Source organism: Salvelinus namaycush, chromosome 33 (genome assembly GCF_016432855.1).
Source record: "Salvelinus namaycush isolate Seneca chromosome 33, SaNama_1.0, whole genome shotgun sequence".
Lineage (NCBI taxonomy): Eukaryota > Metazoa > Chordata > Actinopteri > Salmoniformes > Salmonidae > Salvelinus > Salvelinus namaycush.
The window spans coordinates 23015809-23304166 of NC_052339.1; the positions used below are offsets into that span (position 1 = coordinate 23015809).

General features: G+C 44.1%; 9 protein-coding genes across 15 annotated transcripts in view; 3 read left to right on the forward strand and 6 right to left on the reverse strand.

Moving 5' to 3' along the window:
* Nucleotides 1–3226: 3226 nt before the first annotated feature.
* On the reverse strand, nucleotides 3227–7596 carry LOC120027801 (COP9 signalosome complex subunit 5). Its single transcript, XM_038972837.1, has 8 exons — nucleotides 7284–7596; nucleotides 6793–7027; nucleotides 6469–6597; nucleotides 5956–6021; nucleotides 5513–5598; nucleotides 5210–5321; nucleotides 4187–4335; nucleotides 3227–3488 (listed from the first exon to the last, which is right to left on the reverse strand). The coding sequence occupies exons 1-8, from the start codon at nucleotides 7418–7420 to the stop codon at nucleotides 3398–3400; spliced, it is 1005 nt and encodes a 334-aa protein (XP_038828765.1). The 5' UTR covers nucleotides 7421–7596; the 3' UTR covers nucleotides 3227–3397.
* A 539-nt stretch (nucleotides 7597–8135) lies between these two features.
* Nucleotides 8136–41858, forward strand: LOC120027715 (centrosome and spindle pole-associated protein 1-like). Its single transcript, XM_038972704.1, has 22 exons — nucleotides 8136–8140; nucleotides 9317–9377; nucleotides 10042–10388; nucleotides 11207–11305; nucleotides 11973–12067; nucleotides 12688–12784; nucleotides 12931–12988; nucleotides 13545–13906; nucleotides 15395–15515; nucleotides 16529–16676; nucleotides 19044–19175; nucleotides 19286–19398; nucleotides 19614–19763; nucleotides 19862–20005; nucleotides 20102–20215; nucleotides 20560–20626; nucleotides 20826–20955; nucleotides 21521–21669; nucleotides 38314–38451; nucleotides 39370–39494; nucleotides 40006–40162; nucleotides 41641–41858. Exons 1-22 carry the CDS (start codon nucleotides 8136–8138, stop codon nucleotides 41856–41858), a joined length of 3030 nt encoding a protein of 1009 aa, XP_038828632.1.
* A 2328-nt stretch (nucleotides 41859–44186) lies between these two features.
* Nucleotides 44187–156577, reverse strand: LOC120028102 (brefeldin A-inhibited guanine nucleotide-exchange protein 1-like). 5 transcript variants are annotated; one of them, XM_038973273.1, is made up of 38 exons: nucleotides 156268–156577; nucleotides 106164–106194; nucleotides 97371–97524; nucleotides 96728–96874; nucleotides 93056–93235; nucleotides 84459–84774; nucleotides 83539–83655; nucleotides 83058–83284; nucleotides 81489–81622; nucleotides 77185–77419; nucleotides 76380–76479; nucleotides 76133–76272; nucleotides 75925–76033; nucleotides 66830–67031; nucleotides 66269–66380; nucleotides 65239–65444; nucleotides 64931–65015; nucleotides 64449–64614; nucleotides 63462–63742; nucleotides 62793–62951; nucleotides 62397–62541; nucleotides 60168–60258; nucleotides 59991–60031; nucleotides 59692–59861; nucleotides 58817–58968; nucleotides 55024–55196; nucleotides 54602–54762; nucleotides 53400–53530; nucleotides 53173–53302; nucleotides 52812–52947; nucleotides 51142–51280; nucleotides 50563–50635; nucleotides 50278–50431; nucleotides 50040–50179; nucleotides 49399–49570; nucleotides 49029–49167; nucleotides 45996–46113; nucleotides 44187–45896 (listed from the first exon to the last, which is right to left on the reverse strand). In XM_038973273.1, exons 1-38 carry the CDS (start codon nucleotides 156389–156391, stop codon nucleotides 45618–45620), a joined length of 5769 nt encoding a protein of 1922 aa, XP_038829201.1. In that variant the 5' UTR covers nucleotides 156392–156577; the 3' UTR covers nucleotides 44187–45617. The 5 variants fall into 5 exon arrangements, with proteins under 5 accessions (XP_038829201.1, XP_038829203.1, XP_038829199.1 ...); XM_038973275.1 differs by having other exon boundaries at nucleotides 44187–45867; nucleotides 60168–60255; nucleotides 83058–83317; XM_038973271.1 differs by having other exon boundaries at nucleotides 60168–60255; nucleotides 83058–83317.
* A 7455-nt stretch (nucleotides 156578–164032) lies between these two features.
* Nucleotides 164033–199445, reverse strand: LOC120027716 (carboxypeptidase A6-like). The gene is made up of 11 exons (XM_038972705.1): nucleotides 199330–199445; nucleotides 182678–182753; nucleotides 176137–176261; nucleotides 173265–173379; nucleotides 171431–171532; nucleotides 171127–171231; nucleotides 166675–166785; nucleotides 166419–166509; nucleotides 164635–164837; nucleotides 164448–164532; nucleotides 164033–164262 (listed from the first exon to the last, which is right to left on the reverse strand). The coding sequence occupies exons 1-11, from the start codon at nucleotides 199443–199445 to the stop codon at nucleotides 164033–164035; spliced, it is 1359 nt and encodes a 452-aa protein (XP_038828633.1).
* Nucleotides 199446–216238: 16793 nt separating this feature from the next.
* LOC120027837 (E3 ubiquitin-protein ligase RNF31-like) lies at nucleotides 216239–229614 on the forward strand. 2 transcript variants are annotated; one of them, XM_038972895.1, is made up of 24 exons: nucleotides 216239–216403; nucleotides 216878–217085; nucleotides 217231–217377; nucleotides 218886–219041; nucleotides 219195–219263; nucleotides 219368–219512; nucleotides 219684–219821; nucleotides 219946–220105; nucleotides 221703–221848; nucleotides 222051–222211; nucleotides 222360–222608; nucleotides 222697–223044; nucleotides 223709–223894; nucleotides 224035–224241; nucleotides 224452–224625; nucleotides 224865–224963; nucleotides 225212–225301; nucleotides 225734–225848; nucleotides 226095–226207; nucleotides 226389–226502; nucleotides 226898–226946; nucleotides 227075–227171; nucleotides 228807–228972; nucleotides 229104–229614. In XM_038972895.1, exons 2-24 carry the CDS (start codon nucleotides 216885–216887, stop codon nucleotides 229149–229151), a joined length of 3378 nt encoding a protein of 1125 aa, XP_038828823.1. In that variant the 5' UTR covers nucleotides 216239–216403; nucleotides 216878–216884; the 3' UTR covers nucleotides 229152–229614. The 2 variants fall into 2 exon arrangements, with proteins under 2 accessions (XP_038828823.1, XP_038828824.1); XM_038972896.1 differs by lacking the exon at nucleotides 219195–219263.
* A 155-nt stretch (nucleotides 229615–229769) lies between these two features.
* Nucleotides 229770–245215, forward strand: irf9 (interferon regulatory factor 9). Of its 2 annotated transcripts, XM_038972564.1 has the most exons (10): nucleotides 229770–229872; nucleotides 230635–230693; nucleotides 231046–231168; nucleotides 231304–231484; nucleotides 240442–240587; nucleotides 241057–241141; nucleotides 241333–241386; nucleotides 242812–243207; nucleotides 243334–243449; nucleotides 243830–245215. In XM_038972564.1, exons 2-10 carry the CDS (start codon nucleotides 230637–230639, stop codon nucleotides 243959–243961), a joined length of 1290 nt encoding a protein of 429 aa, XP_038828492.1. In that variant the 5' UTR covers nucleotides 229770–229872; nucleotides 230635–230636; the 3' UTR covers nucleotides 243962–245215. The 2 variants fall into 2 exon arrangements, with proteins under 2 accessions (XP_038828492.1, XP_038828493.1); XM_038972565.1 differs by lacking the exon at nucleotides 241333–241386.
* Nucleotides 245216–245281: 66 nt separating this feature from the next.
* emc9 (ER membrane protein complex subunit 9) lies at nucleotides 245282–256274 on the reverse strand. Its single transcript, XM_038972566.1, has 6 exons — nucleotides 256099–256274; nucleotides 250872–251068; nucleotides 250617–250693; nucleotides 250382–250451; nucleotides 250160–250254; nucleotides 245282–245558 (listed from the first exon to the last, which is right to left on the reverse strand). The coding sequence occupies exons 2-6, from the start codon at nucleotides 251064–251066 to the stop codon at nucleotides 245378–245380; spliced, it is 618 nt and encodes a 205-aa protein (XP_038828494.1). The 5' UTR covers nucleotides 251067–251068; nucleotides 256099–256274; the 3' UTR covers nucleotides 245282–245377.
* Nucleotides 256275–256666: 392 nt separating this feature from the next.
* LOC120027828 (alanine aminotransferase 2-like) lies at nucleotides 256667–267720 on the reverse strand. The gene is made up of 12 exons (XM_038972879.1): nucleotides 267613–267720; nucleotides 267139–267321; nucleotides 260378–260467; nucleotides 260159–260267; nucleotides 259919–260052; nucleotides 259485–259728; nucleotides 259313–259392; nucleotides 259057–259193; nucleotides 258719–258893; nucleotides 258416–258571; nucleotides 258158–258270; nucleotides 256667–257965 (listed from the first exon to the last, which is right to left on the reverse strand). Exons 1-12 carry the CDS (start codon nucleotides 267613–267615, stop codon nucleotides 257875–257877), a joined length of 1515 nt encoding a protein of 504 aa, XP_038828807.1. The 5' UTR covers nucleotides 267616–267720; the 3' UTR covers nucleotides 256667–257874.
* A 16606-nt stretch (nucleotides 267721–284326) lies between these two features.
* ppp1r16a (protein phosphatase 1, regulatory subunit 16A) overlaps nucleotides 284327–288358 on the reverse strand; it is a 7753-nt gene continuing 3721 nt past the window's right edge. Inside the window, exons 5-10 of the mRNA XM_038973080.1 lie at nucleotides 287678–287802; nucleotides 287288–287413; nucleotides 287097–287172; nucleotides 286245–286374; nucleotides 285919–286081; nucleotides 284327–285776 (exon numbers count right to left, since the gene is read on the reverse strand). Coding sequence (XP_038829008.1) covers nucleotides 285282–285776; nucleotides 285919–286081; nucleotides 286245–286374; nucleotides 287097–287172; nucleotides 287288–287413; nucleotides 287678–287802 — 1115 coding nt within the window. The 3' untranslated portion in view covers nucleotides 284327–285281. The remainder of the gene's footprint in view (nucleotides 285777–285918; nucleotides 286082–286244; nucleotides 286375–287096; nucleotides 287173–287287; nucleotides 287414–287677; nucleotides 287803–288358) is intronic.

The following is a 288358-nucleotide window of genomic DNA, read 5'->3' on the forward strand; positions in this document are numbered from 1 at the left end:
CTAGCAAGGCAACTAACTTTAGCCTTTCAACAAAGCTGTCAGCGCTAGCTAGCCAAAAAATAGGCTTTCAAAATACATACAAATCTACCTACCACTGTAGTATATGCACGTGTCCTTGTAATTTGATGATAACAGAGACTAATGCTAAAGATGCGGGGTGAGATGAGGTGAAAGTTTACACTCGTGTGTGGATATCCTTGTTGGGAATGGTTGCCATGGGAATAACACAGATGAGCGTGCGGACTGCGCAGCTCATCTGCATACTTTTCTATGCAATAAAAATATATTTTATGCAGATACTGTTACTTTCCTTTCTCTACTATATTGGAATAGTAACAGATTGCTTACTAGTACGCTAATTAACAACCACGGATTTATTTGAGTTTTTCGAGCATGAGCTGTTTACAAACTGTGTCAATGGTTTACACAAGTGTCAATCAAATTGTGCACCATGTGCAGTAGCAGTCAGAAAGATAGATTGCTATTCTGCTCATTACTAATTACTTACAATGGTTGCCTGTATACACGCATGTAATTCTTGTCAACGCTCTGTTATATTTAACTACAAAAACTTTTTTTCCCCGATTATGACAGTTATGTGAAAAATGACCAAAACACAGGCCGTTATTAATGTGAAAAAAAATTACCGTGCCCCAAAACTTGAGGATATAAATTAATTTCCTTTTTTTTATAGTACATTTCAGTTAAAAATGAACCCAAACGCAACTGGATCTAGAACAAACATAGGAATTCACAAAGGAAGTGGTAGATGAATTACATGGTTTTGGCAGAAATTAATTGGCTGTGCAGTGCATTACATTATTGCTGCAGTCAGCATTCAGGTAAGAAAACAAAACATTTCCTTTAGATTGTTCATTTCTCTGTGAACCACAGTTTTTTGCCATTTGTATCTAGATCTTCCAAATTGTTATATATGCATCCAAAATATTTGTGAATTGGATTGCATTTCACACTTAATTACCTTTGGGCCATACTTTTCTGGCTGAGTATATAAAAATAAATATTGGATAAATATAGAGAAAGCCAGAATCAAACAAGCTAAATTCCATTCAGCACTTTTCCTTTCTTCAGAAATAGCCAGAAAACAATTCCATTCAAACACCATAAATCATGTAGTATTTTATGTACCTTTCTAATGATCAGCTACTTGTGTGGTATTGACCTCTGAAATAAAAACTGTTTTGCCTTTTCAGTGGTGAAATGTAAAACATTTTATGTCCATGATCCAGGATTATATGAGGTCAAAGGTTAAATAAAGATCAAAGAGTGTGGAAGATGTCAAACAGACAGAAAGGCAGACAGACATACACACATAAACAGTAAAACAGAGTGAATTTAGTAACGATCTTGCAGCTACCCCTGAGGTCAGGTCTCTATTGCCTGCAGACTTGTACATGAGGTAACCCGACACCATGTTTATCAGTTTCTCCAACTTTCTGGGCTGAATGCTGTCCCACTTCTCCCCAGCCAAGATCACATTGCTCCCAGTAATAATGCGTATAACGCGCCAAGCAGGCCGGGGTCACAGTGCGATCGGCTCAGTAAGTTTCAGCAGTGACCCGTGCATTGTTATATAATGTCAGGGCCCGGGCTTCCTGCAACTGAATGACTTGCCTCCACTTATGCATGCAGAGCACTTGGCAGGGAGGAAATGTAGAGCTATGGGCCCTTATTTCCCCCCCAAACATAGCTCCCCTTTAGGGCAACCAGTGAAGTCCAACCCCCTTCACTACACCATGCTTGTTGATCGTGTTCTGAGATCCAAAGTAAACAGGGCCTATAAGGGCCTAGTGATAAATATATATTCATCTTTAGCCTTACCAATCCTCTGTTCTCAGACCTACAGTTAGTTTTTTAAAACAGGATTACATCACCCCTGTTTATTATTCCAATTAATTTTCAATTAATTCACCAAATTAGGTGGAATTTCACTGTTTCATGGACGATTTGGATAATAGGAAGCATATTTAATGTATGCTTAATGAAAATAAATGTAACGTACATTGCAATAGTATTGAATGCTTGGCTTTCATTGGAATTCACATTTACTCGTTTCCACTGTTGCATAGAAATGTTCATCTGGTGTTGATTATAAGATTTACATGCAGGCCTAAGTCCAATGCGTTCAGTACGGAACACTGGTCTTATATTTAAATTATAATTTTACAAACCTTGCATTAGGTAAAACCATTACTAAGAAAGCACATTCCATATACTCGTAGAGCATCTAGCCATAACAGTATTTAGCTCTTACTGTAACAGTACTGTAATACACTTAAAGGTTTGGCAAAACCACTAGCTACAGTGGATTCAATGGACCATGTGAGGGGAAAGCCAACTGTTCACTTGTTAATTCCAAAATTCACAAATTGCATTAAACACTATTCAATAAGTGTCCTCTTTCTGAAACACCACATTAGGATACACACCTCACCTACTATAATAATGTAAAAAGAAAATCATTACAAGAATTGGTGCCGAAGCCCATGTACATGACAAAATGCAGACCCATTCAATGTGCCCCAAATATGGTTCCGTGCCTCTGCAATGCATCAAAAATATACATTCCACCAGTACAATACTACAAGAAAAAAAGTATTATTACATGAAACTGTGCCAGGGCTGCTATGTGTAAGGAAAGGCAGACTGAGTGTCTGCTTCGATGAAGAGCAGACGGGTTGCGTGAATAGACTGGTGTGCACGGCTCCTGTTTCTGTGCTGCGGCGCAGCTTGACGACTCCGTCACCCTGAAGGACTGTGTACCAGAGACAACCTGCACCGAGAGCCACTCCGCGGAGATATCTCCACCATGCCAGCCAGTGTTTACGTTTGAGCCGATGCAGCGGCTTGAGTTTGTTGTTACATTATTTAATGCTATGTTTGGCCAGAGTTGAAATGACTGGCTAACTGGTTGTAGATTTTGTAATGGAGAAATATATAACCATGGTCTTTGTTAAAGTGTTAGGTTGTACTCTACTCCAGCCAATGCCAAACAGCCATGGGACATGACAATGCAACAGCACTGTGTCATGCTGAACCCAATGGAGCATACCGTTCAAATGTCTGCAAGCATTCAAAAATAAGAAATCTACATTATTTAGTGTACGCTTAATGAAAAGCAATTTCAGTTAAAACAATATGGTTCATCAACCTCAGGAATACTTCACTGAAAACTTTAGTCAAGGAAATAAATCTCGAACGTAGATAGACTTTAAACGCCACTATTTATTTACGTACACACATAAGTTGAGATCAATCATTCACTAACTTTCTTCAGATAATAAGTGACAGATCATTCTACTAACAAGAATCTAAATGCTAAACATACACAGTAATACACACACGAGGGGTGAACTCGACTTGGGCCGTTTTGGGCTTAGTTGGCAGACGTGTTGATTTGATTGAAGAGCTTATCCTTGATGACTTGAGACATCAGACCATGGATCGCCTCAATGGTCGTCTTGCAGCTAGAATAGCCAGGGGAAAAAAGGAAAGTGAAGTTTTGCTCTGGACATGAAGAGGTGACAAAGATGACTAATCAATCAACAGACCGGTCAGATTAATAAACAGACAGGTGTTGCATTCACGGGAGAAACTCAAGAAATCCCAGCTATTGTATAAATAAGCAGCCACTGATTAGTTAGGTAGGACATGCCACCAGCTAAAAAAGTAACTAATCATTCTTATCACATCTACACACAAATAATGTGTGATCAAAATGGTTACAAAACATATCGTAATAATAGGGATATTGGATAATTTAAAGGCCTAAGCAGACCACAGAGATTTAGATTTTCCATTGATGGCATTCATCAGACAATAACATAAGACAGATTAATGACAATTGATTTCACTTTGTCAGCTGTTTATTTCACTACTGTGGAGTTTAACAGCATCTCAAATTGGTTTACAGTTTTCAATAATATCAGCAATCATCAAACAGTAAATGACGAATTATCAACAATCCAGTCAGTCAGTCAATACCTCCGCCTAAACAAAACATAAGGTGATGTATGCTTCTATGTCAACAAACTATTGACCATGAAAATATTAGAGAATCATGCTATGAATCAATCACTAAATAACCCGAGGTCTGGTACTGAATGCCAAATCAATAAGTTAGCCAAAATGCCTAATAAACATGATCTAAACTGTGTTGCCTTACCTGTCTCGTGTAGCTTTGGCCAGTTTGTCCTCAGACTTCCTGTCGTGTGTGTCCAGACCCAGCATGAAGCTTCCTCTTCCCAGCTGAGCCTCCGACTGCTCCAGCTTCTCAGACAGGTCAAACACCTGGCCTGTGGTGTATTCTGAGTTCTGCGGACACAAGGTCACACACATTGGATTATGTACCTATGTTATATTGTCATGTAGCATGATCAGACGAAAGTATACAATTAGGTTAATCAAAGTGCGTGGAAGCAGTAGCCTATATACTGGTCCGTGTGTGGGCTTTCTTTCTTTCCACACACACACCTTTACCAGGGAGAATGTTCATGCACATTTTCACCAGCACCTATTTTCTTCACCGCTACTGAGACATTCAATACAAGTATGCCGAACTTGATAAAGGCTTAAATGGCTTGCCAAGTCACAGTGAAAAGGGTTTGTGAAAAGGTTTGCCTAAGGTGAGGCCGTGTTTTCCACGGAGCAGGTAATTAGGAGACAATGACAGGGGCCCAGACTGTGGTAACAGTGTAGTCACTGACAAAGCCCTTCGCCAATGGAGCAGCCAATTCCTGACAACTAGTCAATCCATCTTAATCCAGAATGCCCAGAGTGCACTGTTTGGATAGTCTGTTGCCTTTAGACTGTTTAGCCAGAGCGGCGGCATCCACAATGGGAATTCACTGGGGCTTTCAATCTCTAGAATGTACTGGCAATAAGGGAGATGATCCATAGTGAACCACAGCGACATCTGTGTCACATCTCCAATGCATGGATTATTTGTTTGCAGGTTAACGTGGTGGCCTCAGTCATATTAATTAACCCATGTTTGTAAATCTGTTTACAGACTTTAAAAAAAACATAAAATGGCTATTAATAACAATCTAAATAAACAGAGGGATTTTTATTCATATGCAAGACCTCTACTTCAACTGACCCTTGATTCTGCATTGAATTGTTAGATATCTCATTGTAAAGTGTTCTTGAACATTGCTTGATATAGAGTTATATTCCAAACACTTACCGTCAGAAGACTTGAAGAGCTCAGAGTGTTGACCCAGTATTTATTCCAGAGGAGCTCCAGTAATTTCCGGTCGAGGGAAGACTTGAAATAAGTCACCTCCAGGGCATAATACCTAAACAAATTACACAATGTCAATTAAATGAAGAATATATTACCTTTTTATTTGTTATAGGCTACATCAACCTAAACACGTTTTTATTTGAAGTAATTTGTCATGGTTATACATAGACAATTTGCAAGATGATGCTTAAGATAATTTGTGTGCCTAAACATTCTGCCAGTTAAATGTCCAACAGGACTCACTGTTTGCAGTGCACACCGAAGTCTTCAATCTTGTTCAGGGGAATGGTCTGATACTCAGAGGGTCCTTCATCAGGAGGTTTGTAACCCTGAAAACACAGACAATTATTAGACTCATTGATAAATTGATATTTAGAGAGAGGAAATGTGGTCTTAAAATATTAGCCCCATTTGATAGAGACACTCAGCTATCCATTAAGGAATTAGCCAATTAAGGAATGGAGACAATTAACACAAGATTGACAATTAATCATAATATTATTTATTATAGATACAAGAAAATCTTAAAAATAAGTGTTCCATGTTGTATGGGTAATAAATACTGTACAAAAATGATATATGTATTTATGAGTGGAATATTTTTTGCAGTATTTTTGTACCCAACTTGTCTAATGTAATACAGATAAAGACTGAAATAATTGCAATAAACACATTTTACTCCTTACTTTGGGATATGTTCTGAAGGCGCCAAGATTGACTTTCCCTGCAGATATGGTGCGAGTGGGGTCAATCTGGGAGGGAAACAGATACAGTAGAACAGGAAAATGCATTCTGAGGTCAGACAGTCTCTAGAGATCACCCCAAGCCGGCCACCAGGTGTGAAGTTTTTTTCTTAACTACTGCTGCCAGTGTATTCAAAGTACACACTTAATTACCCTATGCCCTTGGGACTGGAGCACTGCGAATCCAATCAAGTGCAAATAGCATCTACAGTTACAAAAGCCAAATATTTGCCCGTGCCTCTTGGTGAACGACTACCATACATCAACAACCACTAAAGGGATGCCTAAACCTGATTGCACCCCTCTCAGTTACTCATGCATGACTTTGTACCCGCAAATTCAAAAAGAAAACCAAAGTACTGTATTTAGGAAAGGAAATGGAAATTCAAACATGGGTATTTCGCAGGTATTGAGCTATTGAACTATGGGCTAAGGTTGATCTTTCACTGTACTCACCACCACTGCCACAAAGGGCTCTTGAAACTGCTGGTTGAGCATCTGAGTGCTGACATCGATACCTGACAACCAGCAGCCGTAGCCTGGATGACTGTGGTACCAGCCAATGGCGTTCTCCAGCCGACCAACCTGACAGTTCACAAATGGCATCAGCATCAAGTCAATGAAGAGAGTGTCCATTAAGAGATAATGGACACTATGTTGAACCTATGTTACCCTTGTGATAAACAGTTCTCACTAAAATATCATATGTTTTATCAATCCTTTTCTGCAACATTGAGGACAAAAAACATGTCCCTCCCTTCCAGGAGTCAGTCATATTACCTGTTTGGCATTCTCAATGTAGGCAGCCATGTATTCATAAGCCGCAGCCTGCGCGTTGACCCGGGTCTCTGTGCCCTCCACTGGTAAGGCAAAGCTGTCCATGATGTTCATGGTCTCCCCGTCCACTTTCCCCAGCATCAGTCCCATCACCTCTAGGTTGCCCCCGGACCTGGCGTGCATCACCATTTTCAGCAGCGCCAGAGCAGAGATCTTGCAGTACTTAAAGTATTGATGACTACGGGACAGCAATCATAGTAGTGTGAATTATGCATAAGGAATAATGACATGCATTTGTTACTGCCAGTTCAGCTAGCTAGCTAGCATTAGCAGCTAGCTAGCAATGTAGGGAGAATTCCCGTTGTTGAAATGCTAACTAGCTAGCCAATTTAGCTAGCAGCTAGCTGGTCAAGCTACGTTAACTCAGTCCAACAATGAACTAGCAAACAGTTGCAAAGAAAAGCAACTGACGATCTATAAAAATGTATACTTACTCCTTTGTCCATGGCTTCGCAGCAAGGATTTCTTGTTGTTGTTTTTTGTCATATTTATAGATTTCATCTATGCTCTGAACTTCCTGCATACTGTTTTGTAGCTCCCATGTTTTCTGTGCCATGCTACTCCCTGCCATTTTGACAAACTAGTTTCACTACCTCTCTCAAATATAAAGTAATACCAGAGAAAAAAGGTAGCTAGAACTAGAGTGCTATCAAACGCTGAATAAAAAACCTCTAGCTAGCTAATTATAACATAATAAAAAACCGGTATCCCTTGCTCATCTACTTGTTCAGGGAGCCATGACACTGGTCTGTACCATGCTGTGGGAAAGGAGGACATACACGTTTTAAAATATAAAATATTAGGTGAACGTATTATTTTTGTTCAGTTCATGACTATAGCTACATAGAAAACTATCATATTAACCCAGAAATGCATGGCATTTAACAAATAAACTCATGATTTTATTCACCAACAGCTCAAAAAAACACCCATTGACGTGATGGTTTAGTCCAAACAACACAGCAGACGACGTGATGCAAATCGAAATACTGACATCTTCTGGGGAATGTTTGAAATGCAGACGCTTTTTACTGATTTGTTATTTAGAAACAAAGTAATTAGTACATTTAATTTAGATTTGAAAGCCAAATAATGTCAATGTGTTAGTATTGTTAGAGTTGTGAAGCACAATTTTTGAATCTTAAAAACAACCTGATAAAAAAAACGTATTGCAGTTCGTGTGGCAGTGCGAAGTCTCGCGACCCTGCTGAACTAGCTGCACCACTTGATGGTCATTCATTCAGACAGCGCACTTCATAATTCATTGTTTGTCACAAAGATTGTTCATGCGGTACGTACCATGTTGGTTTGGGTTAATATTTCCCTAAACGTGTTGCATGAAGAAGAAAAAAAATAGTTTTGGGACAAGTTTCTAACATTCGCAAGGACTGTAATTAAAATTAGCTAACGTTAGCCATTTAGCTTTGTGTATAGTGGTTGCCTAACAACGGAAATATGGATGCTCTAGCCTAGCTTTTTCCTCATTTCGAGCATGTATTTGTATTTTATGCAGAAATGGATAACCTAGATCGTTTTTTGGCTAAAGAGAGGGCATGTTTGAAAGAGGAGGAACCACCTTACATGACAATCAAGGTGTGTAATTGTGCCAATGTAATAATGAGTAATGGCTGCAAACTCCAAATGTTTGGCCAAATGTTAGTTTCATGTTAAAAGCTTTCCTCAAATGTTGTCAATGATTTGATTCCATAAATGATTGAAGTAAATGGCCAATATTATCTTTATTTTGCCACTGCAACAGACAAAGTCAGACAATGTAAACTCTGTAAAGGAGAACGCTGCTCCATTTGACTGGGCATCAACTCAAAGAGAACTTCCAAACCCTGGCAGAGGTACAGTGTAGCCTATGGTTCTATGACCACCAATGTGACAAATAAAGTTTGATTTGATTTGAATTGTCGTGGGGTAAGGTGTGGTTTGTTGTGTGTCTGTGGAATTGCTAGTGATATGCAACACTTGCTAATGATTAAAGTCTGATGGGGTTTTTTTTCTTCCAGAGGAGAGCTCAGGATTAAGTTTGCAGTTGGGAGCAGAATATGAGCAGAAGAAGCAAAAACTCAAGCAAGAGCTTCGTTTGGACTACAGACGATATGTGGCTCAGGTTTGCTGTAGTTATGTTTAGAACGCAATCTATTATACTGTTCCTTACTAAGGTACCATGATGGGTATAACAAAAATAACTGTAAGTTTCCAACTGCATTTTCTTAGTTCTCACAAAAACTTGCAGGAATTTACTGGCGAGGGAAGAAAGGTAGGGAATCCCCTTCTCTATCTGTCCACATCACATCAGCTGAGGTGTTATTGAAAGTAGCCTTTAAAATGGAATTTCCTTTGAAGGACAGAGTTTGGGTTGGATCCATCTTTACAGGACAGTGTCTATTAAAACAGATTGTTGCACCCCTTTTGTTATTTCCCGTGTCACACTGACCCTTCCAATCTCTAACTCTAGAAAAAGGATCTGCATACTGGTGAACCTGGCCCACAGGCTCAAGGCCTCTCCTTACCCATTGGTGAGAGGAGATTTGCCAAGGTAGCCATTTACTGGGTGTGTGTGTGTGTGTGTGTGTGTGTGTGTGTGTGGGGGGGGGGGCGGACATACTTTAGTGGGAGTAAACAGAATGCTAGGTCACCATGGCCTGGCTAACATACCGACCAAGCCCTCTTTCATTGCACCGAGAGGCCCTTTTACCTTAGAATGACTTAAGGAGTGATATAGTACAGTGGTTTACATTTGTTTCCCAATGTTGATTGTGCAAGATAAGATTTGGTGTCCCACAGCAACTACTTTAGTTGATACTTGTGTATGCTGGCATGCTGTAGCTAACTTAGCATCATTTTTAAATAACTGAATGGCTTATGATTTGAAGATGGGCAAGTTTGTGTTGTCTTCCTCCAGGACAAATTAAGAGATGAAAGAAACAAGGAATACAACCTCTTCCTTAAAGGACGGCCAGGGCAAATAAGGAGACTACTTTCAAATGCCTCTCAGGTAACAATAGATTATGCATACCTTGAATAAGATGTATGTCTTTTTTGTGAAAATATCTCTACCTATTCAATGTGTTTTTTAATAAGTTTACGTTTGACGCTCCTGTTTATTGGCTACATTTGACTAAGATCCACAGCATGTTGCCACATTTTGATCATTTAACACATCTCTTTCCTGATTCACAGGTGCAGGCCCCGGAGACTGTGAGTCCAACTGTACTTTATTCTCCCCCAGCCATACCAGAGGCCCAGCATAACACCCAGCTTAACCATGGAGGCCAGCCTTGGGAGCGACTCCCATCCAAGAGGGACGCTGCCACCCTAACCGACAGGGGGACAGGGACAGAGGGTCAGGCCCCACGAGGGCGGAGGCACTGGGAGCTCCACAGACCAGAGGAGTCCCTGGAGCGCTGGAAGAGGAGGAGGCCCAGGAGGAGAAGCAGGCACAGGGATGAGTACAACTCTGAGGAGGAGGAAGAAGAGGAGTTTGAGTTCTTGGAGAGGGGGAGATCCAGACGGAGCCGAGAGCCAGAGTACACTGGGAGAAGAGAGAGGAGAATAGTTAATCACAGCCCTGACAGGTGCTTCACAGGAGAGTTGATCAGATCCAGCACTACCCCATCTATAAGCTATGTTTTTTTTTCTAATCGGCAAACTACCTGCCGCTGTAAAGAAATACACTGAGTGTACAAAACATTATGAACACCTGCTCTTTCCATGAGACTGACCAGGTGAATATGGGAATATATATATAAAACACAGAAAGATCATGTTTTTGACTGCACTGGGCCTTTAAACAGGAAGATTACAATGATCGCTATATATTTACACAGTGTACAAAACATTTAGAACACCTTACTGTGTAAATATATAGCGATCATTGTAATCTTCCTGTTTAAAGGCCCAGTGCAGTCAAAAACATGATTTTTCTGTGTTTTGTATATATATTCCCACACTGAGGTTGGAATAATATTGTGAAAACTATGATAATGTACTTTTAATGTATTAGCAGTTTGAAAAGACCACCTGAAAGTTCAGCCTGTTTTGGTGGGATGGAGTTTTGGCTTGCCTGGTGGCAACATTAGTTAAGAGACCGATAAGAAAGAGGGTTCCAAACCTCTCTGCTAATATCAGCTCATTTTCAGGTTTTCCCTCCACACTCAGACCACTCCCAGAAAGTCCTAGCAAAGTTCTTCCTTGAGAAATTGATCTTTGCTAAGAAACAATTTCTTTCTTTTTGACAATTTTAATTGAAAATAATCACAGTAAGGTATTTAATTGTTATCTAGAAATGATTTGATATTGAGATAAAAACCGGGCCTTTTAACAGAGTATTTTCTTTCTATGGCAGAGTTCTGCGGGAGAGGAGGGAGGTGGAGCCGCCTGTTGTCCATGAAGAGGACTTCAGAGACCGGATCAGAAAGTCCCAGTCGGTGACACCAAAACCCAAGTACTGAGTGACCCACTGGAATTAAACTCATTAGATCAGTCAGGGCCTGTTTCCTTAACTAAAATTGAGGGTAAATGTATTAAATGGCCACTAAGGTAATCACTTTAGCAGAGTTGGCCACCACGTGTATAAAACCTCTCTATCGATCTGTTCCTGTATTGATTGTTGAGGAAGACTACAAAGGAAGCAGAACTGTAATGTACAAGATTTATCTTTAGTCCCGACTCCCAGGCTTGTTTATTTATTGCATTCCTGTGTAAAATATTTTGTTCTTCCATTGCATTTGATTGTCATGCCATTTCTGTGCTTCTAAATAGAACCACTGTTCAATAAGCTGTGTAAGAGAGCATTCCCTCTCATTGAGGTTTGGGTTTTAGCCCCAGGCAGACACTCACTTCAATTCCATCAGGGGAGCTGCATTGATTTGACTGTGATGGGTCTTTACTCTTTAGTGTCTGGGTCACTGGGTAAAGAGAAGACTGCAGTCAGACACTGGGATCTGTTGTGGTAGTGTGTGAGGTGGTGCGGGTTGACTTGGGTGGGGCTGCGAGGAGTACTGATTGGCTAGGCCATGTGTTTTATGAGGTGGTTCATTGATTGGGTGAACTGAACTGCAGACGTTAACCTAGCTACTGTCTGTCTATGTAACGGTGTAACTGTTCTCCAGTGCTGTGATGCCAGCGGCCATGAAGACCGCCGAGAGATCCAGGTCTGCAGCCCACAAGGACAAGGCCCAGTTTTTCACCGGACTCATGATCGGCGGTAGGAGCCACTCATTTAATGCATGTTTAGCATGTGTGTGTGTGTTCAGGTCTGATCTTTAGATACAGGTAGGCTATATCTATATACCGGTAGCTGTAACTAATAACATTAGATGTGTTATGTATGTGGCTATATGAGAAGTGTGTAATGTGAATGATAGGTAACCTGTAATGTATGTCTTATGTTGAATGTGTAATGTACAATTTCTATTTTGTATAAAGCAGTACTGTGTGTCTGGGACATTTAAAGTTCATTTAACTAACATAAATGTGAAACGCCATTAGCTGTAACACGGGTGGGAAAACTACGGCTGCTGGATAATTTTTTTGGGGGGTGAAAATTATTATTTTGGGTACCAAAAAATACTCCAGACCAAACTTGAACATCTAAAACGTAGAAATTATAATGGACCTATATATTTTATATTGTCAAATAACTTCCCTTTTTCTGACCCACAAATAGATTTTGACAAACAAATCGGTCCAAAAGAAATCTGTGCGTCCCTCCGTTGAATTTTGAAATCCCGATGTGGCCTCGAGCCAAACAGTTGACCCATCCCTGCTCTAACACATGCTTGTTAAGTTGAAGGGCTATTTGTTGTGTGTTGGGATTTCTCTCAGGGGAAACAGAGGGGGATGTGGCCACACAGAGGCGGAAGGACCGCTACAGACAGGAGCTGCTGGAACAGATGGCTGAGGGGCAGAGGAACAAAAAGAAGTGAGTTTAACACTGGGAGATTTCATGGTATCTTTCACACCAGTATGGGTCAAGTTGGTTGTTAGATATGACCAGGGCCCTATGTTGGGTTATAAACCGTGAATGTCCCCGTGAAATATTTTTGTAATATATATATATTTTTTTAGGGAGAAGGATCTTGAGCTGAGGGTTGCTGCCACTGGGGCGATTGACCCAGAGAAACAGGTAAAAGGGTTAGTTAATATTTTTCGAGGATGTATTGCATACTGTATTGTCCTTGAAATGCATACTGTATGACATTTGGGTTATGAAAGTATGGTTAACCATATGAAAGAGAATGTAAGTTCATGACTTAACAAATATGCTGTGGTGGTAACAATATTGTAATGATGTGTACTCTTACATTTTGCCAGAATGTAAATCATGTATTTCAAGCTCTGGAGAAACAAACAAATATGTCATAACAAGATGTTTGTTTGTTCACTCATTTCCAGTGTCTGTTTTGACTTGGGTTTTTATGTTTTCAGGAAAGACTTTGAATCATGTCTGAATAGCTTGTCAAGTCTTTTGGAAAGTAGCCCTTTTCACAACAATGGCATGATCAGCACATTTCACATCGCTCTGAATCAATTACACTGATAATCGATTAATATATTTCTGCCCCTGAATTACTTTGTACTTTACCATAGATGGTGACTAAACTTTCACTCTGATGTATTCAAGTGTTCCATCATTTTTGACCACCATGAGTCACATAGTCTCTTTCCACGTGTACTCCCAGCCTGACCGCATTATGCAGTTTGGGGCGGTGAACCGCGAATATGAGGGCCGGAGACGTGACATCCCCTATAGACCCGGAGTAGGCCTTGACGCCCTGGGGACCAACTCTAGCCCCAGGCCCCGCCAGGAGATGCCTGAGGCGGGCACAGAGGAGAGAGGTCCCCCTGGGAGGCCCCGTGTTGCCTTCCCCTCCCCTCCAATGGACTACACTAACATCTTGGGCCAACTAACAGGGGCAGGGGGGCCGCGGTTAGGGATGGGGGCTGGAGCAGGGGCAGGCATGGGGGTGCCTGGGGGCGCCCCTCTCAATGAAGACTTCCACAGGAGCCTCTCTAGTACCCTGGGAGAGATAGTCGCCCCAAGGTACAGTGAAACAAGATGAGGTAACAAAAGTCGATCTTTACTTGGTCAGTCGTTGTTTAAATAAAAAAAATGTGTGTACTAAAATTGTGTGTGTGTTGCTTTTTCCAGAATTGCTAGCTTACCTCCTCCATTGCCGCCCACTCTAACTGATGCCTACAGGACTCCGTATGATGAGGCCTATTACTACTATGGAGCAAGGAATCCCCTGGACAAAAATCTGCTCCACTGTTAGTATCTCAGTTAACAACTGGGCAAAATATACTGTACTGTGTTTTGGGAAAGAGGCCTCGTGACAGGATGTGACCATAATCCTTTTCTCTCTTCTTATTTTGTGATATCGTGCACTCAGAGGTTTAGGATCTGGCTATCCTTAAAATTAGACAGATTTATTGCAGACAATTGTGATTCACTGTCATTGAATTCTCTTGGTAATATATGGTGACTCCATTGTTGGCGGTGAGTAATCCACCAAGCCTTAAATAAACCCCCCGGGGCTCTCCATGGAGGTTCATTACCATTTTATTATGAAGCCACTATGACACCAGATCATGGGCCAACAGGGCTTGGCACTGTTTCCCATAACGCTCATATGACCCACTCATGATTTATACGGCTCATGGACAGACAGCTTATTGGAAATGAGTTCCACAGACTCCTAGTCCAGATGTATGTGAGCAACAGCATCCAATATGCTCCACTTCTGGAGAAATGCCTCCTATTGTTCAATAGTCAATACTCACTATACTTTATCAAATGGGAAGGTATCCATCCAGGGCAGTGGTGGCTGGTTGTACTTTAAATGGGGAGGACAGGTTCATAGTCAGGCTGGAAAGGAATGCATGGAATGGTCTCAAACACAAACACCTGGTTTCCATGTGCTTGGTACCATTCCATTCATTATTATAAGCCGTCCTCCCCCCACCAGCCTCCTCTGATCCAGAGATGTGTGTGTGTGCCGGGCAAAGACGTGAGGGCTGCTGTTCTGTGCCAAAACATGGCAATCTACTAATATAGCTTTAGAACACCCGTTGTAGCTGCCTTTGTTAATTCAGTAAAGGTCTGACAATGTTTTGGACACTTTTTTGGTGTGTATGTGTGTTGTTTTGATATCCAACTGATATAGTGTTCTCCTATCATTCCCTTTAGATGGACCTCAAGGAGGTGGAGGGCAGCCCATGGTCTTCCCAAATCTGCCTCCAGGAATGATGCCTCCACCTGGACATCAAGGGGCCCGGTGGGTGTCCTTAGTACAGGAATTCCATACCGTTCCACATTGTCTGGAGACCTGCACACAAGTCACCCACTCACACACATTTGTTTTCATACAGCTCATTGCTAAGTAACACAACTTCAGGTTTGAGTTATTTAAAGAAACAGAAGAGGGCACCCTAAGCAAGCATTGAGAGCTGTGTGGAGGCTATATGTCTCTCACAACTAGGGGTATTGTGTTGATATGGTTACCCATAATGTTTGAATGTCTTTCTCCAGAGGAGCCTATCAGCATGCTGTGGCCCTCCCTGGAGCTGGGCTGGGTGTTGGAGCGATAGGAGAGAGGCCCAAGCAGTCCAAGGAGAGTGTGTTGAACTACCAGGGAGCATTGAGACAACAGGTAGGCTACACATTGAAAAATGTATTTAAACTTTGTTTAAACAAGGGAAAATCCCATTGACATAAACAATATCACAGGACATTATGATACATTATAAAGTGGGTGGTTCGAGCCCTGATTGCTGATTGGCTGAAAGCTGTGGTATGTCGACCGTATACGACGGGTATGACAAAACATTTATTTTTACTGCTCGAATTACGCTGGTAACCAGTTAAGACACCTCTGGGGTTTGCAATAGCAATAAGACACCTCTGGGGTTTGTGGTATATTGCCAATATACCATGGCTAAGGGCTGTGTCTGGGCTTCAATTTCTCCCCAGCTGTGGTATGGAGGCGGGGTAAGAGTGATGGAGCCGTACTCTCATTTGTGTGATAAAAGACTGAGAGAAAAGTCTGTCCTCTTGTCCTTACCTCACCTTACTGATTCCCCCCGCTCTCTCTCCTTCACCCCATATCTCTCTCTGCTGGCCATCTCTGTGGACTCACAACTGGCCAAGATTGACTAAGTCCAGTTTTAGTGAAGAATAAACCATTAAATATTGATCCAGTTTCTTAGTCATCACAGCATTATTATGTGGACCAATAACTGCATATTTGGGAAAATATCAAAATGTTTTGCTGTGTTGTGCGCTACTGAACATGACACTGTGAGAGTGAAGGTGGAGGGCAGCTTAGTGAGATGCTAACTCTGCTAGCTAGCGGCGTCAGACTGTTTTGTTTCCCTCTGCTGATGCCAGAGGAACAGGAAACCAATGATTCAGATTAGTGACAGACTGCAATATTTTGACAGGAAGAGATCAGGCGAGAGTGGAGTCAGCACTTTTCCAAGGTAAAGGGAATACAGCAGGAATATCACAAGAGCAGTAGAAAAGGGGAACACGTTTCATTTCCTACATACTGTAGAGCTCAGTTTGAATATATTGACTTTTTCTTATCTCTCAAATTAACTGACATTTTTTTAAATTAAATTTAATGACCAGTACTTGATGGCATCTTCCCCCCTCTTTCCACAGATCCAGGAAAGAGAGGAGCGAAAAAGACAGGAGAGGGAGAAAAGGGATCGCTATGATGCCAAGATCGAGGCCGAGATGAAGGCCTATGATCCCTGGGGGAAGGGGGGAGGAGGGGCCCCTCTCAAAGACGACAGGGGAAATCTCATCAGTACGTCACCTTTTGATTTTATATAAACTCAGCAAAAAAATAAATGTCCTCACTGTCAACTGCATTTATTTTCAGCAAACTTAACATGTGTAAATATTTGTATGAACATAACAAGATTCAACAACAGACATAAACTGAACATGTTCCACAGACATGTGACTAACAGAAATGGAATAATGTGTCCCTGAACAAAGGGGGGGTCAAAATCAAAAGTAACAGTCAGTATCTGGTGTGGCCACCAGCTGCATTAAGTACTGCAGTGCATTTCCTCCTCATGGACTGCACCAGATTTGCCAGTTCTTGCTGTGAGATGTTACTCCACTCTTCCACCAAGGCACCTGCAAGTTCCCGGACATTTCTGGGGGGAATGACCCTAGCCCTCACCCTCCGATCCAACAGGTCCCAGACGTGCTCAATGGGATTGAGATCCGGGCTCGTCGCTGGTCATGGCAGAACACTAACATCCCTGTCTTGCAGGAAATCACGCACAGAAAGAGCAGTATGGCTGGTGGCATTGTCATGCTGGAGGGTCATGTCAGGATGAGCCTGCAGGAAGGGTACCACATGAGGGAGGAGGATGTCTTCCCTGTAACGCACAGCGTTGAGATTGCCTGTAATGACAACAAGCTCAGTCCGATGACGCTGTGACACACTGCCCCAGACCATGACGGACCCTCCACCTCCAAATAGATCCCGCTCCAGAGTACAGGCCTCGGTGTAATGCTCATTCCTTTGACGATAAACGCGAATCCGACCATCACCCCTGGTGAGACAAAACCGCGACACGTCAGTGAAGAGCACTTTTTGCCAGTCCTGTCTGGTCCAGCGATGGTGGGTTTGTGCCCATAGGCGACGTTGTTGCCGGTGATATCTGGTGAGGACCTGCCTTACAACAGGCCTACAAGTCCTCAGTCCAGGCTCTCTCAGCCTATTGCGGACAGTCTGAGCACTGATGGAGGGATTGTGTGTTCCTGGTGTAACTCGGGCAGTTGTTGCCATCCTGTACCTGTCCCGCAGGTGTGATGTTCGGATGAACCGATCCTGTGCAGGTGTTGTTACACGTGGTCTGCCACTGCGAGGACAATCAGCTGTCCGTCCTGTCTCCCTGTAGCGCTGTCTTAGGCGTCTCACAGTACGGACATTGCAATTTATTGGATTGGGCACATCTGCAGTCCTCATGCCTCCTTGCAGCATGCCTAAGGCACATTCACGCAGATGAGCATCTTTCTTTTGGTGTTTTTCAGAGTCAGTAGAAAGGCCTCTTTAGTGTCCTACGTTTTCATAACTGTGAATTGACTTAATTGCCTACCGTCTGTAAGCTGTTAGTGTCTTAATTGTTTATGGTTCATTGAGCAAGCATGGGAAACAGTGTTTAAACCCTTTACAATGAAGATCTGTGAAGTTATTTGGATTTTTACGAATTATCTTTTGAAAGACAGGGTCCTGAAAAAGGGACGTTTCTTTTTTTGCTGAGTTCATCATAGTCGTTAGTCCTCTTTAGTTGCTCTGTCTTTACCGTTAGATTTAGGTTTATTCATATACGTAGCAACTGTAAAAACCAAAATGATAACTTCTCTGAATTTGTCTATGAAACCTTAGTTTTCAGTCACTTGATTTAGTCTAACATGCTGACCACACCGTTCCATCACGCCCGTGTTGATTTTGTCCACCCACACCAGATGCGACCAGGATATGCAGGTTGAAATATCCAAACAAACTCTGAACCAACTGTATTAATTTGGGGACGGGTCAAAAAGCATTAAACATTTATGGCAATTTAGATAGCTAGCTTGCTGTTGCTAGCTAATTTGTCCAGGTATATAAACATTGTGTTGTTATTTTACCTGAAATGCACAAGGTCCTCTACTCCGACAATTAATCCAAGGATGAAACGGTAAACCGAGTTTGTTTCTAGTAATCTCTCCTCCTTCAGGCTTCTTCTTCTTTGGACTTTATATGGTGGTTGGCAACCAACTTTAAGGTGCATTACCACCACCGACTGGACTGGAGTGTGGACCTCAGTTCATCTTTCAATCACCCATGTGGATATATGCTCCTAAAAACCAATGAGGAGATGGGAGAGGCCGGACTTGCAGCGCATCAAGCTTCACAAATAGAACCAAGTTCGTTGACACGCGCAGGCAGTGTGGGTGCAATGATTTAATAACATGTATGTGTACATTTATTTTGCAATGCATGCGACGCCGGCGGTGTGGTCAGCATGTAAGCCTCCGGGTTATTTCTCTGTCAACATCTCTGTTGTCATTGCATTGGCCCTGGTGCGAGGAGGCACTGTAGCGTAAGCTGTGAGTCACCACTACATTGAAAGTCTCTCTGTAGCTGATAACGATGCCTCCATGCCTCCAGGTGATCTGAACAGAATGCACAGGATCAACAAGGAGGTGTACGTAAACCCAGAGTCCAGGGACAGGAGATGGCCGCAGGGCTCTGTAGGCAGGATTGGAGGTGGAGGGGGACTTACCCCCAGGGGAATATCAGGTAGCCCAACTCTCACTGGCACTCTGTAAATGTCAGTTTTCACTGTCCTGGTCTTTTGTATGTATGTGTGTGTGAATTGATGAGTCACCCTTCTCCATCCGTCCCTGCAGGTTTCTCCTTTGCCCAGACGTCCCAGTTCGCCCGTAGCAACGTGTTCAGTGATCAGCCTACTCCACAGCAGCTCCAGGATCAGGACACATACAAAGACTACCTGAAGCAGCAGGTACCTGGCCCTACAGCCCTCAACCTACACCCAGGGAGAACACCTCCACTGGCTCCACGGGAGTAATAATGGAACCATGCTATTGATCTGTGGATACTATGGATCAAACAAGAACCACAAAGGTTCTTGATAGGTGTTCAAAAGAGCCCGTCCAGGCTGTGCTCACAGACCACGGTCAGAGTGATGAACAGTGCTGTTTGTTTTGTGATGGACAGATCGAAGAGAAAAGGAGGAAGGAAGCGAAGGAGAGGGACCGTGAAAGGATGGAGGAGGAGAGGGAGGAGAAGAGGCTGGCAGAGCAGAGGGTTCTTATCCAGCAGGAGTTTGAGGAGGAGCAGCAGAGGAGGAAACGGAAGGAGATCGAGGTGAGGAGGAGGTTATCGTTTTTGATTAGATACATGAACCCACATTGGTTGAAGGATGCAAGTATTGAAACTGGATTCTGTATTTTCCCCTGCTTTAGCAAAGTGCCAAGAATGAAGAGCTGATCCGCCAGGCTGAGGAGCGCCGTAAAGAGGCGGACAGGAAGAGCAGGGAGGAGGAAGAGCGTGAGAGCAAGACCCTGAGACAGCAGGTTGAGAGGGAAAGACGGGCGCAAAAGGAAGAGGTGTGTAACATGTTCAGAAGATACTGGATACTGTAGAAACTACTTGGTGTTGTACTGAGCCGTCTGAGTGGGAGTTGTGCCATGTCCTTTATGCAGAGTCAGAGGGATCCGTCACCCCCTATCCCAGCCCTGCAGAAGAGACTGGGGAAGCAGCACCTCACTCCCAGACCTCCCTCTGCTGTCAGCCAGCTCTCCTCTAGGGCCCTGTCTGTAAGTAACTTAGTCACTAACCCTAGCTTCATGTCCACACCCTGGCTTAACCCTAGCCATAACCCTAACCCTGGTCGCGTTCGCCTGCTCAGACATTGCATGCAATAAACAATGGTTGTGTGACACTAAATGGACTGTGCAGTCGGGCACCAGATTGCTATAACCTATGATGTTGTAAACTGATACGTAAAATACCGATCCAGGCGTTGTACGATACTTCAGCAAAGCCTGGGCAGAGGCTTCATGTCCACACCCTGGCTCAACCCCAACACTAACCTTAACCCCTGCAGAGACACACACAAACACACATACACACTCACTCTCCTTGTTCCTTGTGTCCCCAGGAGCGTTCTATGTCAGCACCACACTCTCCACCTGTACCTGCCAGGAGAAACCAGCTCCGAGCCACAGGTTAGATAGAGCAGGGTTCCCCAAACTCGGTCCTGGGGCCCCCCCTGGGTGCACGTTTTGGTTTTTGCCTTAGCACTGAGATAGAGCACTCAAAGAAATACTGGAGAAAATACCTGACTTTACTGATATCTTCTCTCAACTATTTATCTTTCCCTTTCTCCACGGTCTGTCTGTCTCTACCTGTCCATCTCCCTGCCAGAGGACCAGCAGCAGGGTGTGATCAGCGAGTTGTCCACGCTGCGGAGACAGCTGCGGAGCGAACAGAGACGGCTGGAGGGGCAGCTGCTGCAGAGTGACAGAGAGGAGACAGACACACCCATCTCCACCAGGTAGGCAGGACAGACACACCCCTTACAGTAACACCAGGGCCACAGTAGGTCACGTTGACAAATCTAAACCATTTACCTTGAACAGTCTTGCCCTAATTGCCCAGGGTATGTTCAGGAGGAACAAACATTTCATGAATGGTGAATGCCCTTGGCTTCAATAACAGAACTTTGCTCTGGTCACGCATGGCTCTTCAAAGTGCTGCATGTATTCAAACACTAGTGCACCTTAAGAGCACTGGAGAATACATCTTTGAGCCTCTGCCAGTTAGAAGGCTTTCCTCAGGTCGTATAAGCAACCTATGCTGAATACCCCATCATGTCTGCTTCGGGTCTGAAAGAAACACTTGAAAGTGTCGAACATCCACAGGCCCAGGTACTATAGCTTTATTCTGACTCATCCCTGGAACAATACACTGTAATCCATGTTAATAAAAAAAAACTGATTTACCAGGCACTTATTCGTTCTGTAAGCTGTACGCTCGTCGGTTTATGGTTGCAAACAAAACATGCATATTTTATAGGGGCGACTGTGGCGTGTTGATGTTCCATTCTGTGTTGTGCCCAGGCGCAGAGGGCGCCCCCATGGGGACGTGTTTGAGATGGCACTCATCAGAGCCCAGGGGTCGTCCAGACGACCCAACTCTGGAACGGCTGCTGCAGCTGCCCATGTCAACATGCAGAACATCAGGGAATTTAACCAGCTCAAATACAGAGGTAAGTCAATGACACACTCTTTATACTATAACTGGACATGGGTCTTCTCCCTCTCACTTGTCATTCTCTTATTGATGCCCTCCCCAGATCAAATATAGAGGTTAATTGACAGCATATAGTGCATTCGGAAAGTATTCAGACCCCTTCACTGCTGCATCAGATGACCTGGCCTCCACAATCACCCAACCTCACCCCAATTGAGATGGTTTGGGAGGAGTTGGACCGCAGAGTAAAGGAAAAGCAGCCAACAAGTGCTCAGCATATGTGGGAACTCCTTCAAGACTGTTGGAAAAGCATTCCAGGTGAAGCTGGTTGAGAGAATGCCAAGAATGCCAAGATTCACCTTCCAACAGGACAACAACCCTAAGCACACAGCCAAGACAACGCAGAAGTGGGTTCGGGACAAGTCTCTGAATGTCCTTGAGTGGCTCAGCCAGAGCCCGGACTTGAACCTGATCGAACATCTCTGAAGAGACCTGAAAATAGCTGTGCAGTGATGCTCCCCATCCAACCTGACAGGACTTGAGAGGATCTGCAGAGAAGAATGTGAGAAACTCCCCAAATACAGGTGTGCCAAGCTTGTAGCGTCATACCCAATAAGACTCGAGGCTGTAATCGCTGCCAAAGGTGCTTCAACAAAGTACTGAGTAAATGGTCTGAATACTTATGTCAATGTGATTTTCCCATTTTTTAAAAAATATTTTATTTTTAATACATTTGCAAAAATGTATTAACCTGTTTTTGCTTTGTCATTATGGGGTATCGTGTATAGATTGATGAGGGAAAACCATATTTAATCTATTTTAGAATAAGGCTGCAACATAGCAAAATGTGGAAAAAGTCAAGGGGTCTGAATACTTTCCGAATGCACTGTACATCCCATGCAATTACAAGCCTATACCCAATTTTCTTCCTATAAGATAAACTCTATGATCCATTGCCAAGGCTTAGTTCATTCCTGCTGCTGCCCATCTGCTCTGTAAATTTAATTTAAGATCTATTTTGTTGAGGGATTCTGTGTTCTCTAGTTGCCAAGGTGACTGTCATTGTGGAATCCTGTTGTTTATGGTCAGGAATCCTTCTGCTATGATGCCGTTGGCTGTTGATGGAGCTAAATGAAACACACACCATACTGAACTACCCTGGCATCATGGCTCAACTATTCTGTTTAGCTTGGCCGGATGTGCAGCCCTCATCAAGTCTCCTTTCCGTCTCCTCTCCGCCACGCTATGGCATTACTCTCATGAGGTCATGGGTTGACTCATCTTAAAAGCCATCCATCAGTAACGGACAGTTTGGAAGGATAAACACAGAGGGAGAGAACACAGGGCTGAAACAAAGGAAATTGCCTTTGAATGGATTCCCAGTGCTGAGTTTTTGGGGGTCCAGAGGACACTTAGACACACAAACATTCACAAATGTGCATGTTAGAAAAAAGGACAAGTAGGTGCTAGACAAGCCCAAGCCCTATCTATGTGTACAACAACAATTGACCCTTCCCCACAACAATTGACCCCCTCCGCCCCACTCGGTTACTGTTGCAACCTCTCACAAATCATATCCTGATGTCGACAGCAGATGAGGGTTGTATTCATAACATGGCTAGCTAGCTTACATTTAGAAAAAACAAGGTATATTAACAAGGTATACTTACTAGCTAACTAGCTAGTGTTAGCAATGTTGGGTGGTCAATAAGACTGAAAACTAGCTAGCAAACCAGCTGAGCTAGCAAACAATGTAACAAAAGTATAATTTCAGATTCTAAAAATACTCCAACAGGCTCTGCGTTTCAGGAATCACAGTAGCAAGTACCACTGGTGCACTGTTACATTATTTAGCCATTTAAACCATTTGTTTTTGGATGACCATTCTCAGTTTTTGTAATGCCCTCAATGGCTATCATGTGTTTCAAACATGAGCTTGTCCGAGGAAGACAGTTGCTATCCATTGGAGCTCTGCGATTGGTTGGCCAAAATTCTGAGGCTGGCTTAGCGAAGTTAGTGCACATTAGTGTGCCTGTACATTACAGGGTGATGACAATATTGTATGCCTTTATGTATACAGGGGCAGATTTTGTGATTTGGAGGCCGGCGGTAGAGGCCATTCTGAGCCCCCCCATCCCTCCTCAGATTTGATTTATGGGATTTGTAGTAAAGACATGTAATTTAACTGTACAAATGTATTACCGTTTAATGTGCCATGACAACAACCAGTCATGATGTTTTCATCTGATTGTCAAACAAATCAATTCAAAATGTAGGTTACCTTTGTACATTCATCCAAAATAATTCCAGCATCCGAACAGTGCACTATGCACCTGCCAATTTTGCTTCAATTTGCAAGTGGCAGAAACTATCTCACCAGAGAAAGCATCCTATCGAGCGAAACAGTGCCCCGCTGTTTTACTATATATGTAGCCCATATATCTGATTCTGTCTGGCCCAAAATAGTATGACATACCATCATCTTTTTAGCCAGACAGCATCAGATACATGGGCTACACATACATGTCCCTTGCCTTGACGACAATGGTAATATTATCAGCAGCACTTACTGTATCCTGTGTCTTTTTACTACAGAAATGCGTATTGTGTCCTCCTAGAGTCTAAGGGCCTGGGGCTAGGTTTCTATTCAGCTAACATATGGAATTGTTTTAAGATGGTCATACTAAGGATCATTTAGCTGTTTTATTTGGAATTTTAGGACCCCTGTAGTATAAAAATGATTTGATGTTACATTGAATTTGGCCTTATTGCTGTTAGCCCATAGAAACGCATTGAATAACAGTCAAACATTATATCAAAACAAATTATGTTTTGAAGTGTCTGTCCTATATCTGATAGACATAAGAAAGCGCCGGGAAATGTTTTTTGTTTTTGCTGTGGAATTACCCGTATACCTTTTACATGGAAATGCCCTATTCACATAGATTACATTTTCAGCCCGGTACCTTCAGACGAGTCCCGTGGCACTTGTGGGGGACGGAGAGCAAAACGGAGATCACCATTGTGTTCGCGTTTTCATGAGCATCTTCGGGATGTCTCCTGGTCTGACAAACACCGCTGTAGCTTAAATTATATCTAATTATTTATTATCCTATTTTAATGGTACGGTCCATGGCCCTATACCCTAGACACCCACATGAATGGCCCAGATACTAAGGAGAAGTCCCTAACTGTTTTATGTGCATGCTGTAAGCGGTCTGTATGCAGCCAAAATGAGGTCAGGGACCAAGAGCAGCACTGCCCCCTCAAGATTCTGAGCCTGCTTGGCAGGGTTGGTCCTGCAAAGCCAAAGCCCCCTAAAGGGAGAGCATAATAAACAAGGAAATTCTCAAAGCTGCTAATGAGAACCTTGACGACCTTGTACCTAGCCGGTGGGGATTCCGGTGGGGTGCCCCCACCCAGGCAGTGGCAGTGCTGGCAACACTAGCTGCAGTAACCCATGGGGAGGGGGTCACACTCGGACATTCAGAGAGGGGGTATATTATTGTGGCCCTGGTGGCACGAAATCAAGTCGGACTGCATGGAGATGCTTGGGAACATGGTCAAAATGGATGACCGTATTGTGGGTGTTTCAGGAAGAAGGTGTACATTTGACCTCCATCATTTAGGATGTGACAATGGTAAATAAATCTCTACATTTATGCTCATTTTTTGCGCGGTCTTGCAGGCCTTCTCATGCAGCTGCAACTGCAAGTACATTTGTAAATCATGATCCATCTTGAGTTGGGCTCTGGGATGGTGCAATTGTTGAGAAAGTGAGCTTATGGTTGTGTGGGGGTAAGGGCTGAATGTGTGTGGGTGTATGTGTGTATCCCACAACTGTTGCGAAGGAAGAAGTAAAAGATGTTAGGGACTATAGAGGAAGATTCACAGCAATATGTAATAAAAATAGAGGTGAGGGCGATGGAAATGCATTTGGCAATGGATCTGCTTCGGTTCGGTGGATGGCGCTGTTACGCACGCCTCTGAGAAGAGGGAACGCAACTCCCTGCTACAACTCAACTCTCTGTGAAGTGCAAGAGGTATGGACTGCAGGTGCGAGAAAGGACGACAAAGGCAGAATTTACCGTTTACTAGGATTTATTTTCTTACACGGTAATATGGGGAAAAGGGGCTGGACGGAACCAAAGCAAAGAAAGTAAATATCAAAGTTCCCCCTCTCCTATCTAACCTGCCTACCCACTTAACTTACCTAACTTAGCACCACCTGGTGCCCTAACCAAAATACAGGGGGTGGTCCGCCCAGGTCTTACCTAGTGTGCCTAGACAGTAAATATACTACGGGTATATGTATGCCCGCGGGCCTCTTGCCTAAGCACTCCCAAAGTGCCTTCTCCTTCCCCCCTGGGAACAAATGAAACAGAGTAATTATTAACGATTTCACAAACACTCACAAACACAGGACATAGCAAAACTGCTACCAACAACAACAGTACATACCACACTTTCTGATACACAACCAACACTATATCACAATCTAATTTTTCTCTCTCTCAATCTCCAAATCTCTACTCCTTATCTCATCTCCTCTCCTCTCTCTCCAATCTCCTCTCTACTGAACAGAACACTGGTTTTTATATCTTCAGGTGGCAATGTTAATTAGTCAGCTGCTTCTTGACGAGGGGGCGGGGTCAGCTCCAATCACCAATTAGCCTGGGGTCGACCAATCAGCTGGTTGGGGAGTATTTCAGGAAGCCATCTCCTGAAACACACACACTCAAATACAAAACAGAACACAGAAACTGGGGAACGTAACACGCCCACCACAAAAATTGCAAACATACAGTTTGTAATAACAAAACCCAACGCTTCCCCAGTTAGTAAACCCGTGATAGAGCGTCAGCAACCACATTCATTGATCCCTTCACATAGGCTATCTGTACATTATATCCTTGTACAATCAGAGCCCACCGCATAAGGCGGCGGTTCTGATTGTACATTTGCTTTAAGAACACTAAAGGATTATGGTCCGTGAAGACCATTACAGGCAAGGCACTGGATCCCACATATACTTCAAAGAACTGTAAGGCTAGCAATAAAGCTAGCGTCTCTTGTTCAATTGTGGAGTACCTTGACTGACACGAGTTGAACTTACGGGAAAAGAAACTGACGGGCCGATCCACTCCGTCTTCATCTTCCTGTAAGAGAACCGCACCCACCCCCACTATACTAGCGTCAACCTCCAACTTAAAAGGTTTGTCAAAGTTGGGGGCGGCAAGCACTGGGGCACTACAAAGTAGCGCTTTAGCGGACTCAAAAGCATGGTTACAGTCCTTGGACCACCTAAATGGTACCTTGGGACTAAGCAGAGATGAAAGGGGAGCTACTACCGTCGAGAAATTCTTACAGAATGTACGATAGTACCCTACCATCCCTAGGAATCTGCGCAACTGGCCTCGAGTCGTGGGAGCAGGAAAAGCAACAATTGCCTCCACCTTGCCAGATACTGGGCGCACTTGACCTCGTCCCACTTGTTTCCCTAAGTAAGTCACCGTAGCCTTCCCAAACTCACACTTGGCCAAATTGAGGGTTAAAGAAGCATTCTCCAACCGCTGAAACACACTTTTCAAAGTGGAGAGATGATCAGACCAAGTAGACGAATGGATCACCACATCATCAAGGTATGCAGTACAATTTGGCACATCTGCAAACACAATGTTAACTAGACGCTGAAAAGTAGCAGGTGCATTACACATGCCAAAGGGCATCACAGTGTATTGTACAAAGTTATCAGGCGTAACAAAAGCCGATATGTCAGAAGCTCTAGAGGTCAGAGGCACCTGCCAATAACCTTTTAACAAATCTAACTTACTAACGTAAGAAGCAGAGCCAATTCTATCAATGCAGTCATCTAATCGAGGTAGAGGAAAAGAATCAGACTTTGTAACTGCATTTACACGACGATAGTCTGTGCATAAGCGGGACGTACTGTCAGGCTTAGGAACAAGAATACATGGGGAACTCCAGGAGCTGTTACTGGGTTTTGCCATGTCATTCTGTAATAAATAAGCTACCTCACTTTTCATTACCTCCCTTTTCTTTGCATTAACCCGGTACGGATGCTGACGTATAGGAGCAGCGTTCCCTACATCCACGTCATGTTCCAAGATGGATGTGCGACTCGGAACGTCCTGAAACACACTGAGAAAACTGTTTATCAATAGGATAAGGTCCTTCGTTTGATCGTTATCCAAATGTTCGATTTGAGAGGGTAACTTCTTTAGCATCTCTGAATTACATAGGCGTTCACACTGCTGTAACGTATGGCGTAACTCCAACCCATCCTCCTTATCCTCCTCTAGGTCCCAGCCAGGCTTCAGCACCACCGCAGCCACACTGGAGACGGCGGGCTGGACCGGCTTACTTGAGGAGCTGTCTGGAGTGTCACGTACATAATATGCTTTTAGCATGTTAACATGACACACACGGGAAGAACGCCTTCGATCTGGGGTCTTTATCACATAGTTGGTGTCACTGAGTTTCTTTTCCACCAGATATGGTCCAGAAAAACGTGCTGACAGAGATGAGCCAGGAATTGGCAACAAAACTAAAACTTGATCCCCTGGTGCAAAAGAACGGCCAACAGTCTTTTTGTCATAATGCACCTTCATGCGTTTTTGCGAAGAGGAAAGAGACTTTTGGGCCAACGCACATGCGGCGTGCAGTCTCTCCCGCATTTTACTGACATAATCCAACACATTTTTAGGGGCACTACTGGGTGTAGGAGATAAGATATGCTCCTTCAAAACTTTCAGCGGACCCCGTGGGGTGTGTCCAAACACAAGGTCAGCAGGGCTGAACCCTAAGGACTCTTGTATCGTTTCCCTAATAGCAAATAGGACAAAGGGCACCCCCTCATCCCAATCGGTACTGGTATCCATACAATACTTGCGTAGCATTGCCTTCAGCGTCTGATGCCAACGTTCGAGAGCCCCTTGACTCTCTGGATGATACGGACTTGAGACCTGATGGGAAATACACAATGTCTTTAACACATTTGAAAACAGCTTTGACATGAAGTTGGATCCCTGATCAGTTTGGATTACTTTAGGGAGTCCAAACGTAGAGAAGAACTTCACCAGTGCCTTCACCACAGTCTTAGCCGTTATAGTACGGAGAGGAATAGCCTCTGGGTATCGAGTAGCACTGCACATTATTGTTAGTAGGAACTGGTTACCTGACCTGGTTTTCGGCAACGGACCTACACAATCAACTATCACTCTTTCAAACGGTTCCCCCACCACAGGAATCGGGCAGAGCGGTGCTCGAGGAACTGTTTGATTCGCTTTCCCAGTGAGTTGACATACGTGACATGTTTTACAAAATTGGACCACATCAGACTTCAAACCTGGCCAAAAAAAATGACGAAGGACCCGGTTATAAGTCTTTGTGATCCCCAAATGTCCAGACCACGCCTGGTCATGGGCGAGTGACAGCACCTGCTGTCGGAACGGTGTAGGAACAACCACTTGACACACTTCACTCCATTCATTAACGGTGTCATGAGCTGCCCATTTACGCATCAAAACTCCTGCTTCCATAAAGTAGGCAGTCTCTTTAGTTTTAGCTTCCTCAATGGAAATTACCGAAGCAAAACACTTGCGAAGACTGGTGTCTCCTTTTTGACATTCAATCACCTTCTCAGGGGTGACAGACAAAAGAATGTCATGTAATTGGGGCGCGATTTCGCAGTCCCCTTCCTTAGTTTTCACAGGAGTAAAAACTGTCGGACTTGCAGAAGGAATACTCGGTGCATTGTCTTCTACTTCAACATTCTCAAAAATGGAACTAGCCAAATCCACCACATCTCCAAGCTTGCGAGATTGTGCCCTCGTTAAGACACAAGCAGGAAAAACATGTGGAAATGCTTGAACCAATTTCTCATCTGCAATTTTGATTTCTGGGTTGTCTACTACCTCTAACACAGGAGTAACGTTACCACCAGCAATATCATTCCCTAGTAGCAATGTGACTCCTTTTACTGGCAGTGTAGACACTACACCAACACGGAAACGTCCTGATACCAAATCTGACACTAAGTGAACCCAGTGTAATGGTACAGGTACTGTTTTTGTCTCTATGCCCTGTAATATAACATGTGACCCACAATATGTTTCAGGAGACCAGGGTAAAGCATCAGTAATGATTACTGACTGTGCCGCCCCAGTGTCTCGTAAGATTTTAATTGGCTTTTGATCAGCTTGTTCTCCAGTTAAGGAAACACAACCGGTAGAGATAAACGGAGCATAAACAGGATCCGGTTTCTCAAATGCTGAACCAATACCTCGGACCAACGGACGAGCCAAAGACTTGACTAAACCCAAACTTTTCCTTTTTGGGGACGGTGACTGGGACTGTTTCGGTTTATTTTTCAAAACTGGGCAGTCCGCAATCACGTGACCCTTTTGGTGACAGTAAAAACATTCACGGATTTCTTGAAAAGGTTTGTCAGAGGAAAAGCGACCTGAACGAGGCACTGATGACGTAATCAGTCTACCTTCAAAACGAGGTGCACCAAAGACAGTCTTGTGTGTCAAAGCATACTCATCTGCCAACACTGCTGCCTGGGCCAATGTCACCACTTTCTGTTCATTTAAATGAACTACAATTCTATCAGGGAGGTTGCCTTTAAAATCCTCCAACAGCATCAACTCCCGAATATCAGCAAATGTGTTAGCTTTGCTGGCTGAACACCATCGATTAAACAGAGACTCTTTGTCCCTAGCAAACTCAACAAAAGTACGGTGAGAGGGTTTCTTGTGGTTCCTGAAGCGCTGTCTATAAGCTTCAGGCACCAACTCATAAGCCCGCAACACGGTAGTTTTAACTGTTTCGTAATGTAAACTGTCTTCCAGCGAGAGAGCAGCTACTACTTCCTGGGCTTTCCCAGACAATTTACATTGTAACAGGAGCGGCCAAACCTCAAGTGGCCAATGTAGCGCAGCGGCCACACGCTCAAACGCAGAGAAATAGGCATCAACTTCCGACTCTCGGAATGGAGGGACTAAAGCGATATTTTTACTCACATCAAAGTGGGCTTGATGATGAGCAGCTTTTGGAGTCGCACTGGAGCCAGCATCTAGCTCCAGTTGTCGAATCCTCACCTCCTTGTCGATTTCCATTTTCCTAAGTTCAAGTTCAAAATGCATCTGTCTCTCCTTATCTTTTTGCTGCATTTCTAACCGGGCCAGCCTCACCTTCAGCCTTGCGGTACCGTCTGAACGACCTGAAGCAGAAGATAAAGGATCGAATCGAGGCAATGTAAAGGGGGTACGAGCAACCCCTTCCTTCGCCCTGTCCTCCGACTTGGCATCGGAAGGTCTACCCGTCTCCTCTCCTTGCAATGAGAGAATTCTTTCTCTCACTAAACCCTCCCTGACTAGCACCAAAAGCTCAGCCTTTAGGGCTTTCTCAGGGATAACAAATCCATAATGGTCAGCTATAGCTATAAGGTCTACTTTTCGAAACCTCACCAAACAATCAATAGAGGGCGCATCAATGAACTTGGAGATGGCTGAGGCAGCCATCTTGTACACAGCAATTTACTGAACACACTAACTAAACAAGTCATCCAAACTCACAACCTACCATCACACCTCAATCACTAACCACAGAGAGCTCAGTGCAGCAGGGTCCGGTGGGTTTAATGGAATCCCGGATGAGCCCCCATTATGTTACGCACGCCTCTGAGAAGAGGGAACGCAACTCCCTGCTACAACTCAACTCTCTGTGAAGTGCAAGAGGTATGGACTGCAGGTGCGAGAAAGGACGACAAAGGCAGAATTTACCGTTTACTAGGATTTATTTTCTTACACGGTAATATGGGGAAAAGGGGCTGGACGGAACCAAAGCAAAGAAAGTAAATATCAAAGTTCCCCCTCTCCTATCTAACCTGCCTACCCACTTAACTTACCTAACTTAGCACCACCTGGTGCCCTAACCAAAATACAGGGGGTGGTCCGCCCAGGTCTTACCTAGTGTGCCTAGACAGTAAATATACTACGGGTATATGTATGCCCGCGGGCCTCTTGCCTAAGCACTCCCAAAGTGCCTTCTCCTTCCCCCCTGGGAACAAATGAAACAGAGTAATTATTAACGATTTCACAAACACTCACAAACACAGGACATAGCAAAACTGCTACCAACAACAACAGTACATACCACACTTTCTGATACACAACCAACACTATATCACAATCTAATTTTTCTCTCTCTCAATCTCCAAATCTCTACTCCTTATCTCATCTCCTCTCCTCTCTCTCCAATCTCCTCTCTACTGAACAGAACACTGGTTTTTATATCTTCAGGTGGCAATGTTAATTAGTCAGCTGCTTCTTGACGAGGGGGCGGGGTCAGCTCCAATCACCAATTAGCCTGGGGTCGACCAATCAGCTGGTTGGGGAGTATTTCAGGAAGCCATCTCCTGAAACACACACACTCAAATACAAAACAGAACACAGAAACTGGGGAACGTAACAGCGCTGTGTGCACTTTTCGAAGGATGGATCCCAGTCGGTCCGGGGCTGTGCGATGCGGGGGGTCGGGGGTGGTCTGCCGGTCATTGGGATGACAACCCAACTCGAGATGGGGGCTTTTGGCGGGTGGAATAGTGGGGACCAATTGGAGGTTTGCTTAGTGGAGATGCAAATGTCATGGTACAACTATATAGACACTCAATCATTATGTTACTTTTTAATAGGACGTTTACAAACATATATTTTGATAAAAATAATTGAAAGGTGTGTCTCATTATGGTAAGTGGTGAAATAAGTATAGCCAGTTACAATTGTAATGGCTTAGCAGATAATAAGAAAAGACGATCAGTATTTACCTGGCTAAAAGAGAAGGATTATAATATCTACTGTTTACAGGAAACCCATTCGACAGTTTTAGATGAAGTTTTGTGGAAAAAGAACTGGGGGGGCGAAATATATTTCTCCCATGGGCAAAGAAATTCAAAAGGGGTGATGGTTTTAATTAATAATAACTTTGATCCAAATGTGCAACTTGTCCAAACAGATCCTCAAGGTAGATGGATTATTTTAAATATGTTATTGGACAATAAACATATATGGCTTATTAACCTATACGGTCCGAATAATGATGATCCAAGCTTCTTTGACAATATATATAAGAATGTATCAACTCTACAAGCAACACTAGACTCTATTATTATAGTGGGAGATTTTAATACGGTCTTAAATACCTCTATGGACCGGAAAGGAAATCACACTACAAACTATCACCCTCAGGCACTTAAGGAAATCAGGAATGTCATGGATATATTGGAATTAGTGGATATATGGAGACTTAAATACCCTGACCTAGTGAGATATACATGGCGGAGGCTTAATCAAGCTAGTCGCCTTGACTACTTTCTTATATCATTCTCTCTGGCACCAAAAGTTAAAAAGTGTTTGATAGGGGACAGAATGCGGTCGGACCATCACATAATTGGCATATATATTACTCTTACAGAATTTCCACGTGGGCGAGGATATTGGAAATTTAATCAAAGCCTACTAGATGATAAATTGTTTAGAACTAGGACAGAAGAATTTATAACTGACTTTTTTAGACATAACATAGGTACAGCAGATCCCCATATTGTATGGGACACTTTTAAGTGTGGCTTTAGAGGCCATGCAATTCAGTACTCATCTATAAAACAAAAGCAATTTCGATCAAAAGAGTCCATATTAACAAAGGAAATTGAAGGACTAACAGTACAGTTAGATAACAATAAAAACGGTACCATAGAGGCACAGAATAAGTTAGAGGAAAAACAAAAAGAAATGGAGGAACTTATTCAAGAAAGATCCAGTGTAATATATTACAAAAATAAAGCGAACTGGATGGAATATGGGGAAAAATGCACCAAATTCTTTTTCAATCTTCAATATAGAAATGCTACCAAAAAAAACGTATTAAAACTTGTTACAAATGATGGAGTCACGCATGATTCACCAAATGATATTTTGAAAGAGGAAGTAAAGTACTTTAAGAATATATTTTCGTTTCAGGCTCCTCCATCTCCACTAACTGAAACTAATTGTATGGATTTTTTCCCTAATAATAATGTAAAATTAACATCTGTACAGAAAGACTCATGTGAAGGCCTAATTACAGAGGAGGAACTACTTGATGCAATTGGGGCCTTTAAGGATGGGAAAACTCCAGGACTGGATGGCATACCAGTGGAAGTATACAAACATTTTTTTGATATACTCAAAGGACCATTATTAGCTTGTTTTAACCACTCCTATATAAATGATAGATTATCAGACACGCAACAAGAAGGTGTGATATCATTATTACTGAAACAGGACCCAAGTGGTATATATAAAGATCCAGTCCATTTAAAAAATTGGAGACCTCTTACACTTCAGTGTTGTGATGCAAAAATCCTAGCAAAATGCTTGGCGCATAGAATAAAAAAAGTTTTGTCAGATATTATTCATCCTAATCAGACAGGTTTTTTACATGGACGATACATTGGAGATAATATAAGGCAAGTACTGGAAACAATAGAACACTATGAAATATCGGGGACACCAGGCCTGGTTTTCATAGCTGATTTTGAAAAGGCTTTTGATAAAGTACGACTGGAGTTTATATATAAATGCCTAGAATATTTCAATTTTGGGGAATCTCTTATAAAATGGGTAAAAATTATGTATAGTAACCCTAGGTGTAAAATAGTAAATAATGGCTACATCTCAGAAAGTTTTAAACTATCTAGAGGAGTAAAACAAGGTTGTCCACTATCGGCATATCTATTTATTATTGCCATCGAAATGTTAGCTGTTAAAATTAGATCAAACATTAATATTAAGGGATTAGAAATCCAGGGCCTAAAAACTAAGGTGTCATTGTACGCTGATGATTCATGTTTTCTTTTAAAACCACAACTAGAATCTCTCCACGGCCTCTTAGAGGATCTAGATATATTTGCTATCCTCTCTGGATTAAAACCAAATTATGATAAATGTACCATATTACGTATTGGATCACTAAAAAATACACATTTTACATTGCCATGTAGTTTACCAATTAAATGGTCTGACGGTGATGTGGACATACTCGGTATACAAATCCCAAAAGAAAGAAATGATCTCACTCCAATAAATTTTTATAGAAAGTTAGCAAAAATAGATAAGATCTTGCTACCATGGAAAGGAAAATACCTGTCTATTTGTGGGAAAATCACCCTGATTAACTCTTTAATCATATCACAGTTTACCTATTTGCTTATGGTTTTGCCTACACCTAGTGACCTGCTTTTTAAATTATATGAACAAAAAATATTCCATTTTATTTGGAACGGCAAGCCAGATAAAATTAAAAGGGCCTATTTATATAACGAATATGAATTCGGAGGGCAGAAATTATTAAATATTAAAGCATTAGACCTCTCACTAAAGGCATCAGTCATACAAAAGTTATACTTAAATCCAAACTGGTTCTCTAGTAGATTGGTACGAATGTCTCATCCTATGTTCAAGAAGGGCCTTTTTCCCTTTATTCAGATTGCTCACTTTCGGTTGCTTGAAAAGGAAATAATCTCCAAAATATCTTTATTTTTTAAGCAAGCCTTAGAAAGTTGGTTGCAATTTCAGTTTAATCCACCTGAAAGGACGGAACAAATAGTACAACAAATCTTGTGGTTAAATTCAAATATAGTAATTGATAAAAAAACTGTATTTATCGAAGAAATGTTTAAAAAAGGTATAATTTTTGTGAATGATATCATAAATAGGACTGGTGGAGTAATGTCACACATGCAGCTAACGCAGACATATGGAAATGTCTGCTCTACCCAAAATTACAACCAATTAATTGCAGCATTACCACAAAAATGGAAGAGGCAGGTGGAAGGGGATAAAAGTAAGGAACTTGTATGTCGGCCTTATATTAAAGAACATAAATGGTTAAAGAAAAGTGTGATAAATAAAAACATATACCAATTTCATTTAAGGACCAAAAAACTTACAGCTGTGCCATATAAATTGCAAAATAGTTGGGAAGAGATTTTCGATGTACCCATTCCATGGCACATGGTGTATGAATTGATACGCAAAACAACGCCGGATTCAAAACTTCGAATTTTTCAATTTAAATTATTGTACAAAATTCTTGCAACTAATAGAATGTTATATATATGGGGGATACAATCTTCCCAGCTCTGTAGATTCTGCTGTGAGGAGGCAGAGTCATTAGACCATTTATTTTGGTATTGTCCGCATGTAGCTCGTTTTTGGTCACAGGTCCAGGAATGGTTGAAGAATTGCAACATTTGCGTAGAACTAACGCTACAGATAGCAATACTGGGGGATTTGAAAAGCCATAGTCAATCAATCAATAATATAATAATTATTTTAGCAAAAATGTTTATTTTTAATTTACAATCCGTGGAAGCTATGAGAATAGGAAGATTCAAATCTTTTGTGAAGCATCACAGCACAGTTGAAAAATATATGGCAAATAAAAATCCGAAATGGATGATGTTGGAAGATAGATGGGAAAGGTTGAGTGGAGCTGAAGGGTGGGACTAATAACAAGATAAACAATGTAGGGCATACGGGATCTGTGAAATGTGTATAGGTGCGGAGCTATTGTGAAATAGCACAGTTACAAGTGGAAATCAAACTGGATGGACAACAGAAATAGAGGAAGGACTAAGAACAAACAAGAGAGAACTATTATAAAGTAGACTGTGTCTGTAAAATGTGTATAAGATGTATAAATTGAAGGTAAAAACAGAAATGTTTATCAGTTTACTCCAATTGGGGGATCGGTGGTAGGGTTTGCGGGGAATAATAATAAAGGTATACTCTTTAAAAAAGTATGTATGTCTATGTAGGTATGTGTATGTATATATGTGTATATGTATGCATACGTGAATGGATATATATATTTACCCAAAAAAATATGGGGGATTGGAAATGATGCAGACAATTACATTGGAAGCAACATTCTTTCCGCAATATTAAGCTGATCCACCCCCCAAAAAAAAAGAAAAAAAAAAAAAAAAACACCGCTGTAGCTCGGCCACCTTCTACCTCAGATGCGGAAGGTCAACAAAAATACAGACATCTCTAGCTTAAACAGACCGATTTGGGTGGGGATTTGTTTTTATTATTTATTTATTATGCCTCAAGTGGAGCATGGTAGATTTCTTCTTATTTGTATATAAAAAAAAGAATATGCCCAGCTTACGAGGCACCTTGATTCGAGGCCTGAGGCAATTGCCTCCTCTGCCTAATGGCAAGTCTGTCAGTGTGTGTATACTCCAGTGAGTGGAAACACATTGCTGTTGTGTGTGAGCTGAACGTCTCTTGCCTCCAGTACTATAGCTCTCCAGAGGCCTACCTCAGAGCCGGCCTATGTCTTCCTCTCCCTTTTGCGGAGAAGTTGGGGTACAGTCATGCTCAAGTATGGTTGTCATGTCTTGACACAACAATTATGTTCCTTACAGTCCATCTGCAGCTCACTGCTCAGTGTCTAGACTGCAGAGTAGCTGAGTCCCCATGGCACTGCCTCAGTGTATACACCGAGTGTACAAAACATTACGAACACCTTCGTATTATTGAGTTGCACACCCTTTTACCCTCAGAACAGCCTTGATTTGTCAGGGCATGCTGGCCCATGTTGACTTCTATGCTTGTTGGCTGGGGGCTGGATCATTCTTGAAACACATGGGAAACTGTTGAGTGTGAAAAACCTAGCAGCGTTGCAGTTCTTGACACTCAAACCGGTGCACCTGGCACCTACTATTTATCATAGCCCGTTCAAAGGCACTTAAATATTTTGTCTTGCCCATTCACCCTCTGAATGGCGCACATACAGAATCCATGTCTCAATTGTCTCAAGGCTTAAAAATCCTTCTTTAACCTGTCTCCTCCCTTCCATCTACACTGATTTGAAGTGGATTTAGTGACATCAATAAGAGGTTATAGCTTTCACCTGGTCAGTCTGTCATGGAAAGAGCTCCTAAAGTTCCTAATGTGTTTTTACACTCAGTGTAGACTGATGGAGGGGTTGAGGACAAAGGATGTTTTCCATTAGAGGTCGACTATCAGTTTAATATTGGCCGCAGCTGAGCCTATACTGTAATACAGAGCTTAGCTTCTCATCATAGTGGACACTGGCCAGAGAGAGTCCCTCCGATTGGCTGGTGTGGGAGGAAATCCACTGTGATAGGCTAATCTGCATCCACCATTAGTGCTGCATCCGTACACATGACCACCGCTGCACTGCCTGACATCTGTGTCATGGTGAGGAGGTGGTAATCCTGAAGGCAGGGACCAAGCTGGACTAAACTGTGTGTGTGTGTTATAGACAGTGCATCTCGTGAGGAGGTGGTAATCCTGAAGGCAGGGACTAAACTGTGTGTGTGTGTGTTATAGACAGCGCATCTCGTGAGGAGGTGGTAATCCTGAAGGCAGGGACTAAGCTGGACTAAACTATGTGTGTGTGTGTTATAGACAGTGCATTTCGTGAGGAGGTGGTAATCCTGAAGGCAGGGACTAAGCTGGACTAAACTGTGTGTGTGTTATAGACAGTGCATCTCGTGAGGAGGTGGTAAACCTGAAGGCAGGGACTAAACTGGACTAAACTGTGTGTGTGTGTGTTATAGACAGCGCATCTCGTGAGGAGGTGCATCATGTGTACCCCGACCCCCCCAGTGATGAACACAGTCTGGACATCCAGCAGCAGGCTCTGCTCAGGGAGCAACAACGCAGGATCAGGAACATGAGGAGAGGAGAAGAGTCAGGTCAGTCTCGCACGCACGCACGCACAGACAGAGAGAGACAGAGAGAGAGACACACACACACACTGTTCTTAATGCGTCTCTCCCATCCTGACAGACTTCTTTGAGCCGTATGTGGAGCGTCAGCCTCGTTATCATCCTGTGAGTTCACTGTTCTCTTGTTACATCTGAGCCAGCTTCCTCTGGCCGCTCCTGGCTGGGGAAACTCATGTCTGACTTGGTCCAGACTGAGGTTTTTCTGGGTGTCTGACTGGCTGTTATTCTGTGTCTATCCTGTCAGAGGGAGAAGCCAGGCCAAGACCACCAGAGAGTCTGTTTATTGGAGTCAGAGAGCGCTTTTATTGGTGAGCCTGCTGGGCATACAGCCTGTTTTTATTGGTGAGCCTGCTGGGCATACAGCCTGTTTTTATTGGTGAGCCTGCTGGGCATACAGCCTGTTTTTTTAGAGGAGGTGTGGCCTGGTGTTGTCGGTGACCGAACAAATATTCTCCTGAGGATGTGCTTACTGGAAAGAAATTAATAGTGATACATTGGGGTACAGTATTACAATGAAGTGGATATGGGATGAACACACACACACATACAGCCAATTGAGGGGAGGGGCATTGTGCACGATCTGGGTAGCTGCCAGTGCCAACACGGCACATGTGAAGCCAATGGCACCTACACAGCTGGTGCCAGTCCTGCGAGAGGGCAGAGAGCCTGTGCCAGCTGCATGGTGGGTTTAGCAAGACCGGACTGAGAGAGGAAGGTAGGAAGGGAATGTGCTGCAGCTGCTATAGTGTTAACCCCCAAATATTGCCCTCACTTCATATTTTTACCACTGCTGTAGCATGTTCATTTTAAAGAGACTTGGAGTAATAGCAATTCAGTCATCTAACCTTGCTTGTTTGTGAATGTGTTACTGTGCCGTGTCCTCAGATTACCCCAATGGTGACACAGGGTCCCCATCCCCAACGCAAGCCCAGGTTAACCTGAGGTCCAGACAGCCCTCAGCCCAGGAGAGGGAGAGCAGGAGGCCCGCCAGGAGAAGAGACTTTGAGGATGTAAGAGTCTATTCCAGAGGAGTGAAAGAAAGGCCTGTAGCTTCAGAAGAGTCCTCATTACATAATTAGTGCCACTTCAACAGCTCTTTAATGAGTCCATTTGAGACAGGCTTTGGGGAAAGGATTCTAGTGAAGATAATACACAACCGTCCCTCTTTTCTAGGTTTTAGAATTAGAAGATAAGGGGAGATGAACAAACACATGTTCTGGGCGGAAGGAACACGATCAGGCTTTCAACTCGTTCAAGCTGGGGAGTGCAGCAGCAGTTTTCCTCTTCATGTCAGTCATTGCAGAAATGTCCAGTTTATCAACTAGCCCATGTTAGCTAACATTTTTTAGCCCATCGATTTTGTTGAGTCACTCAGATATCACATAAGACCTGCAAAATGTGCTCTCCGCTAACAAGAGGGATGTGAACAGTTTGTGTCATGGACAAGTGTATATTCTCTCTGCAGTCTTTAGTAACCTGCTGTACTGAGAGATGTTGTGATGTTTCCATGTTGTGGTCCAGGACATGGTGACTCCCAGTGGTCAGAGGGATGACGAGGGCCAACCGGATGCCCAGTCTCTATTCTCTGTGGCCAGCCTGAACCTTGAGGGGGTTAAGGACCGCAACCAGAGACGCATCCGCAGACTGGATGACTTCAACGACCACGACTGGAGATCAGGTGAGAGCGACAGGGAGTGACATATGACCTCTGACATCACATGTCTTTGTGGTTTACTTTATTACATTAAAGTACAGAACAGTTATAGACAAGGACATTCAATTCTACATTTAAAAAATATATAATTATTTAACCTTTATTTAACTAGGGAAGTCAGTTAAGAACAAATTCTTATTTACAATGACGGCCTACCCCGGCCAAACCCGGGCGACGCTGGGCCAGTTGTGCGCCGCCATATGAGACTCCTAATCACGGCCGGATGTGATGCAGCCTGGATTCGAACCAGGGACTGCAGTGACGCCTCTTGCACTGAGATGCAGTGCCTTAAACCGCTGCGCCACTCGGGAGCCCAAATAAAAATATTTATATATTGGAAAGACGCCAAGAGACAACAAAACTACTATTCATATACACTACGAGTCAAACATTTGGATACACCTACTCATTCCAGGGTTTTTCTTTATTTTTACTATTTTCTACATTGTAAAATAATAGTGAAGACAAACTATGAAATAACACATGGAATCATGTAGTAACCAAAAAAGTGTTAAACAAATCATATTTTACATTTGAGATTCTTCAAAGTAGCCACCATTTGCCTTGATGACAGCTTGTACTTTCTTGGCATTCTCTCAACCAGCTTCATGAGGAATGCTTTTCCAACAGTCTTGAAGGAGTTCCCACTTATGTTGAGCACTTGTTGGCTGCTTTTCCTTCACTCTGCGGTCCAACTTATCCCAAACCATCTCAATTGGGTGGAGGCCAGGTCCTCTGATGCAGCACTCCATCACTCTCCTTCTTGGTCAAATTTATTTAGTACTTTTTTGGTTACTTCATGATCCCATATGTGTTACTTCATAGTTTCGATGGCTTCACTATTATTTTACAATGTAGAAAATAAAGAAAAACCCTTGATTGAGTAGGTGTGTCAACTTTTGACTGGTACTGTGTGTGTATATATATATATATATATATATATATATATATATATATATACAGTATAGTTAAACTAGATCTTTAGAAAGAGGAGAGGCACTGTCATACAGTAACCTCTAGTGGCAGAGCGTTCCATGATGGCATAGCTATAGATCACAGGCGGCTGGTTGCACCTTAATTGGATGGGCTCATAGTAATGGCTGGAACGGAATGAATACAATGGTATCGAACACATCAAATACACAGTTTCCATGTGTTTAATACCATTTAATTCACTCCATTCCAGCTATCATTATTATGAGTGTCCTCCCCTCAGCAGCCTCCTGCGCTCTATATATAACTGAATAGAGGGAGAGGACAAGGTTGTCCTCATCCTTAATGCACCAAGAACTGCAAATCATTCACTGCTGCAACAATAGAGGCTTTTTGGTAGATTCCTTTCTAAAATAAATTACATGATAAATGCAGATCTAGGTATCTCACGTTAGGATTGGGCCATCAGGTGTCTTTCTGTGTGAATGACAAGGCTCTCTGGTCTCCAGGAGGGCTGTCAGCCGACGAAGGGGACCACCTCTCGCTGCGGTCCACCCCATACCACCCGGACAGGCGTGTGTCTGTGGAGACGGTTGCCACGGAGCCCTGGCTGCGGCCTGGCACATCAGACCCGCTGAAGCGGTTAGGGACTGGTCAGAACCGGAGAGAGAGGCCGGTTACTAGAGACATCCTGGACGGGGATGGGCCCTCCACCTACCATGGATGACCTGTGACCTTTTTAGGTCTGTTGACCTCTCATCTACACATAGGATCCCTTTCTAGTGCACTACTTCTGACTAAAGTCTGTGCCCTTGATTTCAAAGCCAAAGAGGTGTATTTTCTATATGCAGTCGATACCTACATGGGCTATTTCTGTCTCGGGATCAGATGAGCGCAAAAAAACATCATGTTTGTGCTTTTTACTCCGAAAAAAAAATATGAATGTAGCTTATGTGTATCCATTTTGAATCTATTAAGACGTCTCCTCTGGGGGCTGAATGGAGATGAGAGCGGTAGTAGCAGAGATATTTCAGTCTCTGTATACAACGGCTTTAGCCTGGGTACCAGTCTCTAGCTAACATTCCACTCCTTGCCACTCCTTGTCATTGCCAAAGAGACTGGCCTTTTGGGCAATCTCAACGTTCAATATGCAGCCGGATTTACAGCGCAGTTGGAAACATGAATATTTTCCATGACAACGTTCTGGAACATGAGGTGCGTGCAAATTTGACGCCATATAGAATTAAAATTGGTGGATTAATAGCTCAGCCTATGGATTCATTTCAAATTTACACATCTGTCTTCACTGTTCCCTTCTTGCGCAATTCATGCATCATTCATCTCCACTGGGCCCTCTTCCATCCTCTGTATTCCTTTTATAGCTCTTGAACCAGTAGCCTAGCCCAATGTCCCAGCAGTAGCAATATACAATAGTTTGGTCACTTATTTTGAGAAATAGAAAATATATTTTGTGTTGCTCAAAATAATATATAAATATTTGAGGAAAGAAGTGCCTTGCTCTTGCTTGCTGGATATGAAATAGGCTACAGCGTTCACAATGAACTGCTGGGGAAGTTTGAATGGCGAGAGCTTCTCTGGTGTGACGCGATCACATTGGCTGGTGGTAAACATGAAATAAACGTAAATCCTCTGTTCTCCCAGCGCCCAATGTTTGTTTACAATGACATATTACGTCAGAAAGCCCAATGTTTGTTTACAATGACATGTTACGTCAGAAAGCCCAATGTTTCCAATCGAATGTATGAATGAAGTTTTCCTATCAGTCTAATTTGCATTAAACATTGTGATTGGAGGATAGCTGTGAGGCTTAGAAAATCAGGACAAATCATCTGAGCTCATTAATGATGATATAATGTTCATATTTGAAGATTGCCGAATGGCCAGTCTCTTTGGCAAGGAGTGGAATGTTAGCTGAAGAGACTGGTACTCCAGCTACAACGGCTCCATGTAGTGAGGAGGAGCAAGCAGCATCAGTGAGTGTCTGCTCTGCTCAGAGTGAAGCCAGTAGACAGTGAAGAATTCCTGAGCTGCACCACTCAGAGATACTGCAGTAGGGCTACGGTATGGATGATGGCTAGGCTCTGGTCTGCCAATCTTTTGAATGTACTTTGGCAAAATTAATGTATATTTAAAACGTGAATCTGATGTTGAAATGTTTGTATCAAGTAAAGATGTGATTATATATATATATAGAAAGATTTAGGGTTTTAAAAATAAATTATTTTAATAATCTTGCCTTTGTCCAGGCTGGTCCTTGAAGCTTAGTCCTTTCCTCGTGAGTTAGACTCATATGGGTCGTTCCACGACGAGTGTCTTTTGTGTCCCTTTGATATTTTAAGTAGAAATTGTGAACCAATATTACATTTTAAAAGCCTGTTATATTAAATGAAGTGCCCTTTTAATATAGACCACATGCAGGGTTGAATAATTCTGTAATAAATTCAGCAGATGGACATGTCCCTCTGTCAACCCACTTAATCCCAAGATTTCACCATCATACATCTGTCCCTCATTTTAAGGTCAACCCTGTTATGTGAACTCTAGTTTTAATATGGTAAAACTATTCCTTAACTACTGTTTTCGAAAGTGACATTGAACATTAGTCAAATCATGGCTGTTTTGTGTTGGAAAACTGAGCGGGTCGCGCATGACGTCAACCCTGTTACCCAGCAAGTTCCTATTTTTCTTGCATTCAATTGCCACTCCCTGTTGCACACAAGCATCCATTCCCCTGTTCACGAAGGGATTAAGAGATTATTTGACAATACAACCACACGTGGATAACACATTTAAAGTCATCAAGGATGACAGTTTGAAGATTAAATCATCAACCCTGTTACTTTATATGCACTTATTTAACCTCTTGAGATGGGAATACTTGTTTTTTTATGAAGTTTAACATGTGCTATTTGACAGAATGTTAAAATTAGATGGAACATTTTTTTGGGGGGTGGACCAAGTCACACTTCTTAAAAAGGCATGGAATTGGTGGAACGACCCATATAGTCCAATCAAATCAAAATGGCCGAACAAATCAAGTTCAAAAACTTTATTGACCTATAACCTGATTAAAATGTCGGATGATGACCAGTTTTGTACAGAAAGTTGTACAGAAGTCTTTTTTTTCAACATAGAAAACTGTACATTGCTGTACCATATACATTTTGTTTCCTACATCTGTGAGCAAGGAATGCGTCCCATTCACAAGTCTTCTTTTAAAGCACAGTTAACATTATTCTTAATTTACTCTATACATACAGCATGTCCCCAAACAAAAGAAAAAGGAAATTAAATATATTATGAATTTATTCAAATTTGTACACAGTGGAAACTAACTTGAAACATGGAAACAGACCAGTGATCCAGAAGCACCTCACACCAGCGGCCTATTCAGAAGCATTGCAGATAGAAATGTTGTATATAGAGCTGATAATTCCTTGTAGTATATGACAATCATATCTACACAATACATTTCTATCTTGAACGTTGGAACCTCCTGAACGGGCCCCTAGTTGCTCTCCTTTTTTCCAGTTTTAGGAGTCCCAGTTATCGACTATCAGTTAAAAAGTCTCAGAACATATCAAATGGAATAACTTTCTGCCGTGTCGTCATTCAATTACAAACTGCAGGACAGATGGTTCAGTCAAAATAAATAATCGCAAAAATCTTCAATAAAAAGATCAAGTGCAGCAGAATACAGAAAAAAATTTAACTAAATAAAATCCAGTGTTATGAGATTACATTACAAAGCGCCGTTTCTGTAGTTCATTTTTAATCCACAGGGCTATTGGTGTTAACGTTAGCCATCAGTGGTGCAGCCAGGAAAATATCAGAATTATTATTGAGTAAGAAATGTCACGTTTCACATTACTGAATATTTGTCATTTGCATTGCATGATGTACGTGTAGCCATTTCATTCTCAAGAGTAGCTTGTAAGGATACAGTCATGTCAAGAAGCAGTACCTTTTGAAATATATTTGACTCTTCTGAGTCAGAAAGGTGGGTAGGCCAATTGTATAATCATAGTTATTCTGCAGTCGTCAGTAGAATTGGAGAATTAGATCTTCACACAATGCCAAGCCATTCTTCCAGTGATATGAGGGGCTTCGGGTAGAAGTTGCCCATAGGATCTAAGATCAGCTTGACCTCACAATATCCTAACCTTAACCATAAGGGGATGCAAAAACTGGCCTTCGATCAGTTTCTAGGGGCAACTTCAACCTACTCTGAAATGAGAGGGGGCATTTCCTGTCACATGACCAGTCAGGTTCACAGTAGAGATCCCTGGCAGTTTCCTGTACCGTTAGTGGGGGATTCTGGGTAACTGCCAAATCCAGAGGGGGTGAAGTCTGGTCAGATGCACCCCTTGTAGTACCCTGGGGGATGGGAGACCATAGTCCTAAAGGGTTTGTAGACAAACCCAAGGCAAGGACTTCCAGAGTTCCCTATCCAGAGGTCTCGGTGCTAGCCCGCTACAAGTGCAACATCACTGGGCTTCCTCTCCAGCCACCTCCCCTCTCTCCACCTCAACTTCCAGCCCTGGTTCTGGCAATGGTTCTTGTTCCGGCTGGGAGGTGTCAGGCAGCTGGGCGATCTGGAACACGATCCCGATGCGTAGGTAGAACTTGCGCAGCACGGACCGCAGTTCTGGGATAAGATCAATCTGCATGATCTCACACAGCAGAAGGTAGTACCTGGACGCATGGGCCTTGAACTGGGGACCAAGAGAGAGAGACAAAACATCTACATACAGATTGATATCCATACAAAGACAGGGTTAGTTCTCCTTGAACATGTCACTGACAATGGCCTGTCAATGTTGTTAATGGTTGAGATCCTTACCCTGTCGTCACTGATCTTCAGGACCTTGGTGAGGAAGAGGAGGAGCAGGTTGGTCCAGGCTTCTCTGTGGCTCTCTGATGTTAGAGTCAGGAAGTAGGCTACTGCCTCACTGCACACACTAGAGGGAAATAGGGAGAGATCATGATAACATGACTCATTAGCCATATGAAAACTGTTCAGTGACACAGAATTAAGATGCGATTCACTAATTAATTAGCGCCAAGACTTATTTCACTGCCAATGTGAAATTATTTGACGGGTTGACTCTACACCAGCCACAGGGAGAGGAGCAGCCATGACCTCAGCATTTCCCTCTGTCCTCTAGCCCTCACCCTGGACCTTTCCTCAGAACCGCCATCTGCCAGCCCTTCATCCCTCCACCTCCTCCTCCTCTCTTTCCCATCTTCCAGTTCCCCTACACTCCATGACCTAGTCACCTCCCAAATCTGTTTAGTTCTTTTAGAACACTGCCATAATCAACCCTGCAGTGCTGCTGCAGTCTCCTCTAGCATGCCCTGCTATGTTGTGTGGTATGTCAGTTTGCTGCTGCAGTCTCCTCTAGCATGCCCTGCTATGTTGTGTGGTATGTCAGTTTGCTGCTGCAGTCTCCTCTAGCATGCCCTGCTATGTTGTGTGGTATGTCAGTTTGCTGCTGCAGTCTCCTCTAGCATGCCCTGCTATGTTGTGTGGTGTGTCAGTTTGCTGCTGCAGTCTCCTCTAGCATGCCCTGCTATGTTGTGTGGTATGTCAGTTTGCTGCTGCAGTCTCCTCTAGCATGCCCTGCTATGTTGTGTGGTATGTCAGTTTGCTGCTGCAGTCTCCTCTAGCATGCCATGTTATGTTGTGTGGTATGTCAGTTTGCTGCTGCAGTCTCCTCTAGCATGCCCTGCTATGTTGTGTGGTATGTCAGTTTGCTGCTGCAGTCTCCTCTAGCATGCCCTGCTATGTTGTGTGGTATGTCAGTTTGCTGCTGCAGTCTCCTCTAGCATGCCCTGTTATGTTGTGTGGTGTGTCAGTTTGCTGCTGCAGTCTCCTCTAGCATGCCCTGTTATGTTGTGTGGTATGTCAGTTTGCTGCTGCAGTCTCCTCTAGCATGCCCTGTTATGTTGTGTGGTGTGTGTCAGTTTGCTGCTGCAGTCTCCTCTAGCATGCCCTGCTATGTTGTGTGGTATGTCAGTTTGCTGCTGCAGTCTCCTCTAGCATGCCCTGTTATGTTGTGTGGTGTGTGTCAGTTTGCTGCTGCAGTCTCCTCTAGCATGCCCTGCTATGTTGTGTGGTATGTCAGTTTGCTGCTGCAGTCTCCTCTAGCATGCCCTGCTATGTTGTGTGGTGTGTCAGTTTGCTGCTGCAGTCTCCTCTAGCATGCCCTGCTATGTTGTGTGGTGTGTCAGTTTGCTGCTGCAGTCTCCTCTAGCATGCCCTGTTATGTTGTGTGGTGTGTGTCAGTTTGCTGCTGCAGTCTCCTCTAGCATGCCCTGCTATGTTGTGTGGTGTGTCAGTTTGCTGCTGCAGTCTCCTCTAGCATGCCCTGCTATGTTGTGTGGTGTGTCAGTTTGCTGCTGCAGTCTCCTCTAGCATGCCCTGCTATGTTGTGTGGTGTGTCAGTTTGCTGCTGCAGTCTCCTATAGCATGCCATGTTATGTTGTGTGGTGTGTGTCAGTTTGCTGCGCATCTTTGTGACAGTACAATCCAGTGAGTGTTCCCTTTCTCCCTCTCCGGCTCTCTCCCCCCTTCTTTCTCTCTCTCCCCCTCACACACGAATGCACAGAGACCGACAACCTAAGAGTTTCCTGCTAATCTAGACACTGCCTTTAATACAAAGTGAATCGGAAAGAGACAAGATGATAGCTACTTGGTTATCCTCTAAAAGAGACAAGGCGATGACAACTGTGTTGACTCGGTAATAACAGCGGCATCCTGTCTGTTTGTGGATCCATATACAATACCCACTATCCATTCCAGACATTTCAGTTAGCTGTCACATTTAGACAGGCTGTCTAAATGAGTGGAGAGAGTGGGAGTCATCGACTGTTGGCGATACATCAACACAATCTGACTCAGTCATTCTCTTTCAGGACCAATTTATTTTGTTTCCCCTCTCGCTTTGGTGGATAATTCCATTTTGCGTCGGCGACTGACTTCTCTATTCCCTAGTAAACAGAGGCGTGACTCTGTCTCAGTCCCTCGGACAGCTGTGGTCAGGGTCAGGACAGAGCACCGGTGTCGTATTGAGATGCGTGTCCACACCCCCCCATTCAACCCTGCTCCCCTCTAATGACATGGACTGATCAATGCCTGCCCTCTCCCAGCAGCCTGTCCTCTCCCAGCAGCCTGCCCTCTCCCAGCAGCCTGCCCTCTCCCAGCAGCCTGTCCTCTCCCAGCAGCCTGTCCTCTCCCAGCAGCCTGCCCTCTCCCAGCAGCCTGTCCTCTCCCAGCAGCCTGTCCTCTCCCAGCAGCCTGTCCTCTCCCAGCAGCCTGCCCTCTCCCAGCAGCCTGCCCTCTCCCAGCAGCCTGCCCTCTCCCAGCAGCCTGTCCTCTCCCAGCAGCCTGCCCTCTCCCAGCAGCCCTTCATAAATAACAGGCGTCTGACATGCCCTTGCTCCCCCTCATGAAAAATTATGAAAGTTGTTTATTCTGGTAGATAGCTGCCTGCTGCCTGGTTCTTAAATACTCCAGACGTTCCATTTATAGGATTTCAATAAAAGTGATGTTTGCAGAGAGTTCCACCCACAACAAAGCAGCAAATTAGTTATAAAATATTTTTGTAAATCGAGAGCACATTCTGGGCATCCTTCAGACATATGTGAAAATACAGTAATTCCCCCCCATCACACACAGCTCCATGAGGGAGGTTTGTGTGTGCAGTGAGAGGATGATCAGGGATTGTCGTGACATGGTGAAAGGCTCGTTAGTGAGAGGGAGAGGAGCAGAACAACAGCAGGAAGCAGTAGAAAAGAACTGCAGAGTGCATTTGTATAGTTTGACAGGCGCCATTCAGTGATATGGTGGTGAGGCGTGGCGGTCCTTCCTTACTTGAGCAGCCGTCTCTGGACCTCCTCCCAGGCAGTCTGACGGCTGTCGTCAGTGTACATCCGGAACAGGATCCTCAGGCCACACGCCAGACTGCTGGTCTCCTGCTTCAGCAGATTGGGCTTTGACTTCCCTTTAAAACCTGGAACAGACAGAGAGAGAGTGGTTACTGCCCGTTACAGTCACAGAGAGGCCCATCACCATAAGGGAGTACAAACGGGGGACATTGTGCCAATTGTTCAAAGAATTCCATTTGAGATTCATAACATCACTCTTCTACTTCATATCATTCTAGCAGATTCCTCGGGTGGTGCACTGCAGAGCCATAGATGGACGCTGGTATAACCGCCTCTGTTCTGGTGCAGTGACCCACCTGCCTTCCAGAGAGTGGTCCTCTGCTCGTTGTTGGCGTTGAAGGCTTTGGCGAAGCGGTGGGACTCCAGCAGACAGTCCAGCAGCTTGAACAGCTGTTCTGAGGTCAGGTAGCGGTACATTCCCTGGTCCTGGGTATCCACTAGTATGTCTGCTGCGTCCAGAGAATCTCTCTGGAGAGGACCAACACATACATACACAACCATTAAACAACCAAACACAACCAAACACATACAGAGCCTTCTCACTTCTTTGTTGTCAATAGATTCCTCCTTCCTTAACAACTACTACAATAAGAACATATAGTAGATCAGCGTTTCCCAAACTTGGTCCTGGGGACCCCAAGGGCTGCACGTTTTGGTTTTTGCCCTAGCACGACTCAAATAATCAAAGCTTGATGATGAGTTGATTATTTGAATCAGCTGTGTAGTGCTGGGACAAACACCTAAACGTGCAGCCCTTAGGCCCAGGCCCGGGAAACGCTGAAGTAGATACATTTAACATTTTCAATGATCAGTCCATCTAGCCAAACTACTGAAAATTAATTCAGCAAGAACAAACATTTTAGCAAGAAATGTGACCTTCCCCAAAGTTCTGAACCAGTGATGCCTCTCATCCTCCACATAGGGAGTGAGCCGTTACCTGTGCAGCAGCCAGGTTCTCAGCGTCTTCCTTCCTGCTGGTCGCAGGGAAGAAGACCATGTTGTCTATGGTCTGGATCAGCTCCAACTGCACCACACACTTAATGAGCAAGGCTGAGAATAACCTCTGCTCCTGGATCTCTGTGGAACACACACACACGCACACGCACACAAATAATGAGCATAAGGTTGAAAAACACTCCAGTTGTACAAGGCGTAAAAGTGAGAGACACACTAACTTATAGGGGTCCTGTTTCTGGGGCCATCCTCATAAATGCCTGTGCTGTACTGACTCTGCCGCCGGGTCTCCATGGCAACCCTCTCTGCGCTGTTGATGGAATGCTGGTCCTCGGAATGGGACTGGATGTCCACGGACTTCTGGGAAATTGAGTCCTGAGGGCACATGGGCAGAAGTTATTTTGTCTGCATGGTACTGGGTTATGTTGCTGTACGGTCTAATCTGGCATAAGAGATACACCAGACTGACTGGAAGACCTACAGTACAGTCAGGGTTTGAAACATACCAGCTGTCTGTCTGATATGTCCTGTGGTGTCATGGGATCTCCCTCTGCTCCTGCTGGTCTCCATGTCAACAGCCTGACAAGAGGGCAGAGAGGTACGATATGTGACAGGACAGTGCTACTCTACTTTTACACAGCATGACAGTGTTATACCATACATTACCATACACAGACAGTATGATATCACTCTGTTAACTAAACAATGGTAGAAGTGACCACGGCCATTAAATACCACATCTCCCGTCCCTTCTTATTGGATGTTTCTTCATATGAAGTTTATACTGGGGCGGCAGGTAGCCTTGTGGTTAGAGCGTTGCACTAGTAACCGAAAGGATTGCAAGATTGAATCTCCTGAACAGTTAACCCACTGTTCCTAGGCCGTCATTGAAAATAAGAATTTGTTCTTAACTGACTCGCCTAGTTAAATAAAGGAAAATAAAATAAAAATATAAAAAAATTAAAATGACTGTCTCAGTGCTCTCCATGTTTACTATCACTATGGTCATCAATAACACAATCATCACAGACAATATTCCCAGATGAATCTCAGCGATATGAATAAAGCCTGCATCAGTATTTTACGCATGTGGGATGGTGGTCTTGAAGATGTCCAGCATGCAGTTACAGGTCTTGTCCCAGGTCTCCGGAGTAAACTTCTCTCCATTCAGGATGACCACGTTCTCCAGACAGTTGGTGCCTGACCGGGCCAACTGCTCATTATCTAGGCCAAGAGGGAGAGGAGGAGTCAAGAAAAGAGAGAGTGGAGAGAATAAGTGAGGGAGGGAGAAAGAAGAGTCAATTAATGTTGAGAGAGAAGGAGAACAGAAGAGAGGGAAGAAAGAGAGGGAAGAAAGGGAGGGGTGGGGATTGAACAGAAGAGGAAATAGTTCCCTACGCTGGTTTAGCAGTCCATACGCATCTGGATCACATATACCGCTGCAACATGGGTTCCAATCCCTCCTACTGCTATTTCACTACACTCTCTATCTATACTCTCTACCTCCTTCTTATCCAGTCTACCAAAAAGGAGAGGAAATATTAACCAAGAAAGAGGGATGGAGGTAAACCCAGGCCTGAATGGAGGTGTACTCGGTATAAACCCAGGCCTGAATGGAGGTGTACTCGGTATAAACCCAGGCCTGAATGGAGGTGTACTCGGTATAAACCCAGGCCTGAATGGAGGTGTACTCGGTATAAACCCAGGCCTGAATGGAGGTGTACTCGGTATAAACCCAGGCCTGAATGGAGGTGTACTCGGTATAAACCCAGGCCTGAATGGAGGTGTACTCGGTATAAACCCAGGCCTGAATGGAGGTGTACTCGGTATAAACCCAGGCCTGAATGGAGGTGTACTCGGTATAAACCCAGGCCTGAATGGAGGTGTACTCGGTATAAACCCAGGCCTGAATGGAGGTGTACTCGGTATAAACCCAGGCCTGAATGGAGGTGTACTCGGTATAAACCCAGGCCTGAATGGAGGTGTACTCGGTATAAACCCAGGCCTGAATGGAGGTGTACTCGGTATAAACCCAGGCCTGAATGGAGGTGTATTCGGTATAAACCCAGGCCTGAATGGAGGTGTATTCGGTATAAACCCAGGCCTGAATGGAGGTGTACTCGGTATAAACCCAGGCCTGAATGGAGGTGTACTCGGTATAAACCCAGGCCTGAATGGAGGTGTATTCGGTATAAACCCAGGCCTGAATGGAGGTGTACTCGGTATAAACCCAGGCCTGAATGGAGGTGTACTCGGTATAAACCCAGGCCTGAATGGAGGTGTACTCGGTATAAACCCAGGCCTGAATGGAGGTGTACTCGGTATAAACCCAGGCCTGAATGGAGGTGTACTCTGTATAAACCCAGGCCTGAATGGAGGTGTACTCGGTATAAACCCAGGACTGAATGGAGGTGTACTCGGTATAAACCCAGGCCTGAATGGAGGTGTACTCGGTATAAACCCAGGCCTGAATGGAGGTGTACTCTGTATAAACCCAGGCCTGAATGGAGGTGTACTCGGTATAAACCCAGGCCTGAATGGAGGTGTACTATGTATAAACCCAGGCCTGAATGGAGGTGTACTCTGTATAAACCCAGGCCTGAATGGAGGTGTACTCGGTATAAACCCAGGACTGAATGGAGGTGTACTCGGTATAAACCCAGGACTGAATGGAGGTGTACTCGGTATAAACCCAGGCCTGAATGGAGGTGTACTCGGTATAAGCCCAGGACTGAAGGTGGCTGTCTGTCCTCACCTTGCTGAACACACCAGTACAGCTGGGCCAGGATGTCATCCAGCAGGACGTCACTGAGAGACTCAAAGTACTGCGTGAACACGTCAGAGATGGCGTAAAGTGCGTGGTTACAGGTGGTTGTCATCCACTCTGCTTTCTGGCAGACCAAAACACCACAGAAGGGTTACAACGGTTACACCAGTGCCTCTGGGCATAATCTAGTCATTGTAGCAAGTGGTACTGGATACTAGTTGTACCCAGGGATTGGTGCTGTAAATTGTGGAACTAATGGTGTACATATGGAAATAGGCGTTGGTTACACAGGAGATAAAGCTGGGTCTTTGATGAATGGGTGTTGGGTATTTGGGATGTGGAGACTTGCCTCAGTTTGCTGCTCAGGCAGCTTCATGTTGTCAAAGATTCTGAAGACGATCCTGAACAGATCCTGCCACCAGTGTTTCTCAAAGGTGTGTCCATAGGTCTTCATCACCTCAAACATCACCGTCAGACCCCTGATACACACACACATTTACTCAACAGTACACCCTTACCATCAGTTCAGACTTAATTTTCCCATCTAGGATGGCACAGGACTGAAACTCTTCTCACCTGGTCCTGACGTCCAGTTTACACCTGTTGATGATGCAGGACAGCTCAAAGAGGATGGGGAACCACCCCCTCACCCACACCCGGTCCTCTGGGGCTACATTCATATCATCACTGGTATAGTCTTTGAACGCCTGCCAGAGAGAAAACAGGAGTGCTTACCACCATGCCCTGAGATGACACACCCATACACGGACATGCCGACAAACACTACCGTTTTAACGGTCTAAGCCGTATGTACGGTTCACTGGAGGCTTTCCCTGAAATTGCCCCACTGCCCATGCGCCCACACACGCACGCACACGTGCACACACCTAATCCCCTCCTCTCCTCTTGTCCACCCCCACACAAACAAACATAAAGCAGACAGTGGGGCTGGAGCATATAGACAAGAGACCTTGGGGAAAAGCACTGGCAGTAAGCACCATATTTTCTAACATGGTACATTTTCATATGCAAAGCTGTCATCAAGGCAAAGGGTGGCTACTTTGAAGAATCTCAAATATAACATATATTTAGATTTGTTAAACACTTTTCTGGTTACTACATGATTCCATATGTGTTATTTCATAGTTTTGATGTCTTCACTATTATTCTACAATGTAGAAAATAGTAAAAATAAAGAAAAACCCTGGAATGAGTAGGTGTGTCCAAACTTTTGACTGGTACTGTATATATACAGTCACAGTAGTCAGGTACTATGCCACTGTGTACTCTCTGTTTAGGGCCAAATAGCATTCTAGTTTCCTCTGTTTTTGTTAATTCTTTCCAATGTGTCAAGTAATCATCTTTTTATTTTCTCATGATTTGTTTGGGTCTAATTGTGTTGCTGTCCTGGGGCTCTGTGGGGTTTGTTTGTGTTTGTGAACAGAGCCCCAGGACCAGCTTGCTTAAGGGACTCTTCTCCAGGTTCATCTCTCTGTAGGTGATGGCTTTATTATGGAAGGTTTGGTAATCGCTTCCTTTTAGGTGGAATAATATATACACAGATATATCTCTAATTTGGGAGATGCTGTTACCCAGAGTGACTTACAATGTTTAGCTGGTAAGTCACAAGAAAAATATGAATGTTTGGGGACCAGTCATGGTCTAACATGAACAACTATGGGCAGTACCATTTGATGTTCAGCAATGACTGATTTGGGTTCAGGTCTTAACTATGAAACCTGGTAATAAACCCAGTCCAGTGTTTGTTTGTAACTGACCTGGGGCCTGTCAGAGACGTATTTGGCGCAGTGTCGGATGAGGCGGATGGCCTCCATGCTGGTGTCCGGGAAGGAGGCGTTGCAGGCGAACTCAGACAGACACTTGACTGCATCCTGGAAGGAGTCTATGGTGGCTGGGAAGTGCTTCTCAAATACATTCGCTGAGAGAAGAACAGAAGAAGATCAGAGGAAATGGATCAAATTGGAATCTGATGACTAAAGTTAACTGATCTGTCAATCAGAATTACATTCCATGGCCCTGTCATCAAAAATACTAAAATAAACAACTTGACGATTAAATATTAATCTAATAGTGAAACCATCATATTGAAAATAACATATTATAAGATAGAGACACTACAGATCAGATATGAAAGATCAGTTCTTAGCCCGAGGTGTGTGTATGTGTCTTAGTAACTCACTGGAGATGTGCCCCGTGGTCTGGAATGCTAGCTCTACGATGCTCTCGTCCTGGTCCGAGGCAGCCAGGTGGAACACTGAGAAGATGTTCTTCCAGCCCGACCGGATGTTCCCCGCCTGTGAGTTGACCATCTGGGCTATACAGCGCACCACCATGTCCCTGATCGTTGGAGATCTGGAGGAGCAGGAGGAGGACATATGGGTTATACTGTATGTGAAAGAAAGTTGGACTATGAGGAGGATCACCAATAGTGCAGTAGCAGTCAAAGTACAAGTACCCCTGCTACAGCCCTTTATTCAGCCCTTCTCATTTGTCCCCTTTTGGATGTTGTGACATACTGGTTTCCGACGGCGACTGTTGTCATAGCAAAGAGCTGGTCTATTTTTCCGGGCGCTTTGAAGAATGAGAGAGGACCAGCCTCTGCACAAAAGTACTCTCACACACTGGCTGAGTCTAATGAACACAGCACCACAGGGCGTCCATGGCTTTACGTGGCTCCCTGCCACTTCCTCTGAGCTGTAACACTCTTCTCACAGTAAGCCAGTGGTTGGATTTGGGACTGGTAGTTCTCCTTCACATCAATGAAAACAGCTTTTAACTCCAATTTGAATCAACTGCATCTGTGTCACAACTTCAACTCTGTTGTCTTTGATTTAGTTGCCAGAGTGCTATTCTCGTGTTCAAAACCAAGAAGAGATATTATATAAAATCCCAATCTCCATCTCGGGTTAGTTCTGACTAGGGATGTTGCGGTGACCGTATAACCTCCACACCGTCGGTCACGAGTCATGATGGCAGTCAAATTCCACGTGACCGTTTAGTCACGGTAATTAGGCTTCTCCAAGCTCTGATGCTGCTGATGGTCATTAGTAGCCTACAAAGCCTTCTAACTGCCTGGTACTCAGCACTCTATTGTCCCTCTAATCACTCTGACATCAATGCAAATGTCTTCGAAACAGGTGCATGATAATGGTCCATTCTAAATCCAAACAAATTTCACACATATATATTATTTAGTATATGTAATGACAAGATTAAATCAAGAATATTCTGATGAGTGAAAATATTAGCCTATCACTTGTGATTATATATTATCACTTGTGAATGATGCCCATCATAAGAAACTCCCTTTTTTTTGGCGACTTTTTCGAATCATAGTCACACACCTCATGTAGCCTAGCCCATAGGCCTGTATGTTTTGATAAGGTTTGTATCACAACTAAAGTGGTCAAATAACTTCTTAAAATTAAGCACATTAATCCACTTTACAAGGGGTTGAGAGCCTAACTGGCATACATAAGCAGCGAGTGAGTTTCAAGATTGGGGAAGATAATTTTCACCATAAAATGCACCTTTATAATAAAAGCATTACATGCATAATCACATTTGCAGTCACTTTTGATAATGGTGTTTTCAGCTAATGGAACATTCACGCTTAAAGGCTACTGCATCTGCGCATTGCTGCCCTTATAATGTGAAGAAATAGCCTAATAGTTTATCAGCATTTTAAGCTAAATGTTCTGATCTGTTGCGTCAGCCACATTGCGTAAAAGTGTTTTTGATGCTAGTGGTTGTATTAATTAATTTGGGATATATTGCATCCCACAACTGCCCCAGACTATGTTGGAAATATTTATTTCTCGCACAGAATAGGTCAACTTTTGTACAATGGGGGATAGTAGATCGACATAGGCTAGTGCTTTTGCTGTTTGTTAGGCCTACATATTTTGTTGGCTGACAAAAAGTAAATGTGGACAGTTCTTCCAATATCTTCAAAATGCACTTCGGAATTGGATAAGGACGTGCGCAGTTGTGTCCCCGATGTGTCTGTCTTCACTTGTAGCCTGTGAGAAAGACCCGATCACGTGATGGGAGAAGGACACCACTGGCCACAAAAAGCATGGATTTGTTTAGGGTGCATTACGGCCACAAAGGGGATGCTGCCGTGAAATTCAAGGCTTTATCAAGTGCTTGTCAAATTGTGAATGAGAAACTAATGAAGTGTGTACAAAAAACAAAGCAGATCTCATGCCTTTCAAGCGACTTTTTTCAAATCATCATTAGTCTCATCATGCAGCCTAACAATGTATTACACATCAAAACATATAGTCCAACATTTGTAGAACAACTAAAGTTAAATTAACTCTAAATTAAGCATATAGGAATACCTATTTCTTTGTTAACCGCACAACACAGAATAGCCACATGTGCGCACTCCCTCAAATCCTTTGGAGAAAATATTAATATTTTATTCAGCTTTGTTCAATTGTATTCTTCATACTATAAAAGAATACCATGCAAATCTTGTATGCTAAATGAACTAGTGTAGCCCACAGCCATTTGGCAGTCACGTGTGTTCCCTCTCCGGCCTCTAGGTCAACAGGCGGCTCGTTAGGGTGCACACCTGTCATCAGCGTTAGGCGCATAATGACACTCACCTGGACTCCATCACCTCCTTGATTATCTGCCCTATATATGTCACTCCCTTTGGTTTCTTCCCCAGTCGTCATTGCTCCTGTTTCATATTGGTGCACTGTTTGTGTTTCTTGTTTTGTTCATTTATCTGTTTAATGTATTCACTCCCTGATCTTGCTTCCTGACTCTCAGCAGACATCGTTACAGGCATAGCCATATCAGGACAACTCAGAGTATGCTATTCTGTTCTTCTGAAATAGACTACATTTTCTTCATATCATGCTTCTTTAGACCGGTCTAAAATAATGGATTTATTATGGTGTAGGCTATATAACATAGATTTATTAGACTTTGTAAAATGTAGATGTTCCAAAGGTCTGCATCAGTGGCTTGTAGGCTGTGCGTGGAAGCCAGGAGATGCTAAATGTGTTTGTTAATTAACGGTCAATTACTGTGAGACCGCCAGTTATTTGCTTGACAATCACCAACTGACAAAGTTTCGTGACAGCCACAGCCCTAGTTCTGACTGTCTGTTTGCTCCTCCTCAGAGAGCTGGGTGACACAGAGCAGTGACTCAGCCCTTACAGAAAGACCAGATTTCACATGTGGAGAATCGCATGTGTTTTTGGAACACTTCACGTGATCACGCAAAATTAATGTGTGTTTTTCCATAAGGGAGACTGGCTGACTGCAGCGCTAAGCGAGATAGGTGCTGAAATGTGAACCGCAGAGGTAAAATACAATACCGACCTTGTGACGCGAGACTACCACAGCCAAGCGCCTAGGCAACCAGCTTGTGTGTACATGTACCACCATAAACACACCTAAGCAAGCACAACCACAAGCATATTCATGCAATTATGCTAAACACCTGCACACTCAAATCAAATGTTATTGGTCACATACACGTGTTTAACAGATGTTATTGGTCACATACACGTGTTTAACAGATGTTATTGGTCACATACACGTGTTTAACAGATGTTATTGGTCACATACACGTGTTTAACAGATGTTATTGGTCACATACACGTGTTTAACAGATGTTATTGGTCACATACACGTGTTTAACAGATGTTATTGGTCACATACACGTGTTTAACAGATGTTATTGGTCACATACACGTGTTTAACAGATGTTATTGGTCACATACACGTGTTTAACAGATGTTATTGGTCACATACACGTGTTTACCAGATGTTATTGGTCACATACACGTGTTTAACAGATGTTATTGGTCACATACACGTGTTTAACAGATGTTATTGGTCACATACACGTGTTTAACAGATGTTATTGCAGGTGTAGTGAAATGCTTGAACCTGATTGAATCACAGGAGTCGATCAGGAATAACGTTTAAGGCAACATCCTCTTTACCTGTTCTTTTTCATGATGTGCTCGAAAGGCCTCAGAAAGTCCTTCTGGAACCTGAAGTTCGCCAGCTCTCCCTTCTCTAGAAACTTCATGGACAGCTGCCGGAGAGAATCCACAGCAAAGATAGCCACGTCCTCGTTGGGGTTACATCCAACCTGAACAGATAGACAGAAAGAAGTTTAACATCTCTACCCCAATCCCTGCAGTCATTTTGCAGTGTAACTACAGTTAGAGTGCAGTATAACTGCAGTACACTGCAGTTATTCTGCAATTACTGCGTCCAAAATACCACAGTTGACTGCAGTTACTGCACTTTTACTGCAGTTTCAAAACTGCAATCTTTTTTTGTAAGGGTAATGTCCTCTCCAAATCACTTTGTGTGTTCTCTGATAAACTAGACCCCAGTCAGAAACATAAGACATGCCGCACTTCAGAAACACAGCAGAAATCAGTGAAGTACTAAAGCCCTTAGATTAGATTCTTTAAGTCAGGTGTTGCTGAGGGCAATGTTACAACGACTGATTAACACCTGGTTAATCAGGTGTGTGGACTTTCAAGCCCAGTGTTTTCCCAACTCCGGTCCTCCAGTACCCCCTAACACAACACATGTTTGTTGTAGCCCCGGACAAACACACCCGATTCAACTCATTTAGGGCTTGATGATTAGTTGGCAAGTTGAGTCAGGCATGCGTGTCCGGGGGGGTACAACAAAAACATGTTCTGTTAGGGGGTACTGGAGGACTGGAGTTGGGAAACACTGATCTAGCCAACAACATGAATTGATCAATTAATGCAGAGGGGGAAAGAAACAGCTGTCCCTGACAACCAGAGTTGTGTAACCTTGCTTTAAGTAGAGAAATACATCCCAAGATGTCCACCTTGTTGAAGTGGTCTCCAATGACCTCCCAGATCCTGGACCACTGCAGTCTGATACGTCCCATGTTGTAGTAGGAGATCTCCACTATCTTCTGCAGGCTGAACATGCGGGGGTGTGTGGGCGAGGCCAGCTCATCCATAGACACAGCACACAACCAGCGCACAAAGTCCACTGAGAACACAGAGAAACCAGTGTTAGTCAACCATCAGGACTGCCATGGTACAATGCCAATACATCCACATCGGGTAAGGACATGATCAAATACTGTAATTGAATTCAGTTCCAATTTAGAACACTCACCAATTGCATTACCATCCAGTCTGGTAGAACCTGTGAATATTCTGCAAGAACAGAATCCATCATATTTAAAACATTTACAGTACATTTATTCACATGATTGAACAATGGCAGAGTTAAGACCCCAAACCAAACAGTGGTAATACAGCAGGATCTATAAGAGACTACTACAGTAACTACCTGTCTACAGCCACCACCACACTCTGGGAGCTGGTCTCTCCTATGGACTCCTGGATACTGAGGATCTGCTTCCGGTCTACTGTCCCACCTGCTGTGGACCACAGGACAGTCAGTCACATCTCCAGAGTCAAGCATGTTACCAAGCATCTCCAGCATCAAGCATGTTACCAAGCATCTCCAGAGTCAAGCATATTACCAAGCATCTCCAGAGTCAAGCATGTTACCAAGCATCTCCAGAGTCAAGCATGTTACCAAGCATCTCCAGCATCAAGCATATTACCAAGCATCTCCAGAGTCAAGCATATTACCAAGCATCTCCAGAGTCAAGCATCTCCAGAGTCAAGCATATTACCAAGCATCTCCAGAGTCAAGCATCTCCAGAGTCAAGCATCTCCAGAGTCAAGCATCTCCAGAGTCAAGCATATTACCAAGCATCTCCAGAGTCAAGCATCTCCAGAGTCAAGCATCTCCAGAGTCAAGCATCTCCAGAGTCAAGCATATTACCAAGCATCTCCAGAGTCAAGCATCTCCAGAGTCAAGCATCTCCAGAGTCAAGCATCTCCAGAGTCAAGCATCTCCAGAGTCAAGCATCTCCAGAGTCAAGCATCTCCAGAGTCAAGCATCTCCAGAGTCAAGCATCTCCAGAGTCAAGCATCTCCAGAGTCAAGCATATTACCAAGCATCTCCAGAGTCAAGCATCTCCAGAGTCAAGCATCTCCAGAGTCAAGCATCTCCAGAGTCAAGCATCTCCAGAGTCAAGCATCTCCAGAGTCAAGCATCTCCAGAGTCAAGCATCTCCAGAGTCAAGCATCTCCAGAGTCAAGCATCTCCAGAGTCAAGCATATTACCAAGCATCTCCAGAGTCAAGCATATTACCAAGCATCTCCAGAGTCAAGCATCTCCAGAGTCAAGCATATTACCAAGCATCTCCAGAGTCAAGCATCTCCAGAGTCAAGCATCTCCAGAGTCAAGCATATTACCAAGCATCTCCAGAGTCAAGCATCTCCAGAGTCAAGCATCTCCAGAGTCAAGCATCTCCAGAGTCAAGCATATTACCAAGCATCTCCAGAGTCAAGCATCTCCAGAGTCAAGCATCTCCAGAGTCAAGCATCTCCAGAGTCAAGCATCTCCAGAGTCAAGCATCTCCAGAGTCAAGCATCTCCAGAGTCAAGCATCTCCAGAGTCAAGCATCTCCAGAGTCAAGCATATTACCAAGCATCTCCAGAGTCAAGCATCTCCAGAGTCAAGCATCTCCAGAGTCAAGCATCTCCAGAGTCAAGCATCTCCAGAGTCAAGCATCTCCAGAGTCAAGCATCTCCAGAGTCAAGCATCTCCAGAGTCAAGCATCTCCAGAGTCAAGCATCTCCAGAGTCAAGCATCTCCAGAGTCAAGCATCTCCAGAGTCAAGCATCTCCAGAGTCAAGCATATTACCAAGCATCTCCAGAGTCAAGCATATTACCAAGCATCTCCAGAGTCAAGCATCTCCAGAGTCAAGCATATTACCAAGCATCTCCAGAGTCAAGCATCTCCAGAGTCAAGCATCTCCAGAGTCAAGCATCTCCAGAGTCAAGCATATTACCAAGCATCTCCAGAGTCAAGCATCTCCAGAGTCAAGCATCTCCAGAGTCAAGCATCTCCAGAGTCAAGCATATTACCAAGCATCTCCAGAGTCAAGCATCTCCAGAGTCAAGCATCTCCAGAGTCAAGCATCTCCAGAGTCAAGCATCTCCAGAGTCAAGCATCTCCAGAGTCAAGCATCTCCAGAGTCAAGCATCTCCAGAGTCAAGCATATTACCAAGCATCTCCAGAGTCAAGCATCTCCAGAGTCAAGCATCTCCAGAGTCAAGCATCTCCAGAGTCAAGCATCTCCAGAGTCAAGCATCTCCAGAGTCAAGCATCTCCAGAGTCAAGCATCTCCAGAGTCAAGCATCTCCAGAGTCAAGCATCTCCAGAGTCAAGCATCTCCAGAGTCAAGCATCTCCAGAGTCAAGCATCTCCAGAGTCAAGCATCTCCAGAGTCAAGCATCTCCAGAGTCAAGCATCTCCAGAGTCAAGCATCTCCAGAGTCAAGCATCTCCAGAGTCAAGCATCTCCAGAGTCAAGCATCTCCAGAGTCAAGCATCTCCAGAGTCAAGCATCTCCAGAGTCAAGCACATCACCTGCTTGTTAACTACCGTTTATTTAACCAGTTTAGAAGCAGAACATGTATTAAAGTGAAAAGCACTGACCCAGGCCCAGGTATTCATCGTTGCTCTGCTCCTTGGTGCTGGTGATGAAGCCCTCTTTCCCCCGAACCGTTCCTGAGATGTACCTGGCCTTCACCCCCGTCCCGATCAGCTGGGCCAGCTCCAACTGACTGATACACTTCATTATCTGTAGGGGGGTGGGGGGCACCCATACATTCACTTATTTATTCATTCATTTGCACAGATATATCCACTCATTAGCCTTAATTAGTTGACAGAGAAACATATTTATCACATCGGTTCCATATCAAAATAAACAAAATGGAGACAAAATGATGCAATATAGCGTAGGACAGCAATACTGACAGTGATACTATAACAGCTACTACTGATTACTAGACTGAACAATGAGATGAAAAGTGGGCAGCGGGTCCAGACCTCGTGCCAGGAGGTGCCCAGGTAGTTTCCGTCTGTGTGGGCGACGGTGATGAGAGTCTTGATGGTGTCGATGTTCTTCTGCTTCATCTCAGTGATGCCAGAGCTGGCTGTGAGCAGGGTGAACCGTGCCAGGGCCTGGATGTACGCATCCCGCTCCAGCTGTGTGTGAGAGAGAGAGAGAGAGAGAGAGAGAGAGAGAGAGAAGAAGACAGTACTGCTTTACTCTCTCCATAAAGTTTTAGATCATGCCGAGACATACAAAGACACAAACCCGTATAATCTAAATAGGTATAATAACTGGGCGGTGCAGTTTTTATTATTGTTAATAGGTGTTGTACAAATATTATCAGGTCCCACAGAAATGTTGTTTCTATGATGTATGTGAAATGTGTTGATTTCTGTCGTAAAGTGTCTGTATGTTATAAGATCAATGAGTTGAAATGTCTGTTTGTACATAATGTGGTCATGTTTATATGTTCAGCTGCCTGGCGAATGTGAATGTAAATGAGCTGTCAGCCAAATGTGGTCCAACGCATCACTTCCTATACTCTGGGATGTATGTGTTGTGGTACATTGTCCCTGCCCAAAAAAATTAAGAAATACAATACAATAATATTTGGGAAACACACCATTTGAACACATACAGTGTTAGCGTGCTAACTAGATTACCTGTATGGTGAAGATGCAGGCTATCCGGATGGCAAAGCGTATTCCCTCCAGACAGAGAAAAGCCACCTCAGTGTCGTCACAGTCCTGGAGGCCCACACTGAAGGCTGCTAGGAACGGGGTCCAGGCCAGCTTAAACATGGGTCTGACGTGCTCCAGGTGGGTGGCGCTGGTGAAGGGAGCCTGGACGTGACTGACTGCCTCCATCAGGGCCTTGGCTGTCTTAGCCATCTGCTCCATCTCTACATTATACAGCAGCCGCCTCTGCTTCTCACTGGCCACACCTGATCCAGGAATAGAGGTAAAGCAAAAACATCAACAAACAGTCTCTGCTTATTTTTGGCTACACCTGATCCAGGATCAGATTAAAGGCTTCCTCCATTTAGCTTTTGCCTATATTTTCAGATCAGTGCATATCATAGAGGAGACGAGAGGAAGCCACTTGAACAAAAGCCTGGATGTGCCTGGATACAGCCCTTAGCCGTGGTATATTTGTCATATATCACAACCCCCTGAGGTGCCTTATTGCTGTTATAAACTGGTTACCAACATAATTAGAGCAGTAAAAATAAATGTTTTGTCATACCCGTGGTATACGGTCTGATATACCACAGCTTTCAGCCAATCAGCATTCAGGGCTCTAACCACCCAGTTTATAACTGGAAATAATCCACTCATAAACTTTCCCATTGAACAACCGAGACTATATCAAACTTTTCCACAGATCAGTAATACAATCTAATGAAACTATATCTTAATCCCCTTTATATCTCTTTGATTGTGATGAGAATTCTACGATCTCCACAAAGATATCAGATAAAATGACTCTCGTCGGTTACATCTAAAGCTGAATACTTGAGAAAGATCCATTACGCCGCAAAATAGGCATTTCACGTCTTGACGTCTGAACAAAATCATATTTGACACGCTCAATTTCAGTCTGTAATGACATAGTTGTGCTGGCAGACACAGAGGGACAGAGATACGCACTGTGCTTGTTGGATTTCAGAGTAATTTCCTTGGTCTCCTTCATAGCGATCTTCTTCCCTGCGATCTCGTCGTAGATGGCAGACAGATATTCCTCCGGTAGATCCTTGCTGTCGTTGATCCCTCTGTTCATCTTGATGTATTGCTCTTTAGTCATCTTGTTCTTCACCTTTGAAAAGTAAAATATGAGATGTATTACCATAACCTGTCTGTCTGCCAGCCTGTCTGTCTGTCTCTCTGCACCGGCCTATTTGTCTGTTTATCTGTCTGCCTGCCTGCATCTCTGCCTGCCTGCCTGTCTATTTGCCTGTATGTCTGCCTGTCTGTATGTCTGCCTGTCTGTCTGCCTATTTGCCTGTCTGTCTGCAACAGCTAGCATTGCTTTCCCTGTGTGTCTGCCATGGATAAATGTCTTCTAAACGCAGCTGAGGTGATTGTTTCTGTCAGTTCATCTTCCCAGAAACTGGCTCCGGCTGCAGTCTTACCTGCGGACTATGAAGGTCTGTTGTCAACATAATGATTGAGTAGGCAAGGACGTACGCAGTGTCTGCACTCGCAAACTCGGTTTGTCTGAAGAGAGGAGAGAGAGAAGAGGATAAACATAGAGATGAATAAAGAATTGATGCATAGACAACACAATATTTAGTAAATGCACTGACTTGATAATAGAGAGCAATTTGACTCCTGACATTCAATGTCCTTGAATGTGCTTGACATCACAAATGAAGTCTTCTTCTAAGTCTACGAATCCATAATACCCAGACTAGTACACTCCACTCCACTCCACACTCACCCCTGGTTGCATTCTAGGTATCTCGCAGCGAATTTCTCCATGAGCCTGTCGATCTTCTGAGCCTCTCCCGGGAGACGGAAGCCCTCGAGGAACGTTCTGAGAGCGTAGACAAAGTCCTTGCCTTGGAAGTCCATCTGGTCCACATAGGCATACATGACCTCTTTATTGAAGCGATCATTGTCCCCCAGGAACTCACCCACCTGAGTCTGAGAGGTAGGATGTGAGAGAGAGCGAGAGAGACAGAGAGATAGAGAGAGAGAGAGCGAGGGTACAGAGAAAGGGAAGAGGTCGATGCAATGACATTGAGTTCAATCAATAAATATTGAGTGTTATAGAAAAACAGCTTACTCGCTTGACTCTTTAATGCATGTGCTACACATTGGAAGCCAATTAACACATATTGTCCTAACAAGCATCTCCTTTCCCTCAGAGGCACAGCCAACTGAGAGGAAAGGACTATGTTCTCTCCCAGTGCTGTCAGACTAGTCTCTCTGGCTAGCTGTTTGAGGGCCTCTTGTTCCAAAGCAGATGTTATGAACACACTTTAATGCCGATTATCACCGAACCGAACCCCCCCGAGGCCAGCCAATCAACCGGGAGAGTGCTTCACTCGTTAAAATATAAATTGATGTGCGCTCGGTGGAGGACGTAGGAATCATCTTGGAGTGGGATGATAATGCTGGCGGTTCAGCATTAGGAGCTAAGAGCCTTGGTGTTTCTATGGGATGGATGTGTTCTGCTCTGGGCCTGCAGCTGTGTGGAGGCCGGATGAGAGAGAGAACTGTGTAAACCTAGAGTTTAATGAGCTAGAATGGGTATTCGTGTATTTACCACCCAGATCCCCTATGAGCTGTTACATTCGCAATAACCACTCTACACTACTAAATCACAATGTACAGGTTAAAAGGTGAAAGGTTCAGAGAGCACAGAGCTGAATGAGGTAGAGTGGGTTTATTTGGATCCACACAAGTCAAATGAAATGCAGATAACTGAAGTAGATTGGGTAAACAGATTTAAAAAGGTTCTTTACCGAGTCCAGCCTCTCCTCCTGGTGCAGGAACTGAGCGAGGTCCTCCGGGGTGGTTCCCAGCATACCTTGCTCCTGGAGGTACTGGACACCCCTCTTTGGTTTCTTGTTGAACCTGAACACGGTGAAGAGAACAAAGACAGTGCTACAGTATGCTTACTACAGTATGCTTACTATAGTATGCTTACTAAGGTGGAGAAGGAAGTTGCCATCCAGAGCCATAGTCTATCATTTATATGTTGTCCTAATTACAGTAACTAACTCATTCATAATTGGCAAATTAATCAATGGCATTAATTGATCAATTAAGTGCCATGGAGAAATTAAAACTAAGACAACAAACAGGACAACTTCCCTCACTAGAAGGACTGGAGTTGTGCACCCCTGGGTGTGAATACATTCAGCTGTCTATACAGGATAAGGTGAATATATTCAGCTGTCTATACAGGATAAGGTTAATATATTCAGCTGTCTATACAGGATAAGGTGAATATATTCAGCTGTCTATATAGGATAAGATTAATATATTCAGGTATACAGCATAGCAGCACTAGTCTGGCTTACAGGTCGATGCCCTGCTCAATGATCTCCTTCTGTTGTTTGAGAACCTCAAACTGCTCTGGGTTGTCTGTCCCTGACATCTGTGTACTGTAGCTCCCGATGCCCGACGAGGCTGTGGAGTCCAGGGAGTTGATGCTTCCGTAGCGGTTGATGGTCTCTGGGGCCTTTGTCTCATTGGTCTCCTGCTCCGAGGGCTTCTCCTGACCTGGGGAGGGAGAAGAACATTGAACAATCAATGGTCTGAGAGAGATGAGTAAAAACCGTAGTTGGTGTTAGGACCCCAACGCAATCAGCAATCCAGCACAGCCAGGCAAGCCAACACTAAACGTTTTCAATTGAAACATACAGTACCAGTCAAAAGTTTGGATACACCTACTCATTCAAGGGTTTTTCTTTATTTTTACTATTTTCTATATTGTAAAATAATAGTGAAGACATCCAAACTATGAAATAACACATACGGAATCATGAAGTAACCAAAAAAGTGAGATTCTTCAAAGTAGCCACCCTTTGCCTTGATGACAGCTTTGCACACTCTTGGCATTCACTCACCACCTTAACCTGGAATGCTTTTCCAACCGTCTTGAAGGAGTTTCCACATATGCTGAGCACTTGTTGGCTGCTTTTGCTTCACTCTGCAGTCCAACTCTTCCCAAACCATCTCAATTGGGTTGAGGTCGGGTGATTGTGGAGGCCAGGTAATTTGATGCAGCACTCCATCACTCTCCTTGGTCAAATAGCCCTTACACAGCCTGGAGGTGTGTTTTAGGTCATTGTTCTGTTGAAAAACAAATGGTAGTCCCACTAAGCGCAAACCAGATAGGATGGCATATCGCTGCAAAATGCTGTGGTAGCCATGCTGGTTAAGTGTGCCTTGAATTCTAAATAAATCACAGACAGTGTCACCAGCAAAGCACCCCCACACAATCACACCTCCTCCTCCATGCTTCACGGTGGGAACCACACATGCAGAGATCATCCGTTCACCTACTCTGCATCTCACAAAGACATGGCGGTTGGAACCAAAAATCTCCAATTTGGACTCATCAGACCAATGGACAGATTTCCACTGGTTTAATGTCCATTGCTTGTGTTTCTTGGCCCAAGCAAGTCTCTTCTTCTTATTGGTGTCCTTTAGTAGTGGTTTCTTTGCAGCAATTCGACCGTGAAGGCCTGATTCTCCTCTGAACAGTTGACGTTGAAATGTGTCTGTTACTTGAACTCTGTGAAGCATTTATTTGGGCTGCAATCTGAGGTGCAGTTAACTCTAATGAACTTATCCTCTGCAGCAGAGGTAACTTCGGGTCTTCCTTTCCAAAATTCTTGACATTTTCCAGGTTGACTGACCTTCATGTCTTAAAGTAATGATGGACTGTCGTTTCTCTTTGCTTATTTGAGCTGTTCTTGCCATAATATGGACTTGGTATTTTACCAAATAGGGCTATCTTCTGTATTCAATATTATTCTACAATGTAGAAAATATTAAAAAGAAAGAAAACCCTGGAATTAGTAGGTGTGTCCCAACTTATGACTGGTACTGTATATTCCATCAAACTTTTAGCCAGTAGGGGGGGTTCAGCCTTGAGTTTCTAGATCCAGGTCTCTGGGGAGTTCAGCAATAGTGGGAGGGACACTGCACTGCTGAGAGAAAGACAACATGATGAACCAGAGGCTTTGTCTGGTGGTATATTGTCTGCACACACACACATACGTTGGATCTTAATTTGAGCCAGTTTGCTACAGCACGAATTTTATTCTGCAGCTACAGGAAATGTGAATTATTATGTGGATTATAATTATTGTACATTTTTGTTTGGGGTTGATACATTTTTCGTAAGGGAAAGTTAAGTCAAAGTGGAAAATACAAACTTCAGAAGCCTTTTTTAACCTCAAATACACTACAAGTTTGACATTTCCTACAAGTTTGACATTTCCTGCAAAAGGGTGATCAAATGAAGATCGTACATCTGTACACACGCACACGCATACAACAGACAATAAAAAGGTCAGTTATCTAATAAACCAGGCAGGCTGCAGATGAAGCAGTGTACAGTATGTGTAACATGAAGGTAGTGTTGTAACATGGAGGGAGTGTTGTACCATGGAGGGAGTGTTGTAACATGGAGGGAGTGTTGTACCATGGAGGGAGTGTTGTAACATGGAGGGAGTGGTGTAACATGGAGGGAGTGGTGTAACATGGAGGGAGTGGTGTAACATGGAGGGAGTGTTGTAACATGGAGGTAGTGTTGTAACATGGAGGGAGTGTTGTAACATGGAGGTAGTGGTGTAACATGGAGGTAGTGTTGTAACATGGAGGTAGTGTTGTAACATGGAGGGAGTGTTGTAACATGGAGGGAGTGGTGTAACATGAAGGGAGTGTTGTAACATGAAGGGAGTGTTGTAACATGAAGGGAGTGTTGTAACATGGAGGTAGTGTTGTAACATGGAGGTAGTGTTGTAACATGGAGGTAGTGTTGTAACATGGAGGGAGTGTTGTAACATGGAGGGAGTGTTGTAACATGGAGGGAGTGTTGTAACATGGAGGGAGTGTTGTAACATGAAGGGAGTGTTGTAACATGGAGGGAGTGGTGTAACATGGAGGTAGTGGTGTAACATGGAGGGAGTGGTGTAACATGGAGGTAGTGGTGTAACATGGAGGTAGTGGTGTAACATGGAGGTAGTGGTGTAACATGGAGGTAGTGGTGTAACATGGAGGTAGTGGTGTAACATGGAGGTAGTGGTGTAACATGGAGGTAGTGGTGTAACATGAAGGGAGTGTTGTAACATGAAGGGAGTGTTGTAACATGGAGGGAGTGTTGTAACATGGAGGTAGTGGTGTAACATGGAGGGAGTGGTGTAACATGGAGGGAGTGGTGTAACATGGAGGGAGTGGTGTAACATGGAGGGAGTGGTGTAACATGGAGGTAGTGGTGTAACATGGAGGTAGTGGTGTAACATGGAGGGAGTGGTGTAACATGGAGGGAGTGGTGTAACATGGAGGTAGTGTTGTAACATGGAGGGAGTGTTGTAACATGGAGGTAGTGGTGTAACATGGAGGTAGTGGTGTAACATGGAGGTAGTGTTGTAACATGGAGGGAGTGGTGTAACATGGAGGGAGTGGTGTAACATGGAGGGAGTGGTGTAACATGGAGGTAGTGGTGTAACATGGAGGTAGTGGTGTAACATGGAGGTAGTGGTGTAACATGGAGGGAGTGGTGTAACATGGAGGTAGTGTTGTAACATGGAGGGAGTGGTGTAACATGGAGGGAGTGGTGTAACATGGAGGTAGTGTTGTAACATGGAGGGAGTGGTGTAACATGGAGGTAGTGGTGTAACATGGAGGTAGTGTTGTAACATGGAGGTAGTGTTGTAACATGGAGGGAGTGGTGTAACATGGAGGGAGTGGTGTAACATGGAGGGAGTGTTGTAACATGGAGGTAGTGGTGTAACATGGAGGGAGTGTTGTAACATGGAGGTAGTGGTGTAACATGGAGGTAGTGTTGTAACATGGAGGGAGTGGTGTAACATGGAGGGAGTGTTGTAACATGGAGGGAGTGTTGTAACATGGAGGGAGTGTTGTAACATGGAGGGAGTGTTGTAACATGGAGGGAGTGTTGTAACATGGAGGGAGTGGTGTAACATGGAGGGAGTGTTGTAACATGGAGGGAGTGTTGTAACATGGAGGGAGTGGTGTAACATGGAGGGAGTGTTGTAACATGGAGGGAGTGGTGTAACATGGAGGTAGTGTTGTAACATGGAGGGAGTGGTGTAACATGGAGGGAGTGTTGTAACATGGAGGTAGTGGTGTAACATGGAGGTAGTGGTGTAACATGGAGGGAGTGTTGTAACATGGAGGTAGTGGTGTAACATGGAGGGAGTGTTGTAACATGGAGGTAGTGGTGTAACATGAAGGGAGTGGTGTAACATGGAGGGAGTGGTGTAACATGGAGGTAGTGGTGTAACATGGAGGGAGTGTTGTAACATGGAGGTAGTGGTGTAACATGGAGGGAGTGTTGTAACATGGAGGTAGTGGTGTAACATGAAGGGAGTGTTGTAACATGGAGGTAGTGGTGTAACATGGAGGGAGTGTTGTAACATGGAGGTAGTGTTGTAACATGGAGGTAGTGGTGTAACATGGAGGGAGTGGTGTAACATGGAGGGAGTGGTGTAACATGAAGGGAGTGTTGTAACATGGAGGTAGTGGTGTAACATGGAGGGAGTGTTGTAACATGGAGGTAGTGTTGTAACATGGAGGTAGTGGTGTAACATGGAGGGAGTGTTGTAACATGGAGGTAGTGGTGTAACATGGAGGGAGTGTTGTAACATGGAGGTAGTGTTGTAACATGGAGGTAGTGGTGTAACATGGAGGTAGTGTTGTAACATGGAGGTAGTGTTGTAACATGGAGGTAGTGTTGTAACATGGAGGTAGTGTTGTAACATGGAGGGAGTGTTGTAACATGGAGGTAGTGGTGTAACATGGAGGGAGTGTTGTAACATGGAGGGAGTGTTGTAACATGGAGGTAGTGTTGTGTGTGTAGCCTGAGGGGACAGAACAGGGCAGAACAGGCAGGTCTGATGCTACTGTTCTGTGGGTGAATCAGGTCCATGGTGGTTGTCTGGCTGTAAGACACATTGTACGTTGGTAAGGGATCTAATTACCCATCGGAAACTCTCTAAAACATTCAGGACACCATCAGGGTAATGTGAGCTGGCAGTGTGCTTCCTCCACTCAACAACTTCATAGAGCAGAGTACATGGTAGAGGAGGGTGGCAGAGCCAGGGTAGAGGAGGAGGGTGGCAGAGCCAGGGTAGAGAAGGAGGAGGGTGGCAGAGCCAGGGTAGAGGAGGAGGGTGGCAGAGCCAGGGTAGAGGAGGAGGGTGGCAGAGCCAGGGTAGAGAAGGAGGAGGGTGGCACAGCCAGGGTAGAGAAGGAGGAGGGTGGCACAGCCAGGGTAGAGAAGGAGGAGGGTGGCACAGCCAGGGTAGAGAAGGAGGAGGGTGGCACAGCCAGGGTAGAGGAGGAGGGTGGCACAGCCAGGGTAGAGGAGGAGGGTGGCACAGCCAGGGAAGATGAGGAGGGTGGCACAGCCAGGGTAGAGGATGGTGGCACAGCCAGGGTAGATGAGGGTGGCAGAGCCAGGGTAGAGGAGGAGGGTGGCAGAGCCAGGGTAGAGGAGGAGGGTGGCAGAGCCAGGGTAGATGAGGGTGGCACAGCCAGGGTAGATGAGGAGGGTGGCAGAGCCAGGGTAGATGAGGGTGGCACAGCCAGGGTAGAGGAGGAGGGTGGCACAGCCAGGGTAGATGAGGGTGGCACAGCCAGGGTAGAGGAGGAGGGTGGCAGAGCCAGGGTAGAGGAGGAGGGTGGCAGAGCCAGGGTAGATGAGGAGGAGGGTGGCACAGCCAGGGTAGAGGGAGGAGGGTGGCGCAGCCAGGGTAGAGGAGGAGGGTGGCAGAGCCAGGGTAGAGGAGGAGGGTGGCAGAGCCAGGGTAGAGGAGGAGGGTGGCAGAGCCAGGGTAGAGGAGGAGGGTGGCAGAGCCAGGGTAGAGGAGGAGGGTGGCACAGCCAGGGTAGAGGAGGAGGGTGGCACAGCCAGGGTAGAGGAGGAGGGTGGCACAGCCAGGGTAGAGGAGGAGGGTGGCACAGCCAGGGTAGATCAGGAGGGTGGCACAGCCAGGGTAGAGGAGGAGGGTGGCACAGCCAAGGTAGAGGAGGAGGGTGGCACAGCCAGGGTAGAGGAGGAGGGTGGCACAGCCAGGGTAGAGGAGGGTGGCACAGCCAGGGAAGATGAGGAGGGTGGCACAGCCAGGGAAGATGAGGAGGGTGGCACAGCCAGGGTAGAGGATGGTGGCACAGCCAGGGTAGAGGAGGAGGGTGGCACAGCCAGGGTAGATGAGGGTGGCACAGCCAGGGTAGAGGAGGAGGGTGGCACAGCCAGGGTAGATGAGGAGGAGGGTGGCACAGCCAGGGTAGAGAAGGAGGAGGGTGGCAGAGCCAGGGTAGAGGAGGAGGGTGGCAGAGCCAGAGTAGAGGAGGAGGGTGGCAGAGCCAGGGTAGAGGAGGAGGGTGGCACAGCCAGGGTAGAGGAGGAGGGTGGCACAGCCAGGGTAGATGAGGGTGGCACAGCCAGGGTAGATGAGGGTGGCACAGCCAGGGTAGATGAGGGTGGCAGAGCCAGGGTAGATGAGGGTGGCACAGCCAGGGTAGAGGAGGGTGGCACAGCCAGGGTAGAGGAGGAGGGTGGCACAGCCAGGGTAGAGGAGGAGGGTGGCACAGCCAGGGTAGAGGAGGAGGGTGGCACAGCCAGGGTAGAGGAGGAGGGTGGCACAGCCAGGGTAGAGGAGGGTGGCGGCACAGCCAGGGTAGAGGAGGAGGGTGGCACAGCCAGGGAAGAGGAGGAGGGTGGCACAGCCAAGGTAGAGGAGGAGGGTGGCACAGCCATGGTAGAGGGAGGAGGGTGGCACAGCCAGGGTAGAGGAGGAGGGTGGCACAGCCAGGGTAGAGGGAGGAGGGTGCACATCCAGGATAGAGAGGAGGGTGCACAGCCAGGATAGAGGAGGAGGGTGGCACAGCCAGGGAAGAGGAGGAGGGTGGCACAGCCAGGGTAGAGGGAGGTGGGTGGCACAGCCAGGGAAGAGGAGGAGGAGTGTGGCACAGCCAGGGTAGAGGGAGGTGGGTGGCACAGCCAGGGTAGAGGGAGGAGGGTGGCACAGCCAGGGTAGAGGGAGGAGGGTGCACATCCAGGATAGAGAGGAGGGTGCACAGCCAGGATAGAGGAGGAGGGTGGCACAGCCAGGGAAGAGGAGGAGGGTGGCACAGCCAGGGTAGAGGGAGGTGGGTGGCACAGCCAGGGAAGAGGAGGAGGAGTGTGGCACAGCCAGGGTAGAGGGAGGTGGGTGGCACAGCCAGGGAAGAGGAGGAGGGTGGCACAGCCAGGTTAGAGGGAGGAGGGTGGCACAGCCAGGTTAGAGGGAGGAGGGTGGCACAGCCAAGGTAGCAAAGCTCTCTTCAACGTTTACTAGTTCTAATCACAATGTACAGTATAACCAGCGGTGGCTTTTTCCCATATTGTACACCGAGCTGGCTTAAAAAAACTCTAAATCTATCCAGAACCTACAGCGTTTGAAGGCAAGTAACATGAGATTATGCAAATGAAAGGTAGATAAGGCATCTAAATAACACCCACAGTACTAATCACAGCCACCGTAGCCCCCTCCACCCTCTAATCTAGGCCCCAATGACTCCTACTGTTGCAACAGCAACCAGGCTACCAAACACTCCACACCTTTCTGCCATTACCTGCTCTTCCTGTGAAGTCAGCCAACCAGAGAACAAAGAGGAAAATACCAAAATTAAGAGAAAGTGGAGAGGTATTATCTATGTAATGATATAAAAACATGTTTTCAGAAACACAATGCATTAGCTGAGCTACAGTATCTACATGTAAAATTGCATAATTAGGATGCACTTTCACTGACTCAGAAAAACATATTTTGTTTGAAGTAACCTAAAAGCATAGGAGACTCGTCACAGCAGCCAATACCGAGACATACTGTCTACTTCAGCATGGTCACTAAATGAGTTGGCACTAGCTGTATGGTGACTTCAGCATGGTCACTAAATGAGTTTGCACTAGCTGTATGGTGACTTCAGCATGGTCACTAAATGAGTTGGCACTAGCTGTATGGTGACTTTGGCATGGTCACTAAATGAGTTGGCACTAGCTGTATGGTGACTTCAGCATGGTCACTAAATGAGTTGGCACTAGCTGTATGGTGACTTCAGCATGGTCACTAAATGAGTTGGCACTAGCTGTATGGTGACTTTGGCATGGTCACTAAATGAGTTGGCACTAGCTGTATGGTGACTTCAGCATGGTCACTAAATAAGTTGGCACTAGCTGTATGGTGACTTCAGCATGGTCACTAAATAAGTTGGCACTAGCTGTACGGTGACTTCGGCATGGTCACTAAATGAGTTGGCACTAGCTGTATGGTGACTAACCCTAACCCCTGTACCAGTAGTGCTGTTTGTTAGTTCAGCTGCCTTCCGTGCCTTGGTAGAGTTAGCTCTCTGAGTGCCAGAAGGTAGCCTGAGGCTAGCCTTGTAGATCCTCTCTAGGGGGATATGTGGGGATATCTGGCACCCCTCTCAGAGCCTCTACTTCCCTGCCTCTGTCCTTGCCTTCGTTAAAGCTCTCTTTCCCTCCCTTCATTAGAGCCCTCCTTTCCTACTTGGATAAAGCATCTAACAGGAATGATTCCTCTCAGCTCATTCTGAAGCAAGCCAGGGGTCTTATCCAGGAGCACTGACAGAGGGTCTGTCTGTCGCACCATGGCTTTTCCTCATCAGCCGGTTCCGGGTATTGAGTTAGCCTGCCCTGCCCTGGTGTATTAGCCTGCCTGTATTATATTAGCCTTTCAGTGCTGCTGAGGGAGAGCCTGTCCTGTCAGGGTCTGACTGGGCTAGCCACACTGATGGATGCTAGCCATCGATCTCTTTCTCAGGGTATGTGCTTGCCATAATGATGAACGCTAGCCTTCTCAGGGTCTGTACAATCTGTAGGCTACTGATGAATGCTAATGGCTAGTCTTCTGTCTCAGGGAATATGCTATAGCTGTATTGATGAATATCACTCTTCCCTCTAACCCCAGTTAACCCCAGTGATGAACGGTAGCCTCAGGCAGGTTTGACTGAGAGTAAAGCCTTGGCATAGCTTGGCCGTCTTCCCTTTGCTCATAGTTTTACCATTCTACAGGAAAAGGTATGTATGCACAATATGCCCCCGTGCATCAGCGACTATAAATATGGTACATACACACTCTAGGGTTCCACCATTGCTGATATGGAGAATTGAAGTTCTAGGATGTGGGAGGTCAGAGTGATGTAAGTAGAATATATCAAATCCATTCCAAATAGTGGAGGTTTGGACTCCAACTGTGCATCCAAACCCTTTGATCCTCCTGGTAACCACAAAGGAGCAGGCAGAACGGTGCACTTGAAGAATGGCTAAACAGTTTTCCTCAGGATCTAAATCCAACCCAGTGGCACACCTGTCCCCACCAGCCTCAGGGTAACTGTAGTTTGGTCAGTCTCTTACCAAGGCTGGTCTGGGAGTTGGGGTTGACATACTGGTCCTTACTCCACTCTACCATACACTTCAAGATGGACACCAGACACTCCAGGCCTTTCTTCCTCAGGGTCAACTCCTGGTGGGAACAGAGAAATGTTACATCATCTTTAGCGCAATATACATGTATCAAATACACAAAGAAATACACTTTTGTAACGCCATTGGTCAGTCTTACTTGGAGTGGTGTTGTGCCGAGCTCGTGGCCTGCCCGGCCCTGTGCGATCTTCGACAGGTCATTCACCAGCCTCTCAAAGATATTAGCAGCATTCAAGTCACAATCATAATTCACATAGATATCTACCACACCCTGGGCATCTGAGGGAGGAGACATGAGGGACAGTTGGTACTTGACTTGTAATTGACGTTGATGCGCTGTACCACAGATAGCATTTCACATTGACACCACACACACACACACTCACCTGCACATATTCTGGTGAGGGTCTGTATAACCATCCATTTATGGTCGTAGGAGCTTGTGGACGTCTCCAGAATGTACAGGAAAATCTCCTTGAAGAACACCTGCGCAGCGAAACAAACCGTGACAGTTAAAGATGAGGACACAAAGAGGCCGAGATGAGAAAAGCTTAATGAATCTTCATTTACAGAACTATCCACTGTAACAAAGCCATAAACACATACATCTCACTGCAGGCTGACCGCTCAACTATGAAATCATAACATCTCAACCAACAACATCTGTCTCCAGATGTCTCCATGGCCACAAACAGTCGCGGGTAGATTAAGTCATCAACTTCAGCATGAGGAAATATTACAACCAGACCACTGTGGAAGTGGACTACAAATCAGAAGCAACAGCTAACAGGTAATACTGAAACTCAATCGCACTGAGACAAAACTACATTACTGTGCCCTGTGATAAACTTCATCTCCCATGAATCGCCTGTGTCAGGTGCCTGCTGTATTGAGAGCTGAGAGGTTTACAACATTGGGAGAGGGAACAGGAGAGATTGGCATTTGGGGACAGGACAGCTATTCAGCGACAGAACAGAACAGTGTCTCGACCTGCATGTTGATGGGTTTTCAAGTAGGACAAGAAAGGAGGAATATTAGATGGAATATGAAGAGTAATAAATGGTTTGTGACTTTGGGGAGGAAGAGAAATACTATTTGGACTAATAGCTGGTCAGGTTTGTTCCAGAAAGTGGACTAAATCAGCAGCTTAATATTTTGCCACAGAGGAACAACCAAAATGTAGGTAGCTACCTCAATCTGCATCTTCAGGTGGGTCTTGAAGTGGGAGAGGAGGGTGAGGAAGATGGAGAGCGAGAGCGAGAAGACCTCTGGGATGGAGGAGACGCCGTTCTTAGACAGCGCCACACACAGGTACTGCTTGATGGCGTTGATGAACATCTCGTTGGTCTTGAAGACGGGCCCAGCGTTCTGCAGGATGGACAGCAGCAGCTGAAGGGACAGCACCTTGGAGCGCAGCTCGTGGGACCTGGCAGGAGACCGAAAGAGGCATTGATTCAGACTTCTAACATTTAAGTGCAACAGGAATAAGAATTCTTTATATGTTCAGTAGCCAAACGTTGTCAAACGTTGTAGATGGAAATGCCATGAATAGAGCCCATGTGACTCCTTATTCTAAATGTCAGAGATGTTTGTTCCAGCATATTTATATCTGAACGTTCCAAAACGTTGTGCCTGCTGAATTTTTCCTTGATTTATACCATATGCCATCAATCAGCTTAATATGCACATAAAGTGACCCCTGATAATGTATTTATTATGTGGGGATGAAGACAGAGATCAGGGGTGGACTAGGACCAAAAATGGCCCAGGCATTTCTAACACACCGGCCAATTCTTTTTTCTTGAGGCCCCTACACTGGCCCATTTTTTCCCCTTGAGGATCCCATTATTAGCCAGATAATTATCATTTTGCACAACAAAGAAAACAACAAGTTATTCAGGCCCTTAGGCCAAAATTCCAGATGGCCAGCCCACCCCTGACAGAGATGCATCAATAACAGGTGCTCTGTGAGACACCATCTGATTCATCAGTTATTAGCAGCACTTCCTGGTTGACCCACATCTGACTGAGGATCCTAATGGTCTGGTGGCAGTCAGGGGATCTGGGGGTGTCCAGCTAATGTCCGCCTAATGTCCGCCTCTATACTAAGAGCCTGACCTAGCTAGATGAGCTGGAGCTGTTTTCCTTTTTCCAATAACATTTCCAATAATAGATCTGCACATACAAACACCATATGTTACAGCATAGAGAGGGCATATTTCCGTAATAGATCATTATAGTTAGATAATTATATTGTCCATTTCCCCTTTCCATAAGTCCGACCCGTATTTCTAAACAGCTGTATGATGGAGAAGAAGTAGGAACCCAAAATATGTATTTTGTTGTCTTCTTATTTGCAGTGACTGGCTTCCTATCTGTAATGCTCCCAAGCACTCCTCCACAGACATACTGATATTAATGTAGCATACAGAAATATAGTGCATTCGGAAAGTATTCAGACCCCTTGACTTTTTCCACATGTTGTTACTTTACAGCCTTATTCTAAAATGGATTAAATAAAAAAAATGTCCCTCTCAATCTACACACAATACCCCATAATGATGTCACAATACCCCATAATGATGTCACAATACCCCATAATGTCATCACAATACCCCATAATGACATCACAATACTCCATAATGACATTACAATACCCCATAATGTCATCACAATACCCCATAATGACATCACAATACTCCATAATGACATTACAATACCCCATAATGACATCACAATACCCCATAATGTCATCACAATACCCCATAATGTCATCACAATACCCCATAATGACATTACAATACCCCATAATGACATTACAATACCCCATAATGACATTACAATACCCCATAATGACAAAGCGAAAACAGGCTATTAGAAATGTTTGCAAATTTAAAAAAAGAAATACCTTATTTACATTAGTATTCAGACCCTTTGCTATGAGACTTGAAATTGAGTTCAGGTGCATCCTGTTTCCATTGATCATCTTTCAGATGTTTCTACAACTTGATTGGAGTCCACTTGTGGTAAATTATTTGATTGGACATGATTTGGAAAGGCACACACCTGTCTATATAAGGACCCACAGTTGACAGTGCATGTCAGAGCAAAAACCAAGCAATGAGATCAAAGGAATTGTCTGTAGAGCTCCAAGACAGGATTGTGTCGAGGCACAGATCTGGGGGAGGGTACTAAAACATTTCTGCAGCATTGAAGGTCCCCAAGAACACAGTGTCCTCCATCATTCTTAAATGGAAGAAGTTGGGAACCACCAAGACTCTTGGCCGCCCGGCCAAACTGAGAAATCGGGGGAGAAGGCCTTAGTCAGGGAACCCGATGGTCACTCTGACAGAACTCCAGAGTTCTTCTGTAGAGATGGGAGAACCTTCCAGAAGGATAACCAACTCTGCACCACTCAACCAAATCAGGCCTTTATGGTAGAGAAGGCCAGACGGAAGCCACTCCTCAGTAAAAGGCACATGACAGCCCACTTGGAGTTTGCCAAAAGGCACCTAAAGACTCTCAGACCATGAGAAACAAGATTCAACTCTTTGGCCTGAATGCCAAGTGTCACGTCTGGCGGAGAACTGGCAGCATCCCTACAGTGAAGCATGGGTGGCAGCATCATGCTGTGGGGATGTTTTTCAGTGGCAGGGACTGGAAAACTAGTCAGGATCGAAGGAAAGATGAACAGAGCAAAGTACAGAGAGATCCTTGATGAAAATCTGCTCCGCAGCGCTCAGGACCTCAGACTGGGGCAAAAGTTCACCTTCCAACAGGACAACAACCCTAATTACATAGCCAAGACAACGCAGAAGTGGGTTCGGGACAAGTCTCTGAATGTCCTTGAGTGGCCCAGCTAGAGCCCGGACTTGAACCCGATTGAACATCTCTGGAGACCTGAAAATAGCTGTGCAGCAACGCTCCCCATTCCACCTGACAGAGCTTGAGAGGATCTGCAGTGAAGAATGGGAGAAACTCCCCAAATACAGGTGTGCCAAGCTTGTAGCGTCATACCCAAGAAGACGTGAGGCTGTAATCGCTGCCAAAGGTGCTTCAACAAAGTACTGAGTAAAGGGTCTGAATACTTATGTGAAATTGAAGTTTTTTATAATAAAAAAAAAATACATTTTCTAAAACGTATAAAACCCGTTTTTGCTTTGTCATTATGGGGTATTGTGTGCAGATTGATGAATAAAAAAACCGATGTAATACATTTTAGAATAAGGCTGTAACGTAACAAAATGGAAAAAGTCAAGGGGCATTCAGCGCAGGGGAAACCTGACAACTTGATCATTTCAGCTTGGCCCGGAAAAGGCTGGCTGGGTACATTTTTAGTACAATAACAAATCAACAATGTGAACCATAGAAAATCAAAAGGAACAAAACATACCTGAGCCATGAACAACAAGACAAATTACCTTGGGCATGTTTTCAATGTATATATGCAAAACATAAATCCTATGTCTGGTGTTCATAGTCAGTGGGTTGAACTGAACATGCCATGCAGCCTTGGAGTATGATAACTTGACCATTTGACTGTTGAGGACTGTCGATGTGTGCTTCCTTAAAGCCAATTTGAGGTGACTAAAAAACAAGGTAATATGCCAACTTTAATCTTTTATTAACAAATTACAACAGCAAGATTCAATACTGATTTGTAATCCCTAAAAAGACATGTTCAAAGCATCTGTTGTAAGTTATACAGCTATAAAGCAGGTCTCCTGTGTGTCGTCCGGGTATCACCAGGGCCAGTCATGGAGTAAATCTCTCTGTGGGTGAAAAGGCTTTCTGTCTTACAGACACTGAGCCCTTCCTCTGGTGGCACGGCCATCCTCCCTGTCACCCCTGACAAAGGCCTGTGATAAACAGGGTTCCATTCCACCATTGTTCTTAGACAGTGTTCTTAGACAGAATTCTGACAACACTATAGGAACACTGGGCCAGAACTCTCACTAGCCAATGCGGATAGAGTGTTAGGCCACATGGGCCATTGGGAGAATGATGGAGATGGGAGACTGAGACAGTCAGAATTTAGTTACCATACAGAAACCAGATTCAGGAAATCTTGTTATGTAAAAACTGCCATCAGATCCAGCAAATCAGATGCTTATTTGGCTGTAACGGGCTGGGAAATACATACAGAAGAACACCGAAATGTAATCTCCCTTGTATTGGATCAAAGCAAAATCTGATTAGATATTTTTTCCCTTGTAATTTCCTGTTCTACAGAGGGAGAAAAAAACAGGGAGCACAGGAAGCGATACAGAACCAATAATCAGCTAAGTGATGCTTCATCCAAACACACACCAACCATCACAACACTCCCAACTAATAAATAGGCTACCCTCCACAAGACATGATTCAACTAAGGAACACACACCAAAAATAAACCTGTAATAGCCTATTTACTAGGGTAATACATCTACTGATCCTCTATTCAATTCTCTAAAACCAAGCAATAATAAGCTTCCTGATACAGGAACTCAACTTACTTTGGGTCTGGCGGTCCATCTGACAGAGGCTTCATGGACAGCTTGCAGAGCGATCTAAACACTAGGAAGGCATCCTTCTGGAGAATATGGGAGAACTTAGCACCTGGTACTGGGCCTGTGGTCGCCCCTGACTCCTAACGCAGAAACACAAACAGATGGTCTACATCAAAAAAGTTTAATCAAGAGTCAATTATCATCAAATATGAATTCCCCATTTGACAAAAAGAGTGTGAAATAAATGCTTCCAATTAATGTATCTGTTCAACCTTGATCATGTAAGACTGTAATCGTACACTCTTAGAAAAAAAGGGTTCGTTGTCCCCATAGGAGAACCCTTTTTGGTTCCAGGTAGAACCCTTTTTGGTTCCAGGTAGAACCCTCTGTGGAAAGGGTTCTACATTGAAATCAAAATGGTACTACCTGGAAACAAAAGGGTTATACCTGGAACCAAAAACTGTTCTTCAAAGGGTTCTCCTATGGGGACAGCCGAAGAACCCTTTTTGGTTCTAGAGTGTAGATAATTACAGTGCTCAAATATCGCTATAATAACCTGAGGAACTGAGAGGAGATAGTCTATGAATCATGTTGGAATCAACCCCCGCAGACTGGAAGACAGACACTCTGATTCAGAGGAACTGAGAGGAGATAATCTATGAATCATGTTGGAATCAACCCCAGCAGACTAGAAGACAGACAATCTGATTCAGAGGAACTGAGAGGAGATAATCTATGAATCATGTTGGAATCAACCCCAGCAGACTAGAAGACAGACAATCTGATTCAGAGGAACTGAGAGGAGATAATCTATGAATCATGTTGGAATCAACCCCAGCAGACTAGAAGACAGACAATCTGATTCAGAGGAACTGAGAGGAGATAATCTATGAATCATGTTGGAATCAACCCCCGCAGACTGGAAGACAGACACTCTGATTCAGAGGAACTGAGAGGAGATAATCTATGAATCATGTTGGAATCAACCCCAGCAGACTGGAAGACAGACACTCTGATTCAGAGGAACTGAGAGGAGATAGTCTATGAATCATGTTGGAATCAACCCCAGCAGACTAGAAGACAGACAATCTGATTCAGAGGAACTGAGAGGAGATAGTCTATGAATCATGTTGGAATCAACCCCAGCAGACTAGAAGACAGACTATCTGATTCAGAGGAACTGAGAGGAGATAGTCTATGAATCATGTTGGAATCAACCCCAGCAGACTAGAAGACAGACAATCTGATTCAGAGGGGTTGGGTTAAATGCGGAAGACACATTTCAGTTGAATGCATTCAGTTGTACAACTGACTAGGTATCCCTCTTTCCCTTTATGACTGCAGCAGCAGAGGGTTTGAATAACCCTCATCTCTTTAATTCCTCATGTTACCAATGACTTCCATGTTCCTTCTTACAAATTGATAAACCCTTTAAATGCAATAAAAAATGTTTTTATCGGACTGGGTATTTAAACAGTTTTATTTGTCTGTTAAAACAGACACCCATGCTAGCACAAAACCACTTTGTAGAGCAAAGTGTGTTGCCGTGGTGACAGGCAGGTCAATCCCTCTCACCTGTGTATCATTGGAGCAGACAGACAGCCTGTCGTCGGGCAGCGACGGGGTGAAGCTGGCAGAGATGGGCGTGCCGGGGATTCCGTTGGCATGGACATTCTCGCTGTCGCTGCCCAGCGCCCCCTCGTCTTCCGCCACCTCTGTGACCTCTGTTACCTTTGTGATGTCCTCAGCGGGTTCCATAATCTCTGTGGGCTGCTTGGTCTCGCCAGCGGGCTCCTTGGCATCTGAACACAGATGAGCAGGGTTCAGGCAGTACCCTTTGGAGTGGTTTAGTATGCAAGGGTCAAAATAGCACTGAGACACACAATTCTCTCTCTCTTTCTAGACAGGACAAACAAGTAAACACACAGTAATGCCTAAACTCTCCAGACTTCTCATTCTAAAATGATTTTGTATCAGAATTCCATGTTCCGGTAAAAGTCCATTGTTGACTTAACTGACCGCAGACACAAATGTGATTTCAGATGCATAGACTTACCTCCAACGATGGTGTTGACGACTTCCTGTAGGATGCTCTGGACGATCTCCTGGGCTTTCTCCTCATAGTTAGGCTCCTCCTCCTCTACTGCTGTCTCTTGGTCACGCTGAGCAGCACCTTGAACACAACACAAGTAAAACTTTAGTCAAAGTCCATTTAAAAGAACCTGAATACACTTAAAAAATGTAAAATGGGAAACAGTGAATTGACAGATTGAGTAAAGAAAGTGTTTTCTCTGAGTGAGACTGAGCATTTAGCCTTTGATACTGTAATTGTCAATGTTGACAAGATAAACAGTAGTCACTGGTATCAGCTACCACATCTTCCCTGAAGACAATGTGCGTGGATGTGTGTTTGTGTTGAAAGCAGTGAGTCATTTGGAAACAAAATGATTATTGAATCCTTGGATGCATCTTTTTCTCGCTCTCAATCTCTTTTCTATGGCTTCTCTCATTCAGTCACTAATGAAAGCACTTATGGGCTGTCAGAAATGGTTCTGTAAACGAGTGCATTACCACCTAAAGAGAAAGCTGTCTCATCAAATGCTTATTTAACACAGACAAAATATTTTGTCCCAGAGTTCTGCCAATATTGAGTACATGAAAATGTCAAGGTTGAGGCTTTGTTACTGTCTAAAGCAGCCAAGGTACTAGCCTAACACAATAGCCCTGGAAATGTCTTTCCTCAAACACACGGCAAAGTACTGAGCGAGAGTGAAATTCTTTGTCTGTTTGACCTTGAACATGACTGCCTATATGACTGCCTATATTTGTGAGTCTGAGTGTGTGTGACACACTGTGTCCCTGTCTGTCTGTCTGTCCTAAGGTGAAACTCACACTGTGTCCCTGTCTGTCTGTCTGTCCTAAGGTGAAACTCACACTGTGTCCCTGTCTGTCTGTCTGTCCTAAGGTGAAACTCACACTGTGCTGCTGCTGCCTCTGTCTGATGGTTCTCTGCTGTGCTGAACTCAGAGCCGTTTTCTGGGTCTGGCCTCTCATACACCATCCCATGTTCCCCCTGCTCCTCCTCCGTGGCCCCCTGGGTTGGGGTAGGAGTGGTGGGGGTGGAGGTGGGCGTGGGTGTAGAGGGGGTGGTGGGGCCGTTGGCCTCTCGGGGAGGGCCCTTGGCTGGGAGGTAGATGTGCTGCTGGAGCTGGGGTGAGTCCGGTTCCTGTTCCTGGGTGACTTGGGAGTGCTGCCGGGGCCTCTCTCTTTCCATCTGCTTGGCCTCCTGGAGCTACGGAGGGGGTAGAGGGGAGGAGGGGTACAGACGGGCAGACCCACACACAGACAGCCAGACCCAGGCCAACCCAGCGTAGCCACATACAACCAAACACACACAGACAAAGCCAAATGCACGCACACACACACACACACGTACACGCACAGAGAAATGTGTTAACACAATGTACACAAACTCATTATATCAATTCCCTCTCAAAGATTCCCTAAGGGGTTTCCACCCCAATGCCAAGCAGCAACACTTCCCGATGTCAGATCAGGAAGCAACACACGGCAGCTTTGGAACCCCAGCTTTCCAGGCAGAGACATCAAAACATAAATTCAGCATGGCTCTTAACATCAGGTCTGTCTAACATGTGTTTATGAATGACATGCTGTCAAAACAAGTACGAGGCAGAGCAGCTCACATGCTTATATAAACTGGGTTAATGCAGTGCAGAACAGGAGACATAGTATTTCTGGTCTAAAATACTGCATGTTCTCCTGGTTGATGTGTCACTGATGTTGCTGTGTATTGATGTGGAGATGTTGATTTACATCGAGAGACAGCTGTCTGAATTATAAATGTCTTCATATTATTCCTCCACAGCCCCAAAGTAATCTCGAGATGTTTTTTATTTTTATGTGGATATGAAGCTATAAATATACACATCATAAACATTTGTTACAGTACACAATGGAAAACATAATATTTTATTATTTCAGTCAAGCTATAACAGCCCACTACATAGTATGAAGTTATAACAGCTCTCTATAGTAGGCCCCTACACAGTATGAATCTATAACAGCTCTCTATAGTAGGCCCCTACACAGTATGAATCTATAACAGCTCTCTATAGTAGGCCCCTACACAGTATGAATCTATAACAGCTCTCTATAGTAGGCCCCTACACAGTATGAATCTATAACAGCTCTTTATAGTAGGCCCCTACACAGTATGAATCTATAACAGCTCTCTATAGTAGGCCCCTACACAGTATGAATCTATAACAGCTCTCTATAGTAGGCCCCTACACAGTATGAATCTATAACAGCTCTCTATAGTAGGCCCCTACACAGTATGAATCTATAACAGCTCTCTATAGTAGGCCCCTACACAGTATGAATCTATAACAGCTCTCTATAGCAGCCCCATACACAGTATGAATCTATAACAGCTCTCTATAGTAGCCCCCTACACAGTATGAATCTATAACAGCTCTCTATAGCAGCCCCATACACAGTATGAATCTATAACAGCTCTCTGTAGTAGCCCCCTATACAGTATGAATCTATAACAGCTCTCTATAGTAGCCCCCTACACAGTATGAATCTATAACAGCTCTCTATAGTAGCCCCCTACACAGTATGAATCTATAACAGCTCTCTATAGTAGGCCCCTACACAGTATGAATCTATAACAGCTCTCTATAGTAGGCCCCTACACAGTATGAATCTATAACAGCTCTCTATAGTAGCCCCCTACACAGTATGAAGTTATAACAGCTCTCTATAGTAGGCCCCTACACAGTATGAATCTATAACAGCTCTCTATAGTAGGCCCCTACACAGTATGAATCTATAACAGCTCTCTATAGTAGGCCCCTACACAGTATGAATCTATAACAGCTCTCTATAGCAGCCCCATACACAGTATGAATCTATAACAGCTCTCTATAGTAGCCCCCTACACAGTATGAATCTATAACAGCTCTCTATAGTAGGCCCCTACACAGTATGAATCTATAACAGCTCTCTATAGTAGGCCCCTACACAGTATGAATCTATAACAGCTCTCTATAGTAGGCCCCTACACAGTATGAATCTATAACAGCTCTCTATAGTAGCCCCCTACACAGTATGAATCTATAACAGCTCTCTATAGTAGGCCCCTACACAGTATGAATCTATAACAGCTCTCTATAGTAGGCCCCTACACAGTATGAATCTATAACAGCTCTCTATAGTAGCCCCCTACACAGTATGAATCTATAACAGCTCTCTATAGTAGCCCCCTACACAGTATGAATCTATAACAGCTCTCTATAGTAGCCCCCTACACAGTATGAATCTATAACAGCTCTCTATAGCAGCCCCATACACAGTATGAATCCAGGTGCGTGTGTAGGTGTACTACAAAAATAATGTTAAAAGAAGTGAAAAACTGAGCCACCAGATGATGTAAGCATGATTCAGAGGAAAGACATAGGTCAGGAATGGAAACAAATCCAGTATGACACTTTTACACAACTACCAATATGATTGTGAATGACACATCTTCTCTAACACCAGCCTATAGTCATTTCCCCCCAATTCATACACTCATACACACAACATAAAACATGGGGCATTATCAGATTATTAACGTAACAGAATTTGTTCTCAACCCCTTTCCTGGCCAAATAAAGGTTCAATCAAGAGAGGAAATTAGTCTAGAGGTCGTGCTGACTAACAGATCCAATCAGATGTGTTCAGAATGCAGATCACTGTACCACTCCAGGTAGGAGTGAGAATCCTCCAATCAGATGTGTTCAGAATGCAGATCACTGTACCACTCCAGGTAGGAGTGAGAGTCCTCCAATCAGATGTGTTCAGAATGCAGATCACTGTCCCACTCCAGGTAGGAGTGAGAGTCCTCCAATCAGATGTGTTCAGAATGCAGATCACTGTACCACTCCAGGTAGGGGTGAGAGTCCTCCAATCAGATGTGTTCAGAATGCAGATCACTGTACCACTCCAGGTAGGGGTGAGAGTCCTCCAATCAGATGTGTTCAGAATGCAGATCACTGTCCCACTCCAGGTAGGGGTGAGAGTCCTCCAATCAGATGTGTTCAGAATGCAGATCACTGTCCCACTCCAGGTAGGAGTGAGAGTCCTCCAATCAGATGTGTTCAGAATGCAGATCACTGTCCCACTCCAGGTAGGAGTGAGAGTCCTCCAATCAGATGTGTTCAGAATGCAGATCACTGTACCACTCCAGGTAGGAGTGAGAGTCCTCCAATCAGATGTGTTCAGAATGCAGATCACTGTCCCACTCCAGGTAGGAGTGAGAATCCTCCAATCAGATGTGTTCAGAATGCAGATCACTGTCCCACTCCAGGTAGGAGTGAGAGTCCTCCAATCAGATGTGTTCAGAATGCAGATCACTGTCCCACTCCAGGTAGGAGTGAGAGTCCTCCAATCAGATGTGTTCAGAATGCAGATCACTGTCCCACTCCAGGTAGGAGTGAGAGTCCTCCAATCAGATGTGTTCAGAATGCAGATCACTGTCCCACTCCAGGTAGGAGTGAGAGTCCTCCAATCAGATGTGTTCAGAATGCAGATCACTGTCCCACTCCAGGTAGGAGTGAGAATCCTCCAATCAGATGTGTTCAGAATGCAGATCACTGTCCCACTCCAGGTAGGAGTGAGAGTCCTCCAATCAGATGTGTTCAGAATGCAGATCACTGTACCACTCCAGGTAGGGGTGAGAGTCCTCCAATCAGATGTGTTCAGAATGCAGATCACTGTCCCACTCCAGGTAGGAGTGAGAATCCTCCAATCAGATGTGTTCAGAATGCAGATCACTGTCCCACTCCAGGTAGAAGTGAGAGTCCTCCAATCAGATGTGTTCAGAATGCAGATCACTGTCCCACTCCAGGTAGAAGTGAGAGTCCTCCAATCAGATGTGTTCAGAATGCAGATCACTGTCCCACTCCAGGTAGGAGTGAGAGTCCTCCAATCAGATGTGTTCAGAATGCAGATCACTGTCCCACTCCAGGTAGGAGTGAGAATCCTCCAATCAGATGTGTTCAGAATGCAGATCACTGTCCCACTCCAGGTAGAAGTGAGAGTCCTCCAATCAGATGTGTTCAGAATGCAGATCACTGTCCCACTCCAGGTAGAAGTGAGAGTCCTCCAATCAGATGTGTTCAGAATGCAGATCACTGTCCCACTCCAGGTAGGAGTGAGAGTCCTCCAATCAGATGTGTTCAGAATGCAGATCACTGTCCCACTCCAGGTAGAAGTGAGAGTCCTCCAATCAGATGTGTTCAGAATGCAGATCACTGTCCCACTCCAGGTAGGAGTGAGAGTCCTCCAATCAGATGTGTTCAGAATGCAGATCACTGTCCCACTCCAGGTAGGGGTGAGAATCCTCTAATCAGATGTGTTCAGAATGCAGATCACTGTCCCACTCCAGGTAGGAGTGAGAATCCTCTAATCAGATGTGTTCAGAATGCAGATCACTGTCCCACTCCAGGTAGGAGTGAGAGTCCTCCAATCAGATGTGTTCAGAATGCAGATCACTGTCCCACTCCAGGTAGGAGTGAGAATCCTCTAATCAGATGTGTTCAGAATGCAGATCACTGTCCCACTCCAGGTAGGAGTGAGAGTCCTCCAATCAGATGTGTTCAGAATGCAGATCACTGTCCCACTCCAGGTAGGAGTGAGAATCCTCCAATCAGATGTGTTCAGAATGCAGATCACTGTCCCACTCCAGGTAGGAGTGAGAGTCCTCCAATCAGATGTGTTCAGAATGCAGATCACTGTCCCACTCCAGGTAGGAGTGAGAATCCTCCAATCAGATGTGTTCAGAATGCAGATCACTGTCCCACTCCAGGTAGGAGTGAGAATCCTCCAATCAGATGTGTTCAGAATGCAGATCACTGTCCCACTCCAGGTAGGAGTGAGAGTCCTCCAATCAGATGTGTTCAGAATGCAGATCACTGTACCACTCCAGGTAGGGGTGAGAGTCCTCCAATCAGATGTGTTCAGAATGCAGATCACTGTCCCACTCCAGGTAGGAGTGAGAATCCTCCAATCAGATGTGTTCAGAATGCAGATCACTGTCCCACTCCAGGTAGAAGTGAGAGTCCTCCAATCAGATGTGTTCAGAATGCAGATCACTGTCCCACTCCAGGTAGAAGTGAGAGTCCTCCAATCAGATGTGTTCAGAATGCAGATCACTGTCCCACTCCAGGTAGGAGTGAGAGTCCTCCAATCAGATGTGTTCAGAATGCAGATCACTGTCCCACTCCAGGTAGGAGTGAGAATCCTCCAATCAGATGTGTTCAGAATGCAGATCACTGTCCCACTCCAGGTAGAAGTGAGAGTCCTCCAATCAGATGTGTTCAGAATGCAGATCACTGTCCCACTCCAGGTAGAAGTGAGAGTCCTCCAATCAGATGTGTTCAGAATGCAGATCACTGTCCCACTCCAGGTAGGAGTGAGAGTCCTCCAATCAGATGTGTTCAGAATGCAGATCACTGTCCCACTCCAGGTAGAAGTGAGAGTCCTCCAATCAGATGTGTTCAGAATGCAGATCACTGTCCCACTCCAGGTAGGAGTGAGAGTCCTCCAATCAGATGTGTTCAGAATGCAGATCACTGTCCCACTCCAGGTAGGGGTGAGAATCCTCTAATCAGATGTGTTCAGAATGCAGATCACTGTCCCACTCCAGGTAGGAGTGAGAATCCTCTAATCAGATGTGTTCAGAATGCAGATCACTGTCCCACTCCAGGTAGGAGTGAGAGTCCTCCAATCAGATGTGTTCAGAATGCAGATCACTGTCCCACTCCAGGTAGGAGTGAGAATCCTCTAATCAGATGTGTTCAGAATGCAGATCACTGTCCCACTCCAGGTAGGAGTGAGAGTCCTCCAATCAGATGTGTTCAGAATGCAGATCACTGTCCCACTCCAGGTAGGAGTGAGAGTCCTCCAATCAGATGTGTTCAGAATGCAGATCACTGTCCCACTCCAGGTAGGAGTGAGAGTCCTCCAATCAGATGTGTTCAGAATGCAGATCACTGTCCCACTCCAGGTAGGAGTGAGAGTCCTCCAATCAGATGTGTTCAGAATGCAGATCACTGTCCCACTCCAGGTAGGAGTGAGAATCCTCCAATCAGATGTGTTCAGAATGCAGATCACTGTCCCACTCCAGGTAGGAGTGAGAATCCTCCAATCAGATGTGTTCAGAATGCAGATCACTGTCCCACTCCAGGTAGGAGTGAGAGTCCTCCAATCAGATGTGTTCAGAATGCAGATTACTGTACAACTCCAGGTAGGAGTGAGAGTCCTCCAATCAGATGTGTTCAGAATGCAGATCACTGTCCCACTCCAGGTAGGAGTGAGAGTCCTCCAATCAGATGTGTTCAGAATGCAGATCACTGTCCCACTCCAGGTAGGAGTGAGAGTCCTCCAATCAGATGTGTTCAGAATGCAGATCACTGTCCCACTCCAGGTAGGAGTGAGAGTCCTCCAATCAGATGTGTTCAGAATGCAGATCACTGTCCCACTCCAGGTAGGAGTGAGAGTCCTCCAATCAGATGTGTTCAGAATGCAGATTACTGTACAACTCCAGGTAGGAGTGAGAGTCCTTCGATCAGATGTGGCAATGTCATATCACACCATTATCTCTGTGGTAGCTAGACATGACACACACACAGTGACACACACACGGTGACAAACGCACGTACACACACACACACACACACACACACACACACACACACACACACACACACACACACACACACACACACACACACACACACACACACACACACACAAATGGAGGTGCCTCTCCATTTGTTTACTGAAAATGCTGCTCTCAAACTGTCTTGCTCTAGAAGCCATTGTGTCAACGATACTGCTCTCTCTACTATACTGACGGCATTACATTTACCATTCAATTCTAACAACTCTCAGATTCAATAATATGACCCTCTATTTAAAAGGGATGAATGAATCTATCAACATCGAATTACTCCGATAGTAACAATCCCAGACAAACGCAACGAGATGAGATTCTGCCAGCTAATGAGAATACACACACAGCCACAATACATATCACTTCTGAAGATGGGGTGTGTGTGTGGGTGCGTGCGTGTGTGTGTGTGTATTTTCAAATCAAGAGTGTAAGCCCATACACACACAATGCAAACAGAAAAACATTTGAAAGGCTCTGTCGGCTGGTATGAACAAGCACATGCACACGCACACACACACTACTACAAAGACGAGTGAAAGCATTTTATGAATACAAATGGTAATCAGTGCTGAAGAAAAGATAATGAATCACAGGCAACTGAACTGAAGCACCAGCAAGCACAGCATAACCACAATGCACGTCTGCCCCAGCAAGCACAGCATAACCACAATGCACGTCTGCCCCAGCAAGCACAGCATAACCACAATGCACGTCTGCCCCAGCAAGCACAACATAACCACAATGCACGTCTGCACCAGCAAGCATAGCATAACCACAATGCACGTCTGCACCAGCAAGCACAGCATAACCACAATGCACGTCTGCACCAGCAAGCACAGCATAACCACAATGCACGTCTGCACCAGCAAGCACAGCATAACCACAATGCACGTCTGCACCAGCAAGCACAGCGTAACCACAATGCACGTCTGCACCAGCAAGCACAGCGTAACCATAATGCACGTCTGCCCCAGCAAGCACAGCGTAACCACAATGCACGTCTGCCCCAGCAAGCACAGCGTAACCATAATGCACGTCTGCCCCAGCAAGCACAGCGTAACCACAATGCACGTCTGCCCCAGCAAGCACAGCGTAACCACAATGCACGTCTGCACCAGCAAGCAGAGCGTAACCACAATGCACGTCTGCCCCATAGCTGGAACAGAGGAGGAGAAAGAGAGATGGATGGATGGACTGATGGATGGAGCTGAATGAGAACACAGAGAAGAGTTCAGAGTTCAGATCAGGCAAGTCAAGGCAGTCCTGTAGTCTTTACCTGGCGGTCACGTTTTCTCGAGGCCAGAGACCAAGATATCTTGTGATTTGTAAGCTATGTGTCCGGGGGGGGGGGGGTGAGGGGGGAAAGAAGTGTCAATCGAGAAGAAACAGACGATATTAGAGCAAACTTTGTTTTCAGGGTGACACCTCTTACTTGGACCTCTGGTCAGAAAGTCTATGCTACGCGTGACGGAAACGGAGGCTATATGTAGTCAGTCAAGTTATAGCAACTTAGATGAGTTAGGTAGGTGTCAGGCTAGCCATGTTTAGCCTAGCTGTAGCCTGTGACAGGACAGTTTTATGTCACCTGACACATAAACCCCTACGACTCCTTATTCAACTGCTATGTCATGCTCAAATAAAGGGTTACCTTCTCTTCCCTTTTCCCCTCAGTACAGTTTCTCTATCTGTCTGTAGCTCTGTTTCAATATCCACACCAACACACCACTACCAACCAAGCCACAAAGCCATGTATTGGGCGTCATGCATTCTAAGTGCTATGCTAGTGTGGACATTGGGATGTTGGCGTGTGTCTCAGAGAGGGACTTACTGCCTGGTTCTCCATGCGGGCAAAGATGACATTGAGCATCTGAGTGAGTGTGGCCTTGGCCGTGGTCTGGTTGATGAGGTTCTTGCTGGCTAGGTAGATGTTGTAGCAGGTCCTGACCGCCTGCAGCACTGTGCCCTCATGGATCTCTATGTGCTGGGAGGTCACAGCCGTCAACAGGGCCTGGTGGGAGGGAGTGAAGGAATGGGAGAGAGAGACAGAGAGAGAGAGAGAGAGAGAGATTCATCATGGTTTATCAAGGTCTATCATGGTGCCTCAGCATTATTTGTGTGAAAGATACTCCTACAGCGCTAGTAGTATAGTCCTCTGCATCTCTGATCCCTTGGCCACCCTCCTCCCAGTCAGAACTACACAGACACAGTTACACAAACACAGCTATAGCGGGATGAGCTGAGCCAAGCTGAGCTGACAGCAGATTACGGGTAGAGGCTGAGATTTGGGCTGCTGTTTCACAGCGAGGAGTACTGTACTGAGAGAGAACGCAGCGGTGCAGGACCATCCCAGAACAGACCTTCTGACTCACAGTCAGGACTAGAACAATGCCTAGTGCACTTCCTGTCAGTCATCACTTCTTAATACACCTCCCTGCGGAGTGCACTTCACTCAACAAATGCTAAGTGCACTAACCTGTGTACTTCTCTTATCTACGGCTTAGTGCACTTCCCTCAACCACTACCCTCCTCTCTACAGATGAAAGTAACACCGACGTACAGACTCACTATGTAAGGCATAATCAACTAGGGGCTATGCATTCTATGGAAGAGAAAGTATGATGTGGAACTGACCTTACACAGAGTTGCATTATTTTCCAAAGAACGCAAAGAGCCCCGAATTAATTATTAATTTTATACCATGGCTATAGTTTAACATATTTGCCCCGAGAAATCTGTTCATTTGCAGGTAAAAATGTGTTCAACATCTACTGAAATAGGTAGCAAGTTTACTAGATAGCTACAGTAGTTGCCTTGGTAACAAACAGACTTGCTAGTTTAGCTAACCAAACCATCAGCTCTAGCTTGGTATTATGAAAATCTACTTCAACAATGCCAATAATGTTTTCAATTCGACTTTTGCTTTTAAAAGCAGCTCAAACATAGAACATGTAAGAATGAACTACAGCCACTGAATTCTAGCGTGCGTTATAGGGAAATAATGCACGCTCTAGAATGCCCTTCAGGTCAATCAGAAACGAGAATTCAACAATGCCACGGTATAAGTGAGGGATAATCAATGAGGGGCTATGCAGTCAATGGAAAATAATGAACAACGTTGAAGTTGACCGTCCACGGAGTTGCATTATTTTCCAGAGAACGCATAGAGCCCCGAGTCCCTTTTATACCATGACTATGTGTTCAACATCCACTGAAGTAGCTAGCAAGTTTACTAGACACACTATATAGACAAAAGTATGTGGACAACCCTTCAAATGAGTGGATTCAGCTATTTCAGCCACACCCGTTGCTGACAGGTGTATAAAATCGAGCACACAGCCATGCAATCTCCATAGACAAACATTTGCAGTAGAATGGCCTTACTGAAGAGCTCAGTGACTTACAACGTGGCATCGTCATAGATGCCACCTTTCTAACAAGTCAGTTAGTCAAATTTCTGCCTTGCTGGAGCTGCCCCGGTCAACTGTAAGTGCTGTTATTGTGAAGTGGAAACATCTAGGAGCAACAACTCCTCAGCCGCGAAGTGGTAGGCCACACAAGCTAACAGAACGGGACCGCCGAGTGCTGAAGCACGTAGCATGAAAAATCGTCTGTCCTCGGTTGCAACACTCACTAACGTGTTCCAAACTGCCTCTGAAAGCAACGTCAGTACAATAATTGTTCGTCGGGAGCTTAATGAAACGGGTTTCCATGGCCGAGCAGCCAGACAAGCTTAAGACCACCATGCGCAATGCCAAGCGTCGGCTGGACTGGTGTAAAGCTCGCCGCCATTAGACTCTGGAGCAGTGGAAACACGTTCTGTCGAGTGATGAATCACGCTTCACCATCTTTGGGATGAAATGCAAGGCCGACTGCGAGCCAGGCCTAATTGCCCAACATCAGTGCCCAACCTCAATAATGCTCTTGTGGCTGAATGGAAGCAAGTCCCAGCAACAATGTTTCAACATCTAGTGGAAAGCCTTCCCAGAAGAGTGGAGGTTGTTACAGCAGCAAAGGGGGGACCAACTCCATATTAATGCCCATGATTTTGGAATGAGATGTTCGACAAGCAGGTGTCCACATACTTTTGGCCATGTAGTTTAGCTACAGTAATTGCCTAGGTAACCAAACAGACTTGCTAGTGTAGCTAACCAATCCATCAGGCCAAGCACGACTCCAGAGCCACCATTAAGTTTGCTGATGACACAACGGTGGTAGGCCTGATCACCGACAACAATAAGACAGCCTATAAGGAGGTCAGAGACCTTGCAGTGTGGTGCCAGGACAACAACCTCTCCCTCAATGTTAGCAATACAAAGGAGCTGATCGTGGACTACAGGAAAAGGAGGGCTGAACACGCCCTCATTCACATCGATGGGGCTGTAGTGGAGCAGGTTGAGAGCTTCAAGTTCCTTGGTGTCAACATCACCAACAAACTATCATGGTCCAAACACACCAAGAAAGTTGTGAAGAGGGCACGACAACGCCTTTTCCCCCTCAGGAGACTGAAAAGACTTGACATGGGTCCCCAGATCCTCAAAAAGTTCTACAGCTGCACCATCGAGAGCATCCTGTCCGGTTGCATTACCGGCTGGTATGACAACTGCTCGGCATCCGACCGCAAGACGGTGCAGAGGGTAGTGCGTACAGCCCAGTACATCACTGGGGCCAAGCTTCCTGCCATCCAGGACCTATATACTAGACGGTATCAGAGGAAGGACCATAAAATTGTCAAAGACTCCAGTCACCCAAGTCATAGACAGCTCACTCTGCTACCGCACGGCAAGTGGTACCGGAGTGCCAAAGTCTAGGTCCAAAAGGCTCCTTAACAGCTTCTACCCCCAAGCCATAAGACTTCTGAACAATTAATCAAATGGCACTTGGACTATTTACATTGACCCCCCCCACCCCTTTGTTTTTACACTGCTGCTAATCGCTGTTTATTATCTATGCATAGTCACTTTACCCCTACCTACATGTAGAAATGACCTCGAATAACCTGTACCCCCACACATTGACTCAGTACCGGTACCCCCTGTATATAGCCTCATTGTTATAATTTTATTGGGTTCCTTTTTTTTACTGAAGTTTATTTACTAAATATTTTCTTAACTCTATCTTCTTGAAACTGCATTGTTGGTTAAGGGCTTGTTCGGTACATGTGACAAATAACATTTCATAAATTTGAACTTGCTATTATGAAAATCGAATTCAACAATGCCAATAATGTTTTCATTTCGATTTTTGCTTTCAAAAGCAACTCAAACATGTAAGAATGAACTACAGACATGGAATTCTAAAGTGCGTTATAGGGAAATAATGCACGCTCCAGAATGCCCTTTAAGCCAATCAGAAATTAGAATTCAACAATGCCATGGTAGAAACAGATAACACAATTCTACATTCTAAATAATCACCATGTAGGCAAGAATAGAATCTAACAGCAGAACACACAATATCCAAAAAACACTTCCTTGCAGACCAAACAACCGCAGATGCCAACCTTAATGATCTGTAGCTGCACCCCCTCATCTGTCTGTGGTCCCTGGAAGCAGCCACAGATGGTCTCGATGATCCTGTCGATGAGCTTCTTGCCAGGGGCCGTGCTGTCTGGAGCACTGCCGGTCAGGTGGCCGTACGCTATCAACTTCTACAGGAAAAACACCAAACACACAAAACAACACAGTCAGATAGACACTAATCTCCCGTGGGAAGATTCTGCGTGGAGACCGAAGAATCTGTCAGGACTGAATGGGATGTGTGATAACGAGCTGCATTAGTTCTGGCCTTTGCGTTTTCGTCACTGGTCATTTGGAAGTATCAAGATTGGGCGACGGCTTTGGCTAAGTTTTCTTTAGCGAAAGTGGAGCTCTCAATTTCTCTCCATTTCTAACACATACAGTATAGACACAGTAGTTAATCACTGACCAAATAACGCAAGATTTTACTTCTGATTTAACAGAGATTAGATAAACACAACTTCTAAATTTCATTCAGAAAACACCCCAAAACATCATGAACTGCACTGTGAATCAGTGTCACTGAACTTTGAGTCTATGTAAATGGTGACGGTGATGGTAAGAAACATGCAGCCTGGGCAGTTTTAAACACACAAGGTTCACGTGCTGACCTCCTCTACTACTGACCTGTAAACAGTCTAGTGATGTGATGACGATGCGGGGACATTTGGACTGACATGCCAACTCAAACGGCAGGAAGTACTTGTCGGCCTCTACGAAGTTGGTCTTTGATTTGATTGGCGGAAGAGTGCTGGAATCTGATTTCCTGTCTGGAGGAGGACTGGAGAGACAACAAAAAAAAAGAAAATCGAGCTCAAAGTACATATAGATATTGTTACTTTTATTTATTATTTTTTGTTGTATTTTTCTTAAAACTACATTGTTGGTTAAGGCTTGTAAGTAAGCATTTCACTGTAAGGTTGTATTCGGCACATGTGACAAATACAATTTGATTTGCTATTCTGTCATCTACACAAAGCATGATAAAAACAAATTTTAAGCAGTATTTATTCTGGCAATCACACACTACTAACATACTGTAGCAGGCACAAAAGAACCGTCTGAAACTAGATCCCCTACATACTGGTCTTGACGAGAAGAAAAATAACTATTGGGGGAGGTTCTGTTCTGCACTGTTCAACCAATCCAGTAAATGTGGAGGAGGAGTTAAGATGCACTGTCGCCTTGTTAACGTCCAAAAGGGGAAACCGTGTCACATGCGCTCTTTCCATTTCCTCTGAAAACCGGGAACATCCAGTTGTTGGGGACTCGGCAGAAGGTAACACACTACTGACAGTGTACTATTTATGTCTTTATGCATGTTCTTTATGCAGCTCAATTAGATACACTGTAAGCAGCCAACTCTTATAAAGAAAGGTGCCTGCAATTAATCTACCACTCATCTATTTTAGGAGAAGAGATCCATGATGTCATACACCTGATAATAATGTTCTCTGCTCTGTCGAGTGTGTCTTTATACCTTCAAAAGCCTTTGTGGCCAAAATCACATCCTTGTTACTGTTGCTAAGGAATAAAACCAAGGATAAAGCCATATTTGTGAGTGTTGTTTGTCTTTATGGATCGTAAATCTAAACCAGGGGTTCTCAGTTGTACGCTAAAACATTATAGATCTAAACCAGGGGTCCTTAGCTGTACGCTAAAACATTATCCATCAGAACAACCACACCCAAACTGCACTGAGCTCTGAGCCAAGGACGGAGGGAGAGAAGGAGGAAGAGCGAGGGAGAGAGAGTGAGAGAGAGGAAGAGAGAGAGAGAGGAAGAGGGGTGAAGGACTGTGTTGTTTGTGTCTTGGCAGAGAGAAAGGATGACTTCAGCTTCTTTAGAGTGATGACCTCGCAGAGTGCAGTGGGACACGGGATAGAGAGGGAGAGAGAAAGGGAGAGAGAAAGAGAGGGACAGAGAGAAAGAGAGAGAGAGAGAGACAGACAGACAGAGGGGAAAAGGAGAAGAGGAAGCATACAGAATTTTGAGAGGCGATGTGGCCATTTCAAATATAATATGGTCTCCCGTCGTGTCCATTCATCCCATAATGTTATTTTGAATGGAAATGTCCATTCTACTTATGCTAATTCTATGAGTCACAGTCCCTCTCTGCTCAGCATGCGTTCTCCCCTCTAATAAGCAACATATAGGATTAGCCTGCTCATATTCATAATTGACATGAAATGGGGTTGAGCCATGCATCTATGGAGACTAGAGAATGCTAACACGTTGCTTCTGGTCTTACAATTTTTGACACTTTTTGGCTTACAAAAGATCCTTGCGAATAAGTGTTAAGTGGATGTTTTTTTCGTACTTTTCTGAAACCCGAAAGCCAGGGTAACTTTGCGAAAGGTTAGGTAAGGTGTCTGTATATAAAATGACTACATCCCTCACTCCTCCCCCACCTAAAGTCAACTTGGGAATGGCATTTGTGAGAAGAAGCTTAGATATGGGCTGTGTCTGAATACCCATACTTAGTAGGCCGTTTGAGTATGCCAAAAAATAAAGTTTAATAGTATGCAACATTTAGAAAATAGATCTATACTTTAAATGCCTGTATGTCATACTGATTTTGGTTTTGACAACAGCTGATCAATTAGAAATGTGGATGTGTTACCGAAATCAACGAATAACGAGATAAAATGCAATCCCGCATAACGCATTCTCAGTATGTGAAAATCTAATGTTTTATAGTATGTACATTTTCTAAAATCGTGTATGGTTTAAAAGCCAGGACTCATTTCGCCTCTTCATCTAGTAGAAATCGATGCACACTTTTCCACAATGCATTGAAGATGTGATCTGCGCCTAGTTCTCTTCAAGTAGCCAAATAACAAAACTAGGCTACTTAATTGGGGAAGATGACGAATAGTGAAGTTTCTGCGGTGGTATTCAAATGTAAGTGAAGTCGTTTTTGTTCTCCTTAAAATTATCACGAGTATTGTATCGTGGGATACATCTTTGAAAACAGAACTCTTTAACATTTGTGAATGTGTCAGTACCAAGGACTCGGGATGTGGCTGTGTTAATGATGTCATGTTAATCAGGCCTTTTGATTTGAACATATGTATTGCTTTAGTTTTGTAGGCTAGGCTACCTAATGTAATTATTTAATTAATGGACCAAGCCTTAGCAGTCATTGTGATCTTGATCTCGTTCCCAATGATCAGTGCCTATGATGTTGCTGTCCAGCGTTCTGAATTTGCCATGCAACCAACTGTCCACGTTTCGTTCTGTGCAATAACCTTTTGATTTGAACATTTGTTTTGGTGTGTGTACTAGGCTATTTAATTTTATTTATATATGTTACAGCACTTTGGTTTCACTAATAAATATGTTTAAATGGAAACAAATGATCTGTTTCTGTCTTCAGTCCTTTTTAAATAGGATAGATGGGCTATATGGTCTACAGTATAGGTTGAATGTGCTAAATAGTATGTGACGATGAGTACATAGCAGAGGTGGGACCAAGTCACTATTCGAGTCACAAGCAAGTTTCAAGGTCCAAGACGAGTCCCAAGTAGAATGCGTCAAGTCTTGAGTCAAGTCCAAGTCGTGCATTCTAAGAGCAAGACAAGTCTCAAGTTAAGTAAAAAAACAAATCTATACATGCAATGACTTGTTCAACTACAAATTGAGACCTTGGGACTATAAGGTTCTATCTAACATTTGTGTCAAATGAGTTAGTCACATATAATAGATCTTGGTTCTTTATATGTCCATAAAGTTATATTTTTGAAAAAGTACATTTTAAGTCAAAGAAATCAACAACTAGAAAGTTCTATCTGCAATCCAATCACAAGCTTGAACAAATACAGACAGACCAATCAGAACCCTTCTTTGCCAATAATGGCACGCAAGCAAAACAACACTGTCAGAAATCTTAAAGTAAATGTCACATCGTTGCTCAGTGATGGCAGTAATTTGTCTAATGACCATAATACATGTCTTAATGGATTTGCTGATGTGTTCCGACTCTATTTTGGTAAAATAGTGTTATTCTATAATTTATGTATTCCAATGGATAGTCTACTTAACTGAACATGTCTAATTCGAAAGTGTCAGATATAACTTTATTGCTGAACCCAGATTGACATTTCAGAGACATTAGGTTATATCTGCTATTGCACCCACCTAAACATGTTTTTTCTTTAATGTCTCAGGATTTTGATACTCTGTACTTCAGGTACCTTTAAGGTGAGGACCTTAAAAAGGATCCGCCCCCTTTTCCCCCAATTTTCGCCCAAATCTAACTGCCTGTAGCTCAGGACCTGAAGCAAGGATATGCATATTCTTGATACCATTTGAAAGGAAACACTTTGAAGTTTGTGGAAATGTGAAATGAATGTAGAAGAATATAGCACATCAAATCTGGTAAAAGATAATACAAATAAAAAAGTATGTGCTTTTTTTGTACCATCATCTTTGAAATGCAAGAGAAAGGCCATAATGTATTATTTCAGCCCAGGCGCAATATAGATTTTGGCCAGTAGATGGCAGCAGTTTGTGGGCAACGTTTTATACTGATCCAATGAACCATTGCATTTCTGTTCAACATTTTGTATCAAGACTGCCCAAAAGTGCCTAATTGGTTTATTAATAACTTTTCAAGTTCATAACTGTGCACTCTGAAACAATAGCATGGTATTATTTCACTGTAATAGCTACTGTAAATTGGACAGTGCAGTTAGATTAACAACAATTTAAGCTTTCTGCCAATATCAGATATGTCTATGTCCTGGGAAATGTTCTTGTTACTTAAAACCTCATGCTAATCGCATTAGCCTACGTTAGCTCAACTGTCGTCCTGTGGGGGACCCACCAATCCTGTAGAGGTTAATAGATTAAGAAAAAATTATTCACTACAAAACAGTTCTGAGATCTGGGATGTGAAAACTGATGCTCAATATCTCAGAACCATGCTTAGTGCAGATAGAACCTTATAGTCCCAAGGTCACGAAGTTATTGTCTATTTATTGAGGCTACCAGACATCCATTTTCCTTATTTTGTCTATGACACAATTTGATTATGTAATAATTAATTGGATCAACAAATTCCAAATGCAAGCTTCATAACTCAATTATCAATTTCAAGAAATGTTGATATACCAAAAGACCATTAGGCCTATGCTAGTAATTGTTGCTTGATGCCCCGTTGCTGGTGAGCATGCAAAGTAAACTATTAATATTCTTGACCACCAAACAATCTTTTGAGCTGCATATTTATTTATGTCAATCTTCTCTCCCTACAATTTGACGTTTGCGCTGCACTGATTCTATAGCTGTACATCAGCAATCTGTTCGCTTGCCCAGTTGTTCTCTAAATTTTTGACTCGTGACCCACAAAAAGGAGTGGTTCAAAGCTCTCGACCCCCGCGCACGCACTTTTCTGGAGTCCAGAGCAAGCAGGATCATATATTTTCTGTCTGTATTTTTCTTTCTCAAAAATATCGTAAATAATTTGCCAGAATATGTTACGTCTTCATCCCATAAGTATTGAAGGCGATGCTACAGCTATCTTTAGACATACCGTACCACCACTGAGGCATATACTTTTAACCCACCCAAACTAGGCCTGTCTGAAATAGGAAAATGATCAATGAAATCACTAGCCTGTTGTTCTGGCAAAGATGAGTCCGTAGCAGATTGCTAAACTGAATTTGATATGGATAATATTAACCTAGGTAGGCTACTGCTTTTGCTAGGCAAAACCGGAGAAAAGTAAACAAGTGCTTTCTGGTCACTAATCTGGATACGTGCGCCCACATTTGCGAGCCCATGCTGATGACTGGTCATTGATCAACAGTCAACACAACTACATTTTTGGGCTCTGAAGCATAGATTACGATATTTGGTGCAATGCCGTAGGCCTATGTTAGTAACCTGATCGAATAAACAAAGGTATAAATATAAAATACAAATGCTAGGTTATATCTAGCCTATAAAAATATGTGTGAATTTCTGTATTTTTCCCATGCAATTTCACACTCGCGACCCCCCCAAAACCTTCTCACTCCGCTACTGTAGGTTACCTGAAATGTGTGGACTGACAGTTTGTTGGTCGAATCAAAGGGCCGAGTGTGCGCTTCACTAGCAAACTTTTTTTTTTTTGCAAGCACGATACGGTCTCTGGTTGGGTGGAGAGTAGCCTAATCCACCGTGACTCTGTGCCACAAAATGAGTGACAAAACATTACAAGATCTGGCCAGATATATTTCAATTCATCAGTCTCGAATCTTTATCGAGTCCTGAGTCTTGAGGCTCCAAGTCGAAGTCAAGTTTCAAGTTGTTTTATTTTCTATCAAGTCATCAAGAGTCAGACTCGAGTCCAAGTCATGTGACTCGAATCCACACCTCTGGTACATAGTATGCAGTACACTAATATGCATATTCAGACACGGCCAGTGTCTCTACCACCTCCCTCTACCCACCCCCTCAGCCTAGCTCCCCTCACCGACCACTGGGGTCTCATTTGGGCAGAGCTAGCATAGCTGGCACATAGAACATTCTGATCCAGCCCTGATCATCCAGTCCTGCTGTGGGACTCTCGGGGGGGAGAGAGAAAGAGAGGGATGGAAATGGCGGGAGAAAGAAAGGATGAGGAGGAAAGGAGTGGCACTCATGGTACATTTCATTCCACTGACCCAGTTACCAGGCAGCAAAGCTCCACAAACACACACGCAAACTCTCCCTCTCCCAGGAGAAATACAGCCTACTTTTTGAGTGTATGTACTGACATGTATGTGTAACTGTTAGATACAGACACAAACACACACTACATGTTAATGTATCCTAATAAATATTAATCGTAGTATTTTGTCTGTAATGTCTTTTTCGTTGTGTCAGACCCCTGTAACACTAGCTGTCGCCATTGGCGTCGACTAATGGGTATCCTAATAAAATAAAACTCTCCCCCTCCCTCCCAGGCTAGAGCCAGGCACTAGGCAGGGGTCCATTAATGACAGGGAAAAGGGCTTTTAGAAGTAGACCCGGCTGAGAGACAAACAAAAACACACACACACAGACACACCCTTTATACTAAACTCAAAGGCAAGCGAAAGGAAACAAGAAAATCACCTAAATTAACCAGGATGTATTTATTTTTCTTTTGTAAGATTCTATTTATGATTTTTTTTAAACAATACAAAACATTCACCTACAAACAACAGCATACAGACACAAACATCCACATCATCACACCTGCCCAGACCCACCTGCTCACACCTCCATTTCCAGCGCCTGCATCACTCTCCGCCACATGGCCTCAAACTGCACCATTTTGTTTCTCTCTGTCGCCCACACACTTTCAACATTTAGATAACAAAGCATTTTACCTTCCCATTGTGTTATCTAGGATATCGAGGATTGGTTGATTTCCAGTTTTTCAGTATACGTTTTGTTCAAGATGATTGACTAGAAATGTATCGTCCAACCCATCGGGTATCTCACTGCACCCTCAGATGCCATGTCTTGAAATATGCAGACAGACGGATTAAAAGTACATTTACATGGTAACACTTCTGACAGCCGACTTTCTAATTCTGGCCATACCTTTGGGACTTTATAGCATTCCCAGAAGGCATGGATTATTGAGTGATTGTTAGTTTTACACTTAAGACATGAGTCTGCCGTTGTACTGTAGAATTTGTGAATTTTGTCTCTTGTATAATAAATTCTATATATTAGTTTACACTGGATTAAGCGTACATTTTTGTTAACTGTAGTTCCATTAGTTATGTTCCAACATTCCCTCCACCAGTTATCCCCCCCCCCCTAAGAGATTGTCAGCTGAATAGGATCTCTCAAATCCAAACACTTCTTGATATGAACTGTTTAAGTTGCATGTATTTGAAAATATCTACAATTGCTTTGTAAAATTCGGTAATGGAAATGCATGTATTTCCTATTACTAAGTCATTTATGGTTTCTATGCCTTTAGTTTTCCATGTGGACAATGTATCGGTGAATTCTGAAAAGCTATCCAAGGATTGTTCAAAAGGGTTGTGTTTTTAGGGAGTGATATTGTTTCTTGTAGAATATGTTTTATTTTCTTCCATATTGTTATAGTGTTCTGAACTATGAAGTTGTTCGTTCTTAGCTTTATCCTTAAAAAATAGACATGTAAAAATATTTTGGGGGATGAGAATGCGCATTTTCAATATGTACCTATTGTCCCTCTTTAGTACATTTAATTATATGTCACAAGTAAAATCCCTGGGTAGCGAGTTGATACTATTCCAAGTCTGGAAGATTAAAACCACCCTCAGACTTAAGAAAATGTAAAACTTTCCTTTTTATTCTATAAGTTAACTTTTCCCATATAAAGTCTGCTATGATCAAGTATACTTTTTTAATGAATGTCTTCGGTGGGGTAATTGGTATTACCGAGAATAAATATACAATCTTTTGGAGCCATGCCATTCTGAAGATATTTATTTGACCTGTAAGATTTATGGGAAGGTTGTTCCATTATTAGATCTGCTTTCATATTGTTGAGTAATGGGATACAGTTATCTTTATATATCCTAAGTATTTAATATTTTTTGTGGTCCACTTAAAGGATTGCTGTAGATCTCCTATTGCCATTATTTCGTTTTTTCCCACGTTCATTTTATATCCTGAGATTTTTAAGTATTCTGAAAATATTTTTAGCAAGGGAGGCATTGAGTTTTCAATATTGATCAAGTATATCAGGAGATCATCTGCAAATAAGTTTAATAAACATTCATGTTTACCAATACTAACACCTGTTACATTTGGGTCCTGTCTAATTATGTCTGTAACATTTACATTTAAGTCATTTAGCAGACGCTCTTATCCAGAGCGACTTACAAATTGGAAAGTTCATACATATTCATCCTGGTCCCCCCGTGGGGAATGAACCCACAACCCTGGCGTTGCAAGCGCCATGCTCTACCAACTGAGCCACACGGGACCATGTAAGAGGTTCAATTGCCAGTGCAAACAGGAGGGGGGAGAGAGGACATCTATGGCTTGTGCCCCTTTCTAAAGCAATTATTATTTGTGTATATTTTTGGTTTAGGATATTTTAGGATAATACTATTTTTATTAAATGTATTATTTCAGCTGGAAAGTTGAAAGATTCCAAAGTTTTGAATTGAAAAGGCCATTCACAACAGCCATTATAGATACATCTTATTTTTGTTGCGTATTGTATTAAACTGAATCATGTTTTTGTATTTGTTTGTAAGTGTCTATTTTGAATAAACCTTGCTTGATTGATATGTATTAAGTCTGGTAAGACTTCTGCCATTCTGTTGCTTATGAGCTTTGTTATTATATTATTGTCACAATTTATTAAACTTATGGGTCTTTAATCTCCAGATCTTTTAAAATATTCACACGGGGTGTAACCAGGATATATTTCTGTGAAACTGAATTAAAATCAACTTACCTTAATTTTTCAGACTCTTCCTTTATTTCCTCTGAAAAAAAAGAGAAAGAGAGGGAGGGAGAAACTGTTAGAAACATTGAAGTAACAGCCAAGGATGAGAGTCAATTCTGCAGTATTTTACTAAACTAATGACACCATTGGGAATAGCAGATAGCAGGGCCAGGCAGCGGTAAGGAGCCTGCATCTATCGGATCTAGCTTCCCTCTCGTCTCCAAGGCTCCCAGTGAATGTCTGAAGAGTCAGAGTGAAGTGTTAATACATGCTTGGAGAGGATAAGAACCTCTTAGGACAAGGATTGGCCAGAAGAACCCTTCAACTTCTGTATGCATACTGTGAATAGTGACATTCTCAAAGGGATACACACACTTACATGCGCACACACGTAAGCACGCACTCACGTTCACACACACGTAACAGTCTTGCTTCCGTCCCTCTCCTTACCCCAACCTAGGCTCGAACCAGGGACCCTCAGCACACGTCGTCAACAGTTACCCATGAAGCATTGTTACCTATCGTTCCACAAAAGCCTCAGCCATTGCAGAGCAAGTGGCGTCAACGATTGACACGCTACTAGTGCATACCGCTGACTAGCTAGCCATTTCACACCGGTTACACACATCCATTAAGAAGTTAGCGATGCCTGGGTTGACTCATAACCTGCAGCCCCTGCGGTTATATATGCAGGGCGGACAGTTTAGGGTCATTAAATACTGTGTGGCTAAAGGGTGGGTGGGTGGGTGGCAGGCGGGTTGAATAAAGAGAAACAATACCTTAGAACAGGGGTACGTGCAATGCTGTCGGGGGTACGCCAAATTAAAATGTGATTCACATTTTCAAACAGTCCATTTATATTTCCAGCGGCTATACATTTTGGTTTTTTACTTGCCTTAGTAGCCTCGTTTCACTGCCCAAAAATAAAATGAAACCATCTAGTGTTCAGCGAAATAACAACACAAGGTCAAATACAGATAGCCTAGTCAAATAAGTAAAATCCAATCACATGGTTACTCTCTCACGGGAATTCCACCAGCCGTATGTAGACAAACATAGCGACTGCTCATGTTGGTATCTGTACTGATGGCGCAAAAGCCATGACAGGGAGACATAGTGGAGTGGTAACGCGCCTGCAAGCAGTTGCTCCCGACGCCACTTGGGTAGACTGCAGCATCCACCGAGAGGCTCTTGCTGCCAAGGGAATGCCTGACAGCTTGAAATACATTTTGGACACTACAGTGAAAATGGTTAACTTTGTTAAAGCAAGGCCCCTGAACTCTCGTGTATTTTCTGCACTATGCAATGATATGGGCAGCGACCATGTAACACTTTTACAACATACAGAAGTGCGCTGGTTATCAAGGGGCAAAGTATTGACAAATTTTTTTAAATTGAGAGACGAGCTTAAAGTTTTCTTTACTGACCATCATTTTCACTTGTCTGACCGCTTTCATGATGACGAGTTTCTCACACGACTGGCCTATCTGGGTGATGTTTTTTCTCACCTGAATGATCTGAATCTAGGATTACAGGGACTCTCCGCAACTATATTCAATGTGTGGGACGAAATTGAGGCTATGATTAAAAAGTTGGAGCTCCTCTCTGTCTGCATTAAAAAGGACAACACACAGGTCTTTCCATCATTGTATGATTTTTGTGTGCAAATGAACTCAAGCTTACGGACAATGTCAAATGTGATATAGCGAAGCACCTGAGTGAGGTGGGTGCTCAATTACGCAGGTACTTTCCCGAAACGGATGACACAAACAACTGGATTTGTTATCCCTTTCATGCTCTGCCTTCAGTCCACTTAACGATATCTGAACAAGAAAGCCTCATCGAAATTGCAACAAGCGGTTTTGTAAAAATTGAAGCCACTGCCAGATTTCTGGATAGTGCTGCGCTCCTGCCTTGGCAAATCACACTGTTAAGACACTGATGCCCTTTGCAACCACGTACCTATGTAAGAGTGGATTCTCAGCCTTCACTAGCATAAAAACGAAATATAGGTACAGACTGTGTTTGGGAAATGATTTAAGACTGAGACTCTCTCCATTACAACCCAACATTGCAGAGTTATGTGCATCATTTCAAGCACACCCTTCTCATTAACCTGTGGTGAGTTATTCACCATTTTCGATGAACAAATAAGGTGGTTAAATAAAGAGCAAAATTATTGATTATTATTATATTATTATTTGTGCCCTGGTCCTATAAGAGCTCTTTATCACTTCCCACGAGCTAGGTTGTGACAAAAACTCACACTCATTCTTATGTTTAATAAATGTATTGTATAGTGTGTGTGTGTGGCAGGCTTACAAATGATGGCAAAAAAAACTATATTTGAGAGTGCGCTGACCCTGGTGCTGGAGGGGGTACACAGCTGGAGGTTGAATGTTTGAAGGGGTACGGGACTATAAAGAGTTGGGGAACCATTGGCCTACATGTATGCTTGGTGTTGGATAGAAAGTGACTGTGTGAGCCACACCAACAGACCCAATCATTGTTCTAGACCCGCCGAGAGGAGAGGAGTCTGGGTGCTGTGCCGCTGTGCTCTGCCTGAAGCTGTATTCACTCTGCTCTGCAGCAGTGGTTGTTAGCGGCAAAGCATGGGTTTAATTCACACACTGATATACAGGTGGCATCAAATCATGGGTTTAATTCACACACTGATATACAGGTGGCATCAAATCATGGGTTTAATTCACACACTGATATACAGGTGGCATCACAGCATGGGTTTAATTCACACACTGATATACAGCTGGCATCAAATCATGGGTTTAATTCACACACTGATATACAGGTGGCATCAAAGCATGGGTTTAATTCACACACTGATATACAGGTGGCATCAAATCATGGGTTTAATTCACACACTGATATACAGGTGGCATCAAAGCATGGGTTTAATTCACATACTGATATACAGGTGGCATCAAAGCATGGGTTTAATTCACATACTGATATACAGGTGGCATCAAAGCATGGGTTTAATTCACACACTGATATACAGGTGGCATCAAATCATGGGTTTAATTCACACACTGATATACAGGTGGCATCAAATCATGGGTTTAATTCACACACTGATATACAGGTGGCATCAAAGCATGGGTTTAATTCACACACTGATATACAGGTGGCATCAAATCATGGGTTTAATTCACACACTGATATACAGGTGGCATCAAATCATGGGTTTAATTCACACACTGATATACAGGTGGCATCAAATCATGGGTTTAATTCACATACTGATATACAGGTGGCATCAAATCATGGGTTTAATTTACACACTGATATACAGGTGGCATTAAATCATGGGTTTAATTCACATACTGATATACAGGTGGCATCAAATCATGGGTTTAATTCACATACTGATATACAGGTGGCATCACAGCATGGGTTTAATTCACACACTGATATACAGCTGGCATCAAATCATGGGTTTAATTCACATACTGATATACAGGTGGCATCAAAGCATGGGTTTAATTCACATACTGATATACAGGTGGCATCAAAGCATGGGTTTAATTCACATACTGATATACAGGTGGCATCAAATCATGTGTTTAATATACACACTGATATACAGGTGGCATCAAATCATGTGTTTAATTCACACACTGATATACAGGTGGCATCAAATCATGTGTTTAATTCACATACTGATATACAGGTGGCATCAAAGCATGGGTTTAATTCACATACTGATATACAGGTGGCATCAAATCATGTGTTTAATATACACACTGATATACAGGTGGCATCAAATCATGTGTTTAATTCACACACTGATATACAGGTGGCATCAAATCATGTGTTTAATTCACACACTGATATACAGGTGGCATCAAATCATGGGTTTAATTCACATACTGATATACAGGTGGCATCAAAGCATGGGTTTAATTCACACACTGATATACAGGTGGCATCAAAGCATGAGAATTAGCTCTCTCAACACTGACTCAAGGGGAGGAAACGTGTGCGGGTGTGCGGGTGTGTGCCAATTTTCACAGCAGTTTAGAAAGTGTATTAAAACACATAGCAACACTCCAAAGAACACTGCCCTCTTGTTATTAAAAAGGCCATTCAAATAGTGACAGCTTAATTATTTATATTACAAAATCTACTTGAGAGTCAAGCTAGCGCGCAACACTGGTTTCCCTTTTCCTTTCAGGGCCACTTTACAGTCTAGTAGGAATAGAATAAATCACCAGTCCATCACAGGCAGTCATTGAATAATTTGTAATATTTCCTCTTGAAAGCTCTTTGTACTCCAGATACAGTTACATACCAAATAAAGGGGGCAGTTATGAACAAGTAGTATAGACTAGAGGATGGCTGTCTGAAACCGTGTTGTGTCCTTGTAGAACAGATCTGACAACTGATCTGAAGACATATTAGCATGTCAAGCTTTCATCCCATTCTACACCAGTCTGTCTGTGTAGAGGGCCGCTCCCTTGATATGTCTGGTCTGTGTTTGTCTTTCTCTCCCACTGCTATTTGTCTCTATGACTGGCTACTCGGTGTGTGTGTGTGTGTGTGTGTGTGTGTGTGTGTGTGTGTGTGTGTGTGTGTGTGTGTGTGTGTGTGTGTGTGTGTGCCTATGTGTGTGCATCTGCATGTGTGTGTTTCAGTCTACAGGGGCTGTAAAGCTCCAGTGAGGTAGTTTTATTCTACAGGGGCTGTAAAGCTCCAGTGAGGTAGTTTTATTCTACAGGGGCTGTAAAGCTCCAGTGAGGTAGTTTTAGTCTACAGGGGCTTTACAGCGCCAGTGAGGTAGTTTTATTCTACAGGGGCTGTAAAGCTCCAGTGAGGTAGTTTTAGTCTACAGGGGCTGTAAAGCTCCAGTGAGGTAGTTTTAGTCTACAGGGGCTGTAAAGCTCCAGTGAGGTAGTTTTAGTATGACTGAGAGGCAGTGATTAAGCAGGGAACAAGAAGGCAGTGTGGACTAATGCCTTACCCTGGGAGGAGAGTCAACAGTGGTAAGAGACGCAGCAGAGCAATAACCTTCAGACACAGAGAGGGAGGAGAAAGAGAGACAGAGAAGAGGGAGAACGAGAGAGGGAGACATCAATGGAGTTAAGAAAGAAGAAGGAACCAGATAGAGGGAGAGAGTTGAGGAGGAAAAGCGAGTGAGGGGGGGGGGGGGGGGGGAGAGGATGAGAAATGAGAGATTTAGATTTTATTTTACTAGGGTGACAACTAGTCTTACTGGGGTCCGACACAAAACGAAAAATACATTACAGACAAGACTACAATTTACACACATTAACATGTAGTGTAGGGTGTCTGTGTGTGTGTGCGCGCATCTAAAAGTTACACATACAGTGTATTCGGAAAGTATTTAGAACCCTTGACCTTTTCCACATTTTGTTACGTTACAGCCTTATTCTAAAATGGATTAAATTGTTTTTTCCCCCCACATCAATCTACACACAATACCCCATAATGACAAAGCAAAAAAAAAATGTTTTTTGTGTGCAAATGTATTAAAAATGTAAAACTGAAATACCTTTTTTACATAAGTATTCAGACCCTTTGCTCCAGATTCCTCTGTGGAGATGGGAGAATCTTTAGTTTATTTAGTAAATATTTCCTTAACTCTATTTCTTGAGCTGCATTGTTGGTTAAGGGCTTGTAAGTAAGCATTTCACTGTAAGGTCTACACCTGTTGTATTCAGCGCGTGTGGCAAATAACATTTGATTTGATCTTTACAACTATTGAATCAATATGTTTTGACTATGACAGTTTACAGTCTAAGGTAACACCAAGTAATTTAGTCTCCTCAAATTGCTCAACAGCCACACCGTTCATTACCAGATTCAGCGGTCTAGAATTTAGCGAATGATTTGTAGCTAATACAACATTCTTAGTTTCAGACATGCTCAGGACCAGTTTAATACTGGCCACCAGGGATTTCACTAGCTGTGGTTGCTGACGCGTATAGGGTTGAATCATCAGCATACATGGACACACAGGCTTTGTTTAATGCCAGTGGCAGGTCATTGGTAAAAATTGAAAAGAGCAGAGGGCCAAGAGAGCTGCCCTGCAATACACCACACTTTACATGTTTAACATTAGAGAAGCTTCCATTAAAGAAAACCCTCTGTGTTTGATCAATAACTCTGAATCCACGATATGGCAGAGGTTGAAAAGTCATGACACATATGTTTTCTCAAAAACAGGTTATGGTAAATAATATCAAAGGCTGCCCTGAAAACTAATAGTACAGCTCCCACAATCTTCTTATTATCAATGTATTTCAATCAATCATCAGTCATTTGTGTACATGTTGAGTGCCCTTCTCTATAACTATGCTGAAAGTCTGTTGTTCATCTGTTTACAGAGAAATGGTATTAGTCACAAATAAATAAAATCCAACAGTTTGCTAAGAGCTGGCAGTAAGCTGATAGGTCTGCTGTTAGAACCAGTAAAGGCCACTTTACCATTCTTAGGTAGAGGAATGACTTTGGCTTCCATCCAGGCCTGAGGACAAGCACTTTCCTCTAGGCTCAGATTAAAGATATGACAAATAGGAGTGAATATAGAGTCAGCTACCATCCTCAGTAGCTCTCAGTAGTTTCCTGCCTAAGTTGACCCACTTTGCCAATGAAGTAAACATAATCATGTAAATAATTGGCAACATCAAATGGTTTTGTGATGAATAAGTCATCTGATTCAATGAAAATGGAGTTGAATGTCTTTCTGCCCATCATTTCAAGTACTCCAAAGGTTTTTCCATCATTCTTTATATCAATGATCTTGGCTTCATAATACAGTTTCTTCTTCTTCTTGTTGAGTTTAGTCACATCATTTCTCAATTTGCAGTAAGTCATATGTGCAGCCAGGCTTAATAGCCAATCATTTTGCCCCATCTATTTCAACCATACAGTTTTTAAATTCCTCTTCAATCCATGGAGGCTTAACAGTACTAAGAGTCAGCTTCTTAAAAGGTTTATCAATAATTGGAAGAAGCAATTTCATAAATTCATCAAGTGCAGTGTCTGGATGCTCCTTATGAATTACATCAGACCAACACATATTTATTAGGAGAGGTAAGGAAAGGGGGAGGTCCATAATGTGCTGTTCAAGAGCAGATTAACATCTCATTACACATTCTAGTGTGGATCAAGACAAGCTCACGTATCTGACCTCTGCACCTCACTGAATAGCCCATAACCTGCTAGTGCCTGACACATACAGTGCATTCGGAAAGTATTCAGACCCATTCACTTTTTCCACATTTTGTTACGTTACAGCCTTGTTCTAAAATTAATTAAATCCATTTATCTACAAACAATACCCCATAATGACAGAGAAAACAGTTTTTTTTATACGTTTTTGCAATTAAAACTAAAAACAGAAATACCTTATTTACATAAGTATTCAGACCCTTTGTTGCTATGAAACTCGAAATTAAACTCAGGTGCATCCTATTTCCATTGATCATTGTTGAGATGTTTCTACAACTGAATTGGAGTCCATCTGTGGTAAATTCAATTGATTGAACATGATTTGGAAAGGCACACACCTGTCTATATAAGGTCCCACAGTTGACAGTGCATGTCAGAGCAAAAACCAAGCCATGAGGTCAAAGGAATTGTCCGTAGAGCGCCCGGCCAAACTGAGCAATCGGGGGAGAAGGGCCTTAGTCGGGGAGGTCACCAAGAACCTGATGGTCACTCTGACAGAGCTCCAGAGTTCCTCTGTGGAGATGGGAGAACCTTCCAGAAGGACAACCATCTCTGCAGCACTCCACCAATCAGGTCTTTATGGTAGAGTGGCCAGACGGAAGCCACTCCTCAGTAAAAGTCACATGACAGCCCGCTTGGAGTTTGCCAAAAGGCACCTAAAGACTCTCAGACCACGAGAAACAAGATTCTATGGTCTGATGAAACCTTGATTGAACTCTTTGGCCTGAATGCCAAGTATCACGTCTGGAGAAAACCTGGTAACATCCCTACGGTGAAGCATGGTGGTGGCATGCTTCATGGGGATGTTTTTCACCGGCAGGGACTGGGAGACTAGTCAGGATCGAGGGAAAGATGAACGGAGCAAAGTACAGAGAGATCCTTGATGGAAACCTGCTCTCAGATTGGGGTGAAGGTTCACTGCAGGAGTGGCTTCGAGACAAGTCTCTGAATGTCCTTGAGTGTTCCAGCCAGAGCCCGGACTTGAACCCGATTGAACATCTCTGGAGAGACCTGAAAATAGCTGTGCAGCAATGCTCCACATCCAACCTGACAGAGCTTGAGAGGATCTGCAGAGAAGAATGATAGAAACTCCCTAAATACAGGTGTGCCAAGTTTGTAGCGTCATACCTAAGAAGACTCAAGGCTGTAATCGCTGCCAAAGGTGCTTCAACAAAGTACTGAGTAAAGGGTCTGAATACTTATGCAAATGTGACATTTCCGGTTTTCATTTGTAATAAATTAGCAAAAATGTCAAAAGACCTGTTTTTGCTTTGTCATTATGGGGTATTGTGTGTATATTGATGAGGGGGGGAAACAATTTAATCAATTTTAGAATAAGGCTGTAACGTAACAAAATGTGGAAAAAGTCAAGGGGCCAGAATACTTTTCGAATGCACTGTACATATTTCACAAGGACTAGCCCATAGATTTGTTCTCTCACTTTAGTGTGCACATTTTTGATCCAGCTCAGCACCATCACCCCCAGAAATGGACTGCGCGGTCACCACTGTTTGAAGCCCATAGCAGCATTAGAACACAGGCTGACAGACCTTTGTAACATAGCCGTGTTGACTCAGTCCTTGCTGGGAGAGAGTAGCGGAGATAAAACAGTGGCTCTGTGCTACTGTGACTGCACCAAGACCCTTCAAATAAAAATGTAGGAATCCTTCAGACAGCATATCCACTGCATAGCTTTTTTCTGTTTCATAAAGACAGATTCATATGCAAGAGAGTGTAAGGAGTCAAAATAATGTAGTGATATCTATTCAACAGGCATACATCAGCCCTGTATTGGATCAGCTCTTGGGCATACAGTTGTTTAAACCAAGGCACACACAAAAAGTGTTGGATTGGAATGTCGGGATTGGAATGTCTTCACTGTCAGCTATATCAGGTCATTAGTTGAATGTGTAGGTAGTGTTGACGAGTAATTGTCACCAGTGGCGTTGAGCGCTGAAACCATGGCAACGGTAAGAGCTAACCAGGGCCCTCAGTGAGACAGAGTAACATCCTGGACACCCCAGGGAGTTTTTATTAATGTGGAACTGGCTCGCCGATTTGGTGCCTCAACCCTCCCAATACCTGAATTCAACAGAGACACACACACTCAACACATGACTCACACATACATACACACACAGAGACAGGCAGATGTACACACACACACACACACACACACACACACACACACACACACACACACACACACACACACACACACACACACACACACACACACACACACACACACACACAATAGGATGACCTATTATTAATTTACATCTCATTTTCAGCAAGCCCTTTTGTCTCCCAAAGCTGTTATGAATACAGCCAATTAACAGGGAAAATGTAATGTGACTAACTTCACCTCTTGTTGCCCGTCTCTCTGCCCTATAATATAAAATCTCTTCCACAATTCACAAGTCACAACATTCACCAAGCAGCACTAAAAACAACACATTAGAAGTCATATTTATCATCCTGTATTGATGTCTGTGCACTAGCCTGGTTCTGTGGTTCTGCTGAGAGCTGACAGGCTTTGTGTTTTATGTTGTTCTGTGTATTATGTGGTTCTGTGTATTATGTGGTTCTGTGTTTTATGTGGTTCTGTGTTTTATCTGTTCTGTGTTTTATGTTGTTCTGTGTATTATGTTGTTCTGTGTATTATGTGGTTCTGTGTATTCTGGGCTTGAGTGGTAATCAAAGGACATGAACACCAGGCAGAGTGAGAGGCATGGTTTCCCACCAGTAGCCTACCAATCACACATGGCAATGCTGATGACCGAGTGAGTGAGTGAGTGAGTGAGTGAGTGAGTGAGTGAGTGAGTGAGTGAGTGAGTGAGTGAGTGAGTGGTGACAAACATAATGAGTTGAGTTCACATCAACACATCAAAGGATGGATGAGGCCCTCATGCTGTTCTACAGAGGAGGAAATCATACACATAATTGTATAATAATACACACACAAGTGCATGGAATACACACATAGGACCCTGGGATGCTCCAACAATCAACATTATTGTCTTGGGTAAAGCAAACCCATGCACAAACTCAATCAACAAAGGCAAAATCAACAACCAAGCGCTTAAATTGTAAATGTATAATAAACTGAAGGTTGAAACATTTCAAACTATATCATACTTTGTAGATTTGATTCTAGATCAGGCTTAATAAGTGGTGATAACCCATGTATAGAGAAAGGGGAGCGCTACATCCCAATATGGCGAGTGGGTGTGTGGAAAGGAACGGAGTGGGTGTGTGGAAAGGAAAGGAGTGGGTGTGTGGAAAGGAAAGGAGTGGGTGTGTGGAAAGGAAAGGAGTGGGTGTGTGGAAAGGAAAGGAGTGGGCGTGTGGAAAGGAAAGGAGTGGGCGTGTGGAAAGGAAAGGAGTGGGCGTGTGGAAAGGAAAGGAGTGGGTGTGTGGAAAGGAGTGGGTGTGTGGAAAGGAAAGGAGTGGGCGCGTGGAAAGGAAAGGAGTGGGTGTGTGGAAAGGAGTGGAGTGTGTGGAAAGGAGTGGGTGTGTGGAAAGGAGTGGAGTGTGTGGAAAGGAGTGGGTGTGTGGAAAGGAAAGGAGTAGGTGTGTGGAAAGGAGTGGGTGTGTGGTGTGTGGAAAGGAAAGGAGTGGGCGCGTGGAAAGGAAAGGAGTGGGTGTGTGGAAAGGAAAGGAGTGGGCGCGTGGAAAGGAAAGGAGTGGGTGTGTGGTGTGTGGAAAGGAGTGGGTGTGTGGAAAGGAAAGGAGTGGGTGTGTGGTGTGTGGAAAGGAAAGGAAAGGAGTGGGTGTGTGGAAAGGAGTGGAGTGTGTGGAAAGGAAAGGAGTGGGTGTGTGGAAAGGAGTGGGTGTGTGGTGTGTGGAAAGGAAAGGAGTGGGTGTGTGGAAAGGAAAGGAGTGGGCGCGTGGAAAGGAAAGGAGTGGGTGTGTGGAAAGGAAAGGAGTGGGTGTGTGGAAAGGAAAGGAGTGGGTGTGTGGAAAGGAAAGGACTGGGTGTGTGGAAAGGAAAGGACTGGGTGTGTGGAAAGGAAAGGACTGGGTGTGTGGAAAGGAAAGGAGTGGGTGGAAAGGAGTGGGTTTGTGGAAAGGAGTGGGTGTGGAAAGCGCTCTGCTATAGGTTAGAGGGTTTTGATTGAGCAGTATTTATCAATGAACACCTTTCCTCTGCCATACATCTGATGCTCTGATTTCCAATGAGTGGGGAACATGTGGTTATTGTTTAGTGACATGCAGATAGAGGCCGAGTGGAGCTGAAAATGTTTCCAAAATTGGATCCATATTCTTATAGATTGTTTAACAGTCGGATTGGGAATGTGTACCTGGATATCGGCAGAGGTAAGGGTGAACATATGAGTGCTGATAAAGATGTTTCACAGGCTGATTATTACATTTGTACCCAAGAGGGATGACTTGAATAATTCTCAGAGTCAAGCCAGTACATAATATTTCTGATGTTGTCAGACCAGTAGTAGAAGTGGATATTGGTTCATCCCTGGCCTCCTTTTGTGCCTTTGAAGGAATATTTAACGTAGCCGAGGGGTTTTCTTATTCCAAATGAATGAGGGAATAACTTGATCTAGATTGTCGAAGAAGGATTTAGAAAAACTGGAACACATTGAAATAGGTGGACAAACCACAACATTCATTTTCACAATATTTACGCGTGCAGATAGCAAATGAGGGAGAAGCGACCAAAGCTCAAAGTCAAGTTTAGTATGTTCTAGTTGCTTTGTAAAGTTCGCAAAGTCTTTAAAATGGCGGGAAGTGAAACACCCAAATGTGTGAATTTGCTTGTGACCCATTTGAATGGAAGTGTAGCCAAACTGTTGGCGCCATCACACAGGAGAATACAAAACATTTCACATTTATGCAGATTCAGTTTATACCCAGATATTTTCACAAAGGTTTCAAGAGTATTCAAAACCATTGGTGCCGATAACATTGGCTCAGAGATAAATAAAAGAATATCATCAGCATAAAGTGAGATTTTGTGTTCGAGACATCCTCTTTTCGCCCCCTCCACTACCTTACTGCTACGTAGAGCGATGGCTAGTGGCTCTATGGCTTTAGAAAAAAGGAGTGGAGACATCGAACAGCCCTGCCTAGTGGAACGTTGTAAAGGAAAGTATTCAGAAAGGATGCTGTTAGTTCAAATTGAAGCCAGTGGAGATTTGTATATTACTTTAACCCATGAAATAAATGCATCGCCAAAACCAAAGGCATTTCATTCTTGCGTGTCAACAATAAATAAAAAAAGACTGTCAGGTTGGTTATAGAAGGTAAGACAGTCTCAAGGCGAAGTGCTAGGATTTTAGAAGCGAAATAGGCCTGTAGGATGTACACTCAAGGGGATCCTTATCTTTCTTTAGAATGATTGATATAGTGGCTTGGTAAAAAGTCTGGGGTAGAGATTTCGTATCAAAGGAGTGGGAGAAGGCTGAGGCTAAAATCAACGCGATCTGTTTAGCAAATATCTTAAAAGATTCAGCTTGGGGCCTCCCGAGTGGCGCTAAGGTCTAAGACACTGCATCGCAGTGCTAGCTGTGCCAATACATATTCTGGGTTCGAGTCCTGGCTCCGTCGGCAGGGATGTCCTTGTCCCATCGCGCACTAGCGACTCCTGTGGCGGCGCCAGGTGTACGGTGTTTCCTCCGACACAATGGTGCGGCTGGCCTCCGGGTTAAGTGGGCATTGTGACAAGAAGCAGAGTTGCAGCGATGAGACAAGATGTAACTACTGTTAGGTTCTTATTTTTCAGAGTAAATAACTTACGGACACTAGAGAACTCACGGACACTACAGAACTCACGGACACTAGAGAACTCACGGACACTAGAGAACTCACGGACACCAAGTTTATTCTTCCTAAAGGGTTGACACAGCTGTATTCAGACAAAAAAACATTACACACAAGCACTACTATTTAACCCTTTCTCCTAGGCTGAGTCTCCTCCTCCACAACTGAACAGCCAATGCATCTCTTTTACTAGACAGAATCTTAGTGATATCTGTTCTTCCTCACTTCATCTAACCTGACCTCTACCCCAAAGTGCTCACTCCTCAAGGCTGTCATGGTTATTGATACCAGACTGTGTCTCTTCTCCTCCCAGAGGATCCCTGATGGCTAACAATAACATATGCTGATATAATGTAAACATTATACATTACCCTCTCTCCCTCAGTAACATATCCTGACAATGTAAACGTTATACATCACCCTCTCTCTCCCAGTAACATATCCTGACATTATGTAAATGTTATACATCACCCTCTCTCCCTTAGTGACATATCCTGACATTATGTAAATGTTATACATCACCCTCTCTCCCTTAGTGACATATCCTGACATTATGTAAATGTTATACATCACCCTCTCTCCCTTAGTGACATATCCTGACATTATGTAAATGTTATACATCACCCTCTCTCCCTTAGTGACATATCCTGACATAATGTAAATGTTATACATTACCCTCTCTCCCTCAGTGACATATCCTGACATTATGTAAATGTTATACATCACCCTCTCTCTCCCAGTAACATATCCTGACATTATGTAAACATTATACATTACCCTCTCTCCCTCAGTGACATATCCTGACAATGTAAACGTTATACATCACCCTCTCTCCCTCAGTAACATATCCTGACAATGTAGACGTTATACATTACCCTCTCTCCCTCAGTGACATATCCTGACAATGTAAACGTTATACATCACCCTCTCTCCCTCAGTAACATATCCTGACATAATGTAAACATTATACATCACCCTCTCTCCCTCAGTAACATATCCTGACAATGTAGATGTTATACATCACCCTCTCTCCCTCAGTAACATATCCTGACATAATGTAAACATTATACATCACCCTCTCTCCCTTAGTGACATATCCTGACAATGTAGATGTTATACATCACCCTCTCTCCCTCAGTAACATATCCTGACAATGTAGATGTTATACATCACCCTCTCTCCCTCAGTAACATATCCTGACATAATGTAAACATTATACATCACCCTCTCTCCCTTAGTGACATATCCTGACAATGTAGATGTTATACATCACCCTCTCTCCCTCAGTAACATATCCTGACATAATGTAAACATTATACATTACCCTCTCTCCCTCAGTGACATATCCTGACATTATGTAAACATTATACATTACCCTCTCTCCCTCAGTGACATATCCTTACATAATGTAAACATTATACATTACCCTCTCTCCCTCAGTGACATATCCTTACATAATGTAAACATTATACATTACCCTCTCTCCCTCAGTGACATATCCTGACATAATGTAAATGTTATACATTACCCTCTCTCCCTCGGTGACATATCCTGACATAATGTAAACGTTATACATTACCCTCTCTCCCTCAGTGACATATCCTGACATAATGTAAACATTATACATCACCCTCTCTCCCTTAGTGACATATCCTGACATAATGTAAACATTATACATTACCCTCTCTCCCTCAGTGACATATCCTTACATAATGTAAACGTTATACATTACCCTCTCTCCCTCAGTGACATATCCTTACATAATGTAAACGTTATACATTACCCTCTCTCCCTCAGTGACATATCCTGACATTATGTAAACATTATACATCACCCTCTCTCCCTCAGTGACATATCCTGACATTATGTAAATGTTATACATTACCCTCTCTCCCTCAGTGACATATCCTGACATTATGTAAATGTTATACATTACCCTCTCTCCCTCAGTGACATTGTTAGTTTCTAAGATCTCCACCCGTCTTCCCTTATCAATGCCTGCCACATGTAATCGCTTCCCTGCACTAAACACATTCCAAACGTAGTTGCACCCACTATATACCTTCCTTCTATAACCCTTAACTTCTGGTGTAGACCCTCTAAACCTCAGCACTCCAATATTGATATGATTAAGTATATTTCATATTCTCCGAACCCAACACTACCAATTAGATACCACGAAATTGGGGAGAAAAATACAAATAAAGATTCAGCTGAGAATTCTGTTTTTAAGCATGAGGATGAGTCGTATATCACTATTATTTTTAATTTCAGTTGTAAAACTGACGTTTATTTTTTATACAAATGATAGATGATGGGTGTACTGTTGCTGATATTGGCTACTAGGTAGCTACTTCCCACGCCGTTGCCGGATAGTAGTATTTGTCAAGCGGGAGTGAAGGGAACCCGGTGTTGTTGTCGTTCATGCCCTCCCCATTGAGTATTAGACTGTATTAGAGGTCGACCGATTATGATTTTTCAAAGCCGATACCGATTATTGGAGGACCAAAAAAAGCCGACACCGATTAATCGGACGATTTTTATATATATATTTGTAATAATGACAATTACAACAATACTGAATGAACACTTATTTTAACTTAATATATATATCAATAAAATCAATTTAGTCTCAAATAAATAATGAAACATGTTCAATTTGGTTTAAATAATGCAAAAACAAAGTGTTGGAGAAGAAAGTAAGTGCAATATGTGCCATGTAGAAAAGCTAACGTTTAAGTTCCTTGCTCAGAACATATGAAAGCTGGTGGTTCCTTTTAACATGAGTCTTCAATATTCCCAGATAAGAAGTTTTAGGTTGTAGTTGTTATAGGACTATTTCTCTCTATACCATTTGTATTTCATATACCTTTGACTATTGGATGTTCTAATAGGTACTTTAGTATTGCCAGCCTAATCTCGGGAGTTGATAGGCTTGAAGTCATAAACAGCGCAATGCTTGAAGCACAGCGAAGAGCTGCTGGCAAATGCAGTAAAGTGCTGTTTGAATGAATGCTTACGAGCCTGCTGCTGCCTACCACCGCTCAGTCAGACTGCTCTATCAAATCATAGACTTAATTATAATATAATAACACACAGAAATACAAGCCTTAGGTCATTAATATGGTCAAATCCGGAAACTATCATTTCGAAAACAAAATGTTTATTCTTTTATCTAACGAGTGGCATCCATAAGTCTAAATATTGCTGTTACATTGCACAACCTTCAATGTTATGTCATAATTATGTACAATTCTGGCAAATTAATTACGGTCTTTGTTAGGAAGAAATGGTCTTCACACAGTTCGCAACGAGCCAGGCGGCCCAAACTGCTGCATATACCCTGACTCTGCTTGCACGGAACGCAAGAGAAGTGACACAATTTCCCTATTTAAAATAAATTCATGTTAGCAGGCAATATTAACTAAATATGCAGGTTTAAAAATATATATTTGTGTATTGATTTTAAGAAAGGCATTGATGTTTATGGTTAGGTACACATTGGAGCAACAACAGTGCTTTTTTCGCGAATGCGCTTGTTAAATCAACCGTTTGGAGAAGTAGGCTGTGATTCAATGATAAATTAACAGGCACCGCATCGATTATATGCAACGCAGGTCAAGCTAGTTAAACTAGTAATATCATCAACCATGTGTAGTTAACTAGTGATTATGTTAAGATTGATTGTTTTTATAAGATACGTTTAATGCTAGCTAGCACCTTTCCTTGGCTCCTTGCTGCACTCGCATAACAGGTAGTCAGCCTGCCACGCAGTCTCCTCGTGGAGTGCAATGTAATCGGCGTCCAAAAATGCCGATTACCGATTGTTATGAAAACTTGAAATCGGCACCAATTAATCGGCCATTCCGATTAATCGGTCGACCTCTAGACTGTATGTATGTGTCAAGGTGACATCTAGATGGTTATTAGTTATTTCTTGTGTAGGCTGCTATCCTACTTGAAATAAAATCATGGGAGGATATTAAACCCTGACAGTCAGTCCACCCCATCTAAGCACAGCTAGAATACAATACTATCTATTCTCTGCGGAGACTAGGTCATATTTGTACCCATGCAAAATTAGCTCCTGCTATGGGAATAGCATATCAAATATATAAACTATATATAAACTTCTCAGTAGTGTAAACCAATCCCTTTAGTAAACTAGGCCTCTAGAATGTCAGCCCAGGCCCCAGCCCTGCAGTCATCTCTCCATGCTATCTAAGTACGTGAGATTTGTCTGTACAGCCGCTTCGTCCCCAGTATCCAAGAAGGACAGTCATGCTCTTTAACACCCCCTCAGGCTGTCACTCTGTCAAACAGAATGGCAGTGTAAAGAGGGCTTATAACTCCCTGATTTGATTTGATGTATTAGGATCCCCATTAGTCGACGCCAATGGCAACAGCTAGTCTTACTGGGGTCTGACACATAACGAAAAAGACATTACAGACAAAATCATTAATTTACATACATACATTAACATTAACATGCAGTGTGTGTGTGTGTGTATCTATCAGTTACACATACATGTCAGTACATACACACAACAAGTGGCTCACATGGGGAGAGGCGTTGTTTCGTGAGGTGTTGCTTTATTAGGTTTTTTAAAAACCTGTCAAACAATGTCAATGTAAAGACTGAGCCTCCCTGTACACCAGTCTCACTGCCTGGACTCACTAGGTGTGGATGGAAAGGGGTATTACCACTAGTTATTGTAACAGCGGTCCTCCTCCTCTTCATCTGAAGAGGAGGAGTATTGATCGAACCAAGGCGCAGCGTAGTGAAATGACATATTTATTTAACGAAAACACGAACTTGACTAAACTAACAAAAACAACAAACGGTGTAGACAGACCTAAACGACGAACTTACATAAAACAAGAAGAACGCACGAATAGGAAAACATAGACTACACAAACCGAACAAACCGTAAACAGTCCCGCGTGGTGTACAGACACAGACACGGAAGACAATCACCCACAACGAACACTGTGACAACGCCTACCTAAATATGACTCTTAATTAGAGGAACGCCAAACACCTGCCTCTAATTAAGAGCCATACCAGGCAACCCAAAACCAACACAGAAACAGAAAACATAGAATGCCCACCCAACCTCACGTCCTGACCAACTAACACACATAACAAACTAACATAAATAGGTCAGGAACGTGACATAACCCCCCCCATAAGGTGCGAACTCCGGGCGCACCAGCACAAAGTCTAGGGGAGGGTCTGGGTGGGCATCTGACCACGGTGGTGGCTCAGGCTCCGGGCGAGGTCCCCACCCCACCATAGTCAATCCCAACCCCCATCTACCCCTAAAAATGTCCACCCATATCTTACCCCCACAAAATCCTCTTAGTAACATCCATGACAGGGACAGCACCGGGACAGAGGGATAAATCAAGACAGAGGGATAGCACAAGACAGAGGGATAGATCAGAATAAAGAGGTAGATCAAGATAGAGAGGGAGATCATGATAGAGGGGCAACTCCGGACTGAAAGGCAGCTCCGGACAGAGAGACAGCTCTGGACTGAGGGGCCGTTCTGGGTATATAGCCATTTCTGGCTGAAGGGCAGCTCCTGGCTGACTGACGAATCTGGATGCTCATGGCAGGCTGACGGCTCTCGACGCTCATGGCTGGCTGACGGCTCTCGACGCTCATGGCTGGCTGACGGCTCTCGACGCTCATGGCTGGCTGACGGCTCTCGACGCTCATGGCAGGCTGACGGCTCTCGACGCTCATGGCAGGCTGACGGCTCTCGACGCTCATGGCAGGCTGACGGCTCTCGACGCTCATGGCAGGCTGACGGCTCTCGACGCTCATGGCAGGCTGACGGCTCTCGACGCTCATGGCAGGCTGACGGCTCTCGACGCTCATGGCAGGCTGACGGCTCTCGACGCTCATGGCTGGCTGACGGCTCTCGACGCTCATGGCAGGCTGACGGCTCTCGACGCTCATGGCAGGCTGACGGCTCTCGACGCTCATGGCAGGCTGACGGCTCTCGACGCTCATGGCAGGCTGACGGCTCTTGACGCTCATGGCTGGCTGACGGCTCTCGATGCTCATGGCAGGCTGGCGGCTCTGGCAGATCCTGTCTGGTTGGCGGCTCTGGCAGATCCTGTCTGGTTGGCGGCTCTGGCAGATCCTGTCTAGTTGGCGGCTCTGGCAGATCCTGTCTGGTTGGCGGCTCTGGCAGATCCTGTCTGGTTGGCGGCTCTGGCAGATCCTGTCTGACGGGCGGCTCTAGCGGCTCCTGTCTGGCGGGCGGCTCTAGCGGCTCCTGTCTGGCGGACGGCTCTGTAGGCTCATGGCAGACGGGCGGCTTTGCAGGCTCATGGCAGACGGGCGGCTTTGCAGGCTCATTGCAGACGGATGGCTCAGACGGCGCTGGGGAGACGGATGGCTCAGATGGCGCTGGGGAGACGGATGGCTCAGATGGCGCTGGTGAGACGGATGGCTCAGATGGCGCTGGTGAGACGGATGGCTCTGGCCGGATAAGGCGCACTGTAGACCTGGTGCGTGGTGCCGGAACTGGAGGCACCGGGCTAAGGACACGCACCTTCATGCTAGTGCGGGGAGCAGGGACAGGGCACACTGTACTCTCAAAGCCCACTCTATACCTGGTGCGTGGTACCGGCACTGGTGACACCGGGCTGAGGACAAGCACATCAGGATTAGTAGGGGGAGAAGATACAGTGTGTACAGGGCTCTGGAGACGCACAGGAGGCTTAGTGCGTGGTGCCGGAACTGGAGGCACCGAACTGGATACACGCACTACAGGGAGAGTGCGTGGAGGAGGAACAGGGCTCAGGAGACGCACTGGTAGCCTAGTGCGTAGTGTAGGCACTGTAGGTACTAGGCTGGGGCGGGGAGGTGGCGCCGGAAATACCGGACCGTGGAGGCGTACTGGCACTCTTGAGCATTGAGCCTGCCCAACCTTACCTGGTTGAATACTCCCGGTCGCCCGACCAGTGCGGGGAGGTGGAATAACCCGCACCGGCCTATGTAGGCGAACCGGGGAAACCATGCGTAAGGCAGGTGCCATGTATGCCGGCCCGAGGAGACGCACTGGAGACCAGACGCGTTGAGCCGGCCTCATGACACCTGGCTCAATACCCAATCTAGCCCTACCAGTGCGGGGAGGTGGAATAACCCGCACTGGGCTATGCACTCGTACAGGAGACACCGTGCGCTCTACTGCGTAACACGGCGCCTGCCCGTACTCCCGCTCTCCACGGTAAGCCTGGGAAGTGGGCGCAGGTCTCCTACCTGCCCTTGGCCCACTACCTCTTAGCCCCCCCCCAAGAAATTTTTGGGTGTTACTCACGGGCTTTTTGGGCTTCCGTGCCAGACGCGTTCCCTCATAATCTCCGGTAGCCTCTGCTCTCCTCAGTGCCTCCAGCTGTTCCCATGGGAGGCGATCCCTACCAGCCAGGATCTCCTCCCATGTGTAGCAACCCTTTCCGTCCAATATATCGTCCCATGTCCATTGCTCCTTCTTTTCCTGTCCCTTACTCCGTTGAGTTTTCCCTTGCCGCTTGGTCCTAGCGTGGTGGGTGATTCTGTAACAGCGGTCCTCCTCCTCTTCATCTGAAGAGGAGGAGTATTGATCGAACCAAGGCGCAGCGTAGTGAAATGACATATTTATTTAACGAAAACACGAACTTGACTAAACTAACAAAAACAACAAACGGTGTAGACAGACCTAAACGACGAACTTACATAAAACAAGAAGAACGCACGAATAGGAAAACATAGACTACACAAACCGAACAAACCGTAAACAGTCCCGCGTGGTGTACAGACACAGACACGGAAGACAATCACCCACAACGAACACTGTGACAACGCCTACCTAAATATGACTCTTAATTAGAGGAACGCCAAACACCTGCCTCTAATTAAGAGCCATACCAGGCAACCCAAAACCAACACAGAAACAGAAAACATAGAATGCCCACCCAACCTCACGTCCTGACCAACTAACACACATAACAAACTAACATAAATAGGTCAGGAACGTGACAGTTATAATACCCTGCACACAGGAAAACATACACTCACAAAGATACAAACAGACAAACACATACACACATGAACTACCCCTTAAACTGGAAACTGATATTATTCACCTACACAATACCTGCTGTCCTCTCCCTGGCCAATGCAGAACCAGAACGCTTCCCGAAATTCATAAACAACATCAAACTCATTGGTCTCCACTGACACTTAATATGCTTTAGATAATGGTAGGGCCTTAGCGACAGTCTAACAGCAAGCAGGGTAGATTTTTAAATAGGATGTACTTCACAACAGCAGCTACTGTGCTGCTAAGGATAGCAGACTTGTTTACATTGAATAGAGAGTGGGCAAACCAGGCAAACCCTCTCTCTGATACACAATAACACACACACTAGCTGTAAACAATGGATGAGAGGGTTACAGAGGTTGATCTGTTTAGTAAGTTGACCCTACCTTCCCTGACCTGATAGCACAACCACATTATAAACACCTCTGTTCATACTGTACATTCTGCACTTTTCCTGAGAGAAACAGAGGGTCTGTTATGACGGGAGCACAACAGAACAGACCACATTTCCTGAGAGAAACAGCCTTCCTCAGATGACAGGCTTGTCACAGACACTGCAATGAACACACCCCACTCAGAACTATGTGCTGGCTACTTGATAGTTAAGGATTGTATTGAATGTCTGATACAACAACTGCCTGACAACAGGGGGCTGACCAGTGGCCACAGTAAGAAACAAACTAAAAGTGTCTCTCTTCTCATGATTTGCAATGACTGCAGATTCAAGAAACTCAAGCTAAAAAGACAAAGTCCGGTTTAAAAGCCCATCTCCAATCCTCCTTTATTCAAAGGGTATTGAATAGGTTATTGGAAGGTTTATTTGGGAGCAAGCACACGCAGATGAGCAGTTTGATGATGCGTACAAGCTGGCACACAGCGATGCCACGGCTGGAAGGCTACAATCTATTTCTATGGGCTGACTACTTCACCTGGAAAAGGATTCCTGCTGACTCAAGCTGTTTGATCAACACCACTAATTCAATAAGCAGCCCCAGCCCTGGCAGTGAGAGAGACATACACACACACACACGGAAGACGGGAGGAGGATAGGGGGAAGGAAGGACATAACCTCCTACCATAGACAGGTCAGGACACAGCAGACTGTTCTCATGTTCTACGTGTGACACACATACACACACATCAGGGGGTCACAGGTCAATCTCATTCTCAGGTTCAGTCACCTGAGCTGTGTGTGTGGGTGTGAGAGCATCCATCTCCTGCAGTGGCATTTCCATATCAAAGGCATTCCAGCCATCTGAATCTGGCATGAATCCAATACAGATTGAAACACCTAAGACACGGCGGTGGCACCTCTCTCTCGCTCTCTCTTCTCGCTCTCTCTTCTCGCTCTCTCTGTGTGTATATAAACACAGCATTCATTCAACTCTGCTTCACTTGCCTCACTAATCCAGTGATTCTTCCCTCCCCCCAAGGCTAAAAAGATCAATACACAGCATATTGGACAGAATAGTGTTGCTATAGAGGCTGCCTGGTAGGGAAGGAGATATTTAAAACGTAAAGCCAGTGAAATGTAGACACACTAATAACACTGAGTGCCATAAGAACAGTTTATCTGGGCATTGAGCCCTAAAAACACAAGAAAGAGGCTTGACAGCCCCCATCTCAGATTGTTCTGAAAATGTTTCTGTTAGAAACAGATAAGATTAGCATTCCGGCAACATTGTTTTGTTTAAAATCTAATTTGATCTCTGAGAAATTAAGCTAATCGATTGCACCCAAACTGGCCACTTTAATTTATAGGATTTATATACTATTCAATAAATATATTACCTACAGTAACATCCGATTTGGACCAAACGTTTTTTCGAACAATGTGTTAAACATGAGGAATCCAAAGAAATGTTCAAGCCACCTACGGATCCCCCCACGCCCCACACCAATCCCACCCAAACAGCCAGTATAGAGTATCAGTTCTCTGACAAGTAGTATGGAGCTGCTCCTTAGTTTGTAAACAACATCTCATTCTCAACCACACACTAGCACAACAACCTGCTGAGCCACTGTCAGCGACGTGCTTTGTTATCAGGAGAATACTTTGCATTTCAAAAGCCACTGCCTTCAAAGACGAGTCTGGTCAGTGATATTGGACTGCCTGTGTACATCTCTTCCTATGTGGCCTTCTAACTGAAGAAGGCCTGAACGTCAGTGATGAGGTTGTCAAGTGGGAATGAACACACACTGGAGCCTCCCGAGTGGCACAGCGGTCTAAGGCACTGAGCCCTAAAAACACAAGAAAGAGACTTGACAGCCACCATCTCAGAAAATGTTTCTGTTAGAAACAGATAAGATTAGCATTCCTGCAACATTGTTTTGTTTAAAATCTAATTTCATCTCTGAGCCAGGGTCTGTAGTGACGCCTTTAGCACTGATATGCAGTATATCAGTGCTAGAGGCGTCACTACAGACCCTGGTTCGATCCCGAGCTGTATCACACCCGGTCGTGATCGGGAGTCCCATAGGACGGGTTAGGGGGAGGGTTTGCCGGGGCAGGCCGCCATTGTAAATAAGAATTTGTTCTTAACCGACTTGCCTAGTTGAATAAAGGTTAAAAAATAAATATTAATAAAACAAACAAATGCGTGTGCACACACATGCAGATCAGTCTCTCTCAGTTGCTCTGTAACCACTGGCCCAGGGTCAGATACACTATATATACACAAAACGTAGAATGGCCTTACTGAAGAGCTCAGTGACTTTCAAAGTAGCACCGTCATAGGATGCCACCTTTCCAACAAGTCAGTTTGTCACAAGTCAAATTTCTGCCCTGCTGCCCCGGTCAACTGTAAGTGCTGTTATTGTGAAGTGGAAACGTCTAGGAGCAACAACGGCTAAGCCACAAAGTGGTAGGCCACAGAAGCTCACAGAACGGGACCGGCGAGTGCTGAAAAAACAGACTGTCCTCTGTTGCAACACTCACTACCGAGTTCCAAACTGCCTCTGGAAGCAACGTCAGCACAAGAACTGTTTGTCAGGAGCTTCATGAAATGGGTTCCCATGGCCGAGCAGCCGTACACAAGCCTAATGTCACCATGCGCAATGCCAAGCGTCGGATGGAGTGGTGTAAAGCTCACCGCCATCGGAATCTGGAGCAGTGGAAACGTGTTCTCTGGAGTGATGAATCACACTTCACCATCTGGCAGTCCGACGGCCGAATCTGGGTTTGGCGGATGCCAGAAGGCCACTACCTGTCCGAATGCATAGTGCCAACTATAAAGTTTGGTGGAAGAGAAATAATGGTCTGGGGCTGTTTTTCATGGTTCGAGCCCCTTAGTTCCATTGAAGGGAAATCTTAACCCTACAGCATATAATGACATTCTAGACAATTCTCTGCTTCCAACTTTGTGGCAACAGTTTGGGGAAGGCCCTTTCCTGTTTCAGCATGACAATGCACCATGCACAAAACGAGGCCCATTCAGAAATGATTTGTCGAGATCGGTGTGGAAGCGCTTGACTGGCCAGCACAGAGCCCTGACCTCAAGCCCATTGAACACCTTTGGGATGAATTGGCTGTAGAATGGCTTGAAAGAGCCACTAACCTAGCTAAGCGGCTAACGTTAGCCATCAAGCTAACAAAGTTAGTCCCAGATTAGTTTTCCCAATGGAGCCTCTTTGTCTGTACGGTTCCAGCACTGTAGGAGCTGTATCTACTACGCTTTGTTTCAGGACAAACTGGATCACTCAGAGTTCCAATGCGGCAATTGATTGCTTGTCGAGGATTATGGGCTTGAGGTGGCTTCCTTGATCACGCAGGTCACCAGCGTATGTAAGGGACTGGGGAAAACGCAGAGTGGAATGTTTACCTTTTCTACGATGGACGGCATGTTGGATGCATCTCCGTCTTGTCGTTTGTCATTATCCGACTGGCCGTGTTGCCTGGTGTTCATTCGCCAGGGGAGCCACCTCCTGCCTCTCCTCCCCCATCTGATAGCGGAGTCTAAGGAGCACAGCAAGAGGAGCATGGCAATCAATGATGGTCGCATGTCACGAGCCATGGAAGACGAACATAGCGGCCTCCCACAAAGCAGTCTACAATGTCAACGAGAGGGCCGGAGCGAATACAAACAACGAATAGTTTCGCCACCCTGGAGCTTGATCAACCTGCACCTTCGTCGCTGGGGGTAACTGTGTCTGGAGCTTGATCAACCTGCACCTTCGTCGCTGGGGTTAACTGTGTCTGGAGCTTGATCAACCTGCACCTTCGTCGCTGGGGGTAACTGTGTCTGGAGCTTGATCAACCTGCACCTTCGTCGCTGGGGGTAACTGTGTCTGGAGCTTGATCAACCTGCACCTTCGTCGCTGGGGGTAACTGTGTCTGGAGCTTGATCAACCTGCACCTTCGTCGCTGGGGGTAACTGTGTCTGGAGCTTGATCAACCTGCACCTTCGTCGCTGGGGGTAACTGTGTCTGGAGCTTGATCAACCTGCACCTTCGTCGCTGGGGGTAACTGTGTCTGGAGCTTGATCAACCTGCACCTTCGTCGCTGGGGGTAACTGTGTCTGGAGCTTGATCAACCTGCACCTTCGTCGCTGGGGGTAACTGTGTCTGGAGCTTGATCAACCTGCACCTTCGTCGCTGGGGGTAACTGTGTCTGGAGCTTGATCAACCTGCACCTTCGTCGCTGGGGGTAACTGTGTCTGGAGCTTGATCAACCTGCACCTTCGTCGCTGGGTGTAACTGTGTCTGGAGCTTGATCAACCTGCACCTTCGTCGCTGGGGGTAACTGTGTCTGGAGCTTGATCAACCTGCACCTTCGTCGCTGGGTGTAACTGTGTCTGGAGCTTGATCAACCTGCACCTTCGTCGCTGGGGGTAACTGTGTCTGGAGCTTGATCAACCTGCACCTTCGTCACTGGGGGTAACTGTGTCTGGAGCTTGATCAACCTGCACCTTCGTCGCTGGGGGTAACTGTGTCTGGAGCTTGATCAACCTGCACCTTCGTCGCTGGGGGTAACTGTGTCTGCGGCCGCTGTACCTACTCCTACTCCTTCCCCTATGATTTCCAAGTCGAAGTCAGCAACCTTCCGTCCCTGCTCTGGATTGAGCGGGGCTTCTCCATCTGTCGGAGGCCTGCACCATCCTGTGAAGCGTGGGAGTGGGTGGATTTTCTCGTCCTTCTCGCCAGCTGTGATTTTGGGCAGCGCCATGGTAAGAAATGTGACTGTTCCTGGTGCAAAAACAATGTCCTATCCCAGGAGCTTAGGTAAATGACATTACTAAGCTGCTCCCGAATGTCCTACGCCAGGACATGGACATTGATTCTATCGTAGTCCATGTGGGTTTTAATGACATTATGAAGGGCAGCTCTGAACAGTTGAAACTGGATTTTAAAGAGCTGATTGACTCTCTGCTAGACACTAATAAAATAACCATCATATCGTGGCCCTGTGCCCTCTCTGAATCATGGCATTGAAAGCTTTAGCAAGATTCTCTCTCTTCACAACTGGCTACGTGGTTATAGTAGCTTAATGGGTGTAACTTTTGTTGACAATTTCTATACCTTTTGGAAACAAAACACGTTTTATAAAGGAGGTTGGGATCCACCCAAATCATTTGGGGTCCTGGATCCTTTCACAGCATTATAAGGCTGCGTTGAGACAATGACTTATCAATGACCCAAGCCCAGCTCAGTTAATCCCTACCATTGTGTCGCTGAGTCATCACAAGGCTTTAGCAAATGTACATTACACCAGGGGCATTGGTAGACAATGTAAATAACCTAATTTATGTCCCTCTAACTGCCCTGAATGCCTCTGCTGATCCTAAAGCTTTAGTATGCAGCAATCATGTGCCTATGAACCAGATGTATGCTGTTAGCACTGAGGCGGTGTGCCCTAGTAGGACGTCCACCGTGTGTAGCTCACCCTGCACTAACATAAATAACATGAGAATATCTGCTTCTGCTAAGCTTCCCAGTAAAGCAATGAAAACAAGTAAGCATCCCAGAAAAGTGCTCAAAATAGCCCACGTCAACATATGTAGCTTAAGAAACTAAATTAATAACTTGCTAGTAACAGATGACATTCTTATTCTGACCATCTCTGAAACTCACTTAGATAATACCTTTGATGATACAGTGGTAGTAATACAAGGTTATAACATTTACAGAAAATACAGAAATGCCAGTGGTGGAGGTGTTGCTGTTTATATTCTGAACCAGATGTCTGTAAAGATTAGAGGGGATCTCATGTTAAATACTGTTGAAGTAATATGGCTACAGGTTCATCTGCATCACCTAAAGCCCATTCTGGTGGGAAGCTGCTATAGACCACCAAGTGCTAACAGTCAGTATCTGCATAACATGTGTGAAATGCTTGATAACATATGTGATATCAACAGAGAGGTATATTTTCTGGGGGATTTAAATATTGACTGGCTTTCATCAAGCTGCCAACTCAAGAAAAAGCTTCAAACTGTAACCAGTGCCTGCAACCTGGTTCAGGTTATCAGTCAACCTACCAGGGTAGTTACAAACAGCACTGGAATGAAATAATCAACATCTATTGATCACATCTTTACTAATGCTGTAGAAATGTGCTTGAAAGCAGTATTCAGATCCAACGGATGTAGTGATAACAATATAGTAGCCATATCTAGGAAAACCAAAGTTCCAAAGGCTGGGCCTAATATAGTGTATAAGAGGTCATACAATACGTTTTGTCGTGATTCCTATGTTGTTGATGTAAAGAATATTTGTTGGTTCGTGAGGTGTAATAAGGAGCAAACAGATGTTGCACTTGACACACTTATGAAATTGCTTATCCCAGTTACTAATAAGCATGCACCCATTTAGAGTAAAGTAAAGCCAGTGTGTCTATGAGTAAAGCCAGTGTGTCTATGAGTAAAGCCAGTGTGTCTATGAGTAAAGCCAGTGTCTCTATGAGTAAAGCCAGTGTCTCTATGAGTAAAGCCAGTGTGTCTATGAGTAAAGCCAGTGTCTCTATGAGTAAAGCCAGTGTCTCTATGAGTAAAGCCAGTGTCTCTATGAGTAAAGCCAGTGTCTCTATGAGTAAAGCCAGTGTGTTTATGTATGCGGATGCCTCAACACTATCCACGTCAGCTACTACAGCGACTGAAATGACCACAACACTTAACAAAGCGTTGCAGTTAGTTTCAGAGTGGGTGGCAAGCAATAAGTTAGTCCTAAATATGTAAAAAACTAAAAGCATTGTATTTGGGACAAATCATTCACTAAACCCCAAACCTCAACTAAATCTTGTCATAAATAATGTGGAAATTGAGCAAGTCGAGGTGACTAAACTGCTTGGAGTAACCCTGGATTGTAAACTGTCATGGTCAAAACATGTTGATACAACAGTAGCTAAGATGGGGAGAAGTCTGTCCATAATAAAGCGCTGCTCTGCCTTTTTAACAACACTATCAACAAGGCAGGTCATACAGGCTCTAGTTTTGTCGCACCTGGACTACTGTTAAGTTGTGTGGTCAGGTGTCACAAAGAGGGACTTAGGAATTGCAATTGGCGCAGAACAGGGCAGCACGGCTAGCCCTTGGATGTACACAGAGAGCTAACATTAATACTATGCATGTCAATCTCTCCTGGCTCAAAGTGGAGGAGAGATTGACTTCATCACTACTTGTATTTGTGACAGGTATTGTTGAATGCACCGAGCTGTCTGTTTAAATGACTAGCACACAGCTCAGACAGACATGCATACCCCACAAGACATGCCACCAGAGGTCTCTTCACAGTCCCCAAGTCCAAAGGAGACTATGGGAGGCGCACAGAGCTACATAGAGCCATAACTCCATGGAACTCTATTCCACAACAGCGGGGACTGTGAAACAACACAAAAATAGGCGGAGACACATGAATACACACACACATACACATGGATTTTGTGTGGTGGATATGTGGTAGTGGAGTAAGGGCCTGAGGGCACACACTTAGTGTGTTGTGAAATCTGTTATGAATGTATTGTAATGTTTTTAAAATTGTGTAACTGCAGCAGCTAATGGGGTTCCATAATAAATACAAATAGGAACACTGACTGCGATCCAGGCCTAATCGCCCAACATCAGTGCCCGACATTACTAATGCTCGTGGCTGAATGGAAGCAATTCCCCGCAGCAATGTTCTAGTGGAAAGTCTTCCCAGAAGAGTGGAGGCTGTTATAGCAGCAACGTTTTAGTGGAAAGTCTTCCCAGAAGAGTGGAGGCTGTTATAGCAGCAACGTTTTAGTGGAAAGTCTTCCCAGAAGAGTGGAGGCTGTTATAGCAGCAACGTTCTAGTGGAAAGTCTTCCCAGAAGAGTGGAGGCTGTTATAGCAGCAACGTTCTAGTGGAAAGTCTTCCCAGAAGAGTGGAGGCTGTTATAGCAGCAACGTTCTAGTGGAAAGTCTTCCCAGAAGAGTGGAGGCTGTTATAGCAGCAACGTTCTAGTGGAAAGTCTTCCCAGAAGAGTGGAGGCTGTTATAGCAGCAACGTTCTAGTGGAAAGTCTTCCCAGAAGAGTGGAGGCTGTTATAGCAGAAACGTTCTAGTGGAAAGTCTTCCCAGAAGAGTGGAGGCTGTTATAGCAGCAACGTTCTAGTGGAAAGTCTTCCCAGAAGAGTGGAGGCTGTTATAGCAGCAACGTTCTAGTGGAAAGTCTTCCCAGAAGAGTGGAGGCTGTTATAGCAGCAACGTTTTAGTGGAAAGTCTTCCCAGAAGAGTGGAGGCTGTTATAGCAGCAACGTTCTAGTGGAAAGTCTTCCCAGAAGAGTGGAGGCTGTTATAGCAGCAACGTTCTAGTGGAAAGTCTTCCCAGAAGAGTGGAGGCTGTTATAGCAGCAACGTTCTAGTGGAAAGTCTTCCCAGAAGAGTGGAGGCTGTTATAGCAGCAACGTTCTAGTGGAAAGTCTTCCCAGAAGAGTGGAGGCTGTTATAGCAGCAACGTTCTAGTGGAAAGCCTTCCCAGAAGAGTGGAGGCTGTTATAGCAGCAACGTTCTAGTGGAAAGCCTTCCCAGAAGAGTGGAGGCTGTTATAGCAGCAACGTTCTAGTGGAAAGTCTTCCCAGAAGAGTGGAGGCTGTTATAGCAGCAACGTTCTAGTGGAAAGTCTTCCCAGAAGAGTGGAGGCTGTTATAGCAGCAACGTTCTAGTGGAAAGTCTTCCCAGAAGAGTGGAGGCTGTTATAGCAGCAACGTTCTAGTGGAAAGTCTTCCCAGAAGAGTGGAGGCTGTTATAGCAGCAATGTTCTAGTGGAAAGTCTTCCCAGAAGAGTGGAGGCTGTTATAGCAGCAACGTTCTAGTGGAAAGTCTTCCCAGAAGAGTGGAGGCTGTTATAGCAGCAACGTTCTAGTGGAAAGTCTTCCCAGAAGAGTGGAGGCTGTTACAGCAGCAGAGAAAGGGGACCATAAAACTCCATATTAATGCCCATGATTTTGGAATGAGATGTTCGACGAGCAGGTGTCCACATACTTTTGGCTATGTAGTGTATTATCTCACACAATGAAGCTTAACATTAGGACTAGGGTTGAGTAATCTGATCCTAAATCTGTTTGTAGGTGGCAACCTCCAACTCAATCTCTCCCCTGAGCATCGGTAAACAGAGGGCAGCTGCAGCTGTCATGGCGAACCGGTGGAAAATCAGCCCCCTGACATTTCCATTGTGTTGGGTCAAAGGAAAGATTGCACTGCAGTAATTACATTTGGGAGAGGAGAAGAGTGGAGAGGCAGGAAACCCTGGCTACCAGAGGTTGTCTGGACTACCTAATGTGTGTTGTGGGCCTGGAGCCCCATGGACTCCCGAGCCTCCAGCCTACTCACGCAGACCTGCTAAAGCCGCTGTCTAATCATGCTGGGAATCACTACACTGACTGACTGCCATAGTGGAGAGATGGGAGACGGTTTTCTGCTGCACCAGGCCTGGATTATTACACAGTTATTGAGGTCTTTGTTTTTGATCAGGAATCCAAAAGGGCCAACTCTCATCAACCACCTACTCCTTCACACCTGCTGAGTATGGGGCCCAGGCTGGCATGGCATCTCTCTCTGTTTATCTCAATTACTCTTTCTCTCTCTCCCTCACTTGCTCTCTATATGTCAGTACCCTCCTTTCTTCTCTCCCTCAATATTCTCTTACTCTCTCTCCCTTCCTCCATCCCTCTTTCTTCACCATTCAGTCCCTCCCTCCCTTCCTGATCCTCCTCTCTCACCATCTCCTTTAGTTAGGGTGATGTATGGTAACTCGTTAGCTTGGTATCAGCCCACCTCAGATGCACACAGATGGCAGGATCTGCTAAATATCAGCATCTTAACTCTTCCAACACCACCAAACGACAAGAGAAAGAGGAGGAGAATATTCCCTCCGTTCATCTCTTTGTTGGCTGCTGAAACATAATTAATTCATCACCTCTCCTTATATTAAGTGAGGCATTTGCACGGATAATTCATGTATTATGGATGCTTGGGGTATCAGTGTAACAAAATATTTTGACTGGTGCGATACAGAAAAACAACACAGAGGAACTGTAGATTATTAGCTAATTTTCCTCCCAACTTGGTTCTTTCTAGAGAAAAGAGTTGGTTCATTTCATTATCAGGTCTAGTTTGGCCTGTAAGATAGTGACTTTCTCCCTGCTAATGATGTGAGTTGTAGTGATCCTGCTGGCTTACATCTGAGCTAAGCTGCCTGTCTGCACACAGCCTGGTGGGGCAGAGACAGGAGTGCACCATGGGGTGTCGACTGGGTCTGCAATTAAACTACTAAGCTGTCTGTCTGTGGCGCGATTATCTGCCTATATGAGCAGTTAAAGGGATAATCCACATCCAGAAATAAAAATCAGGAAACTCCTGTCAATTTGGAGAAAGACTACGTTCTGTCAATGGGTAAAATAAACAATTCCATGATTTAACTTCTGAGTGGTCCGTCTGTGAAAATCAGGAAATCTTCTAGGAACGCGTCATAGCTACATAATTCTCATCACTGGAGATAGGGGATAACACATTATCACATTTTATAACGCTTTTAAAACAATTACCAGCACCCCAGATCAGCCAATAGATGGTATGGGCGTGTCTAAAACACACCCATCTGTTTATATCATCATGACAAAGTCAATATTTTGCTTAACGTGCTCAATCTAAACAGTGTACCAAATTATTCAACTCAGTTTCTCATTCAAGTACCATGTCGCAATTCGCCCTGTGTGTCTGTGGGAAACAGAGATATTACAGAAAGGAGGAGATAGGAATTCCATTGTGCAATGAATGGAGAAATGCCCCACTGTCAACCCATCGCATTCACATTGTCATGCTGCATCATGCAGTTGCTAAGCCAATCGTCACGGAATCCCTTCTCAAAGTCAGGGTATGAGTAGAGAAACCTGCCTATTTTCCTCGAAAGTACGTAATCTCACAATTCCAAAGCTAAATGATATTACAGAGAACAAGTTAATTATCTCACATCTTGGAAAATATTTGCAGTGTTGTACTTCTTGTTCACGAAATCTAAAGTTCATTTTTTGAGTTAGTCCTTTTTTGACTACCATTCACTCCTTGAAGGAGAGCTCTCCTTGTCCCAGAATCACCCAGAATACACCACACAACCCATTGACGACTTATGTGCAACGTACACAAGGTGCGTTAATATGATTGTAATGGAGTTTCCCATCACCTCAAAAGTATCTGTGGGAAAGTAACGACACTCTCGCTCTGGGCAGAGACTCCGTTTACAGCTCAGTGGCAGAGACGAACTGCAAGTTGAACTCAGTGAGATAGACTCCTAAACTGATAGTGCAGTTCGTTTAGGCGGTTTTAAGCTAACTAGCTACTTCACATGCTGATATTGACTTTGGTATTATTGTGTGCAGGTAGGTTTTCTAGCTAGCTGTCCCAGAGAAAAAGAGCATTTCATTGTGGGTTTTGTAGTAGACTTGAGCTGCAACAGATTTCCCAAAATTATTTTCACATGTTTCTACCAACCTTGCTATAACAACAAAATGAAATATTTGTTCACAAAAAATAATGTTTTCACATATTAGTGTTATTTAACACTATTGAACACTGGTAATCATAGGAATTAGTGGTTTGGGGTGGATTATCCCTTTAACCAAGGCCATAAGGCTAGAAAAAGAGAGCTCTTCTCCTTGGTATCCTCACCCCTTCTCTCCACTCCCCTCCTCCTCCTCCTCTCCTCTCCCCTTCTCTCCTCTCCTCTCCTCTCCTCTCTCCACTCCCCTCCTCCTCTCCTCTCCTCTCCCCCCCTACCATCCCATCCACTCACTCCTCTTCTCTTGCTCTAGACAGCCCAGAGCCCAACATATGCTCCTCACTGAGGGAGAGCCAGCCTGCAAACCAAATTAAACTCACCACATTCACACTAAACAACAATACCCTGCAGTAGGCCAGGCTTGGCCAGACTCCATTCCCAAACACACACACCACACACACCACACACACACACACACACACACACACACACACACACACACACACGCCTGCACTTCAGTCCGTGTGTTCCAAGTTTTGGACAATTTACTCACTCCATATTTTAAGTTGCAACCAAAAATTACAGAACGCACACGCACATACAGTGGGGAGAACAAGTATTTGATAACCTGCAAAATCGGCAGTGTTTCCTACTTACAAAGCATGTAGAGGTCTGTAATTTTATCATAGGTACACTTCAACTGTGAGAGACGGAATCTAAAACAAAAATCCAGAAAATCACATTGTATGATTTTTAAGTAATTCATTTGCATTTTATTGCATGACATAAATCAAATTGTATTACCAATTTATGTAGAAATCCAGGTAATTCCAAAGGGTTCACATACATTTTCTTGTCACTGTAATTAAATACGCCTTTGCCTATGCACCATTTGATGGTGCTAAATAAGTTGCAATCACAATAATACATTGCTGAGAGCTAATAGAAATAATTTGATCACTTGGGCTAAATGCTAGTTACTCTAAACTCTTATATATTTGATCTTAAAACCACTTAGTACTTATAAATCCAAAACGAAACCAACAGCAAGTATCCCAATGACAAACTCTACACACCGTTGTTTTGTGTGCAAGCTAATCACTGTAGTGCATGCTGGTCCTTTGGGAGTCGCAATGAAAAAGCTACATTAAAAATTTGGATCCCTTATTGGGCTTATCATGTTCAGTGGGCCTAATGAGGGCATATGTTCAGTGGGCCTAATGAGGGCATATGTTCAGTGGGCCTAATGAGGGCATATGTTCAGTGGGCCTAATGAGGGCATATGTTCAGTGGGCCTAATGAGGGCATATGTTCAGTGGGCCTAATGACCAGAAGTGTACTGTTCCCAGTGGAAGGTGCCCCTAATGACCATGTGGCCAGTGCAGTTCCCACATTTATGTGAACACTGAACTATTTCTATAGTACGCAGTATGTTTACACATAGGCCTATAGACCTCTACTTCCTGTCAATGTACAATAGGTAAGATGTCTTTTCAGTGCTTGTTTTTGCTATCTAACACTTGTGGGCTTGGTACAGTGCCTTCAATACATAACTTGAAATTACGTGTTATTACAGAATGCAACCAGAGACAACCAGCACAGTTTACCTTTGGTTTGAACTTAGATTTTACAGACCGGCAAAAACCTCCCACTTGGATGAATATTCATCACCATGTTGGCAGATGGTAATGTTAAAACTGCTCTGTCCTGGAAGCCTGCATCACCACATTGGATACACACAGATCATTGCTCTTAGGCATGAATTATACATCTCAATACTCCACAATTGTTCAGAACAAACTTTGAGTGAAATAAATGGAAACGGGCTCCCGAGAGGTGCAGCGGTCTAAGGCACTGCATCACAGTGCTAGAGGCATCACTACAGATCCGGGTTCGATCCTGGGCTGTGTCGCAGCCGGCCGCGACCGGGAGACCCATGAGGCGGCGCACAATTGGCCCAGCATCGTCCTGGTTAGGGGAGGGTTTGGCCGACTGGGATGTCCGTGTTCTATCGCGCTCTAGCAACTCATTGTGGTGGCCGGGCACATGCACACTGACTTCGGTCGCCAGCTGTACGGTGTTTCCTTCGACACATTGGTGCAGCGGGCTTCCGGGTTAAGCGAGCAGTTTGTCAAGAAGCAGTGCGGCTTGGCGGGGTCGTGTTTCGGAGGACGCACGGCTCTCGATCTTCACCTCTCCCAAGTCCGTACGGGAGTTGCAGCGATGGGACAAGACTAACTACTAATTGGGGAGAAAAAGGGGTAAAGAAATCAAATCAAATCAATAAATATATGGAAACACATGGTTAATACCAAGTATTCAGATATTGTCCATGAAATTCCTTTGACTGAGGGCCACATAAAGATGTACCCACCGTGTGTGGTTGGGTTTGGCAAAACAAATTACAAAAGTATATGTGACGGGGGGCTTCCGGTGACGCAACTTAGGAAATGGCTGCCTAGTTTTTCGTACTGCACATCGGTTGGGTATTTCCCCCCCCAAATTCTAGTATTTTCTCTGAGCATTATAATAACTTACGCAAAATGGAAAAGGGGAAAATAGGAAAAGGTCGCGGAGCTACAACAACAGCCCGTAACAAGACAGCAGAAGATATAATCGTCGATGAACCCGAGATGGCTAATGCTAGAGCAAATAAGATAGCAGCAGCAAAAGAACCCTCATTTTGTGAGGTGATGAAGGAGGAATTGCGCGAGGCGCTCACAGGCTTACGAGAGGAACTTCGAGAAGATGTAAGAAAATAACTAAATGAGTTCAAGAAGGACATTAACCAGAAACTGGAAGAAAACAAATTAGAACTTCACAGCATATCTACAAGAATGGGGGACGCAGAACAGCGCATTATGGAAACGGACACATGGAACTTCGCAGTCAAGGAAATACTTGAACAGTCACTGAAAAGCCAACACACACTACAGGCAAAAGTGACAGAACTCGAAGGTTTCTCACGTCGAAACAACATTAGATTTTATAACGTAGTAGAGGGCGCAGAAAAAGACTCTATGCCCAACTTCGTGGAGGGTCTATTCAAGGACATACTTGAAGACGACACTGACCTGGGAATCAAGAGAGCACACCGAGCTCTGGCGTCAAACCCCCCCAGCGGCGCCCCACCAAGACCCATAGTAGTACGGTTCCTAAAATTCCCAGTCAAAGAGAAAGTCTTACATGCAACCTGGAAAAAGCCTGTTAGCTTCCAAGGCCAACGAGTGTTCTTTGATCATGACTACGCGGGAGAGATACTGAAAAGAAGGAAAGAATACACCCCCATTAAGAAAGCACTTAAAGAGAAGGGGATTCGCTTCCAAACACCATTCCCAGCAAAAATGCGGGTATTTCTGAAAAATGGCCCGGTTACATACGAGCATGCAGACGAGGCGGCTGAGGACCTGAAGTCAAGGGGCTTCCCAGTGGAGTATACCGCCAGGAGAAAGGCGACATCACCAGCGCAAAGACTCGAGCAGGTACTCCCATGGATCGTTGTCGACAAGCAGGGTCATGGAGAAAGAGGGAAAGCATCCCGGAGAGGACGTTCACATCCGAGAGAGACTCAGGCATTTCCAACGGGAAGATGTAAGACACTGAATCGGATTTAACAGAATTAATAGTTACCGCGAGCGGTTAAGACGTTGGGTTGTTACGGTTGACATTGCAATAGGTAAAATATCTCCCCTATTTTCCCCCAATGCTGAACAAGGGTGAGTAGCCAAAAGCATGTGTTCTTTATGAACACACTAAGTAGCGTCACGTTAATAACATATATATTAGCTAAGGATTAATGACACATTGACCATGGGGCGACAGAAGGGCATATCATGGGGAGGATTCATGATATGCACGCATGACCGATATAGTTTCACTTGTAATTAACCGATGTGTATAAGCGACGAAATAGGCGCCCTTATTATTTTTGGTTCCACCAGGTTTTGTTTGTGACTACATCACGCATTTTCATATCTGAACGAGGGGCCCATCCTGCGGACAGGCTCATCCCCTCAAACCCCAGAGGCAAGAGACAGTCCTCTGACATGGGAGTCCAAATACCAAAGTATTTTCCCACTTTGGTTTACTTTATTATCGTTCTAGGTTTTTCGTTCATTTTTAGGCTCAAGATAAGCAGGCAGATATGGTGCATAGGTTTTTTTATTTATATCGATGCATCATCAGGAATTTAAGGTCATAAGTCTCAATGTAAACGGACTGGGGAGTGCCATCAAGAGAAGTAAGGTAATAGCAAAGATGAAACGGGAGAGAGGTGACATACTATTCTGGCAGGAAACTCACTTATCCACACCTGAACACGAGAAACTCAAGAAAATGGGATATAGGAACACTTTTTTTTTCTTCTTACAAAATGGGTAGAAGGGGAGTTGCAATCTTGATCCCAAATTCAGTTAATTTTGAGTTTGTGTCAGAAATAAAAGACAAGGAGGGTAGATTTATACTTGTTAAATGTAAACTGGATAACAAGGAAGTTACATTATTTAATGTATACGCACCCCCAGGGAGTGACATGGTCTTCTACGGGAAGGTGTTTGATTTAATTGCCACAGAAACCACTGGCACTCTTATCTGTGGAGGGGATTTTAACACAATTCTAAACTCAAAATTGGACAGCACAAATCAAAATAGGAAAATGAGCCTAGTTGCCAAAAAGATCAATAGGATACTGCAGGATCTAGGACTGCTCAATGTATGGCGTAACACCCACAAGACCGATAAGGAAAATACTTTTTACTCAGCCCGCCACACTGAATACTCCAGGTTAGACTACTTTTTTTATGTACAGTGCAGATAGACACAGGCTTAAGGATTGTAGGATCGGGCAGAGCGACTTATCAGATCATAATGGAGTTTACCTTACTCTACACCTTGATAGAAAACGAAGAAATACTATATGGAGTAGAGGTCGACCGATTAAATCGGAATGGCCGATTAATTAGGGCCGATTTCAAGTTTTCATAACAAATCGGAAATCGGTATTTTTGGGGTCCGATTTGCCGAAATTATTATTATATATTTTTTTTTATATACCTTTATTTAACTAGGCAAGTCAGTTAAAAACACATTCTTATTTTCAATGACGGCCTAGGAACGGTGGGTTAACTGCCTTGATCAGGGGCAGAATGACAGATTTTTACCTTGTCAGCTCGGGGGATCCAATCTTGCAACCTTACAGTTAACTAGTCCAACGCAATAACGACCTGCCTCTCTCTCGTTGCACTCCACAAGGAGACTGCCTGTTACGCGAATGCAGGAAGCCAAGGTAAGTTGCTAACTAGGATTAAACTTATCTTATAAAAAACAATCAATCATAACCACTAGTTAACTACACATGGTTGATGATATTACTAGATATTATCTAGCGTGTCCTGCGTTGCATATAATCTGACTGAGCATACAAGCAAGTAAACATTCATTCAAACAGCACTTTCGTGCGTTTTGCCAGCAGCTCTTCGTTGTGCGTCAAGCATTGCGCTGTTTATGACTTCAAGCCTATCAACTCCCGAGATGAGGCTGGTGTAACCGAAGTGAAATGGCTAGCTAGTTAGCGCGCGCTAATAGCGTTTCAAACGTCACTCGCTCTGAGCCTTCTAGTAGTTGTTCCCCTTGCTCTGCATGGGTAACGCTGCTTCGATGGTGGCTGTTGTCGTTGTGTTGCTGGTTCGAGCCCAGGGAGGAGCGAGGAGAGGGACGGAAGCTATACTGTTACACTTGCAATACTAAAGTGCCTATAAGAACATCCAATAGTCAAAGGTTAATGAAATACAAATGGTATAGAGGGAAATAGTCCTATAATTCCTATAATAACTACAACCTAAAACTTATTATCTGGGAATATTGAAGACTCATGTTGAAAGGAACCACCAGCTTTCATATGTTCTCATATGTTCTGAGCAAGGAACTTAAACGTTAGCTTTCTTACATAGCACATATTGCACTTTTACTTTCTTCTCCAACACTTTGTTTTTGCATTATTTAAACCAAAATGAACATGTTTCATTATTTACTTGAGGCTAAATAGATTTTATTGATGTATTATATTAAGTGTTCATTCAGTATTGTTGTAATTGTCATTATTACAAAAAATACAATTTAAATTTAAAAATAAAAAACTGCCGATTAATCGGTATCGGCTTTTTTGGTCCTCCAATAAATCGGTATCGGCGTTGAAAAATCATAATCGGTCGACCTCTAATATGGAGACTTAATACAAGCATGCTGAATGATCCAGCATTCAAGGAATCAATAAAGACAGAATTGAACATCTATCTGGAGAATAATGATAATGGGGAAGTATCTCCTGCTACATTGTGGGATGCAGCTAAGGCGGTTATTAGAGGAAAGATCATAGCCACATCATCTCTCAAGAAAAAGATTAAAGCACAGAAACTGCTGAAATTACAGGAAACCCTAAGAAACTTAGAACGATCTCATAGTCAATACAAAGACCCTCTTATATTACGAGAGATTCAAAAGGTAAAACAGGAAATTGACCAGATTTATAGAGAAGAAGTAGAGAAAAAGCTCAGGTTCCTGAAACAACGATATTATGAAGCAGGCTCAAAGGCAACCAAATTACTAGCATGGAGACTCAGGAAACAACAAGCACAGAATACCTTTTTCAAAATAAAAGACCCCAAAACAAAAAAGATCACATGCAAATTATATGAAATACAGAATGCATTTGAATCATATTACACAAATCTGTACAAGCAACCAGAGAAGGCAGATGCACAGACAATAGAGCACTTTTTGAACTCACTTGATCTCCCCTCAATTGGGACAGAGCAAAATGAGACTAACTTTAGAAATATCCACCGAAGAAATTAATAAAGCAATATCTCAACAAGTCACCAGGCACTGATGGCTTCCCTTCAGAATGGTTCAAGACCTTCAGAGAACAATTAGCACCTCTACTTAAGGCCTGTTTTAAACTGGACTCTGAGGGAAGGGGGTCTCCCACCGTCATGGAGAGAGGCCATCATATCTGTAATCCCAAAAGAGGGTAAAGATAAGAAAGAATGCAGTTCATATAGACCTATCGCAATTCTTAACACAGATTATAAACGATATGCATCAATAATAGCAGTAATCAATAATCCCAGAATTGATTGACGGAGATCAAACTGGTTTCATACAAAATAGGCAGACACAGGACAATATAAGGAGAACACTACATGTCATGGACCATATTACTCAGAATACGACAAGTGCAATATTAATCAGTCCAGATGCAGAAAAAGCATTTGATTCAGTGGGATGGGATTACCTATTCCAAGTTATGGAAAGATTTGGTATCAACAAAGAAGTGATACAGTGCATCAAAACACTGTATTCATGTCTGACCGCTAGAATAAAGATAAATGAACATTTGACGCGAACGAAAAAATTAGAGCGAGGGGCAAGACAAGGCTGTAATCTTTCACCCACGCTCTTCTCCTTGTACCTCGAACCATTAGCACAGGCAATAAAACAGGACCCAACCTTAGAGGGAGTAACAATAAGAGGCAGTGAACATAAGATATGCATGTATGCTGATGACGTTCTGTTATTCCTTAAAGACCCAGGCTCAAGCGTACCTAGATTGATGGATGTTTTACAAACATTTGGAAGATATTCAGGGTATGTGCTTAACGTACACAAGACCCAAGCCCTAGTATATAATTATACCCCACAGGAAGAGCTGAAGAGTAGGTATAACTTCCACTGGACCTCTTCATCCATTAAATATCTTGGAGTATATCTACCAAAAGATACACCCAAACTTTATTGCATGAATTACAATCACATCAACAAGAAAATATATGATGACCTAGACAGGTGGAACTCACTTCCCTTAGATCTTAGTAGTAGAATTGAAACAATCAAAATGAACATCCTGCCAAGGTTACTGTATTTGTTCCAATCACTGCCCGTAGAAATCCCGCCTAAACAGTTTAGGGATAAATGGATACCAAGGTTTATCTGGAACAGTAAGAGACCAAGAACTAGATATACAACATTACAATTACCAAAAAACGGTGGGGGTATGGTCTTACCAATCCTAAAAGATGATTATGTGTCAGCCCAATTGAGACCTCCGGTGTGTTGGTGCAATTCAGAATACGAATCCAAATGGAAAGACATCGAGACTACTTTGACAGGGATACCCATACAGTCAGTTTTGGGAAATAAGGACATAGTAAAATAAATATACAAAAGACAAAATCAGTGGATTAATTTCTCTCTGAAGACATGGTTTAGGGTAGTTAAGCAAAAATAATTTAGACAGAGAGATCAAACAGCTGAGTTGGCCCGCATACGACCCCAGCTTCATCCCTGCAACTCAGGACAGCAGATTTAAACAATGGACGCAGAAAGGCATCACATCATTCAGTACAATTATAAGGAATGGGAACCTAGATAACTTCCAGGACCTAAGTAAAAAACATGGCTTGGATAAACAACATTTTTACAGATACCTACAAGTTCGACACTATTTCTTAAGGGAGATAAAAGTGACTGACCCTCGAGCACCTCCAAAATTAATCCAAGTATTCACTAACGCATACAACTTGGGGAGTAACAAAAAAACGATTTAAAATCTCTACTTGGGTATTCAATCCTCAAAGAAACATTCTCCAAACTATATTAAAAAGAAATGGGAGGAGGAACTTGACATTGAAATAACTGATGAAACATGGTTGAACATATTAGAGACTCAACAAAGCTCCACCAACTCAAAGTCATGGAGAGAATTCTGTTGGAAGAATGTTATACGTTTCTTCATAACACCTAAACTGAAATCAAAACAGACTGGCTCCCTACACCCTTGTTGGAGAGAATGTTATACGTTACTTCATAACACCTACACTGAAATCAAAACAGACTGGCTCACCACACCCTTGTTGGAGAGAATGTTATACGTTACTTCATAATACCTACACTGAAATCAAAACAGACTGGCTCACCACACCCTTGTTGGAGAGAATGCGGTCTATTGAGGGTGGACCACTCTCATATCTTTTGGTCTTGCCCCGCAATCGAAACTTACTGGGTAGAAATATGATCTAACATTGGAAAAATAATGGGATTTGACATAGAACAAACATTCATTTCTTTGTACTTGGGTGAAATACCTGATAACTTAACTTACACAATAGAGAAAAGTACCTCTTGAAGGTCCTACTGGCAGCCAGTAAAAAGGCTATCACTAGGAAATGGCTACAAAAAGACCCTCCCACAGAAATACGCCACATGGAGCGTATGACCTTTGCTTTAAGAACTCAACAGGAGAGAGGTCAGGAATACTGGGAGAAATGGGTTTTGTACTTGGAAAAGGTCTAATTCAAAGATGTCAATGTAACTGAAATGATGATATGATGATGAAGGTATGACGTGCACTGTAACTGATATGATGATGAAGGTATCATCACTGTAACTGATATGATGATGAAGGTATCATCACTGTAACTGATATGATGATGAAGGTATCATCACTGTAACTGATATGATGATGAAGGTATCATCACTGTAACTGATATGATGATGAAGGTATCATCACTGTAACTGATATGATGAAGGTATCATCACTGTAACTGATATGATGAAGGTATCATCACTGTAACTGATATGATGAAGGTATCATCACTGTAACTGATATGATGATATGATGATGAAGGTATCATCACTGTAACTGATATGATGATGAAGGTATCATCACTGTAACTGATATGATGATATGATGATGAAGGTATCATCACTGTAACTGATATGATGATGAAGGTATCATCACTGTAACTGATATGATGATGAAGGTATCATCACTGTAACTGATATGATGATGAAGGTATCATCACTGTAACTGATATGATGATATGATGATGAAGGTATCATCACTGTAACTGATATGATGATATGATGATGAAGGTATCATCACTGTAACTGATATGATGATGAAGGTATCATCACTGTAACTGATATGATGATATGATGATGAAGGTATCATCACTGTAACTGCCAGATTTTTGTGTTCTTTTATTTGACTTTATTTGTACTTTCTTTGTGTTCCTACAATAAAAACAAAGTATTAAAAAAATATATATATATGTTTTGATTTGTTTAACACTTTGTTGGTTACTACATGATTCCATATGTGTTATTTCATAGTTTTGATGTCTTCACTATTATTCTACAATGTAGAAAATAGTACAAATAAAGAAAAACCCTTGAATGAGTAGGTGTTCAAAAAATAATAATAAAAAAAATAAAAGTACATGTGACAAAAATAGGCCATAACAGACTGTAGATAGCTGTTAAAAGTTTTCGGAGAGAAAAACATTCCCGAAAGGCCTTTTAAGGAACTGTATTCTGCTATCAGCGCACACATTCTTCCTGAATAGTACATCATATATTCTGTTCATACTTATATATAGCTTCATCTTCATTACCATCCACACTCAGGAGGAAAACAGTTTGCCATAGTAGTTGCTCCATAACTTTGTTCATGTCAACCTTACTTTTGGGAAGGTTAATAAGCAGCATATTACAGCATATTAGAAATTTGTTGCACGCCTCTGTTCCGCATCATATGAATTAAATGAGATCTACTATTGGTCAGCTCACATTGCTTAATTTAAAAGGATTCGTAGTTACTGCTGTAGTTATAGTAGATACAGTCTTGATTCAGTAGCATTAAAGCTACAATACCTAACTTTTTGGGCGACCTGACCAAATTCATATAGAAATGTGAGTTATAGATCTGTCATTCTCATTGACAGCAAGTCTAAGAAGCGGTATATCTGTTCTATGTGCCCTATTTCTATGCTTCCCGCTCTTATGTTTTGTTTTTGCGTATTTTACTTTGGGTTTTGTACACCAGCTTCAAACAGCTGAAAATACAATATTTTGGGTTATTGAAAACATATTTCACAGCGGTTTGGATAGTACAATGATTCTCTACACTACACATTGCTTGTTTTGTCATATAAACTGACAAAATACAGTACTGTATACAGAGGACTGCCAGTGACATCCTAGATATGACCACGTTCATGAAACCACGGCTATACACTGTATATAAGCCAGTTTAAGCCTGCATAAGATTGCACTGATACTGTACAGTGTAGGCATATACTGTGGACAGACTGCTATATCCCCGCAGCAGGCCTTTGTGTGTGTGAACTGAATGTATTCACAGGCTGCAGTGAGCTGGGAAAGCGGAGGACTGTGGAATGAGAGAAATGTGCAGCAGCCCTACTGAACTCTGGAAGAGCCCTGACCTCTGGAAGAGCCCGGACCTCGCTGCGGCTGGCAGCTCCTTCCCTCCCCGTGACTCAATGTCTGGGTTTAAAGTTGATCCAACAACTTGTTCTGAAAACAACACAGTAGCCCCTCCCCTTCCCCCTTAACTGATTGGAGAGAGTCAGGTAGGTGTTTACAAGCATTATGGTATCTCTACCTCACCTTCCAATGGACTGATAGAGAGCATCTGTTATATTCTTTTAGCCCATTTGGTCCATACTGCAAGCACCAAAATACTTGGGGTTGTTTTCAGGAGGATGTAAATATGCTGATTTATCTCACTGCAGAAAAATCACATATTGGTTACGGACTTGGAAGTCAGCCCGGCGTTGGCAAACTATTTATTCATCATGAATGAAATGGACCATAAACCGCATTCTCAGAATTGGAGGACAGCGCCAGCTACTGCACCTAGGCATCTTTGATGTCTCCAGAGTCTCTCTTCCATCCATCTACCGTTCTCCCTCCCTCTCTCTCCCTATCTCTCTCATCAGACCTACTCTGATCTTAGGATGAATGTACTCCTGCTTCCGTCACTGTTTTGCCTCTCTGTGACAATGTGAGAACCCTTCACTATGCAAGCTGACGCAGGATGTATCCCTAAACAACAGCAAAGGTCAAGTTCACAGTGAAAATGAGAACAAACTAAATCTGAGGCTGACAACTTAGTTTCAACAAAATAAATGTAATGGCTTAGATAGTGTTACAATGAATATCACAAAGCTACAAGAAGAGTTCAAATAGGGCTGTAACATGCAACGCCTTTGAACAACACTCTGCCTATTCAGTATCAGCATAAGGCTAGTGGACTAGGGCTAGTGGGTAGGGGACTACGGCTAGTGGGCAGGGGACTACGGCTAGTGGGTAGGGGACTACGGCTAGTGGATAGGGGACTAGGGCTAGTGGATAGGGGACTAGGGCTAGTGGATAGGGGACTAGGGCTAGTGGGTAGGGGACTAGGGCTAGTGGGTAGGGGACTAGGGCTAGTGGGTAGGGGACTAGGTCTAGTGGGTAGGGGACTAGGGCTAGTGGGTAGGGGACTAGGGCTAGTGGGTAGGGGACTAGGGCTAGTGGGTAGGGGACTAGGGCTAGTGAGTAGGGGACTAGGGTAGGGGGGTAGGGGACTAGGGCTAGGGGGACTAGGGCTATTGGACATGGGGTAGTGGGTAGGGGACTAGGGGTAGTGGGTAGGAGACTAGGGGTAGTGGACTAGAGCTAGGGGGACTAGGGCTATTGGACTAGGGGTAGTGGGTAGAAGACTAGGGGTAGTGGACTAGGGCTAGGGGGACTAGGGCTATTGGACTAGGGGTAGTGGGTAGGAGACTAGGGGTAGTGGGTAGGGGACTAGGGCTAGTGGGTAGGGGACTAGGGTTAGTGGGTAGGGAACTAGGGGTAGTAGGTAGGGAACTAGGGGTAGTAGGTAGGGGACTAGGGCTAATGGGTAGGGGACTAGGGCTAATGGGTAGGGGACTAGGGCTAGTGGGCAGGGGACTACGGCTAGTGGGTAGGGGACTAAGGCTAGTGGGTAGGGGACTAAGGCTAGTGGATAGGGGACTAGGGCTAGTGGATAGGGGACTAGGGCTAGTGGATAGGGGACTAGGGCTAGTGGGTAGGAGACTAGGGCTAGTGGGTAGGGGACTAGGGCTAGTGGGTAGGGGACTAGGGCTAGTGGGTAGGGGACTAGGTCTAGTGGGTAGGGGACTAGGGCTAGTGGGTAGGGGACTAGGGCTAGTGGGTAGGGGACTAGGGCTAGTGAGTAGGGGACTAGGGCTAGTGAGTAGGGGACTAGGGGACTAGGGCTAGGGGGACTAGGGCTATTGGACATGGGGTAGTGGGTAGGGGACTAGGGGTAGTGGGTAGGAGACTAGGGGTAGTGGACTAGAGCTAGGGGGACTAGGGCTATTGGACTAGGGGTAGTGGGTAGAAGACTAGGGGTAGTGGACTAGGGCTAGGGGGACTAGGGCTATTGGACTAGGGGTAGTGGGTAGGAGACTAGGGGTAGTGGGTAGGGGACTAGGGTTAGTGGGTAGGGAACTAGGGGTAGTAGGTAGGGAACTAGGGGTAGTAGGTAGGGAACTAGGGGTAGTAGGTAGGGGACTAGGGCTAATGGGTAGGGGACTAGGGCTAATGGGTAGGGGACTAGGGCTAATGGGTAGGGGACTACGGCTAATGGGTAGGGGACTAGGGCTAATGGGTAGGGGACTAGGGCTAGTGGGTAGGGGACTAGGGCTAGTGGGTAGGGGACTAGGGCTAGTGGGTAGGGGACTAGGGCTAGTGGGTAGGGGACTAGGGCTAGTGGGTAGGGGACTAGGGCTAGTGGGTAGGGGACTAGGGCTAGTGGGTAGGGGACTAGGGTTAGTGGGTAGGGGACTAGGGTTAGTGGGTAGGGAACTAGGGGAAGTAGGTAGGGAACTAGGGGTAGTAGGTAGGGAACTAGGGGTAGTAGGTAGGGAACTAGGGGTAGTGTGTAGGGGACTAGAGGTAGTGTGTAGGGGACTAGGGGTAGTAGGTAGGGATTGGGATTATCTTGGAAGTGTGTACAACGTGTCTCAAAGAGGGGGACAGTGAGGACTGAATGTATCATGATCAGAGGGACTGTCATTGAGAGGGCAGTAGACTGGAAGTAATGGCATTCTCTCTGAGATGTCTCTGTGCCTCAAGGCAAGAGGAGAGATTACGTAAGTAATCTGGTACTGGGTCACCCAGTTGTTTAGACAGGAAGTGGTTACTTCAGACTCAAAGTTTCTAATTGTTTTAGGATGAGCAGCCTTCAAAATGTCCATCCATGCCTCCAATACGCTTATAAATAGAATCACAGCTGGTTATCTTTTTTTTTTTAAACGAATTCAGGCACACCTTTAGAATCTGTAATATTTATAGGCCACGACACAGGCCTAAAGCATAATAAAGCAGTGGTAAACTCACTGCTCTTCAACACCCACACGCTGTGGTGCTCTGACTAATCTGGGCTGTTCACTTCATGAATGCAGGGGGAGCGTTGTTCCTACTATGAACTCTCCTCCTACTTAAGATAACCTCACACAACTCCAGGAAGTACAAAGCCTAATCCTCATATAAACCCAGTAGCCTATGTAAGACAATAGGGAAAGAATACAGAGATGTCTAATAAAATATTTCTATTATCATAGTTCAGATAATTTACATTAAAAGAGCAAGTTTTAGTAAACATGCTAACATGTAGTGAATACTCAATGGTGTTACTAACAGTGTAATAACATTATAATAGCATTGCATATTGGCTAATACCAATGTAGTCTAGTATTGTGCATTCCCTATCCCCCAAAACCGTTGAGACAGGTACAGTAAGACAGGCTAGACTTACTGGCTGCTCAACAACAAAGGTGGGCCAATTTGTTTCACCAGCAGTGTCAGATTACTGGTAAAGCAGAAGAGAGCCTAACTTGTTCCAAACAGGCCTAGCACACATCCTGGTGTTGAGACACGGACCAGAAACTATCAGGACAAAACCTGTTCTGAGTTGCACGACAGATTAAAATGATTACGTAAAGTTTAGTTGAGCCTTCCGCTTTCTATGTCCAACATAATGCAACCCGACATAGGACCAATGGAGATAAGGCTAGAGTGTAAAGACGAGCCTCTGCTTAATGCACCTGCTGCGAGTGTGAATGATGCCATGCTGATAATGTAACATGATACACTATATAGACGGAAGTATGTGGACACCCCTTCAAATTAGTGGATTTGGCTTTTTCAGCTACACCCGTTGCTGACAGGTGTATAAAATTGAGCACACCGCCATGCAATCTCCATAGACAAACATTGTCAGTATAATGGCCTTACTGAAGAGCTCAGTGACTTTCAATGTGGCACCGTCATAGAATGCCACGTTTCCAACAAGTCAGTTCATCAAATTTCTTCCCAACTAGAGCTGCCCTGGTCAACTGCAAGTGCTGCTATTGTGAAGTGGAAACGTCTAGGAGAAACAACAGCTCAGCCACGAAGTGGTAGGCCACACAAGCTCACAGAACGGGACCGCTGAGTAGTGAAGCGCGTAACGCGTAAAACTTGTCTGTCCTCGGTTGCAACACTCACTACCGAGTTCCAAACTGCCTCGGGAAGCAACGTGAGCACAATAACTGTTCGTCGGGAGCTTCGTGAAATAGATTTCCATGGCCGAGCAGCCGCACACAAGGCTAAGATCACCATGCACAATGCCAAGCGTCGGCTGGAGTGGAAAAAGCTCGCCGCCATTGGACTCTGGAGCAGTGGAAACACGTTCTTTGGAGTGATGAATCATGCTTCACCATCTGGCAGTCCGACGGACTAATCTGGGTTTGGTGGATGCCAGCAGAACGCTTCCTGCGCGAATACATAGTGCCAACTGTAAAGTTTGTTGGAGGAGGTATAATGGTCTGGGGCTGTTTTTCATGGTTCGGGATAGGCCCCTTACTTCCAGTGAAGGGAAATCTTAACACTACAGCATACAATGACATTCTAGACGATTCTGTGTTTCCAACTTTTTGGCAACAGTTTGGGGAAGGCCCTTTCCTGTTTCAGCATGACAATGCCCCTGTGCACGAAGCGAGGTCCATACAGAAATGGTTTGTCGAAATCGGTGTGGAAGAACTTGACTGGCCTGCACAGAGTCCAGACCTCAACCCTATTGAACACCTCTGGGATGAATGCGGAATAGAGTCTGAATGCCGACTGCGAGCCAGGCCTAATCGACCAACATCAGTGGCCGACCTCACTAATATTCTTGTGGCTGAATGGAAGTAAGTCCCCGCAGCAATGTTCCAACATCTAGTGGAAAGCCTTCCCAGAAGAGTGGAGGCTGTTATAGCAGCAGGGGGGGACCAACTCCATATTAATGCCCATGATTTTGGAATAAGATGTTCGACGAGCAGGTGTCAACATACACTACATGGCCAAAAGTATATGCCACTTGCCCGCCGTGGTGCAGGTGTTTTTGGGGACAACCCAGACCTGGACATAAACGCAGATCCAGTCTCCAAAGATACCACAGTAGCCAACATTCACTGCCAGGCGATAGGCTACATTCTTTCAACACCACTCCCTCTCCAGCCACGCAGGGCAGTCTGGATTTCCAGAGCAGAGCAGACAGACACTGCTTCGTATGACACAGAAGATCCCACCAGAAAAAAGTAAAAGTGTTGAGGCTAAATTATTTTCACATATCGTCCTAACAATTTAATGAAGAATGACTCATTTGAAATTAACATTGTCGGTAGCTTCTTCTTCTTGGAGGAAGAATTGTAGCTATAGAGGCTACGAGTGGCCGTAGCCTACAGCCTATGACTTGCAGACAAATGCAGTTCCATTAGGTTGTATCATTGGTAATAATAACAGTGCCAGTTTGCTTTCAGGTAATAGCTGTCTATTTATTTCAAAAGGGCTGAATTATCAGTTACATGCGTAATAAACTGGTGTAGCAGCTTGCAAATGTCAAAGGAGGCACCCACCCCTGTCACTTGCACCATTTCCGTATTCACATAGTAAAGCAATGATTATCTCCGAGCCTATAATGCAACCTCGATAGTTGTATATTCAACACTTATATCCCATCCTTCACCAGAATAACTCCTAAATTATCGGGCGAAAAGCCATACAACCCGTTTAGCTCTACAATGTTGCCAACAGATTCTAGGAAGATTTTTTGCGACATTGTAGCAGCCGAAAACCTATCAAGCAGGATAAGCAGAGATGCATGACGTGGGCAAATCAATGACAACCTAAGATTGTGATAATGCCAGAACTTACCAAGTGCCACCTCGCAGGCTTTGCGCAATTGTGAATGATGAGACTTTTTAACCTCCTTGTCGGCCAGGATCTTCTCCAAAGCTCTTGTTAAAAACATGTTTTTCGTCTTTTTGCCCTCATACATGACGCACCGGAATTGGGGCGAGGAGCCTGTCCAAAGGGCAGCAGCCGTTTCAGACCGATGTATTCTGTTCGAGATGACAGCGGCAGTTGCTCTAACATACAGACATAAATAAAGACAGAAGGTGGGGTAAATCCCTCAGATTTCCATTAGCAACCTGCCTAGCTGCGCCATGTTGAAAGGAAGCGACGTCACGCACTTTAAAACTGGCCGCAGTGAGGCAGCAGGATGATCCAGGCAGCAGTTCAAGGAGCGGAAATAGAGAGAGAGAGCGAGCGAGGGGCTGTGTGTGTGTTTGTGCGTGTGTATGGTATATGAATAGTATCAATAGGTCTCCTTTTGAATAAATATAGTTAACCTAACCTTAATAGAAAATGACTCAAGTAAAAGTGAAAGTCAGTAAAATACTACTCGAGTAAAAGTCTAAAAGTATTAGGTTTTAAATATACTCAAGTATCAAAAGTAAAAGTACAACTATAAATCATTTCAAATTGCCTATGTTAATCAAACCAGATGGCACAATTGTATTATTTTATTTTATTTAAGGATAACCAGGGGCACAATACAACACGCAGACAACATTTACAAATGAAGCATGTGTTTAGGGATTCTGCCAGATCAGAGGCAGTAGGGATGTTCTCTTGATAAGTTTGTGAATTGGACCGTTTTCCTGTCCTGCTAATCATTCAAAATACTTTTGGGGGTCAGGGAAAATATATTGAGTAAAAATTACATTATTTTCTTTAGGAATGTAGTGAAGTAAAATAAAAAGTTGTAAAAATATATAGTAAAGTACAGATACCCCCAAAATGACTTAAGTAGTACTTTAAAGTAATTTTACTTCATTACTTTACACCACTGTTGAAGAGCCATGATATGTAGATAGTCTTTTTTTTAACTTAAAGCTTCCACTGTGACTATTGATTAGTTAAGAATTGGGTTTATTTCTGGTAATATTTCATGTATTAATATTTCATAATAAGGGGCTATCAAACATAAAATCAACAGCAGAGCTTGACAAGAACCTGTGAGTCTCCATTCTATAACATTTAACTGTAAGGCCATTTTTCACATTATAAGGTCATACACATCTAGGCAATGGTCGTGTGTTGTGACACCTTTACTAAGGCTTGCTGGGTTAAAGACAACCTCCTACTGGGGAACCTAAAGGGCACTCTGTAGAACCCTGGGTCCTCTCAACCAGAGGTGACACTTACCTGGACAGACCACTCCGAGAGGGGACCTATCTGACATCACAGTGGGAGCCATCCCGAAGAAACACCTGCACAATGAGGCCCACATCAGACTTCCTGCATAAGGCCCTAAATGATCAGTCACGACAAACAAAAAATGAAAACAAAATGTTTTTTTTTCATGTTTAATCTAACAAACACTCATTAAACTAAGCACAACTAACATAATAGTTAGTTGTGCTTGATTACCAACAATGACGAGACGGCCTACAGGGAGGTGGTGAGGGCTCTGGGAGTGTGGTGCCAGGAAAATAACCTCACACTCAATGTCAACACAACAAAGGAGATGATCGTGGACTTCAGGAAACAGCAGAGGGAGCACCCCCCATCCACATTGATGGGACCGCAGTGGAGAAGGTGGAAAGCTTGAAGTTCCTCGGCGTACACATCACTGACAAACTGAAATGGTCCACTCACGCAGACAGTGTGGTGAAGAAGGCGCAACAACGCCTCTTCAACCTCAAGAGGCTGAAGAAATTTTGATTGTCACCTAAAACCCTCACAAACTTTTACAGATGCACAATCGAGAGTATCCTGTCGGGCTGTATCATCGCTTGGTACAGCAACTGCACTGCCCGCAACAGCAGGGCTCTCCAGAGGATGGTGCATCACCGGGGGAAAACTACCTGCCCTCCAGGATACCTACAGCACCCAATTTCACAGGAAGGCCAAAAAGATCATCGAGGACAACAACCACCTGAGCCACTGCCTGTTCACCCCGCTATCATCCAGAAGGCGAGGTCAGTTCAGGTGCATCAAAACTGGGACCGAGAGACTGAAAAACAGCTTCTATTTCAAGGCCATCAGACTGTTAAACAGCCATCACTAACATATAGAGGCTGCTGCCTAGATACATAGACTTGAAATCACTGGACACTTTTGTAAATGGAACACTAGTCACTTTAATAATGTCTACATATCTTGCATTACCCATCTCATATGTATATACTGTATCCTATGCTATTCTACTGTATCTTATTCTATGCCACTCTGACATTGCTCAACCATATATTTTTATATTCTTAATTCCATTCCTTTGCTAGATTTGTGTGTATTGGGTATATGTTGTGTAATTGTTAGATATTACTTGTTATATACTACTGCACTGTCGGAGCTAGAAACACAAGCATTACGCTACACCCAAAATAACATCTGCTAAACACATGTATGTGACCTGTAACGGCTTTCTTCCTGGGATGAAGGAGAGGACCAAAATGCAGCGCCGTTAGTGTTCAACATGTTTAATTAACCAATAAACAATGAACATTAACAAATAACAAAATAACAAACGTGAAAGCCGAGACAGTCCTATCTGGTGCAGAACACAAACACAGAGACAGGAAACAACCACCCACAATCCCCAACACAAAACAAGCCACCTTTATATGATTCTCAATCAGGGACAACGATTGACAGCTGTCTCTGATTGAGAACCATATTAGGCTGAACACAGAAACAGACGAACTAGACACACAACATAGAATACCCACCCCAACTCATGCCCTGACCAACTAAACACATACAAAACAGAAAACAGGTCAGGAACGTGACAGAACCCCCCCCTCAAGGTGCGAACTCCGGGCGCACCCCTAAAACTCAAGGGGAGGGTCTGGGTGGGCATCTGTCCGCGGTGGCGGCTCCGGCGGTGGACGAGGACACCACTCCACCACTGTCTTTGTCCCCCTCCTTAGCGTCCTTTGGGTGGCGACCCTCGCCCCCGACCATGGTCCAGGAACCTTCACCAAGACCCCTCCTAAATAGAGGAGACAACTCAGGACAGAGAGGTAGCTCAGGACAGAGAGGTAGCTCCGGACAAATGGCAGCTCCGGACTGACTGGCAGCTCCGGACTGAATGGCAGCTCCGGACTGAGTGGCAGCTCCGGACTGAGTGGCAGCTCCGGACTGAGTGGCAGCTCCGGACTGGGTGGCAGCTCCGGACTGGGTGGCAGCTCCGGACTGGAGGGCAGCTCATGACTGGAGGGCAGCTCATGACTGGAGGGCAGCTCATGACTGGAGGGCAGCTCATGACTGGCTGGCAGCTCATGACTGGCTGGCGTCTCTGGCAGCTCCTGACTGGCTGGCGGCTCTGGCAGCTCCTGACTGACGGACGGCTCTAGCTGCTCCTGACTGACGGACGGCTCTAGCTGCTCCTGACTGACGGACGGCTCTTATGGCTCGGGACAGACGGGCGGCTCTTATGGCTCGTGGCAGACGGATGACTCAGATGGCGCTGGGCAGACAGATGGCTCAGACGGCGCTGGGCAGACAGATGGCTCAGATGGCGCTGGGCAGACGGATGGCTCAGACGGCGCTGGGCAGACGGATGGCTCAGATGGTGCTGGGCAGGCAGGCAGCTCAGACGGCGCTGGACAGACGAGCAGTGCAGGCGGCATTGAGCAGACGAGCAGTGCAGGCAGTTCAGACGGCGCTGGACAGACGAGCAGTGCAGGCGGCGTTGGGCAGACGGCCGACTCTGACCCGCTGAGGCGCACAGTAGGCCTGGTGCGTGGTGCCGGAACTGGTGGTACCGGACTGGAGACACGCACCTCAAGGCTAGTGCGGGGAGCAGGAACAGGGCACACTGGACTCTCGATGCGCACTATAGGCCTGGTGCGTGGTACCGGCACTGGTGGTACCGGGCTGAGGGCACGCACCTCAGGGCGAGTGCAGGGAGAAGGCACAGTGCGTACAGGGCTCTGGAGACGCACAGGAGGCTTGGTGCGTGGTGCCGGAACTGGAGGCACTGGGCTGGAGACACGCACCACAGGGAGAGTACGTGGAGGAGGAACAGGGCTCTGGAGACGCACTGGAAGCCTGGTGCGTGGTGTAGGCACTGGTGGTACTGGGCTGGGGCCACGCACCATAAGGCGAGTGCGGGGTGCTGGAACTGGAGGTACTGGGCTGGGGCGGGAAGGTGGCGCCGGATATACCGGACCGTGCAGGCGTACTGGCTCCCTTGAGCACTGAGCCTGCCCAACCTTACCTGGTTGAATGCTCCCCGTAGCCCGTCCAGTGCGGGGAGGTGGAATAACCCGCACTGGGCTGTGTTGGCGAACCGGGGACACCATGCGTAAGGCTGGTGCCATGTACACCGGCCCGAGGAGACGTACTGGAGGCCAGATATGTAGAGCCGGCTTCGTGGCACTTGGCTCAATGCTCAATCTAGCCCGGCTAGTGCGGGGAGGTGGAATAACCCGCACCGGGCTATGAACACGTACAGGAGACACCATGCGCTCTACTGCGTAACACGGTGTCTGCCCGTACTCTCGCTCTCCACGGTAAGCATGGGAAGTGGGCGCAGGTTTCCTACCTGCCCTCGCCACACTACCCTTTAGCCCCCCCCCCCAAGAAATTTTTGGGGTTTCTTCACGGGCTTCCAGCCCCGCTTCCGTGCTGCCTCCTCAGACCACCGCTCCTGGGCTTTAGCTGCCTCCATCTCTTCCCGAGAGAGGCGATCTTCTCCAACCTTAGCCCAGGGTCCTTCTCCGTTAAATATTTGCTCCCATGACCATTCTGGTACCGCTGCTGCTGTCGCTGCTGCCCGTTGCCACGCTGCTTGATCCTTGTTTGGTGGGTGGTTCTGTAACGGCTTTCTTCCTGGGATGAAGGAGAGGACCAAAATGCAGCGCCGTTAGTGTTCAACATGTTTAATTAACCAATAAACAATGAACATTAACAAATAACAAAATAACAAACGTGAAAGCCGAGACAGTCCTATCTGGTGCAGAACACAAACACAGAGACAGGAAACAACCACCCACAATCCCCAACACAAAACAAGCCACCTTTATATGATTCTCAATCAGGGACAATGATTGACAGCTGTCTCTGATTGAGAACCATATTAGGCTGAACACAGAAACAGACGAACTAGACACACAACATAGAATACCCACCCCAACTCACGCCCTGACCAACTAAACACATACAAAACAACAGAAAACAGGTCAGGAACGTGACATGACCAATCAAATTTGATGTGATTTTTGATTTGATGTGATTTTTGATTTGATGTGATTTGAACAAAATACTACTCCAGCCTTTTCCTTTGTTTGGTACCTGCAGTCAAGCCGTTTCACCAAAGGGACGGTGATGCTGCACTCTTGAAAGTGAGCCATGATGTTGTTTATTTGTTGAGAAGTGAAAGGCAACCAAAACTGCAGTGTCAGCTAAGGAAGAGGCACTATGGAAGAGAGTACCTGATCACAATTGAAGCTAAAAGCTGTGATTTGCTCACTGGCACACAAAGTGCTGCTATTGAAAGTGGCACTCAAACCTTACCATTTTGCGTCTTAGTTAAAAACTATATGATAGAGAAATAATATCGTGGTAGCAAAGCATTTTGTCTTTTATGGAATGGAAAAACCCTGACACCTCTAAATCTGTCAATACTGGAACATCACCTGACAATTTTGAAGATGAACGTCTCTCTGTGTCTCGGTTGCTTTTCCAGAGCAACTACTAGCACTTTATACCCAGGTGGGAGGCAAGAGGGACAATCCCACTACATTCTTACTAGTCTCACACATGCAGTCTCTCACACCCACACAGGATGTCTAGCAATGAGACAGACAAAACATTCAGTACAAGGATCCTTCTTCATTAATGATTTAGTGTTGTGACCAAGAGTGTTTGGGGTGGCGGGGTGAGGGAGGGAGAACAACAACTTTAGAAGTAGAAAGAAACCTAACTCTGATCCATCTGGTGCCAAGTCATCATTGTCATCCACATCAAATTGGAACAATAATTGATCCAAATTAATCTATGTCAATTGTGAGAGTGGGCAGCAACTGTTTGCACAAATACACAATGATTGGATTAAACAGGGTGGTATATGAGTGTGTAGTTGCAGGGCCCCAGAAACACGGCACGCTGCGTCTTGTTAGAATGAATTAAAACAAGCTAGACTTCCAGGGAAAAACAGACACTTGCTCATTACTATGGAAATAACAGTAGCAGACAGTTCTCAAATAAAACTGCAAGAGACAGGATTGGGAGGAGGTTGAGCCAATATGTTTTTTTGACCTTTTAAACTTGCTTCATTGCATCCCTTGAAAACATATGCTGCTGCATCACTGTTACACCACCACACATGATATTACACTCCTGTTATGTCAAATTATGTTATTGAAATATGTATAATGCTAGTAATGACAACGAAAGTATCCACATGTGACAACCTCATAAAAAAGAAATACCATTTATTACAATTCAGTAAATGTCCTGGGCACTTTCTATCAAAAGTAAACATTTCCTCTTTAAAAAAAATGATAGAAATGTGTCCTTTACCACTGACTATATAAGTCAGCAACTGAAAAGCATAAAGAGATGTAAAGTCCATTTGAAGGCAGTTTGTTAAAGGAAAAGTTCACTCAAATGACACATTTCCTCACCAAGTAAGCAGTCTATGGACAAGGTATGACAGCAATCCATACTTTGGTTTTGTATAACTGGCCACTGTTTCAAATGCTAACTTTTTTTGCTTTAGTGGAAAAATCTAATACATTTTTGATACTTTAGGATGACTTGGACATGAAGCGTGAAAATGTTAATATATGTACCATTGACTTGCATTAGATAAAAGTTAGTATTTCAAAACACTGGCCAGCTAACAAAACTAAAACTTTGAGTGCTGTCATACCTTGTCCATAGACTGCTTACAGGGTAAGAAAACCAATATGTCATTTTGTAATTTGGGTGAACAATCCCTTTAATGATACTATAGGCATTCTTGTTGTTTGTACCATAGAAACTAAATGTGCTTTGCTAAATAAGCTGATGTTCTATCACAATTAATGTAAAATACATTTGGAAGACATCTAGAGCAGTTAGCTGATGGTGCTCCAGATAGTGAAGTTTTGAAGGGTGAAAACAGTAAGTTCAGGAGAAAGTCTTGGTTTTAAAAAAGTGCTGTGAAATGCAATATCAGTCTCTTGAAAATGGCATTCAAGTGCTTATGTCCACTGTACACTTTGTAGATAGTCAAGTTATTATAGTACAAGGTGAAGTTATGTCATCTGACATCTAAATAATTGTTTGAGGTCATTTTCAAGTACCACTATTATAGCCTCTAACATACAGACATAAAAGGGAGTGTGACCACTCTTGGATAAACATTAAAGGGATAGCTCAGGATTTTTATGTATCTGCATCCAATATGAAGGAAATTAGAGATCATTTCAAGAGCCAATGCTAATAAAGCAAGTTAGCAATTGCCCTAACACTAGTTAGTAACTTCTTTCAAACTGCATGCAGATACATAAACATTTTAATCTCACTCTAGGTAAGTAGATAAAATCCCGAACTATCCCTTTAAGGCTTGCATAATCCTTTTTGACACAATAACCCACCGCCCGTAAATAGCAGATGCAGAGATAATTGTCTGTATATCTCAGAGATATGGATATCGCTCCCTGTCCAGCTGATGCATCCCTGTCTCACACTTCTTCAGTAGGCCTGATGAGATGGTCTTCACTGCTCTCATGGTCTCAGTACAGGTGGGGTTGATCAGGGCTTCAGGTAACAGGAAGCCAAAGTAGCCTGTGTCCCGCAGTTCAAAGGCAAAGGCATAAGGGATCCCGTTCCTATAGGCCCAGTCCATGGAGCTGCCTGAGCTGACATCTGTTGGCGTCAGATCAAATAAAACAGTTTGGATTCAAGGAGGGGATTTTACCACAGCTAAACATGTGTATGGGAGGAATTCTAATATTTGATCTTAATATTATGCGATCAAAGTTTTCGGAGTGTTTTCCAGTGTTCTGCTGAAGTAAGGTAATGCCAGGAAGTAGAGCGTGTGTATAACTCACACAGTGTGGTGGAGGCAGGTCCATATCTATACCTCACTCCATAGGCAGAGTACAGGGCAGTCACTGCATTGTGTGCAGCTGACTCCTGTAAGAGGGGTTAAACAATCATTACATTCCAATTATTTATTAAATTCCAATATGTGTTGCAACAACATTGATTGATTGTGGTCACAGATCTGTCTCTCACCACACAGTTGAAGTTAGGGATGGTGGCGTATTTATAGGAGTAGGGGTAGAGCAACATTTGGGCGTAGGCGTGGATGGAGATGTAGGCCTTGACACGCTTCTTGTGCTTCCGCAGGAACTTGGCAACCGCCTTGACCTCCGGCTCGGACTCGGGGAAGGGTCCGCAGTACGTGTCATCACAGGGTTGGGAGGATGCACCCTCCTCTGGCAGGGGGAACAACAACAGGGAAGGTACTGTTACTTAGTATGATCATACAGTATTAAGGGGTGTACATACAGAGAGGTTACACGAGTTTATACTGGAATTATACCCAAAACGTTTTTTTATAGGATATTAGTATTGGGTTAGGTTTGATTTTATTTTATGTGACAATTTAAAATACATAAACGTTTTACACCAGGCAACAGATACATATACCAAAAATTGCAGAGGATACAATACACAAAAATGTCGGAATGCAGTTGTTTCAGCTTCCTTATTTGAGTGCATTTGGTGTAAAGTAAGTTGCTCTGGGTGAGAGTGTCTGCCATCTGCTAGATGACCAAATTGACCAGGACATATTTTTATTCCACACAGCCTGTTGACATTTTATCAATTCAAAATGTTCTTGGGACCAACTGTCACACTGTTGCCTGCCAACAATTGTTTTATACATGATAACTCACAAAATGGCCTCTCTCTATTTCTCATAGCTTTGCAATATGCATGTATTCTATCCACAAATATACAAAACCCTCCAACTACAGTATGTCTCCTTGAATGATGTAAATGAGTAATCCAAAAATAAATGTGAGAAACTCAACTTGGTGTAACCTGCTGACAGACAAGACTGAGCATGATCTAAGAGATTTGCCCGTGAGCAACAAGCAGCACCTCAAAACACTGGGTCTAATTAACATTTGCATATGTAAATCCAACAGGGAATGAGCCATGTCTATGTATAGTTCAAACAGCGTGATAAACAATATCCTAAATTAATTAACGGATTCAAATTAGACAGTAAATTACCCCTGGTATCGTCCAACATTGAGAGTCCATGATTGGTTCCCAGAAAAAAACAAATGTTTCAGTAACCATTTGCCTATTGCCTATTCTCATAATTAGGGCCTCTTTTCATGCTATAGCTAGGGCCAAGAGTTTTTCCTGGTCAAGTTAAAGGTCAAGGCAGTGGATCTTTTATTGTATTCTAGCCTGCATTTACAGCAGCTGGATAATCCAATGTAGCAGGTTTGATTTAAGGGCCCAGAGTTTTCCTGGTTAGGTCCCGTGGTCAGGAAAAACTCAGGGCCTATAGCCATATCTGCTACATGTGAGAATATCTTTAACACCAGCCACTGTCTTGTACAGACCTTGGAGATAATTAGTATCACATGCTCTTTCTATATTACCCTGTTGCGCCCTTATATATTACCCCATATGACCCTTTCTCTCCTTCTCTTTTCTTGCTGTAAATATCTATCCTTTCTCGTTTCAGATTCCAATTACCACACATGAAACCAACCTCCCTCCCTGAGTGATGAATTACCAGCCCACCCCCCGAGGACCCCCACCCCCAGCTCAGCACCACCAAAATCATATCAAACGGGTGGTGTCATCACCACACAAACATTTAATCCACAGCTTACACTAATTAAGCAGGCAGAGCGCCAGGAGACACGTCTCCCAACAGTATGGGAAGGAAAAGCAGAGGACAGAGAGAGGAGAGACACACACACACAGCACTGTGTCTCAAATACTTTCATTATTGGGGCCTCCATACAGGATAGATTAAAAAAGAAACTCACCACACCACTTGACTTTCCAGTTCCTGTTGGCGTCAACACCTCTGCAGTGGTACTTGGCGTTTTTGGACCTGGTTTTTCTCCAGAAACGATCCTGGGGGCAAAAATAATTACCACTGGCAACCATAGTCTATCCAAATACGGTGCATACAGTGACACAAAGTAGCTATGAAGATATTAATAACATGTCTCCTTAAATACATATGTTGTGTCAAATGCTAGCTAGGGCAGAGAGAGAGAGAGGGGTATTTGTAGCTACCGTAGTCCAGCTGAAGTGATATCCGTCAACGTTGAAGACAGGCATGATGTAGAAGTTGAGCTGGTTCATCAGTCGTCTCATCACAGAGTCATACTGGTAGGAATGCAGAGCCTACAACAACAACAGGTTTATAATACCATGACAGGTAACATGATCACAATGAACCATAAGCTATATCACCTGTGTATTTCACCAGTCAGAATACTTTCCAGTTGGTGAATAATAATTCATAATTAATAGTACTAAGGTAGTGTGGAGTGGGAATGGAGAATGTAGGCAGTAAGTGGTCACCTGTAGCTCAGTTGGTAGAGCATAGTGGGTTCGATTCCTGGGACCACCCATAAGTAAAAAATAATAATGCACACATGACTGTAAGTCGGTTAGGATAAAAACGACCGCTAACTTCCTTCATACTGGACGCAGATACATAAAAATCCCAAACTATCCCAAGAGTGGTCACACTCCATTTTATGTCTATACAATAATTGTTATGAGGGGACCAGTGGGGTAATGGCAGAGGATTAGCCAATGATAAGACACACCTGTGACTGAACAGTGTCACTGTGGTTGAGGGCTACTACAGACAGACAGACGTTACCCCAGGAGTGTGTTAATTGATTCAGGCTCCAGTGGAGGATTGGAGAAAGCAGATTGTTGGTGAGGTAATACTGTACCTTCACGGTAATCAGGCTCAGGCCAAGGTTAATCTGATTTTGTAGACTTGTAGAGAGACAGAGCTCTGCCCCCAAGTGGCCAAAGTTAGATATTAACGCTGCTTACCTCCACAGCACATTGGTCTTCTCCAACATAAGAGTGTGTCCTTGTACAAACTCTCAATGTCTCTCAATACCCTCCTTGTACGCACTCATCTGGAGTGACATAACCCCCTGCTAGACATGATATGCTATGGTATAACAATGTTATAGTAGAGGTCTGGCATTTCAAGCTAGTTTGGGTTGATTCCATTTGACCTAATCATGTGTGACGCTTCACTCTCCCTGCTCTCTGTTGAAATGGTTGTAAGGGTTCCAAACAGAGACAGGATACACAGAGTACAGCCAGAAATGTGTATGTGTGTGCTGGGTGTGTGTTTGTTGGGGTGTGTGTGTGTTGGGATGTGTGTGTGCTGGGTGTGTGTTTGTTGGGGTGCGTGTGTTTGTTGGGGTGTGTGTGTGTGTGTGTGTGTGTGTGTGTGTGTGTGTGTGTGTGTGTGTGTGTGTGTGTGTGTGTGTGTGTGTGTGTGTGTGTGTGTGTGTGTGTGTGTGTGTGTGTGTGTGTGGTAGTTATGATAGTTCCACTAATTATCTGAACTGCAGAGGATATTGATGCTGGTGGTGATTGGATGCAACTGAACGTCCGGGGTGTGTTCAAGAGCCAAAGGTTACACAATGTTTCACATTGTTTTAATCTTGAACAGGCCCTCTGAAATGTCTACAACATTGTGCAACTACATTTGACAGATGTTCACTATGTTGACAAGAGAGTTTGACTGATGCATATAGTAGTGATTCAGCACCAGAGACAGACGGCACCAGAGACAGACGGCACCAGAGACAGACGGCACCAGAGACAGACAGCACCAGAGACCGACGGCACCAGAGACAGAGGGCACCAGAGACAGACGGCCCCAGAGACAGACGGCCCCAGAGACAGACAGTCCCAGAGACAGACGGCCCCAGAGACAGACGCCACCAGAGACAGACAGCCCCAGAGACAGACAGCCCCAGAGACAGACGGCACCAGAGACAGACGGCACCGGACACAGCACCAGAGACCGACGGCACCAGAGACAGACGGCCCCAGAGACAGACGGCACGAGACACAGCACCAGAGGTAGACGACACCAGAGGCAGACGACACTAGAGACAGACGGCCCCAGAGACAGACGGTTCCAGAGACAGACGGCACCAGAGACAGACGGCACCAGAGACAGACGGCACCAGAGACAGACGGCCCCAGAGACAGACGGCCCCAGAGGGAAACGGCACCAGAGACAGACAGCAGCCGAGACAGACAGCCCCAGAGTCAGACGGCACCAGAGGCAGACGGCACCAGAGACAGACAGCACCAGAGACAGACAGCCCCAGAGACAGACAGTTCCAGAGACAGACGGCCCCAGAGACAGACGGCCCCAGAGACAGACAGCCCCAGAGACAGACAGTTCCAGAGACAGACGGCACCAGAGACCGACGGCACCAGAGACAGACGGCCCCAGAGACAGACGGCCCCAGAGACAGACGGCGCCAGAGACAGACAGCACCAGAGACAGACGGCACGAGACACAGCACCAGAGGTAGACGACACCAGAGGTAGACGACACCAGAGGCAGACGGCACCAGAGACAGACGGCCCCAGAGACAGACGGCACCAGAGACAGACGGCCCCAGAGACAGACGGCACCAGAGACAGACGGCACCAGAGACAGACAGCACCAGAGACAGACGGCCCCAGACACAGCACCAGAGACAGACAGCACCAGAGACAGACGGCACCAGAGACAGACGGCACCAGAGACAAACGGCACCAGAGACAGACGGCACCAGAGACAGACGGCACCAGAGACAGACGGCACCAGAGACAAACGGCACCAGAGACAGACGGCACCAGAGACAGACGGCACCAGACACAGCACCAGAGACAGACAGCACCAGAGACAGACGGCACCAGAGACCGACGACACCAGAGACAGACGGCACCAGAGACAGACGGCACCAGAGACAGACGGCACCAGAGACAGACGGCACCAGAGACAGACGGCACCAGAGACAGACGGCACCAGAGACAGACGGCCCCAGAGGGAAACGGCACCAGAGACAGACAGCACCAGAGACCGACGGCACCAGAGACAGAGGGCACCAGAGACAGACGGCCCCAGAGACAGACGGCCCCAGAGACAGACAGTCCCAGAGACAGACGGCCCCAGAGACAGACGCCACCAGAGACAGACAGCCCCAGAGACAGACAGCCCCAGAGACAGACGGCACCAGAGACAGACGGCACCGGACACAGCACCAGAGACCAACGGCACCAGAGACAGACGGCCCCAGAGACAGACGGCACGAGACACAGCACCAGAGGTAGACGACACCAGAGGCAGACGACACTAGAGACAGACGGCCCCAGAGACAGACGGTTCCAGAGACAGACGGCACCAGAGACAGACGGCACCAGAGACAGACGGCACCAGAGACAGACGGCCCCAGAGACAGACGGCCCCAGAGGGAAACGGCACCAGAGACAGACAGCAGCCGAGACAGACAGCCCCAGAGTCAGACGGCACCAGAGGCAGACGGCACCAGAGACAGACAGCACCAGAGACAGACAGCCCCAGAGACAGACAGTTCCAGAGACAGACGGCCCCAGAGACAGACGGCCCCAGAGACAGACAGCCCCAGAGACAGACAGTTCCAGAGACAGACGGCACCAGAGACCGACGGCACCAGAGACAGACGGCCCCAGAGACAGACGGCCCCAGAGACAGACGGCGCCAGAGACAGACAGCACCAGAGACAGACGGCACGAGACACAGCACCAGAGGTAGACGACACCAGAGGTAGACGACACCAGAGGCAGACGGCACCAGAGACCGACGGCACCAGAGACAGACGGCCCCAGAGACAGACGGCACCAGAGACAGACGGCCCCAGAGACAGACGGCACCAGAGACAGACGGCACCAGAGACAGACGGCGCCAGAGACAGACGGCGCCAGAGACAGACGGCTCCAGAGACAGACGGCACCAGAGACAGACAGCCCCAGAGACAGACGGCACCAGAGACAGACGGCACCAGAGACAGACGGCCCCAGAGACAGACGGCCCCAGAGGGAGACGGCACCAGAGACAGACGGCACCAGAGACAGACAGCCCCAGAGACAGACGGCACCAGAGGCAGACGGCACCAGAGACAGACAGCACCAGACACGGCAGCAGAGACAGACAGCAGCCGAGACAGACAGCAGCAGAGACAGACGGCACCAGAGACAGACGGCCCCAGAGACAGACGGCCCCAGAGACAGACGGCCCCAGAGACAGACGGCCCCAGAGACAGACGGCACCAGAGACAGACAGGACCAGAGACAGACAGGACCAGAGACAGACAGCACCAGAGACAGCAGCAGAGACAGACAGCACCAGAGACAGACAGCAGGCAGCAGCTTCCCCAGCTATTATTTTGGATACGTTCAACAACCAAAGTGTTGTTTAGATAATTTGGATTGTGAAACTGCTCATTTATGGACTCATTTGACTACAGAGCAACACAGGTTTAAAAAGGTTAAAACACTGTGATTTACAATGTTGTCTACAGTAAGTAAGTAAGTAAGAGGTGCACAGCTCCCAGCCTCCAGGACCACAGTCCTGCTGGTCAGTCTCATATTAGAAAGCAAGGTAAAAACAGCAGAGCAGACACTGCTTCCCTTAAGGACTTGTCAAGGCAGACGAAAGGAACTTACCTCTTTGACAAACCACTGACAGAAGGCTGGTCCGATCCACTCTCTGGCGTGGACCCCACAGTCTATCCACACGGCCTTCTTATAGGACCGTGTTCTCTTTCCTAGCTAACAGGACAGGACAGGAGAGGACAACAGTCAGTTAACCAACATAGTGTGTGTGTGTGTGTGTGTGTGTGTGTGTGTGTGTGTGTGTGTGTGTGTGTGTGTGTGTGTGTGTGTGTGTGTGTGTGTGTGTGTGTGTGTGTGTGTGTGTGTGTGTGTGTGTGTGTGTGTGTGTGTGTGTGTGTGTGTGTGTGTGTCCTACCTGAAGTATATAGAGGGGCCTGCCTTCATATGACCTCCCTATAGAGAACATGTCCACCAGGTGAGGATGGGTCCTGTTCATCTCAAACATCCAACTCTGGATCTAAGTAGAGAAACTCAAAAAGCTAAAAGACTAATGATATGGTCATTTAGCCATTAGAATGAGGATAACAAGGCATCAGGATAGGCCAGCCTATCAGAAAACAAGGCACCAGGATAGGCCATCCTATAACAGTAGGCCTTGCACATTTCACGCCAGGCAGCATGGCAGTAAATCTTTGTTGTAGCTAATTCCATGGGGGAATCGACACACACACACACACACACACACACACACACACACACACACACACACACACACACACACACACACACACACACACACTGACACTGACACGGGCACGCACACACACACTTATCCTGGAGCTGATAGCACGTAGGTCCCCATTTTTGTAATATAACCATTCAATTCTTTCCATGTGTCTTCACACCCACTCAGTTACCCCTATGTTTTCCTTTAATCTAACACACTGAACTATACAGACCCTTAATCTAACACACTGAACGGAACTATACAGACCCTTAATCTAACACACTGAACCATACAAACCCTTAATCTAACACACTGAACTATACAGACCCTTAATCTAACACACTGAACGGAACTATACAGACCCTTAATCTAACACACTGAACTATACAGACCCTTAATCTAACACACTGAACTATACAGACCCTTAATCTAACACACTGAACGGAACTATACAGACCCTTAATCTAACACACTGAACGGAACTATACAGACCCTTAATCTAACACACTGAACCATACAGACCCTTAATCTAACACACTGAACTATACAGACCCTTAATCTAACACACTGAACGGAACTATACAGACCCTTAATCTAACACACTGAACGGAACTATACAGACCCTTAATCTAACACACTGAACTATACAGACCCTTAATCTAACACACTGAACTATACAGACCCTTAATCTAACACACTGAACTATACAGACCCTTAATCTAGCACACTGAACTATACAGACCCTTAATCTAGCACACTGAACTATACAGACCCTTAATCTAACACACTGAACTATACAGACCCTTAATCTAACACACTGAACCATACAGACCCTTAATCTAACACACTGAACCATACAGACCCTTAATCTAACACACTGAACCATACAGACCCTTAATCTAACACACTGAACCATACAGACCCTTAATCCAACACACTGAACCATACAGACCCTTAACAGCCCTGGACGGAGGTGGTGGAAAGTATTTCCCCCTCTCTAGAATGGTGTGTGGAGAACAGTGTGGCCATGCTACATACAGATGATGAATGTAAAGGGATGTTTTTGGCCCACTTCAAAAGGTTCAAGATGTATCACATTAGAGACTTAAGATATGAAATGTGCTTGAATCTGAAACCAACTGATACGGTCTGCCTTTTGTATAAATGTATGAGCTGTGTAAATCATAGATCATTGATGTGTTTGCGTGTGTGTGTGTGTGTGCGTGCGTGCGTGCGCGTGCGTGTGTGTGTGTGTGTATGTGTGTGTGAGGATGGGTTCAACGCTGTGTAATGATGGGTTGGTGAAGGCAGTTGGAAAGTCTCCCTGGTTCCCCCTATCTCACAGTGGAATGCATTCGGGCCGTGACAATGGGGATCATAGATTCAACATTCAGGAAGCTGGATGCAAATGCACACATCTCAAAGACTCCTGGTTTCTCTAGAGAAATAAACAGCAAAGAGCTGTGGGTTTGGGGTGAAAAGTGTGTGTGTGTGTGTGTATGTGTGTTTGTCTCCCACCTACCTCCTCCAGAGAGTGGTACACCTCATAGTCATATTGGGATTCAGACCTCCTCTTGCGGGAAGAGCGATGTCCCGTCTGCTTTTCAATTTCCCTCTGAAGGTTAGATATGAACACCCTGTGGCGAGAGGAGCGTAAGTGTGTTTTAGAGTCATGTTTTTATTGAAAATACATTTTAGTCTTGATGATCTTCCTCTTATCATAACTTTGTTTATTCAAGTAAGAAAACTAAGCAGAGAGACCAGTGACTTTGTCCTTCTGTGGAGAGACAGCGCGTCCTTGCGTGGAGAGACAGTGCGTCCTAGCGTGGAGAGACAGCGCGTCCTAGCGTGGAGAGACAGCGCGTCCTAGCGTGGAGAGACAGCGCGTCCTAGCGTGGAGAGACAGCGCGTCCTAGCGTGGAGAGACAGCGCGTCCTAGCGTGGAGAGACAGCGCGTCCTAGCGTGGAGAGACAGCGCGTCCTAGCGTGGAGAGACAGCGCGTCCTAGCGTGGAGAGACAGCGCGTCCTTGCGTGGAGAGACAGCGCGTCCTAGCGTGGAGAGACAGCGCGTCCTTGCGTGGAGAGACAGCGCGTCCTTGCGTGGAGAGACAGCGCGTCCTAGCGTGGAGAGACAGCGCGTCCTAGCGTGGAGAGACAGCGCGTCCTAGCGTGGAGAGACAGCGCGTCCTTGCGTGGAGAGACAGCGTTTCCTAGCGTGGAACAGCGTGTCCTAGCGTGGAGAGACAGCGTGTCCTAGTGTGGAGAGACAGCGTGTCCTAGCATGGAGAGACAGCGTGTCCTAGCTTGGACAGACAGCGTGTCCTAGCGTGGAGAGACAGCGTGTCCTAGCGTGGAGAGACAGCGTGTCCTAGCGTGGAGAGACAGCGTGTCCTAGCGTGGAGAGACAGCGTGTCCTAACGTGGAGAGACAGCGTGTCCTAGCGTGGAGAGACAGCGTGTCCTAGCGTGGAGAGACAGCGTGTCCTAGCGTGGAGAGACAGCGTGTCCTAACGTGGAGAGACAGCGTGTCCTAGCGTGGAGAGACAGCGTGTCCTAGCGTGGAGAGACAGCGTGGAGAGACACTTATTCGGTAAAAACTATTCTCATAACATCAGGAAAGGCTACATCTGTCATTGACATTCTTTGACATCCCACAAATGAGATGAGAGTAGTTTTGTCATAGTCTAGCTCAGCTAACATTGACCACAGGATGACAAAACAGAAAAATGTGGACAGAAATCAAAGTGTTTGAATGCATGACATTTTATGAATAACTACACGCATTTCCCAGCTAAGATGTGGGATTTTAGTCCCCTCTCATGTGAACCCATCACCCATAGCTTTTTTCATCTAATACAAATTATCCCCCAAACGCTCTCAGACTGTAAATACTGAAACCCATCACCCCACCAGCCTCAGATCTCTATGGCTCCCTGGCCCATACTGAGGAAATATACATCTATGAATAGTCAAAGGAAGGAGAGATGAGAGAGCAAGAGAGCGTGCGAGAGAGAGAGCGAGAGAGAGAGCAAGAGAGAGAGCAAGAGGAGAGCGAGAGAGAAAGAGAGAGCGAGAGCAAGAGAGAACGAGAGAGAGCGAGCAAGAAAGAAAGAGGGAGAGCGAGCAAGAAAGAGAGATAGCGAGCAAGAGAGCGAGCATGAGAGAGCAAGAGAGTGAGCGAGCGAGAGAGCGAGAGAAAGAGGAGAGAGCAAGAGAAAGAGGAGAGAGCAAGAGAAGGAGCAAGAGGAGAGCGAGAGAGAAAGAGTGAGAGAGAGAAAGAGAGAAGAGAGAAAGAGAGAGCGAGAGAGAGAGAGAGAGCGCAAGAGAGAGAGAGAGCAAGAGAGAGAGAGAGAGCAAAAGAGAGAGAGAGCAAGAGAGAGAAAGAGAGGAGAGAGCCAGAGAGAGAGCCAGAGAGAGAGCCAGAAAGCGAGAGAGCCAGAGAGAGAGCCAGAGAGCGAGAGAGCCAGAGAGAGAGGCAGAGAGTGAGAGAGCCAGAGAGAGAGCCAGAGAGAGAGCCAGAGAGAGAGCCAGAAAGAGAGCCAGAGAGAGAGAGAGCCAGAGAGCGAGAGCCAGAGAGAGAGCCAGAGAGAGAGCCAGAGAGCGAGAGCCAGAGAGAGAGCCAGAGAGCGAGAGAGCCAGAGAGAGTGCCAGAGAGCGAGAGAGCCAGAGAGAGAGCCAGAGAGCGAGAGCCAGAGAGAGAGCCAGAGAGAGAGCCAGAGAGAGAGCCAGAGAGAGAGAGAGCCAGAGAGAGAGCGAGCCAGAGAGAGAGCGAGCCAGAGAGAGAGCCAGAGAGCGAGAGCCAGAGAGAGAGCCAGAGAGCGAGAGAGCCAGAGAGAGAGCGAGCCAGAGAGAGAGAGAGCCAGAGAGAGAGCCAGAGAGAGAACCAGAGAGAGAGCCAGAGAGCGAGAGAGCCAGAGAGAGAGCCAGAGAGCGAGAGAGCAGAGAGAGAGCGAGCCAGAGAGAGAGCCAGAGAGAGAACCAGAGAGAGAGAGCCAGAGAGAGCGAGAGCCAGAGAGAGAGAGGAGTAAAGTCTTCCCTGAGGATAGGGATGACAATGGGAGTATTTCTGGCTGTGGCTTCTTTGATAAACTCCATCATTGTGATGATTGATGGGGAGAAAAGATGAAAGGGCTGCTTTTGAAAGCGAATAGGGTTGTAGTCCATGTTTTGTGTGTGTGTTTTGTGTGTGTGCATGTGTGCATGTGTGCTTTGAAAAGGCACCTCGCGACACCCTTTTTGGGGAACAGATGTTCCTCTTCCTGTGGGAGTGGATGGGTTAACGACAGGGGGAGTGGTGAGGCGGAGGGGCACCGGGCTAGGAATGGCTCAGATGTTATTATGGTCATTGTCTTTACTGTTCAGGGTGAAATATGGAGTAGTCTCTAAGCCCTTACTTAAAATCTATGTGTTCTTTCTGGAGGCGTGTCCGTAGCCCTCGTGTGTCGTTCCGTCTCACGTGCACGTCCACAGTGGCATTGTGTCGGATCAGAGAGGCACTGTTGGGCTGCCATAGGTCGACCTGAGAGGGAGAGAGAGAGAGACAGAGAGACAGAGACCGAGACACAGAGAGAGAGTTAGTTAGTAATAGGGATCCACGGACACACACAGATTGTCCGTAAGACACGGTGAGACACTCCTGCACCACCCAAACAACCTTGCTCCCCTTCCTGAACCCACAGTTCCTACTGCTAACAAACCCAGGGCTTCTGGGAAGATAGACAATAGCAAAGCTTTAACATTCAAGGCTGTTCTCCACAGCACACTATGACCTGGAGTCTAGATCAATGCTATGGGTTACGGATTGACGAGCAGGTCAAGGGAATGCTGATGACGAGACACACACACACACACACACACACACACACACACACACACACACACACACACACACACACACACACACACACACACACACACACACACACACACACACACACACACACACACACACACACACACACACACAATTAATAGCCCAGTCAAGCCATCCCTCTGCCTTCTACATCCCACACCCTGCTGTTTGACCCCTGGTTAGCAGCCAGCAAAGCCTCTCCTTTCAGTTGCTGCCAGGAGATAGCACCGCTAGCTGGAGCTGGTATAACCTACACATTAGCCAGCTATTAGCAGCCAAATAAACACAGATATGTCGACCCTGGACCAGCCATTGATGCTCTCCAAAACCAAGGTTTTACATAAAGATAATAACCAACCACGCTCTAAAATAAACCTTTTTGGGAGCATGAATCAGCGATTCAGTGATTTACTTTGACGGGAACTGAGCGTCTCATAGCTCCAGCTGGCTCTGGTTTCAGCACGGGAGTAGAATCATACAGACTGGCACAAATGCCTATTAAGAGATCATTAATTTAATAGTTAACAGAAAGCAATGCACCCGCTTTGAAATAAACTACAAGCTACAAGGGGTAAAAAAAAACGTTCCACAAGAGAATGGTATGGGGTCCCTCGGCTTTTCTCTGCTACTCCAAGCCAACATAAATGGATACGGTTGCAATTTATATGCTGCATTTCCAAATGACCAAGAGCACTATTGTTACTGTAAATGTTTCCACATCTCCATCTCTTTGTCGGTCTCACAAATCAAACAGCACATGCCCAAGCATCACTTGTGTATCACTATCAGATAACATGGTTCACTCTACGAAGCCCTCCTATGATCCAAGTTACAGTTTTCAATAATTGTTTACAGTAAAGGCTCTTATAGATGCATTCCTTAGCTTTATTAGGAAATATAATCCCAGTGGATTAGATCCTTTATCACTTGATTGTTTACATGATTTTATTTGCGGTTATAGGATACCTTTAAATTGAGGTCGTTTTGTTATGGTTTATGGCAATCCTGTAAAGGAAGGTAGTGGGCCTACTGTAGGCGTCAGTTCAGTTCTGAGACATACTGTAGATGTTTGGCTCCTACAAAAGGCAGCTAAAATGAAGTTCAATTGGAGTGTTTATGATTCAGGAGAAGCTAGACCAATCTATCATTTGACACTAGACAGATCTATCATAAGAGGTAGCACTTGATGGTCTCAGTATCAACAATTCAAAGCATGGAAAGGAACATCTTTACTTATATCAGAATTTCTAGCACAACATATTCAGTATTTTTGTGGACAGGCATCCATTTATAAGAATCAACAATTAAATATTGTGACACTTAAGGGCCTCCTCTCTCTGTTTGGCTTCAGTCTCTCTGTGAAGGTGAGGAGTGTGACTTTGGCACAGAGGACGTTGCGGCGCAACGCGGATAAACTAAGAAAAACAGCAGCTGTCCAAACAGTAGCCGCCATCTCCAGGGTCTTCAGGCCCACTGTCCCTCCTTAGACACAGACTCAGGCCAGACCAAGACCAACAAGGTGGGTCCACCAAACAATATCTGGTTATTTAGCCATCAGAACAAAAAAATCATGGCTTTTATTGGTCAGTTGACCTGGCCACCTATCTGTCCCTTGTTTCTTTGAGCTAGTATTTCTGGTTGTCAGGACAGTTCAGCCCAAACCTGAACCCTAACACAGATGTAGGATCTTAATTTGAGCCAGTTTGCTATACTTCTAATCCTGTAGCAATAGGAAATGTCAATTATTATGTTGATTATAATTAATGGACATTATTGTAGGGGTTGATACATTCAAAATATTTTTTTTACCTCAAATACACTAAACGTTTAAAATGTCCTGCATGACATTTCTCCTGAAAAAGGGTGATCAAATTAAGATCCTACATCTGTAGCTATCTGAACCTGGCTAAGGATAACAGCCCAAACAGTTCCCAACACACCCCAAACATATCTAAAACACTGCCAAATAGGCCCTAGCAGTGAAATACGACCCAACACAGTCCATAACAGCCAAAGCCAAACCAACTAAAGACAGCCCACCACTGACAAACACTGCTCAACATATCCCACCACTGACAAACACTGCTCAACAAATCCCACCACTGACAAACACTGCTCAACATATCCCACCACTGACAAACACTGCTCAACATATCCCACCACTGACAAACACTGCTCAACAAATCCCACCACTGACAAACACTGCTCAACAAATCCCACCACTGACAAACACTGCTCAACATATCCCACCACTGACAAACACCGCTCAACATATCCCACCACTGACAAACACCGCTCAACATATCCCACCACTGACAAACACCGCTCAACATATCCCACCACTGACAAACACCGCTCAACATATCCCACCACTGACAAACACTGCTCAACAAATCCCACCACTGACAAACACTGCTCAACAAATCCCACCACTGACAAACACTGCTCAACATATCCCACCACTGACAAACACCGCTCAACATATCCCACCACTGACAAACAATGCTCAACATATCCCACCACTGACAAACACCGCTCAACATATCCCACCACTGACAAACACCGCTCAACATATCCCACCACTGACAAACACCGCTCAACATATCCCACCACTGACAAACACTGCTCAACATATCCCACCACTGACAAACACTGCTCAACAAATCCCACCACTGACAAACACTGCTCAACATATCCCACCACTGACAAACACCGCTCAACATATCCCACCACTGACAAACACCGCTCAACATATCCCACCACTGACAAACACCGCTCAACATATCCCACCACTGACAAACACCGCTCAACAAATCCCACCACTGACAAACACCGCTCAACATATCCCACCACTGACAAACACCGCTCAACATATCCCACCACTGACAAACACCGCTCAACATATCCCACCACTGACAAACACCGCTCAACATATCCCACCACTGACAAACACCGCTCAACATATCCCACCACTGACAAACACCGCTCAACATATCCCACCACTGACAAACACCGCTCAACATATCCCACCACTGACAGACACCGCTCAACATATCCCACCACTGACAAACACCGCTCAACATATCCCACCACTGACAAACACTGCTCAACATATCCCACCACTGACAAACACTGCTCAACATATCCCACCACTGACAAACACTGCTCAACATAACCCACCACTGACAAACACCGCTCAACATATCCCACCACTGACAAACACCGCTCAACATATCCCACCACTGACAAACACCGCTCAACATATCCCACCACTGACAAACACAGCTCAACATATCCCACCACTGACAAACACCGCTCAACATATCCCACCACTGCTCAAAACATTCTAAAGTGGGACGGCTGCATCCACGGGCAAACGTGAATTTATCAATTCGACTCAGTTTTCATATATTAACCTTGACCACCCAGGCAGGTTCCAGGCCTATTTTCATACTTCACTAATAACATCAGTCCCACTGCTGGGAGTTTATCTTCAAGGGAAAAAAAGAGTAGGAAGGTCGCCGGTGATCCTGGCATTGCTGTGTAATTGTTCCCAAATGGTATTGGGAATGTCACAGGCCACAGCAGACGCTTTCTCGCCTTCTCCGAGGAGCCTGAAGGTTTTTCCAACTGCAACGGTCAATGAACCAGATGTCTTTCTGACTGCACCGTGAACTGCCTCATTTACCTCTCTGTAAAATTAGCCAGAAGAAGAATGTACACTAACTACAGTATGATAACTATGGTTCTCTGTTGATGGTTTTATCATGGCCTATTTTACCGTTCTACTAAGCTATATGGAATTGTTTTAAGAAGGTCATACCAAGGATAATTTAGCTATTTGATTTTGCATTTTAAGATCTCTTGATGTATCAAAAAAATATATATATTTTTTTAATGAACAAATATTTTTGTCCTTACTGCCATTAGCCCATACAAAACGCATTGAATAACAGATTCACTACATGGAACAACAGATCGTCCCCAAAAAATATAAAAAGGAAGTTTGTTCTGAAGTGTCCCTCCTATTATTGAGTGTGACGCTACAAGCTTGGCACACCTTTATTTGGGGAGTTTCTCCCATTCTTCTTTGCAGATCCTCTCAAGCTCTGTCAGGTTGGATGGGGAGGGTTGCTGCACAGCTATTTTCAGGTCTCTCCCGAGATGCTCAATCGGATTCTAGTACGGGCTCTGACTGGGCCACTCAAGAACATTCAGTGACTTATTCCCGAAGCCACTCCTGTGTTGTCTTGGCTGTGTGCTTAGGGTTGTTGTCCTGTTGGAAGGTAAACCTTCACCCCAGTCTGAGGTCCTGAACGCTCTGGAGCAGGTTTTCATCAATGATCTCTCTGTACTTTGCTCCGTTCATCTTTCCCTCGATCCTGAATAGTCTCCCAGTCCCTGCTGCTGAAAAACATCCCCACAGCATGATGCTGCCACCACCATGCTTCACCATAGGGACGAAGCCAGGTTTCCTCCAGACGTGACGCTTGGCATTCAGGCCAAAGAGTTCAATCTTGTTTTCATCAGACCAGAGAATCTTGTTTCTCATGGTCTGAGAGTCTTTAGGTGCCTTTTGGCAAACTCCAAGCAGGCTGTCATGTGCCTTTTACTGAGGAGTGGCTTCCGTCTGGCCATTCTACCATAAAGGCCTGGTTGGTGGAGTGCTGCAGAAATGGTTGTCCTTCTGGAAGGTTCTCCCATCTCCACAGAGGAACCTTAGAGCTCTGTCAGAGTGACCATCTGGTTCTTGGTCACCTCCCTGACCAAGGCCCTTCTCCCCAGATTGCTGAGGCTGATCGGACGGCCAGCTCTAGGAAGAGTCTTGGTGGTTCTCAACTTCTTCCATATAAGAATGATGGAGGCCACTGTGTTCTTGGGGACCATCAATGCTGCAGAAATGTTTTGGTACCCTTTTCCAGATCTGTGCCTCGACACAATCCTGTTCCGGAGCTCTACGGACAATTCCTTTGACCTCATGGCTTGGTGTTTGCTCTGACATGCACTGTCAACTGTGGGACCTTATATAGACAGGTGTGTGCCTTTCCAAATCATGTCCAATCAATTAAATTTACCACAGGTGGACTCTAATCAAGTTTTAGAAACATCTCAACGATGATCAATGGAAACAGGATGCACCTGAGCTCAATTTTGAGTCTCATAGCAAAAGGTCTGAATACTTAAGTAAATAAGGTATAAAAAAAAAAATGCAACTACAAAAAAAAAGTTTTCGCTTTGACATTATGGGCTATTGTGTGTAGATTGCTGAGGATTTAAAACATGTTTTTAATCCATTTCAGAATAAGGCTGTAACGTAACAAAATGTGGAAAAAGTCAAGGGGTCTGAATACTTTCTGAAGGCACTGCATATTTCCATACATTTTTCCAACTGGTACGGGGGGGGGGGGCATTCAGACGAGTCTTGTGAGGCCTGGTGGGTGTCCAAGAGCAAAACAACTGACATGTACATGAGAGTCTTACCTTTGCACAGATGGGTCATATCAGGGTGTAGCCCAAACGGTTTGGACGCTACAGACAGAAGTACCAACTTCAGACGAGTCTCCTGACACTTGACGAGTCTCCTGACACCATCGTGTTCATCTTTCCATAGAGGGGTCATAGTAGTATGTAGACCAAACCATTCGGACGCTACAGACAATTTTCTGAGAAGACTGATTTTCAGGATGTCTCATGGTCTGATAAACACCGCTTTAGCTCTGTCACCTTTCACCGCAGATGCGGAAGTGCGACATAGGCGGATGCGGTGGATAGAGACACATCCAATGCAAAAATCCAAATCTCTAGCTTAAACTGACAGGTTTTTATAATTATTTTTTATGCTGCTAATTAGGTTCCCTCATGGCGAGGACATCGACCTTAGGGGGTTTTAAACAACCACTCTGTCATAATCATCAGGGATGATGATTAATTGTGTGTGTGTGTGTGTGTGTGTGTGTGTGTGTGTGTGTGTGTGTGTGTGTGTGTGTGTGTGTGTGTGTGTGTGTGTGTGTGTGTGTGTGTGTGTGTGTGTGTGTGTGTGAGAGAGAGAGAGAGAGAGACTATTGAAGACAAGACATCATTACCTTGATGTTTCCCAGGAGTTTCTTCAGCACCTGAACCTCCTCTTTGTTGCTGGGAGTTATCCTGAAGACTTGATCCCTGAAGAAGCAGAGGGAAGCAGTTAAGTTATCCTGAAGACTTGATCCCTGAAGAAGCAGAGGGAAGCAGTTAAGTTATCCTGAAGACTTGATCCCTGAAGAAGCAGAGGGAAGCAGTTAAGTTATCCTGAAGACTTGATCCCTGAAGAAGCAGAGGGAAGCAGTTAAGTTATCCTGAAGACTTGATCCCTGAAGAAGCAGAGGGAAGCAGTTAAGTTATCCTGAAGACTTGATCCCTGAAGAAGCAGAGGGAAGCAGTTAAGTTATCCTGAAGACTTGATCCCTGAAGAAGCAGAGGGAAGCAGTTAAGTTATCCTGAAGACTTGATCCCTGAAGAAGCAGAGGGAAGCAGTTAAGTTATCCTGAAGACTTGATCCCTGAAGAAGCAGAGGGAAGCAGTTAAGTTATCCTGAAGACTTGATCCCTGAAGAAGCAGAGGGAAGCAGTTAAGTTATCCTGAAGACTTGATCCCTGAAGAAGCAGAGGGAAACAGTTAAGTTATCCTGAAGACTTGATCCCTGAAGAAGCAGAGGGAAGCAGTTAAGTTATCCTGAAGACTTGATCACTAAAGAAGCAGAGGGAAGCAGTTAAGTTATCCTGAAGACTTGATCACTGAAGAAGCAGAGGGAAGCAGTTAAGTTATCCTGAAGACTTGATCACTGAAGAAGCAGAGGGAAGCAGTTAAGTTATCCTGAAGACTTGATCACTGAAGAAGCAGAGGGAAGCAGTTAAGTTAAGTAACATGTTCTATATGCTGCTTCTACTATACAGTCAAGGGAGTTACTATACTGAAAACAAATATAAACGCAACATGTAAAGTGTTGGTCCCATGTTTCATGAGCTGAAATAAAATATCCCAGAAATGTTCCATACTCACAAAAAGCTTGTTTCTCTAAAATGTTGTGCACAAACGTATTTACATCCCTGTTAGTAAGCATTTCTCCTTTGCCAAGATAATCCATCCACCTGACAGGTGTGGCATATCAAGAAGCTGATTAAACAGCATGATCATTACACAGGTGCACCTTGTGCTGGGGACAATAAAAGGCCACTCTAAAATGTGCAGTTTGTCACACAACACAATGCCACAGATGCTCAGCTCTTTTGCCGCCAGTTGTTCTTGTGTATCATACAATGCGTCCATATGGCAGAGGAAGAGACATTTATAACTAGAGTGCAGAGGCCTGCCGCCGTCCTGCCATAGATGGAGCCCCATCTGTGCAAAAGCCCACGTCGATTCCATATAGCATTTGTTTTTTATCAGTATAGCCACGCAGCACACTGAACATCCCCTATGCCGTTTCATGCTTGGGAATTGTGAGACAGAAATATATGTTCTTGTGAATAGAATTCCCCGACATGCATAGCGAACAAAAGTCAATGCATGGGCATCTCGGACCTCACAGCTAACGTCCAATTGGAGAGCATTAGTTGTGGAGTTTTTTAATCATTCAGAGCATAAATTCTTTGTTTAACAGTGTTATCTGACAAAGATATTGATATTGTGAGTTTCTGTGCCTCTGCCTCCTCACATGTTGTTTTCACCGTATCAATTGCGTCCGGTAATGTCAAAGTCTCTGCAATAGTGTGTGGTTTCATAGCGTAGCAGGCCTAGCCATTCACTGTGGGAGTAATTCAAGTGTGGCATTTTCCCATGATAGATACTGAATAATTTTCATTTAGATTTTTAAGGTTAACCACATTACAATGATTTTGAGATACAAACACGACATTATAATAGATTTTTTTGTACAGTATATACACTACCTTTAAAAAGTTTGGGGTCCCTTAGAAATGTCCTTGTTTTTGAAAGAAAAGCAAATTTTTTGTCCATTAAAATAACATCAAATTGATCAGAAATACAGTGTAGACATTGTTAATGTTGTAAATGACTATTGTAGCTGGAAACGGATGATTTTTAATGGAATATCTACATAGGCGTACAGAGGCCCATTATCAGCAACCATCACTCCTGTGTTCCATTGGCACGTTGTGTTAGCTAATCCAAGTTAATAATTTTAAAAGGCTAATTGATCATTAGAAAACTATTTTGCAATTATGTTAGCACAGCTGAAAACTGTTGTTCTGATTAAAGAAGCAATAAAACTGGCCTTCTTTAGACTAGTTCAGTATCTGGAGCATCAGCATTCGTGGGTTCGATTACAGGCTCAAAATGGCCAGAAACAAAGGACTTTCTTCTGAAACTCGTCAGTCTATTCTTGTTCTGAGAAATTAAGGCTATTCAATGCGAGAAAATGCCAAGAAACTGAAGATCTTGTACAACGCTGTGTACTACTCCCTTCACAGAACAGCGCAAACTGGCTCTAACCAGAATAGAAAGAGGAGTGAAAGGCCCCGGTGCACAACTGAGCAAGAGGACAAGTACATTAGAGTGTCTAGTTTGAGAAAAAAACGCTTCACAAGTCCTCAACTGGCAGCTTCATTAAATAGTACCTGCAAAACACCCGTCTCAATGTCAACAGTGAAGAGGCGACTCCGGGATGCTGGCCTTCTAGGCAGAGTTGCAAAGAAAAAGCCATATCTCAGACTGGCCAATAAAAAGAAAAGATTAAGATGGGCAAAATAACACAGACACTAGACAGAGGAAGATTGGAAAAAAATGTTATGGACAGACAAATCTAAGTTTGAGGTGTTCGGATCACAAAGAATAACATTCATGAGACGCAGAAAAAATGAAAAGATGCTGTCAAGCATGGTGGAGGCAATGTGATGGTCTGGGGGTGCTTTGGTGGTGGTAAATTGGGAGATTTGTACACGGTAAAAGGGATCTTGAAGAAGGAAGGCTATCACTCCATTTTGCAACGACATGCCATACCCTGTGGACGGCGCTTAATCGGAGCCAATTTCCTCCTACAACAGGACAATGACCCAAAGCACGGCTCCAAACTATGTAAGAACTATTTAGGGAAGAAGCAGTCAGCTGGTATTCTGTCTATAATGGAGTGGCCAGCACAGTCACCAGATCTCAACCCTATTGAGCCGTTGTGGGAGCAGCTTGACCGTATGGTACGTAAGAAGTGCCCATCAAGCAAATCCAACTTGTGGGAGGTGCTTCAGGAAGCAAATCTCTTCAGATTACCTCAACAAATTAACAACTAGAATGCCAAAGGTCTGCAAGGCTGTAATTGCTGCAAATGGAGGATTCTTTGACGATAGCAAAGTTTGAAGAACGCAATTATTATTTCAATAAAAAATCACTATTTATAACCTTGTCAATGTCTTGACTATATTTCCTATTCATTTTGTAACTGATTTCATGTATGTTTTCAAGGAGATTTCTAAGTGACCCCAAACTTTTGAATGGTAGTGTATATTTTTTTCTTTAGGATTTGGGAAATTCTCCCACGACCCCACTTTCATATCAGGCGACCCCACATGGGTTCACGATCCCTAGTTTGGGAACCGCTGTACTACACAGTACAGTATGATAGCGTAGCTCCTATCGTTCTCCTTTCCATTTCTAAAGAGATTGAACAGGATCTTAAGCACTTACAAATTCGTAACATAGTGTACGAATTGCAGGATTTGATTTATTTATTTGTATTTATCTTTTTTTTCAGCACAGAACATATCACAAGAAATGGGTGACGTTGTGAACACAATTGTGCAACATTTCCGGGGACCGGTTTGGGCTCCTGAGGGTTACTTTTAAAACTACTGTCTGAAATTATACAAAATCTTTATAAGGCATCTTTAATTCCCTAGTGACGTGAGAGGATCTTTGTGCGGCTGAGGACTCCCTAGAGTAGGTGGAGGGTGTGGTACTGGAGCTACTAACTACCTCATAAGGCCCACCTATCTGTGTCTGTAAGTCATCTGTCCCCTATACAAACCACAGTCAGGATGAAAGAGTTTCATGAATTCAGTCAGATTATAAATTACTTCACTAAGAGCACATCACTCTATGACATTTCTCAGCCATAGTGTCAGAGTTAATGCATTCTCCCTTTTTACATGACTGGAGAATGACGCTTAATTGTGAGAGAGAGAGGGTTAAGGGAAGGGCTGTGTCCTGTTTTACTGTAAGATCTGGGATAGATGACAGGGTCATACCAGTGCCAAACAATTTGGCTGACAGATCATTATAGGATAGTGTTACAGCATCTTGTGTTCCACACACAGGTGATGTGACGGGACAGAGATTTGTTTTTACAACACAGATTCAATTGAGACATTTGAGAATCAAGGGTCTTAAATAACATGAATGTACATTAAGATACAAGCATTAAACTAAAGACCTACCACACACATTTACATCATTTGAAAACATCTACATATAGACAAGGTGAACTTAACATAATCTTTACATACATGGTGAGATTTCAGGAAAAGAAAGCATGCCAGTAGTAAGCCTTAGCTATGATTCACAACTATGACTCATAGAAAATTTAAAACCAAAAATATAGTTTAGCCTAGTATATCATTGTATTGAATTTCCCTTATTAACTGGTGCCCTAAATTAACTTTGTTCATTGGTAGCACTGGTTAGGAGCCCCAGTGAACAGAATTTAGCACCAGATTTTTTATTTCTTATTTAAATTGATTTAGATATAGCTACGGCTAGATGATTTTTGAAGCTTGTCTCCTGAGAAACTATTCGGAGACCCATTCCTTTCTTCCAATGCCATCTTAAGTTGTTATCCAGCTAGGTTACATCAGAGCCATGTATTTGGGTTACATTACTGAATAAAGTTGTTTGTTATCAAACAAACAGTTAGCGGCCAGCAAGTAGGCTTAGTGTAGAGTCCAAGACATGGTTTATGGAATTATAATTTCATAAATCATGCAAATCCACAATAGAAATTTAGAAAATGTAGATCAGGTAATAACAGTCATAATGTTTGAACGGTTTGGGCTACAGACAAGCAGTTTGGGCTAGAGACAAGCAGTTTGGGCTACAGACAAGTGGTTTGGGCTACAGACAAGCAGTTTGGGCTACAGACAAGTGGTTTGGGCTAGAGACTAGTGGTGTGGGCTACAGACAAGCAGTTTGGGCTAGAGGCAAGTGATTTGGGCTACAGACAAGCAGTTTGGGCTAGAGACAAGCGGTTTGGGCTACAGACAAGCAGTTTGGGCTAGAAGCAAGTGGTTTGGGCTACAGACAAGCAGTTTGGGCTAGAGACAAGCGGTTTGGGCTAGAGACAAGCAGTTTGGGCTAGAAGCAAGTGGTTTGGGCTACAGACAAGCAGTTTGGGCTAGAGACAAGCGGTTTGGGCTACAGACAAGCAGTATGGGCTACAGACAAGCAGTTTGGGCTACAGACAAGCAGTTTGGGCTAGAGACTAGTGGTTTGGGCTACAGACAAGCAGTTTGGGCTTGAGACAAGTGGTTTGGGCTACAGACAAGCAGTTTGGGCTACAGACAAGCGGTTTGGGCTACAGACAAGCAGTTTGGGCTAGAAGCAAGTGGTTTGGGCTACAGACAAGCAGTTTGGGCTAGAGACAAGTGGTTTGGGCTACAGACAAGCAGTTTGGGCTAGAGACAAGCAGTTTGGGCTAGAGACAAGCAGTTTGTGCTAGAGACTAGTGGTTTGGGCTACAGACAAGCAGTTTGGGCTAGAGACAAGTGGTTTGGGCTACAGACAAGCAGTTTGGGCTAGAGACAAGTAGTTTGGGCTAGAGAAAGCGGTTTGGGCTACAGACAAGCAGTTTGGGCTAGAGACAAGTGGTTTGCGCTAGAGAAAAGAGGTTTGGGCTAGAGGCAAGTAGTTTGGGCTTGAGACAAGCGGTTTAGACTAGAAACTAGTGGTTTAGGCTAGAGACTAGTGGTCTGGGCCAGAAACTAGTGGTCTGGGCCAGAGACAAGTGGTCTGGGCCAGAGACAAGCGGTTTGGGCAGGAGACAAGCAGTTTGGGATAGAGACAATTGGTTTGGACTAGAGACTAGTAGTTTGGGCTAGAGACTAGTGGTCTGGGCCAGAAACTAGTGGTCTGGGCCAGAGACAAGCGGTTTGGGATAGAGACTAGTGGTTTGGCCTACAGACAAGCAGTTTGGGCTACAGACAAGCGGTTTGGGCTACAGACAAGCAGTTTGGGCTAGAGACAAGCGGTTTGGGCTACAGACAAGCAGTTTGGGCTACAGACTAGTGGTTTGGCCTACATACAAGCGGTTTGGGCTAGAGACAAGTGGTTTGGGATAGAGAAAAGAGGTTTGGGCTAGAGGAAAGTAGTTTAGGCTTGAGACAAGCGGTTTAGACTAGAGACTAGTGGTTTAGGCTAGAGACAAGTGGTTTGGGCTAAAGACTAGTGGTTTAGGCTAGAGACAAGTGGTTTGGGCTAGAGACTAGTGGTTTGGGCTAGAGACTAGTGGTTTGGGCTAGAGACTAGTAGTTTGGGCTAGAGACTAGTGGTTTAGGCTAGAGACAAGTGGTTTGGGCTAGAGACAAGTGGTTTGGGCTAGAGACTAGTGGTTTGGGCTAGAGACTAGTGGTTTGGGCTAGAGACTAGTAGTTTGGGCTAGAGACTAGTGGTTTAGGCTAGAGACAAGTGGTTTGGGCTAGAGACAAGTGGTTTGGGCTAGAGACTAGTGGTTTGGGCTAGAGACTAGTAGTTTGGGCTAGAGACAATTGGTTTGGGCTAGAGACTAGTGGTTTGGGCTAGAGGCAATTGGTTTGAGCTCGAGGCTAGTGGTTTGGGCTAGAGACTAGTGGTTGGGCTAGAGACTAGTGGTTTGGGCTAGAGACAAGTGGTTTGGGCTAGAGACCAGTGGTTTGGGCCAGAGACAAGTGGTTTGGACTAGAGACTAGCAGTTTAGACTAGAGACAATTGTAAAGGGGTGAAGCATGACGGTTTAGGGGCTGGGCTATATAGTAGGCCCTGCTCACAGGTGGTACAGTGAAGCCTAATCAGACTTGCCCGTGTGCATCATGCTTCTCGCAGGTGAGGTGCAAAGGGAAGTGAGCACTGGGGCTACCGGACTTTCCAGGTAAGAAAGGGTTTACAGAGCGGCAAATTAAGTGGGTTTTTATATATTTCAAATTGGCCTCCTATTGGTCAAATTTTTTAAACTAATTTACCAATCACATGTTTTGTTTTGTATTCCTATTTTGATTGGTCCCTGAACCCATAAAGACAATGTAGAAATATATAAAACCTTTCTTAACTTTCCCATCTGTTAGACCTAAAGTCTGAGGCAAAGAGCCAATAGCCTATAAAACTATAGGTTTGAAAACTCTGTGGCTGAGAGCCGAAACACATACTTTTTTTAACAAAGAAGAAGCACCTTTATCAACTTCCAATCCACTGTCCTCCAAGAGTTCCTGAATGTTCTGTTTGGTGAGGTGAAATTATACAATGTAGTCTAGCCTATTGACTTTGCACGCACTGGACAATACAAATGTAACAACTTTGCTCCCAACGGCACATATCATTTTGCCATTAAATGTAGCTTATTATCTGGGTGAATATTTCTCTAGGCGCAATGGTGCTAAATCTAAATTCCAGGTCACACAGCAAAATACTTCGGAGGATGTACGACCAATATGGTCACAATTTAGAGCCCTGACCCTGACTATGAAACACATGGGTGAAAATAACTAAAAAATCCATACCACATTATTAGATTCAGAAGCAAGCAACGTCAATCATATGACTGTTTGAAGCCCTGGCAATTCCTTTCAGGTGTAAACATGGGAAACAGATGAATGAAAAACACTTAATCTGATTCTGATGTTCCATGGGGGCTAGTAGTCAATTCTTATTCTCATCTGTCTTACACTGCTTCTGAATCTCCTGTCTTCATAGGATATAAAGGCAATCCCTAGACACACTGAAAATGTATCTACACTAATGATACCGTCATAAAGACAACAGCATAAGAAGGAAACCAGTCTGCTAGGCCCACAACTATCCCTTGTGTTTGACTAACTGAAACCATATCAACCACCTAAGCTGAGTATCTGGTTCATGGATTGGCTTTCATATTTCTCCACGCAGTAAATCAACTCAGTGACCAGATTCATACTGTACTGTAAAGCTTTGCATAGGAATCCATTTCCAGTCTGGTTTAAATGACATTTGAAATGAAACTATTAACCGTATGGATGTATGAGTGTGGTATTTCAACTAAACGGAAACAACTGTTCCCTATAAATTCTTAATGGAGGTGTGTCACAAATGGGACTTGGCATAGTTCAGCACCTGTCACAGACAGCTCTCGTTAGGCTATATCCAAGCTCTTGGAATCAATGTTACATTCCTGTGGGAACTCATAATATGAACTTTATTATGAACTTAAAAAGCCATCACAACTAGGCTATAGAATTGTGCAGTAAAACACACCCATGTTCATGTCCACGATCCACTAGTTGTAAGTGCTTGCGAGATTGCCTGGGTTTCCAAGGATTTGTCGGTGCCACTGACAGATGAAGAGCAATCACTAACACACACACACACACACACACACACACACACACACACACACACACACACACACACACACACACACACACACACACACACACACACACACACACACACACACACACACACACAAGCACACACAGACGCACACAGTGCTTGACTTGGACTGAAATAGGTCCTGGTACTGTTTATATTTAGGTAAAGGAGCTCCAAAATACTTTTGAGCTAATATTCTATAAGAGGAACAGGAGCTCAAGCAGTAGAAAATTGGAGTTTCCGGAACTCAGCTCTCTCTCTGTCTCTCTCTCTCTCTCTCTCTCTCTCTCTCTCTCTCTCTCTCTCTCTCTTCCTCACTCTCTCTCTCTCTCTCTCTCTCTCTCTCTCTCTCTCTCTCTCTCTCTCTCTCTCTCTCTCTCTCTCTCTCTCTCTCTCTCTCTCTCTCTCTCTCTCTCTCTCTTCCTCACTCTCTATAGCGCTCTCTCCCCCTCTATTTCTCTTCCTCACTCAGTACAGCTCTCTCTCTCCCCTCTCTATTTCTCTTCCTCACTCCCTACAGCTCTCTCTCTCCACTCTCTATTTATCTTCCTCACTCAGTACAGCTCTCTCTCTCCCCCTCCTCCTCACTCCCTACAGCTCTCTCTCTCCCCCTCCTCCTCACTCCCTACAGCTCTCTCTCTCCCCCTCCTCCTCACTCCCTACAGCTCTCTCTCTCCCCTCTCTATTTCTCTTCCTCACTCCCTACAGCTCTCTCTCTCCCCTCCTCCTCACTCCCTACAGCTCTCTCTCTCCCCTCTCTATTTCTCTTCCTCACTCCCTATAGCTCTCTCTCTCCCCTCTCTATTTCTCTTCCTCACTCCCTACAGCTCTCTCTCTCCCCCTCCTCCTCACTCCCTATAGCTCTCTCTCTCCCCCTCTCTATTTATCTTCCTCACTCAGTACAGCTCTCTCTCTCCCCCTCTCTATTTATCTTCCTCACTCCCTACAGCTCTCTCTCTCCCCCTCCTCCTCACTCCCTATAGCTCTCTCTCTCCCCTCTCTATTTCTCTTCCTCACTCAGTACAGCTCTCTCTCTCCCCCTCTCTATTTCTCTTCCTCACTCCCTACAGCTCTCTCTCTCCCCCTCCTCATCACTCCCTATAGCTCTCTCTCTCCCCTCTCTATTTCTCTTCCTCACTCCCTACAGCTCTCTCTCTCCCCTCTCTATTTCTCTTCCTCACTCAGTACAGCTCTCTCTCTCCCCCTCTCTACTTCTCTTCCTCACTCCCTACAGCTCTCTCTCTCCCCCTCTCTATTTATCTTCCTCACTCAGTACAGCTCTCTCTCTCCCCCTCTCTATTTATCTTCCTCACTCCCTACAGCTCTCTCTCTCCCCTCCTCCTCACTCCCTATAGCTCTCTCTCTCCCCTCTCTATTTCTCTTCCTCACTCAGTACAGCTCTCTCTCTCCCCCTCTCTATTTCTCTTCCTCACTCCCTACAGCTCTCTCTCTCCCCTCTCTATTTCTCTTCCTCACTCAGTACAGCTCTCTCTCTCCCCCTCTCTATTTCTCTTCCTCACTCAGTACAGCTCTCTCTCTCCCCCTCTCTATTTCTCTTCCTCACTCCCTACAGCTCTCTCTCTCCCCCTCTCTATTTATCTTCCTCACTCCCTACAGCTCTCTCTCTCCCCTCTCTATTTCTCTTCCTCACTCAGTACAGCTCTCTCTCTCCCCCTCTCTATTTCTCCTCCACACTCCCTACAGCTCTCTCTCTCCCCTCTCTATTTCTCTTCCTCACTCAGTACAGCTCTCTCTCTCCCCCTCTCTATTTCTCTTCCTCACTCCCTACAGCTCTCTCTCCCCCTCTCTATTTATCTTCCTCACTCAGTACAGCTCTCTCTCTCCCCCTCTCTATTTCTCTTCCTCACTCAGTACAGCTCTCTCTCTCCCCCTCTCTATTTCTCCTCCACACTCCCTACAGCTCTCTCTCTCCCCTCTCTATTTATCTTCCTCAATCCCTACAGCTCTCTCTCTCCCCCTCCTCCTCACTCCCTATAGCAGTCTCTCTCCCCTCTCTATTTCTCTTCCTCACTCCCTACAGCTCTCTCTCTCCCCCTCCTCCTCACTCCCTATAGCTCTCTCTCTCCCCCTCTCTATTTCTCTTCCTCACTCCCTACAGCTCTCTCTCTCCCCCTCCTCCGCACTCCCTATAGCAGTCTCTCTCCCACTCTCTATTTCTCTTCCCTACTCCCTACAGCTCTCTCTCTCCCCCTCCTCCTCACTCCCTACAGCTCTCTCTCTCCCCCTCCTCCTCACTCCCTACAGCTCTCTCTCTCCCCCTCCTCCTCACTCCCTACAGCTCTCTCTCTCCCCCTCCTCCGCACTCCCTATAGCACTCTCTCTCCCCCTCCTCCTCACTCCCTATAGCACTCTCTCTCTCCCCTCTCTATTTCTCTTCCTCACTCCCTACAGCTCTCTCTCTCCCCCTCCTCACTCCCTACAGCTCTCTCTCTCCCCCTCCTCCTCACTCCCTATAGCACTCTCTCCCCCTCTCTATTTCTCTTCCTTACTCCCTACAGCTCTCTCTCTCCCCCTCCTCCTCACTCCCTACAGCTCTCTCTCTCCCCCTTCTCCTCACTCCCTACAGCTCTCTCTCTCCCCCTCCTCCTCACTCCCTACAGCTCTCTCTCTCCCCCTCCTCCGCACTCCCTATAGCACTCTCTCTCCCCCTCCTCCTCACTCCCTATAGCACTCTCTCTCTCCCCTCTCTATTTCTCTTCCTCACTCCCTACAGCTCTCTCTCTCCCCCTCCTCACTCCCTACAGCTCTCTCTCTCCCCCTCCTCCTCACTCCCTATAGCACTCTCTCCCCCTCTCTATTTCTCTTCCTCACTCCCTATAGCACTCTTTCTCTCCCTCTGTCTATTTATCCCTTTCTCTATCATGTTTCCATTTTCCACCAGGTCTTTCACACTGTGACACAGGGCCGCTTATAGGGATGAGGGAGAGAGGGAACAAAGGGGCATTACACCCCACTCCAGCGGCCACAAGAAATGCCACCAACAGCCTGTCCCCAATGCTACACGCAGCCTCAATGCCTACAGGTTAGAGCATGACTTAGAGACCCTTTATCTAGTGCAAAATCCCTTTTCATCCCAAACTTGAAAACTGTGTAGCTCATGCAACTTCCAATACACCATTTCATTTCTATGTTTCTAAGCCCATACATGCTGGTTCTGAAACAACAGATAGTGGCTTTCTCTTTTGTTTCCCTACGATACATTATCAATGGCATTTTAAATAATAACGACTTCTTAGTCAGATTTGAGCGACAATGACATCATATGACAAAGTGCACCCTATAGAATTCAAAACAATCCACCAAGGCTGCAGTCTAGTTCTACTCCAGAAAAGTGTTTTATCGTCACCCAAATTGACCCATCTTTTCCTTGTCATAGCGATCCCTATGGATCATAGACTCTCTGTCAAAACGGTGGCACTGCCTTCTCAGTGTGTCTCAGTGTGTCTCAGTGTGTCTTAAAAGCCTGCTGTGCAGATAACGTTTTTTTCTAGGCTAAAGCTGTATTTTAAGCTGTCAATCTGACATTTCACTCAGCTCTCTCTATGGCAGTAATCTTTTAACTGAGCCCTTGGAACTAAGACAGAAGATACTTCTCTGTAGTCTTTTTGGAAACTGAGAGAAATTCTATTATCCCTCCACTCTGTAGGCCCACCTTCAATATACCCAACTCTGTGTGCCCCATTGTTGAGGGAATAGGGGCACATAGTACTTCTGTATCACAATGTCAAGATCTGACAAGTGTACTGTATTCAGTGTTTCCCCTTTATGCATTTAGCCGCAGCACACAAATTGTGGCTGCCACAGCAAAAAAACAAAAATATATATTAATAATAATAATAATATTTTGTTTCGGGATGGTAAAATGTGTTCAGTGTAAACTTAGATAAAAAACATGAGCTGGCGCACACCCAGAATAATAGTTTGTCTGGAGGTGCTGACTAATGGCCAATAAACTATCAAAATAAAGAAAGTTGCACACTCCATGTGTAATCTCCCAGCAATTTAATGGGTATTTACCAACGTTTCGGCATCACTGTGCCTTCCTCAGGGTGATGTCATGATTTTGATAGTTTTCAGTGTAAACTTAAACAACTAAAACCAGATATAAAGTATGTAGGGGAAAAATGTCATGGTATGGAGCCCCGATGGATTTTGTTAGAATGTTTGAGTCACTCAGATAGCATAAGAACACGGCATAAGTGTCACGGATCCCTCCGGAACTGTCATTACGCACACCTGGTCCCTATTCCCATTGATTAGTTACTGTATGAGTGTGCCCTTTGTTCACCATTGTCCTGTCGATTAAAGTTACCATGTCCATTGGTCGTGTGAGTACCTGTGCTGTGTTGTTTTGGCTTTCGTGTCACGTATATCGTGCAGATGATTACGGCTCTCGTCCCGTGTGATAACCATTGTGTGATTGTGTATTTATTTGAGGTACTCCTCGCTCTTTTGTTTGGGTTTCAACTAGAGGTCGATCGAGTATGATTTTTCGACACCGATACCGATTACTGGAGGACCAAAAAAAGCCGATACCGATTAATCGGACAATTTTTATATATATTTGTAATAATGACAATTACAACAATACTGAATGAACACTTATTTTAACTGAATATAATACATCAATAAAATCAATTTAGTCTCAAATAAATAATGAAACATGTACAATTTGGTTTAAATAATGCAAAAACAAAGTGTTGGAGAAGAAAGTAAAAGTGCAATATGTGCCATGTAAAAAAGCTAACGTTTAAGTTCCTTGCTCAGAACATATGAAAGCTGGTGGTTCCTTTTAACATGAGTCTTCAATATTCCCAGATAAGAAGTTTTAGGTTGTAGTTGTTATAGGACTATTTCTCTCTATACCATTTGTATTTCATATACCTTTGACTATTGGATGTTCTAATAGGTACTTTAGTATTGCCAGCCTAATCTCGGGAGTTGATAGACTTGAAGTCATAAACAGCGCAATGCTTGAAGCACAGCGAAGAGCTGCTGGCAAATGCAGGAAAGTGCTGTTTGAATGAATGCTTACGAGCCTGCTGCTGCCTACCACCGCTCAGTCAGACTGCTCTATCAAATCATAGACTTAATTATAATATAATAACACACAGAAATACAAGCCTTAGGTCATTAATATGGTCAAATCCGGAAACTATCATTTCGAAAACAAAATGTTTATTCTTTCAGTGAAATACGGAACCGTTCCGTATTTTATCTAACGTGTGGCATCCCTAAGTCTAAATATTGCTGTTACATTGCACAACCTTCAATGTTATGTCATAATTATGTACAATTCTGGCAAATTAATTACGGTCTTTGTTAGGAAGAAATGGTCTTCACACAGTTCGCAACGAGCCAGGCGGCCCAAACTGCTGCATATACCCTGACTCTGCTTGCACAAAACGCAAGAGAAGTGACACAATTTCCCTAGTTAAAAGAAATTCATGTTAGCAGGCAATATTAACTAAATATGCAGGTTTAAAAAGATATACTTGTGTATTGATTTTAAGAAAGGCATTGATGTTTATGGTTAGGTACACATTGGTGCAACAACAGTGCTTTTTTCGCAGATGTGCTTGTTAAATCACCCGTTTGGAGAAGTAGGCTGTGATTCAATGATAAATTAACAGGCACCGTATTGATTATATGCAACGCAGGACAAGCTAGATAAACTAGTAATATTATCAACTATGTGTAGTTAACTAGTGATTATGTTAAGATTGATTGTTTTTTACAAGATAAGTTTAATGCTAGCTAGTAACTTACCTTGGCTCCTTGCTGCACTCGCATAAAAGCTAGTCAGCCTGCCACGCAGTCTCCTTGTGGAGTGCAATGTAATCAGCCATAATCGGTGTCCAAAAATGCCCATAATCGGTGTCCAAAAATGCCCATAATCGGTGTCCAAAAATGCCGAGTACTGTCATGGATCCCTCCGGAACTGTCATTACGCACACCTGGTCCCTATTCTCATTGATTAGTAATTGTATGAGTGTGCCCTTTGTTCACCATTGTCCTGTCGATTATTGTTGCTATGTCCATTGGTCGTGTGAGAACCTGTGCTATGTTGTTTTGGCTTTTGTGCCACGTATATCGTGCAGATGATTACGGGTCTCGTCCCGTGTGATAATCATTGTGCGATTGTGTATTTATTCGAGGTACTCCTCGCTCTTTTGTTTGGGTTTCTACCCTGTGTTTTGTATACATGTTTGTTTGGTCTTCGTCCCCGTGCCTTTACACGGCACGCTGTAATTTGGGAAATAAAAACCCCGATTACACATTCCTGCGCCTGTCTCCCGATCAATTTATAGCATCATGACAATAAGCCATGGAAAAGGTTGTAGAATTGCAGGAAATTAGCTTTAAAACATAAATGTTTCTCTCAGCCCCATGAAAAAAAAACATTTGCATTGCAGGAAACTAGCTTTAAAACTGTAAAATGTTCTCTCCGCCCCATAGCAATATGTGTAGAATTGCAGGGAATTAGATTTAAAACCGTGCAATTGGCCGCGCTCACTACTCCCCCCCCCATGCTAACTTTACCACCTCTGCTGAAAAAAATCCTAGGGGAAACACTGGTATTAGACCATGTTCAACCAACAGGAGACATGATAATTCCCGAAAGTAAACTCATGTAATCACAAAGATTTAACAACAATAGTGACCATTTAGTCCTTAAGACTAAAGGCTCATTGTGCAATCCTTCAACAGATTAAAACTAAGTGGGACAACACCCACTATCATACTGTATAAGGAATTCTGAACAGAACGGCACAGAGTTCCCTACAGTGTCAGCGTTGGGAGTCTTGTTTCCTTGCCCTGGGTTTCCTACCTTGATAAAGTGGGATCGTCTGTGCTGAGCAGCTAGGGTTCGGGTGGGTTACAGGGGCTTTTGGAACAAGTCCAGGGTGCAGGGGAAAGAGGGGGGTGGGGCTATGGAAGGACAGATGGGATCCTGCTGTGCCTCCCAAAACTACCCCAAAGCTCCCTGAAATTATGCCTAGAGGAGAGCAATTACTTGCTCAGGAATACCCTCCAAAATTGCCCAAAGTGTACTCTAAACTATCCCTCAGTTCCCTAATGTGCTCCAGGTGGCCAAAATGTTCCCACTGTGCCCCCTCGGTGTGCCCCCTCGGTGTGCCCCCTCGGTGTGCCCCCTCGGTGTGCCCCCTCGGTGTGCCCCCTCGGTGTGCCCCATGCACCTTGACAGAACTCTGTGAATTCCAGAACTTCAACACAGCCAGGTTCTCTGCTCAGGTTCTCTGTCCCAAAAGAGACTGTCTCCTAATGTTCCAGGTTCCCCGATCTGTCTGGTATCAACTGCAGTTGCTGCATCTCTAACTAGCCAGCACTTATCATAAGAGCTGCTGGGCCAAAACCTGACAACTATAGGCTTATCTTACATCCATCAGAACATTTTGGTGTCCCATATGTCTCGAATACACAAAGTAGAAAACACGTGTCTCCAGCAGGGATGATTTACTATCCATATGAGAGAAAAACGTGTAGTCACACATACAAAGTTGCTTTGAAAAATCCATCTCTTTTCAACAGGAGATGAGAGGAAGTAAACCCCATGCTTAATCTGAGGATAGAATTACTTTCAGTAGACCAACTTAAATCAGCAAAGTAGAAACAATAACAAAGCATACTCCCTGCCTCTGTTTCGGTAAAAAGCTGAGGGATAGGGCTAGAGAAATGTAGGCCTAACCACTCTCAAATTCGTAGAAGGAGCTATGGGTGCAAAGACTACCATCCATGATATAGCATGTATTGTTTTCACTATGTTTTTAGTGGTTGTTGACATTTACTTTGTTTACCAACATTGGAGTAAAACAAGCTTATATTTTGAGTTCTGATGGGGTACGACAGTTTAACTAAGCTCATGACTCATTTATAGCCTATGTTATAATCTTCCTGAATCAATGGGTAGGCTATATTTCATGAATGTATGAATCCAAAAATGGATGTAGCAACTGCTGATTGCCCCTTTAAAATACAGATAATTCCTTTTATGTTTTACCCTTCTTCTTTTACCTCATAGGTGTTCAACTTCAAGTCTTCAACACGAATGAGAGCTCAGGATTCAACTTTCTCTTCCAGTCACAAAGCACAGAAATGAATGAGAATCCTCACTTACCCTGCATAGCGGTTGTTGTAGAGGTTCGCACCAACGGGACATAGCACGTTACTGAGGATAATCACACAGCCCAGTAAAACTAAGGCTTGAACTGCGCATCTAAAGTTCACTGCCATCCCGAGCAGATATTAATAATGACAGAGGATAGCCCCACTTTTCGCCCTCCAATATGATTTCTCTGCAGGCTGTAGATCAACTTCGTATAAGAATATAAACGGGGATAAAAATTAGGACGGGGCCCCGGTCAACAGGTTTGATTATGAAGTCTCATGTGTCGTTGGTGCGTTCAGCGCGTTGTCCCATTGACGCTCCTCTGACAATTGCACAAAAGGGCTGCGGAGGTGCGAAAGTCGGTCAACTGCCACCGGGGAGTCATTTAGCCACCTCGGTGAAGCCCTGGTGTGAATTGTAGGATATCCCGTTCTTTTTAAAATGTGCAGGATCTGTCACGTGACCCGGTGTGTGTCAAGGAGGTCGGTAAATGGATCCCTATCCCGTTTGGACACGAATAGTGCTATGCTGTATCCTTGGGACGTCTATACACTGAACCCTCCCTAACCTTAACTTCTTGAGAATACAGGGGGTGCTATTTTCCCATTAGCATAATTTGCTCAACAGATTAAACTGCCTCTTATTCAATTATTGCTCTTACTACATGCATATAAATAATACCATTGGAAAGAAAACAATCTCTAGTTTCTAAAACCGTTTCAATTTTGTCTCTGAGTGATACAGAAGTCATTTCACAGCACTTTCCATGACCAAGAACATAAAATCAAGATGTGTTATGCTGGCTTCAAAGCTCTGCCTATATATGGTCGTGCCCCCTATGACCCGAAACACACCTCATTCGCCTTCCTCTGGGTGTCAAGAAGACGTCAGAGGAGAAATTCTTTGTTTATCTGGTACTGACGTGAAATAAGACCTATTTCTTTGGCGTGACCGACAACTTCCGGTTTGCTGATTCGCACGAGTTGGAGCTGCGATTGTGTACTGTTTTGCTGGCGTTATGGATGAAAACTATCTCCGTGTCGAATTTTGTTTGATACATGTGACCATATCATCGTAATGTATGTTTTTTCAATATAGTTTAATCAGATTATTTGAATTTTTTTGGGAGTTTTGCGGTGTTCCGTTGTCACAATTTATTTACATTTGAGAGATCTGTGCCACTCGACCGGTACCTGTGCTAAATGGAGTGGGAAAGGAAGATTTCTGAACGGAACCAACGACTCATCTTGACAAAGGACACTTTGATCAACATTCTGATGAAAGATCAGCCATAGTAAGACCCAATTTACGATGTTATATCATATCTGTTGTGCATGTGAACTGACCGTGGGCGCCTAGCCGAATCTGCCTTGTATAGCTATGCTAATTTAGCGCTACATTTTGTTTTCGTTATAAAACATTTAATAAATCTGAAATATTGTTTGGATTCACCAGATGTTGGGCTTTCAATATCTGTACGCTGTGTATTTTTCTGAAATGTTTTAAGATGAGTAATTCGTTATATGACGTTGGTCTCTGTAATTGTTCTGGCTGGGTCAGCACTATTTCAGATTGCAGCTGCAATGTAGAACTGTGATTTATACCTGAAAAATGCACATTTTTCCCCCAAAAAACTATGCTATACCATAAATATGTTATCAGACTGTCATATTATGAAGTTGTTTCTTGGTTAGTGGCTATATATATTTTTATCTAGTCGAATTAGTGATAGCTACTGACGCAGGAAAAAGCTGTTGGGAGTAAAAAAATCGTGTCCTTTGCTAACGTGGTTAGCTAATAGATTTACATATTGTGTCTTCCCTGTAAAACATTTTAAAAATCTGAAATGGTGGCTTTATTCACAAGATCTGTATCTTTCATTAGGTGGCTTGGACTTGTGATTTAATGATATTTAGATGCTACTATTTAATTGTGACGCTATGCTAGCGATGCTAATCAGTGTGGGGGGGGTGGGGGGTGATCCCGGATCCGGGGTTGAGGCTCGTTAGAGTTAACCTTAACCTTAACATCTAGCTTAACCCTTACTACCTAACCCTAACATTAACCGATACCTTAACCATTTTAAATGTCAACTTCAATGGGGTAGGGACTTCCCGATTATCCCAAATAGCAGAGACGATGCGCGTGTTACCGAAGCGAGTTATTTAAATCGATAGCATCGTTCAGTTACACTGTGAACAGGACCATATGCCTCTTGCAAAATAGGCTTTGCCTGTCGACTCACCCTGAATTTAATTCCGGTGCTCTATCGGAGAAGAAACGTCAGTTTGGCCAGAGCAGTGTGGATGGGTATACAGGCTATAATAGCCTGCCTGACATAGAACGAACTCTAACAAAAAAATAACTATTGGGGTCTTTAATATACATTTTGGAGAACAGATATTATTCCATTTATTTAAAATAAATGTAAGTATTAAATGACCTAGTATGATAGTGCATTGATCAGTTATAGCCATTATTTTTGCATTTATGCACATAGTCGACCTTTAAATTAACTTTCCACTGTTTCCATATGTCTATGAAATATGATCTATAATTACGGTGCCTTCAGAAAGTATTCATACTCCTTGACTTATTCCACATTTTGTTGTGTTATAGGCTGAACTCAAAATGGATTCAATATTTTTTTTTCTCACCCATCTACACACAAGAACCCATAATGAAGTGAAAACATGATGCTTCTACAAGGTATTGACTCAGAGGTGGGAATACTTATGGAAATGAGATATTTCTGTATTTCATTTTCAATACATTTGTTAAAATGTCTAAAAACATATTTTCACTTTGTCATTATGGGGTATTGTGTGTAGATGGGTGAGAATTTGTATTTATTTAATCAGGCTGCAACACAACAACATGTGGAATAAATCAAGGGGTATGAATACTTTCTGAAGGCACCGTAGTTACAATATGAGTGGAATTGTTTCCTTACAAAAAATGTTAATCAAGTATTTTAAAAAGCAGCTTTTCTGTGTTGGAATGGTGTGGGCGTATACCGGTCATAAAACATATTAATGCAATGACATCATCTTCTATGAGGAAATAGCAAGCATTTTTTAAATGGTCTGTTTGAGATAGAAGCTTGAGGTGGTTATGCATTGGCCACAAATAAGAGTATAGGATAAGTCATCAACATTATTTGGGTATCAGTTAACAGAATATTCATTTTTAAAAGTGAGATGTTTCCAGTGCAGTTACTTTAAAACAGAAAATGTTTCTCTCTGCCCCATGGTAAAATGTGTAAAATTGCAGGAAATTAGCTTTAAAACTGCAACATTTTATCTCAGACTCATGACAAAATGTATAGAATAACATTATAAAACCGCACATTTTTCTCTCTGCACCATGGCAAAATGTGTTGAAATGCAGGAAGTTTGTTTATTCCTAAAATAAATATTTCCACTTATCCTTTCACTTATACTGTGTTTTCAAAATACCCCTCCATATACCCCTCAAAATAAACCTCAAGAGAGGGATAATAAGTAATGTCAAACGGTGTAGAATTGCAGGAAATGCGTTTAATATATATATATATATATATATACTGTATACAGTACTAGTCAAAAGTTTGGGCACACCTACTCATTCAAGGGTTGCTCTTTATTTTTACTATTTTCTACATTGTAGAATAATAGTTACAACATCAACACTATGAAATAACACATATGGAATCATGTGGTAACCAAAAAAGTGTCAAACAAATCAAAATATATTTTAGATTCTTCAAAATAGCCACTCTTTGCCTTGACGACAGCTTTGCACAGTCTTGGCATTCTCTCAACCAGCTTCACCTGGAATGCTTTTCCAACAATCTTGAAGGAGATCCCACATATTCTGAGCACTTGTTGGCTGCTTTTCCTTCACTCTGCGGTCCAAGTCATCCCAAACCATCTCAGTTGGGTTGAGGTCGGGTGATTGTGGAGGCCAGGTCATCTGATGCAGCGCTCCATCACTATCCTTCTTTGTCAAATAGCCCTTACACAGCCTGGAGGTGTGTTGGGTCATTGTCCTGTTGAAAAACAAACGATAGTCCCACTAAGCACAAACCAGATGGGATGGCGTATCACTGCAGAATGCTGTGGTAGCCATGTTGGTTAAGTGTACGTTGAATTTTAAATAAATCACTGACAGTGTCACTAGCAAAGCACCCCCACATCATTACACCTCCTCCTCCATGCTTCACGGTGGGAACCACACATGTGGAGATCATCCGTTCACCTACTCTGTGTCTCACAAAGACACGGCGGTCTCAAATTTGGACTCATCAGTCCAAAGGACAGATTTTCACCAGTCTAATGTCCATTGCTCGTGTTTCTTGGCCCAAGCAAGTCTCTTCTTTTTATTGGTGTCCTTTAGTAGTGGTTTCTTAGCAGCAATTCAACCATGAAGGCCTGATTGACGCATTCTCTACTGAACAGTTGATGTTGAGATGTGTCTGTTACTTGAACTCTGTGAATCATTTATTTGGGCTGCAATCTGAGGTGCACTTAACTCTAACAAACTTATCCTTTGCAGCAGAGGTAACTCTGGGTCTTCCTTTCTGGTGGCGGTCCTCATGAAAGCCAGTTTTATGTTAGCGCTTGATGGTTTTTGTGACTACAAGTTCTTGAAACGTTCCAAATTGACTGACCTTCATGTCTTAAAGTAATGATGGACTATTGTTTCTCTTTGCTTATTTGAGCTGTTCTTGCCATAATTTGGACTTGGTATTTTACCAAATAGGGCTATCGTCCTTATACCACCCCTACCTTGCCACAACACAAGTGATTGGCTCAAACGCATTAAGAAGGAAAGAAATTCAACAAATTAACTTTTATCAAGGCACACCTGTTTATTGAAATGCATTCCAGGTGACTACCTCATGAAGATGGTTGAGAGAATGCCAAGCGTGTGCAAAGCTGTCATCAAGGCAAACGGTGGCTGCTTTGAAGAATATAAAATATATTTTGATTTGTTTAACACTTTTTTGGTTACTACATTATTCCATATGTGCTATTTCATAAGTTTGATGTCTTCACTATTATTCTACAATGTAGAAAATAGTAAAAATAAAGAAAAAACACCTTGAATGAGTAGGTGTGTCCAAACTTTTGACTGGTACTGTATATATATCAGGGGGAGGACCCCCCATATACTGTTCTTCCCCCTCCCAATATTGACACCCCAATTTCACCCGTAGAATGTTTATCCATACAGTAGCCTATTTTTTTAAATATAAATTGTTTATCAGTTTTAGTATGCAACTATTTTGACAGCATAGCCTTACGCATATTTATAAAGCACAGCTAAAGTGATAACCTTCATATGTCCTTTCTGTAGGCCTACTCTGTAAAACACTTTTTTAAATAAAAAAATGAATCCACTCAGTGTTTGCTGAGCTCCTGCACACTAAAATATTTACATTTTTTAACCTTTATTTAACTAGGCAAGTCAGTTAAGAACAAATTCTTATTTACAATGACGGCCTACCCCAGCCAAACCCTAACAATGCTGGGCCAATGGGACTCCCAATCACGGCCAGTTGTGATACAGCCTGGAATCGAGACAGGGTCTGTGGTGGCGCCTCTAGCACCGAGATGCAATGCCTTAGACCGCTACGCCACTTAGGAGCCCTAGTTAAGACTGTTAAGTCTATATATTAATATACCCTAATTAAGACTGTAAATCATAGACCCTACAAGGGTATTCAAATACTATTTGAGAAGGTTTCCTACACAAATTTCCTAGGTGGCAAAGGACGGGCTGGATAATGTATTTATCGGCTTAGTAACAAACACCAACCTCACAACCCATGCAACCAGAAACTATTCACACCCCTCTTGTTGCCAGAGAGAAAAAAATGTAGCTTTAAAGCAAATTTTCTGCAGTTCTACACGTTATAGAACATGTCTCAATGGAAACACAGATCTGTGGGGTTTCAATCCTTGACTGGAATAATGTAATTGTCCCCAGCCATGAGTTCAATAGAGGTTTGTGCCATTTAATCAGTCCATCAGTCAGTCAATGTGTGCCCCAGACTATGGGGGAATGAGTGAAGCCAGACCCTATGTTAGAACTGGGACGAGAACAGAATATCTCCCCAAATGTTCAGATAGAGCTAGAAATACTAGATTGTTGTGAAATAACTTACAGAGAAAGTATTCTGACCACTTGACTTTTTACACATTTTGTTACGTTACAGCCTTGTTCTAAAATTGATGAAATCGTTTTTTTCTTCTCATCACACTATACACAATACCCCATAACGACAAAACGAAAACATATTTATTTATTTTTGAAAATTTTGCAAATGTATTAAAAATAAAAATGGAAATATCACATTTACATAAAATGTGCAAAAAGTCAAGGAGTGTGAATACTTTACGAATGCATTGTAGCTACCCAGCTATCCATCAAATCGCCAGACCCATTGAAGATGATACAGTTCTGTCTGGCCTGATGATTGGGGCATCCATCCCAGCCTACTGCTACTGCTTTGGCTCATTTCCACCAGGAATCCCTGTGTAGGCTTTAGGTGGCTCTCCCAGTTATTCCAGGCATCGCGTGCCTTTGTTTGATCCTATACTCATCATCCAGCACTGTGATTAAACGTCTAAATCAACCGCCTGGCTTTTCCCTTTGTGATTGCATGGCAGCAGCACATTTTTCACATGCTTCCCTCCTATGTCAACACTGCTCCACCTGTTTTACACCTGATTACTGTACAACACTTTATTCCCCCCAAACAGACACAGACAGGAATGCTCTGGTTCCTGCCCAGACAGTGAGCTGAAGGAGAGAAGCTTTGTATATGTAATATAAAACGGTATGGGTTCTCTACATTGGTAGAAGGCATCGTTCTACTACCTTAATATTGATAATTATCGTGGCAAAAGTTGGTGTCTATATATTCATTTTAGTGTAAAGTAACTTCTCCTATGGAGAACTGCTTCCCATGCACCAATTACAATTGGATATAACTGAAATATATCTCCAGAAAAAGTGATTCCAGAAGACACAGTTTGGGGATGATGCCCCCTGCTATCGACAAGTATTCAGGGCCCCAAACTGGAACCAATTACCATGGGATCAAATGGTGTGCTTGTTGTGAAATGTAATGGTTTTTCAATCAATCATTCTGTGAGTACCACTGCTCACCGAGTTGACTGCAAATCATACCTCCCAAAAATAATGGGGTCAGAATCTGATAGTTGAGTGTGAACATCCATTATCTCTCAGGTGCTGGATAATAAAATACTATTAGAGTGACTGACAGCTATGCTCACTGTAAAATAAAACATAGATTTTTAGGTTGCATGAATGAGTGTGGGTGCTGGGCGTCCTTCCTCCTGAAGATATAATGAGATCATGGAATCATAATTGGAACTCAGCCCGTCTGACACCGATGTGTAGCATGCTCTGCATTTGGTCTGCTTTGGCACATTCCACCGGCCTATTTGAACAAAATCTGTCTGCCACATTCAAAGAGAAAAACACGTTCATGAGAAACAGAACAGTAATTTTTGCCTGTCAGAAGCATTGAATCAAAATGTGAACTGGTCAGTTTGGGCAGTTATAAAAGGCAGAGTGGTATGTGTTTTAGCTGACATCCATTGAAAAAACATAATTGAAATCCTCCTACTTTTGTGATCTTCACAGGTACATTTAGTAGACAAATATGGTCAATGCAGAGGGCCGTTGACATACCCCATAGCCAGTTTACAAAATAACATAAAACCCCAACGAAGTGTTTTTGAGTATCTTGACAGCCACACATACAGTAGCATATTCATAAGACTCCTGCTTTGCGTATTAGTGTGTATGTATCATGTTCTGGGTTTGTGGGAGGACACAAATATGTTGCATATATGAAGACTTTGTTGCTTGCTTGGCGGACTGGCAGTAAAACTGAGCCGTGACTTGTTGGTCGGTCAAAGACTCTGAGACGTAGAGGGAGGCCACTGCCACCTCTCTGGGAGTCGCTGTGGTTTCCATGTTGTTTTTGAAGCACTGGAACGCAGTGCTCCGGTGTACAGTTGAGCTCTTCCTGTGGTTTGTGGGATATGTGGAAGACCCACTCACTCTGGCTCTCACAGAGCCAGGGTCTATACAACCTGGTACGGATAAAATGTCACTGCTGGCACTGGGGGCTAGTAAATTAGAGTGTTTTCTCTCTCAGGCGGACAGTGTGTTGTGAGTGGAAACGAGGGTGTGAATGAGTTCTTTAATACGTATGTCTCTGTTGGCCTGGGGCTGTGGGCATGCGCTGTAGGGGGACTCTGGTCAGACTGACTCTGCTATGCTCTGTAGGGAGCTTCTGGTCAGACTGACTCTGCTATGCTCTGTAGGGAGCTTCTGGTAAGACTGACTCTGCTATGCTCTGGGGGAGACTGCAGTTCTTTATGTCCAAACCCCCTGTTGCTCTGCTGGGTCAGAGATTAAGTCTGAGCCAGACTGTGAGTACACATCTACAACCTTTGACCTTTTGGGGGGAGGGTTTGGTGTGTGTGTGTGTGTGTGTGTGTGTGTGTGTGTGTGTGTGTGTGTGTGTGTGTGTGTGTGTGTGTGTGTGTGTGTGTGTGTGTGTGTTGGGATTGATTGTGGGAAAAATCAGTCACAGTCATTGTTGAAGGAGGAAGGGTAGAAGCAATTCATCCCTAAATGTGATGAAATTCAGCAATGTCGTTACTCGGGGTTTCATAGGGATTGACAGGGCTTGCTTTAGTTGCGCTAGCTAGGGGCCTGAATTCTGAAGCCCTTTTGAGGTCCTGAAATATTCTCTCAACATTAGGAACATCAGAGTTGATTGGAAACACACTAGACTAGATCCAGAGATTCACTCAGTGGTTAGAGAAGTTGTTTAACCCTGATCCTGGATATAGAGATGTAGGGGGTACATAACACAGCAGCTTGGGGGAAGGAGAGAGAGAGAGGGGTTTGACAGGAAAATAAGTGTTAGTATAAAGACATCTGCCATCCCCTGCCTTCCATCTCCACACACAATGAAGCTCTCTGTTAATAGAAACCAGTGCGTCTGTCACTGGTATTAAAAATATGAAAGGGCAGCATAAAAGACCAATCGTTTTTTTTTTTAAGTGTCAGATGAACTCAAAAGGATTCAAAACGTTATGGTTGCCCTTCATGGCTGTTACCCACAGTCACTTATTGTGTAGGATTTTGGAGGAGAGTAACAGCTGAGGTCTGTCTACTCTGACATTGAGATGATGAACACAAAGATAGATGTGGTTGAGGTTAGCTCACCCAGGGTTGGTGTGATGTTGTCAAGAGCAACATGTTTGGACGTTCACCCACCATTCTGAGAATGATTCATCCTGCAATGGTAGCTACATCACACAACACTAAACACAGATATAGGAACTTAGAACAGATATTGTATTACACTGAAGGTGGAGGTGGAACACAAAACCATCTCTGTATTTCCATAAGAGTGCTGTACTTCCATCATCGAGTGAAAAAATGTGGTGTTGCTATCCTTTCAAAGCTACTTTGATGCATCTCATGTATAACATATCCTCAACCCTTTAAAGGTGTCACAGTGGGTAATATTCCTTTAACATCCCATATGTAGGTCCTGATCTGAAGCTGTGACTAGTCTGATAAATGGGTATCGGATTATGAATTTGAGACCCATCTAAGTGATGCGAGATGGAGGTCTGTTGTGCTTGGCACAAACCTAATTTATATGTGTGAATGGTATAAGGGGGGTAGAGATAGGCTGCTCACACTTACTGGTCTGAGGCCAAACCACACGACCAACAACATTGGACACTTTATGGAACACAAAGCCTTCACTATCTCATCCTGGAATATCCAAGGCCTGAGGTCATCTGCCTTTGGCCTAAAGAGCAGGAACCTGGACTTCATCAAAGAAATTGGAAATACAGACATTGTCATCCTACAAGAAACCTGGTATAGAGGAGACGGACCCACTGGTTGCCCTATAGGTTACAGAGAGCTGGTAGTCCCATCCACCAAACTACCAGGTGTGAAACAGGGAAGGGACTCAGGGGGTATGCTAATTTGGTATAGAGCAGACCTAACTCACTCCATTAACCTCTCTAGAGTACGTGGGATGGTAGCGTCCCACCTCTTCAACAGCCAGTGAAACTGCAGGGCGCCAAATTCAAAACAACAGAAATCCCATAATTAAAATTCCTCAAACATACATGTATTTTACACCATTTTAAAGATACACTTGTTGTAAATCCAGCCACAGTGTCCGATTTCAAAAAGGCTTTACGACGAAAGCAAACCAAACGATTATGTTAGGTGAGTGCCTATTCACAGAATAACACAGCCATTTTTCCAGCCAAAGAGAGGATTCACAAAAAATGTATCACTAACCTTTGATGATCTTCATCAGATGACACTCATAGGACTTCATGTTACACAATACATGTATGTTTTGTTCGATAATGTCCATCATTTATGTCCAAATTCCTCCTTGTTGTTCTAGCGTTCAGTACACTTTCCAAACTCACGACGCGCGGGCAAGTCCAGCGGAAAGTACGGACGAAAAGTTAAAAAAGTTATATTACAGTCTGTAAAAACATGACAAACGAAGTATTGAATCAATCTTTAGGATGTTTTTAACATAATTCTTCAATACTGTTCCAACCGGAGAATTCCTTTGTCTTCAGAAGTGCGATGGAACAGAGCTCGCTCTCACATGAACGCGCATGGTCAGCGCATGTTCAGGTCATGGTAGACCTTACTCAATCCCCTCTCATTCGGCCCCACTTCACAGTAGAAGCATCAGACAAGGTTCTAAAGACTGTTGACATCTAGTGGAAGCCTTAGGAAGTGCAACATTACCAATATCCCACTGTATCTTCAATAGGAGCTGAGTTGAAAATCGACCAACCTCAGATTTCCCACTTCCTGGTTGGATTGTTTCTCAGGTTTTTGCCTGCCATATGAGTTCTGTTATACTCACAGACATCATTCAAACAGTTTTAGAAACATCAGAGTGTTTTCTATCCAAATATACTAATAATATGCATATTCTAGCTTTTATGGCTTTGTAGCAGGCCGTTTACTCTGGGCAAGCTTTTCATCCAGACGTGAAAATACTGCCCCCTACCCCAAAGAAGTTAAATTAATCAAAACAGGAACATTTTACATTTGGCTAGAAATTCAAAAGGAAATTATCTTAACAGAGAAAAATGTCTTCATGTGTGCTACCTATATCCCCCCACTAGAACCTCCATACTTTAATAAAGACAGCTTCTCCATCCTGGATGGGGAAATCAATAATTTCCAGGCCCAGGGACATGTAATAGTCTGTGGTGACCTAAATGCCAGAACTGGACAAGAACCTGACACCCTCAGCGCACAGGGAGACAAACACCTGCCTGGAGGTGACAGCATTCCCTCCCCCATATGCCCCCCTGGGCACAACTATGACAACATAACCAACAAAAACGGGTCACAACTCCTGCAGCTCTGTCGCACGCTGGGTATGTACGTAGTCAATGGTAGGCTTCGAGGGGACTCTTATGGTAGGTACACCTATAACTCATCTCTTGACAGTAGTACTGTAGACTACTTTATCACTGACCTCAACCCAGAGTCTCTCAGAGCATTCACAGTCAGCCCACTGACATCCCTGTCAGACCACAGCAAAATCACAGTCTACTTGAACAGAGCAATACTCAATCATGAGGCATCAAAGCCAAAGGACCTGAGTAATATTAAGAAATGCTATAGATGGAAGGAATGTAGTTTGGAAACCTACCAAAAAACAATTAGGCAACAACAAATCCAATCCCTTTTAGACAACTTCCTGGATAAAACGTTCCACTGTAATAGTGAAGGTGTAAACTTGGCAGGAGAAAATCTTAACAGTATATTTGACCTCTACAAATCTAAAAATCTCAAATAGAGAACCGAAGAAAATGAACAACAATGACAAAAGGTTTGATGAAGAACGCAAAAATCTAAGAAAGAAATTGAGAAACCTGTCCAACCAAAAACATAGAGACCCAGAAAACCTGAGTCTACGCCTTCACTATGGTGAATCACTAAAACAATACAGAAATACACTACGGAAAAAGAAGGAACAGCACGTCAGAAATCAGCTCAAAGTAATTGAAGAATCCATAGACTCTAACCACTTTGGGAAAATTGAAAAACAATAAACAAACAACAACACGAAGAATTATCTATCCAAAATGGAGATGTATGGGTAAACCACTTCTCCAATCTTTTTGCCTCTATAACAAAGAACAAACAGCAAAAACATATATATGATCAAACACAAATCTTAGAATCAACTATTAAAGACTACCAGAACCCACTGGATTCTCCAATTACCTTGAATGAGCTACAGGACAAAATAAAAACCCTCCAACCCAAAAAGGCATGTGGTGTTGATGGTATTCTCAATGACATGATCAAATACACAGACAACAAATTCCAATTGGCTATACTAAAACATCCTCCTTAGCTCTGGCATCTTCCCCAATATTTCGAACCAAGGACTGATCACCCCAATCCACAAAAGTGGAGACAAATTTGACCCCAATAACTACCGTGGGATATGCGTCAACAGCAACCTTGGGAAAATCCTCTGCATTATCATTAACAGCAGACTTGTACATTTCCTCAGTGAAAACAATGTACTGAGCAAATGTCAAATTGGCTTTTTACCAAATTATCATACGCCAGACCACGTATTCACCTTTCACACCCTAATTGACAAACAAACAAACCAAAACAAAGGCAAAGTCTTCTCATGCTTTGTTGATTTCAAAAAAGCCTTCAACTCAATTTGGCATGAGGGTCTGCTATACAAATTGATGGAAAGTGGTGTTGGAGGAAAAACATACGACATTATAAAATCCATGTACACAAACAACAAGTGTGCGGTTAAAATAGGCCAAAAACACACGCATTTCTTCCCAAGGGCCATGGGGTGAGACAGAGATGCAGCTTAAGCCCCACCCTCTTCAACATATATATCAACGAATTGCCGAGGGCACTAGAACAGTCTGCAGCACCCGGCCTCACCCTACTAGAATCTGAAGTCAAATGTCTACTGTTTGCTGATGATCTGGTGCTTCTGCCACCAACCAAGGAGTGCCTACAGCAGCACCTAGATCTTCTGCACAGATTCTGCCAGACCTGGGCCCTGACCGTAAATCTCAGTAAGACCAAAATTATGGTGTTCCAAAAAAGGTCCAGTCGCCAGGACCACAAATACAAATTAATCTAGACACTGTTGCCCTAGAGCACACAAAAAACTATATACTGTATACCTTGGCCTAAACATCAGCGCCACAGGTAAATTCCACAAAGCTGTGAACGATCTGAGAGACAAGGCAAGAAGGGCATTCTGTGCCATCAAAAGGAACATAAAATTCAACATACCAATTAGGATCTGGCTAAAAATACTTGAATCAGTTATAGAACCCATTGCCCTTTATGGTTGTGAGGTCTGGGGTCCGCTCACCAACCAAGAATTCACAAAATGGGACAAACACCAAATTGAGACTCTGCATGCAGAATTCTGCAAAAATATCCTCTGTGTACAAGGTAAAACACCAAATAATGCATGCAGAGCAGAATTAGGCCGATACCCGCTAATTATCAAAATCCAGAAAAGAGCTGTTAAATTATACAGCCACCTAAAAGGAAGCGATTCCCAAACATTCCATAACAAAGCCATCACCTACAGAGAGATGAACCTGAACAAGAGTCCCCTAAGCAAGCTGGTCCTGCGGCTCTGTTCACAAACACAAACAGGCCCCACAGAGCCCCAGGACAGCAATACAATTAGACCCAACCAAATCATTAGAAAACAAAAATATAATTACTTGACAAATTGGAAAGAATTAACAAAAAAACAGAGCAAACTAAAATGCTATTTGGCCCTAAACAGAGAGTACACAGTGGCAGAAAACCTGACCACTGTGACTGACCCAAACTTAAGGAAATCTTTGACTATGTACAGACTTAGTGAGCATAGCCCTGCTATTGAGAAAGACCGCCGTAGCCAGATCTGGCTCTCAAGAGAAGACAAGCTATGTGCACACTGCCTACAAAATGAGGTGGAAACTGAGCTGCACTTAGCAACCTCCTGCCCAATGTAAAACCATATTGGAGACACATATTTCCCTCAGGTTACACAGATCCACAAAGAATTCGAAAACAAACCCGATTTTGATAAACTCCCATATCTACTGGGTGAAATACCACAGTGTGCCATCACAGCAGCAAGATTTGTGACCTGTTGCCACAAGAAAAGGTGAACCAGTGAAGAACAAACACCATTGTAAATATAATCCATATTTATGCTTATTTATTTTCCCTTTTGTACTTCAACCATTTGTAAATTGTTACAACACTGTATATATACATAATATGACATTTGTAATGTCTTTATTCTCTTGGAACTTCGGTGAGTGCAATGTTAACTGTTAATTTTTATTGTTTATTTAACTTTTGTATATTATCTACCTCACTTGCTTTGGCAATGTTAACATATGTTTCCCATGCCAATAAAGCTCCTTGAATTGAAGTGATTTGAATTGATAGGTATCTTATCTTCAATGGCACTACTGGAACTTTTTGGCAAGTCGCCAGCAGCATCAACACACGATTAATACTCTATGATAACTAGAGTGAAAAGTCATAGGAGAGGAACTGCCTGGATTCTGAAATTGACCTGCATTGGCATTAGTTCTACTCTCTCTCTCTGTCTCTCTCTCTCTGTCTCTCTCTCTCTGTCTCTCTCTCTCTCTCTCTGTCTCTCTCTCTCTGTCTCTCTCTCTCTCTCTCTCTCTCTGTCTCTCTGTCTCTCTCTCTGTCTCTCTCTCTCGCTGTCTCTCTGTCTCTCTCTCTCTCTCGTCTCTCTCTCTCTCTCTGTCTCTCTGCCTCTCTCTCTCTGTCTCTCTCTCTCTCTCTCTCTCTCTCTGTCTCTCTCTCTCTCTCTCTCTCTCTCTCTCTCTCTCTCTCTCTCTCTCTCTCTCTCTCTCTCTCTCTCTCTCTCTCTCTCTGTCTCTCTCTCTCTCTCTCTGTCTCTCTCTCTCTGTCAGACCCTGATTCATTATATATACAAACATACACTGTATGTGGACACCCCTTCAAATGAATGGATTCCGCTATTTCAGCCACACCCGTTGCTGACAGGTGTATAAAATCGAATACACAGCCATGCAATCTCCAAAGACAACATTGGCAGTAGAATGCCCTTACTGAACAGCTCAGTGACTTTCAACATGGCACAATCATAGGATGCCACCTTTCCAAAAAGTCAGTTCGTCAAATTTCTGCCCTGCTAGAGCTGCCCTGGTCAACTGTAAGTGCTGCTATTGTGAAGTGGAAATGTCTAGAAGAAATAATAGCTCAGCCGCGAAGTGATTAGGCCACACAAGCTCACAGAACGGGACCGCCGAGTGTTGAAGCGACTAGCATGTAAAAACCGTCTGTCCGCAGTTGCAACTCTCACTACCGAGTTCCAAACTGCCTGTGGAAGCAACGTCAGCACAATAACTGTTTGTCGGGAGCTTCATGAAATGGGTTTCCATGGTCGAGCAGCCGCACACAAGCCTAAGAATACCATGCTCAATGCCAAGCGTCAGTTGGAGTGGTTTAAAGCTCACCGCCATTGGACTCTGGAGCAGTGGAAACTCGTTCCCTGGAGTGATGAACGGCTCTTCACCATCTGGCAGTCCGACGGACAAATCTGGGTTTGGCAGATGTCAGGAGAACGCTACCTGCCCCAATGCATAGTGCCGACTATAAAGTTTGTTGGAGGAGGAATAATGGTCTGGGGCTGTTTTTCATGGTTCGGGCCCCTTAGTTCCAGTGAAGGGAAATCTTAATGCTACCTGTGTACAATGACATTCAAGACGATTCTGTGTTTCCAACTTTGTGGCAACAGTTTCAGCATGACAATGCCCCCATGCACAAAGTGAGGTCCATACAGAAATGGTTTGTCGAGATCGGTGTGGAAGAACTTGACTGGCCTGCACAGAGCCCTGACCGCAACACCATCAAACACCTTCGGGATGAATTGGAACGCCGACTGCGAGCCAGGCCTAATCGCCTAACATCAGTGCCCGACCTCACTAATGCTCTTGTGGATGAATGGAAGCAAGTCCCCGCAGCAATGTTCCAACATCTAGTGGAAAGCCTTCCCAGAAGAGTGGAGGCTGTTATAGCAGAAAAGGGGGGACCAACTCCATATTAATGCCTATGATATTGGAATGAGATGTTCGACAAGCAGTTGTCCACATACTTTTGGTCATATAGTGTATGTCAGTACAGGCCTGAGTTAGATATTAGATATCACATAAAGGCCCTCGCCTGAAGAAAGGTAATTTTGTTGTTATGGCTCAAGCCCTGATACTGACCACTACCGTATGGGTCACCTAGTCAGTGACCATATCATTGCCATTGCAAAAACTTCAATCACACTCTTCTTGTGTCTTGTGAGTTCTTCTTGCCAGATCACGATGAAAGGGCACTATTAATGATTAAAATAGCAGTTGCCTCCTCTAGTGGTAAACCAGAGAAAGTACAATCTTTGAACGTTGTACATTGAGCAAATGTTGTGCTTAGATGATTAAAAAAGCTTACACACAGAAGAGTTGAACTGGTCTTTTAAGTTATTTCTAATACTATGAATAATGAATGAAAGCAGTCCAACCATGAAAAGTAATGTTTCCAAGACAGTGTTCTGTGTTCAGTTCCAAGAAGACACGTGAACTGCAGTTTGTGGCTTTCATGATTGAGTGAATGATTGATTTATAACAATGTAATAATAACAATGTTTTTAACTGTAGTAAGCGTAACTACAGTAACTGCTATTATTTATAATACCGCTAGAGGGTAGTGTACATCAAGGTTTATTCTACATCGCTCCTCTCGATAACAACTTCCGCGTCAACTACATTTTCACTGTTGTTGTGACTTTAGCTAGCTGTGCTTTTGGAGACATGCTTCAGAAGACCGACGTGATACTAGAAATGTAGCAACATTTTGCCTTGTTATAACAGTCAGTTTGATTCATAAGGACTTGGATCACGAAATACATCTGGAAACGCAGAAGATAAAGGTAAGGCAAGCAGTGGCACTGATCTGGCTGTCATGATAAACTTTCGATGTCGCCTTGCTAGCCAGTCATACATTAGCTAGAGCATAATTACGAATTGACTTGCCAGCCAGCTCAATGTGCCACTTCAATTTCAGAACATGCACTACTACAGCTAGCTAACTGTAAAGTTTACAGCTATCTAGAGTCACGTGTCATTTTGAGATAAAAGTTGAAACTTCAATGTACTTACATTTGAGCCATTTAGCAGAAGCTGTTATCCAGACAGAACTACTTATATTAGAAACGTTACCCTGGCGAGCGTTCTACCATTTGAGCTACCTTGGAGATATCCATGTTCACAGTAGACAGAGTAGCTAGACGGTAACGTTACACCCAGATACATAAGAAATGACGGTAGGCCTACCTACTGCACATCAGTCAACAATCCCGTCCCTGAGTTGACCTACTGTCATTATTTATCTCTATCCCCCCCAGTGTGTGAATGATGAGTACCCAGCCTGTCCCTTTCGAGGAGGTGCGGAGGAGAGCTGAGTCCCTCCTGTCCTATTCAGGCTCTGCCCAGGCATTGAAGGCTGATGTCCAGTTCATGGCCAATGTTCCCCTGTCCCTGTCTGACAAGTTTCACCACATCACAGCACAGACCATGGTGACACAGAACATAGCAGGGCACAGCAGGGAAGAGGTGAGGTTTTATATTCTGTCCAATCCAGTTGCCCCCTAAATTTATTTTTGTCTTTACTGTACGCCTTGCACCTTCAGATTTTCTTGTTAACCCCTCTGCCCCCCTGATCCCTTCTCCCCCACCTCTCCTCTCCTCCCTCCATCAGGTCCTAGAGTCTTTGGGACGGCTCTTTAAAGCCTTGAGCATCCTGGAAAAGTATGGCTGTAACCTGACCAGCCCCAGCAGGCCCAGGTACTGGCGCAGCGTCAAGCACAACAACCCAGTATTCAGGGCTACCGTGGACGCCATCAAGGTAAAGGAGGGAGACAGGCCTCTCTAAACCCAATTTTTTTCTTTTTTTTCTCACCTTTATCTAACCAGGTCGGCCAGTTGAGAACAAGTTCTCATTTACAACTGCGACCTGGCCAAGATAAAGCAAAGCAGTGTGACCCAAACAACAACACAGAGTTACACATGGAACAAACAAACGTACAGTCAATAACACAATAGAAAAGTCTATATACAGTGTGTGCAAATGAAGTAAGAATAGGGAGGTAAGGCAATAAACAGGCCGTAGTAGCGAAATAATTACAATTTTGCAAATAAACACTGGAGTGATAGATGTGCAGAATATGAATGTGCAAGTAAAGATACTGGGGTGCAAACGAGCAAAAAAACTAAACATTTTTAAAATAACAATATGGGGATGAGGTAGTTGGATGGGCTATTTACAGATGGGCTATGTAAGGGTGCAATGATCTGTAAGCTGCTCTGATAGCTGATGCTTAAAGTTAGTGATGGAGATATGAGTCTCCAGCTTCAGTGATTTTTGCAATTCGTTCCAGTCATTGGCAGCAGAGAACTGGAAGGAAAGGCGGCCAAAGAGGAATTGGCTTTGGGGGTGACCAGTGAAATATTCCTGCTGGAGCGCGTGCTACGGTGGGTGCTGCTATGGTGACCAGTGAGCTGAGATAAGGCGGGGCTTTACCTAGCAAAGACTTATAGATGACCTGGAGCCAGTGGGTTTGGCGACGAATATGAAGCGAGGGCCAGCCAACGAAAGCATACAGGTCGCAGTGGTGGGTAGTATATGGGGCTTCGGTGACGAAACAGATGGCACTGTGATAGACTGCATCCAATTTGCTGAGTAGAGTGTTGGAGGCTATTTTATAAATGACATCGCCGAAGTTGAGGATCGGTAGGATGGTCAGTTTTACGAGGGTATGTTTGGCAGCATGAGTGAAGGATGCTTTGTTGCGAAATAGGAAGCCGATTCTAGATTTAATTTTGGATTGGAGATGCTTAATATGAGTCTGGAAGGAGAGTTTACAGTCTAACCAGACACCTAGGTATTTGTAGTTGTCCACATATTCTAAGTCAGAGCCGTCCAGAGTAGTGATGCTAGGCGGGCGGGCAGGTGCGGGCAGCAATCGGTTGAAGAGCATGCATTTAGTTTTACTTGCATTTAAGAGCAGTTGGAGGCCACGGAAGGAGAGTTGTAATGGCATTGAAGCTCGTCTGGAGGTTAGTTAACACAGTTCCTAAGTTCCTATCAGGAACTTACTGCCCTTTTCTTATTATTACAGGATCATTATTGACTTCCTTGTGCATAGGACAGATTAGAGTCTATTGTTTTCACTACAAATAGTCAGATTGTTCAAAAAGGGAGTGGATCAATAAGCGATGTTTAAAGTGCCATATGGGTCATAGACATAGACCTATGGCAGTGGGTACCCAGTGATTTTTAAAGCATTTGAGTTTACTTTTTCACTAATTTGAGTCAACGGTGGTTTATTCTACTGTCTGCTATCTTTTCTACAGGGTGGCAGGTCAGTCCTGTTTCTCTACGGTTACACCAATCAGCAGCCAGACGGCCTCAGCTTCCCCGATGATGTCACAGATCCAGACGTTGGGAAGGTTGCTGCAGTGACCATTGAGGTCATGACCCTGCGCATGGAACTGGACATGCTTATCAAGGTGAACGTTCATATGAGAGTCTAAGAGTGTTATTATCTAATTAAAATGTTTAAATTGTTCTAACTCTCAATTTGAGGATAACCACAAAGATGAGTTTCCATGTTTGATCTCTTGCTAACTCTTATGTGTTACTGTGTTGTTGTTGTCTGTCAGGGTACACATGCTCACCCAGAAATCTACAGCAATATAATCCCATCCCTTAGTCTACCAAAGACAAACCAGGTCTGTGTAACAACGTACAGTCGAGTGGTTAATCGGTTTGTCTGTTTCTACTTCTACCTTTTTCTGTGATACTGTTGTAATTAGGGCTATTCTGCTCTCTTTAGGAGAAACCAGAGCTGATGTCTGATGCGGTGGTCATCCCACCAGGAGAGGAGCATGGGGACAGGGGTAAAGACCTTCAGCCGCTATCTCCTCCACCCACACCGGCTGCTAGTCCTGGACTAAGACACGCCCCCACCACTCCCACAGGTGAGACAGACAGCCACTCCCTGTACGAGTCTACCTGTCTGTCACCTGGTAACCTGTCCACTTCTAACCCCACTAGCATATGTCATCTGCCTGTCTGTTTTACTGTCATTGGATGTCAAACTTATTGCGTATTGTTTATTGCTCCTCTCCCTCTCTCTCTCTCTCTTTCAGATGGGGGGTGTAATCTGTGCGGTGCCACTCCCTCTCTCCTCTGCCCACCCTGTGGTTCTCTTCCTTTCTGTCAGTCATGTGACCTCATCTACCACCGCCACCCGTCCAGAGCCAATCACAGGAGAGATAGAATACAGGGTAAGATATGGGTCATTGCTTTGACGATTTCAGCTCAAATCTCACTTTTAATCCAATATTCTTTTGAATATTCTTACCCATTAATATGTAAACTAACACTTATCATCTTTAAACCCCCCCGTAGAGACCTGTACCATCTGTGGTATGTCCCAAGTCTACGCCTCTTGCTCTACCTGTTCTCAGAGGCTGTGTCTGGAATGTGACAGACTGTACCATTCTCACCCTGACCGCGAGGGTCACAACAGGACACTGGTTACCCCCGCCAAACTAACAAGAGCTTTTAGGTTAGAAATGAGGATGTGTTATAATCGACTCTACACACACATGCACACATACACACACAAACCTGATCACTCACTTCTTCCACCATATGTCCACCAGATGCGTTTTGCCCTATGTTGTTTTTGTCAGATGTCTAGACCGCATCTTCCATACTTGATGCACATCCGCTTCGCAAGGCTGCAGTACGGTTTACAGCCTGGAGAAGATCATTTTTGACCTGTTTGACCAAAGCTAATAATTAAAACAGATTAAAGTTATTCTCATATGGACCTACTGGTTTCATCGGCTGCACACAAGGCCGCATTACAGGAATTCATCTAGTTTGTTTCTAACCTTCTGGCACATTCATCTAGTTTGTTTCTAACCTTCTGGCACATTCATCTAGTTTGTTTCTAACCTTCTGGCACATTCATCTAGTTTGTTTCTAACCTTCTGGCACATTCATCTAGTTTGTTTCTAACCTTCTGGCACATTCATCTAGTTTGTTTCTAACCTTCTGGCACATTCATCTAGTTTGTTTCTAACCTTCTGGCACATTCATCTCGAGCAAGATCACTAAACTGAACTGGTTGTTCCCATATAGAGTAGGCTACTGATTTCAAATCACTAGTTTGTCCTGCATGATGGCACGCTAAATTACGCACAGAACAGTTATGTGGATATTCATTTTGCACGCCATTCTGTTGGCTGGTTTCCTGAAAACTATCCAACAGGGCGCACTGCCTTTTATGAACCTCAGTTTGTACCAGCGCACGGTTTTGCTACGCACAAGTTGAAAATATTGAACTCATGTGGTACACAGGACGCACCTAGCGCAGCATCCCAACCTAGTGCAGCATCCCAACCTAGCGCAGCATCCCAACCTAGCGCAGCATCCCAACCTAGCGCAGCATCCCAACCTAGCGCAGCATCCCAACCTAGCGCAGCATCCCAACCTAGCGCAGCATCCCAACCTAGTGCAGCATCCCAACCTAGTGCTGCGGACTGCTCCACTGACGCTGAATGACTTCCCAGTGGAACGTAAAGAGTTTGAGGCGTCTGCTGGACACGAAGCTTTCTTCTCACTCGTGTGTCTTCTCTTTTCTAGCTTCTCTCTTTCCTCTCACTCGTGTCTTCTCTTTTCTAGCTTCTCTCTTCCTCTCACTCGTGTGTCTTCTCTTTTCTAGCTTCTCTCTTTCTTCTCACTCGTGTGTCTTCTCTTTTCTAGCCTTTCTTTCCTCTCACTCGTGTTTCTTCTCTTTTCTAGCCTCTCTTTCCTGTCACTCGTGTTTCTTCTCTTTTCTAGCCTCTATTTCCTCTCACTCGTGTTTCTTCTCTTTTCTAGCCTCTCTTTCCTCTCACTCGTGTTTCTTCTCTTTTCTAGCCTCTCTTTCCTCTCACTCGTGTTTCTTCTCTTTTCTAGCCTCTCTTTCCTCTCACTCGTGTTTCTTCTCTTTTCTAGCCTCTCTTTCCTCTCACTCGTGTTTCTTCTCTTTTCTAGCCTCTCTTTCCTCTCACTCGTGTTTCTTCTCTTTTCTAGCCTCTCTTTCCTCTCACTCGTGTTTCTTCTCTTTTCTAGCCTCTCTCTTTCCTCTCACTTGTGTTTCTTCTCTTTTCTAGCCTCTCTCTTTCCTCATGGGAGTGTGCTCAGTGCACTACAGTCAACGAGGTGAAAGCCGTGCTGTGTGTGACCTGTGAACGACCCCGTCTGGCCATCGCTTCCCTTATAGATCAGGAGGACCCGGGGCAGCCGCCACCCAACCCAGGTCACATTCATATACACGTCTCAACTGTTGAGTAGTTTTCATGTGACGTTCATTTGAACAACACATCAGTCACCTGTCCTGTCCTGTTTGAGGTGTTCACGTCACCTGTGCCTCTATATCAGTGATAATAATGACACATTACTAGAAGCTAAGATCAATACCAGGCTGTCTGTTTATCTACCCTCTCTGACCTCTTTCATAGAGTGGCAGTGTAAGAGCTGTACGGTGGTGAACCAAGGCAGCAGTATACTGTGTGAGGTGTGTGAGCGCCCCCGTCTGGCCACCCGTCCCTCTATCACGCCAGTACTCAACAGTACTCCAGTACTCCCCATGCCAGGACCCACGGCAGACAAGGAAACAGAGGTTACACACCCCCCCGGTGGTTTAAATACTCTCTAGAGTTGGAATGCTCTGTGAGATCTAATCATTCAAGCGTATCTTTTTGGTGTTAATCTTTCACAATCTCTCCCCGTCCCTGCCTCTCTCCCATGCTGTCTCTCTCTCTCTGTAGTGGATGTGTCAGTTCTGCACCTATGTGAACTCTCCTCCTGCAGTGGTTTGTGAGGTGTGCAACCTGCCGTGCAAAGATCCTGCAGTCACCAGTCCCAAGTCCCTCCTCCTGCAGTCTCCAGTCAAAGACTTTGTCCCGCTTCCTGTGACGCCCCAGGTCCCTCCCGAGATCTCTTCCAGGGTAAACATCGACATTAAGAGACAGAACCTGATGAGGGATGAAGGGCTGAAGCTTGTCCATCAAATACGAGTAGGTGGCTTTTGAACTGACTCTAAATGTGAATTAAAACCACATTAACTGGTATTATTCTAACTTCTAAATTGATGTTCTTCCTCAGAAGGGAGAGAAGAAGGGAGTGGGCCCTGAGGAGGTGTACGCAGCCCTCTGTGTTTCCAGGGGTAGCAACGTCAACCCCTGTGATTGGCTGAAATCAGAGCTGCCTCACCTACTGGATGAGATCTGTGCCATGGCAGCTTCGGCAGCTTTGCAGAACTTCAAAGCAAGGGTTTCTGGGCCGCAGGATAACACAGAGAGGGATAGGGGGTCGACAGAGCAACAGAGTCCCAGTGTGCTGCTGGGTGAGGGAGTGCAGCTGTCCAGGGTTGAGGCCAAGCATGCATGGCTGGCAGCAGGGGGTGACACTGAGAGAGCAGTCCGTCAGCTGCTCAGAGACAGACAGGCCAAGGTGAGAACCAGACCTTTCACCTGACCCTAATGGTCACTCAAAACTGATTTGGCTAATCACTTTAGATATCCACTCAAATAACCAAGCGTTCACTAGACCCATCTGTGGCCTTGTGGTTGTGATTGTCAGCCCTTGTGATTGTCAGCCCTGAGGTTGGAAGGTTGGGAGTTTGATCCCAGGCTGAGTCATACCAAAGACTAAAAATGGGACCTGAGGTGACTCTGCTTGACACAGATAGTCTTGTGCTCCTATGAGCCATTCCAACTCGTGCAAGGCTACGTACTGAGCTAGTCTGTGTCACAATTAAGCCTATATGCAAAGTATACTGCAGTTACATTTTTTTGTCAGGTAGCAGACGCTCTTATCCAAAGCGACTTAGAGGAGCAATTAGGTTTAAATGCCTTGCTCATGGGCACATCAGCAAATGTTTAATCTAGTTGGCTCAGGGATTCAAATCAGCGAACATCCAGTTAATGGCCCAGCGCTCTTAACCGCTAGGCTACCTGCACCAAATCAACGTTTATTTGTCACGTGCACAGGATACAGCAGGTGTAAACGTCCAGTGAAATGCTTACTTGCAAGCTCCTCAACAATGCAGTAATACTAAGAGATATAAAAGAGCTGTTTCCACTCTGACTGGGTCTGGTCTGTCTCTGCTGTGTAGATGCGGGAGCTGCGTTCTCTGGGCTTCCGGGAGGCATCGCAATGTGAGGAGGCTCTACGTCTGAGTGGAGGAGAGGTGCGGGGGGCTCTGTCTCTGCTGCAGCGGCCCCTCCTGGAGCCCTTCCACCAGCGCATCTGGAGCGACCAGCCAGAGGCCCCCATTGATGCCAAGAACCCTGACAAGCAGGTACTGCAGAGAGTGTGTGTCTGAGAGAGACAGAGAGAGAGCATGCACAAGTCAACTAAACTGCATTTTTCAAGGCCATAGATAACACAAATAATCTGATTGTTGTTCATCATCATCATTACCCTCCATTGTCCTCTCAGAGGATGTGCAGGCGCCTGCTGGCGTTGTACGAGCTGCCCAGCTGGGGGCGCTGTGAGCTGGCCCTGTCTCTACTCCAGGAGCCTGATGCCCAGTACTCCCTGGAGGACGTCATCCAGGCCGTCAGAGAGTCCCAGGACAGGGAGTTCCTCCGCCGCCTCCTCAACAACGAGTGCCCCTGCTGCCTCAGCATCTTCCCCCACAGCAAGGTGGGCTGCTGGGAGTTTGGTTGAGTTTGTGTGGAATGGTGTAGCTACATTGCACTGCATGTTGTTTTGTCATTCTTTAGTACAATTGACCGACTGTAACTTTCACTTTGGTGCCCTCCTCTCTCAGATATGGTGCTTAATTTCCTATAAACTGTTAATACCGGTATGTGGGTTATTGGATTAATGCTATATATTCTCTGTACATCTCAGATGCAGTCCCTGACCTCGTGTCAGTGCTCGGTGTGCCACGAGTGTTTCACACAGCACTTCACCATCGCTGTGAGAGACAAACACATCAGAGACATGGTGTGTCCTGTGTGTGCAGGACCAGACATCAACGACCCTGAGCACCTGGACAGCTACTTCTTCACTCTGGACATTCAGGTGAGAAGATGAAGAAGAATCAACTTTATTTGGAATGGAAGATATGGAGATAGAAGTGAGAGATCCAGTTAGCAGTTACCTGTTTTCTTTTTTCAGAAATTCCAATTTGAGCATTTTTGGAAAACGTCTACAATTTTGCATCCCTTGGAGGGCTATAGGTAGATTGAAATGGGACGATCATGAGCTGCTGCTGGTTGTGTTTCATGTTTATAACATTGTTATTGATGCCGTGTGTTTAGCTGAGAGACTGTCTGGATCGTGAGGTGTACGAGCTCTTCCACAAGAAGCTGATGGAACATGCTCTGATGAAGGATCCCATGTTCCTGTGGTGTTGTCACGTGAGTGGGTTTCTAACCAGCTCCATCACATCAACAGTTACGTCTCTACTGTATTTCCCTTTTCATTCAGGGAAAGGGGGGATACCTAGTCAGTTGTCCAACTGAATGTATTCAACTGAAATGTGTCTTCCGCATCAGAGAGGTACGGGGGGCTGCCTTAATCGACATCCATGTTTTCGGCGCTCAGGGGAACAGGCTACCTGCCGCCACTCTCACCACTCTCTCCTCCCTCCTTCTTCCCTTCTCAGTGCACCTTTGGGTTTATCTATGATGGAAACCAATTCAAAGTCACCTGCCCCACGTGTATGAAGAGCTTTTGTAACCAATGCAAAAAGCCTGTAAGTACAAAAGATACCTGTTGTTACCTTGCCTGCCATGTATTGTGTCATTTCATAGCCACGTGTATGTGGGACCCAAATAATGATGCCTGTCTCTCTTTCTCTCTCTCTATCTCTCCCTCTATTTCCCTCCATCTCTCTCCCTCTCTCTCTCGCTCTCTCGCTCTCTGTCTATCTCGCTCTCCCTATATCGCTCTCACTCTCTTTATCTCTCCCTCCCTCTATCTCTATCGCTCCCTCTCTCTCTCTCGCTCCCTCCCTCTATCTATCTCTCTCTCCCTCTATCTATCTCTCCCTCCCTCCCTCTATCTCTCCCTCCCTCCCTCTCTCTCTCTCCCTCCCTCACTCTCTCTCTCCCTATCTCTCTATCCCTCCCTCTCTCTCTCTATCTCTCTCTCTCCCTCTCTCTCTCTCCCTCCCCCTCTCTGTCAGTGGGAAGCTCAGCACCAGGATGTATCCTGTGAGCAGTTCCAGTTGTGGAAGAGAGAGAACGACCCTGACTACCAGAGACAGGGACTGGCCGGGTTCCTGCGGGACAACGGCATCAGTGAGTCAGTCAGCCTAGACATTCTGCAGTTATTGGCCCATATTCACAAAGAGTATGATTGCTGATATACGATCAGATTTCCTTTTGTAGTTAATGATAAATACGATTATCTGGACAGATAGGGCCTGGTCCTAGATCAGCACTTCTACTTTGAGACTCTTGACTCCTGGCACACAATGCCATCTCATCACCATCATCATAATTGTTATAACACGATGATGTGGCCCTTCTCATCTCTCTACGTAGCCTGTCCTCACTGCAGGTTCCAGTATGCCTTGACCAAAGGGGGCTGCATGCACTTCTGCTGCACCCAATGCAGATACCAGTTCTGCAGCGGCTGCAACAATCCCTTCCACACTGTAAGTCACATAAAAGGGACTGCATGGAGTACCATATTTGTCACTAAATGGATTCAGTCAGAGAGAAGGATCTCCCTTTCCCCCAGGGCTTTCTTATCATACATTCACAGTCTCATGTCTGTTTCCTTTTTCGCTTTCCCTTCTTCACCCATTTCCCTCCCCCTCCCTCCCTCTCTCTCAGACGGCTTGTAAAACAGTCCAGTGTAAGATCACAGGTCTCCATGCTCATCACCCACGAGACTGTCTCTTCTACCTCAGGGACTGGGAGCCTGCCAGACTACAGGCCCTGCTGCAGGTACAGAGACGAGGGATGTTCTGGGAACGTTACAGGGGGCAATGTCCTGGGAATGTTCTGGGAACGTTACAGAGGGAATGTTCCGGGAATGTTCTGGGAACGTTACAGAAGGAATGTTCTGGGAACGTTACAGAGGGAATGTTTTGGGAACGTTACAGAAGGAATGTTCTGGGAACGTTAGAGGGAATGTTCTGGGAACGTTACAGAAGGAATGTTCTGGGAACGTTACAGAAGGAATGTTCTGGGAACGTTACAGAGATAATGTTCTGGGAATGTTATTGAGAATGTTCAGGGAATATTACAGGGGAAATGTTTTGGGAATGTTCTGGTAACGTTAAATGGTTGTCATTTCAATGTTGTGTTTCTGAGCTGAGTTGTTTGTATTTTGTCCACAGAGGAATGCTGTTGAGTTCAACACAGACCCCCCTAATGGGACACAGACTGGTGAGAGTGACCTCTTGTTTATCCTCTCTTAGATCCCAGATCTGTGAGAACTTGACACTATTTTTTTTTCTCTTTCTGCCCACACTTGAATTTTTTCTTTCTGTCTGACTCCTTTCTGTGTGACTCAGACGCGTGCGGAGTGATGGAGCAGAAGGACGAGGGGGGTCAGCAGATTGACTCACCCTGTGGAGTCCAAACTCAGCCAGTACAAGCTGGACTCTGCAAGTGAGTTACACACACACATAGTTGAAAATACCTTATTGTTTGTTTGTGCACTACACACACACGCACACACAATTGTATTGTATTTAATTGTAGAGGAGTGTGGGGTAAATTGAGATTTTTTTTACATTCAGGTGGTTCAAGGGAAATACAGTATTCTTTCTAATAAAGATATCTACATATATTTCAGGATGTTGTGTATCCCTGGAAATAATCAGAATTGTCCAAAAAAGCCTCCCGAGTGGCGCAGCGGTCTAAGGCACTGCAGTGCTAGCTGCGTCACTACAGATCCTGGTTCGATCCCAGGCTGTGTTGCAACCGGCTGCGACCGGGAGACCCATGAGACGGCGCACAATTGGCCCAGTGTCGTCCAGGTTTGGCTGGCTAGGTTGTCCTTGTCCCATTGCACTCTATCGACTCCTGTGGCGGACCGGGCACAATGCACGCTGACACGGTCGTCAGGTGTACAGTGTTTCCTCTGACACATTGGTGCGGCTGGCTTCCGGGTTAAGCGAGCATTGTGTCAAGAAGCAGTGCGGCTTGGCGGGGTCGTGTTTCGGAGGACGCGCGGCTCTCGACCTTCGCCTCTCCCAAGTCCGTACGGGAGTTGCAGCGATGGGACAAGACTGTAACTACCAATTGGGGAGAAAAAGGGGTAAATAAAAATGATTTGTACAAAAAAAAGTGGCCTCTTGGCACAACTTACGTAAGTTGAGCTGCGGAACAGGGTAAGTTAAGTCGCCAACAAATTTCTGTACTGAATGAAATATTACCACTACCTTTTTAAAACCATGCCTATCTTCATTTCCCAAACACAATTCGAACCCAATCACAATCGCTTTTTTGTCTTTTAATCATTTGAATCATCTTTTAACACAGGTTTAACACCTAACAAACACTTTGCCTTGCATTATTCCTTGGAAGAAAAAGTCAACTTGCCATTGGTTCAACCATTGGCTCAACTTACCCAGTGGCAAACATTTTGACTATATAATCCCACACAGCTAAAAGGATGCATTTTCATGCTAGGTTGAGGACCCAATATTGAAGCTCATAGAGACGCAACTGATGTATAGAACAATCTTAAAATTATCTACTTTGGTTTAGATACAAGCATCATGAAACCTCTAACACAATACATTCATTTGACTTGGTGAAAATACGCTTTTTGGACCTAACTTGCGTTCCACTTTTTCCATGTGATTTCTTCCTTCACAGACTCCATGAAATGATGACCTCTTCCTAAATAGTTGGCCAAATTATATATTTTGTGTATGGTTTCTTAGAAACAAGGGTGGCTCAACTTACCCCACTCTGCCCTATTGACGATATGTCATGAAAAATGAATGATATTTATGCAGTAAGGCCTGAGGAGGTGTGGTAAATGGCCAATATACCACGACTAATAGCCCTTAGCCGTATCTCAGGGGTTCGTGCTATTATAAACTGGTTACCAATGTAATTGGAGCAGTAAAAAGTAATGTTTTGTCATACCAGTGGTATACGGTCTGATATATCACGGCTGTCAGCCAAACAGCTTTCAGGGCTCGAACCACCCAGTTTATAATCAATTTTAAACCACTTTTTCTGGCTGTTAGGCTGTTCTCACTCTGTCTGTCTCTGTGTGTGCCATTGTAGTAAACACTACAGAGAGTATCTGGTTAGTCTCATCAACGGACACACCCTGGACCCCGCTATTCTCTACGACCAACAAGAGGTGACAGTTGCCTGCAAGAGGTACCAGGTGGAGGAGCAACAAGGGGAGGGGGAGGATGACAGGGTGTACAAGGCTCGACTGCTGAAGGTCAGTCATCACTCAGTTAGGCTTGTGTCCTCACTGGAAGTTTGCACTAAATCGTTTCTATGTTAATTTTGATGTAGTGTTTTTGTTGTGGTTCAGATTGTGTGAAAGTGTAATTTACTCTTTCTTTACAGAAACTGATGGAAGTACCACTTGGAGAAAAGGTTCCTCGGATGAGATGAAAATTGATTTTAAAGATTTTATTATCCATTTTAAGGAAAGTACAGGTATCCTATTTGCAAACAGCATCGGGTTTCAAACCTCCCACCACATAGCATTACCAACCTAGCTGTTATATTACATCTCATTGAAGTTTAACATTTTGTTTGTTATATGGTTCATTAGATTTCTGAAATAATTTTGTTCACAATTACACATCTACAGGTAGTATCTCAATTTCCTCTCTGTACAAGGATAAAGCTGCAAAGGAAGACTTACAAGAAATACATGATCTCTCTTTCTGGTTTATTTTGATTAAATATATGAGTTTAAAATACAGCACTAAACAATTTTAGAACTCATAAGGGGAAGGTGTCTGTCATCTTCAAAATGGCAGTCAATATTGTGAGATCAATAGCACATACTATACAGAGTGTAACATTAAGGTATGCCATGCAATAAAGTATTTTATTGATTTAAAAATGACTTTTGTGACCGGTCTCAATTTAGTCTCATCAGTTGCAAGATATGCTCTGAGAAAATATCCAATATTTGAGCGAAATGTCGCCCCCAGATGTCTAAGCAGTAACCTGCTTTATTTCTCTAAAGTCACGTGATTTCGGGGAAAAGGAGCGTCTGCCTCTGCGGGAGGCGGGCGAACTGCCTCTGGATTTCCCAGTCAAAGTACAGTACTATGCGCTCATAATCCGACCTATTGAAGAATCCAAGGAAACGCAACCTAAGGTAAATGAAACTATTCACATTCATCACACTCATTCTAAATATGTGGAAAACTGGTATGCAAAATAGTTACACTACATTAGCAATTTGTTTATTTATTAGTTTGCTATTTTTAGATGGGGACTTCGGTAGTTGATTTGTTTATAGTATCGGCTCTAAGCATAATAGTTGCTTACATTCATAAATAAAAAATAGAAACATTGTTATTTAAGCTTTTTGAAGCTGATATAAAAAGCTGAAAGTAAAAAGAGCAAAAACGCAACTGGAAGCATAGAAATGGCGCTCATAGAACGGATCTACCGCTTCTCAGATATGCATTCAATGAGAACCTAGCCTTTACTGTGCCTTTAAGTAGCTATTTGTGCAATCAAACATAGCAGTCTGCCAGTGTGAATGTCCTCAGCTGAACTACACACACACACGTCACGCATACATAATCAGTCATGTACTCACAATATTCGTTATCTTGCTAGCACTGCTCTTACTGTATTATATTGAGTTTGTTTGTATCAGCCTATGTAGGCAGCAGGAGGTTGGTGGCACCTTAATTAGGGAAGACGGGCTCGTGGTAATGACTGGAGTGGTATCAAACACATGGGTTAATGCCATTCCATTAGCTCCGTTCCAGCCATTATTATGAGCCGTCCTCCCCTCAGCAGCCTCCACTGAGGTAGGCCTAATACTGTGTGTGTAGTTTGTATGACACAATTATATATATTTTTTGCCAGACTAGATGGAAATAATAAAGTTATACTGTTTTCACAGCTATGGCATCTGGGAGAATTCGCTCAACCCGCAGACTACGCTCCTGGATGGTAGACCAGGTGAGTGTTCGAGGATGATTTGTTCAATAGTTCCTTTTGAGCAAATGAATGAAACTGCAACAGCTGTTTGCAGTGGATGTGTCTGAGCTGGTACACCATAGTGACGCGTATATTTGAGTCATTTAACTGATTCTCTTATCCAGAGAAATGAGGGTTAACTGCCTTGCGGCCCATCCACTGATTTTTATTTTTATACCTAGTCGGCTCAGGGATTCGAACCAGTGACCTTTCAGTTATAGGGCCAACACTCTTAACCGCTAGGCTATCTGCCACCACAGTTAGTGTACTGTCTGTCTGGGACATGGGTTGAGTGAGTGTTGTCCTGGTCTCACCCTCACCGTGTCTTGTGCAGGTCAGCAGTGGGAAGTACCCTGGCCTGATATGGGACGATGACGCCAAGACCATGTTTCGTATCCCCTGGAAACACGCCGGGAAACAGGACTTCCGCAGTGAAGAGGATGGTGCCATCTTCAAGGTCCTGACACTTTATCAGTACTATCCCTAGTTCGTTAAGTCGTCATTTTACAGTAGCCCCTTGTTATTTATAATCTATTAAAACATACAGTAGGCATTATTTCCTGAGCTGTGAGTCTAAATGCCTCCTCCATAGGCATGGGCAGTGTTTAAGGGGAAGTTGTCCGATGGGGGTCGTGTGGACCCGGCCTCCTGGAAGACCCGGCTGCGCTGTGCTCTCAATAAGAGCCCGGAGTTCAGAGAGGTCCCCGAGAGGTCCCAGCTAGACATCTCCGAACCATACAAAGTGTACTGCCTTGTACCGATGAATGAACAAGGTGAGAGACACACAAACACACACTGTGAGTTAGTTATGCAATGTTTATTTCTACCCCTCTTTTACGATGTTCCAGACATTATCTTTTGATCTTGTGTAGGAATCTACAGTATAACCACATCCTCATATCCACTATCTGGGAACAGACCGGGTGTACCAATGTACATTCTTTAGGTTTGAGGAAGTTACACTCGAGGTTGAGAAGATTTAGATTTTTAATACTGGCCAATGTAACCGATGTGAAATGGCTAGCTAGTTAGCGGTGGTGCGCGCTAATAGCGTTTCAATCGGTGACGTCACTCGCTTTGAGACCTTGAAGTAGTGGTTCCCCTTGCTCAGCAAGGACCGCGGCCTTTGTGGAGCGATGGGTAACGATGCTTCGTGGGTGACTGTTGTTGATGTGTGCAGAGGGTCCCTGGTTCGCGGTCGGGGCGAGGGGACGGACTAAAGTTAAACTGTTACATTTTTTTTTTTTTTTTTTTTTTTTGGGGTGGATCAGCTTAATATTGCGGAAAGAATGTTGCTTCCAATGTAATTGTCTGCATCATTTCCAATCCCCCATATTTTTTTGGGTAAATATATATATCCATACACGCATGCATACATATATACATATATACATACACATACCTATATAGACATACATACTTTTTTAAAGAATATACCTTTATTATTATTCCCCGCAACCCTACCACCGCTCCCCCAATTGGAGTAAACTAATAAACACTTCTGCTTTTACCTTCAATTTATACATCTTATACCTATTTTACAGACACAGACTACTTTATAATAGTTCTCTCTTGTTTGTTCTTAGTCCTTCCTCTTTTTCTGTTGTCCATCCAATTTTATTTCCACTTGTAACTGTGCTATTTCACAAAAGCTCCGCACCTATACACATTTCACAGATCCCGTATGCCCTACATTGTTTATCTTGTTATTAGTCCCACCCTTCAGTTCTACTCAACCCTTCCCATCTATCTTCCAACATCATCCATTTCGGATTTTTATTTGCCATATATTTTTCAACTGTGCTGTGATGCTTCACAAAAGATTTGAACCTTCCTATTCTCATAGCTTCTACAGATTGTAAATTAAAAATAAACATTTTTGCTAAAATAATTATTATATTATTGATTGATTGACTATGGCTTTTCAAATCCCCCAGTATTGCTATCTGTAGCGTTAGTTCTAGGCAAATGTTGCAATTCTTCAGCCATTCCTGGACCTGTGACCAAAAACGAGCTACATATGGACAATACCAAAATAAATGGTCTAATGACTCTGCCTCCTCACAGCAGAATCTACAGAGCTGGGAAGATTGTATACCCCATATATATAACATTCTATTAGTTGCAAGAATTTTGTACAATAATTTAAATTGAAAAATTCGAAGTTTTGAATCCGGCGTTGTTTTGCGTATCAATTCATAAACCATGTGCCATGGAATGGGTACATCGAACATCTCTTCCCAACTATTTTGCAATTTATATGGCACAGCTGTCAGTTTTTTGGTCCTTAAATGAAATTGGTATATGTTTTTATTTATCACACTTTTCTTTAACCATTTATGTTCTTTAATACAGGGCCGACATACAAGTTCCTTACTTTTTTCCCCTTCTACTTGCCTCTTCCATTTTTGTGGTAATGCTGCAATTAATTGGTTGTAATTTTGGGTAGAGCAGACATTTCCATATGTCTGTGTGAGCTGCATGTGTGACATAACTCCACCAGTCCTATTTATGATATCATTCACAAAAATTATACCTTTTTTAAACATTTCTTCGATAAATACAGTTTTTTTATCAATTACTATATTTGAATTTAACCACAATATTTGTTGTACTATTTGTTCCGTCCTTTCAGGTGGATTAAACTGAAATTGCAACCAACTTTCTAAGGCTTGTTTAAAAAATAAGGATATTTTGGAGATTATTTCCTTTTCAAACAACCGAAAGTGAGCAGGTGTAATCTGAATAAAGGGAAAAAGGCCCTTCTTGAACATAGGATGAGACATTCGTACCAATTTACTAGAGAACCAGTTTGGATTTAAGTATAACTTTTGTATGACTGATGCCTTTAGTGAGAGGTCTAATGCTTTAATATTTAATAATTTCTGCCCTCCGAATTCATATTCGTTATATAAATAGGCCCTTTTAATTTTATCTGGCTTGCCGTTCCAAATAAAATGGAATATTTTTTGTTCATATAATTTAAAAAGCAGGTCACTAGGTGTAGGCAAAACCATAAGCAAATAGGTAAACTGTGATATGACTAAAGAGTTAATCAGGGTGATTTTTCCACAAATAGACAAGTATTTTCCTTTCCATGGTAGCAAGATCTTATCTATTTTTGCTAACTTTCTATAAAAATTTATTGGAGTGAGATCATTTCTTTCTTTTGGGATTTTTATACCGAGTATATCCACATCTCCGTCAGACCATTTAATTGGTAAACTACATGGCAATATAAAATGTGTATTTTTTAGTGATCCAATACGTAATATGGTACATTTATCATAATTTGGTTTTAATCCAGAGAGGATAGCAAAGGTATCTAGATCCTCTATGAGGCCGTGGAGAGACTCTAGTTGTGGTTTTAAAAGAAAACATGAATCATCAGCGTACAATGACACCTTAGTTTTTAAGCCACGGATTTCTAATCCATTAATATTAATGTTTGATCTAATTTTAACAGCTAACATTTCGATGGCAATAATAAATAGATATGCCGATAGTGGACAACCTTGTTTTACTCCTCTAGATAGTTTAAAACTTTCTGAGATGTAGCCATTATTTACTATTTTACACCTAGGGTTACTATACATAATTTTAACCCATTTTATAAGAGATTCCCCAAAATTGAAATATTCTAGGCATTTATATATAAACTCCAGTCGTACTTTATCAAAAGCCTTTTCAAAATCAGCTATGAAAACCAGACCTGGTGTCCCCGATATTTCATAGTGTTCTATTGTTTCCAGTACTTGCCTTATATTATCTCCAATGTATCGTCCATGTAAAAAACCTGTCTGATTAGGATGAATAATATCTGACAAAACTTTTTTTATTCTATGCGCCAAGCATTTTGCTAGGATTTTTGCATCACAACACTGAAGTGTAAGAGGTCTCCAATTTTTTAATTGGACTGGATCTTTATATATACCACTTGGGTCCTGTTTCAGTAATAACGATATCAGACCTTCTTGTTGCGTGTCTGATAATCTACCATTTATATAGGAGTGGTTAAAACAAGCTAATAATGGTCCTTTGAGTATATCAAAAAAAGTTTTGTATACTTCCACTGGTATGCCATCCAGCCCTGGAGTTTTCCCATCCTTAAAGGCCCCAATTGCATCAAGCAGTTCCTCCTCTGTAATTTGGCCTTCACATGAGTCTTTCTGTACAGATGTTAATTTTACATTATTAATAGGAAAAAAATCCATACAATTAGTTTCAGTTAGTGGAGATGGAGGAGCCTGAAACGAAAACATATTCTTAAAGTACTTTACTTCCTCTTTCAAAATATCATTTGGTGAATCATGCGTGACTCCATCATTTGTAACAAGTTTTAATACATTTTTTTTGGTAGCATTTCTATATTGAAGATTGAAAAAGAATTTGGTGCATTTTTCCCCATATTCCATCCAGTTCGCTTTATTTTTATAATGTATTACACTGGATCTTTCTTGAATAAGTTCCTCCATTTCTTTTTGTTTTTCCTCTAACTTATTCTGTGCCTCTATGGTACTGTTTTTATTGCTATCTAACTGTACTGTTAGTCCTTCAATTTCCTTTGTTAATATGGACTCTTTTGATCTAAATTGCTTTTGTTTTATAGATGAGTACTGAATTGCATGGCCTCTAAAGGCACACTTAAAAGTGTCCCATACAATAAGGGGATCTGCTGTACCTATGTTATGTCTGAAAAAGTCAGTTATAAAATCTTCTGTCCTAGTTCTAAACAATTTATCATCTAGTAGACTTTGATTAAATTTCCAATATCCTCGCCCACGTGGAAATTCTGTAAGAGAAATATATATGCCAATTATGTGATGATCCGACCGCATTCTGTCCCCTATCAACACTTTTTTAACTTTTGGTGCCAGAGAGAATGGTATAAGAAAGTAGTCAAGACGACTAGCTTGATTCAGCCTCCGCCATGTATATCTCACTAAATCAGGGTATTTAAGTCTCCATATATCCACTAATTCCAATATATCCATGACATTCATGATTTCCTTAAGTGCCTGAGGGTGATAGTTTGTAGTGTGATTTCCTTTCCGGTCTATAGAGGTATTTAAGACCGTATTAAAATCTCCCACTATAATAATAGAGTCTAGTGTTGCTTGTAGAGTTGATAAATTCTTATATATATTTTCAAAGAAGCTTGGATCATCATTATTCGGACCGTATAGGTTAACAAGCCATATTTGTTTATTGTCCAATAACATATTTAAAATAATCCATCTACCTTGAGGATCTGTTTGGACAATTTGCACATTTGGATCAAAATTATTGTTAATTAAAACCATCACCCCTTTTGAATTTCTTTGCCCATGGGAGAAATATATTTTTCCCCCCCAGTTCTTTTTCCACAAAACTTCATCTAAAACTGTTGAATGGGTTTCCTGTAAACAATAGATATTATAATCCTTCTCTTTTAGCCAGGTAAATACTGATCGTCTTTTCTTATTATCTGCTAAGCCATTACAATTGTAACTGGCTATACTTATTTCACCACTTACCATAATGAGACACACCTTTCATTCTTTTAATCAGAATATATTTTTGTAAACGTACTATTAAAAAGTAACATAATGATTGAGTGTCTATATAGTTGTACCATGATATTTGCATTTCTACTAAGTAAACCTCCAATTGGTCCCTACTATTCCACCCGCTAAAAGGCCTCATCTCGAGATGGCTTGTCATCCCAATGCCCGGTAGACCACCCTCGACCCCCTGTATCCCATAGCCCTGAACCGACTGGGATCCATTCTTTGAAAAGAGCATACAGTGCCATTTACCGAATTGAAGAAGATCAATTACCATATGCATTTCCATTGCCCTCACCTCGATTTGTATTATATATATCTGTGGATCATCCTCTATTGTCCCTAACATCTTTTACTTCTTCCTTCGCAACAGTTGTGGGATACACACATACACCCACACACACTCAGCCCTTACCCCCACACAACCATAAGCTCACTTTCTCAACAATTGCACCATCCCAGAGCCCAACTCAAGATGGGTCATGATTTACAAATGCACTTGCAGTTGCAGCTGCATGAGAAGGCCTGCAAGACCGCACAAAAAATTAGCAAAAATTGAGAGATTTATTTACCATTGTCATATCCTAGATAATGGAGGTCAAATGTACACCTTATTCCTGAAACACCCACAATACGGCCACCCGTCATGACCATGTCCCCACGCATCTCCATGCAGTCCGACTTTGATTTTGTGCCGCCAGGGCCACAATAATATACCCCCTCTCTGAATGTCCGAGTGTGACCCCCTCCCCATGGGTTACTGCAGCTAGTGTTGCCAGCACTGCCACTGCCTGGGTGGGGGCACCCCACCGGAATCCCCACCGGCTAGGTACAAGGTCGTCAAGGTTCTCATTAGCAGCTTTGAGAATTTCCTTGTATATTATGCTCTCCCTTATTGGGGCTTTGGCTTTGCAGGACCAACCCTGCCAAGCAGGCTCAGAATCTTGAGGGGGCAGTGCTGCTCTTGGTCTCTGACCTCATTTTAGCTGCATACAGACCGCTTACAGCGGGCACATAAAACAGTTAGGGACTTCTCCTTAGTATCTGGGTCATTCAGGTGGGTGTCTAGGGTATAGTGCCATGGACCGTACCATTAAAATAGGATAATAAATAATTAGATATAATTTATAAAAAAATAAATAAAAAATGTAGTTCTCCATGATAGGACAATAAATAAATAAGACGTATAATTCATTATAAAAGTATATCCATCATCTGAACAACATTGAAAGCCCTCTCATACCCGGCTCACAGCAATACATTGGCTCTGGGATATGCAACCATTTCATTACTCACTCACTCAACTTTCCAAACATAACAAATAAAATAAAAAATAAACACAAACCATACCATCCACACATACTGTGCCTTCTGTTTACTTAGTTTTTATCTTCACTATGTTGAATTAGTGCTTGTGTGTTCAATTAGTTATATGTGAAGATTTATAGAAAAGCTATATTTTTTATTGTATTGTTACAATCAGTAACCGGGCTTGAATTGTGTTTATTTCCCTCGTCTATGAGAACTTTGTAATTTTTAAAATAACCATGGAGTAGTCTTTGTGTCTCTGAACAACTGGTTATCAATATATAGTTTATCAACGACGAGAGCTACTCGTTTCGCTTTTAATCTATTTTCTTTGAAAATTGGATACAGAACTTTGCGCCGTTCTGCAATTTCCTTCGGAAACTGATCATTCATGCCAATTTTGGTCCCAGCAAGTCTTTTACCCAGGCTTTTAACCATTATTTTATCTTTAAATGAAGCAAATTTGGCAACGATTGGGCGTTCGTACCTCTGCCCTCTCTGTCCGAAGCGGTGAACGCGTTCAAGTTGGATTTTGTCGATAACTTCGCGTGGAATCTGAAGCGCTGTAAGGAGGAACTCTCTAACTATAGATTCAGGAACTTCTCCTTCTTTTTCTTGGATACCTGTAAGTACCAAATTCTCTCTCATGGATCTAGTTTGTATGTCTAGTAAGGTTTCCTTCAGAACGGTGTTCTCCTTTTTAATTCCATTCATTTCGGTTTCAATCTTATTGACTGTCCCTTTTAGCGCGTGTGTTTGCTTCTCCAATGTCGCAGCTTTTTCATCACTCATCTCTAGGCTTGCCTTCAACTCTTTTATATCCTTACTAACTAATTCAAGTATACCCAGTTTGTCATTTATTGATTTTAACAGATCGGTTTCGACCTTTACCATTCCGGGTGGTGAGAATATTAAATCATCAGTGTCTGTAGAAGAGTCACGTTTTCGTTTTGTAATCGGTTCCCCTGTCTTACTCTCCGTCATGTTTGGTTGTTGCCTGTTTTCGTAATATTTGTCGATAAATGTCTCTAGTTTTAGGATTTGTTTTGTGTTATTGTCCAGATTGAAGGTTATCACTCACCAGATTAAGTAGTGCTAATATTTTAGTCTAATTTAGCAGATATTTCGAATATTATGTTTTATCTTGAGGTGCTCTACATAAATCCCTTCAGTCCGCCATTACCCTTACGTTACCTTTACGTCATACGTCACTCTCTCTCTCCCAGATCTATTTGCCAAACATGTTTCAATTTGCCAAACATGTTTTAAACTGTTACATTGATGCTGTTGACCCGGATCACTGGTTGCTGCGGAAAAGGAGGAGGTCGAAAGGGGGGTGAGTGTGCAGAGGGTCCCTGGTCCCCGGGAACGGACTGAAGTTAAACTGTTACACCAACTCCATGACCACATGCATGCAGCACTCTACAGTCGTGGCCAAAAGTTTTGAGAATGACACAAATATAAATTTTAACAAAGTCTGCTGCCTTAGTTTGTATGATGGCAATTTGCATATACTCCAGAATGTTATGAAGAGTGATCAGATGAATTGCAATTAAATGCAAAGTCTCTCTTTGCCATGCAAATGGACTGAATCTCCCAAAAACATTTCCACTGCATTTCAGCCCTGCCACAAAAGGACCAGCTGACATCATGTCAGTGATTCTCTCGTTAACACAGGTGTGAGTGTTGACGAGGACAAGGCTGGAGATCACTCTGTCATGCTGATTGAGTTCGAATAATAGACTGGAAGCTTCAAAAGGAGGGTGGTGCTTGAAATCATTGTTCTTCTGTCAACCATGGTTACCTGCAAGGAAACACGTGCCGTCATCGTTGCTTTGCACAAAAAGTGCTTCACAGGCAAGGATATTGCTGCCAGTAAGATTGCACCTAAATCAACCATTTATCGGATCATCAAGAACTTCAAGGAGAGCGGTTCAATTGTTGTGAAGAAGGCTTCAGGGTGCCCAAGAAAGTCCAGCAAGCGCCAGGACCATCCCCTAAAGTTGATTCAGCTGCGGGATCGGGGCACCACCAGTACAGAGCTTGCTCAGGAATGGCAGCAGGCAGGTGTGAGTGCATCTGTACGCACAGTGAGGCAAAGACTTTTGGAGGATGGCTTGGTGTCAAAAAGGGCAGCAAAGAAGCCACTTCTCTCCAGGAAAAACATCAGGGACAGACTGATATTCTGCAAAAGGTACAGGGATTGGACTGCTGAGGACTGGGGTAAAGTCATTTTCTCTGATGAATCCCCTTTCCGATTGTTTGGGACATCCGGAAAAAAGCTTGTCCGGAGAAGACAAGGTGAGCACTACCATCAGTCCTGTGTCATGCCAACAGTAAAGCATCCTGAGACCATTCATGTGTGGGGTTGCTTCTCAGCCAAGGGAGTGGGCTCACTCACAATTTTGCCTAAGAACACAGCCATGAATAAAGAATGGTACCAACACATCCTCCGAGAGCAACTTCTCCCAACCATCCAGGAACAGTTTGGTGACGAACAATGCCTTTTCCAGCATGATGGAGCACCTTGCCATAAGGCAAAAGTAATAACTAAGTGGCTCGGGGAACAAAACATAGATATTTTGGGTCCATGGCCAGGAAACTCCCCAGACCTTAATCCCATTGAGAACTTGTGGTCAATCCTCAAGAGGCGGGTGGACAAACAAAAACCCATAAATTCTGACAAACTCCAAGCATTGATTATGCAAGAATGGGCTGCCATCAGTCAGGATGTGGCCCAGAAGTTAATTGACAGCGGTGCAAATTTTATCAGAGCATCAATAACTCCACATAGTTTGTAGCTATTGAGACAACTTCAAAGCAGGTTAAATTGCAGTAAACAAATTGCTAACATATGGTCCCTTTTCTCTTCACAGTGTTGGGGAATGTTAAAATAAAGGGCCGAGCCAGAGCAGGAGGGAGGAAGAGAAGGAGCAGCGATTCAGATAGCGAGGAGGAGGAGGAGGAGGAGGTTGTAGTCAAACAGATGAAAGAGGAGGTCATCACCGCCCCTATCACCATGGTAGGTCTGGCATTTTAAAGACAAAAACAAGTTCTAAGAAACATTTGGATGTATCTCTATTGCTATCTATCTCTATTACTGCATCTTGCCATCTTTATGTAATACATGTATCACTAGCCACTTTAAACAATGCCACTTTTATATGTTTACATACCCTACATTACTCATCTCATATGTATATATTGTACTCGACACCATCTACTGCATCTTGCCTATGCCGTTCTGTACAATCACTCATTCATATATCTTTATGTACATATTCTTCATCCCTTTACACTTGTGTGTATAAGGTAGTAGTTGTGAAATTGTTAGGTTAGATTACTTGTTAGTTATTTATTACTGCATTGTCGGAACTAGAAGCACAAGCATTTCGCTACACTCGCATTAACATCTGCTAACCATGTGTATGTGACAAATACAATTGGATTTGGATTTGTTGTTTATGTCAATTTGTGTGTGTTTTTATCAGTCTGTTCAGGAGATTGAGGAAAGTGTTCTTACCATCCAACAAGACCAGTTTAATCAGCCCTTGGTCATCCTGAAGAGCGATGGGAGTAAGTCTTATGTCTTACTAACTCAATGTCATGTCTATCCTCCAAATGTCTGTCAGACACTGAATCTCTGTGTTAATTGATGTTGGATCTCTCAGCCACAGTTTCTCCACTACTGTTTCTCCACTTTTGGGAGTTCTCCAATAGCATGTGGTTGATTGACATGCTGTTGATATTCTGTTGTCTTCCTCTAGCGGTCGATGAGCTCCAAGTGAACGTCACGATTGAGACCGTCCCTCCCCCTGGAGGTAATGCTATTGATGATGCTGTGCAGAAAGGAAGTCAAATCAGCTTCTCAATCACATGGGGGCCGATTCTGACCTGAGTTAAGTGCACGTAAATGGAATGCATTTCCATTTTTATGCACTTTTCTCTCTCTAATTGTATTTTGATCTTGAACTTAAGCATTAGAATAGCATGCTATTTCTCTGGGGTGGAGATCGAATAAATGTAGGTGTGGCTACAGATATTTTTATTTTTTACCCCAATTTCGTGGCATCTAATTGTCCCATCGCTGTAACTCCCGTACGTACTCGGGAGAGGCGAAGGTCGAGAGCTGTGCGTCCTCCGAAACACAACCCAGCCAAGCCACGCTGCTTCTTGACACAATGCCCGCTTAACCCGGAAGCCAGCCGCACCAAAGTGTCGGAGGAAACACCGTACACCTGGCGACCGTGTCAGTGTGTTATTGCACCTGGCCCGCCACAGGAGAGGCGATGGGACATGGACATCCCTGCCGGCCAAACCCTCCCCTAACCCGGACGACGCTGGGCCAATTGTGCGCCGCCCCACTGGTCTCCCGGTCGCGGCCGGCTGCGACAGAACCTGGACTCGAACCAGGATCTCTAGTGGCACAGCGATGCAGTGTCTTAGACCCTGAGCCACTAAGGAGGCCTGATACGCCTTATTCTGACTTCAACTTAATTCCCTCATAATTCCACCACCTTTAGGAGCGAGGAAACCATGAATAACATAACCTACTGGTGTCAAGTGGAAAAACATCTACTTTATTTTTTCAGATAGAAATAACACCATTCTTCATGTATTGTAATTTACAACTTTATAAGAGCTAGGTTAATGAGTAATCCGTTTGGACAAGAGAATTGTAAATATAAATTACACTTGTTTTAGATATACTGTACTTTCCTAACCCTAAATAATCTACAATAAATAATCTACAAAATCATAGTATTTTTTTAATCTACCAATTTGTACTGAAACGGAGACGAATAAACATATATCTAGATGGCTTTCTTTCATTGATCCCTAATATTCTGAACGTGTTCTCTCAAAATATTCTAGTGAGTCTGTCGACAAAATTCTAACTAAAAAGGTACACCGTATTTAAAGGGATGGCTTAAATAAAATGTACTGAAAACCCTATTGAATTAAAACTCCATGAAATAATCTGTTGGCCAGCAAGTGGGAGGGTTTTCAGCGGTTGAATTACATTTGTTAAGCACGCGCCCGCCTGCAAAGCCTGTTACGCAGGTAAGGTAAGTCTGAATACCAACTATTGAGAAGTGCGTAGGAAAGGCGTGCGTAAGAAAGGCGTAATTTCCTAAGCTGGAATCGGGCCCATACTAGATGAACTATTCCTGCTCTGTCTCTCATTCACTCTCATTCCTTCTCTCTCTCTCTCTCTCTCTCTCTGTCTGTCTCTCCCACTCCAGCACGGGACTCGTTCCATGTCTTAGTGAAATACATAGGACAGGAGGTGCTTAAACGTGAGGTCATAGGCAGCGATGTCCGAATCGCCTACCTGCCCTCATCGCCTGTCCCCCCCACCCTGATGATGGGTGGGTTCCCACGCATCCCCCTCCCAGAGTCCCCCTCCACCCTGACCTCCAGCCCTGGCATCGGGCCTCGGCTCCAGGCCCTCTCCACACTGCTGCCCTTCATGGAGAAAGGGGTGATCCTGACCTCCACGGGGGCAGGGATCTATGCTAAGCGCTACTGCCAGGGCCGGGTGTTCTGGACAGGGCCACATTCAACCACGACGGGACCCCACAAGATGAACCGTGCTGTGGAGCCCGTGCTGCTCTTTGACAGAGAGGCTTTCAAAATGGGTGAGCGACATGGGGCTGTTCACTCTCTCTTGGTTTTTTGTTGGTGAGGATAACCCACTTCTTTGTTGGCCCCTTATTGGATATTTCAGCAGTCAGTGTGTATTTACTGACTGCGTGTTTCCTTAGAGCTGGACCACTTCCGCAGTTACGGGGGAGACCCTCCTCAGTGTGTTATCACCTTGTGTTTCGGAGAGGAGTTCAGTGCCACAGAAGACCCATCCAGCAAACTCATCATCACACAGGTACAGCTGAGAAAGCTTTTCCTCACTTACTCATAAATAACTGTAACACCTGTTCAAATGTAAACAAAAGGTGAAGTAAATGCATACCTTAGAACAGGGTTTCCCAACTGGCGGCCCCCCAGATTTTCTGTTGGACATAAAACACTGTAAAAACACCAACAAATCAGCTCCAAGTGATTTTAATTTGGGAAATCTGTTCCCAAAGTATTCCCACACATAATAAAGAGATATGTGATCGTATACAAATGTAAGCAAGGTTTGAAATTATTGGATCTAGTTGATGATCCCTGCCTTAAACTAAGGTTTATGTAAGTACAGGATAAATACATGTTTCACTGTGAATTAAAGAGGGACTGATCCACGCACCCCCTCTTCTCCAGATAACCCTACCCTGGGCTCAGCAGCAGGTCAAAGAAGCTGAAGACTTCCGGGAGTCAATGACCTACCTCCGCGACATAGCCAGCCAAACAGGAGATGTCACCATCAACCTGGTACCAGTGCCTTACCCCTGAGCATCTGATCACAGGACATCTCGTATAAATTATGAAGATTTTTTTTTTGAAGCACTATCTGATCTGATACCAAGGGCTCAATTCAATCCGTGTCGCGGAAATTCAGCGCTATAGCGCAATTTAAAGGCAATGTTCCCGCGTTCGTGGAGACTGCATTCACGGTAAACGCTGCATAAGTCGGCTCAGTCGGAAATTAGTTTTACATTTCAATCACACTGAACATCCATGATACGGATTTAACGGAGTCCCAAGCCTTCTCAGACATGAACCACTAGACTGAATAGCACTACATGGAATGGAGACATCACTTTGGTTTAGCCTTCAGGATTGCACTTTACCAACCCAATCACCTGGTGTTATACTATTGGTCCAAATAATATCCAACTCACTTTGGCTGTGTTTACATAGGCAGCCCAATTCTGATCTTTTTCTACTGACCAATCAGATCAGCTTTGAAAAAGATCTGATGTGAAAAGAGATGATGTGATTGGTCAAAAGACCAATTAGTGGAAAAACATATCACAATTGGGCCTTTTTATAGGGAGTCAGAGACTTTTACTCCTTATTGCTGTGTTTATGAATGCTGACTGTGGAACTGCTTCAGATACCTTTCGGGGTCCTCCTCATGTTGGTTACATAGTCTGTGATAGCGTAACTGTTGACGAAGCTGTTGTAAGTAGTGTATGAGATTCTCCCAAAACAGGCTCGTAAGCCATAGTAGGCCAAAGTTCAGTTATTTGATCATCACCATGTCAACTGTTCGAGGCAGGAAACCAACTTGTCTGTCTGCGGTTTTGGTTTCTGAAAGTGGTAATGCTTGTTCAGCACATTTATATTGAGAAAAAAACATATTCATATACTTTATCTCGTCGTCATATAGAAATGAATCCGGGGGGGGGCTCCTTTCTCTTATGAACCGATGTTTATATGAACACAATATCACATGAATACTTTAAATAGTTTGTAGATGTAGTTTAATGAGTTGATAAGCTTACACACTCTGAAAGCAGTGGGTCAGGATGTACATAATGCTGTGATGCCATTGGCAGCCATTGAACTATGAGCACAGCTTTGTTAATGGTTGTAAGTGGGTTAACAACATGGCTGCTGGGTTTGACACAAGGCACACTCTGGACTGAGAACGTTGTTAGGTGGAAGACTGCACAGATCTGTCAATATTTCAGTTATTTATGCATGTTTTGTGTTGTCAGTGTTCTGCCTGACCGTATTAAAAATCTATTTCATATTTTGAAATTATCGTGGATGATGTGCTTATTTGGCTGATGGTAATAATAAAAATAAGATTCTTAACTAAATATGTGTAGTTTCAGCAGGTTTAAGACATACTGTATATAATTCCAACTTTATTTACATTTTAAAGATGTAACTCAAAAGTTAGTTATCTACAAGCTTATTTCAAACATTACCATTGGCTGGTGAGGCAAGCTCTGCTATTTTGGCATTCAGTTTCTGATTTGTCCAGTCCCTAGTGATGTCGTCCAAATGGCTGTCAAAATCAACTAATAACGAGTGATCTCCAGAGTCCAGCAGCTGACTGGCTATGTCCCGAGTCTCCTCCCACTGCTGCAGCATTATCCTGGGTGGGAAAAAAATGTATCTTTAATTCATGTATACTTCAAATACATTTATATTTTTCTAATCAAATAATTGTATTTGTCACATGCTTCGTAAACAATAGGTGTAGACTAACAGTGAATAAATAGACGATAAGTAACGATAACTTGACTATATACACATTGTACCGAGTCGATTTCCCCGGGGTACGAATTAACTGAGGTAGATATGTGTATATATAGGTAGGGATAAAGTGACTAGGCAACAGGATAGATAATAAACAGTAAAAGCAGCGTATGTGATGAATCGAGACAAAAAGGGTCAATGCCGATAGTTAAATAGTTAACCAATAGCTACCCGGGCCGCCCCCAGGTGGTGGGGGTAGGTAACAACATCTCCACCCCGCTGATCCTCAACACTGGGGCCCCACAAGGGTGCGTTCTGAGCCCTCTCCTGTACTCCCTGTTCACCCACGACTGCGTGGCCATGCATGCCTCCAACTCAATCATCAAGTTTGCGGACGACACTACAGTGGTAGGCTTGATTACCAACAACGATGAGACGGCCTACAGGGAGGAGGTGAGGGCCCTCGGAGTGTGGTGCCAGGAAAATAACCTCACACTCAACGTCAACAAAACAAAGGAGATGATTGTGGACTTCAGGAAAAAGCAGAGGGAGCACCCCCCTATCCACATCGACGGAACAGTAGTGGAGAGGGTAGTAAGTTTTAAGTTTCTCGGTGTACACATCACGGACAAACTGAATTGGTCCACCCACACAGACAGCGTTGTGAAGAAGGCGCAGCAGCGCTTCTTCAACCTCAGGAGGCTGAAGAAATTCGGCTTGTCACCAAAAGCACTCACAAACTTCTAAAGATGCACAATCGAGAGTATCCTGTCGGGCTGTATCACCGCCTGGTACGGCAACTGCTCCGCCCACAACCGTAAGGCTCTCCAGAGGGTAGTGAGGTCTGCACAACGCATCACCGGGGGCAAACTACCTACCCTCCAGGACACCTACACCACCCGATGTCACAGGAAGGCCATAAAGATCATCAAGGACAACAACCACCCGAGCCACTGCCTGTTCACCCCGCTATCATCCAGAAGGCGAGGTCAGTACAGGTGCATCAAAGCAGGGACCGAAAGACTGAAAAACAGCTTCTATCTCAAGGCCATCAGACTGTTAAACAGCCACCACTAACATTTAGTGGCCGCTGCCAACATACTGACTCAATTCCAGCCACTTTAATAATGGGAATTGATGGAAATGTATGTAAAAATGTATCACTAGCCACTTTAAACAATGCCACTTAATATAATGTTTACATACCCTACATTACTCATCTCATATGTATATACTGTACTCTATATCATCTACTGCATCTTGCCACCTTTATGTAATACATGTATCACTAGCCACTTTAAACTATGCCACTTTGTTTATATACCCTACATTACTCATATCATATGTGTATACTGTACTGTATACCATCTACTGCATCTTGCCTATGCCGTTCTGTACCATCACTCATTCATATATCTTTATGTACATATTCTTTATCCCTTTACACTTGTGTGTATAAGGTAGTAGTTGTGGAATTGTTAGGTTAGATTACTCGTTGGTTATTACTGCATTGTCGGAACTAGAAGCACAAGCATTTCGCTACAATCGCATTAACATCTGCTAACCATGTGTATGTCTAACCAATTGTATGTGACAAATAAATTTGATTTGATTTGATTATTTAGCAGTCTTATGGCTTGGGGGTAGAAGCTGTTCCGGGTCCTGTTGGTTCCAGACTTGGTGCATCGGTACCGGTTGCCGTGTGGTAGCAGAGAGAACAGTCTATGACTTGGATGGCTGGAGTCTTTGACAATTTTTAGGGCCTTCCTCTGACACCACCTGATATAGAGTTCCTGGATGGCAGGGAGCTCGGCCCCAGTGATATACTGGGCCATGCGCACTAGCCTCTGTAGAGCCTTGTGGTCGGATGCCAAGCAGTTGCCATAAACAAGTGGTGGTGCAGCCAGCCAGTCAAGATGCTCTCAATGGTACAGCTGTAGAACCTTTTGCACATATTTTCATCCTCCTGAGGGGGAAGAGGCGACTGTGTTGGTGTGTGTGGACCATGATAATTCCTTAGTGATGTGGACACCGAGGAACTTGAAGGCCTACCACCGTCGTGTCCTCTGCAAACTTATTGATGGTGTTGGAGTCATTCGCGGCCACGCAGACCAAGCACGCTCCCCTGTGGCAGATGTGTTGTTACCTACCCTCACTACCTGAGGGTGTCCCCGTTAGGAAGTCCAGGATCCAGGTGCAGAGGGAGGTGTTTAATCCCAGGGTCCTTAGTTTAGTGATGAGCTTTGAGGGCACTTTACTGTTGAACGCTGAGCTGTAGTCAATGAACAGCATTCTCACATAGGTGTTTCTCTAGTCCAGGTGGGAAAGGGCAGTGTGGGACGCAATAGAGATTGCGTCATTTGTGGATCTGTTGGGGCGTTATGTGAATTGGAGTGGGTCCAGGGTGTCTGGGATGATGGTGTTGATGTAAGCCATGACCAGCTTTTCAAAGCATTTCATCTCTACAGATGGGAGTGCAACGAGGCGATAGTCACTTTTGGGTTACTTTTTGATAAAATAATGTATATGTTGAAAGATAATGATTAAATAATTCCACTTTGAAACCTTATAATTGTATGAAATTGATTAGAATCATAAAATTATAATCTGATGATGAGTGTAGTTTTAGTCAGAATTAGATTAAACAATGTATCTGTATAGTGGAAAAACACAGACTGTCTGAGCAAGGCGTAGTTTAGGATTTGAACTTGTATGTGTGCCGACGAAAAAAAACGAGAACAATTAAACTGTGTTTGGACCAACCTGGCTAGGCCTCTGAGAAACATGACAGCATAGGGAGTACTTCTCAAGGTTCCCCTAATCTCGGGGGAATGGAATTGTCGGCTGGGTAGTGATACACAGTGGTGAGAACTATGGAGAAGGATAAAACTCACCTACTGTTTGTGTGTATGTATGTGCGTAGGATATCTACTGTTTGTGTGGAAGTATGTGCGCAGCTATAAAATGTACGTCTTTGTATAATGGACTTCAGAGCGTTCTTGTGAATAAACTGTACTATCTTTTTGCATAAACTGAGTCTTTGACTAATTATTATTAAACCCATGGTCTTACAGATCTCGGGGATTGGTCAGAGCAATTGATTGTCAGTTATTATCATTGGGATTGAAAATTCTCGTGACACTTTTGCATTCTTGGGCACAGGGATTATGGTGGTCTGCTTGAAACATGTAAGTATTACAGACTGGGTAGGGAGATGTTGAAAATGTCAGTGAAGACACTTGCCAGCTGGTCAGCACATGCTCTGAGGACGCCTCCTGGTAATTCATCTGCTCCTGCGGCCTTGTGAATGTTAACTTGTTTAAAGTTCTTTCTCACATCGGCTACGGAGAGCGTGATCACACAGTCGTCCGGAACAGCTGGTGCTCTCATGCATGGTCCAGAGTTACTAGCCTCGAAGCGAGCATAGAAAGTATTTAGCTCATCTGGTAGGCTCATGACACTGGACAGCTCGCGGCTGGGTTTCTCTTTGTAATCCATGATAGTTTGCAAGCCCTGCCACATCTGACGAGCATTAGAGCCGGTGTAGTAGGATTCGATCTTGGTCCTGTATTGATGCTTTGCCTGTTTGATGGTTCCTCAGAGGACGTAGCAGGATTTCTTATAAACGTCCGGATTAGTCTCCCGCACCTTGAAAGTGGCAGCTCTAGCCTTTAGCTCAGTGCGGATGTTGCCTGTAATCTATGGCTTCTGGTTGGGATATGTACGTAAGGTAATTGTGGGGACGACATCGTTGATGCACTTATTAATGAAGCCGGTGACTGATCTGGTGAACTCCTCAGTGCCTTCGGATGAATCCCGGAACAGTCTGTAATTGAACATCCGCTTCTTTGGACCACTTCCATATTGAGCAAGTCACTGGTGCTTCCTGTTTGAGTTTTTGCTTGTAAGCAAGAATCAGGAGGATAGAGTTATAGTCAGATTTGCCAAATGGAGGACGAGGGAGAGCTAAGTATGCATCTCTGTGTGTGGAGTAAAGGTGATCTAGAGGTGTTCCCCCTCTAGTTGCACAGGTGACATGCTGGTAGAAATGAGGTAAAATGGATTGCTGTTTTCCTTCATTAAAATCACCGCCACTAGGAGCAGTGCCTCTTGGTGAGCATTTTCTTATTTACTTCTGGCCCTTTACAGCTCGTTGAGTGCGGTCTTAGTGGCAGCATTGGTTTTGTGGTGCTAAATAGATGGCTACGAATAATATAGATAAACTCTCTTGGTAAAATGTATGGTCTACAGCTTATCATGAGGTATTCTAACTCAAGCGAACAGACTTCCTTAATATTAGAGATTGCGCACCAGCTGTTGTTAACAAAGAAACACACACCCTCTCCCCTGAGCTTTCTCTTCAATACAATGTAGTCCTACACAGCTGCTACAGCCACAGCTACTGTGAATGTACTTGATAGAGGTGTGCTATCAACAGAAAAGCAAATGGTAATTAACCATCTTGATAGAAAGATAGCAGAGATGTCCAGATCTTACGTGTGTTTGTCTTTGAGGGTCCAGCGGGTATCTTTTCGCTCATACATCACGATGGGAGGCACCCTGTAGTCAGGAGACATCTTTCCACCATCAATCTGACAAGCCACACAGGTCACAGTTAGAGAGAAGGGGATGCAGACACACATCAGAAAGATTTACCAAAAAGCTGCTGCATTGTGGGCTTGGACACACACACACAATAACACCACAGTGGATGCCTACCATTAACAAAACTGCATTGTTACACTGCTCGGCGATCTTGTCTGCAATCTTCAACGCGCATGGCGTAGGGCTGCCCAGCGAAGGGGAGAGAAGGGGAGAGAGAAGGAGCGGTTATTGTTTAACACAGGTGATTAGCATGTGATAAGCAGGCTTACAGGCCGCTGAAACCACATGATAGAGAAATTAACATCCACAGAGTCAATGGTGAAGCTGAACCACAGTGGGACACACACACCTGCTGTCTGACACACAGGCATTGGCTTGGTAGTATCCTACAATCCTCTGCTGTGTCTGTGCACACCATACATCCACCTGAAGCAAAGAAGGTATGATACATTACAGCACATAAATACATGACAAGCCAAAAGACTGAACCACAATGTACATGCACCACTGACAGGTAAGAACGAGTAGTTAGGCTACTTGTGTTTGATCATTTCTGACATACTGTATGTTGGACAGCAAAGACCACAGGTTATTAGGTGGTTACCTGTGTGAGAGCCAGCTGGGTGATGGGAGCCAATGGTAGGTGAGTGTGAAGCAAGGGAACGCAGTCTGTCACACACACAGCGCCACCTGCTGGGCTGGATGACAACAGCAGCCCATTGACACTGCACCGTGGAAACAGACAGGCGTGCAGGTACATCTTCACATAGGCGAGACAGGACAACTCAACCTCCCCCATGACTGTAGACAGAAAAGGGTGCACAGATCTGAGAACATGCAGCAAAACACCTGGCCAAAAACACTAGTCAGGGCTTGATTTGAGCAACTTGATGACAGAAGATGTAATGACATGAATGCTGACAGACTAAAAAATAAGGTTTAGTAATAAATCTTTGCATTGCAAACTCACTGGATGACACAATAAGAACCCTTTTCAACTGCACTAATACATCCAACCAATATTGTTAGAGCCAGGGAGGGATGCCCAAGCAGTTAGATCAAAAGACACACAGCAAACCATTGTTTTGGACATTGATTGACTGCTCTCGTTAGCTAGCTTGTAGCCCCCTTGTTAGAAGAAAGTAGAAAGGATAAGCCGGCTCAAAGACAGCAGGAGAAATAGAAGTGAGTGAGGGCGAAGTATCAGAGGGGGTAGGTGTGGTGAAGTTCTCAGAGCCCGAGGCTTGCACTGAGGGTCAGGATAAAGATGAGTCTGACAGTAGGAGTGACATTTTTTTTTTAAGTGGACCCATTGCCTTTTGGCTGATCCATTTGTGGTTTCAGAGAGGGTGAAAACAGTTGGGTGCTGTGGAATCGGTGAGGGTAATCAGAAGTGGTCTGGTGATAACTGTTTGTGTTTCTGCTGGTCGGAGGGAGCAGGAGCTCCGCGTTAAACGAATGGGGACAAGAGATGTGAATTGTTTTGCTCCCAAGAAAAGGGTGCCAGTGAAAGGAGTGATTACTGGGTAGCGGTAAATGTTAAAGTTGACCAACTGAAGGGGAAGATTCCCTTGTTCTTTTGAGTTTTGATGTTGAGTCTTTGCCGACAAAGTGATTAGGATATGTAAGTTATCCTGTACAAGCTTTTGTGCCGAAATACATTACATTGTTATAGGTGTCAAGCTTATGGGCTTTTAGCAGCAGCGTGTAGGAGGTAGGTTCCTAGGAAGTGAGAAGTGTACAGAAGGGCATGAGACAAAGGAATGTGTAGCATTGGGGAAAGTAGTGGTCTGTGTTAATTGTATAATTGTAGGGGTGCCCATAGGGCTGGGAATCAAAAGTGTCCAGTGTGAGAGGCAGGTTGAGGTTCTGGTGACAGCTACAGAGGTATTTGGGTGTACGAGACTTGACATCAGAAGACTTACAGGGTAAGTGGTGGTATCCCGTCCTTTCAGGCTGTTGGCCTGAGGTAGGACTAGATAGATTTAAATAGTGGAGTAATGGTGGTGGGTTTTTAGTGAGTGCAGGGTTAGATGGTAGGGTATTTGTTGATTTTTTTTTTCTCCAAACAAAGTATAAGAGAGTTATACTCCAGTCTAGTAGGTGGCAGTAATGCAACATTTATTGGATGCCAACCGCCGTTATACGTCATCGAAGAAGTACCACCACAGAGTAGTGATGGGCATTCCGGCTCTTTTCAGTTAGCCGGCTCGTTCGGGCTCAGCTCACCGAAAAGAGCCGGCTCTTTTGGCTCCCAAACGGCTCTTTAAAAAAATATATAAACAAAGTGCATATAAATGTAACAACTCAAAACTAACACAATCTGAACAACATAATAGAATATTGTACCATATCAAAGAAAAATAAATACCAATGTGCAAAACTGCAGCATCCCACTTAAAACATTAAACTGGTCTCTCTTCTTTATTGCCATGTTATAATCAGCAGCACACAGCAATGCTGACCATATTTTGCTTTTATGAGAGATTTGCATTCAGAAATGCAAGCTGCCTCACTTTCGGGGGGCAGATGCGGTTTCTTCTCTCAGTAATTATTTGTCCCGTTTTTGAGAAGACCCTCTCAGAGGGACTGGATGTGGCTACTATGCAGTCTCCCTGTCATGACTTTAGTAAGCCGTGGGTAGACAGAGACCTTGTTCTTCCACCAGCTCAGAGGATCTGCAGATCTTTGGAGGCGGGGCTCCTCCAAATAGGATCGGACCTCCATTATGGCATCTGCTGAGGGATTCCTTCGTGCTGCATCCCCAGTTGCTCTCTCGTCGAACAACATCCAAACAGCAGACGTTTGTGGCACTACTGCTGGTGTTTCTGCTCCATCTGATCCCTCTTCTTCCTGTTGCCCTGGTGCCTGAGCCAGCTGACTGCTGGGGCTGTCCCTCCCTGCTGCTGACGTTATTCTTTAAAGAGCCTCATCAATCGCTCTGGCATCACTGAAGGCTAACTTAAACCTGGGGTCAAGTGCAGCGGTTTCTGTCCATCAACTCTGTCACATGTCCTGTGGTTACATTTTCTTCTCTCTGGCGGCTGGCTGTGAATCGCTGCAGACCCTTACACAGGAATATCATTTTTGAGGCTGTCACATAGCTGAAAAGAGAGAACAGTAACTTATTAGTTCAGGTTCATGTTTTGTCTACTGATACTACATTCTCATTTACTGCTCATATACATATATAATACTGGATTAAATAATGATGTAGTAATAACTGCATACTGTACCTCTCTCCACTGATCTCCACATTGACCTGCTCAAAGGGTTCCAGGACTCTGCACACCTCCACCACCTCCCATTCCTCTTGGGTCTGAGCATCAACAGGTGCATTGACAATGGCTAGGGTAGAGATGACATCCTTTGACTCCAGAAACCGCTTCAACATATAAAATGTTGAATTCCACCTTGTAGAGCAGTCTTGTTTAGGCCTCAGCTCAGGCATCCCCATCTGGGCAGCTACTGTGCTCCTGTGATAGTATTCCACAGCTGCTTTCACTTTGTCCACAGTGGGCTAAATCACCTTCAGAGCATCTCTTACAATCAGGTGTATTGTGTGGGTAAGACATGGATGATGGGTCCATTTAAACATTTTCATGGCTTTGGCTGCATTGTCGTTATTAGCTGCATTGTCGCTAACACAACAGACCACTTTTCCATCTACTTGGCATTCTCTGGCCACTCTCAACAGTTCCTCTTCTAAGTTCTCTGAAGTGTGTCTGTCGCTGAACTCAAAGCAGTCCAGAAGACAGCTAGACATTGAAAAATCTTCAATGAAGTGACATGTAACCGACATGTAAGAAGTGGTTACCCTTGATGTCCAGCAGTCAGTGGTAAGGCAAACTGCAGTCGCTTTTTGGACTCTTTCCTGCACTGAAGCCTGTGTGCTCTCGTACAGTTGTGGAATACGTGATTTTTAAAGAGTTTTCCTGCTTTGAATTGTGTACATTGGATTTAGGCTGTTGCTATAATTTCTAAAACCTCTGTCCTCCACCATCGTAAATTCCTGGAAATCGTTGGCAATCATTTTTGCCAATGCAATATCAATTTGGCCTTGTTTTGCTACAGACATAGACTTTGGTATAAACTGGTACATAGAAGACTGCGTTGCTGTGGGTGGCAGAGTAGGCCAACTTGACTGAGTGGATACATCTCCACGTGTGGAGGTGCTGGCTCCACCACTATCACCAGCAGGCCCGCTAGTTTCTCGAAGCTCCGCTACAGATAGCTTCACAGTTCGCATATGCCGGTGTAGGTTGTATGTAGAACCGGCTTTATATGAGATTTTGTTTTGGCAAATTCTACACTAACATTGTCTACATTATTAAAACGCATCCAAATGCTACTGGTGTTTCCGACTCATTTTTCAGCTGTTTTCACAGCTGTCCTTCCTCTCTCTCCTCGGCTGCTAAGTGTGTGACTGTGAGTGAGTTGGCTCAGCCTTCCCTCACGCATCTTTGGTTCATTGGTTGACACTGCGTGTCTGATTGACAGGAACAACAGGTGAGGCTGTTAGTCTGAGCAGACAGTCAGAACGAATGTGTGTGCGCTTGAGCATTTAGGCCTATATTATTTTATTAATTTTTTCGTTCTTTGAATTAGTTAATTCTATTCATTTAAATCTTTTGATTATTCATATCTTAATTTTGTATTTATTTTTAGAAATAGATTCGGCTCTAACTCGTTCGCGAACGACCCAGTGATGCCAATTTAGCAACTTTTCAGACTACCCTGGCAACTTTTTTTTCAAACAGCACCTAGCAACAAATTTAGCTACTTTAAAAAATGTATTTGGAACTTTTAGCAACTTTTGAAAAGTGACTCAAGCGCTAAAATGCACGCATTTTCCCTCTAAATGACACAAAAACGATTTTCTCTGTCACACACTCAGTCACAACACATGTGCCTGGCTGCAAAAGTGCATTGCGAGTGACGTCAGCAGCATGCGCTCAGCTCGTGCACAGGCAGCAGCAATTTCAGCAAATTGCAAATAATTGTTGGCTGACGGCAGCAGCATTCAGTCGACGAGCCAAACCCAATGAATATAGTTGGTCACGAATGTTTGATCTTGAACAGAACTTACAACATCAATTAACATGTCTCAATCAAAATTGTACAGAAAAGAGTGGGAGTCTGTACCTGAACAAATGTCAAATCATAATTTTTCCCGAGATAGCCAGTCAGTTTGAGTAACGTTATTGTGTAACGTAATTTAGCAACAAATCAACCTGCCTCTAGCAATTTACCCTGAAAATTAGTTGGAAACACTGCTACCAACCCAGAGGGGCAAGGTCGCGAGGCTGAACAGACCGGGCATGGGTTTGAGAAGTGAAAAATGATTCCTTAGTTGTTAAATTTCTCGAAATCTGAACGCACAATCTAGATTCGAACCAATGTATTAAATAGTTGAACATGTTATTACTCCAACCTCGTGAAAGTGACAAACTGACACGTTTTAATTTGGTAAAAAACGACTTAATATCGGAATGGCTTTGATTCGACGGCCTGCACATGCACGCATGAGCTTAACTAGCCAACGTCGCCATGACATCGCCCACAAGTGTGATCGGGGATTTCTATTGGAGAAGCAGTTTTAGCCTATCTTCATACTCCTCGGTTTCAGCCGGTCTTTGCTAGTACTCAGTAAGCTAGCTTGCCAACGTCAATGGTCAAAAGGCCTGCCTACGTAGCTAGTTATGGCCAATAGTAGTTCAAATAGATCTGGTAAAGTATATACTAGCTAACGTTATATAGATATTGAAAAAAACATTATATGATAGCTAGCTAGTATAGCTAACAGTTGGCTATCCTAGCTAGCAACTTACCGTCAAAGGATATTATTTCTTGGGATGAGATTTCAGAAGACCAGTAAAGCAAGCGTCCGGATACAAACTCAACTGTCTAATATTGCATATTAATAAAGATAACAAAATATTGAATACATGGATAATTTACAAACATGTGCAGTGTGGAGCAGAAGCTGCATCGATTGAGCAAATTTCCTGTTTAGTGCCCGCCCACCTACAGCACATCTGCATTTGGGATTGGTTACAATAGTGACTGTCAAAGTCTACTGGCGTCTCTATTATGCCAATCATTTGTTACTAGACACCATTCGTTCAAGCAGTGAGGCGTCTCCTCCTGGTGGACATTGTTTGACATACCTTGTAACCCCATAATGCATTTTTACATGGTTTTTGAAAAATGTACAAAATAGTCAAATGTAGTACAGCCTGCTCCCACATCTGTTTGTGCCGTCTTGTGAACTCATATAATAGGTGACATTGCCATAAACATTTCCAGAGCATACGATAAGATCTCCTTTTTTTTTTGTATAAGTACTTTCAGCTTCACACACTGATGTGGTGCACAGACAAGGCATGAGCAAACCAAGACATAGAAATTACACTTTAATTTATATTTTTACAATTCAAGATAAAATCAACATGGTTATTAAATACTGTAGCTACATTCAGAGTGTTCATCGTACACACAGTAGTTCACAGTATCCTTTTCAACACAACAGCCATTGCACTCCCTCTGGAATGCAATAAAAGCACACCTCTGCCAACTATTTACTGATATTAGTACGACTGATCATAATGTAGCTGTATAACCTGTAAAACTAGATGTTCTGCCAATTATTTTACAGCCTAAGTAAAACCCTCAACTGACAATCAGTTATAGTCATGAACTGAAAATGACTAAAACATTATCACATATGTACACTGTGCAGATGCTGTCTGACACACAATTTAAACAATTAGCTGAAACAGAACAGCATGCCAGGTACCATGCTAAAAAGTGCAGTTTCTTAACACATTGCTCCTCTTTTAATGTCAAGTCTAGGACACTAGAGGGGAGAGTCTCGAGGGTGTGTTGGTAACGCACTGGCACTCTTTCAGTTAGATATTTTCACCATCTCTCCATCCAGTTTCTGAGGAGGAAGGGTGGGGTCTTGTTACAGACCGGACTGGGAAGAGGGATGGGGTTTTGTTACAGACCGGACTGGGAAGAGGGGTGGGGTTTTGTTACAGACTGGACTGGGAAGAGGGGTGGGGTTTTGTTACAGACTGGACCGGACCGGGAAGAGGGGTGGGGTTTTGTTACAGACTGGACTGGACCGGGAAGAGGGGTGGGGTTTTGTTACAGACTGGACCGGACCGGGAAGAGGGGTGGGGTTTTGTTACAGACTGGACCGGACCGGGAAGAGGGGTGGGGTTTTGTTACAGACCGGACCGGGAAGAGGGGTGGGGTTTTGTTACAGACCGGACTGGAAAGAGGGGTGGGGTTTTGTTACAGACCGGGAAGAGGGGTGGGGTTTTGTTACAGACTGGACCGGACTGGGAAGAGGGGGGGGTTTTGTTACAGACCGGACCAGGAAGAGGGGTAGGGTTTTGTTATAGACCGGACCGTACTAGGAAGAGGGGTGGGGTTTTGTTACAGACCGGACTAGGAAGAGGGGTGGGGTTTTGTTACAGATCGGACCGGACTAGGAAGAGGGGTAGGGTTTTGTTATAGACCGGACCGTACTAGGAAGAGGGGTGGGGTTTTGTTACAGACCAGACTGGGAAGAGGAGGGGAGGTGAAGGTGAGTGGGGTTATGAGAACTCCTCTGTGAACCGCTTATGAAACTCCCTGATCTTTTCCAATACAACCTTCAGCTTTTCAGTTGCAGGTAAGATGGTCATCCTACACAGAGAAAGAAAGAGTGTGAGAAAGAGAAAAAAATTGTGTTTTCTTAGCATGAACATCACTGGGGGCAGGGTACCAGTCTGTTTAGCTATCATTCCACTCTTTGCCATGAAAAACATTTGACATGACAAGGAGTGGAATGATAGCTAAACAGACTGGTACCCAGGCTAGACAGGCGACCGGTCTAACCTGAAATGGTAGGTTCCATCTCTCTGCCCGAAGCCGCTACCTGGAACCAGGCAGATACCAGTCTCCTCCAGCAGCTTCATACAGTAGAACATGTCTGGAGCCTGGCCTTTCTCCTACACAGAGGTAGAGAAGGTTGAATAACAACACAGAAGGGATTGGAATAGGAAGAATCAGACAACTGAGCATCAGAAACAGGCAGGGAAAGGAGAGATCAATTAACAGAGAGGGAGGGTGAAAGAGGGGGAGGGAAAGACATACCTTTGCCGCGTTGATGGCTTTCTCTGGCAGTGAGAGGCGGGGGAAGGTGTACATGGCTCCCTGGACAGGGTTACAGTGGATCCCTGGGACTGTGTTGAGGATCTGCTCTGTCATCTTGGCCTTCCCAGCCAGGATATCCAGGTTGGCAGTACGCTCCTGTTAAGTGGTCAGAGATCAGGATAATACTAACAAATTGTGACACAATGTACATACATTTTTACTGAACAGCACCTGTTACACTGTAATAATATTAATGTGACATTTAGGGCTGAATCCTAACATCCACGTCATGTGTATGCTGACCTTGATGAAGGTGGAATAGGAAGGCTCGTCAGGCTGAGGGGGATTGACCACCAGGTCCAGTAGGGCCTGCCCAAGGATGGGGGGGCACAGCCGCACAGACACCAGCTTAGTCAGCTGCAACTTCACCTCAGGGTCCATGTTAACCACCTCCATGTACCCTCCTCTGAAACCACACCTGTATGACAGGAACACACACACACACGCACATTCATATGGTACAGTAACTGGCATACTCGATTCACATACCGTACGACGTGTCAAGTTCATTTTTCCTAATAGAGCCAAGTTATGTCAGTCACCATCTGTGAGAATACGTGGGTATGTAGCTACAGACTTACTCTCCCATGAAGCATTTGGAGGTGGAGTGGAAGGAGGCCAGCTCCACAACACTGGAGTACTCTGGTCCCATCTCAAACAGAACCTTTTTAAAGGAGTGGAACTGGCAACCCTCCGCGTACACATTATCCTGGTACACCTGGTAGCCACAGAGGGAGGGAGTGATACGTATTGAATATCTTGTCTGGAAGAAAAACCTTAGAGAAGGGGGAGAAAGGATAAGATCAGGTAGAAGAGATTGTATTATTACTAAATTACCTCATCAGCCATCAGGAAAAGGTGCTCCTCAGCAGCAAATCGGATCACATCTTCAATGCACTGCCTGCTCTGGACCTGACCTATCACAGTGAAGGGTGACAAGAGTTCTCTAAACAGAACAGAGATGGTCTAAAAATAAGTGAGTCAGATCCCTAAACTTGTGTCCACATACCTGTGGGGTTGCCAGGGTTGATAATGCAGAGGGCGCGGGGTTTACAGTGCTCCCTGGCTGCCTTCACAGCCCTCCTTAGCTCACCGACGTCCAGGCTCCAGCACTTGTCCTCGTCCAGGTAGTAGCTGATCTGGACAGCCGCCAGCTCAGCCAGAGCAGCAGAGTAGAGGGGGTACTGAGGGATGGAGATCATCACCCCTGTACGGTTCTTCCCCTCGCCTGACGTCAACAACTTTAGCATGGTCTATAGAGAGAGAGAGATGTGAGGGAGGTAGAAAGGATGCAAGGGGAGAGTCATGTGCCGTAAGATCCGATTCAGCATTGAGAGATGATCTATTGATCCAGTAAATAGTTAAAAGAGTTGGTTGTAATCAGCATTTTAGTCACACGAGCACAAGTCAAGAACTCAGTACTATAGCCATCATCAGTCTTACCACTATGGCATCACTGGCCCCGGTGGAGAGGTAGATGCTGTCAGGGTTACTGGGGATGCCACCGTCCCGCTTCTCAATGTATTTAGCCACATCCTGTCGTACGATCTCAATGCCTGGACTAGCACTGTATGCACCTGAAATAGATAAAAGTTCAATGGATATTTAACTTTTTTTTTTTTTTTTTTAAATATACAACTTTTTTTTTTTACACAGTACAGCCTACAGTAAGAGTTATTTCACCTATACTTCCCCCTCCACAGGCCTGAAGGATGCGCCGTGCTCTATTTTTAGCATCCTCTGGAAACTTGTCGTCTTCTAGGAGATCTGGGTAGGCGCAGAGCGCTACAACCTGACGGGAACAGAGAAGTTGTAGTAATGTATAGTAAATAGTCATCTATAATAATAATGGGAAACTTCCATATAAAATACACCACAGCTTTAGAACAACAATTAACAGACCTGTCGGAGAAATGTGATTGGTTTCTGGCCCATGGCATGCGCATCACCAATGTTGGCCTTGATGACCTCTGTAAAAGGCTTCTCAACCCCCTGCAGAAACAGAGAGAGTTGCAGTTATTACACAGATATGGTTATCATGATAATTAAACAGTCACATTTAGTGCATGACAATCCCCAGTAGTAATACTTACGCGCCAACCTCTATGAGTATGACAACTCTAAACTTGGTTTAAAATCCCTGCCTATTCAACCATTGGACTTTGTATAATCCTGGAAGCCAACAGCATGTTAAAGAGAGGGACTGGAGACAGCTGTGATACTCCCACTGTGTGTAGACTGGGGAGGGCAGGAGAGATCTGGGTCAACAATAGGGCTGTTGCTGTGCCAATGCCTCTTGCCCTCTCTTTTTTCTCCCTGTCATTCTGTCCCTGCTCAAGCCTACTCCATAGCCCTCTCCAGTTCTTATAATCAGAATTTCATTCAAACTCATGACACTGGTAAAAAAAATAGAACAGGGAGCATATCACCTGCAATGCAAAAGCTTGATAAACAACATTCAGGCTTGTAGCCAATACAAGAAACTAGACGGACTAGACCTAGAGTGGAAACAGTAACGCGACAATGACAACATGTTCTTTGCGTAGCCTGGTAGATGTGGTAGACCTAGTAGTCATTGAACAGCGTAATGTGATAAGCCCCTGAATACACCCCCCTATGGTTTTACTGTACAGCACCTGGATTAGTGCGATTTGGAGTTTAACTTTCTTTTAACTTTTGTAGTCCCCTGAGGTGTCAAAGCTACACACTACATAGGCTTTCTTTTAACTGTTAATATTAGGTTGTGACGTCTATGCTGCATTTACTGTCTGAGTGCTCCGTCTTCACATCAGCCATCTTGGTATGGGAATGGCTATACTGTAGATGACACTGCTTTCCTTGTTGTGTAGCTAAACAGGCACTCTGTTCGTTCCCCCAACTGAAACCTAAACTCACAGGATACCTTCCTGCTTTCCTCCTGTAGGTCAATATCAGGGGGCGTCTCGTGATTTCTGCCAATCAAAATGGAAGGGAGAGGGGGACACCCAGCTGTGTTTGTACTGCTGGAACATCAGTGTGCTCAGGCAGGGACAGCAGGTATTCCATTTTACAAACAGAGAAAGACACCGGAGCTGAATGCCACACAACAACAATCCAAAACCACCAGTAATAATCATTTAAAAGAGGCAATCTGCAGCTACATACATTTTTGGACTTGCCTAATGAGCTTAGTTCAACTGCTGTACCCCATCAGAACCCAAAATAGAAGCCCGTTTTACTCCAATGTTTGTAAACATTGTAAAATGTAAACAGTGTATAGCCTCAAAACATTGTTAAACACTAATGTCGTTATCATCGACGGTTAGTCCTTGCATCCATAGCTCTGTCTATATATTTGAGTGTGGTTACACTTCTCCAAGCCCATCCCTCAGCTTTTTACCAAAACAGACTTTTTGTTATTAATTGGCCCTTTAAATAACTTGAGTTTCACATCCAAAACACTTCTCATGATTCTTAGAACGGGACACACGGCACATGCATAATGAAAGATCAGCTGTTCATATCAGCTGACATTGGCTGCATGTAAATCAAATCAGACTGGTTCATTCCCTCATCGCACAGTCCCAATCCCCCATGCCAGTCCTCCTCTCTCATTAGCAGCCCTGTGCCCCCAGCTTCTGTATAGATTAGGCCTGGCACAGAGTCAGCCTGGCACAGGGGTTACAGAGGGGAGATCAGGGCCTGGGTAGACTACAGAGGATAGAAAGTTATCTTTTGGTGAGGGGCGATTCTCAGAATTAATCATGCGCCGTCGGAGTTCTTCAATGTTATGGCAACCACGGTATGTAAAAAAGTTTTTTTTTCATTTCCATTCTTTCAGTTAAGTAACAAACTGGCTGTTATCCGGCTGTTCATTGTCTCTGGTCAACATCCCTAGTATGTTAACCTACTGTGATTCACCTCATTCTAACGACCATACAGGTCTGATCTGACCGGGAAGGTCCGAGAAGGGACGCAACTCTCTTCCCTTCTTGGTCTCATCCCTCGCTTGAGTCGAACAATGAGTGTGCTGTTCGCTGTGTGAGAACTGCCCCCCCCCCAACAGGGCTCTGGACCGGCCAATTGAGACCAGGACACAACTCTATTCACTATAGCTTTATCAGTGAAATGCATGAATTGCAAGTTCTAGACAAATGTATCAAAAGTGACATACACCCGTGCTTTACATTTGATGCTTTAATCCCCTTGTTATGTGCTCTTGCTGTGAGACACTCTGGATAAGGGCATTTGATAAAACGTTATTTTCAGTTCTTCACAGCAAAGCCTGGGAATGGAGGTAGGTCGCCATAGAAACCTCATTGAGGCTAAACTAAGCACTCTCATTGATCACCATCATGAAAAGACCCTTGTTGTGCCAACCAGACACACAGGCATAGCTACTAGCTAGCCCCAAAACAAATTGGTCCGTGCTATTCGGAATCCTTGAGACACTACCCCATTGAAGTTGAAATTTAAAATGGTTAAGGTAAGGGTTAAGGTTCAGTAAGGGTTAGGCTAATGGTAGGGGTTAAGGTTCAGTAAGGGTTAGGCTAATGGTAGGGGTTAAGGTTCAGTAAGGGTTAGGCTAATGGTAGGGGTTAAGGTTCAGTAAGGGTTAGGCTAATGGTAGGGGTTAAGGTTCAGTAAGGGTTAGGCTAATGGTAGGGGTTAAGGTTCAGTAAGGGTTAGGCTAATGGTAGGGGTTAAGGTTCAGTAAGGGTTAGGCTAATGGTAGGGGTTAAGGTTCAGTAAGGGTTAGGCTAATGGTAGGGGTTAAGGTTCGGTAAGGGTTAGGCTAATGGTAGGGGTTAAGGTTCGGTAAGGGTTAGGCTAATGGTAGGGGTTAAGGTTCAGTAAGGGTTAGGCTAATGGTAGGGGTTAAGGTTCAGTAAGGGTTAGGCTAATGGTAGGGGTTAAGGTTCGGTAAGGGTTAGGCTAATGGTAGGGGTTAGGTTCGGTAAGGGTTAGGCTAATGGTAGGGGTTAAGGTTCGGTAAGGGTTAGGCTAATGGTAGGGGTTAAGGTTCGGTAAGGGTTTGGCTAATGGTAGGGGTTAAGGTTCGGTAAGGGTTTGGCTAATGGTAGGGGTTAAGGTTCGGTAAGGGTTTGGCTAATGGTAGGGGTTAAGGTTCGGTAAGGGTTTGGCTAATGGTAGGGGTTAAGGTTCGGTAAGGGTTAGGCTAATGGTAGGGGTTAGGTTCGGTAAGGGTTTGTCTAATGGTAGGGGTTAAGGTTCGGTAAGGGTTTGTCTAATGGTAGGGGTTAGGTTCGGTAAGGGTTTGGCTAATGGTAGGGGTTAGGTTCGGTAAGGGTTTGTCTAATGGTAGGGGTTAAGGTTCGGTAAGGGTTTGGCTAATGGTAGGGGTTAAGGTTCGGTAAGGGTTTGGCTAATGGTAAGGGTTAAGGTTCGGTAAGGGTTAGGCTAATGGTAGGGGTTAAGGTTCGGTAAGGGTTAGGCTAATGGTAGGGGTTAAGGTTCGGTAAGGGTTAGGCTAATGGTAGGGGTTAAGGTTCGGTAAGGGTTTGTCTAATGGTAGGGGTTAAGGTTCGGTAAGGGTTAGGCTAATGGTAGGGGTTAAGGTTCGGTAAGGGTTAGGCTAATGGTAGGGGTTAAGGTTCGGTAAGGGTTAGGCTAATGGTAGGGGTTAAGGTTCGGTAAGGGTTAGGCTAATGGTAGGGGTTAAGGTTCGGTAAGGGTTAGGCTAATGGTAGGGGTTAAGGTTCGGTAAGGGTTAGGCTAATGGTAGGGGTTAAGGTTCGGTAAGGTTTAGGCTAATGGTAGGGGTTAAGGTTCGGTAAGGTTTAGACTAATGGTAGGGGTTAAGGTTCGGGTAGGGTAATGGTAGGGGTTAAGGTAGGAATGTACCAAGGATTCCGGATAGCACTGACCAAAACAAATTGGCCCAATTATATTGACCTAATACTTCAGTTTTATGAAATTTGCTTTTTTCTTCTTCTGGAAAGTCACTGGAAAGTAGGCTATAAAATTCCAAACCCAATCACTCTATACCAGTCTTTGGATGCAGCCTAGGAATAAATGACTGACCAGTCTGAGGTGAATGTATCAGCCATTCCACTTCAAACCAGACTGACCTTAGTCCCATCTGTTTTGCTGAGTTATCAGTAAGTGTCACTGCCCAGTGCCCTGACAGGAAGTCTCTCAGCATACCAGCCAATGGGATGGGCATATCCCACTCCATGTGAATCCTAGTAAGCTTCTATAACATATCCAATAACATTTGTCAAGTTGAATCTCAACATTAAAATTAGGCAATCATTGTATTCTTTGAACCCTGTTATAACTGAAACATGGAAAGGATATTACACATAAAGTATGTCTGGAGGGAGGGAGAACACTGTTGGGGATATTGTGGTGTTGAACTTTACACATAACTTTACTTTCTGCAAAACCTGAGCACCCTACAGTATGGCGCTCCTCAAAGAGAAGCATAGGGGTGGTGATGTCACAATGGGCACCTGCTCGACAGGGTTTAGCTGTTGGCACAGTGCCCAGTGAGCTGCTCCACATGGCTTCAGACTAGCCCAAGTGAAGGAGACAATTCACAGACAAAAGAGAGGGAGGGTGTATACTCAATTCTACTCTGAATCAATCCACTCTAGTTTGGTAACCATCCCCACCTCAGGCCTTAGGAGTGAACGACGAAGACCCCTGGAGGTACATGGCCTATCCAGGAAGGTACTTGAGAAGACTTATGAGACAATAGAGCTTCTGGTAAAATGTACATGAGGGGGTACTTCAGGGGTATTTGTATTTATTAAGGATCCCCATTATTTCCTGCCAAGGCAGCAGCTACTCTTCCTGGGGTCCAGCAACATTAAGGCAACTATATACAATTTAAAATATTACATTTCATAACTTTTCACAACACATTAAGTGTGTTCCCTCAGGCCACTACTTTACTGCCACATATCTACAATACAACATCCATGTGTACGTGTGTGTGTCTCTTCACAGTCCCCGCTGTTCCATAAGGTGTATTTTTGATCTGTTTTTTAAATCTGAATCTACTGCTTGCATCAGTTACCTGATTTGGAATAGAGTTCCATGTAGTCATGGCTCTATGTAGTACTGTGCACCTCCCATAGTCTGTTCTTGATTTGGGGGTTGTGAAGAGACCTCTGGTGGCATGTCATGTGGGGTATGCATTCGTGTTGAGCTGTGTGCTAGTAGTTTAAACAGACACCTCGGTGCATTCAGAATGTCAACACTTCTTACAAAAACAAGTAGTGATGAAGTCAATCTCTCCTCCACTAATATTAACTCTCTGTGTATATTTAAGGGCCAGCCATGCTGCCCTATTCGGAGCCAATTGTAATTTTCCGAGGTCCCTCTTTGTGGCACCTGACCACACGATTGAAAAGTAGTCCAGGTGCGACAAAACTAGGGCCTGTAGGACCTGCCTTGTTGATAGTGTTGTTAAAAAGGCAGAGCAGCGCTTTAATTATGGACAGACTTCTCCCCCATCTTAGCTACTGTTGTATCAACATGTTTTGACTATGACAGACAGTTTACAATCCAGGGTTACTCCAAGCAGTTTGGTCACCTCAACTTGCTCAATTTCCACATTATTTATTACAAGATTTAGTTGAGGTTTGGGGTTTAGTGAATGATCTGTCCCAAATACAATGCTTTTATTTTTTTTAATATTTAGGACTAACTAATTCCTCGCCAGCCATTCTGAAACAAACTGCAGCTCTTTGTTAAGTGTTGCATTGATTTCACTCACTGTAGTAGTGGACATGGATAGTGTTGAGCCATCCGCATGCATAGACACACTGGCTTTACTCAAATGTAATTAGTAAAGATTGAAAAAAGGGACCTAGACAGCTGCCCTGGGGAATTCCTGATTCTACCTGGATTATGTTGGAGAGGTTTCCATTAAAGAACACCCTCTGTGTTCTGTTAGACCGGTAACTCTTTATCCACAAAATAGCAGGGGGTGTAAAGCCATAACACATACGTTTTTCCAGCAGCAGACTATGGTCGATAATGTCAAAAGCCACACTGAAGTCCAAAAAAACAGTACCACAATTTTTTTATCATCAATTTCTCTCAGCCAATCATCACTCATACTTCAGGGATACTCAGGGCAAAGCAAAAATCAGTTGGTGGTACAGTACCAGAAAAAGGTTTGAAACCACTGCTTTAGGAGACTACTGCCTTTAAAACAATGTTGTGGTTCAGGGTCAGCTTCTCCAAAAGAGTGAGCATTAGTTTCAGGGCAGTCCCTCATAAAGATCAGTATCCTTTGCATACTTGTGTGTTCTCTAAGGAAAGAATGGCACATATCATAGGATCACCAATGTCACCAGAGTGCACTATCATCACACAGCTCTATACTGTTTGTGCACACTCAATGCATGAAAAGTTAGTAAATAGGTTGACTGAAAGTCTGACATAGCCTATGTCCCAACTCATTCTGTGTGTAAGTGACGCTTCTGAGGAACCCAGTGGGTTTTAACTTTTAATCTTTACTCATCCCAGTCCGATCATGGTTTACGGCAAAGTTTATTTTACGCCTGCTACATTAGGTTGGTTAATGGGCAACTTCCCACTGACATCTGGTAATTTGCTCCATGTCACCTGGGCTGTCCCATTTCTCAAGAAAAAGGCCAGCCACATGAAAATCTCGATCTCTGTCCAACAGTACACACTTACTGTACCTCTTTGAGATCCTTTTCAATCTGCACTGCGCGTTGCACGATTGGACCACGGACAGCATACTCAACCCGCTTTACATTCGGGTTCATGGTGTCCATGTTAAGCACCCGGTTCCCAAGTCCATTTTCAGTCATGTTCGGTTTCTGGAGCTCACACTCTGTTCCGCTGATAGCCCACGAAATATTCTGTGAAATTTAAGAGAACGCAGAGGAGAAAGAACGAAGAGTGGTTGGTTAGTTTGAAGTGTGAAACCACCAATGCACACCACACGAGCTTGTACAGTACTTGCCAAAACCAGTATTATTGTTGCAAAGAGCGCACGCACGCGGTATGCGAACATCGTTGCACTGGAGAAGACACACTACATACATGTGTGCACAAGTCAAAGACCCGGAGTTAAATCCTTTACACTATTAGTCAAACTTTCTTTCAGTGACATAAACTGGATTCAAAACAGTTTTGTCATCATGTCTTACCATAACCACCCAAAACGCGCGACCAAACCGTCGTTTCGTCAGTTCCAGGTCTTCAACAGGCTGTGATTTTCTCAAACAACTTTTCGGCCACACAAAGATTATGGATGGCTACAGTCAGAGACAAACACCCACCTCCAACGTCATTGCCCAACCTGCCGGGGGATGGTGCTATTATTCATTTTACTTGGTTTATGGAATAATAGCGCTCTCTGGCGGCCGGTTGGGCTACAACAGTCAATGTTTTTATAAGGAGGTTTTCACGCCTCGTTTAGACTTGTGGTATTTAATACCAGACAGGGAGAGGCGAAGCCACCAGGACGGGCTCATTGTAATGGCTGGAATGGAGTAAATGGAGCTGAGTCAAACATGTGGTTTCCATATTTTTGATACCCTTCTATTATTCCATTCCAGCCCTTCACTTTAGCTCGCTTCTGAGCATGAGGCCTGTGAGAGAAAAAAATGTGAACAATGGGCAATCTGGGATTTGTAGGCCTACATCCAGTCCTGTACTTTTCAACTAATGATATAGCCATTGATTCTTAAAGAATCAAACTTATAAATGTCTCATGTGGTTAGTTCGACTGTCAATCAGAAAACAAAATATAAACTTTTCTCCATTGTTTACAAATATGCCCTTTTAATTCTTAATCTGTTATTTACTTCCACGACACTAGATGATGGTCTCTCGTAACAGACTAATGCATGTGGGATTTGGTTCTTGGTGCCTGAGATGATGGACAGAGAAGTGTTCAAACTCAACCAGTTTTCATACTATTCAAATTCTAGTAATTGATTCACATGGGAATTCTGGGGCTGTTGTTTTCTAAGTAGCTAGGTACTTACATAGGCTGGAATACTCTGACCAAATAGCTGGGGTGGAGAACACTTGTGACACAAATTATTTGTAAAAGATAATTATAGATAATAACAAAACCTTTAGGGAAGTGATTTTCAATGCTCAAAGGTTAAAAACATTACCATTTCATTGAAGGATTAATATTACTGCCATGGAGACTGAAAAAGGAGAGGCGTGTTGGCAGACATTCTATTTTTGCTCTTTACATTGCTTTCCAGAATTGCACAGCACCGAAAGGCCTACAAATTCCTCTGTGGCACAGCACGCTGTGTGCTCTCAATTGGGACATCTCAGCCCTCCTCTTCCCACCCAGGAGTGTAGTGTTACTCTTACTGCCTGGCCAAATGTATACACAATGGATGCCACATCCCCACCCCAGGGTCATGTCCCACTTTTCTTTAAAAGGTTTTTATAGTTTCAATGTCAGAATTGTGTGGTTTTTTTTCATCCTAATTGAATATTGGTATGTGTATGCATATTACTGTAAATATTGATCACATTCCCTGTGTATGATCATATATTCTGATACATTGAATATTTATTGTGAAACTGTTATACATTTTTTACCTCCTATTTCAGGAAGTGATGTCACTGAGTACTGCCCCTATATATAGGACCTTCCACCCCCACCTGGGATATGGATGCCTGTTGAAAACCTAGGGGTCGAAACGTTGTTGTAAATAAATATCACCTGGGAGCATGAGCAGCAGTGTGCAGCGTTTTCTTTTCTGTTTTCCATGAGTTCGCCTACAATTCCAGCACCTGCGGAAAGTACCTGGATATGCGTATGTTCTTGGGTACCACGACAACACTCCCACCCATCCCCCTGCACACATCAATATCAAACCATTCCCTTCAATGTCAACATCCTAACCTGACTCCTCCTTGTCCTAAATAACTCCTGTGAGAAACACTGCGGATTATGACAAGTTTGCAATTATTCAGGTCACACGTCAGTAGTACAATGCTCCTCTGAAAATATTTGACTAATCGTCAAATGCGTTCGATTTAAACAGTCCTAAGAAAAATGTAACATTGCATAGTTACTACTCTAGGGTAACTGTGTTTATTTACATGCTACATAATTATTACATTGATTATTCCACTGGTACTCTGGTATAAATAAGGCATATCCTTTATAACAATTATGTTTACATAAGTTACAGGCCCAGTCCTCTGTTACCCTGTGTTACATGTGTTGGTTAGCTGAAATCAGACATTTTCAGCATGCCTAACAGTGCTCTGGTCTGACCAGGGACATGACAGCACACTGCATAACCTCTGTAACCCTCCAGTCTAGTCCATGCCTTTCCTATGAGACCTTCACTCCTACAATTAAATCACAGTGAAACAACTCAACACTCACCAGAGAACGGTATCCTCTCTGTGGATGTAGCCACTAGCCAATGGTCAATCAGTGGTCAGTAAAAGCACAAGGGTTCTCTCTGTATATCCCTGTCAGTCAGTCAGTCTGTCTTTGGTCGTTCTGTCTCCACCTTACCCTGACAACCAGGACATAGGACAGACCTGGTCTAAGTCTGTGATGTCATATCTTCTCCCCGCCCCCAGTGACCGATTCTGGCCTATTCAAGAACAGCGGCTGTTAAAACTGAGGAGCGAAATAAGAACCACTCTGCCTGGCCTTTGACCCGCATGAGAGTGGATGAACTGGGCTGTATTTCAAAACCAGCAGCCACATTTTGGACTGTTCTGTGCTCAGTTTTCACTGTCTTATTATATGCCCATTCACTGTGTCAACTGGTCTAGGATCAGCAAGCATTCTAGGAGGGGAGTGGCAGACGTGGAACATACAGTCCAAGGAGGTGGAATGTATGCGTGTGTCTCTGTGGGTGGAAAAGACATTTGATCCCTCCTCACATGGTGGGCACGCAACCATGTGATTCTCCCAGGCCCAGTGACGTTCTTGTACCACCCATTTTACAGTTGGTCATACAACATACTGTTCTCAAACTATGTCAGTAGGCCTACTACTACTACTACTACTACTACTACTACTCCTATTCTCCATATGGGCCATGGGGACTCCAATCAGCAGGTATGCATCCCTCCAATATGTTGACTTGCATAGCTCAAATCTAAAGCTCAAAAGGTCAGGGGTAGGCAACTAGATTCAGTCACGGAACGATTTTTGTCGGACAGGATGGTCGGGGGGCCAGAACATAATTATAATAATTTGTACACTGCAAATTGACCACAACTAAGTCCAGAAAGAGACTGTACTTGAAAATAACAATAATTTCATACCTTGATTACATTGAGACTGTCACGGCTTTCGTCTTCCTCCTCTGACGAGGAGTAGTAGGACGGATCGGAGGACCAATACGCAGCGAGGTAAGTGTTCGTCATTATTTAATGAAAGAAACTGAACACTACAAAAACAACAAAGTGACAACCGTGAAGCTAAATAACAATAGTGCTGACACAAACACTACACATAGACAATCACTCACAAACCCCAACAGAAAACAGGCTACCTAAATATGGTTCCCAATCAGAGACAACGCAAAACACCTGTCTCTGATTGAGAACCATATCAGGCCAAACACATAGAAATAGACAAACCAGACATACAACATAGAATGCCCACTCAGATCGCACCCTGACCAAACAAAACATAAAACATACAAAGCAAACTATGGTCAGGGCGTGACAGTACCCCCCCCCCCCCCCCCCCCCCCCCCCTCAAGGTGCGGACTCCGGCCGCAAACCTAAACCTATAGGGGAGGATTTGGGTGGGCATCTGTCCGCGGTGGCGGCTCCGGCTCGGGACGTGGACCCCACTCCACCATAGTCATAACCCGCTTTGGTGGCGCCTCTGGAGCGGGGATCCTTGCAGCGGGTCCCGGACTGAAGACCATCCTAGAGGGCGCCACTGGACGGAGGGGCAGCTCCGGACTGAGGGGCGGCTCCGGACTGAGGGGCGGCTCCGGACTGAGGGGCGGCTCCGGACTGAGGGGCGGCTCCGGACTGAGGGGCGGCTCCTGACTGGCGGGCGGCTCCTGACTGGCGGGCGGCTCTGGCGGCTCCTGACTGGCGGGAGGCTCTGGCGGCTCCTGACTGGCGGATGGCTCTGGCGGCTCCTGACAGACGGGCGGCTCTAGCGGCTCAGGACAGACGGGCGGCTCTGACGGCTCAGGACAGACGGGCGGCTCTGACGGCTCAGGACAGACGGGCGGCTCTGACGGCGTAGGACAGACAGGCGGCTCAGATGGCGCTGGACAGACGGGCAGCTCAGATGGCGCTGGGCAGACGGACAGCTCAGATGGCGCTGGGCAGACGGGCACACCTGTAGGGAGGAGACGGAGAGACAGCCTGGTGCGTGGGGCTGCCACAGGACCCACCAGGCTGGGGAGACCTACAGGAGGCTTGGTGTTAGGAGGAGGCACCTGAAGGACCGGGCTGTGGGGGAGCACTGGAGCTCTGGTGCGCAGTCTTGGCACCACTCCCCCGGCTGGATAACTACTCTAGCCCGGACCCTCCAGAGTGCAGGCACAGGTTGAACCGGGCTGTGGGTGAGCACTGGAGATCTAGTGCCTACTACGCGCACCTCTCCCTTAGGCTCCACTCCCACATTTGCCCGGCACGAGCGGAGCGCAGGCATAGGACGCACTGCACCCTCCCAGCGCCCCGGAGACACAGCACGCAGAGCCGGCACAGGATACCCTAGACTGAAACGACGTACCGGAGACCAGACACGCTGAGCAGGCACAATACGCCCTGGCTGGATGCCCACACTCACATGACACTTTCGGGGGGCTGCCCTATAGCGCACCGGGCTATGGGCACGTACTGGCGACACCGTGAGCTTAACCGCATAACACGGTGCCTGACCAGTAACGCGCTGCTTATAATAAGCACGAGGAGTGAGCTCAGGTCTGCTACCTGGCTTAGCCACACTCCCCGTGTGCACCCTCCAAATTTTTTTTGGGGCTGCCTCTCGTACCTGTCGCGCTGCCTTGCTGCCTCCTCATATCGCCGCCGCTCAGCTTTCGTTGCCTCCAGCTCTGCTTTGGGGCGGCGATATTCCCCAGCCTGTACCCAGGGTCCTTTCCCATCCAGAATCTCCTCCCAGGTCCAGGAGTCCTGCGATCGCTGCTGCCCGATACCACGCTGCTTGGTCCTTGGTTGGTGGGTGATTCTGTCACGGCTTTCGTCTTCCTCCTCTGACGAGGAGTAGTAGGACGGATCGGAGGACCAATACGCAGCGAGGTAAGTGTTCGTCATTATTTAATGAAAGAAACTGAACACTACAAAAACAACAAAGTGACAACCGTGAAGCTAAATAACAATAGTGCTGACACAAACACTACACATAGACAATCACTCACAAACCCCAACAGAAAACAGGCTACCTAAATATGGTTCCCAATCAGAGACAACGCAAAACACCTGTCTCTGATTGAGAACCATATCAGGCCAAACACATAGAAATAGACAAACCAGACATACAACATAGAATGCCCACTCAGATCACACCCTGACCAAACAAAACATAAAACATACAAAGCAAACTATGGTCAGGGCGTGACAGAGACACCATCACGTCTCTTTTTTTATTAATGGGAATACTTGGAACAGATTTCCTGAATTATTTTTTGTATTTTTTATTAATTGTTAATATAATCTTCTTGGGGAGACAAAAAAATAAGTTGCGGAACCGTTTTGGCCTGCGGGCTGCCTAATGCCGACCCCTGGCCTAGGTTGTCATAAGCCCTTAGTATATTCTTCACTGGGTTTCTCTCACACAAGCTTGAGAGCAGTAGTAGAGCAGTCTTTATTATCCCCTGGGGGCACGTAGTAAAAACACATTGAACACATGACAATAAATATACACAAAACAATATAGCATATACTGCAATACAGAGCCTTGCAAAAGTATTCAGACCCCTTGGATTTCTTCACATTTTATTGTGTTACAAAGTGGGATTAACATACACTGCTCAAAAAAATAAAGGGAACACTAAAATAACACATCCTAGATCTGAATGAATGAAATATTCTTATTAAATACTTTTTTCTTTACATAGTTGAATGTGCTGACAACAAAATCACACAAAAATGATCAATGTAAATCAAATTTATCAACCCATGGAGGTCTGGATTTGGAGTCACACTCAAAATTAAAGTGGAAAACCACACTACAGGCTGATCCAACTTTGATGTAATGTCCTTAAAACAAGTCAAAATAAAGCTCAGTAGTGTGTGTGGCCTCCACGTGCCTGCTGAGCCTGGGCCTGCTCCTGATGAGGTGGCGGATGGTCTCCTGAGGGATCTCCTCCCAGACCTGGACTAAAGCATCCGCCAACTCCTGGACAGTCTGTGGTGAAACGTGGCGTTGGTGGATGGAGCGAGACATGATGTCCCAGATGTGCTCAATTGGATTCAGGTCTGGGGAACGGGCGGGCCAGTCCATAGCATCAATGCCTTCCTCTTGCAGGAACTGCTGACACACTCCAGCCACATGAGGTCTAGCATTGTCTTGCATTAGGAGGAACCCAGGGCCAACCGCACCAGCATATGGTCTCACAAGGGGTCTGAGGATCTCATCTCGGTACCTAATGGCAGTCAGGCTACGTCTGGCGAGCACATGGAGGGCTGTGCGGCCCCCCAAAGAAATGCCACCCCACACCATGACTGACCAACCGCCAAACCGGTCATGCTGGAGGATGTTGCAGGCAGCAGAACGTTCTACACGGCGTCTCCAGACTCTGTCACGTCTGTCACATGTGCTCATGTGCTCAGTGTGAACCTGCTTTCATCTGTGAAGAGCACAGGGCGCCAGTGGCGAATTTGCCAATCTTGGTGTTCTCTGGCAAATGCCAAACGTCCTGCACGGTGTTGGGCTGTAAGCACAACCCCCACCTGTGGACGTCGGGCCCTCATACCACCCTCATGGAGTCTGTTTCTGACCGTTTGAGCAGACACATGCACATTTGTGGCCTGCTGGAGGTCATTTTGCAGGGCTCTGGCAGTGCTCCACCTGCTCCTCCTTGCACAAAGGCGGAGGTAGCGGTCCTGCTGCTGGGTTGTTGCCCTCCTACGGCCTCCTCCACGTCTCCTGATGTACTGGCCTGTCTCCTGGTAGCGCCTCCATGCTCTGGACACTACGCTGACAGACACAGCAAACCTTCTTGCCACAGCTCGCATTGATGTGCCATCCTGGATGAGCTGCACTACCTGAGCCACTTGTGTGGGTTGTAGACTCCGTCTCATGCTACCACTAGAGTGAAAGCACCGCCAGCATTCAAAAGTGACCAAAACATCAGCCAGGAAGCATAGGAACTGAGAAGTGGTCTGTGGTCACCACCTGCAGAACCACTCCTTTATTGGGGGTGTCTTGCTAATTGCCTATAATTTCCACCTTTTGTCTATTCCATTTGCACAACAGCATGTGAAATTTATTGTCAATCAGTGTTGCTTCCTAAGTGGACAGTTTGATTTCACAGAAGTGTGATTGACTTGGCTTGGATTGACCACTTAAACAGCATTGTGTTGTTTAAGTGTTCCCTTTATTGTTTTGAGCAGTGTATATTAAATTGTCATTTTTTTGGTCAGCAATCTACACAAAGTACTCTAAGGTCAGTGGAAGAAAAATTCATTTAAAAAAAAAAAGACTAATAGAAATAAAATAATTGAAATATAATCGTTGCATAAGTATTCAGCTCCCTGAGTTAATACATGTTAGAAACACCTTTGGCATTGACTACAGCTGTGAGTCTTCTTGGGTAAGCCTATAAGAGCTTCGCACACCTGGATTATGCAATATTTGCCATTATTCTTTTCAAAATTCTTCAAGCTCTGTTAAGATTTTGGGGATCATGGCTAGACAGCAATTTTCAAGTCTTACCATAGATTTTCAAGGAGATTTAAGTCAAAACTGTAACTTGGCCACTCAGTGAATGTTCCGGTCTTCTTGGTAAGCAAGTGTAGATTTGGCCTTGTGTTTCAGGTTATTGTCCTGCTGAAAGGTCAATTTCTCTACCAGTCTCTGGTGTAAAGCCGACTGAAGCAGGTTTTCCTCTAGGATTATTTCTGTTCTTAGCTCTATCCCGTTAGTTTTTATCCTGAAAAACTCCCCAGGATTTGCCGATGTCAAGCATACCCATACCATGATACAGTCACCACCAAGCTTGAAAATAAGGAGGCAGTTACTCAGTGATGTGTTGTGTTGTATTTGCCCTAAACGTAAGGCTTTGCATTTAGGACAAAAATAGTATTCCTTTGTTGTGTTTTTTTTGTTGCAGTATTACTTTAGTACCTTGTTGCATACAAAATGCATTGCTGTTTTGTTTTCACTTGTTTTCACACTGTCATTTAGGTCATTATTGTGGAGTCACTACAATGTTGTTGATCCATCCTCAGTTTTCTACCATCACAGACAACTCTGTAGCTGTTTTAAGATCACCAACGGCCTCATGGTAACATCCCTGAGCAGTTTAATTCCTGTTCAGCAAGTCAGTTCAGAAGGACGACTGTGTCTTTGATGTGTCTGGGTGGTTTAATATATAATCCACAGCATAATTATTAACTTGACCATGCTTAAAGAGATATTCAATGTCTGATTTGTTATTGTTAACCATCTACCATTGTTCTTCTTTATGAGGCCTCCAAAATGCTCCCTGGTCTTTGTAGTTGAATCTGTGCTTGAAATTCAACATTTGACTAGGGGGACCTTACAGATGTTGTATGCATGGGGGACAGAGGAAGGTTTAGTCCTTAAAAAATCATGTCAAAATTTTATTTTTTTGCATATCCCACTCCCCCTGAGACACACTCAGAGAGTGAGGTCACCTCCAGGGATCAGCCATTATTGAACCTAGAGCAATTAGGGTTAAGTGCCTTGCTCAAAAGCACATCGCCAGATTTTTCACCATGTCAGCTCAGGGATTCAAACCAGCGACCTTTCGGTTACTGGCCCAACACTCTTAACCGCTAGGCTACCTGCTGCACAGAGTGAGTCCATGTAACTTATTATGTGATTTGTAAAGTAAAATTTGACTCCTGAACTAATTGACGCTTGCCTAAACAAAGGGGCTGAATACTTATGCTACAACTATATTTAAAAGTAATGCATTTTTTATTCATCTTTAAAAACATATATAATTTGTCTTCCACTTTGACATTACAGAGTATTTTGTTGTAGATTGATGAAAAAATGACAATTAAATAAATGTTAAGCCCACCTTGTAACAATAAAATGTGAAGAAATCCAAGGGGTCTGAATACTTTTGCAAGGCTCTGTACGTGCACAACTACCGAAACTACTACAGCTTATTGAGAAAGCTGATAGCAGCTGGCACGAAGGAGCGATTAGACCAATTTGTTTTAAAGTTTGGGAGTCTATATCTGCACCCTGAGAGAATCAACATGAATTAATCAAACAAGGGATGGTGGGAGTCACTCTTGGATTGCGCCATGCATATGCCTTGTGTCTGATACAGGTGAGAAAAGGCCAGTTAAATTCCTACCAACAGGGCCGGATTACCAAACGGGCATGCAGGGCACATGCCCAACCTCCAGGGAGCCCCTAACCACCACCCCCCAAAAAATAAACAGTATTTCTTTATTTTGGGGGGGCCCCCAAGATAGCATATTTGACTCATTTCAGGAAACTAGGCGTATGTCGTGTATCACTACTTCACAGGAGGCATTTGAACGTAAACATCAAAATGCATTTTTTGCCAGAAATGCCTTCTGAAACATGTGAACTTTCATGTGCCTAAATAAACAAACTTGTATGCCATATGTAAATACAAATAAAATTGTTATATCACGAGCTTAGTTGGTTTAGCCACGGAAAAAGTCAGGAACCTTCTCGCTAGCCATGATTGGCTGAGATAATGGATGGGCTGGACATGCCGAGAGATGAGTTCGGATTGGTCTGCCATGTAGCACGCGTCTGTTCATAACATGAGCTGCTCAGTATATGTAGGTAATCCTTTCTAACGCAGCTTTTTTGAAAGATATCACGAAGAACTGTGATAATGTTGCTAATGCTCTCCACTCTTCACTTTCTGGAGGACAGAGTTTTGAAATCAGTGGAATGCCCGGTGGAAGCAGAGTATGATAGCTAAGGAGAAATTCAGGCGTTTGATTGCAAATATTCTGAGGGATTCAAAAAGAGAACACACAAAGGCTGTTGTATAAAACACCTATCTCCGGATTACATCTTCAAACTAAAGGCAACCATGGCATCTGTGACAGAGAGGGAGAAGTGTTCATCCATGTATACGGACGGGTAAGAGAGTCTAACTAGCTACATTTTCTGATGTTATATGTTTCTATTTTTGTCAGCAAGTCATTTTCATTGCAAGTTAAAGTGTACTGTAAGCTAGCTAATGTCATGTGAATGATCTGTGAAGTAATATTATTTGTATCCCAGAGCCATTTGCATTGCTAGTTATAGCCTAACGTTAGCTGTCAAGCTAACATTAAACCAACTTGGTTAGCTTTAGCTAACATTAAACCTACTTGGTTAGCTTTAGCTACCTGTAGATTCAGTAACGTTATGAGTTGGGATTATGGTTCATAACGTTACTAGCTACCTACCTACCTACATGTCTAACCAAAAGACTCCACTATGCAAGTAACCATTTCACTGTACCATTTACACCGTCTGTATCCTGTGCATGTGACAAATAAACTTTGATTTTATTTGATATTGTGTGAGACTGTAATGTGAAGAACAACATGACATGCACCAAAGTCAAATTAGGATATAATGTTAGGACAACAAGACAGTGTGCAAGTTTTAAAATTCTCCGGTAGAATGCCCTGCTTTTATTTCGTCACGCTCACAACCTTAAGCTATTTTCTGTAATTATCTCACCATGAACTTATAAATAATGATCTTGTTGTGAGTTTATTTTCCTGTAATAATGAATACAAATGAGCAAATGTTAAGACGTTGTCAGCTATATATGTTAGCTAATGTTTAGAAAGTTGCTTTTAGTTGCCTGGTTTGCTTGATTGACATATACTAAATTATTTTTTAAACAGATGGGTTTATTGGTGTTAAAATACACCAGTTATGCTATTTTGGAACACCAGGCTGCTGATAACATTCAGCCTGTCATGTTTGTGTTTATATTTTTTCATAACAACAACATCAAGTTTCATGTTGGACGACAATGTTCATGATGTCACTGCGACAACTGCATATGGACATGTCGATAGAAGTAATATAAACCAGCCTTTCGTCTTGAAATCTTTGGTTTTCAGTACACTACTGTACTCACTCTGTTCAGCACGTCCTCACATGTGAATCCTTAAAGAGATGGGTGGGCCTAAGGCTTAAGAGGGTGTGAACGATGCCGAATGGGTGTAGACAAAGAACAGCTGTCTGGTAGGTGTACCAAAATATTCAAAGGCAATTTTCTCAAAAGTGGGGTTACAAATTTATCAACTTTCAAAGCAGAATTACTTTCCCATTGTTCCTCAACTGTAGTGTATGATGTACCATTTTCTAGCTCTGAGTCTCTACTTTTATCCAATGTAAAAAAACACAAATCTCAAATGTTGCAACATAAGACCAAATCGAGCCGGTTGGTCACATAGGAACACATCATAAGCAATGGTAAAATGTGTAGAATTGCAGGAAATTAGGTTTAAAACTGCAAAATGTCCACTCAGCCTCATGACTAAATGTTTGGGGGCCCCCTGGAGGTTGGTGCCCTGAGGCACCAAATAAGACCGCCCGGCCTTGCCTACCAACGATCCTGCTACTTTCATAATGTTATCCAGCCTGTTCTTACTCTAAGTTAGATTACCAAAACAGCAGATGATATTGAATGTTAAAATGGAATCAATGAACAATCTGTAAAAGATGGTCATCAGGGTCTTATCCACTCTGAAACAGCAGAGTTTCCTCAGGAAGAACAAGCATTGATATCCCTTTGCACAGATAGCATCCACATTGGCCTCAAAACTCAGTTTTCTGTCAAGGAAAGTGCCAAGATATTCACATCGATCAACGGTATCAACTGTCTCACCATCTATCAGCCTGCATTGGAGGCAGTGAGCTACTCCGGAAATCAATAGCCATATCCTTGGTTTTATTGACATCAAGTTCTAAGTAGGAGCAGTCACACCATCCAACGAACTCCACCACTGGGTCGATGGCTCACCTCCTCATCCTGTAAAAGACTCACGATAACCAAATGTTGTCAAGGGCAAAGTCAGCACAAAAACTAAGAGAGGGGTGGTAGTTGTGGCAGGTATAGACTGAAGGGCAGGCAATGTGCCAATTACTAGGGGTCTACACTGCAGGGTATATCCATCTTTCACCATGTGGTGGAATATCACCCCTCAGCCTCACACCACTCACCTCACGTCCACGCTGATGTATACTTTCTGCAACCACGTGTCTTTACACAACACAGAGACAACAACGGTGGGTCAGGGTGAGTCAGGGTCGGTCAGGGGAAGAGACCGGTATTGCCTGGATGTCTGCTGGGCACTGGAATGCCATTGTTGCACAGACTGGGCTGTTACAATCAGTACAGTGTGTGTGTGTGTGTGTTGAATGGAAGATCTTCTTTGCCAAGACACTGCACAATTCCACCACTAGGGGATAATGTTTACTGCGTCCATATGTAAACCTGAATGCAGCACATCAAATGCACAAGGAAAAGAACAGACTGAAGTTTGACATAATAACATATTTATTCTGAAATATTTACATAAAGCTGTAGATTTGTAGTAAAGTGATCAAATAGGAAATTAAACAAAGGGAAAGAAGGTACAAAAACAACACCTGTTATGGCACTACAGTCGGTCCTTGGTCAGTCAGAGTTTATACAGCATGGAGTCCTTCCACGGAACCAAATGCATCCCCTGTACCTGCTGAACAGGAAAGACAACTATATGCACCTTCAATACTTCCACAACCATTCCTTTACTCAGTGCAGCTACATTCATGTTCAATAGAGAGGAAACTGGTGTGAATGTTGAGCAGCATGGTTCTCTTCGCTCAGCGTTGCCCTACCGGTTTTTGGTACAGTAATGTAGCAGTTCATCAAACAATAGTACACAAATATAAACACCATGGACCACGCAGGTGTCATACCGCTCAGGAAGGAGATGCATTCTGTCTCCTAGAGATGAACGTACTTTGGTGCGAAAAGTGCAAATCAATCCCAGAACAACAGCAAAGGACCTTGTGAAGATGCTGGAGGGAACAGGTACAGAAGTATCTATATCCACAGTAAAACGAGTCCTATATCGACATAACCTGAAAGACCGCTCAGCAAGGATGAAGCCACTGCTACAAAACCACCATAAAAAAGCCAGACTACGGTTTGCAACTGCACATGGGGACAAAGATCATACTTTTTGTAGAAATGTCCTCTGGTCTGATGAAACAAAAATAGAACTGTTTGGCCAAAATTACCATCGTTATGTTTGGAGGAAAAGGGGGAGGCTTGCAAGGCGAAGAACATTATCCCAACTGTGAAGCACGGGGGTGGAGCATCATGTTGTGGGGGTGCTTTGCTGCAGGAGGGACTGGTGCACTTCACAAAATAGATGGCATCATGAGGGAAAATTGTGTGGTTATATTGAAGCAACATCTCAAGACATCGGACAGGAAGTTAAAGTGTGGCCGCAAATGGGTCTTGCAAATGGGTCTTCCAAATGGACAATGAACCCAAGCATACTTCCAAAGTTGTGGCAAAATGGCTTAAGGACAACAAAGTCAAGGTATTGGAGTGGCCATCACAAAGCCCTGACCTCAATCCTGGAAAAATGTGTGGGCAGAACTGAAAAAGCATGTGCGAGCAAGGAGGCCTCCAAACCTGACTTAGTTACACCAGCTCTGTCAGGAGGAATGGGCCAAAATTCACCCAACTTATTGTCGGAAGCTTTAAAGGCAATGCTACCAAATACTAATTGAGTGTATGTAAACTTCTGTCCCACTGGGAATGTGATGAAAGAAATAAAAGCTGAAATAAATCATTCTCTCTATTATTCTGACATTTCACATTCTTAAAATAAAGTGGTGATCCTAACTGACCTAAGACAGTATTTTTTAACTAGGATTAAATGTAAGGAATTGTGAAAAACTGATTTTAAATATATTTGGCTAAGGTGTATGTAAACTTCCCACTTCAACGGTATATCTATTAAAGAGGCATTCCTTAGTTACTACATACATTTTTTGGACTGATGAATATGTACCCATTGATTCTTGAAGAATATAACGTATAAATGCCCCGTGAGCTTAGTTCAACTGTCGTACCCCATCAGAACCCAAAATATAAGCTTGTTTTACTCCAATGTTTGTAAACAAAGTAAATGTAAAGAATCACTGTATAGCCAAAAAATGTGGTTAAAACGATCATTTTGATATCATGGATGGTCCTTGCATCCATAGCGTAGTCGATGGTTTGAGAGTGGTTGTATTTCTCCAGCCTCATCCCTCAGCTTTTTACTGAAACTGTGGCAGGGAGAACACCTTAAGCTCCAGTTAAGGATTTCCGCTTTAAGAGAGCAAGCATGACTGTCCACCTGACTCCCAACGTATACAAATAAGTGACAATGTCTACACAAGTACTCTAAGCCCATGTCGTATACAAAAAATAAATAATTAAAAAGGCCGGTTGGACGTACTGCCAAGTTCTCTAAAATAACGTTGGAGGATGCTCATGGTAGAGAAATTAACATGAAATTCTCTGGCAACAGCTCTGGTGGTCATTTTCTGCAGTCAACATGCCAATTGCACATTCCCACAAACTTGAGACATCCTTTAAATGTGCCCAGCACAAGGTGCACCTGTGTAATGATCATGCTGTTTAATCAGCTTCTTGATATGCCACACCTGTCAGGTGGATGGATTATCTTGACATAGGAGAAATGCTCACTAACAGGGATGTAAACAAAATTGTGCACCACATTTAGCGAGAAATACGTTTTTTTTTTTTTTGCATATGGAACATTTCTGGAATCGTTTATTTCAGCTCATGAAACCAACACTTCACATGTTGCATTTATATTTTTGTTCACTATATTTTTCACTTCGCCAACCCTACAGAACAGTGGAGGCTGCTGAGGTGAGAACGGCTCATAATAATGGCTGGAATGGAGCGAATGGAATACCTTCAAAACATGGAAACCATGTATTTGATACCATTCCACCTATTCCACTCCAGCCATTACCACGAGCCTGTGCCTCCCAATTAAGGTGCCACCAACCTCCTGTGCTACAGAAGGCACTTACTGTTGATAAACCATCACACTGACGAGGTTAAACAAGATCGTTTTCTATACATTTCTGTCAGGTGTTCTAATGACCCCTTCATTTCATTTAGACAAGGTAGATCCTGGGTTCTAGGAAGGAAAGGTTTGTTGTGAAGGAATGGTTAAGGACAACCTACTGTAGCCACTGAGCACGACATACATCACTATTCAGAGTATAGAAAGTGTTCAAATAGAAATGCCTAGAGAAAGTTGTCATCCTGAGGAGGAACATTGAACATCATGACAAAAACACCTTCATTTAAATATAAGAATCTCTTACAATCATTTAGAAAAAAAACAACTTGTTAACAAATTACATCTTAGACTTATTAAAATGTACCATTTTCTTAGTGCACTGGAACAGTAGATTCTTTTTTTGTTCATTAATCATTTTAAGAACAGTGATGAATGCTGATCAGGAGAAAGGTAGGGCAATAGCACTTGTCTACACTTAAATGTGATGCAAATTCAAACCAATGAGAAAAATAAACTTCTCAAAAACAATCCCACTTCTGTACCCTGTCAGACAGAGACTGGAGTGTCTGGAAAACAAATACAGTGCATTCTGAAAGAATTCAGACCCCTTCACTTTTTATTACAGCCTTATATAAACATTTTCCCTCATCAATCTACACACAATACCCCATAATGACAAAGCGAAATCAGGTTTTTTGAAAAATAAAAACAGAAACACCTTATTTACATTAGTATTCAGACCCTTTACTATGAGACTACAAATTGAGCTCAGGTGCATCCTGTTTCCATTGATCATTCTTGAGATTTTTCTACATATTGATTGGAGTCCACTTGTGGTAAATTCAATTAATTGGACATGACTTGGAAAAGCACACACACCTGTCTAAGGTCCCACAGTTGACAGTGCATGTCAGAGCAAAAATCAAGCCATGAGGTCGAATGAATTGTCAGTAGACAGGATTGTGTCAAGGCACAAATCTGGGAAGGGTACAAAAACATTTCCACAGCGTTGAAGGTCCCCAAGAACACAGTGGCCTCAATCACTCTTAAATGGAAGAAGTTTGGAACCACCACCACTCTTCCTAGTGCTGGCCGCCCTGCCAAACTGAGCAATCAAGGGGAGAAGGGCCTTGGTCAAAGAGGTGACCAAGAACCTGATGGTCACTCTGACAGAGCTCCAGAGTTCCTCTATGGAGATGGGAGAACCTTCCAGAAGGACAACCAGCTCTGCAGCACTCCGCCAATCTGGCCTTTATGGTAGAGTGGCCAGACGGAAGCCAATCCTTAGTAAAAGGCACATGACAGGCCGCTTGGAGTTTGCCAAAAGGCACCTAAAGACTCAGACAATGAGAAACAAGATTTATTTTCTGGTCTGATGAAACCAAGATTGAACTCTTTGGCCTGAATGCCAAGCGTCACGTCTGGAGGAAACCAGGCACCGCTCATCACCTGGCCAATACCATCCCTATGTTGAAGCATGACATTGTAGCGTCATACCCAAGACTCAAAGCTGTGATCCCTGCCAAAGGTGCTTCAAAAAAGTACTGCGTAAAGGGTCTGAATACTTGTGTAAAAGTGATTTCAGTTTTTTTTATTTGTAATAAATTTGCTTTGTCATTATGGGGTATTGTGTGTAGATTGAGGGGGAGAAAAAACTAGAATAAGACTAATGAAACAAAATGTGTAAAAAGTCAAGTGGTCTGAATACTTCCAGGATGCACTGTAAGATCAATAAATGCTATCATGTACCCTTTTGTATCAATCACTTTAGGAAATCGCCTCACTCTCGATCATAATCTGTGCTTCCCTTCAATCAATAGTGCACATCTCAAATCATGTTCAGTCAATCATAAGTAGGAAAGATCATTCATTGGTCCGATTATCATCTTGAAAAAAAGCATAATAATCAGGTTTGGTTCATTCTGCTCTTGCCCCTTTCTGCTTTGAATAAGCACATCTTATTCACTGAAGTCAGATGACCAATTCATATAGTATGTGCTTGATACATCCTAGTGTGAGAACTCTTATTGAACTGCCCCAAACACACATGAAAAAAGGGACTTAAGAGGAAAGTACTCAGTGCTATTGCAAGAGTAATACTGGTATCTGTAGGTCTCCACACACAGCCTAAAAAGCCACCAGGTGGCCATATAAGGTCTCCTGAGATCCAAATAGACCCAGAGCAATATCCATATGGAAATATATGGATCTGGCCACACCCTCAGAGGAGCAATGAGGAACATTATGTTAAGTGCTCATATATTAAATGTTTGACATTTTTCAGGAAGGAGAGTTTAAAATAAATCTGTGCAAGAAGATAAAATGTACTACTACATTTACTAAAATGGAGTTAAGACCAAACATTCAACGGCATATCATTGACGGAACCAAATAATATGCTTAGAACGAATCAAACTGCAATGAATCCTTAAAAGTATATCTGGTGGTCACCGTAGTGTTTTGACTTGAAATCGGTTTGCCACATAGGAGTGTTACACATCCCCTCATTTCCAGTCAGGCAGTGGGTGCTTGGGAGTGTTTGTGTGTCTCTACATTGTGGCTTGGGAGTGTTCGTATGTCTCTACATGATTCCACAGCAGGGCTCCTTGGTGTTGTTGGACGTGTCCTCCTCTGGGGCTCGTAGTTTGAGCAGGGGTGGGTCCCCGCTGGCTGGAGTGAAGTACACAGAGCTGGGAAAGGCCACCTCCTCTGTGCTGGGGGTCTCCTGGACAGCTCGGGAGGGGGTCACCTCCTGCAGAGGGGTGGGAGAGGGAGGTTCCTCCTCTGAGGGAGGGAGTAGAGGTGGGGCGGGGTACTTGTTGAGCTTGGCCGCGGCCCGCTGGCGTTTCAGGTCCGCTAGAGTCTGGTGGGATTTCTCCAGGGTCATGTTGTCCCTTTCCTCCCCAGACCCTGAGGCAGGGCTCAGCTGGTAGGAGGCACTGCGGTCCATCCGGCCTCCACTCCACTTCTCCCCTGGGACAGACGCCGAGAGGGCAAGGGGCGTCCCACCGTTCCCCAGACTAGACTTCCTCTCCGCTCCCTCCTCATTCTCCAGCCTCGACATAGTACCTGCAGCCTGAGAAAGCCAGAGCAACAGAGAGTTAATATGACACATTCACCTATCAACTCAATCATATCCTCTATTCTCAGTGTCGACTGAACATGGTAGCTGTCTGTCCTGGTGTTGTTGCTATGACAGGAGTAACAGTACTACTCACCATGGCAACGTGCTGGTGGAGCTCGTTGTCCGTCTGTCTGTCCTCGTCGTCGTCCTGCGGCTCGTTCTGCCGGCCTCTCTCCTGCCACACCATGGCCTCCTTGTGGTGCTCCCGCCGGTACAGGCTGGAACGCTCGTTGACGCTCACACGCCGCACCACCTTACTGCTCAGACGGGGGACGAAAGACAGACACTATAGACACAGCTACAAACTGACAAGAGGCTGAGGCTTTGCCTGTGTCTTAACAAAACCCTCATCTGCTCTTAACCTTCCATCTTTAAACCTTGAACTAATCCTCTATTGTTCAAACCCCCCTCCCCACTCACCCTCTGCTGCCAGTGCTGGAGGCTCGTCTCTGCAAGGTGCCCTTGTGTCGGTCATGACTCTTCATGATTGCGTCGTGTTTGTGCTTCAGCTCCATCAGCTTGACTCTCACCTCCTCGTCAGCACACACATCTACCACGGACAGAAAACACAACAGAGTCAAGACATGTCATCCCCATACAGTTAACCACCACCAACAACTGCTCCCCGGGCGCCGATGACGTCCATTAAGGCAGCCCCCCGCACCTCTCTGATTCAGAGGGGTTGGGGTAAATGCAGAAGACATTTCTGTTGAATCCTTCCCCATTCAGGCTTACACTCTGATACATGGTGATGCTGTGTGTGCCATCTTGGTCTTCTACTGTATCTTAGTCTGCCGCTCTGACGTTGCTCATCCATATATTTATATATTCTTAATTCCATTCCTTACTTAGATGTGTGTGTATATATATATGTTGTGAAATTGTTAGATATTACTGGACTATCGGAACTAGAAGGACAAGCATTTCGCGACACCCACAATAACATCTGCTAAACACGTGTATGTGACCAATAACATTTGATTTGAGGACTATTATCTATCATGATAACAGGTAATAAGTCAACCTATACAAGGGTTCTGTGTCATTGCCCATCACATCCCCACAGTCTAACTACAGGATGTAAAAAATTAAATAATCTAAATTACCAGCACTTGACACCCACATCTAGCTCTGACTACTGATAGTCACGTTATTGCGGAAAAGTGTACTTTCTATGCCTGTGATATGTGGTTGTCCCACCTAGCTATCTGAAGTCTCTCTGGATAAGAGCGTCTGCTAAATGACTCAAATGTAAACATGTGGTGTTGTTACCCAGCGGCGTCTCTTCCAGGACAGACTTGGTGTTGAGACTGGCCCCATGAGCCACCAGCTGCTCCACCATCAGGATCTAGGAAAACAGACACACCAGTATGTTCAGGTCAGTGAGCCAGCCATTTAGCATTTAGCACCATTGAGAAAGGGGGCTTCATTCTAGACTGTTCTCAGAGTACTACAATACTGACCTGTCCCCAGCAGGAGGCGGCGTGGAGTGGTGTCCAGCCGTCCGTGTCCTTCTGCTCCACCTTGGCCCGGTGCTCCAGTAGCAGCTCCCCCACCGACAAATAGCCGTTAGCCGCCGCTATGTGCAGCTGGAGGTGAATTGTTAGTCAACCTTTCATCCCAATGGTGAAGTGAAGATATGATCATAATACAAGACCTGAAAATCTCCCCAGCCAGGTATGTTTTCAGGGTTACAGCAGGGGTATTCAAATCCAACACTACAAGGTTCAGAGTACCGCTGGTTTTCTGTTCTACCTGAATGAATTGTACCCACCTGGTGCCCAAATCTAAAAATCAGTCCCCGATTAGAGAGGAAGAATAAAAAAACATCTATTTGAATGTGAGTGTCTCACCAGCGTGGCCCCGTTGTCATCCTGAGCGTTCAGGTCCGCTCCATTCTGGACCAGCACTCGAAGATCTGTGAGCATATTCATCTCCTTAGCCCCACGACACCGGTTTATACGGTCCTGGGTTATACCTGCACAGACACACAGCAAGTCAGAGTTCTTCCACACTTCCACACAGACCGGGTTTAAGTAAGGCTCGTAGAGGGGATTGCAACTTCCAGGTACAGTTGAAGTCGGAAGTTTACGTACACTTAGGTTGGAGTCATTAAAACTAGTTTTTCAACCACTCCACAAATGTATTGTTAACAAACTATAGTTTTGGCAAGTCGGTTAGGACATCTACTTTGTGCATGACAAGTAATTTTTACAGCAATTGTTTACAGACAGATTATTTCACTATCACAATTTCAGTGGGTTAGAAGTTTACATACGCTAAGTTGACTGTGCCTTTAAACAGCTTGGAAAATTCCAGAAAATTATATCATGGCTTTAGAAGCTTCTGATAGGCTACTTGACATCATTTGAGTCAATTGGAGGTGTACCTGTGGATGTATTTCATGGCCTACCTTCAAACTCAGTGCCTCTTTGCTTGACATCATGGAAAAATCAAAAGAAATCAGCCAAGACCTCAGAAAAAATAACTGTAGACCTCCACAAGTCTGGTTCATCCTTAGGAGCAATTTCCAA

Coding starts and splice junctions, on each gene's coding strand:
- LOC120027716 (XM_038972705.1), bottom strand. CDS start 199,445: ATGGCAGTGAACTTTAGATGCGCAGTTCAAGCCTTAGTTTTACTGGGC. Junction 166,786..171,126: donor GTCAGTGGTTTGTCAAAGAG/GTAAGTTCCTTT, acceptor TTGTTGTTGTAG/GCTCTGCATTCCTACCAGTA. Junction 164,533..164,634: donor TCCCTAACTTCAACTGTGTG/GTGAGAGACAGA, acceptor CCCCTCTTACAG/GAGTCAGCTGCACACAATGC.
- LOC120027837 (XM_038972895.1), top strand. CDS start 216,885: ATGATGAGTACCCAGCCTGTCCCTTTCGAGGAGGTGCGGAGGAGAGCT. Junction 219,042..219,194: donor AACTGGACATGCTTATCAAG/GTGAACGTTCAT, acceptor GTTGTCTGTCAG/GGTACACATGCTCACCCAGA. Junction 224,626..224,864: donor TCTTCACTCTGGACATTCAG/GTGAGAAGATGA, acceptor CCGTGTGTTTAG/CTGAGAGACTGTCTGGATCG.
- emc9 (XM_038972566.1), bottom strand. CDS start 251,066: ATGGGGGAGGTTGAGTTGTCCTGTCTCGCCTATGTGAAGATGTACCTG. Junction 250,452..250,616: donor GCCTGTGTGTCAGACAGCAG/GTGTGTGTGTCC, acceptor TTCGCTGGGCAG/CCCTACGCCATGCGCGTTGA. Junction 245,559..250,159: donor ACCCTCAAAGACAAACACAC/GTAAGATCTGGA, acceptor TTTCCCACCCAG/GATAATGCTGCAGCAGTGGG.
- LOC120028102 (XM_038973270.1), bottom strand. CDS start 156,391: ATGTATGAGGGCAAAAAGACGAAAAACATGTTTTTAACAAGAGCTTTG. Junction 76,273..76,379: donor CCTCACCAGAATATGTGCAG/GTGAGTGTGTGT, acceptor CTCCTCCCTCAG/ATGCCCAGGGTGTGGTAGAT. Junction 53,303..53,399: donor AAACTGGACGTCAGGACCAG/GTGAGAAGAGTT, acceptor TGTGTGTATCAG/GGGTCTGACGGTGATGTTTG.
- LOC120027801 (XM_038972837.1), bottom strand. CDS start 7,420: ATGGCAGGGAGTAGCATGGCACAGAAAACATGGGAGCTACAAAACAGT. Junction 5,599..5,955: donor CCTTCAGAACATATCCCAAA/GTAAGGAGTAAA, acceptor CTGTGTTTTCAG/GGTTACAAACCTCCTGATGA. Junction 4,336..5,209: donor GCTCTTCAAGTCTTCTGACG/GTAAGTGTTTGG, acceptor TTGTGTCCGCAG/AACTCAGAATACACCACAGG.
- LOC120027828 (XM_038972879.1), bottom strand. Junction 260,053..260,158: donor CTGTGGAGGGGGAAGTATAG/GTGAAATAACTC, acceptor TATCTATTTCAG/GTGCATACAGTGCTAGTCCA. Junction 259,729..259,918: donor GGGCCAGTGATGCCATAGTG/GTAAGACTGATG, acceptor CTCTCTCTATAG/ACCATGCTAAAGTTGTTGAC.
- irf9 (XM_038972564.1), top strand. CDS start 230,637: ATGGCATCTGGGAGAATTCGCTCAACCCGCAGACTACGCTCCTGGATG. Junction 240,588..241,056: donor TCACCGCCCCTATCACCATG/GTAGGTCTGGCA, acceptor TGTTTTTATCAG/TCTGTTCAGGAGATTGAGGA. Junction 241,387..242,811: donor GACCGTCCCTCCCCCTGGAG/GTAATGCTATTG, acceptor CTCCCACTCCAG/CACGGGACTCGTTCCATGTC.
- LOC120027715 (XM_038972704.1), top strand. Junction 39,495..40,005: donor GGAGAAGAGACTTTGAGGAT/GTAAGAGTCTAT, acceptor GTTGTGGTCCAG/GACATGGTGACTCCCAGTGG. Junction 40,163..41,640: donor CGACCACGACTGGAGATCAG/GTGAGAGCGACA, acceptor TCTGGTCTCCAG/GAGGGCTGTCAGCCGACGAA.